A 286,245-nucleotide genomic window follows, 5' to 3' on the forward strand; every position below is an offset into this window, starting at 1 on the left:
CTGTGGGTCAACCGTGGGGGGTTCAGACCCAGGGAAGGGCCCTGAGAACATGGGGGTCAGGAAGCCTTGGAGGAGCCTCTGCCCTGCTGCTCCTCTGCCTTATTTGTACCCTGTAACCCCGGCCACAACTCGGAGTGGTAGGTTCTATTGTCCTCATTTCACAGGGCAGCCTACAGTGGCTCAGAGAGGGGCAGTGCTAGGCCAAGGGCTCTCAGCATGAGGGTGGTGGGATCTTTCCTTCTGGGAGCCAGGCTGCCTACAGGGAGCCCACGTGCACCCTGCTCCCCTGTGGTTGGTCAGTGCCCTTGCGGCTGGGCAATGAGTCTGTGAGACCCAGGGATTCACCATAGGGAACCTACTGGTCCTCAGATGCAAGCCCCAATGTCCAGCATCAGCTCTTCCGGTGATCGAGATGCCTTTGGTCTCCCACCTGTCTCAGCTGGGGAGTCAGGCCAGGCAAATTCCCAATAATTGGGGCCTGGTCCAGCAGAATCTCTATTGTTTGTCCCCCTCATCCCTGGTGACATGGCTAGTGGAGAGAAATTGAGGACTTCCCTAAGGCGTGCCCTGCTCCTCTAGGAATGAGCCTCAATTCCAACCACCTTGATTTTTACCCATGTCTTTCTTTGGTCATTAGCACTCAGGATGGGAAATGCTCCCATTCATCAACACAATGATAATAGTAGCAGTGCAATAGCAGCAGCATTACTACTGGTACTAGCAGCACCAGCAGCATTAGTACTAGCAGCAGTAGCAGTATTACTACTAGTACTAGCAGCACCAGCAGTAGACTATGACTAGTAGTAGGGCGGCAGTGGTGTTACTACTACTACTACTCAGCAGCAGTAGTAATGACCATTTGTTGAGTGTTAACCAAGAGAAGATAAGCTATGTTGCAAGCCCTGGATGTACGAACTCACCTCACAATGGCTCTGCGAGGTAGGCCTCTTTCTCATTTTACTGGAAAAGTCAAAGCTTACGTGGTTTCTCGAAGGCCTCAGGGAAAGAGCCAGGATCTAGACTCTGGTCTGATCCAAAGTCTGGGCTTGTTTTGCTGCCCCAGGCTGTCTGGGAGATGCAGCTGGAGGTCGGTGGAGCTTCTGAGAGCTGTGGCTGGGCTGTGGGGAGCACAGGAGGAGGGGCAGGTGATGGCAGATGGTGGGGCAGGGCAGGTCGGAGAACCTGCAGAGCTGGGAGGCCTTGGTGACTTGCAGGCAGCTTCCTCCACTGCCCTGGGCTGCCACGGGTGAGAAACGCTGTCCCATCCCTCATGAAAGAAACATCAGTGTTAATCGGATCAGGCCCCACACTCTGGGCTGGGTGCCTCATCCATTTTTAATTTATTTTTTCCTTAAAACTCAACCCAAGGGGAGGAGGAAGGGAAGTTGCTGAGAGAAGGCTGTGAGGATACATGAGGGAGAAGGTAGGAATTCTACACTTTCTGGGCTGGTCAGGGAGACTGTAGCACAAAGGTTAGCAACACAAGGAATCACATGCCTGGCTGTCGTTTCAGCCCAATTACTTGCCAACCACGTGACCATGAACAAGTCAGTTTCCCTCTCTGGGCCTCAGTTTCCTTATCTGTAACATGGGGCTAATGATATATATGCTCCGGTTTGTGGCAGGCATACGATAGGTGTTCAATAAATGGTAACCAGTCTAAGGGCTGGTCTACTGTCGTGACGACCCTAGAAAATGGAATATTCTGCGTTTCACACTTTTGGGAAGCTCCTCTCTCCCTGAAGGCTCCAGCGTCTGGTTCTGGGAAGAGCTAGCCTGAGTCTGTTTCCCAGCACAGCCCCTCCAGGATCTGAAGACAGTGATCGGTGATGCTCCCACATCCTCACTAGGGTGTCCCCTCGCTATGACACCAGGACCACCTCCACCATGGTATACTCCCATGGACACATTCAAGAGCCTGTTTTTTGCCTTCAGATCAGTCCAGCAAACCAGGACCTGGACTGCACCCACCATACCCAGTCTTTGAGAAGCTCCATGAGGGGTGTTCAGGCAAGAAAAGAGCAAGGCTGTAGATGTGGCAGGCCAGCATGGTGCATGGCAGGAAAATCACCTCCGCTGATCATGACTCTACGCTTCCAATAACTCAGCCTCAGGTCCTCCCAAAGTCCAGAGGTGGCCCCGGATCGGGCCTTGGCGGCCGAGGCCTCTGTGCAGAGTCAGCACCAAGGACAGCTCCACTCCTTTCCCAGCGGCAAGCGTACCCCCCTGGATGTGAGGCTTGGGGAGTCTGGGGAAGGCAGCAGACTACTCAGTCTTTGAAGAGTTGGTTATGGGCTGACAGATGGTGTCATCTGGTCACAGGGCGGAAGCTTTGGATAACTGTTGAATGAATTATTGGTTGTCTTCATTTCAGACAGGATGTTAGGTGAGATTATGAAGCAAAAGCTTAGAAAATTAAGGGGACCTTGGAGGAAAGCAATTTGGACCTGCATTTGCAGGCAAGAGTCTTAACTTGTCTGAGCCTCAGTTTCTTCAGCTGTGAAAGGATGGGAAGAAGAATGGATATGTATATATATATATATATATATATATATATATGTATATATATATATATATATATAATGCTCCTGAGGCTTGACCTTCTTTTAAGAAGAGCCAGGAGTATCTTCCGGGCCTGGGGGGGAGGTGCTGGAAAGGTCTCAGGGGAAGAGCCAGATGCATGGGTGAAGCAGGGCTCTGGGGCTCTGCTGTGCATCTGCAGTTTAAAGTTCCATGTCCAGAATGTCCCCTTGAGGATCTTTACGTTGAGGCAAAATGACTCCTAATTTAAGCATCTTGACAGACATTCAGTTCTGTCACTGGGGGAGAGATTGGGGGCAGGAGGGATTCAGAGGTGACCATCTGGGCTTGGCGCACACACACACATGCACACATGCTCCTATCTCCCTCTACACACAGGCAGCATCTACTCAGTTACACACTGGCCTGTGTTACAGTCATGGAAATGCTTATGCACTTGACACACACACATACAATCACATGCATAATAGTACACCTACACCAATCACACACATTGGTGTGCTTTATGTATGTTAGTCACTGAATTCTACATACAAAAACACATCCACTAACATCAGCCACCCTCACCTTCATGGCATATGCTTACTCATCACAGTCACACTCACACAGACACATGTACATAGAATCACATACCAACAGTCATATACACTTGGAGATAATGTCACATGTGCCCTTTTGTATAGCCTTATGCCACCAAATGCACAAAAACCCTCACGGTCATCCACTTACATCAAAATACAAATCTACAGTAACAGACCCACCCCTCTACTCCATCATTCATCTTCTTTGGCCAGAGGGTGTCAGATGCTTTCTCCCAGGAGCAACTGTCCAGAAGACAGATACAGGTGTGAACTGCTGGGTGATTCCTGAGCTTAGGGGAGAGCCTATGTCCTTAATCACTGCCTTCAGCACACTCCACGATTACCACTCCCCAGGGAGTCAGGCTGACATGCATTCAAATCCTGATCCATGACTCACCAGCTCTCAGAGTCTCAGTTTCCTTATAATGAAAAGGGGATAGTAATAGTAACACTCTCATAAGGCTGCTGTGAAGACTGGAAAGTGTAATGCATGGAGAGCACTTGTCACTGTGTCTGGTATATGACAAAGTGCAGTAAATAGTGATTCATTATTATTAACAGTAAAGCCACCCACATAGGCTCCCATTATATGCCATACAGACAGCCTCCTCTTCACGGTCTCTTTCACAGGAGTGTATGTTTGTGTGTGTGTGTGTGTGTGTGTGTGTGTGTGTGTGTGTGCAGGGGATAATTCATGCAGCATCCAAAAAGAATGTCAGTATGGGGAAGGAGGGGGCTGCACCAGAACTCACTGTCTTGTTCTCAGCCCTTGGATCACCTTGACCATGGCTTCTCTTGAACTTTTCTCCTGATGGTTCCTAGACTCCTTCACCTGAATCTTTCCATTTCCCCAAGGTCCCCAGGCCCCTTTCTCCTTCCTTGGGGTTCCTACCCTATTAAGGCAGAAAGGTCACTTTCTAGTTTATTTTGGTTTATTTTACATTTGATACTGGACCCCTCATTTTTGGTATTCAGAGAGAAGCTCTTGCGCTAATCTCTCCACTCTAAATGCTCATCACATTTCTATTAAAGCCACAGGAGCTCCCCCCCCCATTCCCATCTTTTATTCATCACCTTCCACCAGCCCCAACACAGGAGACATGGAAATGCAAACTCTCCAAGGACTGTGAATTTCACACCAGCAGCTGACCCTTCCCCAGAAACCTAGGTTGGGGGAGATGGAGGTGTCCCTAATGAGGTGCCTTGGCAGTGGGGATGGAGTGTGAGAGGTGGTGGCCCATGGGCCCAAGTCATCACCCCTGGGTGAAGTGAGAGGTAGAGGAACCACAGTGAGGGGACTGTCCTGGAAAGTGGGGCTCTCCACCCATTTCTGCTTCTAAAACCTCACCCATATTCACCAACAGCCTTGCTCTTACACCATCCCAGAGACACCCAGTCACCCTCCTCCTGCTATAGTGACCAACACCAGGCACTGTCTCTCTGTCTTACCTTCATATTATCTTCTAATCCTCATGACAAGCCTTTGCAATGCATAGAAATGCTGACCTCATGTTACAGGTGATGAGTGATGAAATGAGCATCAAAGAGGTGAGTGACATGCTCAAAGTCACATGGAAGGGAAGGAGGAAGAAACTGACCGAACAGGGCAGATACCCAGGACCCCAGGAAGGGTTATTTGTCTGTGCTTTTATCAGTTACGAATCCTTACAATGAGTCAGCCCTGGGCTGGGCACTGGGGTCTCTGGTTAAGTAGGGACAGTTTTTACTTTAATCGGTCCACAGTGAAGGCAGATAACACAGTGCAATATAAGCATTTAATGAGGAAGGCTGGGCATCTGTGGGATCTCAAAGAAAAGAGAAACCCAACCCTAAATTAAGGAGGTGCCCCAGAGGTTGAGAGCTGCAGCATGAGTAGGACTTACTCAGGGTGAGAAGGGAGAGGAGGAACACTCCTCTAGTGGAGAATGCACATGGCACAGTCATGGGAGAGGGCCAAGAGTATTTATGGATCTGCAGGTACTTCTTCCTGGCTGAAACGTCCTCTTGTGGGTTTGCTGGGGAGTAAGAACCAGGGATGAGGCAAGAGATATGGGTAGCACGAGGTTAGAAAATTTCACTTGGTGTCTTTGACTACTATGCTTCCTCCAACCCCTAATCATATTTTCTATTCTCTTCCAGTGAGCCCTTTCACAGCAGTGGGAAAGTTTGGCTGGCTTTGCCCACACTGGGGGTTCAGAGAGTTGTTCTTCCAGGGGGCTTTTGTATTTTCTTTCTTTCTTTTTTTTAAAGATTTATTTATTCATTCACGAGAGACACACAGAGAGAGGCAGAAACATAGGCAGAGGGAGAAGCAGGCTCCATGCAGGGAGCCCGATGCAGGACTCAATCCCAGGACCCCGGGATCACGACCTGAGCCAAAGGCAGACAGATAACCACTGAACTACCCAGGTGCCCTGCTTTTGTATTTTTCTCAGAGAAATCCAAAAAGCAATTCTTGCTTTAAAGAGATGAGATCCTAATGGTAAAAATCTAGGCATTGTGTCTGATTAAAAGGTAAGGCATCTATCTGCCTGAGGACTTCCTGTTGCTCCTCAGACCACTCCTCTGGGAATTGGTTTTCCTTCAGCAGGTGGTATTTAGGAAGGCACCCAAGAGCCAGGAGGCAGAAGAGTGTCCAAAGCTGCTTTGTGTGTGTGTGGGGGGGGCACTTTCTTTAAACACTAACTATAAGAAGTTAGGTGGAGAATTTCAGACCCAGACCATGCCTCTGATGCTATGTGAACTTGCGTGAGCCTTTTTTCCCCTCTCTGGGTAACGCTGGATTTCTTTATTTAAGAAAAAAGAAGTATGTGGAGAATGACCAATCCAATTCCCTTAAAGCCCTCTAACTCTATAATAAAAGCAAAGGGGGGCACCTGGGTGGCTCAGTCAGCTGGGTGTGTGACTCTTGATTTTTGGCTCAGGTCATGATCTCAGGGTCATGGAATCAAGCCCTGTGTTGGGCTCCATGCAAGCGTGGAGTCTGCTTGCGATTCTCCTCTCCCTCTGCCCCACACTCCCGCACTCTCTCTCATAAATAAATAAATAAATAAATAAATAAATAAATAAATAAATAAATAAATCTTTTTTTTTCAAGGGCAAAGGAGCTTATTCCAGCTTTCTATGATCTTATGATTTGGCTTCTCTGTTTTCTACAGCCTGTGAGCATTATTTATTCTAGAATCTTATTTATTCTAGAATTCGTATCTAGAATAAATTCATACCTAGAATAAATATTCTAGAATTCACATCCCTAGCCAAGTACAGGGTCTGTCACAGACTAGGTGCTCAGAAAATATACATTCATTCATTCAACAAATATTTGTCACCCACGAATGAGGGCCATCACTGTGTTGTGTGCTGTGAGTAAAGCACTGAGTATCAAATTAGATGCAGTACCTGCTTCTTCAGACAGTACTGAATTATGGGAGCAGAAAATAAACAAACAAATAAATGATAGATAAATTCAACTGGTTTCAAATGCTATAAATACAATAATATCGGGTAACATGGTAGGGAGTGACTCAGGTGGGAAGTGGAGGCACTCGGACTGAACCTTTTGCAGACATGCAAGAGCATCCCAGGCAGAGGGGAAGAGCTAATGCTGAGGCCTGGCACGTTCAAGAAATAAAAAGAAAGAGGATCCCTGGGTGGCTCAGCGGTTTAGTGCCTGCCTTCGGCCCAGGGCGTGATTCTGGAGTCCCGGAATCGAGTCCCACATCAGGCTTCCTGCATAGAGCCTGCTTCTCCCTCTGCCTGTCTCTGCCTCTCTCTCTCTCTCTCTCTTTCTCTCTCTCTCTCTCTCTCTGTCATGAATGAATAAATAAAATCTAAAAAATAAATAAATAAATAAATAAATAAATAAATAAATAAATAAACATGAGTGAGAGAGAGGCTGGTTGGAGGCAGGCCAGAGAGGCCAGCAGGAGCCAAGTGAGGATTTTAGATGTTATTACAAACTTAAAAGAAACTTCTGCAGCAATGTCCACAATAGCCAAACTGTGGAAGGAGCCTCGGTGTCCACCGAAAGATGAATGGATAAAGAAGATGTGGTTTACGTATACAATGGAATATTACTCAGCCATTAGAAACGACAAATACCCACCATTTGCTTTGACGTGGATGGAACTGGAGGGTATTATGCTGAGTGAAATAAGTCAATCGGAGAAGGACAAACATTATATGGTCTCATTCATTTGGGGAATATAAATAATAGTGAAAGGGAATAAAGGGGAAAGGAGAAAAAAATAAGTGGGAAATATCAGAAAGGGAGACAGAACATGGAAGACTCCTAACTCTGGGAAACGAACTAGGGGTGGTGGAAGGGGAGGAGGGCGGGGGGTGGGGGCGAATGGGTGGCGAGCACTGAGGGGGGCACTTGACAGGATGAGCACTGGGTGTTACTCTGTATGTTGGCAAATTGAACTCCAATAAAAAATAAATTTATTATTAAAATAAAAAAAATAAAATGGGATAATCAAAAAAGATAATAAACTTCTGGAAGGTTGTAATTAGGGAAGAGACGCACTCTGATTTTTAAAAGATCCCTTCAGCCACTTGTGGAGAATGGATTACGGAGGTGAGAGAGGAAGCAGGGAGACCCAGTGAGGAGGCTCCTGCAGACAAGGGGCGGGGGCAGGTGGAGATAAAGGGTTACATTTGGGACACAGTTTGGAGAGAGAGCTGACAAGAAGGCTAATTTGTTGCAACACAGCAGCTCCCGACGTGGGATTCAGCACCACGGACAGCGCAAGCCTGCAGGTTTCCCCCCCAAAAGGCCTACTCCCGTTTTTCAGGAGACACTGAGCCTCCTGAGGGCAGCTCTCAGAACTCCTTCCTCCTTTACGGATTTTTTAAAAAGATTTTATTTATTTACTTGTGAGAGAGCACAAGCAGGGGGAGTGGCAGAGGGAGAGGGAGAAGCAAGCTCCCCGCTGAACAGGGAACCAGACATGAGAGTCCATCCTATGACCCCAGGATCATGACCTGAGCTGAAGGCGGATGCTTAGCCTACTGAGCCACCCAGGCACCCCCCTCCCTTGTGATGTTAAAAATAAAACATCTTTATTTTTAATTAGAAAACATTTCAACATCCAGAAAACTCATAAAGTAATAGACGTGGATGCACCCCCCCCAAGATTAAATGGGTGTTAACATTTTGCCATATTTGCCTCACAACCCTCCCTTTTTAAAAAGGAAAACAAATAAAACACAATCAATCCAACTCAATACCCCCTGCCCTTGTTCCCCAGGGATAACTGAGCTGAAGCCGTTGTTTTTTGGTCTGAGGCATATTTTTGTATTGTCATTATTGAGTTATGCGTCCAAAACCTGCAATTCTATTGTGACATATATTTTTAAAGTTTACATAAATGGTATAATACTGTGCATATTCCTCTGTCATTTATTTTTTTCACTCCATATTATGTCGTGGAGACTTATCCCTGTTGGCACATGTTGGTCCAGTTTTGTTCATTTTAGCTGTGATAGATGATTTCATTGTACTTATAAAGCAGCTTATTTTCCTGTTCCCCTGCTGAGTGTAGTTAGGCTGCTCCTCATTTTTCTATTACATACTAAGGTGCAGTGAATAATGTCCAAGGCTATGTATCCTTTTGCATGTGAGTATGAATTTCTCTAGGATGCATGGGAAATACTGGGGGACCTGCTCAGATTCCTTTGATCTGCTGGTGCATGCATCCCCCAGATGCTCTGTGTTGACTGCTAAGAGCCCAGAGCTGCTCCCTTCCTGGAAACTTTCTCACCCAGGAAGAAATACTATACACCACCACCCACTCTCCCCCAATGGGGCAGCCTATGGGCGTTCAATGACTGACTCGGAGTACAAGTCCGGTCCCCTTGCTTCAAGCAGATCAACTCCGTGGTGCTATTAATGCTCCAGAGCTCCCTGTGGCATCAGATTGAAGCTAATCTCCACCAAGAACAAATCGTTGCCTAGCATTCCCTCCCACCCTGCCTTCCCCTCTCTCTTTCACCTGGGAGCTCTCCCTCAATAAATCACCTGCACAAGAATTTCAGGCACTACTTAGGAAACCTAATCTAAGACAAACACACACTAAGGTGGAGCTGCTTGGTCTTTAAGATTTGCTCATCTTAAAATTTACTAAGTGTTTCCAAATTGCTCTCCAAAGTAGTTGCACCAATTTACATTCCCACTAGTGGTTTATAAACATTCCTATTCCCCCAACACCTTCATCAATGCCCGCATTATAAGTTTCCCAATCAAATTGGTGTAATACCTATCTCATTATTGTTTTAATTTGCATTTCCATGTTTACCAGTGATGTTGAGAATCTCTTCTATAACTTTATTGCCCATTCAAACTTCTTCTGTCATTTGTCTGTTGGTATCTTTTGCCCACTTTCCTATGCTTTGGAATGTTTTGGTAAATTGATTCTTTGAAGTTAAAACAATTTTATTTTGGAAACTAATGCTCTTTTGGTTGGTTGTGCAGCCTACAAATAGTCTCCCAGTCACAGCTCTAACAAATCTATTTCTTTTTTGCTATGTAGACGTTTTCAACTTTATTGCAACAAGGTTTATCACGGTTTTCCTTAATCATTTGTGCTTTTTTGTGTCTTGCTTATTTTCTGCTCTAAGGTCATAAAATTATCTTCTTGTTCCTCCGAAAAGTTTTATAGTCTGCTTTTATACATTTAAACCTTAATCATCCCAGAGTTTATTTTGTGAGTGGTATGGGGAGGGATCCAATTTTACTTCTTTCTGTGAAGGTATTTAGTTGTCCTAACATTATCCATTAACGAGACCACCCTTTGCCCCTTGTCATGTTTCAAACTCTCAAAAATATTTGGATCCAAGCCTAGGCATTATTATCTTCTGTTCTTTTTATCTCTTTCTTTATTCCCAGAACCAAGTAAAACTATCTTAATTAGTGGCGCTTTATAGTAATTATTGGCATCTGGTAGGATGAGGTTCCCTTCTTCTTCCTCTGGCTTCTTCCTTCTTCTTCAAAATTGTCTTGGCTATTCTGGGCTAGTATTCCATATGCATTTTGGGATGATCTTGTCAAGTTGCAGAGAGAACCCCATTGCAAATTTTATTGGGAATCACATGTATAAATTAAATTGGAGCAGACTAGCTGACTTTATGATAGCGAGGCCTCCTAGACATGAACGCTTGTTTTGGTTTCTTGTCTAGCTGTTACTCTTCCTCTTCTCTGCATCCATCCTCACACAAGGGAAATGAACCTCTAAATCTTTCCCATCTTTTCAATGCCCAGCTGAATGCTTCCTCCTCCATGAAGTCCTTGGTGACAGCGCTAGGCCCTCCGGACTTTCTCTCCTCTGATCTCCTCTAATCCTTCTCTGTGCCCCATTTCCTGGATGCTTAGCCTAGCGATCTGACTGGGGAGCCACTTTGTGCACTCCATACCTCCACCAAGTTTCAGCTTCTGAAAGGGTCTGCCTTCATCTTTGTATCCCCCAGTGTCACCAGGACATAGTAGGTGCACCATAGGCTCGGGTGGTTCCTTCCCTTAGGGAAGGAAGTGTGTAGTAACAGGTTCCTCCTCATAGGAAACGGCTCGTCCCATGGAGAGGAGGCCCGGAGCAGAGTGTAGAGTTTCAGGAGAAACACACCTGGCTAGAAACCACAGTTCTAGCTCTACGTGGTCATTCTGCTGGTTGGGACACTGGCCTCTCTGAGCATGCTTGTGCCCAACACACATTGTTGGGCAACAATCAACATTGTTGATGGAGACAACATCACCAATCTGATAGGGCTGCTATGATCATTAGTGAGACAATGAAGGGAACACAGTGAAAGTGTTTCCAGTTTGAGGATGGAGCTCCTTCCCTCAGCTTGAGGAGCCACTGGAGATCACTGGCTTGTGCATCAATAGGATCCCCTGGGGCATCTTCTCCAAATGGACTAGTTGGGCTCTGCTCTGCCTCCGATGCCACTGCCCTGGCTCCTGCTGCTTCCGCATCCTCAGCCCGATGTCACTACAGCGGGTGCTTGCATCCCTTCCCTGCCCGCGGCACCCAGGTCTCTCAATGGACACCTTGGTCCCAAGTTGTTCCCATGTAATGCTCCTTCCTCATGTGTTCCTCCTCCAGAGGATGTCTTTCTTTTCCAAGAAACCTTGAGGCAAGGGCAATGCCCGCTTGCAAGCACCATCTGCACATCTTGACAGAAAGATTTGGGGCCCGTTGGGGGGGACTTCCTAGCCAGAGCACAGGCTTTGGAGTTGGACAAACTGGGGTTCTGGCTCAGCGCCCCCTAAACTTGGCTTCAGGCCTACGCAGCCTCCCTGTATATAAAATGGGTGCATGAATCCTACCCCCTGGGAGAGATGAGAAGACCAGAGCAGGAAAAAAATGTATGGGATGCATACAGTAGGTGCACAGCATGAGGCTGCTCTTACCAGGTGATGTCAACGTTAGAAGGATGAAAAGAAATGGGGGACACAGGCAAAGATGAGGCAGGATTTATTCTCATTGTGGGCAAGTTCAAGACTCAGGATGAAGACCACAGAGCAGCAGATCCTTGGGACCCCAAGGGTACCTCATGCCTGGGGCAGGGGCCACACTTTTGCAAGTGCCAGGCCCACTGCGTACACCTTGACGGTGAGGATCAGAGCCCAGGAACTGGGTGAGAGTGGGGTGGGGATAGGAGGAAGACAGGGTCCTCCCCGGATCGTGTCCTGACCATGTTTCCGACTTCCATAGGAAGGAAGAACAGCTCGGCTATATAGTAATATAATATATAGAGGTGTAGAGAGCTGGCCGCAGCACCTAGGCGGGGCTGAGACTCCCCAAATTATTGCAGGAGGAAGGGGGGCTCAGTGCTGGTGTCTCTGCGGAACAGCTGTGCTGGCTAGGGGGAGGGCTGGGCAGGGGGTGGGAAGCTGGGCTTGCCCCTCCCTCTGGGGCCGGCAGGGGCACAAGGCATCCTGCCCAGTGGGGTTCCTTGAGCCCTGCCTGCCAAGCTTCCCCTGGGATGGTGCTTTCTCACCCTGGGTGCTTTTTATGTGCTTTGAAGACCATTTTTGCATTGTCAGGAGTGAGGAAAAAATATTCTGGCATGGTAGAAAAAAGATATTTACATACCCTGGTGGGCCGTAAAGGGGAGGGTCAGTCTCGGGATGGGGGAGCTTCCGAAGCCCCCTTCACCCACAGCTGTCGGTGTGGGGTGGTGTATGGGGGAAGGAGCCCTGGACTGGGAGGCAGGAGGCCTCGGCTCTGAAGCTTGGTTGCTGTGTGACCTTGGCCGAGGCACACCCCCTCTGTAGGCTTTGGTCTCCCCAGGTGGTACAAGAGGGGTGGACATGGGGCTGAAGAGCTGGGATCTCACGGTCCCTGATCTTAGGATTGAGGGGGTGTGCAGGCCAGGGCTGGGCAGTGAGAGGTTGGCGAGGGGCTTCCAAGTGAGGAGCCCTGGGCCACAGGGGGGCATCGGAGCCCAGAGGGAAGGTCATGGCCCCTGGCCCCTGACCCGGCAGCCAAGTCCAGCTGAGGGCATCTTGTGTCCTCTACAGTGATGCCTACACAGTAGGTGGCCAGAGGGGCTGGCCGGGAACCCTGTTTTCCTGTTGAAGCAGCTGTGGGAGCCAGGTGGAGGCTGCAGGCGGCCCCCCACCTGCTAGAGGGAGGGCTCAGACCTGAGATAGAGCCGGGGGAGGGCTCACCCGGGCGGAGACAAGGGTGGGCCTGGTGCTGGTGCGGTTCCAAAGTGGCCCCTAACTCCCGCCTCCAGGTGTGGGGGGAGGTGGGCGTGAGCCTCTCCTTAGTCCCCATGGGTGCTGGGGCCTGGGCCCGTAACCGGTGGGCAGTGTCACACCAAGTTCTGCGCACACAGGCCTGTGACACGCATCCTCATTCAGGATGTGCCATCCATGGTCACGCACACATGCCCGCGACCGCGATGGAGAAGCACGTACGCCATCAGCACACACCCATGCTCGGGCCTGATGGGTGGACACACACACGTGATCACAAATGTTCACAGGGGCCCCCAGGACCTCATGAAAACACACCCCTACAGCATATGAACATACACACACATACACACACACACACACACAGAGGCAGGTGAGTGATGTCTCCCTTAGGCTCAGTGTCAGTAGGCCCCAGCCCGTCTGCCCTGGGGGCAGATGTCCCAGGAGTGCTGGGCACCAGACACCCCTTCCCAGGCAGCCTGACCCCTGGTAACTCCAGGTCCTGTGGCGGAGCTCTTGGCCTCCCTGGCACCTGAGAGGAGGGACCTTGGGGCTCCTGACCCCCGGCCAACCCTGTAAGTCCTCTGAAGGCTGACGTGACCCAGGTCAGGTTTAGTTGCCACCCAGGCCCCACTGGCTTTGGGTCAGAGGTGCCGGCGGGGCCCCTGGGTGCTTGTCAGCTGGGCCCTCATGGTCTGGATGCTGCCCAGGATCTTCTTCTGGTGGCCCATGAGGGTGATGCCCAGGGCACGCACGTCCCTGTGAAGGAAAGGTGGTGCTGACCAGGTTGGCCTGGGAGGCCCGGAACTATGGAGATGGGGACACACCCATCCCCTGGAGCTTCCCACCTCCTCAGGGGCCCTGCCTCTGGTCCCCTGCCCTCCTCCCCTGCACGGGCACCACCCGACCCTGCACTCACTGAGCATTCATCCGCAGCACCATGCCCAGGGAGGAGTAGCCGCCAGCAGCAAAGTGGTCCCGGTAGCGGCCCATGCGGATGGAGTCCAGCCAGTCCCCCACGGTGAGGCCCCCGCCGCCACCCCCGCCCCCTCGGAGGTCAAAGCAGCTCTGGGCAAAGGCAGGGGGCGGGCACCTGAGGCACAGAGGCCCTTGGTAAGTAGCCTGCCAGGGCCCCTGCTTTCCTCAGGGACCCGGGCACTAGCCATGCTCAGCCCCCATCCAGGCTCAGTCGTGGGCAAAGGATCTAAGGAGCTAGCCCCCAGGTCTGAAAGGAGAGGGCTGAGGAAAGCCCAGGCAGGACAGGGGTCAGGGGCCCGGGCAGGATAGGAGCCAGGGGCCCGGGCAGGGCAGGGGTCCTGGGTTCAGGCAGGACAGGGGCCAGGAAAAGGGCTTTGGGACCGAGGCTAGGTGTGGTCTGGATGTCAGGGCTTACACTAAGTCTGGGCCTTATCCAGGGAAATACTGGGAGAGCAGCTGGGCTTGGGCAGAGCTGGGGCGGATGCCAGGCACCTGTTGACTGTGGCGGTGGCCCTGAGGCTCTCCGGGCTCCGGATGAGGGCATCGAGGACACTGACAATGTGGGAAAAGCGAGGTCTCTGAGCCCTGTCCTTGTGCCAGCAGTCGAGCATGAGCTGGTGCAGGGCGCGGGGGCAGCCCATGGGCGCGGGCAGGCGGTAGCCCTCCTCCACGGAGCTGATGACCTGGGGTGGGGCGAGCACAGCGCGGGGCTGGAGGCCGTCCCTCCCTCCACGGCCCCCGCGCCTCTGCCCAGCCAGGGTCCCCGACTCACGTCGCGGTTCGTCATGTTCCAGTAGGGCCTCTCCCCGTAGGCCAGCACCTCCCACATGACCACACCGAAACTCCACACGTCGCTGGCCGAGGAGAAGGTCCGGAAGGCGATGGCCTCGGGGGCGGTCCAGCGGATGGGGATCTTGCCTCCCTGCAAGACACACGGGGGTGCTGGGCGCTCCTCCGCAGCCCGAGGCAGGGAGCCGAGCACCGGGTCAGGGCAGCCCAGGGGCCGAGACGTGGCCTCCGCCTTCCTGTTCTGCCCACGGACACCCACCCTCAGCTGTTCCGAAGACTGAGCAAAGGAAGCGCGTGGTGCGCCTGAAACATAGTAGGTGCTCAGTTAAGAGCCAGGGACGGGCTGGTGCCCCTGCGAGTGACGAAGCCCGCGGAGCACGGCTTGCTCGTTGTCCCAGCTGCCCTTCTGCCTTTCCTTCTTGTCCTTGCTTGTGTCACAAAATCCCTTCTCTAAGTGAAACGTTGTTCCTTCGGATGCTCGGCAGGTGAGACCCCAGAGGGAAGGTTCTCACTGAGGCAGGGTGGGGGGCCCGAGCCCCTCCACTCAGCCTCCTGCCTTGACAGCAGCCCCCAAGGATCCTCTGGAGGAGCCCGCCTCTCTATGGAGCATGCTCTGAAAACACCACTTTTTAGCCAATCCTTACAGACACATGTGGAGTGGATTTGTGATTCAGAGAGACACCAACTCTCCCAAAGTCTCCCGGAGAGCGGGTGACAGTGGGGAGAGTGAGAGACAGCCCCAGTGTCTCCCCAGGCCACCCAGTGATATAGGAAAGGCGGGAAAGGGGGGCTCCCACTTCCCAGAGGGGGAGCCGAGATGCAGAGAAGAGAGGTAGGACCGGGTGGAAGCAATCCCGACATTTCCAACCTCACTTAGCTCCGCGTGGCGGAGACCTCCTGAGCCGCCCTGCCCCTCCCGGGCCTGGAGGCGGGTGGGACTACGCACCGTGGTGGTGTAGGCCGCATCAGGGTCGTCCTCCAGCACCCGGGAGAGCCCGAAGTCGGACACCTTGCACACCAGGTTGCTGTCAACCAGGACGTTGCGGGCGGCCAGGTCCCTGTGGACGTAGCCCAGGTCCGAGAGGTAGCGCATGCCGGCCCCCACGCCTCTGAGCATGCCCACCAGCTGCATGATGGTGAACTGCCCGTCGTGAGTCTGTAGGGGGACATGGCTCGGCTTCAGAAAGGCTCTGCGCAGCTTGCAAAGTATCTTCACTGCTTATGAAGCACGTTCCTGTTTCAGGTCCTTCTCACGGTCTCATTTATGCTCATAGCGACCCTGAGAGGGAGGTGGGGCTGTGATGACTCCTCACCCATTTTGCAGAAGGAGAAACGGAGGCCCAGAGAGGTGAAGCCCTGTGCCCGAACACCCAGCAGATAAATGGAAGGGCAGGGGCTGGGAGTCCAGTGATTTCCACCCCCCCGCACCATGCCATCCAGCTGGCTGGGGCCCTGGGTCTCCAGGGAGGCCCCCCTCTCCGCCCGTGTGCGGGGCAGAGCAGCCCGAGCAGCAGAGGGACCTTCATGTGCTGCGGGGCTGAAAGGCAATCAGATGGGCTGACCCTTGAGACTCGTCCCTGTACCTCACTCCCCTTCCCCAGGTCCACTGGGCCCGAACTCTGTGGGTGTTTGGAGACCTCACGTTCTCTCCCAACACCCAGAACGAGCTTCCCTCCGCCGGGCCCACGTGGAAGGCGGGGTGGGCACGCACCCTCAGGAAGGCGTCCAGAGAGCCGTTCTCCATGTACTCGGTCACGATCATTGCCAGGCGGCCTGGGGAGGGGCAGGCGGAAGGGGTGGCTCTTGGTGGGGGGATCAGGCCTGCTAATGGGAGACCCCAGGAACACGCCCCCTCCCATGGGCTGGCCGGCACTGAGGGCTTTGGGGAGCCCAGGGTTCCCACTGGGGTCCTGGGCTCTGGGCCCCCTCCCCAACCAAGTCATCGGGGGACCTGAACCGGGGGGGTGCAGGGGCAGGGCAGGGGCAGAGCACGGTGGCCCAGGGGTGGACCCAGACTTCTGGCCCGGGCAGGAGGGCTCCCGCAGGGCGAGGCTGCCCTCGCGCGGCACGTACCGCGGGTGACGACGCCCTCGAGGCGGATGATATTGGGGTGGTCAAACTGCCCCATGATGGACGCCTCACTCAGGAAGTCCCGCCGCTGTCGCTCCGTGTAGCCGGCTTTGAGGGCCTTGATGGCCACGGGCACGTCCCGCTGCCCCGGCACCCGCAGCCGCCCATAGCAGACTTCCCCGGACTCCCCTGCAGAGCCCGAGTGGGGCGGGCAGGGGAGGGCTGTGGGACCCTCCTCTCTGTGCCGGGACCCCAGCGCCCCCCTGCACCCCCTGCACCCCTGTGCGCAGTGACTCCCCTCCCCCTCTGCCCTGGGGGCCCCTCCCCCGGGCACCCCCCTTCACAGCCCCCAAGGCTCACCAGAGCCGATAATTTTCTCAATGTGGATCCTGGAGGCTTCAATCTCCCGAGTGAAACCGCGGCCCGCCCGGCCTGGCTCCTCGTAGTTGTGGGGCTCTGCATAGAACTGGGGCTCTGGGATCTTCCCCGGGGGGTGGTGCAGGGGCAGGAAGACGGGTGGGGGTGCTGAGGGCCCAGGAGAGAAGGATCATCAGTGGGGTGCAGGAGACTTTCCCTGCAGCATTGCAGGGGCCTGGGATAGGGCTGGGTGGGGGGCGGGCAGTAAGGGGCATCCCTCGGAAGCTCAGGTTGTAGGTGGCAAACAGCAGGTGCCCGATAAGTGCTTATTGAGTGAAAATGGGGTCTCTACGGAGGAGCTATGGGGTCTCTGGGGGTTTCGGGGGTCTCCAGTGAGTTCTGAACGTATCTGTTGTTTTTTGGGGTCACTTCTAGAGTCTTTAGGGTCTTTCTAAATTGCTCAGGGGTAAAAATGTTGCAATCACACACGCCAACCTTGACTGAAAGCAGTTCTCCAGAAAACTGTGTTAAGAAGGATTCGGAGGCTGTACTCAGCTCAATGAGAATCAGTACCAGAATCGATACTAATGTTCACCACGGGCACAAAAGTGAGGTGTGGAGGAAGGCTTCCTCCTCTTTGCCTCGTCTCCAGGGGTCTCTGCAGGGTCCTGAACAAGCTCTTTGTAGCACGGGTTCTTAGCCAAGAGTATACGACACCCCCTCCCTCCACAATTGTATCCAAGATTGTGTGTGAGTGCACACATCTGTGCAGGCCCCCGGGCAGAGGGATTCCAGCATCCTTGTGGGGTCTGCACACCCAACAAAGGTGAACAGCACTTGGCCTCTGAGGTCCTGCTGTCTCTCTCTGGGGCCCTCATCTTTCCGGGGGCACCCCCAGAGCCGCGCTGGCTCCCACCGTGACCTCTTCTTCCCTGCCCCACGTGCCTGGTGCCCGCACTCACCCTGCCCGTTCTGATACTGCATCTTCTCCTCGTCCGAGTCCTGGAAGGCCTTGCTGTAGCCACAGTGCCTGTGGAAGACGGCCCTGGCCTCAGCCCTGATCCCCTTCCGGGACAAATCAGGACTCTGCCCCTCGAGCTCCTTCCCCTTTAGGGACAGCTCCTGCCACCACAGCTCCTGCCCCTGCAGAGGGGAGTCTCCGCCCTCAGGCCCTCACCCCAGCCGGATGGTGACACCTTTGGCCTGCACAGCAGTCTCCACATTATAAGCCCCCTTTTTACATGAAATCACCCTTGGTGAGGGGGTGGGGACGAGGCCTCTGGTATCTATGACACCGTGGGACCTTGGCAAGCTCCCTCCCTTCCCTGGGCCCGTGTCTCCATGTATAGGACGATGCTTCCAGTCCTTGCTGTCTGGGATCCTAAGCCCACACCAGGCCCAGTGTCCTATCTCCACCTCCCTCTGGGATGGACTGGGAGAGAGAACGACCACTTTAGTTTTCACAGACCTGGGTCCCTGTCCCAGTTCTGACATCTACTTGGCGGAAGACGCCTAACCTCTCTGATCCCCAACTAGCTCACCTGCAAAGTGAGACCGAAATTTCCGCATCACAGATTAAATGAGGTGGAGGTGGTCACCTGAAGGGAGGCCCGGTGGGACTGGCAGGTGGGTGGACGTGGTACAGAGATAGGGAGGGTCAGGGGGACACCGGGGTTTGGGGCTCAGGGGACCTCATGAACAGTGGTGCTGTGTCCTGAGAAGGGGGGCCCACCATGTCCTGAGAGATGCGGGGCTGGGGGTGCTGTGGGTGCGGGAGTGGGCACCTGGTCCTCAGGAGAGACCTCTGTGCGGGTGACAAATGTCAGCACATGAGGGTGGAACCCCAAGCCGCGATAAAGCCCTGATAAGGACACTCAGAAAAGATGGCCCTGGGTGAGCAGGGAGGAGAGGAGGGTCTAGGGCAAGCCCGGGGTCCTCCAGCCTTCCAGGGTTGTTTTGAGAAGAACGCCTGGGGGAGACGGAGAAGGGCAGGGAAGACAGGTGGACAGACATGGGGGGTGTGGGGGGCAGGGCACAAGTGTTCCTCGAGGAAGGGAAGAACAGGTATTCTTGGAAGTGAACCCAGCCCCAGGAGCAAGGGGACCACCAGCTGGTGGGGCTTGGGACAGGCTGGAGACACAGCGCCCCAGAGGAGGGGCTCGGGGTGGCCGGGGACCAGGACCACCCACCTCTTTTTGCAGATGAGCAGGAGCAGAAGCACGACCAGGCCCGTGATGAGCGTCAGGCAGATCCAGACAATGGTCCGGGTGTCGTAGCGGGGCCCTGGGGGAGGAAAGCAGGGTGGGGGGACCGGCTGCTCAGGCCCAGGGATCTGGTGCCTCTGACTCAGCCGTGGGTCAGGTCACAGGCCGGCTCCTCCTCTGCCCTCACCCTCCCTTCTCCTAAGCCTCCCCTTCAACACCCTGCGGGGGGCCGGGGCCTCCTGGCTTCCCACCTGGTGCCAGCACTTCCTGGGACTGCGGGGCCGTGGAGAACCTCTAGGCTTCTCTGAGCCTGCGTCTCCCACCCGTAATATGCCTGTCCCGCCTGTTACTCAAACAGCGACAAAGCTGAGAATGTGCTGAGAGGTGCGTGTTCCAGTCCAGTCCCAGGGAGACCCCAGGATTGTCTTCAGTTTTCAGACAGGAACACTGAGGCTCAGAGATCTCCGGGAGCTCGTTCCAGGCCCCACACTAAATGAGACTGGGCCGGGCAGGATTCCGAGCTGGGCAGTCTCAACGTGGTATCGGGCCTCAGAGCGCTGGACACACATCGGTTGAAGAGGGGCATCAACTTGGCCTTGAACTTTTCTATCCTACACCACCCCTTGGAGGGGCCCCCCAGTAAAGAGCACAGAGAAGACCCCAAGCAGCTGGAGATGGGGGCAGGGCACCCCCAAGCTTGAACGTGTCTCAGAATCGCCCTGAGGGCTTGATAAAACCTGAATTGTTGGGCCCCCACCCAGGGTTTCCGATTCAGAAGGTCTGGGGTGAGGCCTGAGAATCAGTATTTCCAACACCTCCCAGGTGCTGCTGCCCCAGACCACACTGTGAGAACCTCTGTTCTGGAGGCTGGGGGTTAGGATGATGCTGGGGAAGGGGCACAGAATCTGTCCCCCAGACTGACCAGGTTCAAATCCTGCTTTGCTGGGTGACCTGGGCAATTCACTTTACGGGTCTGATCCTCACTTTCCCCATCTGTGAAATGGGGATGTGGATAATGGCAACTCATTGGAGGGTCTCGGGGATGATTACAAGGTGATCGTGTTGGCAAGGGCACCATGACGCCCGCCAGTCACACTGATACTCAGTGAAAGCCCGTGGTGGGTGCGCTGTCACTAGCCCGGTCACTCCGCTTCTCTGAGCCTTGGTTTTTCACCTGTAAAAATGCCAATCCAGCACAGGCACCAGCTCGGCACATTCCCTTCCTCTGACCGCCACGGCCCTGGCGCCGGGCCTGGCCCAGCTCCCTGCCCTCCCCGCTCCCGGCACTCACGGGGTTTCCCGGTCTCCACCTCCATGGCCTGGCTGAAGCGGCCGCAGCCTGCGGAAGTGCGGGCGCGGACCTGGAACATGTAGCGGGTGCCCGGCTTGAGGCCCGAGACGGTGGCCCTGGTGGTGACAGCCTTGAGGGTAGAGTAGCTCTGCATCTCCTTGTCCTGCCCATGACAAGGGTGGTCAGCCGAGGGTCCTCCCGCCTGGTTCCCCTGCCCGTTCCCGCTGCCCTGCTGGTACCTTCTCGTAGTACTTGATCTCATACTCCAGGATGATGCCGTTGGGCTGCTCTGGCTCCTGCCACAGCAGGGACACGCTGGTCTGCCCCGCCCGCTCCTGGCGGATCACGACCACCTGGGACGGGGCTAGGGGAGGGAGGCCAGCCTCGGTCAGATGGGTGGGTGGGTGATGACTGGCCTCTGTCCCAGGGATCCTGGCTTGGGCCATGCTCACCTTGCCAACTGTCCTGCCCCCATCCCAGGAGAGCCAGCACCCTCCAATCCTTCTAGTAAGTCAGCTGCGGCTCTGATTGGCCCCATGGGGTCAGCACAGCCTGGCTCTGGTCTAGGACGCTGGGGCCGGCTCGACCCAGAGGAGGCCTGACTACCCCAGCTCATGCCTCCTCCTCCTCTCATCCCCCGGAAGCTTGCTGGAGCCCCACCAGCCCAACAAGCAGAAAACTCTTGCTCGCCCTGGGGTCCCACCACCCAGGGCCCCACCACTAGATGTCTCTATCTCCACATCTCCCACCTCCAGCCCAGGGCCCGGGGCCACAGGCTCTCAGGAGTGCCTGAGGAGGAGGAAGGAGAGGGGAGGAAGGGAAGGAACCTGTCCTCACTGCCTGGGTTTGGAGGGTACGACTGCAGCAGCTCTGACACTTGGGGAAAGCCCTCCCCTGTCACACTAGGTCACGGCTCATCCCTCACCTGGTGAGGGTGACGGAGTGCAGCTACCCCCCTCCCCAGGTGAGTCTGCTGGGAAGTGCCAGGTATAGGGGGCCGCAGCCAGGCTGACTCTCTGCCCCACGCCCCCAGCTCTTGCCTCCTATCTGGACACCCTGTCAGCACACCTGGCGCTCCCTGAAGGCGGGGACCACACATGGCAGGTGCCCCCATAACACTGCTGGGTGACTCTGCCATGAAGATTCAGAAGTCAGTCCAGAGTTAAGTTGGAGGGTGTGTGGTACAGGGCCCCCCATCAGCCTGGGAATCAGGCCTGGGTTCACAGCCCCGCCTTCTGCTGGCTGGGACCACCAGTGTCCGGGGTGACAGTTTCCCCCATCCAGGAAGGGAAGCTGGCAACACCCTGCCAGGAGGAGGTGCAGACCAGGTAAGACCTTGTGGGGAGGAACACACACCAGCACCAGCAATATGTGGGTGCCTCTTAAAAAACAAAGAACTTCCAAGCCAACAGGTGCTGTGTGAGGGGAGCAGACACAGAAGGGGGCAGAGATGGGGAGGAAACAGGGTGAGGGCACCAGAGGGGCTCCGGAGAGGAGAGGGCTCTAGAGCAGAGGGAGACATAGGGGGAGGGAAAAGGGAGGGAGAAGGGAAAGGAGTTGAGGGGAAAAGGGGGAGGGGGGCAGGGAAGGGGCAGTGGGGAGAGGGCAAGCAGTCAGTGAGGCCAGGCCTCCCCCATTTGCTCAGGGCTGTTGTCTGCCTCAGGCATCCCCCAGGATTTCCGGAATGCCTTCCACATGCCTTGTGGTCCACTAGGACCTGGGCAGCCCTCAAGGGGCTTATGATCTATAGAGAGAAAGTAAGAAGGCAAATGATGGGGAATCACAGGTTGTTTAAGCACCGTGAAGGGGGGCACTTGGGTGGCTCGGGAGGGTTGAGCGTCTGCCTTTGACTCGGGTCATGATCCCAGGGTCCGGGGATTGAGTCCCACGTCGGGCTCCCTGTGGGGAGCCTGCTTCTCCCTCTGCCTATGTCTCTGCCTCTCTCTGTGTGTCTCTCATGTATAAATACATAAAAATCTTTAAAAAATTGAAAAAAAAAAAGCACCATGAGGGACAGAAAGAAGGCGCTTTGTGTGATGGAGGAGGGCACCTGATATGCCCAGGGGGCCGGGGGATCCGGGTCATTTTAGCTGGGGCAGGGGTGGGGGTGGGGGGTCAGGGTGGGCCTCCCCTAAGCGGGGATGACAGTGGAACCCAGGACTGAAGGAACCAGCCACCGAACAGAGAGGCAGAGAGGAGCTGCCACTCTGCAGGAGATGAAAGGCCAAGCCGGGAAGGGCTTGGTGTGCTGGAAGAGGGACCGGTGGACGGGAGGCCGGTGTGGCTGCAAGGAAGGGAGCCAGGAGAGCCGGAGAGGGGGCGGGGTGGGTGGCACAGGTGCCCCCAGCCTGGCCCGGGGAGGCTCCGAACGGGATCTGAGCTCAGGCTGAAGCTGGTAAAGGGCTCACCGGACCTCACCCTTCCAAAGCCCACTCAGGATGTGCTGTGAGAAGCCGTCGTGGGGCGGGGGCGCGGGCTCCTGCTGCTGCCCAGACAACACGTGATGGGGAGGCTGATGTGCTGTGCACTGAACTGTGTCCCCATCCCCAAATTCATATATAGAGGCCCTAAGCCCCAACTTGATGCTATTTGTAGTTAGGGCACTAGGGAGACGATCAGATGGGGTCATGCAGGAGAGGCCCTCGCGATGGGATTAGTGTCTTTATTAGAAGAGATGAGACTTCTCTCTCTCTGCCTCGTGAGGACAGAGCGAGAGGCAGCCATCCAGACGCCAGGAAGAGGGTTCTCACTAGAGACCACTGGCCAGCCCTCTGGTCTTGGACCTCCGGCCTCAAGAACCGTGATCAGTACATTTCGGGGGTTTAAGCCCCCAACCTATGGCATTGTGTGATGGCACCTGAGCTAAGAGAGACGGGCTGGAAGGAGGCTGAGGTGGAGGTGGTCACCTGAAGGGAGGCCCGGTGGGTGGACGTGGTACAGAGACAGGGAGGGAGGGTCAGGGGGACATCGGGGTTTGGGGCTCAAGGGACCCCATGAACAGTGGTGCCATGTCCCCAGATGCGGGGCCCATGGGAGGTGTGGGGCTGGGGGTGCTGTGGGCGTGGGAATGGGCACCTGGTCCTCAGGGGAGACATCTGTGCGGGTGACAACCGTCAGCACATGAGAGTGGAACCCCAAGCTGTGATAAGGCCCTGATAAGGACACTCAGAAAAGATGGCCCAGGGTGAGCAGGGAGGAGAGGAGGGTCCAGGGCAAGCCCGGGGTCCTCTAGCCTTCCAGGGTTGTTTCGAGAAGAACGCCTGGGGGAGACGGAGAAGGGCAGGACAGACAGGTGGACAGACATGGGGGTGTGGGGGGCATGGGGGCAGGACACAAGTGTTCCGTGGGTGGCGGGGAGAAGAACAGGGAGAGAAGTCCCCGCTGAGTGTGGCCAGGTGGGGACACTGGGCTTCAGGGGACAGGTGGGGCCAGAGGCCTGACTAGAGCTGCCCGAGGAGGCTCACAGAGAGAGGACCCAGGAGGGCCGCGCAGACGTCTCTCGCAGGAAGGTCTATGAAGAGAGACGGTGTGGTGGCTGCAAGGGAGCGCGGCTTCAGGGGAGGGCTTTCCTTCCGATGACGCAGCAAACAGATGGCGTCAGAAATGCTGCTGGGTTCTGGACTCCAGCCTGCACCCCGGCCGGCCAGCCCCCCACCCCAGTCTCCCTAGAGACCAGCGGGCAAGGGCAGGGCCCCACGCACAGGACACGCAAACCTAGGTCCCCCCCGGCCCCCGCCCGCTGCATCACCAGCCCCCGAGGACAGGGCCGGGCATTCTGTGGGTGCCTCAAAACGCTGGTCCGATGAGAGCCCCTCGAGCGGATGAAGCCCTGGCATCAGGGAGGGGGTTCCCTGGGCTCACAGTCGGGGGGGCCTGTTTCACTTGGGCATGAGATGGACCGGGGTTCGGATTCTGACTGCTGCTTCCTACGTGGTGACTGACACAGAGCTTTGGTCTCCTCCTCGGCGACATGGTGAGAATAGTTTCTGTTGGGCCAGGCCTGCGTGGTGTCGGGAAGAGACGGGGTGGGGGCCACAGCGGTCCCAGACATGTGCTGGGGCGGCTGCTGACGGGGCAGCTGCCGTGGGTGGGCTCTTGGGTCGGCCGTCACTTGACGGGGGGCGGGGGGGGGGGGTGGGGGGGCACCAGAATTTGGAAAGGGAGGGGCTCCAGGGGCTGAATGCAGCCCACCAACTGGCTAGGAACACAGAGATAAATGCTGTTGTTCCAACCAGTGCAACCAAATCCATCCCAGGGGCAGCAGTGGCAGGTGTTCTGGAAAATGATAATCAGAGTGATTTTGTTTCTTAATGACATTTATTGAGCATGTACCTTGGGCCAGGTGCTGGGCTAAGCATTTTCATTTCTCTCACTTAAGCCTCACAATAGTACCCGAGGCAGGTACTGTTATTCCCACTGCACCAGGGAAGGAATGGAGGCAGAAAGTTCTGGAGCCTCCGAATGCCACGCTGGCCTGTCTCTGACCTTGTTGGATTCCTCCCACCTACAGGGCATGTGCTACTTTTCTAAGGGCGTGCAGGGCCTGGAGCTCCGAGGCCTGGTGAGGAAGGCAGGGCCGGGGAGGCAGGCACTTGCCCAGAGTGCCACAGCGAGTCCGGAGCAGCCCTCTCCGATCCTGTGAGGGCCGGGGTTCAGGGAAGCTGGGGGACGGAGCATCTCCGCCTACCTGCCTGGTTCGTGGTGATGTTGACCACGGCGGCCCGGCGGGGCTCGGGGCTCAGGTCAGACACACCGTTGACGGCCTCGATCCAGAAGGAGTAGTTCATGTGGGCCAGCAGGTTGGCCACCATCAGACTGGCCCGCACCAGGCTCGTCTGCTGGGGCACGAAGCGGGTGCCACTCCCGCACGTCTCGCAGTGGCCCAACGCCCAAGGGCAGCGGCGGCACACGGCGTTGTAGGTGATGTCGTTGCGGCCGCCCGGATCCAGGGGAGGGGCCCATTCCAGGGTCACAGATGTCCCGTTGACGCTGGAGATGAGATTCACCGGTGCCGAGGGTGGCCCTGGGGAGTACAGAATGACAGGCGGCAGTGGAGGGCGTTTACCCGGCCTGGTCCGGTCTCCCCCCGTCAGACCAGGGAGGGGCTGGGAGTCCCCCATGATACCCAAGGTCCCCCAGGATAAGGTCACACCCCCTCCAGCCTCTGGAAGCTCCCCGAGGGCAAAGGCGCTGTCAGAGTGGACCACAGTGTCAGGTCTGTGTACAGAAAGCAAAATCCCTGCCCCCTACCATCCCACGGTCGGACCATAGGGATCCTGGGTTTGTGTTTCCCGAAATTTCCATCCAGAGCTGGGGGGAGATGCTGACAACCTTGGGGTGCCCACAGCAGCCCCCCTGGGCATGAAATGGCCCTGGCATTTGCATTCTGCACTCCACTCCTTAACCCCGGCTGGATTTACCGTACAGATCCCTGACCCCGCCGTGGAGCGTGTGGAGGCGCCAGGAAGGCCGGCGGGGTCTCCGAGGCAGGGTGTGCCCACCCCGCTCCCACAGGAGTCCGGGCAGCTGGGAGATTTTGCAGAAGTGGGGTCTGGGGGCTGGGGCAGGCTCCTGGGGGTGGGCATTTGAGTCTGAAGGGCTTGAGGGGTTCAGGTGGACCCCTGGGGCTCAGAATGCCAGTTCTCAGCATCCCAGGCAGGGACTCTTAGATCTTAAGAAAATAGAAGAGTGGAATCTCAGAATCATAGAGAATCACAGAATCTGAAAGGTATGGAATACTAAAAGCCCAGTCTTTTGTAGTCTTAAGACTTCTAGAACCCCAGGGAACAGAATTGTGGATTTGGAGACAAACTGGAGTCTGGCTAGCTGAGTGCAGGTGCCCATGACCTAGACCTGGGCTCACCTCGCCACGGAGCCCATGGTCGTCACCACGTCTCTCGGACATCCTTTCTGCCCCAGCAGGTCATTGCCAGGGGAAAATGCACGGGTCTGGGCAGAAGGGTGTTGGGGGGGAGGGAGACTGTGTGTGTGTGAGACTCTGTGACCCTCTCACTTGCCACAGGGAGCCTGGGGGCTGGGTGTGATGGAGATGGGGGGTGGGGGGGGGACAGGGAGATTGGGGACTGAGGTTGGGATAGATTAGGGAGCAAAACCAGTCAGAACTGTGTGAAGTGCTGCTCACCCACCACAAGAGACCAGGGTTGGCAAATGGGGGGCGGGGGGCGCTGAGCTGGCTGCGGGCCTCCCAGCTGGGATGGGGGCATGAGAGGCCCCTTCAGGCCAGGAGGGGAGGCAACCAAGGAGCCCCGCCAGCCGTCAGCAGAACGCCGAGCCAGTCACGCAGCCCTGCAGGCTCGGTGCCAGGGTCCCTCGGAGTCCCCTCAGTACCCCGGGCATGAGCACACACAAGCACACCCTCTCTGGGCACACACATCTCTGCAGGGCCAGGTGTGCACGCGCTGAACCCACAAGGCACATTCCTTCAAGCTCTATGGGGACTTGGGAGTCCCCACCAGGGACCGACCCAGATGTGCACACACACCTCCAAGAACCCTCTCCGTACGTGGGCAGGACTCTGACGCTCCCCCGCGAGCACACACACTCTCCGCAGGCTTCTTCCATAGCAGCCGCTGCCGACACAGACACGCACAGTGTCGATCACCGCAGGCACCCCAGGGCACACACAGAATCAGACACACGCGTGCCATCATCCAAGCAGGCAGCCACACGTATCCCAGATACACACTCACGCACACACCCTACACACGCTACGGCAGCTCTGACCAGTCCATCAGGGATGACAGCCAGCGGGGGCTCCTCCGACATTCCTTCGCTTCATGGGAACCCCCTGGCTGGCCCACCCCGGCTCCCAGGACATCGGTATCACTGTAGGGTCAGAAGATGACCAAAGCTACCTCTCGTCTGCCCTCGAGGCAGACAAGAAAGACAGAGGGAGGGAAGGAAAGACTTCCCTGGAGAGGTGGTAGGGACCCCCGAGAGGTCGAGGCCACCAGTGAGGAGTCAGAGTCACCTCCTCCCACCCTAGACAGGCCCCTGGCCCAAGAGAGCCCCCTGTCCCTGCCTCGCCCGTGGAGCACTGGCTCCCTGGAGCCCTGGGAGCCCGGGGTCCTGGCCTGGCCCTAGTCTCCCGGATTCTGGGGCTCAGGGTGGTACTCACGGGTGCAGGCTGCGGATGGCGGGTCCAGGGCCGCGCGGTAGTAGCTGAGGTCACAGCGGCAGGCCTGGGCAGCGGGGGCTGCAGAGTGGCTGTGGGGGGGGCAGCGGGCGCAGAGCTGGTCCCCAGGGGCCGACTTGTAGAAGCCCAGCTCACAGGCTGCGGAGGACAAGGCGGCTTCAGGTGAGCCAGCCGGGCCCCCCTGGCAGGCCCCGGGACGGCTCCCACTCTGACCCAAGGCTTCCAGCGGGATCTCCCAAGGGGCAGGGGCGCAAAACTTCATTGGGGATGGAGGGACTGATGCACAGAGAGGGCCTGGGACTTCCCCAGGGCCGCACAGCTAGTCGGGGGCAGAGCTGAGCCCGGGACCCTGATTCCCGAGTCCCACCCTGCCGTCGGCACAGGACAGAGCCTCCTCAGCCCAGGGCTGCATCTCATCCAGCGGCCCCTTCCGACCCAGGCCTGTCCCCTGCCCGAATCTGTCCCTCACAGGACACCGGTCCCCGAGTGAGCCACTGCCTCGGATGTGCGGGTCACGAGGCTGAGCATCCGAGGGTTCTGACTCAGGGAGGAACGACAGCTGGAGAGGAACGGGGGTGGGAATGTGGCTGGAGAAGAGAGACAGGTGGTAAGACCCCAGTAAAAGTGCAGATGCCAGGCCCCGCCACAGCCACCTCGTGAGAAGCGCCAGGTGCAGGGCCCAGGACTCTGTCTTACAAGCCCCCCAAGTAACAGGGGCTACCTGGGAATCGCAGGCTCTCGCCCCTCCCAGAGCCTGGGTCACTGTCACCTACCCTGTCCTGTGGGTGACCCTCTCCTCATCGCCCACCTGGACGACCCGGCCTTGCTGCACAGTCCCAGCCGCCACCTGCCGGCCCACCCGTTCAGCCAGTATTTACGAGCACCAGGCACTGACACAGCCACGAACAGGATCGACACGCATCTGCCCCCACGGAGCCAGCCTCTTTGAGGGGGAGACACCCGCCGTGACGGAGGCTGTGCTCACGGCCAGGAAGGAAATAAAGCAGGTGATGCGGCGAAGGGTAAAGGGTGGGAGGAGCTCCCTTCCCGGAGGAGGAAATGATACTCAATCCTTGTCTAAAGAGTAAGAACAAGTCAGCCATGCAGGAAATGGAAATATTCTAGATTGAGGAACTCCCTGAATGGACACCCAGCCTGGGTCACTGGCAGTTCCAACCCTCATGGGCCCCCCATGGCCTGAACAACAGCGCCTGGCATTCAAAGCCCTTCTCCAGTGTCACCCCTCCCTCCCCATCCACAGGCCGAACTGAAGGACTGGCCATCCCCCACATCCAGTAGTGTTTCCTGCCTCAGGGCCTTTGCACGTGCTGCGCCTGCTTCCCGGGGTGGCCTGGCCCTTTGTCAACCTGTCGAACTCTTTCAAGATTCGTTTTAACTGTCCCTCTGAATAAGCCTTTCTGCACACCTCCACGTGCACACACACACATACACAGACACAGACACACACAGGTGCCCAGAAGCCACCGCTCCCTGCCCTAGTTCTGCAATCTCTGCTCAGTAGCACCACTATAGTGTACTTGTTTATCTGTATGTCCGACTCTCCTAAACCAGAAGGTGCTTGTGGGCAGCTCCCTGTGCATTAGCTGCAGGGCTGCCTCCTTCATCTCAGCCTTCCTACTGTCTGGTTCAGAGCAGAAGTTACCAGAGCCCGTAGGAGTTTTCCAAGTGAGCCAATCCCGTCATTATCCGCTCTGGGCAGAGGGAGACCCCGGGGAGTTCAGGACCAGTGCCACGGGCCAGGCAGCTGCCCGCTGCACCGCGGACCTGACCTCCTTTGCAAGAGCGACCACCGGGAAGTTCGCCGGGATGTCTAGCCACCGAGTCTCAATCTGGAAAACGTGGCGCTTGAGAGGAGCTTCACTTGAAAAGTCGTCATGTCATTTTCTAAATTGTACCTCCTCATTAGAGCAGCGAAAGTCAAGTTAATTTGTAAAATTCTCCAAGCTCCAGAGAACACCTGACGCCGGGAGGAATGCCACTGCCCTTACGTTTGCTTCACAGACTGAGGCTGTGGAGCCGGTCGGGGCCTGTGGTTTCAAGGGCTGAGAAAATGTGCCTCCAGTTTGGGCTCCTTCCCTTCCCGCTGGAGAGACCCCAAGAGGCCTTGGGCCTACACGGAGCTGGGAGCTGGAGGCCGTAGGGCCCCTGGCTGACACACTGTGATCTCCCCTCCTCCCCCTCCTCCCAGAGCCCCCCTGAGACCCGGTCCTGGGGCACAGCCGCAGAGCCTTCCTCCAGGCCCAGGAACCGGGCAGCGGGAGCCGGCTTGGCACCTCATCAGCAAATACCGGTGCAACCCGTCGTTGAGCCGAATGAGCGTAGCCCTCCCGGTAATGAGATCCACGTCGATTAGCATTTCCGGGACTGCTCGCTCCTTCTGCCCCCCATTTATCCCCTCACCCCAATTTACTGAGCGGCTACTCCGGAGCCGAGATAAGCAAGAGCTGGTCCGGCTCTTAGGGAGCTGAGCAGTGAGAGGCACAGAAAATGTGCGGCGACACCCTGGTGTGATTCGCAGCACGACGGCCTGCGGTCCCCCAGTCCCCCACCGGTCACTGAGTTCATGTTGCTCTTGTCGATTAAGAGCAGAAAGTCGGGAGCAGGCTGCCCGCACCCCCCCCTTCTGGTCCAACCCCTCCACCTAGGCTAAGGGACGCTGGGCAGGTGGCTGGGCCTCAGTTTCCTCATCTGTAAACTGGGGATAGTAAGAGCACCACCTCCTCGGGCGGCTGTGAGGCCGCTGCGAGAGTGAGTACATGGGGATTCACGCCAGGACCGTGCCTGGCCCTCACCGCAAGGCTACGCGGCTGGCGTTATCACCCCTGTCCGGCAGGGAGGACGCGGGACGAGCTCCTGGGCCTAGGCCGGGTCGGGGAGCCTCTGGGGCCTGGGCCTTCCCCCCACCCAGCCTCTCAACCCGCGTCCAGGGCTCAGAGATGGCCCGGCCGTTCTGCTGCTCGCCAGTGGGCGGTTCTCACGCTCTGCTAATACCCATATGGCTATAACGTGTCAAAGCCAGATTAATCCGCGCAATGAAAATAAAATAATCTTTAATAAGAATACTAATCACCAGGCCTCGGGGAGCCCGGAGACCTGGAGGCAGAGCCGGGAATTAATGGCTGAGACAGATGGACCAGCTCTGGGCCGGGGCCCGGCCCTGCCCGCCGACCCGGGGCGCTTCCGGAGCCCGCGTGGCCGGCGTGTGGGCCCAGCGCCAGGCGGGGCCGCTGCCCCTGCGAGGGCACCTTGCCCGGGCCGCCCGTCAGGCCGGCAGCTGCCTGCGGCCCCACCACCTCTCCCCTCTCCCCCGCCAAGAGCCTGAGATTTGACAAATAAGGTGTCTGCCGGTGGATGACCAAAGGAAATTAATTCTAAATCAGATTTTAAACACAGTCAGGAAGGCAAAGGAGCTCGTCGCTCACGCGCCCCCTCCGAAACGAGACTCTCTGATATTTATAGAAAAATGATTAGGGCCTCCGAGGGTGGTTTGCATTCTGCGCCCAGGTGACGGGAAGGATGGCAACCGGGACCTCAGGCTGGGGCTGCTGCTCCCCTGGGTGACGCTCCGAGAGGTCGGTCCCCGGCCTGGGGTGGGGTTGGGGGTGGGGGTGCTGCATCCAGTGTGGGGACAGGTCACGGGTCTGGCACTGTGTCACGAGGGGAGCACTCTGGTCGGGGAGCTGGGAGGTCTGGGCCCCAGTCAACCACTCCTAACAGCGAGCCCCTGGGCCACTCACTTCAGCTCTCCGGGCTCCCCAGTTTGCCACTGGTAGACTGGCCGGCTCCCCACGGCTCTGACGCTCCTCAGTGGGTCTCTGAGGCCCGAGGGCAGTCTCCAGAAGGTCTCCCAGAGCCCTGTGACTGGCTCGATCCCTTCCCCTGCACTCCACTGTCTTCTCCGTAAAACCAAGTGCTTCCTGGCCACTTCTGAGGACAGCTGTGAGGGCAAGAGCAGCAGGGAGGGGGCCTGCAGGCTGGGAGGTGGCCATCGCCATGGGCCGACCCCTGCTGCGGGCCTCGGGCTCTGGATCCCTTCCTTTTGCTGGCAGGAAGGCAGTGGGTCTGGGCTGAACAAGCCGGGACCCCAGAGCCCAGCCCTCCCTCCTCTGCTGTTTGTTCGGGGACAAGTACCCGATAGAGAAGGGGGGGCGGGGGGGTGGCACCCACGGTCCTCAGTGTGTCCCACCTGGGGAGCACAGGGGAGCCACAGCTTTGAGAGGACAACTCATGCAGCCCAGAAAGGCACCCCACTCCATTCTGGCTCCTGCTTGGCCCCCAGTACCCCCCACTCTCAGGCTACCCACCCAATGAGGGGTGGGGACGGGGCCCGAGGCAGGGCCCCCAGCCTGGGCCTGCCATTTGTGCAGGGGCTCGGTGTCAGACCCGTGCTGCTTCTCCCAAGGAGGTCACACAGACAGTCACGGAGACCCACCCACAGGAGTGAGAAAAATCTCTCCTTGTGCGGCTTACGCCTGGCATCCCATCCCCAAACCTCTCTGCCTGCAGTGCATTAGGAATTAATATTTTTTATAAAACCTGTAATTATCTTGCAACTGGCATAATTACGTGGTATTGTGATTTAAATGTAAAATTCAAAATATGCTGCAATTTCCTAACCCTGCTTTGGCGTTTCTTTGTGATTTTTTATTAACGTGCCAGCAGTGCCAGGCAAAGGGGAGGCCTCGGCCTCTCCCAGCCCTGGGAAGGTCCTGCTGCTCCGGACTTGGGAGCTTCTAGCGGGAGTTCTCCCCTTGACTCGCTGTGCGGCCTTAGGCAGACACATTCCCTCTCTGGGCTCCACTTCCCACCCCGTCAAACTAGGGGGCTGGGGCGGGACCCCAGAGCTCTGACGCCATCATCAGGAGGATCAGTGTCCTTCCCCTGGGCCAGTGTGTCCCACTGCCCGCTGGACAGACAGGTGGCTTACTTGCACTTGCAGAATAAACCCAGAGCTGGGGACAGCAGCTGACCTTGACTGTGACCAGCACCACTGACCAGCTGGCCTGATTATTACGGCCTCTGCAGTGCTGGTTATTACCTGTTCTGCTGTCACCCCAGGGTCAGTGGGTAGTGGGGTTTGGCAGTTCAGGGCCCTGGAGGGAGCCAGCCGGGGATCAGAGCCTACTCCGTGATTTAGGCTGAAGGGCTCAATTTGTCGCATCTGTAAGATGGGGATACGCTACCTCGCTTAGCGGACTTCCGTGAGCATGAGAAAGCATGTGAACTCCCCAGGGCAGGGACACGCCAGATGCTCAACAGAATGACTAACTGCCGTGACAAGTAGGAAGTGCTCATTAACGTGCCTAGCACATGGCAAACACTCAAAAATTGTTGCTAAGGGACCTTACTGTCCCCATCGGAAGGAGGGGCTGCTGGGAGCCAGCTCTGGTGGGGAGAGCAGTCAGGATACACCTGGGCCACCTACACGTGGCTTCCAGGCAGCCAGACCCGACTCAGGTCCCAGCCCCACCTCCCACAGCTGTGAGGCCTGTGCAGTGACACTACCTCCTGAGCCTCAGTTTCCTCATCGGCAAAATGGAACCGCAACACCTGCCTTGTTCCAGTGAGCAAATGAAGTGATGTGCGTGAGCCTAAAGGCAACAGGGATGTTTGTCATCCCCCCGCGGGAGGGTGACAAGTATAGGGATGGCGGATATGGGAACCAGGAGAGGTTGGCAGCCTGGGAACCTGACAAACTAGACCATGGGGTGTGAACAGGTCCAGAAACAGGCAAACGTCACAGAAGGTTCTGGGAGCCAGGGCTCTGCAGAGGTGAAGACTCACGGCAGGCGGGAGCATGACGAAGATTTCTAAAGGGACCCAGAGAGCCCCAGGAAGGGTCAGCAGGGGCGTTGCGGCTGGATGGAGTATCCTGATCCCAGACAACTACCCTGAGCGCCGCCTGAAATTGTCGGCCTGTGCCCTGCTCTGTCCTGGGAGCACCAACGGGTCTTTCCTGCCTGCTTGGGGCCGAGGGAGGGCTCCCATCCCAGTTCCTATCTGGGGCCAGGCCCCAGTCTCTCTGATCCCTGCACAGGAACATCCTCCTCCCCCAGGAGCACCAGTGGTCCCAACAGCAGGCTCCACGATGCCCTGAGAGGCTGGGCAACCATGTGTCCAGCACACCCTGACCTGCCCGGGGAGGTGAGAGAAGGGCAAGGGGCAACCATGTGTCCAGCACCCCCTGCCCCGCCCAGGGAGGTGAGGGAAGGGCCAGGGGCAACCAGGCCGAGGCCACTAACAGCTGGGGCGCCAGCTATCTGGCCAAGCAACTCCTGCAGTGTCCCGGGTGCTTGGGACGCCTGGCTACACCGCCCTCACGTGGGCACTGTGCAAGTGTGACACACAAGCCCGCAGCCTGGGGTCTGGGCCCTGCTCCTGGTCTCTGGCGTGGGAAGCCGAGGAGCGCGCTCACCGAACAGGTGCCATGCTGTCCCATTCTCGGCCTTCCCCTTCTCAAGGACCTTGGCTGCCCTCTCCCACGGGTCCCTGGGTAAGATCCCTCCAAACACAGGCAGGCTGGGTCAGGTGGCCCAGTGACACACTCAACCCGGACAGTGCTCCCTGGGGGCCCCTGCCCACCATACCTTCCCACAGTGACCCCATACCACACTCATGCCCCCGGGACCGTGTCCCCTTCCCTCCACTCCACAGAAGTCTGGTGCTTTCGAGCACAGGCTCTGGAGCCACAGTTCTGGGTTCCAATCACAGCGCTGCCTCTTCCTAGCTGTGTGCCCCTAGGCAAGCTGCTTTGTCTCTCTGTGCCTCTGTCTCATCTACAAAGCCAGGGCACCAGTCGCTTCTGTGTCATCGGGTAGCTCTGGGGACTAAGCAAGTTCATAGGTGAAAAGTGCCTAAATAATGGCCGATATAAGTGAGCACATGGTACTGTTCCCTCACACGGGCGTGTACCCAGCTAGACGCCCAACCCTACGGGTGTCCTCAGACGTACCTCTCCGCAATGCCCACAGAGGGTCCTCCTGGCTGCAGTGTCTCCCGCCCCCTGCTACACACGCACACACACACACTCACATCCCCGTGTATTTGTGACACAGAAACACTAGAGGGTCACCCATCTTCCCAGAAACAGTTTGCCACCCGTGGGCTGCGATGCCCCCCGACACCCCAGCAGCCCCGCCCGGACTGAGCCCACCAGCCGGCCGCCCACGTGTGGCGCGCTCACCCACACAGGCATCCCGCCGCTCCTCGTAGCCAGCGCTGCACACGCACTTGCCAATGGGCACCAGCCACTCGCCCTCCGCGCTGCAGTACATCTTGGGCGTGTCCCGCTCCTCTGAGTGCCGCACGCACTGGCCCCGCACCTCCACCAGCGAGGACGAGTCGGCCCCCGTCACCGCCTCCGAGAAGGCGGCCAGGTTGCGCACCATAGTGGGGCACTTCTTGTAATAGATGCGGAGAGACAGGATGGCGAGGCAGGCGCCGATGTCCTGGAAGGCCAGATAGAAGCCGCGCTTGCTGAGGGGGCCCACGCCGCGCACCTCCGTGTTGAGCTTGAGGCGCCGCACCCCCAGGTCAGCACCCGTGAAGCTCTCGTCGGCTGCAATGGTGTCGATTTTGAGGAACTGGCTTTCTTGCGTGCTGGCGCCCAGGTCACGGTCCGACTCCAGGTAGTAGAGGTTAAAGGTCTCCTTACAGGTGCCCAGCACGCCGGGCATGCTGTTGCAGTCACGCAGGGTGAACTTGATCTCGGCGTAGACACGCCGGGCACCGTCGCGGGGCACCCAGCTCGTGCGCAGCCAGTTGTTCTGGTTGGGGCTCATGACGTTGCACACCTGGTACGTGTGGATGGGCTGGAAAGACTCGTCCACCTCGTTGATGGAGTCCCACTGCGGGCAGAGAGAGCACAGCGCTGAAATGAGAGTCAGCACCCCGCCTCCTCCTGCCAGTCACCCTCGCCTCGTGCCCCGTGCACGGTGCCAGGGGCATCCCTGGGAAGAAGCCGCAATGTTCTCTGCCCTTGTGTTGCCGGCCTTCTACTGACCATCACTGTGACGTGTGATCCCAAAGACTGCCACAGCCTTCCGAGAAAGTGTTATTGGCCGCATTCTACAGGTGAGGAAATAGGTCTGAGCCCCATGTCTGAAGTCGCCTAGCTAGTGAGGGGTGGAGTCAGCACTGGAATCGATGCCAAAGCTACAAAACCCCACCTTGTGTCTATACGGCAGCTCCAAATACTCCCAGAGCTGGAGGTTGGGTGGTTGACTTTGCTTGGGTAAGTCAGGGAGCCCACAGGTCCAGTTTCCATATCAGCTGCCAGAGGGATCTTTCTAATGCGTGAACCTGACTGCTCAAATCTTTCAGCAAGGGCATACCAGGACGTGGGAAAGATGAATGTGGTGGTTCCTGTGCCAGGTCCTGGCCAGGCATCAGTGATTCAGAAAGAAGTGGGACACGATCAACAGAGTGAAAGGCAACCCATGGAATGGGAGAACAGACCTGCAAATCCCGTGTCTGATAAGGGATTAGTATCCAGGATATATAAAGAATTCCTATAACTCCTACAACTAAAAAAAAAAAAAAAAACAGCTCAATTGAAAAATGGGCAAACGACTTAAGTTGACATTTCTCCAAAGAAGATGTACAGATGGCCAAATACTCCATGGAAAGATGCTCACGGTCACTAACCATTAAGGGAAATACAAATCAAAACTGCAAGGAGGGCACTTCACACTCGCTAGGGTGGCGATTATCAAAACAACAGGATGTTGGGGAGGATGTGGAGAAACTGGAATGCTGGTGCACTGTGGGTGGGAACGTAAAATGGGGCAGCTGCTGAGGAAAACTGCGGAGGTTTCTCAGAAAGTCAAGACGAGACCTGCCCTATGGCCCAGCAGTCCCACTTCTGGGTATATACGCAAAAGAATTGAAAGCTCGGTCTCAGACACATACTTCTACGCACAACAGCAGTGTTCACAGTAGCCAAAAGGCAGAAACAACCCAAATGTGTCTGCTGTCGGATGAATGGACAAAATGTGGTATATCCAGACAACGGGATAGTATTCAGCCTTAGAAAGGAAGGAAATTCAGACACCTGCTACGACACGGGTGACCCTTGAGGACATTACGCAACGTGAAATAAGCCAGTTATGAAAGAACAAATATTGTTATGATTCCACTTAAATGAGGTACTTAGAACCAGAGAAACGGGAAATGGAATGCTGGTTGCCAGAGGCTGTGAGACTCAGGAAGGGTGAGCTGGTGTTTCATGGGGACCGAGTTTCAGTTTGGGAAGACGAAAAGAGGTCTGGAGATGGACGGTGGTGACGGGCACATGACACGGCGAATGTGCTTAATGCCACTGAACTGTACGCTTGAAAAGCAGTCACGATGGTAAATGTTATACGTATTTTACCTCAACTTTTTTTAAAAAGAAAGAAAGGAATGTTCCAGAAACACTCCCTTCCCTTGAGGGCCTCACAGTCCCTCATCAGACAAGGTGGTGGAGGGCTACATCCAGGGCGTGGTGGGCATCCAGGGGGTGGTGAACACTTCCTGCCCCCTGAAGCAGGAAGCTCTTGCAGGGATGGGAGGGAAGAGCCCCTGCGAGGCTGGGAAGTATCAGCAAGTTCAGTGAGCACCAGATAGTCCAGGTTGGACACGCAAGATGCACGTGGAAGACCCAGTGTTGAGAAATGAGCCAGGATTTGAGAGGTCAAGGCCTCTTGGTCTCTAACCTGCAATGTGACCTTGGGCAAGTCGCTGTCCTCTCCGGGCCCCAGCCTCCCCAACCGCAGAGAGCTGGTCGGCGGGAGCAGTCCTGGTGGGCTGAGATCAGCGGACTCCGCAGGGCCCTGAGGAGGGGCCGGGGCCGAGGGGGAGACGGAGGGGATGGGCTCTGGGTCCCTGCCTTGGGTTGGCCAGAGATGCAATGCCTTGCTCTTCTCTCTTGGGCCTCTCAAGTGCAATGCCCTTGAACTAGAGACCCCATCACTTCCAGGGGGGGCGGGAGGTAAAAACCACTCCCTGTGATGTTCCAGGAATCCGTGGAGTTCTGAGTGACCCGCAAATGCTGGAGTGGGGACCACGGGGGTCTCAAGTGTTTCCTGTCGGACAAAAAGCCCGTCCACCTCTTCTTATCTTGGCCGGCACGTGGTCTCAACCCTCAGTGCCCACGTCTGTAAAACGGGGCTCAGACAGGCCCACCTCAGCGAGGCTTGAGAGGAAGAAAGGAGAAGTAGCTGCCAAGCGCTTGCCTTGGGCCCGGCCCAGCAGGCTGCCAGGAGAACGGGACTGATGGAAGCCGTCCTGGCAGCATCGTCCCAGCCCACTTGTGCCCGCCTGCAGGGACCCCTGGGGGGAAGAGGTCCGGGGCACGCCAGCCTCACCTGAGAGTTTCTGCCTCCTACGGCCCTACCCCAAAGACCCCACACTGCAGCCAGGGCCCCTGGGCGCTGCTGTGTCACATCTGGGGTTAGAGTCATTGTCACAATTAATGGAGCACCAAAGAGCCAGCCAGCTGCTCCCTGTCTGTTTGCTGCCAGGGACCTGGATAAATTAATCAGCTCCATCTGAGTCTGCTCCAGCCGCTCTACCAATGCCAACGGCCCGGCCTAGCCCCACCAGCCCCGGGGGCTGCCGCAAACACCCAGGGGGGCACAGACTCCTGGGGGCTGGTGCAAAGATCAGCCCTGTTCTCCACGTGGGCAGCCCCACCCGGGCAGCCCCACCCCGGCCTTCTAAGCCCTGGGGGGCTCCTCCTCCGATGCCCACCCCCCACCCCACCCCCATTGCTCTGCAACTCTGTCCTCCATCTGGAACCAGCTGGGCAGCCCTGGGGACCTCCCCTCCCCTCTCTGAAGCTTGTGCTTCTCATATGTGAAATGGGCTGGCGGATGCCCGTCCCTTCCTCTACTCCAGCGGGTGGTGAGGACCGGGTGAGACAACAGAACGTGCCTCTCATCTAAGGCAGCCTTGGTTAATTCACCAGAAGCGATGGAACAGGTCCCAGTGTGTGGGGGGTGGGGCACGGTCGGATTAAGAACCTGGGTCCCCGGCGGGGTCAGACTTCCCCTGACCCTAGCAGAGTCACTTAACCTCTCATTGCTGCTGCGGGTGTCTCACCAGGACAATGTCCCTTTCATGCATCCTCATTGATGACAACTGTACAGAGCAGGTTCTGTGATCATTTCCGTTTATCAACGGGGAGGTGGAGGCGAGGTAAGTGACTTGCCTGAGTCGCACTGATTAGAGGCAGCAGCGAAGGGTCTCATGCAGGCCCAGCACCCCCGGCCTTTGGGCTGTGCAGCCTTGGCCTGACAATCCAGTAACTCTGCTCATGCCGGAGACAGCCCTGGAGGGCCCTTGCTCCCAGGCCGAATCAGAGGAACCTCACAGAACCTCAGTGACCATGTCCACAGGCTCCCTAGCCAGCTGGGCAGGAGAATCACCTAGAAAGCTTATGAAACAAAAGATTCCCAGGCACCTCCCTAGCTCCCCTGCATGAGGGGACCTGTATGCCTCACTTGCTAACCTGGGACAGGTTCAGGGTCTTGAGTTTGGGAACCAGGGATCTCACCCATCTTCTTTCCCCTCTGGGCAAGCCCAGTCTCCAGGCCCCATAAAGATGGAAGGCGGACCCCGGCTCAGCAGACAATGCTGGAGGGCCTCCCACCCTCTCACGACGATGACACAGACCAAAGAGAACGCAAGGGACTCCATGTAGGCTCTGGTCCAGAGCGAGTGGGGTTTGAGACCGTCCTTTGGAACCTGTCTGATGCTGGGCAAGTTATTCCCTGTTGCTCTGAGCCTCAGCCTTCTCATCTGTGAAATGGGGTGGTGGTACCTACTCACGGGACTGGTTGTGGGGATTAAATGAGATTACACCTGTGAACCGTTCAGAGCGATGTAACTATACCTTATTTGTTCTAACTTCCCAACCAGATAACTCTGAGCCTTGCTTTACAGCACCCTGCAAGCCAAAGAACCGTCGATTTCCAGCACGATCATTGGAAACACGCCTGGTCATGCTCTCCACCTGCCTAAAACCCTTACAACTCCATGTTACTCTAAAAACCAAGTCCTAAGCTCTGAAGAAGACAGAGGGACACAGACACCCGGAGCCCAGCTGGGGCCAGGCCCACTCCTTCCTATGCTGGGTCTCAGGGGAAAGGCTGACCCAGCCAACAGCCAGAAAGTCACCTACTCAAGGGTTGGGCCCTGCCATTGGCAGAGCTGGCTCACTCCATCAAGCCCTTTCACACCCTGCTCACAGCTGGGAGACGGCCATCGGGGCACACGCAGAGGAGCATTTCACAGGGAGACACTGAGGCCCAGAGAGGTACAGAGATACCTCAAGGACCCTGCCTTTGTCTGCAGGCAGGGCTGACCCACTCAGGCAAAACGGAGTTCCCTCCGGGTTCCTGGGCCCACGTGGCCTGCTGTGAGGCTCCCTGAGGCCTGGTGCGTGGGGACTGATGACAGTGGACTCAGCTTCCTACTGCCTGCAGACGACAGCTCCAGAGGGAGAGGAGGGGGGCTCTAGCCTGGCCCTGATGAAATGTGAAGAAATACTCCCACTCCCTTCACAAATATTAACTCTTGATACCATTGTCACCATTATTATTATTACTATTATTATTATTTAATTTATTTATTTTGGGGGAGAGCACAGAGGAGCAGCAGACGGCCCCTTGAGCAGAGAGTCTGACGTGGGACTTGATCCCAGGACCCTGAGATCATGACCCGAGCCGAAGGCAGACGCTTAACCGACTGAGCCACCCAGGTGCTCAGTTATTATTAATCGTTGTTATTAATATTATTACCCTTGTCTCCAGAGCCATGGAAGCCAGTGTTCATGAAAGAAGTCACATGTGCATGACGTGCTTGTGTCTGGCGGGCATGTGTGTGTGCGCTTCCGAGCACACTTGCAGAAGGAAATGTCTGTGACATGCAACCATAACGCCCACTAACGACAATGACAGCGATAACGCATTCAGTGAGGGCTCACCATGCACCAGGCATGGGTCCAAGAGCAGGTGTCACCTCCCCTCATCCTGACAGCAAACCCCACGAGGTGGTCACATGCTCATCCCCTTCTACAGACAGGGAACTGAGACTCCGGGAGTGAAGTGGTGACCCCCAGGGCCACCCTGCTTGTCAATGACACAATCACATTGGCTTTACTGCTGTGCCCCCTACCCCACCCGCCCCGCCGCAGAGGGATGGGGCACGGAAGCCTTGCCCCTGGATGCCCTGGGATTACCAGGCCCACTCCCCAGGGGGACGGCCTGGGGACATATCACCTGAGAGAACATAACCCCTAGAGACCTGATGGGCTCACCCAGGGTCCCCATGGAGGCCAGATGGGCATGGGGGCCTGGCTACAGTGGGTGCTGGCTGTACCACCTGGATGATTCCGATGGAAGAGAGTACCAGGTGGGGGCTCCAGGGGTCTGGGTGACTCCTGGTGAAGGCAGGGCATGAGGGAAGGGATCAATCCCGAAGGTGAGAAAGGCCTGGCTGGGGACCTTCCCTGGCCCTGCTCCTGGACACTGTCCCGAGCTACCCTGGGCCCAGCTGTGGCACGTCATGACTCTGTAGGCCCAGGACACAGACATAAGGATCCCACACCTAGGGCCTTAGGCCCTAGGAGCCCGGCACCAGGGTGTAATCTCAAGGGTCTGCATGAAGAAAGGAAGGTAGGAAGATAGGAAGGAAGGGATGGAGCGCGGGGAGAGGTGAGAGGGAAGAGAAGGGACAAAGTGAGGGAGAGAGTCAGGAGCTGTTTCTAACTGCTGGGTGGCCTTGGGGAAGTCCCTTCCCCCCTCTGGGCATCCACTTCCTTCTAATCTATCTGATGATAGGACTGTGAGTCCCAGCCTTTCTCTGCTCACACAAGATGGCAATGGCCCCACTGCTGGTCACTTACCCCGTGAGCCGGGTACGTGAGCCAGCCCCAGTCTCCGTGGATGGTTGACGTGTCCAGCAAGTTCACTGTAAAAACAGGTGACGAGGGAGCATCAGACCCTGGGACACCGTTCCCCGGCTCCACAGAGCAGCCCAGCCTGGCCACTGGTCTGCTCTCAGCCCCCGACATGCCAGCTCCGTGCCTCACTCCCCTCTCCTTCAGAGCCCGCTTCGAGTTGTTCCCCTTGCCTGAAGCCACCCTCCACCACCTCTGCCGAAATGTGATCTCCCGAACCCCCAGAACACAAGCCACCCCAAGTGCCCCAAGCTCCCTGGCGGGTGATGCAGTGGGATGGCTCAGGAGTCCAGGAGGCCTGGGCCAGAGTCCCAGTCCTGCCACTTCGGGGCTGTGTGTCCCTGAACAAGTCCCTGCTCCCCCCTGAGCCTCAGTTTTCTCCTGTGAAAAATGGGTGTGACGGTGGGTCCCGTCTCACGGGGTGTGGTGAGGACAGCCTCATCTTCATCTCACTCAGGGGACACAATGGCAGTCAAAAGCACCCAGCAACGTCTGCACTGTGAGGTCGTGGCTCCTGCAGGAGGACCCGCCCCAGCTTTGCAATCACCAGCGTCCGCAGGAGACACCTGGCACCTAGTAACTCCTCTGAGCACATGTGACGTGGAGAGATCTAGAACAGTAGAAGCCGCCCCTGCTGTGTAGGCACCTACTGTGTACCGAGCTCTTCGAGGGGCGCTTTAGACGCCGCATCCATAACCTGCACGACAGCAGCCACCGCCGAGAGGTGGTGGTGACTCTTCTCTCCGTTTTACCAGTGAGGACACCGGGCCTCGGGAGTTTTCTGGAATGTGCTCGGAGCCCTGCGGGTGTGGCCGGCAGAACTGGTGTTCAGAGCACCCACTGAGGCCGCCACGGAGGGCACCACCAGCCCCAGCACCTGAGCCCCAGAAGCAGAACCCGTGAGCAGTCACCGTGGCTGGGAGGAGCGCGGGCCTGAGTGGCAAGGCTCTTCTAAGCCAGAAACCCCAAAGGGGACCCCAGAACCTCAACACCACGTTAGGGAAGACCTTTCCTTTGGAGTCGGACGCGGCTGGGCTTCAATCGCAAGGCGGCTACCCAGTAGCAGGTGACCCTTGCATCCCTGACCCTGTTTCCTCATCTGTAAAATGGGGCTAACAGCACCTAGACAGCAAACCCTAAAGCCTGGAGCCGATGATGCCTCATTAAAGCGAATTTCCTTCCCCAAAGTCCTGCCCCTCCGGCCTCTCTCCTTGTACTCAGACCTACCCCCTCACTGTAAGGTGATGAAGGAACATGACATTGTCAAGAAATGATGGTTTGAATCTCAACTGCTGTGTGTCCCCCTGGGGGGGGTCCCTTCACCTCTCTGGGCCCCCTGCTTCCTTTGACCCGTCTGGTGATGGTAGTAGGACAGGGCTCTTGGCTCCCGTTCCCAGCTCACGCTCTCTTCCACGTCCCCCCTCTGCCAGCCTGCAAGTGTGGGCCTCCAACCAGGCTGGCTGGGGCAGGTTGCAGGGTGTTAATGCCGGGGTGGGGGGGGCCCTCCTGGAACTTTTCTGCAGGGAGGCGGGTGTCCTTCTGCCTGAAATCTGCATAGCTCTGCGCCTGCCCCTCAAAGATGGAGACAAGTGTCTTCAGGAAACCTTGGAGTGGGGATGCTCTTATTTGCTGATTTTCTCCTTCCTCTTACCCTCCCACCCCGCTGTCGGGGACCCCAGAAGGGAGGCCTGCTGGAGAGAGAGGCTGCAGACCCACGGAGGGGCCTCTGCCCTCCTCCCCGGGGTCCCCAGGGCTGGGGGGGGGCATCAGGGGATGGAGCCAGTGTCCGCAGAAGGATCTCCCCTCCCCAGCCGGCCCCACGCCAGGGGCGCAGGCAGAGAAGCCTTCCCGCCTCCCTCCCTCCCTCTCAGGCAATGGAGAGAAAACTGGGTCAGGCAAGCTCTCTCCTCCTGCTGGCTGGTGGGAGGGGGAGGGGGCCGCACTGCAGTTTCCCCCAGACCAGCAGAGCCTAGGCTGGGGAGAGGATGGGGACCGGGGACCCGTGGGCTCCCCCATTCCAACCCACATTCCAGATGGGGGCTCAGAGCTGCAGGGCCGGTTCTCTGGCTTCCCCTGGACGCAGCTCAGACCTGCTCCTACCCAGGGGGCAAAATCAGCATAAATGTCCACCATTTAGACTCCTCCCCCCGGGCCTTCACTCTTGGGGCAGACCCCACGTTCCAGGCCCTTCCCACTCCGGGAAGCCTCACAGCCTTTGCAGCTGATTCTTGATCAGCCAGCCAGGGGGCTCAGATAATCCAAAGATAAGTCAAAAGTCGATTCTATTGGATTCAGGAAGGGCTATAGGATTCCAGCGCTGCTTGTTCCAACTCCTTCTAGACGCTTCCTTGTCCCTGCCCTCCTCTCCTCTCCCTTTGTCCCCTCTTTCCTACCTCCCATGCCTTCCCCTGGGGGGCTGGGCGGGGGGCACAGAATGCCTGCCAGGGAAGCTCCAGGCCCACAGGGCGGTTCTTCAGGGCTAGAGAGAATTCTAGCAGAGGCCCACCTGGCCCAGGCCTGAGTCGTCTTGGAAATTCAAACCCCTCTGGTCACCAGGCCTGGGCTCTCTCCTGCCCCTTGCCCAGCCGGCCTGGAGGGCTGTGTGACATCTGTGAAGTCAGTTCTCCTCTCTGGGCCCATCTCCCCATCTGCCAATGGGAGGACGGGACTCACGGTCTCTCCAGGAAGAGAATCACTTCACCCTTCTGTGCTGTTTCCTCATCTGCAAGATGTCTGTAGGCATCCCTCTTGGGCCTACCCGCCCGGGCTGTTCTAGGAGATCAAACGGGTCCCTCTCCTGCTCTGAGAAGCACAGATAATTCCTAAGCCTTTCCTGTTCCACTGTGGAAAGCATTATGCGATTTCTTTTTTTCTCCAGCACCGTCACCTTCCCCCATTCCATTTCGCTGAGACTAATACTTAAATTGATTTACATTCCCCGAGGACGCAGTGCATGATGGTGAGGCTGGAGAATTCGGGTGGCCAGGGGATGTCAGCCAGGATGTGAACGCCTGGGCGATCACCCCAAAGTGGTGGATAATCCACACCAGAGAGTGATAAGCGGCCATGAGCCTGCTGGGACATGGGGGCCCCCATCCTGCCCTGTGACGGACCTGGCACAGGGGCACTTGGCCGGGCTGGGGCACCGCCGCTTTTGTAGGAGCCCAGCTGGGAGCAGACACCCCTCCCTGGGTGCCAACGGTCTCCCTTGCCAGTCTTGGCACTGCACCAGCCCAGGAATGACCCGGGAGGGACTCCTGTCCTTTGGGAGGGAGGGTGGTCCTATGTGGAACCTGTGCCCCAGGCTGCCCAACCTGCGTGGCTAACCCCCGCCCCGCTGTGGGGACTCTGGACAGGCGAGGACTGGCCCTCGCAAAATGCCTCCCTCGGCCCTGGACAAAGCCTTCCCTGCCCGCCTCTTTCTGTGGACCTTGCCTCTTCCCCAACTGCTGTCCCTCCCCTGGATGTGTCCTCTCCCTCGAGCCAATGGCCTGTCTTCTGCAGGTGAGTCTGCTCAAAGTCACCTCCCCAAGGGGGGCCCTGGGGTGTGCCCGTCTGCAATTCTGGAAGGTGCTGCCTCCTTCCTGGAGAAGATAACTGAAGCGAGGAGTTGAGGGGGTACCGTCTGAAGCCCAGAGCCTCCGTGTGGACCCCCCAGCATCCTGCTGGCAAGAAACTGGCCCCCTCCCCCAACCCAAACCTGGGAAAACCATCTTCTCAGGCCAGGGCTCTGAGAGCCCCCAGACCCTTGTGCCCCAATCCCGCTCTCTTCCCTACTCATTGGGCCCCCACCTCAATTCTCTTCTGGTGGCCCAGGAACCTGCACCTGCTCACTAGCCACCCCAGCTGGCCCTGCTGTGCCTGCCTGTCACCTCACCTCTCTGCTGCCCTGCTACAGTCCCTCTCCCCGCAAGGTCCCCTTTCCACCGGAGACTATGAGTTCATCTACGTGTGCATTTATTACGTGCACATGCATTTCTAGGGGCACGAACGCAAGTTCGAAGGTCTCCTTAGATATGTGGTATCTGCCCACGGATGTGCATATTTTTCACATGTGTGCATCTGTACATGTGTGTGTGTGCACCAGCTGCATTTCTGTGCCTCTGACTGTGGGTGATGTCGGAGGCTGTCCACGCATGTGAGCCTCCACAGGCCCGGGTCTCTGTGTGTAAATCCTGACGTGAGTCCGTGTGTGCATGTGTGCCTTCGGGGATGCCTGTATGTCTGAGCTGTTGGTGCGTGAGGGGGTGGATCTCGGGTATGTCTGAGTGTCAGTGAGGAACACTGGCTCCGGAGCTCCCTCGCATGTGGAAGAAGTTCGTGCGGCCACACACACAGCTTCGGACCTGGGACACCAGCCCCGGATCCTGCACCGAGTACCCCGCGGGGCCTCCTCTGGGCAGAGCCGCAGGAGCAGAGGAGGCCCTGGGGGACGGGAGGTGGGGTGCAGAACAGGACCCGGGGCGGCATCCCCGGCTGGACCTGGACTTCAGTGGGGCTAATTGCGTGCGTGTGTGCATGTGTGCGCGCGTGTGTGTGTGTGTGTGTGTGTGTGCAGATGTGCAGATGTGAGGCCCTGGGTGATGGGGAACCCGATGGGTGCCTCTTCCTGGCTTTCCTTGTCCCCTCTCACCGCCAGGAGGTCACTTCCCAGATCCTTTTTGTCCTGACTGCTGGGCCCCCCCACTCCTGCTCCCACCCTGCTCACCCGGGGTCCCCTCAATGACTGGATTGCCCCGGACGTGCCCTGGACAAGACCTGCTCTCCAGGGCCTTGCCAGCCTCAGTCCGTCTGCAGCCCCACGGCCGGCTCTTCACTGTCCCCTCCTCCCAGGGCCACCCTGGGCCACCAACGCTGCCCCTCCCCGCCAGCCCCACCACGCGGGCCCTCCCACCTAAGACTCTTACTCCCTGCCCCTCTCTCTGGCCTCCTTTGGCGCAACCCGGTCCTGCCCTCCGCTCCTCCTTCCTCAGTTCCTGGTCCCCTCTCCAGGCCACCCCTGCCCTGTTCTTCTTCAACCTTCTGAACCCCTCATCTTGCAGCCCCGTGTCCCTCGTGTCCCTCGTTCTCTGTCCCCGCCGCGTCCCCTGGCCCTGTGCCCTGCTCTCCCCTCTCTCCTCTACACCTCTTCTCCCGCCTTCAATCCCCATCCTGTTCCCTCGTCCCAGGTGCCCAGACCTCGGCTCCGGGTCCCCAGCTCCGAGTCCCTCGGTCCTCTCCCCTGGGGCCCGGGGGGGCCTCTGTCCCTCAACCCCAAGCCCTGGGGTCCCCGCCCCGCCTCCCCGCCGGTCCCTCGACCCCGCTCCCCCCGGGGTGCACCCGCCCCCCCAGCCCGGGGTGCAGGGAAGGAAGTTGCGCCGCCCCCGCCCCCGCCCCCGCTCACCTTCGCCGCGCGCCGCGGACACGCAGGTGGCCGCCGCCGCGGCCGTGACGACCCAGAGCGCGGGGGGCAGGCGGCCCCGGGCGGGGGCCATGGCCCGGCCTCCAGCTCGCCGCAGCCCGCGCGCTCCCCGCTCTCCGCAGCCGGCGGCCGGCGCACACCCGGGCGCACACGCGGGCACCCGCCCCGGGTGGGGGCCGGCCCGTCACGGCGCGGAGCCAATCAGCACCGAGGCGGGCTGGGGGCGGGGGCCGGGCCGGCCGGGGCCGGGGATGGGGACTGGGATGGGGATGGGGACGGGGCCGGGGACGGGGCCGGGGACGGGGACGGGGACGGGGCCGGGGACGGGGACGGGGACGGGCCGAGCCACCCGCCGGCACCGACGCCCCCGCGCGCCCCCCGCGCCCCCCGCGCCCCCCGCGCCCCGCGGCGGCCCCTCGCCAGGCCCCGGGAAGCACTTCGCGGGGGGAAAACTCTCCCCCCGTCCCGCGCCCCAGTGACCCGGCACGAGACACCCCGCGTTTAGGGGGCGCAGCGCAGACCCCAGAACCCCTGGCTGTGTGGCCTTGGGCACGGCTCCCAGCCTCTCTGAGCCTCAACTTCCAGATGACAGTCTCTGCGTCTAGGGCTGTTGTGAGAACCCGACTCAAGGACTCAGGTGAGGGCCCAGCACAGGCACACTGCCAGGTGCCCCGAGTGGCAGCTGCCCCCCGAGGATGGGGACTGTCATTCCCCGCCTTCCCCTCCCCTGACTTCCCCCACCTCCCGGTCCATTCCCAGGAGTTGGGATCCCGCCTTCCTGAGAAGGCTGCAGGCTGTGTGCAGAGGGCAGGGGCCTGGGGGCTCCCTGCTGGGGCCCTGCCTACCACCCTCAAGGCTCCCGAGCACCTGGAGGGCCAACCTGTCCTGGAGGCAGGTAAGACACCTGCAGCTCCTGGGGGCTGGCCCTCAGGGCTGGGTACCCGCTGGGACAAGTCTAGACTCTGCCTCGGACCTAGCTGGCGCAGACGGCTGCTCAGCTCTCTCCCAAGGCACTCCCGGCCCCTGAGCTCACCGGGTTGGACGGTGGCTAGAGCGAACAGAGAATGATCGAGGCCCTTTGGGGTGGGCGTGCCAGACTCCGCTCCAGGAGCCTTATAAACTTGCTCTGCTTTAAGCCCCACACAGTCCTGCAGGGGAGGTGCAGCTAAGGACCCTGGAGCGAAGAAAGAGAGACCATCATTCGTTTAGATCACACAGCTGGTTAAGAGCTAGAGACGAGCTCAGGTCCAGATCCACTGGACTCTAAAACCCACTTCTTTCCTGTGCATCTTTTCACAGAAAGGAGGAAGGTAGCTCAAGTTAGGAGGCTTTCCTAGCACCAACTGCTCAGACCACCTGCCTCAAAGATGTAGTAAGCCCCCTGTTACCAGAAGCATTCAAGCAGACACCAGCTAAAGGCTGTTCAGGGATCCTGTGCAGGGGGTGGGGCTTAGAGGGAGCAGGTTGGACTAGACCCTGAGGGGCAAACCCCAGTGCCCACATGAGACAGGCGGGCATCCTGATGAAACCCACTCGGGGAGGGGGGGGGGGGCTTTCCAGCTCCAGCCCACATTGCTGTGGGAATGGGGGCCTGATTTTCTGTGCTTTCAAGAGAGGTTTTATAGCTGGAATTTTATGTGCTATCTCCTAATATTTAAAGTTGGCAGCTGATGCAGACATTTTAACAACAGCGCAGTGTGGGCAAGCCTGTGGGTAGAGCAGCCCCTGCTCCCGGGACTCTAGACCTTCTTGCAGGGCTCCTGAGGCTGAAGAGTTGTGGCTGGCAGCTCGCTTCTGGGGCACTGGGGCAGCGAGCAAGGCAGGATAGAAAACTGCACCCCGAGGGCAGGATGCAGTCACCAGCACTGCTGGGCACCTCCTACCCCAGCCAGGGCGCCCAGAAATATTTGTTGATGGGTGGGAGGCTTTGCCAGGGGCGGGGGGTGGTGGTGGTGGCTGGGGCTCTGCACTTCCAGGTCGAGGTGGAGCCAGCCGAGCCTGGGTTTTGCCCATTTCGCAGGCTCTGGCGCTGGGGGATCCTTGCCCATCTCCTCCGTAAGCAGGAGGGGCGGTTCTCTGTCAGGGGTCTGCCCCATATTCCAAATCCTCCTTAGCAGGATTAGAGTGGAACTGCCTTGCCAGAGTTCCGTGGGGGTAGGAGCAGCTTGCATGCGAGCATCTCCTCACCCTCCGAGACCCCCCACGGTGGCCCAGCCCAGGGGAACCCTGTCCCCGGGTCCCTCCCTCCCACCCCTATCCCTCGGGCTGTTCTCTGTTTCAAAGGAGCAGCTTGCTCCCTCACTAATGGGAAGGAAGGAGCTGTTAGAGCCTCTCCTAGAGAAATGGGTGTCTCAGCAGAGCCTTTGGGAAGAGAGTGATGCCCCTCCTCTCCGAGTGGTCGGGCAGGCAGCTGCAGAGGGGCCCCGCTGGGGGCAGGGGGCAAGGCTACCCCCCACCCCCCCGTCCGTCTCTGTCACCGCCACCACCGCCACGACCCTCGGCGCATCTCCCAGGCTAGACTCCGCATCCCTTCTCTCACCCAACCCCTGCTTTCCCTCATTTCAAAGGCAAGGAGAGTGAGATTCGTGAGGACGGATGAATGGAACAGGAAGCTGGGCGGGATCTGGGATGCTGGTCTCCCCTCCCGGACTGGGCTCCTATGGAGGGTCCTGGCTGGGTGCTACGAGAACGATGGATCATTGAATGACTGAATGAATGGACGAGCAGCCGTCCAGGGGTCCACCCCCCACTGGCCAAGGACTTGAGGCCACCATCGCCGAGGGCCGTTTCTGGGCTGCAGGGTGGCTTGCTTTCCGGAGCCCTGTGCAGGTGTGCCAGGCAGGCCTGCCAGGTGGGCTCGACGCAGCTCTCGGGGGGTGTGAATCTGCCCATGCTCACCCTCTCCCACCAGCACCCGGGCCCCCTGGGACCCCGCTCCAACAGAACAGGGAGGTGGGGGTGAAATGGGCAGAACTGGACGTGGCCATGCAGGGCGGCCCCTGACTCCTGCCCCTACTTCACAGCCCCGCCCCCAACCCGAGACACTTCTGTAGGCATCCTTAGTCGGGGAGTGGGAAGGGGAGGTGCAGGGAGCATGACACAAGCTCCATGATGTTCCCCATTTCCTGCAAGAGGTACCCTCCCAGGACTATTTCTTCTCACTTCACCTTTCCGAGCCTCAGTTTCCCAGACTAGGTGAGGATAATGAGGATGTGACCAACTCAGAGGGTTGCTATGGGGCTCGCGTGAGTTCACCGGTGCAAACATGCTTGGGGACCTGTCAAGAGATCTGGGATGGGGGAGGGGGGCTACTACTGTATTTTAGAGGATGAGGCTGTCCTACACCGCAAGGGAAGAACTGCACAGGGCCCCCCCGCCCAGCCCAGGGACAGGTAGACGAGATGCTCTAGCAGGAGGTGGGTGGGTGTGAGTGCTCCGAGTGGGGGCAGCGGTTAGATGTTAACTCCCACCCTAACCCCTGCCTTGGATGTCTTGTCGCACCAGGCTGTCTCACACAGACTCCTGTGAAGAAGCCCCCTCCCTACCCCTCAGCCCCCACCGCCCCCAACCCCGACCCACAGACCCACAGCCCCTTCTCATCCTCCACTGCCTTTATTCTGCGAGGGGACTGCAGGGGGCACATGCCTCATCCTTGCATAGAAACCTGGCCTCCTCCCCTGGCTGGAGGATGGAGCCACCTGAAGTCTTGGGAAGAACCAGATTCCTAGCATGCGGCCTCACTTAGGGCCTCAGCATTCCCATCTATAACTCGCCCATTCCACCTGTTTTCCCGAGTTGTAATGGGCACGAAGGGAACGTGGCGCTGGCACTCCACTGGAGGTAGGACCGTGCCCAGGACGTGCTTGCAGGCTGGAGGGGAGGCAGCCCCCCGCCCCCGCCCCCCCACAACAGGAGTGAGGAAGTAGCTCAGGTTTGCATAGGAAAGATTTACCCCGAGCAGCACGGCAGCAGGGGGAATGTGTTTACACTCTGTACTTTGCCTCTGGAGCCAGGGCAGGAATGCCTGAGACAAACCTGTCAGACGGAGATGGAGCGTGCGCCACATTCGTAATTCACTTTTTTTTCCCGGTAGCTGTATTTAAAAAAGTAGCAAGAACAGGGGCCAAATTGAAAGTAATAATATATTTGTTGAGTGAGTGTTGCCTGGTACGCAATATTAATTTACTGATCAATTCACTAATTCAAGAAGGCCGTATCGAGCCCGTCCCGGGGCGCCGGGCCAGGTGCTGGGATGAAGGTGGTGGACCACACGGACGCGGTCCTCGTTCTCACGGAGCCTCAGCCTACCGGGGAAGCAGATAATTAAAGAGGCAATTACAAAATCCCTTTCCACGTAAGGGAATATCTCAGAAACTGTAGGAAAACTTAAAATAAAATTTACAATTTAAAATATTTCACCGAAAAAAAAAAAAAAAGTCCTCTCGAAGCAGAAAATACTGAATGTAATTTAGCCCTTGCTCGGCGGCTCAGAATCATCACGGTGAACAAAGAATCATTGAATATTGATGTGGAAAAGGACTTCAAGATGAGTTCATTGAAGCCACTGGTGGTGGGACAGCGTCGGACAGAGGCGACTGCAGGACCACCGGTGGCGGACCAGCTGGCCTTGGGCGCCACGTGACCCCGGGCTTCTCTGCTTTCCTAGGGTGACCCTGTCTTCCCTGGCTCCCCGGCCGCCAGCTGCCTTCCCGCTGCTGCTGGGCTCCTGCCTGCGACAGTCCCCAGCTGCCTCCTGCTTCTAATGTGGACGGAAAAACCACGCATGCTATTAGAATTGTATGTAGAGTAAGACTCCGTGGGCTCTAAGCGAGGGACCTCCCTGTTAGTGAAGCCCGCTGCTTAGTGTCGGGGACGGGGCTGCCCGGGGGTCTCCTCGGGTACCTCTGGCTGTTCTCAGGATATTTGTTCTCAGGCTGGAGGGTAAATGAGGTGTTGTTATAAATACCTAAGAGGCTTATTAATGGCTGGGCATGCACAGACTAATTGCTTCCTCCTGTTTACATATAATCAATCACTTCCACAGTTTGGAGCACCAGCGGCCGCAGAACCGGGTAGAAAGAGGACCACACTGGGGTAGGCCTCCGAGGACCGAGGACCGGGCTGGTGCGCGAGGTTTTCCTGTCCTGAAAACCAAACCACACCCTCCCTTTGTTCCTCACTCCCCTGGCCTATGCTGTCCCCCTCTCTCCTCCCCACTCCCAGGAAACTTCTTGAAGGAATTGTGTATTCTGTAGACTTCACTGCTTTCTCTCTCCATTCCTCCTCAACTCTTAGCCCCTCCACTGTCCACCTCCACCCCCACCCCCGACCCACAACCCCGGCTCTTTGCCCTGTGCCTGGGGTCGGCCAGCATTACTGTCTACCCAGCTGTGCAAGTTAGGAAACTGAACTTTGTCTCCTTCTCCATCAGCTGAGTATCCAGGACATCCCAAATCCTTTGATTTTACCACCAAAACCTACCTTGAACCCATCTGGGATGGGTTCTGCTCCTCGCCATGGTCACCAGCCCGGTCTGAGCCCCCGTCACCTCCCACCAGGGTGACTGGCCTCCGGGTGCACTCCCTGGGTCCCTTCAACCTCACACCACACCCCAGCCAGATGGCCATTCACTGCCAAAGATCACGGTCAGCCGTTGCCCCACACCTTCTCCTCCCCTGAATAGAGCCTTCTCGAGCCTTCCACTCTTCTCTCTGGATTAAGACCCAAGTCCTTATCACACCTGCAAGGCCCAGTCCAGTCCAGTCCAGGCACCAGCAATTCCCTCTCTGCTTTCTTGAAGGTATTGCACCCTCTCACACACACTTTGTCCTCTGGTCCCTGTTCTGGAACATTCTCCTACCTCTGTACCCCCTGTTCATCCTCAGGGAGCCATGCCTGGGTCGGTGCTCTCACAGACCCTTGCCCATCTCCATCAGCACCCTTGGCTCAGTTTGGAATCTTACCTGCACGTGTGTGGTTCCTTGATTCGAGCCACCGTCCTGTGAGACGAGTCCCTGAGAACAGGGACTGCCTCTGCTCTTGCTGGACACCAAGCCTTCAGCGTCTGGCACATGAGCCGCTCTCTATAAGGATTTTTGCCTTGTCCCTGGCTCCCTTTGGAGGCCTGGCCCAGGCCTGGAGCTGGTGCTAGATTCTCTCGGCCACTAACAGCCCATGTGACTTTAGGCAAATCTCACTACCTCTCTGGGGCGCTGCTCAGCCTGGGGGAAGGTCTCCAAGGGCTCCTGACATGAGGATGACATGGCACAGTATTCACTTCGCCTGTTAATCTTAACGACAGCCCTTTGATGTAAATTCTATTATTATCTATACTTTAAAACGAGAATAATGGGGGGTGGGGGAGGTGACATATTTGCCCAAGAAGCCACAGCCACTGAGTGGCAGGCTGGGGATTTGAACTCAGATCTGTGCTTCCAGAGCCCACTTGCTTAGTCGTGAGGCATTGGAAGGGGGGAGAGGGGTGGGTGCTCAGAAGAAGGGAAAGTGCAGAACGTGGGGCTGGTCACAGGGAGGGAGAGAGCAGATGCCACTTGGCTACTGATCTGTGGGGTACCCGGTGGGTGTGCTGACCCTCACTAAGCTCCTCAGGCTTCTGGGGGAAGGTAGAGGAGCTCATGGCCCCCAGGAGAGACCACTGCCGGGCACCCACAGGGGACGGGGCAGGGAGGTTATGCTAAGTATGGGGTCGGAGGGCCTCACACCCTGCTGGAAGGCTGGATCGTCGGGCCAGGCCTGGGACCAGGGCCACACTGGGCCTGAGCTCTCAGCCTGACCATGGGCTGTAGCAGGGCTCCTCCCTATGGGGTCCCAGGATATCGGGGCTCCTGGCAGCAGGTGGGGGAAAGCCTCTAAATGTGTTGGGAGGCAGCAAAGGGCTCAGCTCTGGAGTCACACCTGGCTGGGACCCCCCGGCCTGACCCTTGCCGCCTGCCCTGTGGCTTCGGGAACTGGCTTCCCCTCTCCAAGCCTCAGGCCCTGACCTGTCCAACGGGGACACTGCCACCTGCCCTCATATTGTGAAGATTGAAAGGGTTTGTGGCGCACAGTAGGCCCTCCTGCGTCTCAGCCTCGGCCCCACGCCCCCCCTGCCTCCCCCAGCCCAACCCCAAGACCTCCCCCAGGGAGCAGGAGGGAGCAGGCCATGGCTCATTATCAGAAAGAGAAGTATTAATATCCCTGATATTAAAAAATAACCTTATCATCATTCTGCCTTGTCGGGAGGAGACGAGCCCACATCAGCATTCTGACAGATGGGAACAGCTCTCTGTGTTTGCGGGTATTTGCGGGAGAGAGAGAGAGAGAGAGAGAGAGAGAGGAGAGAGGGAGGGAGGACACAGTGTGAGAGGGAGAGAGCCTGGGTGACAGTGCCTTGTGGGTGGGGAGGCCGGGGCTGCGTGGGTGGGAGTGTGGGGGCTGCGGGCGGGTGGGCGGGGATGGCACCTCTCCCTAGCAGGGGAATAGTTTTAGGAGGGTGACTTGGTGATCCCCATTATTGAAAGTATTGAAATGCTAAGCAGCTCTAAAGATCTCTGCCTGATTTTCATTAAAGCTGCTGAGGCGGAGGGTGCGCTGGGAGGGGCAGCGGCTCCGGCTCCGGCTCCGAGGCTGCCTGGGAAGGTCTGATGACAGGAGCCAGCGCCGGGGTCACCACCACGCAGAGGCCGCGGCCGCCTTTCCAGCCGCCACCACTATCACCGTCACTGGTCACCACAGCCCCTGGGGGAAACCCTGGCCCTCCGTGAGGCCATCTCGGTCACCGAGCAGCCTGGTGGCCGAGCTGGTGCTGCGAACCCAGCTACCCCAGGGCCCCGTGTGGGCCCACCATCTGCCCCCGGCTTCCCGGGCCCACGGGCTCCTCTGTCCTAGGAGCAAAGGACCCCAGTCCCACCTGCATCCCAGTCCTTCCATCCATGTTTTCTGAGGCTGGGTGGTGTGGGGGCTTGGGGGGGGGGCACTGGGTGCGGACGGCACGTTGACTGCTCTCCGGGAGCCGCCAGCCCCATGGTCATGTCCTGGCCTGGCCGTGTGTAGGAACCCCAAGATGCTAAGAAAGGGTCGAGAGGAACGAAAGCTAAACAGCATGGTGATGGTGTGCACGTGGGGAGGAGGAGCGGGGGAGTCACAGGTCCAGAGAGGGCAGCTGACTTGCCCAAGGTCACACAGCCAGCAACAAACATGGGACCAGATCCCAATATCCCAGCTCCTCGCCCAGTGCTCCACACGAGACCGTCTCCCCTCGGAGCAGCTGGGACAAGGAGAAAGGGCAGGGCTGTGGGTTTGTTCACACGTCAGCCTAGGGGTGAGGCGGGGTGGGAGAGTCCCTGTCCCGCTCCCCAGCAAGGCGGGAGGAAATAGCTGGAAGGGCTCATCGTTTGTGGGGTGCCCATGGTGGGCTGAGGCTTTACAGTTCCCCTCTCCAGTAACCCCGCTCCAAGACTTCAGGGGTATCACGCCTCTTACGTTAGGGCTTCCAGAAGGTGCAGAGAAGGAGAGCAAGCTGTCCAAGGTCACCCGGCCAGGAAGCAGCCAGACTTTGATGTGCACCCAAGAGCGTGGGACCCTCAACTCTGGCTTTGTCCCCCTCCGCCAGACAACCACCCAGGGGCGGGGGGCAGGTTTCTTGGGAAGGAGATAGAGTGTGACTTGGAAGCTAGAGACCTACCTTCGGTGGCTTGGGGTCACCTACAAGGAGCTCCCAAGGGTCTAGTTTGATTTGGAATTGTCCCCCAAGCAGACTTACTCTGGGATGCCTGTGGAAGAGGGGCCGAGAGCCCAGGGCTGCCGGGGCCCAGGCTGTTTGAATTCTCGCCAGGCTGTTCCTGCTGTTGCTGCTCCTGGCCCAAGGTCATTTGTTCGGTGAAGAAGCAGCTTCTCAGCCCTGCGTGCCCCGCCCTCCCTGCTCTGAGCCGAGCAGGGAGGCTGAAGGACAATGTTCCCGGTGAAAGCAGATTACCCCGCGAGTGTGAGGGGCCGGCTGGGCGGGATGGCACTGTGGTGACAGGTCCATCAGGCGCCTCTCCAAGGGGATGCTTCCCGGGGCTCCTGGTGACAGGCCCGGGCTGTGGAGGGAGTGCTGATGAGGTGGGGACAGCCTGGCCCCCCTGGCTGGAGGCTCTGGCCTCTGGGCAGGGCCTCCGACTCTCTGATGCCTCCTCCTGAGAGGCCCCCCCGGAATCACCCAGCTCGGACCGTCCCCTGCGTCTGTCCCCCCTTCTCCTGGCCACGGCCTCCCTGCCTCCAGGTGCCCCACCTCCAAACCCACTCCACGGCCCCGGGGCCCTGCTCACTGCCCCAGGAGAAGGCCGAGCTCCTTGGCCTGCAGGGGAGCCCTTCGCAGTCTGGCTTCTGCTCCTCCCAGGGGCTCGGTCTCAGACTCCTCTCTGCGGCTCCAGGCCCCTGCACCTGCTCCTCCTTCCTCCTGGCACCCTGCTGCTCCCTGCTGCCTCCCCAGGGGGCCTAACCTCTACTCCTCCTGCAGCTTAGACTCACCTCCTCCTTGAACAGAAGCCCTGCAGTCTGGGTTAGGGCCCCCCGGGTCCCTGGACTTGCCCCTTCGTCATCCTCCTCGTCCTGACAGCTGGCTGTGGTACACTCACGCGTGTGGGGCGTGTGCTAAGTGCCCACATCGCTTCGCTCCATCCTGGCTCTGACCAGAGCGTGGGAGAGGCCTGTGTGGCTATCCCACCCAGCAAGCTGGGGTGCCTCATGTGTGCCCACTTTATAAAGGGGGGGGGAGCGATTGCTCAAAGGCACCAGCAGGTAAGAGGCTGATGTGAGCCAAGAATTCCAGGATCCCGACTGTCCACACTTGGTGCCATATGCCACCCCTGGTATCTCAGTGTCTGGGGCTGGCTGTTCCCTGGTTCTGGCTGGAGGTCAGCCCTGTTCAGCCAGTCTTTGGCAGGGACCAGAAGCACCCCCCCCCCCCCGGGGTGCCCTGGGTCTCTGAGCAGCTTTCCATGGAAGATAGGGGTTGGACGGGGTGGGCACGTGCAGGGGGGACAGAGGCTCCCGGTGTAGCTGGGAGTCCACAGCCTCTCCCCTCTGAGCTCCCCTGGCCCCTTTCTGCAGCCTCCCAGCAGATCCTGGCGTTCCTGACCCCGCTCAGGAGTGACCTCCAGGCTTCCAGATCTTGCCTCCTGCGTGCAATCCCATCCCCACGCTTCAGACTAGGCTCTTGACCCCACCCCGCTCCACTCGCTGGCCCCCTGGCTCCCAGGGGTGGCTGGAGGGGGAGGAGAAGCATCTCGGACCCTGGACCCTGCCTGAAGCCCTGTCCCCTGCCCGTCTGGGCTTGGGCTTGCTCGTCAGCCTGTCCCTCCGCCAGAGCTGTGAACCCCACGTGGAGCCTGGCGCTCTGGCCCCACCTCCTCTCCCCACCGCTGCCTGCCGAGGGGCTGTGGGCTGGCGGGGGCTGGGGATGATGAAGTCGTCTCAGAAGGAAGAAGCTAAAGATGTAAACGAGCCCGTGAAATCCCCGATGACAGCCGTGACCACTGTGGCTCCAGCCATTAAACACGGAGCTTTAACGGCCCCTGGAATACACCTGGGGCACTTGTCAGCAGCTCCTGCTCAGCACACGTGCAGGCTGTGTCCACGCGTGCACTCGGGAGCGTGCACACGCGTGCGTGCACACACAGGCTCGGTGAGCACCACAGAAGGGTGGGACAGGACGGGAAGTCCCCTTGGCCTAAGATGGGGAGCCTGGGGCCCTCATGGCCGCCTCCCCTTTCACCCCGTGTGTGCATAGGCTCCCCGGTCCCCTGCACCCTCCCCCGAGGCTGTGATGGGCAATATCCACGCGTCCTCCCGCCCCACAGCGCAGCGCAGGACCTGGGCTCGGACGGGAGACGGTCGCATCACCCATCCGGAGGATTCCTGAGAACCTCGCGCTTTGTCTGAGGCCCACGCGGGTGACTCGAAAGCCCGGGCTGGGGACTCTGGGCGCTGAGTTCTGGCCTTGCCACACGCTCCGACGCGACCTTGGCCCCCTGTATGACCAAGGCCTCCCCCTGTTTGGCATTAGGGAAAGTCCCTGTCCTGCCCTGACCATCAGAGCATCGGAGCTGGGGGCTCCCACAGCCTGGCCTGGCCTGGGGCCTGGGGGCGCCCCCGAACCCTGCGGGGCACCGGGGGCTGAGGAGGCCCCAGGGGGGGAGCTTCCTCCGCGGACCAGCATTTTCCTTCACCTTCACGCGGCACTTAGCAAAGGCACGTGGAATAGACTCAGGGAGGGTTGGTTAGTCTAGATGTAGCCGCCGAATCCTGTAAGAGTGAATTTTCAGGAAGCCTTGGGGAGTCTCTCCTGGGTCAGCTCCCCGCCAAGAGAGTTCTGTGTCCTGGCTCTTGCTTTCCTCTCCAGGGGAGGGTCTCACCACCCCCACTTCCCCACTCAGAGCAACAATTACTCTGAACCTGCAGGGCCCTGCTCCCTGCCCCGGCTACTGTGCTCCGTTGGCTGGTACACCCCTCTTCCCTTGCCCTGTCCCTTTGCCCGGGTTACTCACACCTCCGGTCCCCAGGTCTCCAGAAGGCCTCCTCTGGTTCCCCACATCTGGCTGAGGTGTGTCTTCATGCTGCCCAAGCTTCTGAACATCTGCCATCACAGAACTTATCACAGTGGCCTGTCCTTGCTGGGCCGCATCTGTCCTCTCCAGGCACCTGGGGTGTGGGGGCCAGGGTGGTGTCTCCCCCAAGGCTGGCCCGGCACATGTGGGCATCCACATGGACTTGCCGAACGAATGAAAGACCCAAGAGCAGCTCAGGGTTGCAGATTCCGGTGTGCAGTCCTGTGGTTCCCACTGGTTCCTACCTCGTGACTGTGGTGCCCACCCGGCTCTGCAGGCACCCGAGGGCCTGCCACCTGTGGCCCATTCTGGGGCCAAGATGCTTTCCGTGGCTGCCTGTGTGGAGAGCTCAGGGCTGCAGGCGGGCTCAGCTGGGGATGGTTCTTCAGTGTCAGACACAGGCCGGTGCACAAGAGCCAGCTGCTCCCTCCGGGCGCTGTTTCCTCCCTGGGGTGGGGAGGGGTCCTCTCTCCCACTCACGAGGGCCTCAGGGCCCCATCTTCCAAATGACTCAGGGACTTTCCACCTTCCCAGGGGTTGCCTGTCTCAGACACACAAAGCGGGGTGCCAAGGACTTTTCATTTTCAAGTTCCTGAGCAGAAAACTGCCCGTCCTTACCTGGTGGTGGCTTGTAATAAGACCAAATTGCAATAAGACCAAACTGCAAGGGATTATCTGTGGTAGGAAAAGTCAGGCTGGTGGCGGGGGGGGGGGGGGGGGGGGGGGGGGGGGCAGGTCACAGTGGGGAAGGGGGCGGGCCTGCTGGGAGGTCCAAGACTCCAGGCTGGTGGAGGGAACAGTGATGGGCCTATGATCCGGATGGGAGGGACCGGAGGTCGCCAGGGGAAGTTCACGTGCAGGCAGTTGGCTCGTGACAGACGTGGAGCCCCTGAGGGTGGACACATTGGAAGAGTCCTAGGAGGAGAGGATGGGGGTGGGCAGTCAGTAGGCAGGAGGCACGAGCGAGCTACTTAACCTCTTGGTCCCCCTTTCCTCATCTGTAAAATGGGGATCCTAGTAGCTTCCCACGGGCAGTTGTGAGGTTGAAATGAGCTTTCATAGACACAGCTTGGAACAATGCCTGATGCATTGCGGTGCCGTCGCGACCGTCGCCGATGCCCCTTCGGGCTGCTGGCATCGTCACAGTAACGGCGATCCTTCACGGAGTGGCGACGGCATCCAGGTGCCACTCACGTAAGAGCTCCCTTTGTCCTCATCACACTCAGCGTGCAAACTCGAGGAGGCCTAGAGCGTGCTCACTGGCCCCAGGTCACCAGCCAGGGAGCAGCCGAGAGCCAAGGACCCCAAAGCGGTGTGTGTGGAGCGCCCACACTCAGCCCTCTCCCCAGGGCCTGGGGCTCTCTGCCCAGGGCTCCTTCCTGACCCTCAGCCCCTGGTTTCCAGAAGCCCTCTGTTTGGTGGTGTCCCGGGAGGGGTGGGGGGCCTGTGGGCAGAGGCTCTTGGCCTGGTGAGGCTGCTCCGAGGGAGCTCCCAGAGGGTGACCACCGGAGGCCACGTGTGGGGAGCCCAGCCCAGACCCTGGCATGGTGGCCCTGTCCAAACCCCCTGGCCACCATCTCATTTCCAACGGGGACTCTTTAAAGAGCGATGACCAGCTTGCTAGGGGACTTCAAAGATAGTATTTGATGAGTTTTAGCAGCTTCAGCAAAACTCTAATTTGAATTTCAGGCGCTGGTGTGTGATTTCCTCGGTGACAGCTCCGAGGGATGCTCGGCTCGGCTGTCATCCAGTGGGGCCTCTGCTGGCTGCAGCAGCCGCCTGCCTTCCGAGGAGGAGAGACGGGGCTGAGAGGAGCTGGGGCCCCACGGAAGCTCAGGGGGAGAGGCACACGCCAGTGACAGCGAGAGGGCGGGCAAGGGAGGGGACCCGGAGAGCAGACACGGAGATCAGGGATCCGAGAGAAGCAGGAGGCTGGAGGGGAGGGAGGGGCGTCTGAACAGGGGTGAGGTTGGGGGCACGTGCGGGGAGGAGAGCCTCCAAGAACCTTCCAGAACCACGAGAACGACGAGAACCACGGAGGCAGGAGGCAGGGAGATAAAACCCAGAGGGGAAAAGGCGAGAGGAGGGGGAGAGGGAGAGACAGACCCATGGCCACAATCCAGACGGAGGGAGGGAGCCAGAGAGACCCCACGGACAGTGAAGCCCGAGCACAGGGGTGGACATGGGGACACAGAAGACAGCAGAGGGGAGGCGGGAGAGGGAAGGGAGGATGGGAGAGGGGTGAGGAGACCCCGGGAAAGATGCTGTATTTGCTAAGTGAGCTCAGTGCCAGGCCTGTGGGCAGGGCTAGGGTCCCGGGGGAACTAGACAGGGTGGGGGCATCAGGTGGCAGGAGAAGAGCGTCAGGTCGCCCAGCCCCTCCCTTCCCGCTGCCGCCGCCCCTCCCACCTTAGCTGGTGCTCTTCCAGGGGTGAGGGGCACAGCCCTGGGGCTCCCCCACCCGGGCTGCTCAGCACCGCCTTCCACCCCAGCCCGGGCCCTGCAACCTTTGGGGCCCAACCCCAGGGCAGTGTGCAGGAGGCGGCTCATTTCCACAGAGCCTGCCCCACGCGTGTGCACACACACACACACATGCACCCACACTTGCAACCCCACCCCCCAGCACTGGGAAGGAGAGAGGAAAGGGAGACACAGGAGGAAAGAGGGCCCTGGGAGCAAAGGAAAGGTCACTCCACCTCTCTGGGCTGCGTGCAGCTTCCTCCTCTGCAGAAGCTCGGGAGAGAATAGCTCACATCCCAGGGGGGCCTCGGAGGGTGAGGGGAGGTCATTCACACACAAGGTTCAGTCCAGCCCTGGCTCCGGTGAACCTCAGCTGAAGGGACACGCATCCAAACATACGGACCCTGGGTTCTGAGGTCGGTTCTCCCCACGAAGTCACTCTTCCTGGGGGAGGAGGAAGGCAGTGCCCATCTCCCTTGTCTTCTCCTTCCAAGCTGAGCAGGACGGCGAGGAGGCCAGGAGGCAGGGAGGCTAGCCTTATGGGCAGCTCCTACCTCCAAGGCCACGCAGGTCTCCCGCCTCAGAGCCCCTGTGACTGTGGTCCAGAAGGGCCCCCTGCTGGGTGGGGAGGGCCTGGGAGGGAGAGGCAGCCCACAGCCCCCGACGGGACCACAGCCCTCGTGGGTGTGTGGGAGTGGAGGCTGGCGGGCAGGGCAAGATGAGAGTTCCAGCGCAGCACCACCAGTACCGCTGTGCTAGCAGCCCCTGATCACGCGTGGCTATCGAGCACTTGAAATGTAGGGGAGCCTGAAATGAAATGACTCTGTATGGAAAAAGTGCAAAAAAAGCTCATGAGCTTTTTAATGTTAATTACGTGTTAAAATGAAAATAATTTGGATGCATTGATTAAATAAAATATATTACATTAATCTCACTTGTCCCTCTTTACTCTTTCAATGTGGCTAATAGAAAATTTAAAATTCCAAAAAAAAAAAAAGAAAATTTAAAATTCCAAAAAAAAAAAAATTTAAATTCCATGTGGCTCAAGTTATCTTTCTATGGGACTGCACTGTTCTAGGACATCTAGACAGCTGAGACTCCAAACATCCACTTTGCTTGGGAGTGACGGAGGGGAGACTGAAGCCACCCCTGAAAGCCCCTCCCAGAAGCAAAGGGACTTGCTCCAGGGGCACCTGGAAGATTCATACGTAGCCATCGGGTGCAGCGCTGGGGAGACCAGCGTGGGCTCCTCTGGCCTGAGCGGGCCACCAGCTGGGCCGCAGGGAGGGAGAAGGCCGAGCTCCTGACAGCTGCAGGGAGGGTGAGGAGCTGGGAAGGGCTCCCAGTGGGGCTGGTGCCGGTCCCAATCTGGGGTCGCCCCACGACAGAGGCCGGAGAACCAGTGGCACCCCTGCCACCACCCGAGGAGCGAGCTCATTGACAAAGAGGGGAGGCGAGGCTGGAACTGTGGACACTTCTCAAGGCTGCGGTGCTTAGGTGGTTAAAAAAGGGCAAAGGAGAGTCCTGAAAACACGACCTGCTGTTGCTGGACGAGGACCCCCAGGGGACCCGCAGGGGGCTGTGTGGAGAGCAGAGCTGGCTGGGTGACCCGGGCCGGCCCCTGAGCCTCTCTGGGTGCCTGCCTCCTCCTTTGTGGCCTAGCGTCTACGAGGGCAGGCTTGGGGGCCACGCGGACCCGGCCGTGGCTCTGCCACTTACCCGCGACCCTGAGCCAGTCACTTAACCTCCCTGGGGCCCCCATTCTTCACCTGCAAAGGGCGCCCCACTCCTACCTCGAGGCCTGCTGAGGCTGCAGGCTGAGCTGCCCAGCTGGGAGGATGGGCAGATACAGGCCGGCGGGGCGCCTTGGCCCAGCGATCAGGGCCTGGGTGCCGGCACCCAGGGGTCCCTTGTGGAAGCTGAGGTCGTGCTGAGTGCGCTCGGGAAACGGAAGGAGGGCGGAAGGCGGCCCCGGGGGGCGGGCGGCAGGGCCCTGGGCGGAGGAGGCACCCGAGCCGCGCTTGGTGCTGACGCCGCCCGCGGATCCTGCGGTTGGAGAGGCTCCAAGGGCCGCCGACCTCACACCCCCCGGGGCCCCGGCCCCTCCACTGCCCCCGGCAGGCTCTGCCCGCTCAGCGGAGGCCCTGACACGGCACCTCCGGGGCTCAGGCCGGCTCCGCCCGCCCGCAGCGGTGCCACCTCGGCCAAGTCCCTTTACTTCCCCAAGACCCCGTTTCCTCACCTGTTCTCTGGGGACGGGCGCACCAACGAGGCTGCGCTGGCTCCCGGTGGGGCCCCTCGGGGGACAGTCCAGCCACTGAGGCCCTCTGGCCAGGCCTCCGCGGTGACAGCGGCAAGTCCCAGGACCAGGGAAGGGAGAGGCCGGCGGCTGGGGGTTCCGGCCTGGGCCCGGGGGCCTGGGTGCTGCTTCGGCCTCCGCCCGGCCGTGGGGCTGGTGCAGAGCTGGCGCGGGGGCTACTGGCACGTTGGTAACCGGGCAGCGAAGTATGAGGACATGGTGAGCGATGAGGAGGCTGGGAGGCTGCCAGGAGGGGAGGCCGGCAGGGCTCAGATCTCGGGGGGCCCTGCTGGGCTAAGCTGCCAGGACTTCATCTTGGGCGCTGCGGTGGCTGGAGCCAGGGGACCACCAAGTCAGATCCCTCTGACAGTTGTAAGGTCGGTGAAGACAGCTTTAGGGCCCCTTAGGCCTTTCCTTTACTGGCTTGGGGTCCCCAGGGCCTCCGGCTGCCTCCCTCCCATCTCCTCTGCAGCCTGGCAGCCCCCGTACTTGAAAAGGGCCCCAGGACAACGAGAGAACGTGGCTCCGGGATGGACAGCCCAGGCCACCCTCGGGGAAGCAGAGCACAGAGGACCTGGTTAGGCCCGTGCATCTGCCTCCCTAAACCCACCCCTGTGTCTTCTCACCCGATCCGTGCCTGCTTTCAGCCGGTGGGTTCACACCCCAGCTCCCCCACTTACTCCCTTTGTGGTCTTGGGCAAATGACTAATTTCCTGCCTCAGTCCCTGACCTGTAAAATGGGGAGGAATCTTCTCGTTTGTGTGTGTGTGAGCTCCTCTATCTAGCGGCCACGACAAGGGCTTCCGTGAGCCTCCCTCTGCCTAGCACAGGGGAAGTAGGCAGGGGAAGGGATGGTGCTTCTGTCCCATTTGAGGGACAGGGAAGCTGAGACTGAAGGGAGGCGGTGTCCAAGCACACTCGGCACACCAGGGGCACAGCTGGGACCAGGACTCAGGTCCTGTTTTGGCACCTGGTCTAGAACTCTTTCCACTCTATTAGGTGTCATTATACATCAGTATCTCAAGTTGAAGGGTGAAGCTCTAATGCGGGGATTCCAAGTAACTTCCAGTAGCTCAATGTTATTCTGAGCTGAGGATGCACCAGGAGGATATTGTCTCCCCCAAACCCAGTCTGCATCCCACTTACCCAAAGGAGTCGTTCTGCGTACACATCTGCATTCTCTGCCCCTAGACAGGGAGCTGGGATCCGATGCACTGGCCTTCCCCAGAACTGTCTAGCAACCGGCTGACATCCTGCCTGGCCTAATCTCTGGAACTTTCCTGATGCTACGGCCCCTGCTCCACCCCCCTGCCCCTGGCATGGCTCTTGTCATTGAGTATAATGATTGCCTATTTCCCTGTCTGCCCCTTGCTAGATTGTGGGCTTCAGGGCAGTGTCCCTTAGCTGGTCCCCTCTGTCCCCAGCACCAGAACTGAGCCCTCTATTATTGTGGTCAAATGAGTGTGTGCTCTAAGCCCTGACCCTCCCCTCCTTCCCCTAACCTAGTGCTTCTTATGGTTTTATTTCAGTATTGCTCCCCACGGAGTCTTGTAAGACATTTTCTCCCCTCGCCTCCACCCCCGGGAAATTCTAGTACCACAGACATACTGTGTATCTGTGTATGTACTGTACGTACCGTGCGTGTGTCTGCGCCGTACACGTGAAGAGTACGGTTCTTTTCACCCTCTGACAGCCGAGCATCGTCCCCCTCGAGAACCCAAGCCCTAACCCAAGGCACTTGTGAGTCCTGTGGACTGCAAACCGCCCTTGCTGGTGGACTTTCTTGCTTCACCACAGTTAATCACTTCTTGGTGGAACATGAAGAGGGCAACATTGACGTCAGGGCACATTTGCTGTTCACATGGTGTTCTGGGAGCAGGAAGCTCTGCCCAAGCTGTGGGGGCCCAGCTCAGAGGAGGGCAAGGGCAAGCTGGCCTCACTGGGGTGATGGGAGGGCTCAGTTGGTGAGGCTCTTAAAGATTGTCTGGTCCAGACTAATTTCACTGATGGAGAGACTGAAGCCAAAGAAGGCATGTGGAGGCCTGGGGGTTAGAGAATTTGTAACCAGACTATGAGTCTTTTGAGGGGAGGCCATGTCTTACTCGTTCCTGTATCCCCGTTGCCCGACATTGTGTTTGATGGGGGTTAGATGTGCAGGGTGTGGTGAATGAACACATGGATGATGGTTGGATGGATGGATGGATGGATGGATGGACGGACGCAGGGATGGATAGATGGACGCATGGATGGATAGATGAATGCATGGACGGACAAAGGAAGAGCAGACTGATGCCGGATCCTTCCCCGCACTGAGGAGGCGGAGTCCAAGCTGCAGCTCAGGTCTCTAGAAAGCTTTGGTGATGCCAGGTGGGCCTCAGAAAAGAAAATAGGAACGCTGGAGAGAGTGATCTCTAACACCCCTGACTGCAGACTCTCACTTCAACTGTCCACCCTACCCCTCTACTTGGGTGTTCAACAGACATCTCAAACCTAGCAAGCCCCAAAGTCAACTCCTTGTCTTCCTTCTAGGACTCACCTTCTGTGGCTTTCCCCATCACAGCACATGGCAACGTTCAACCAAAATTCTTGGGTGTCACCCCTGGCTCTTCTCCCTTCCCCTCGGATCCCACATCCAGTCCATCAGAGAGATTCTACTGGCTCTACTTTCAGCATCTGACCACTCCTCACCACTACCCTAGTCCAAGCCATCATCCCTTCCCTGCTTGGCTAACAAATGAGCCACTCAGAAACTGACTTTGGTCACAGTCTCATTTTCATTTTAAAATTCCGAGCAAAAAAAAAATAAATAAAAAAAAAAAAAATAAAAAAAAAAAAAAATAAAATTCCGAGCAATTCTGCTGTGATGGGATATGACAACAGCCCTTAAGTAATCCCCCAGCATTCCCCCTTCTCATTTATTCTTGACCCATAGCCTCAACACCGCACCCAAAACACACCAGTGGCTGGATCCTTCACGTGACCTAGAAGGTCCTATATCTTTTGGATCCTGATTTTTTTTTCCTAGCTTCCTCTCCCACTACTCTCTCCCCTGCCCACTCTGCTCTGGCCACACGGCCTCCTCAGTATTCCTCAAACAGGCCATGTGTACTCATGCCTTAGGGCCCTTGCACTGGCTGTTCTCTCTGTGGGGGGTGGGGGAGGTCCCTCCCCTGGACACTCACATGGCCAATCCCTCAAGCCATCCGGTCTTTGCTGAAGTCATTTGCTAAGCGAGGCCTGTCCCGGCCACCCTACTTAAAACTACAACATTGCGGCATTGCCAGTGTTCTCCTGGACACTCGGCATTATCCAGCATTCTATGCACTTTACTTGTTGTCTGTCTCCCATACTAAGATATGAGAGCAGGGGTTTTATTCTGTTCTGTTCACTGTGGCAGCTCCAGCACCCAGAACGCTGTCTAGCCCTTAGTAAGTGCTCAATTGATACCTGTCGAATGAATGAATGAATGAATGAATGAATGAATGAATGAATTCTGGTTCAGGGATGTGAGAGGGGTGTGGCGGGGCCATGCCTGTCTCCAGAAGCCTTCGGCAGGGCATGATCTTTGTTCTTTGGCCACTTCGTGTGCCCTCTCGGCTCGCTCACTCAGCAGAGGCCCAGGGATCTATAGAGGGCTAAGACATGAACACAAAGACCATATAATTGCACTTCTGTGAGAAACCCAGACTAATTCATAGAGAGAGGACGTAGAGTGGTTTCCAGGGCCTGGAAGGAGGGGGGAATGGGAGTGATGCTAGCAGATTTGGGGCTTCTTTCAGGGTGATGAAAATGCTTAGTGGGAAGAGCTTCAGTATGAAATGATGAGAAAGTTCTGGAGATGGATGGTGGTGATGGTTGCACAACAGTGTGAATGTACTCAATGCCATGGAACTTTACACTTAAAAATGCTAAAATGGAAAATTTTTTTGTTTTGTATATTTTACCACCAAAAAAAAAAAAAAGATGGAAAAAAAAACCCCAACCAACAGAGATTACCACATGCTCCATATTGTGGATCACACAAGGTATCAGAGAAGCCCAGAAAATGCTCTGGCTGGTGTGATTGGAGGCAATTTTCTGGAGCGGGCTCGGTGCTTGACACCGCAGGGGTGACAGCATTGCTGATGAGGAAACCGAGGCTCGGGGAGTTGCAGAACGTGCACATGGCAGCGCCAGGCCCAGAGCCCTGACTTCTCTGCTTCCAGTGCTATGGAGGAATTGCAGGCAGCTGGAGAGAGGCCCCTGGAGGCTGTCAAATCCAGTCACTGGGTGGGGGTGGGGGTGCTGTAGAGACTGACTTCACACGGCTCGTGGGTGACAATGCATTTAATTTTCCTAGGACTTCTTATAAACATGCTGACACGTTGCCACAAGTCTCGTTAGCTCCAAGAGAAACAAAAGTTGCATGTAAATTTATGGTACGCTTTAAAAAAAAAGTGTGTTTAATTGAAACAAGTACCTTCCAGGACAACAGTCGTCAGAATGCCAGATACAGGAAGGTAGGCCTGTCCCGGGGAGCATGATGGGCCCCAGCTGCTCCCTCCACGGGGCTGACGGTCGGCGCCCAGGCAGCACTTGCAGTTTAAGGCTGTCCCCTGGAAGATGGGGAAGGGAGAGGGTTTCCTGGTGGCACTGGGGTGCCTTCTGTTTCAGCTGAGCTCTGGTCTGGAGCTGGTGACGAACAGGAACAGGAACGAGGCATCTTGTGTTTATAGCAGTGTGACCTTCCAGCAAGAGCTGGGTGATCTTGGACAAGTTCCTCAACCCTGGTGAGCTCCAGTGTACTCACCTGAAAAATGGGCTAAAAGGAACGTCACCACAGTGTATGAGCATCCATCGCGGTGGAGGTGGAGCCCCTGGTGTGGACAGTGAGGAGGATGACAACAATGGAGGAGGGCACAGGACGGGGACGGTGCTGACCTGCTGACCGCAGGAGCAGGAGGCGAGAGCTAGCCTTAGTGAGCAAGGGCAGGCACTCTCCACCTGGTGGCCGCTGCTTACCACTCAAGTGCCTGTCCCCCTGGCACCGGGCACCCATGCAAATGTCACGGGATTTGGGGACCAATAGGGTTAGACCTGAATTTGGGTTCAGTCACTCCCCGTAGGACTCTCACCCAGCATGATAGCTGTTAGCCACAGGTGATTATTTAAATTAAAATTTAAAATTCAGTTTCTTGGTCACACTAGCCACATTTCAAACGTTCAAAGCCACATCTGACTAGTGATTCCTACATCAGACAGAGCAAAACAGACCATTTCCCTCACCACAGGGGATCCTACTGGGCAGTGCTCATCTGCCGACCTGAACGGAGATGTGACTTCTGCACTGGGGATGATGCACACAGCCAAGCCCGTCCCTGCCGTGAGGACTCTGGCTGAGCCCCGAGTCCCCTTATTCTCAGGGCTTAAGTAGTGCTTTTTCTTGCAAAGTGGATGGAATGCTGGGTCCAGCTGCTCTGATTGCAGTTCTGCTACTGACTTACTGGGTGACCGAGTGAGGTCACCTCCTGGAACCTCAATTTCCTCATTGGCAAAATAATAATTCATGCTCTTTTAGCCTCAGAACATTGCTGCCAGAGTCAAGCAAGTAAATGATTCAAAATGCACTGAAATATGGGGACCAGAGTGACAAAAGGGATAGCACAGTGGAGTGGGAAAAGCCTGCCTCTCGTGTCAGACAACTGGACTGCAATCCTACCTCTTATTAGCTGAGGACCCTTAATGTCCACAGAGGAGGCTGCGTCTGAATTCCTTCACCATAAGAGGAATAATGAAGACACCTCAACTTTCATCTTGCTGTGAGGCTCAGTAATGACCTGAAAATAGCAGAGCACTACTCAAGAATAAGGCATTATGGGATTACTGTTGCCTGCACAAGAAATGAGGGAGGCCAAGCTGGGCCAAGCGTTTGTCACCTCGTCTTCTCTCTCTGCTCCACCTGCCTGAGAGTCCCACTGCACCAGCTGAGAGCCCTCCTGCTCCAAGCCAGCACACCAGGTTGGAGCAGAAATGCTCCACACCCAACAGACCAAGGCAACCTGTTCTGCTGATGCCAGAACAAGATACCAACTGCACTGGGGCCACGAGGCCAGGGCCTCAGGGGTGGTCAGATCCAAGCCTCGGGCCTGTGTGGCTCCCGCATTGGGCAGCAGGATCCTGCTCCAGGTGGCGCTGCGGAGCAGGAGGACGCAGCATAAGCCCCAGGCTCCTGGATATCAGACCCCAGCTCTACTCCTGGTTTTGCTGCTCACCTAGTCATACAGCAGGTGTTTCCGGAGTACCAGCCAGGCACCGACGCCAGGGAAATGGGGCAGAGAGGCGGCTGATGAGGCCCTGCCCTCCTGGGACTCTGTCCAGCTTGGTTTCTTTTTCATCTGCCTCCCCCACCCAGAAGCCCACCTCACCTGAGCCTCAGAGGCACCCACGGGTTCTCTGCATTGGGGCAGGGACCACTCCAGAGCCCTGGGTCCCCTGTTAGCATGAGTGGGTTTTTTTGGTTTTGTTTTGTTTTTAAGCACTTGCTACATGCCATGATCTATCCCAAAGTCTTACATCCATTACCTTTAACCTCCATAATTACCATAAGAGTTTTTACTCTCATTTACAGACAAAAAAAAAAAAAAAGAATCAAGGTAAAGAGAAGCTAACCTACCCAGTCACACATCTAACAAGGGACAGAGCAGGGTATGAATTCGGGTCTGAATAACTTGAAACGGTGGCTCTGAACCACTGCATTTCATCTCCTAGGTTCTAACCAGATATTCTCCAATAATACGGCTGCTGTCTACAAACCATTTTCCTTTTAGGATGCCAGGATTAGGGGAGAGGTGGGGATGTCAGAGGGGCCCAGATGCTTCCCGGAGCTGTGTGGGTGGAGGAACCACCCTCACACACCGGTCAGTCAGGCTGTGTGGGCTTCCACTGCCCCTGCGGGGCTCGGGCAGGTGCGGCGGCCGTCCTTCTGCTTTGCAGGGAAGAGCCCACACTGAGGACTGGTGAAACAGGAGTGGGCGCCAGGCCCACTAGTCTGGGCCATCCTAGTCCCAAACCATCTAGTCCCAAAGCCAAGGCAAAGCACATGACTCATTGCTACAGGACACCACATCTCTAGCAGAGAAAAGCAGAGCCTTAGGCCTGACTGGCTGTGTCAGGTAGGATGGATGGAGGGGAAGGGAAAGGAGAGGGCTGGCAGGGAGCCTTGCTAGGTCCTGTGACAACAGTCCAGGTGTGACACATCAGGCTGCTAAGGGCTGGGAAGTTGGATGGACGGGATCTTTTCTAGCTGACTAGGTATTAAGCAAGAAACGCTTGGTATTTAAGAGCAGGCTGTGGACTCAGACTGCCCGTGTTCCAATCCCAGCTCACTAGCCCGGTCATTGATCACGTGACTTCGCTGGTGTTGGTCTCCTCGTAACACAGGACGCTGGCGAAGGAAGAACTACACAAAGCTCTCCGTCCCACGTACAACATACGGCAATCACCTAACAGGCATCATTTATTATGAGACTTTTTAAAAATATTGACCATCTCCATGAAAAAGATAAAAAAGAGTGTGTATAGGTGAGAGAGATACATAGCATTTTTATAGGTTCTGTAGGTCTTGGTCTGGACCTACACGGATGTTCTTGGTTATTTCTCATAAATAATCCTTGCCTGGCCAACAAGATGACAGTCCCTAGGAGAAGGAACCACACACCATTTTAGCCCAGTACAACCCAACGTCTACCGCACCTGGCATGGGACTGAGCATATAATAGGACCTCAGAGACTCCAGAACTTCGGGGAGAAGAGACGCAGGCAATCAAAACCCGGATGTGCCTGGCTAACTGTGTGTGCGTTAGCAAGGATGCCACACAGCTCTTGCCCTTGAAAGGTCACAGTTTAGTGAGGGAGGATCTTAAGTTACCTTGTGACAATCTAATAATCCCACGCTCCCAAACACACATTTGCTCCTGCCTGACATCTTTCACCCCATCATGCATGTGGGCACAGCTACCCTGTTCCTTATTTTACCTCAGTTCCCCAGGCTCACAGGCAGCGCTAGTCCTGGCCTCTCTGCAACTGCTGGCTTTGGTCTGGACCCTGTGGTGGAGCAGAGAGGTTTCAACCTTAAAAGGAAATGAAACGCTGTTTGGTCCTGTGCCAGCCCCATGGGCCCCCTTCCCCACCCCCTGCCCATTTTTATCAGACTCTCCTGATGGCAAGTCTATGAAATCTCCCCTGGAGGGGACTGTGGGTCCCTGGACTGACCTTGTCCTGATGTGTTTGATCAGCTGTTTCTGGCCTACGCTGGGGGAACCCGTGCAAGAAGAGCCGGCAGGAGTGGTGTTTGATCAGAGCAGCCGGGGAGCTCTGGGCCTGGCTAGCTGCTCTTCACCTTCTGCTAATCTCTCCTCAGAGGACAAAGGAAGGAGGATGTTCTGATAGACCAGCCCACAGGTAGCCGGGGGAACAGCCTGGCTGGCAGGGGTGAGATGTGGAAGTTGGTTTCTCCCCCAGGGGCATGAGGGCAAGTGAGATGAGCAGCAGCAACATCTACTAAGTACCTGAGCGCACTGTCCAGTGCGCCAAGTGTGCAGAGCGGATACAAGTGTCTCAGTGGGCATGGGACCTATGCTCTGGTCGCACTGGGTGACAGGGCAGAGAAGATGGGACAGATGCACAAGAATAAAGTCTCAAGAACATTCACAAGAAGAAATGCCCTTGTCCTAGACCCTCTCTTCTAGTGAAGCCCTGAGTACTGGGCTATTTGCCAACGAAGGGTGAAGCTCCTTGGTCTAGGACAAGTTCACAGAGAGGCAGCTAGAAGCTGCATTTCTCTTTTCATCCAAAGACCAACCTGAGCGTAAGCATGGAAGGTAAGATGAACAATGAACAGAACGCTCCAGGTGGCTCAGTGGTTGAAGGCATGATCCTGGAGTCCCAGGATTGAGTCCCACGTCGGGCTCCCTGCACGGAGCCGGCTTCTCCCTCTGCCTGTGTCTCTGCCTCTCTCTGACTCCCATGAATAAATACTTAAAAAAAAAAAAAAAAGAACGCTCCAGAGGTAAGGTGGGAAGGCCAGACATCATGACATACTCCCTGTTTCCACTCCCTGGTGCTCACCATGTGTGCTCCCACCTGACATTCAGAGGCTGTACCTGTACCGAGACAAGACCCCTCAGCTGTACTGAGGGGCTCTGAGAGGTTCTGTTCCATGCCTGGACATCCATTCCCCCCTTGTCCCTGTTCACTTATATCTGGGACAGAGGCCCTGAGCTTACTACAGTACAGCCCAGAGAGGTGGGTCTTGGGCACTCCAGCACTCTATTCCAGGCCCTCTATCTTAGGGATCTGTTGTGCACACTCCCTCTTGCTCTTTTCTGCCCTCTTCCCCAGGCTCTTTATAAGTACTGGAAATAGGAACAGACGTCATTTCCAAAGCACCTACATGCCGTCAGGGGGTCCAGGAAGGCCTCGCCCAAGGTCATCCATCTAGTTGGTCCATGCCCTTCCCACTGTACTGCTTAGCCTCCTACAGCAGCCCCCCAGGCCCAGGGCTAAGACAACTGGATTGCCAAGGGATCACTCAGCCCACTTCCTACCTTTTTACACATTCACCTTCATGGCTGGAGTCCCGCGGTATATTCCAATTATCCAGAGCTGCCTAGGACACCGTAAGGATTATTGCTCCAAATACAACAGAGAGCTCTGGTCTCTCTCTCCAAAGACACCACTTAGGCAGAGGCACTCCTTCAATAAAGGCCCTGCGGGCTCTGGACAAGGGTCCACTCGTGCCACTCTAGGACTGTCCCAGGTTGAGCACAGCCACCTCACCCCTGCCCTCCCCAGCTTCAGGGCTGACCTGGCCTTAGAGGACTAGAAGACAAAATGGACGGGAAAGAATAGACGGATTGTACCTCCCCTTGCCTTTTCTAGTGGATTCTTCTCACAAAAATGATGTATACCCTATCCATGTGCTGCCTCGGTGGCTGCCAGCAACGTGACATTTTCAGCTATTTAACACAAAAGGCTTCTGCTTATTTTATACTCATCTGCTCAGCACTTTGGGCTTTCGGGCAGTTGAGATTCAAGAGATAAATGAAAAGTGGTGGGTGTTATAAGGTCCCCTGTGGGTTCAGAGAGAGAGAGTGAGAAAGAAAGAGAGAAAGAGAAAGAGAGAGAGAAAAGAGAAGAGAAATGTGAAGGTGCATGAAAGGACATCCACCTCAGTGCCAGCAATTCTGGCGAATGGCTGACCGCCACGTGAAGGACTTAGCTACCAATTACAATCTCAACACTAAGTTCATTAAAGCCAGCCTTGGGATTCCCCATACAGTTCTGTGCGGCACTGTCCCCCATTAAAGACGGGAGCTGGGAGGAGGGGGCTGAGACGGCGTGTCCAAGGTCACACAGTCAGCAAGTGGCACAGCACGGATATATACACCCAGGCTGCACGTCCATGCCCGCCCCTGAGACCCCGCACCACACTCACTCCCTGGGAAAGAGGGCTGAGGGAAGGGCCTCCCCGGGACAGGATGGCACCGCCCCCAGCCGTGTTAGCGTGGCCTGAAGGTACAAGAGCCCCTAGGAATCCAGGCCTGTCAAGCCTGTGCCCAAGTGACGGCCAGAACCAAAGAGAAAACAGGTCTCATCACAGTCCATTTGAAACTCATGCAGCACAATTTTTTCAAAGTACATATTTTATTTATATAGAATAGTGCAAGTTAAATGAAAATAATGGTTTGTAATCTAATTTATACAGCATCAGGTGCTGGCTGGTTGTCCCGACTGTGGTGGGAGGTGTGGCTGGCCTTGGGAAGAGAAATGATGAACATTTCCATGATTTGGACACAACGTGAATTAGCCCAGGGGGTAATTTTTCTCAACAGCGTGATCCCAGAGCACAGGCAGCTTCCCTCGTGCTTCTCTAGTCCTTATAGGCACAGCTGTACATGCAGGAAGCTGCTGAGCTCTGGCTGTGCTTTGAGCTTTTGGCCCAAGTCCTGCCAGCCCCAAGGTTTTCCATGGCAACACAACAATCATCAGCTTGCCTCCGATACCCCCTTCAACCCCAAATCTTACTCCCATTTTTTCCCTACCTCCCAAGGGTCCCTGGGATACACTGGATCAAGTGGAGCAGGGCTGAGGCTGCTACTCTTCCTTTGGGAGAAATAATCAAAGCATCCCAGCCATTTCCTCATCGCTGTCCTGCCTTCTAGCCCCAATTTCATACAAACACAGCTTGTCCCCTAGAACCATTCTATGTGAGGTTAGCAGTTACTTCCAACCCTTAGGCAATTCATAGATCTCAGGCACGTGAGATTTAAAGGCACAGCCCTCCCATTTCATTAATATGTCATCAGCCTACGTGACCGTGACATCACCTGCGGTGACAAACTCTTAGGGCTCATATCTCCTCCTCTCCTTGTTTCTGGGAGTAGACCTGACTTATTTAAATCATGAGCAGAGAAAGGGACCTTCCCCTCCTTCACCCCGTCAGACGGGGACCCCATTTTGTCCCTCAGCACCCAACCATCAGAACTCTTTCCTGAGGGACAAGGCCAATGCCAGTGGTTGGTAAGAGGGGAGAGTCAGAGCGCTTCCGCAGAGAAGCCTTGGTCACCAGGGGAATCCAGGAGTCACAGCACAGTCCTTGCTACTTGGTGGGCTCAAGGTTTTCTAAACATAAAGCTTCTGAGACAGAGACAGGCTTTATCACACAGACAAGGAAAGAGATTTGCCCCTGCGGCCCTGGGGCTGCTCACCCACTTGGGATGGTCCCGTCTTCCTCTGGCAACTCTTGCTCTTCAATCTCCTATTTGCCATCTCACTTACCTGGGATGGCAAATCCTGCTCTATTAAATGATCCCTATTATTCCCACAAAATGAGACTCCAGCTTCGAAGCAGACTGCCTTTCCCTCCTCACCAGCTGCTTCATGAGCTCTGGAAGCAGAGAAAGTCTGGGGTCCCAATGAACATACGCAGGCAGGAGTCCCAAGAAGACCACGGGCTCCTCCACACCACCACGAATGCCCCTGGGGTTCAGCCTGGAGGCCACCAGGATGCACCATGGCAACGAGGAAGACAGCTCTGCTGTAAGAAAGCAAGTGATGGGGACTACATCAACGTCCTCTGTGGCAATCAGGTCTCTTGGGCAGCAGTGGAGAGAAAGAACAAAACAGCCAAGTAGAGCTAGAACACGTCTTCCTACAATAAAAGCCACACTCGGGCACCTCTGGGGAGGGACACTGTAAGATCAGTGCCAGCACATTGCAGAGGTCCACTGTGAGCAGAGACAAAATTCAGAATGCACCTTTCCTCATTCCGGACTGCAGGCAGCACAGAACCTGTGCCTCCTGCCCGGTGGGCTGCTTCTAGCGGCAGGTCCGACCTCTCGTTCTGCTCCCAGTGCGGTGAGCTGCGGGTCCCAGGCCGCAATTCTAAGGAAATGCCTGCCCTGCCCCAATCTGGGGCTCCGCTGGAAACCCAAGGAGGGAGTTCTTGGTACTGTCAAGGATCCGAAACTCGGTTTAAAAACTTAACGGCTTTCTTTCATCAGAAAACTTTTTAAGAAGAAAAGTCACTTTCCCCTACGGGTCCTAGCAATTAAGTTTTTATTTGTCTTTTGGCTAGAAGAAATTTTGATGGTGCCGTAGTCGCCAACCACCAGCGTGGAGCAGTATCCTTGACTGCTGGGCTGGGCCTCGAGGCCCTGCAAGCCTGGGCCACTCTGTTCCCTTTCAGAGGGTTTTCTCTGGTGCCAAGGATTCAGTGCCATGGGCCACCTGCAGATCAAGAGTTCTCCTGGTCTGACAGCTCACAGCACTGAACAACCTGAGGGATAGCGGCCATGGCAGGCGCAGTGAGGGCTTCATGTGGAGGCCACGTCTTAAAGGTTTGAGCACCATCTTCTGGTCAGGTTTTGGTTTTTGAGGACTTGCCTTTGCAAACTTCATTTACTCCAGAATGGGAAGATCCCTGAGCTGACAAGCTCAAGTGACTTGCATATCAAAATGAGGACACAACTGGAGGCGGGAGGAGTTAGCTGCCTAGAGTGTTCAGGCCCGTGCTGGAACTTGTTGCCCGCGCAAAGCCAGATGGCCACAGCAGACACGCCGGTCAGTGGCGGGGCTCTGCCTTCTGTCCCTCCAGCAGTGTGTGGAGGCAAAGTCCCGACTGTGTCCCAAATTGACCTCTTGCCCCTGCTTGTACCCAGTGACATGAAATGTGCTTAGAAAGAAGGTGTGGGCTTGTCCTCTGCCGACCTGTAGCTTGAGGCTGAGTGATGAAATTCCGCACTACCTCTGCAGGGGGTGAGGCCGTATGAGGTGGCAGGCAGCCCTGCCTGGTGTGTAAACACTACACTAGCAGACTTCGACCTTCTGGCATTGAGGAAAGGAAGATAAATGCTAGTCATTCCCTCCAAACGGCAGGAATTTACATCCATCTAATTGCACTTCATAATGGATTCCACAAACCATTAATTATCAGATTATATTTTAGGAACCAAAAATAAAAAAGCTTCGTGAAATTCAGACTCCAAAGGATCACTACCCTGCAGTAATAGCAGTTGCCTGGAAGAGTCGGACAGCAGGCCACTCACAAGGCAGGGAGCATGTGGCAGGAGGAAGAGCCAGGGTGCCACGGCACCCAGCGCTGGTTCACTAGCCATGCCACAGGCTCCAGAGCGAGGGGGCAAGGCTTCCAGGCCACAAAGACATTCTCAACTTTGACAGGGAACAGGGGGATAAGGAGAACATGAGAAGGCTGCGGGGACAGCCCTCAGGTACTGGACACTGTGGAGAAGATCCTGGAAAGGCAGGGACTGTCTTTGTAGCTGACCTCGTCCCGCAAAAACCTTGCAAGGCTTGCTTGGGGGAGGGCCAACTGTACTGATGAGGTGGGACTCGGCGTGGAGAGGCCTGCCTGTGTTAACACGCTGCTCCCTGTCCTCCTGCCATCAGGAGAGGGCTGGGCCACCCAAGCGGATGGGAGGATGATAGTGTGAGGAAGGAGCCAAGTGTGCTCCAGCCTGGGGTGGGGGGGGGGGGGTGTCTCTGGATGGTGTGTTGGTGCTTCTCTCTCATTTCTAAATGGCCAGGAGGCAACGGCAGCATTGGCAGGCCCAGTCCATGGGCCACAGCCCCACATCTACCTGCCACTCTGTACAGTGAAGGCTGCCAACCAAAGGACCTCCCTGGAGCCCTGGCTCCTACCCCACTGCTCGTCACAGAGGCCACAGCAGTAGGCCTGGCCCCTGTGGTGGGCAGTGGCGTCGGTGCCAATGACTCCAACGCTGTTGGTTCTGTGAGAGCAAAGTGAGTGTTCTGGTTGGTGGAAGCGGAGATGCTCAGTACTCAGGACAGCCAGGGATGGAGGGCATATGGCAAGCTGTGGAACCTTCTCTCTGCTGCAAATGCAGGCCCTCCCCAGGACGAGGAGCCACTCACTTGGCCTCACCACAGATCAGGGTCACAGTACCATCTAGCAAATCCTCCACGGTCACAGCCACAAGCTCAGAGCTGGTCTGAGATGTCTGCGAATCTGGCAATGTCACAAACACCTGTGACCCAGCAAGTTGGGTCTCCTCCAAAGTGATCACCTGCTCTGTCGGGGCCGCTGGCTCTGGGGTCTGGATCACCTGAAAGGGAAAGACCGTGAGGCTGCTCTGGGCAGTGTCCACAGGGAGCTCCCCAGAATTTACATGGTTTTTGTCTCATGCTGTAATGATGATATTTATGTTTTCACCTGAGGAGAGCAATTACATGCACCTAATGGGAAGAGGCAAGTCTAACACACCAGCGATGCAAAAGAGAAGGCAGGCAAACAATTTAAATAACTCTGTGCTAAATTGCTATAATTTAGCTCAGTACGCTATCTCAGGGTGCCCGGACTCTATGATTACACACCAGTGAATAGCGGCTCAGTTTCTTACGCTGGGTTTTCCTGTCTGGAGGATCACACTGCAGAGGTAAGCGCCATGTGAAAGGAATGCTACTGAAGGTGGTTAGGAATGCTTGACCACCGAAATGGAAAGCTTTATCAGAAGCCTTGGCTTGCCTTCTGGCTCTCGGTGAAGAGCCTTCCTTGGAGGCTGCACTGCTACAGAGCTTCGGAGCGGTAATGAGTAGGGGAAATGGGACTTCTATCAACTCCCTCACTTGGCAGGCCCCCCGCAAAGGCCACACAGACCTCTTCCAAATCTGCGGCTCCTGTTTAAGATGACCTTCCCAGGGAGAACCAGTCTGTGGTGAAGCACACTCAGTTCCCGCCCCAACCTCCAAGCTGATACTTGTGACCTGTGGGGGCTCAGAACTGCCTGGTGCCCCCCGCCCCGATATTTTCAAACCACAGAACCCACCGAGGGCACGGCCACCCTGGCCCTTGAGAACTAGCTAGGAGTAGGGAGTGGAGTGCTAGGCCTGAGTGGGCGGAAGTGGGGAAGCAGAGCTCAGACGCCCGTCTGTACTGCGGGGGTGAGAAGCCTGATTATGTTTAATCAAAAATCATCTAGGATAACTGAAGAAAAGAAAAAACTGGTTTTTTCTTTTCTTCAGCAATGGAAGTTTTTTTTTTTTTTCCTCAAAGGACATCTGACCAAGAATCCTAATATATATAAAAAGATCAAAGTAGAGCCATTCTAGGTGACATGGCAGCAGGAATTTCACTGCAGCCTGCCCACCTGACTTGCTCTCTGTTCGCGCAGAGGCCCGTGAGAACATGGTCCATCAAGGACTCTGCTGTGGGGCTGGACAGTGGGATGGTCCAGTTAACAATGCTGCTCCAGTCCACCCAGAGACAATCCATAGAACTGAAGTTTCTTTTCCTTTTCTGCCCACCCTCTCTCTGCAAAAGATAGGAAAAGATGAGCTTTCCTTCCAGGTAAAGGTGAGGGGTCCTGACATACCTAGTGTCCTGTGCCCAGCCTAGAGAAACTAGCAAGGTGTTTCAGCATCAGAGGAGCAATCCCCTTCTCTGAGATTTCCTGCAGCTCCTGCCACAACCCACAGTGTTTTGCAGAAGGTGGAGGAGTGTGTGAATGAGGAGAAACCAAGGTTGTTCTGTTTTTGGAAATTCTCATTCCAGGCTCCCTCTACCCAGGGACCATTTGCATGTGCTCCCCAGGAGACTAGAATGTTCTGTTCCATTTGGTAAGAAGTCCAGAGAGACTCTTCTACAAGGCCCTCTTGGTCATGCACGTTATTACCTATAGGATTCTCCAGGAGCCCCAGAGAGAAAGGCTGGCTGGTGTGACAGAGCTGCCTCTAGAGAAACCCTCATATCTGATGGCCCCAGAATCACCTGTACCACCTGTGAGGCTGCTGCTTGGGGTTCAGTGCCTGTCACCTTTGGGTGTTCAGATTCCAAGTGAGCATCAAGCTGGGCCTGGGAGGTGAAGAGTTCCCCACAGAGCTCACAGGGGAAGGTGTTCTCTGATTGCTTGAAGTGCTCCGTGGTGACGTGGTGCTGCAGTGCTCCCGGGAAGCGGAAGGTGGCCGCACAATATAAGCACCGGAACGGCTGTGAGCCTGGAAGAGGCAGGACAGAAAGGATGGGCTGTGGGACAGGAGAGAGGAAGTGACCAGGACCGAGGTGCAGAGGTGGCTTCAGCTGCTGTGGGACCTGAAGCGTGTACAATTTGGGGGGAATCCTCTTTAGGAAAAATAAGGCAATATTACAAATACAGGTGCAGGTCCCCAGCAAGTGAGGGGCTCCACAGATGCGGCTTCCTCAGCATTAGCTCCAGGCTAACTCTGCCTCGGCTGAAGGCCATCCATCATGCAACTGCAAGTCAGGATGCTGAGAACCTTATCAAGTCCCAGAGGCACACGCTAACATCACTGACGGCCTCAGTGGCATCAGTGTAAAATCACCAATGACCACGCACACACGGACATCAAAAGTGACAGCACCAGGACCTGCAGAGTGTGTGTCCATGGCTTCGAAGAACATCCCCGAGATGGGAGTGGTGCATGTTTTTAACTCCCAGGAACCAGTGGTTTAGGAGGATGAGGTAAGGGATGGATGTTCAGCTACATCCCCAGAGCAGCAAGAGTAAACTGGTTTCACATAATGCTTGAGGGACCCAAACTGACGGCCTGCCTGTGTCCCATCACCAATGCTGCTGACGGTAGAGCACACACCATGTGCAATGACATGCACCTGGACAGGTGGAAGTGAAAGCTACTCTGAGAAGCTGGATGATTCATTTCTCATATTTTCCCTCTGATGTACATGTGCAAGAGTAAGTACAGTCTGTCAAATTCAGTCCAGAACAGCACTTAGAATTACCTGTGAATTCTAAGTGACGATGAAATACAGTTTAATTGGCAGCAGTTTTTCTTTCTCAATGGTTCATTAAAGACTAGGATTTTAGACTTGATGGGATATGGCAGCAACAACGATAATCACAGGTACCACTAGAGGGATGCTCTCTGGTGCCAGGCCTTATGTGCTTTCTGCGTTCTAACATTCAATTCGTAGTTACTCTATAAGGAAAGAAGCACTCTAACTGTCCCCGTTTTATAGATGAGGAAACTGAGGCACAAGTTAGTTCAGTTACTTGGCCTGGACTGCACAGCTGTGAAAGATGAAGGTGAGATGCACCTGCGCAGCCCAGCCCAGAAGCATCTTGGAAGGGGCACTGACCTGAGTGCTGGCACTTGATGTGAACCTGCAGCAAAGCTGGTGTTGGGAAGAGCTCCTTACACTGGTCACATTCATGGAATCTCATCTCTGCAAAGCACACAAAGAAGAAGTGGTGGGAACAAATAAGAGGATGGCCGAAGCGAACAGGGCTGGGGATGGGGGCGATGGCTAACACTTAGCAAGTGTCTACCAAGTGTTAGGAGGTACCACAGCTGTGAGGTAGCACAGGCTAGTGTAAAGAGCACCAGATCTGCGCCAGGCTGCCTGGATGGAAGTAGGGCTGCTATGAGAATGGAATGAGAACGCGCCCACTAGTGCTTAGCATGTGCCTTGCACACAGGAGATGCTTCATGACTGTGGTGATTATCCCCAGACTGGCCTGCAAGGTAGGTATTAACGGACTTTCTGAAGAGAAGGAAACTGGCTCAGGAAAGAGAGGTCACTTGCCAAGGTCATGCAACTAATCAGCGCGGGAGTCAGGATTTCCACAGGAGCCTGCCACCATACTTACCACTCTTCCCAGGCATTGCAATGTACCAACGTCCCTCAGGGGCTGGCTGGTAGGAACTTACGATGCCCTAGGCCTCTAGGTTTGAGAACCACTGCCACTTAAGCTGCTGTTTACTGTTACTGATGGGCCAGCATAGCCTCCCTCAGGTGGGCTGGGACAGAATAAAGGCAATTGCCATGACACACCACACTGAAGCACTGGAAGTTGGGATTTTTGGATGGAGCCCAGGATGCTGTCATCAAGCCTCTCCCACTCATCAGCTCACATTCCCTGTGTATAGGCACCCAAACTTCACCTGTATGCTCTGCCTTGATGTGCCTCTTGTGTTCAATGGTGTTGGAAAAGGTTTTGTCACAGGAGCTGCACTGAAGTGATGAGAATTTGGAAGATCGATGGTTCTGAGCAGCAAATACATCAGGGTGGTGGGTCCGATTGTGGTACCACAAACCAGACAATTGCTGCAAGGAATATGGCAAATGTTAAGTCTTAGAAGGTTCCAGCAAGCTGAGGAGGTCACAAGGCCCTCGTGAGACTAATGAGCTTATGGATCTAGAATCTGAGTGCTCACATAAGACGTAAGGCTAGTGCTAGTGGGAATAAGGTACCTGTGTGTTTGCTGAGAGACTGCTATAGGGCAGGGCCCAGCCTGGTCCTTCAGAAACTCTCAAAACCCTCCCTAGAAGCTTAGGAGGGAGGTGTCAGAGGTGGAAGCTGAGGCACACTCAGGTTAAATGACTGTGTCAATGATTAGTAAACAGCAGGGCCAGGATTCAAACCCTGGCCTTCTAATTGGAGTGTCTGAGCTATATCTCTCATGATCTCCCAGAGGCCCAGGAAAGCAGCAGAGAACCCTGCTGAAACAGGAGCCTGTGGTGTCCCTGCTCCATCAGCAACCACTCCTCCTTCCGAGGTAGAGCAGCCATGGGACACTCCCTAGAGATGAAGCCCAGGCCATACACGGCTCTGTAAACCTGACGTCACAGCACCAGGCACGGCACAAAGTTAGCTCTCCATTTCTGTTGAGCTGAAATTAGTTGCTGTGCTTTTGTCTATATACCAATATCTTATAGATGTCACAAGAACCATTTTTTTCTCTCTAGTTTTAGAGCTGAGTTCTTCATACGTGGCTTCTTTTTAGTTCCATATGGGGTTTCCCTTTAATTACATAACAAATCCTATGGTAAAAAAGCAGACCCCTTCCCTAGGAGTTTAAAAACAACAATCCAGTGCTAAATAAGGCAACTCCACAGCCCAGTGTCGCTCTCACATCCCTTGACACAAGGGGTCAAGAGGCTCCACAGAGTGTGAGTATCCAAGGGGAAAAGCAGCATTCAGTTCATGACAGGGCTGAAATCCAAGAGAAGAGGTATAGAATTCCCAGTTCCAATTAAAGTGCCCAATTGCATGACTCTGACCAGATCACCTTAGAGAATCTGAGTAATTACAAGCTGCATCCTTCGCAAACAGCAGCCACATCGTCATGTCTGGGACTCTTGGCAGATGTGAGGGAGGGCAGGCTGGGGATGAGGGGAAGCACTCCTGGAAGTCTGCGGTCACCTGGTAGGCCTTGTTGCAGATCCCGCAGCTGAAGGGCTTGCCTCCGACATGGGTCACCATGTGCCGCTCCAGCATGGAAGGGGCACTGAAGATCTTCCCGCATGTGGGGCAGGGGTGGTACTCCTTGGAGTGCACCTCATGGATGTGCTTGCGATGGTCCTGCAGAGTGGGGAAGCTCATCCTGCATTTCTTGCAGTCGTACGGATCTTCTATGTCTGGTTTCACGGGCATCCGTGAGAGAGAGAGGGAGGGAGATAAATACCACAGGCAGGAGTCAGTGAGATGTGGCTGCTGTGCGCAGCTCCAGGTGCAGGGCCCTGTTCAGAGGTCAGGCACGGCCACAGACTCCAAGTACCACCCCCAAGTACCACCTCGTCCCAGGAGGTAGGATTCCTCTGAGGCTTCTGTACTAACCACCCCCGGGGTATCAAGTGGTTCATTCCCATTCCTCACCTTACATCCCACAAGTTCAATTTCATTTAACTACTTTGCAGGGAGTATTGCCTGTGCTCCTCCCCTCCTTGCACTGGGCATTTCTGCATTTTCTCATTTTCTGCAGAGATTTCCAACATACTCCCCAGAGCATCACTACTGCCTTTGTTGTCAGCATATGACTGACAGGAAGAATGCTTCCTTGCTCCTCACCTCAGATTCAACAATAAAAACATTTTCAATGTTTAATGAGTGCTATATGACAGGCATGTTTAAAGTGCCTTACAAATATGAACTCACTTTATCCTTCCAGTAACCCTGTGAGTGGGATCTATTCTCATACTATTTTAGAGATTAAGAAAAGCAAGCCTTAGAGAGTGTCCAGTGACACAAGTGGGGCACTGGGTTAACCGGGGGACAGTCCCAGCTCTCACTCCCAAGGCTATGCTCTGAGCTGCCTGCTTAACTGGACATGCCAAGTCTTCAGTGAGGCCTCAAAAACAAGAACTAGCACTGATGAAGGATGCATTCATTGTCCCTATGGCAAGAGACTTCAGTTTATTTTTTTTTAAAGCAACAGAAAGCAGAATGTTTTAATAATAAAATCCTTTGCCCACAAGCCAATCTTATGTGTGCCCTGAGTCCAATTAATTTAGGAATCTGGACACACGGCAGCACTCGGTGTCATTAACCAGTGTCCCCACGGACAAGAGCTCTTGAAATCTCGGTTTATACTGTCTCTGAAGGCACTTTGAAACAGTTCTCCATATGCTAGGACAAGGGCCTGCGACACAGGCAAGGAGGGATCCAGGAGAGGGGCCTGGACACTGGCCTGCTGCCAGTGACATTTCCTGAGACATGGAAGTCTTTGGGCTCCCCTTGTCCTGCCAATTGATTCGTGCTGTCCTTCCCTCACTCCCATGTAATGCTATCAGGAAAAAGAAGACTAGAGCAGAATGTCATTTAAAAAGGCTGAAAGGGCAGCCGAGGTGGCTCAGCGGTTTAGCACCACCTTCAGCCCAGGGCCTGATCCTGGAGACCCAGGATCGAGTACCATGTCAGACTCCCTGCACGGAGCTTGCTTCTCCCTCTGCCTGTGTCTCTGCCTCCTTCTCCCTCTGCCTGTGTCTCTGCCTCCCTCTCGCTCGCTCGCTCTTTCTCTGTGTCGTTCATGAAGAAATAAAATCTTAAAAAAAAAATAAAATAAAAAGGTTGAAAGGACATCGAAATTCTGGCACTGGAGCCAAGCCAGATCTCACTCATCTGGAAGTCTACTGCAGCTGGATATGGGGACCTGGGCACTCTGGGGGAAACTGTATATACCTCACCCAGTTACCAGGCCCATGCTTGGCACATAGGAGCCCTGACAACATTCTTTGCTGGCTGGCTGATAATATATTTGAATGTGTTGACACAAAGCCCATGTTTGTGAGGTCCCGTATTTGCCAACAGCTAGAAACTGGTGTGTGGGAAACAGGGGTGGAGAAGGAAGGAAGAGAGAAGGATATGCAGAGGGCATGGCGTGTCAGAAAGGACAGGCTTTGATGGTGACACATGGCACCTAAGAGGGTGGCACTTATTGAGCATTTTCTGTGTGTGGGATACCTTACTAATACAACAATCCAAGGTGGCAGTATTATCACTTTTTCTCTTTGCAGAAGGGGTATCGGAGGTTTGGAAAGGTAAAGAAATCTATTTAAGGTCTCAAGGAAGTAAATGGCAGGGGTGAGTTTCAAGCCCAGGCCCATGTGATTTTGGAGCCTAAGTTCCTAACCTCCTGGGCACCGTGCTGCTCACACTCCCGCTGTAACAAGGCTGCTGGGGAAGATGGGATGCGGCCACCAGATGCCATGTGGGCCATTTCCCAAAGCTGGAATGAGGATGCACAGTTTTCTTCCCCTCCTATGTGTGTGTCGAACAGAAGTGTGTTTTGTCTATATCAGTTCTGGTAGAAGGAGAGAAAGGTGGGGGCAGACCCCACTGCGTGGCTACAGGGGCCCTAGGGAGAGAACGCTGGGCAGAAGGATTTCAGGGGAGTGCGAGCAGAGACCACTCACGATAGTACACATGAACGCAGACAGCATCCAGCTGCTCCTATGGGGAAGGCGGGGAGGATACAGATGAGTGGGGAAGGTGGGGGCATGGGAAGAGCAGCTCCGTGGACTAATGGGAATATGCTGATGCTCTGTGGCCTGTTACTGAGACGCTCCTTCAAGCATACTTTGCCTCTGTCAGCCAAGCAGTGCCAGGTGGGCTAAAAAGGAGATAAGGAAACAGCCTGGACGTTACACAATGACATGGTGAAATAGGAACGAGGGACTCGGTGTTGTAGGTGAACAGAGGAGGGGAAGGCACCAACTGGGGCCTGGCTCTGGTGGAGTGACAACTTCTGTCATGATCATTACACGCTTTCCCAGAGCTGGGCCTGGTGCAGAGTACCTGACAGCCACAATCTCAGTACGTACTGTGAAACGTGTGCAGGTGGATGGACAGGCCATTGGCCTGCCGGAAGCCCTTGCCACAGTCCCTGCAGACATATGGCTTGTCCCCAGTGTGGGTCCTCACGTGGCGGGAAAGCTCAATGGACTGGGCGAACACAGCATCACAATACTGGCAGGCGTACATCTTCCCTGGAAGCACACACGAGTCTCCTTATTAGAAACAGTGCCAACATATATGGCATTCCTAAACACAAGATCACACTATAAGGCACATATTGGAGAATATTATTTGGGAGATGGCGTTAAAACCACAAGCAATTTGTAACACACTGGGTGAGAGGTCTGGGCTCTCCTATCAGATGGCACCTCACACACAGCTGATCACACAGTGTGGGCTCCCTCCCCTGAGGAATAAGGACAGAGTTCTCACACACAAGACTACCCATCTGTTAACCAGGCCACCCCAAGTATGGAAGAGCTCATTCCACTCCCAGGAAACAGATATATCCTCATGCCCAGAAATTCCCAGGTCTGGATCCCTTGCCACATACGCTGTGCAGAATCGTGACTGCACACAGAGGTGACAGACGGGGATTCAGAAAAGGGAAGCCTTCCCCTGCTGACTTGCTATGAAGTTATTATAAATCATTTGGCTTCTCTATTCTCTCATGCACATAATGAGAATACAATGACCAGACCACCAAAGAATATTGGGAAATAGAGGTAAGGAGCGAGGCTGGAAAACTGGCATTTGTAAGAAACCATCAGGCTCTAGGCTCCTTTATGGGCCAGCAGAGAAGCAGAGAAATCAGTGAGCTGAGGGTCCAGATCCCCCAAATCCTCGGGCCTACTTCAGTTAGAGCAATCAACATCATTTTCATTTCTTACATATTGGGCTTTGAAATAAGATTTTGTTAGGGAAAAAAGGGTTTCTTCAAAGAATCAAGAGCTGAAATTATTCAGAAGCCCAGGACTCAGCCCTTGGCCTTCTTCTTTATCCTCCCTTTGTAAATGACCTTATCTCAGAGCTCAGATACCATCTGTACTCTGATAGAGCCCACAGTTCTCTCTCTGGCTCCCAGCTTCCCCTAGAATAGGAAGTTACACATCCAATCTCTTACTCCTGTCCTCTGCCTGGAGGTCTAACTGGTACCTTGGACAGAGCTCCTGAGACGCCATCCCTGGTACCCGAGACTGGCCACAACCCCCATGCACTCTGGTTTCCTCCACTGAAGCAAATAGCAGGGCCATGTACTTGGCTGCTCATGCCAGAAACTCCACAGCCACCCTTAACTTCTCCCCTCACACCTACACCCACCTGGGTCCCATCACTTCTGCTTCAATGCCATATCCCCAAACTTGAACATTTGACAACCGCCCCTGGTACACTCAGGCTGGGAGCTCCATCACCTCCACACCAGACAACTGGCCCTCCCTGACTCTCTGTGAACACTACTCTTGCCTTACTCCAATTACTGGTGAGAGTGGTCAGAATTAACTCCAAAACACATGTCATATCCTATTGCTCCTCTGCTCACAACTGTCCTATGGCTTCCTGCCGTAGAATAATGGCCCCCAAGGATGCCCATGTTCTAACTCCCCAAAACTTGGGAATATGTTCCCTTACATGGCAAAAGGGGCTTCGCAAATATGATTATCTTAAGCACTTTGAAATGAGAAGATTATCCTGGATTATACCAGCAGGCCCAACATAACCACAGAGTCTCTGGAAGAAGGAGCAAGAAGGGTCAAAGGAGGAGGCACAATGGGAGAAACAGAGGTTACAGAGTGTGGCCATGAGCCAGGGAAGGCACACAACCTCTAGAAGCATGGGAAAACAAGGCATCAGTTCTCCCCTAGACCTTCCAGAAGGACCACATTCACCAAAACTATGACTCTTCCCTTGTTAAAAACCTCTTTTGGTTCTTTAACCTCCAAAGTGGCAAGATAATACATTTGCATTGATTTATTTTTTTTTAAGATTTTATTTTATTGTTTTGACAAAGAGAGCACACAAGTAGGCAGAGCAGTAGGCAGAGGGATAGGGAGAAGCAGGCTATGTGCTGAGCAGAGAGCCCAATGTGGGGCTTGATCCTAGGATCATGACCTGAGCCAAAGGCAGATGCCTAACTGAGCCACCCAGGTGCTCCTATTTGCATTGATTTAAGCCACTGCATGTGGTAATTTGTTACAGCAGCAATAGAAACTGGCACACTCTGCATAAAAACCAAAAGCCTAAAAACAAAACAAAATAAAACAACATCAACAACAAAAAACAAAGTCCTGATCCTGGCTTATAAGGCCCTATAAGACCTGGCCTCTGGCGACCTCTCTGGCCTTCCCTCTCACCACTCTTCCCTTGTTTACTCTGCTTTGGCCCTTCCTAGTTTTCTCTTGGCCTCTCAAACAGGTCAGGCTCATTCCCACCTGGGAGGGGGCTCTGCGCTTATGGTGCTCTTCTAAATCTCCCACTGGTTCCAACTGCCATGTCACTCAGGTTCCTACACAAGCCCTGCTTCTCCGAGGCCTTCTCTGATGATAAGAGAACCTTGCCTTTCTCCTGCTGCTTACCCCATTTTATTTTTCTTTATACCAGTTACTACAATCTGAATTTATATCACACAGTTATTTGTTTATGGTCTTCTTACCCACAGGAATGTAAACTCCATGGAAGCAAGGTCTGTATGCTTACACGATCCCTGGTGCCTGTAATAGTGCTCAAAAAACTCATTCGCTCAGGAAAGGTTTACTGAAGGTCTACTATTGCTAAGCACTATTCTCAGTTCCAATGATAACAGCAGTGGCAGGGGGAAGACTGATCGCTCTACCGTCATAGAGCTTGCATTCTAACAGGGGGAGCTAACTAGAAACATAAGGAATTAATGAAATAGATACTATATCCTATGACAGCCCTGTGGAGGAAAATGATGCAGGGGCACTGGAGCTGGGGCTGAGATTTTCCACAGGGTGGTCAGGAAAGGACTCACCGGGAAGAGGTGTGAACAAATTCCCGAAGGAGATGAGGCGGGATGAAAACAAAGCACTCCAAGCAGAGGGAAGTACAAGAATGCAGGGCCCATGGCAGAGGTCCCGTCTTGTAGGGCTGGGGCCTCACAAGGAGGCTGCAGTGGGTAGATCAGGGTGAGGGTGGGGGAGAGGAGTAGGAGGGAAGGTCTTAGGAAACATGGTCACAGGGTGCCTGTGGGGCTATCATTAGGCCTTCAGATTTTATACCGAGCAAGGTGAAGAGCCTTTGCAAGAAGGTTTTGAGCACAGAAATGACAGGATGTGGGTTAGCACTGGAAGGACCACAGGGTCCTGTGTCCCAAAAGCACTACCTAGGGAGAGGATGAGAGCAAGGGGACCAGGTAGGTGGCCACTACCACAATCCAGGTAAGATGACAGCAGGATTCCTCCTTACGCATAAAGGTACCAAACAAGGCAGAAAGTCCTCTGAGAAGCCCTCTCTGACAATGCACCTACTCTGCTCTGACCGGACTGGAAACCCCTCCGCCATCCTTCCATCTCACTGGGGTTACTCCCTACTCTGCCGCCAGTGGCTCTACACTGCACGGTCTCTACACCAGAGACGCCCTGGACCATCAGCTCTGTGAGCACAGCAGCTCCAACTTCATCACTCAGCCGCCGCTACTGCCCAAACTGCAGCAGGTGCTCACCCAGGGTTTTTCTCAGGCTTGAATTCCACCTCAAAGCCCAAGGAACTCCTAGTTTTATACCAATTCTGTAACTCTAAAGTCACAATCCTGCATTAGCTAGCCTCTCTTCCCAAACTCTCACCAGAAACATTTTATTTGCCTGTGTACCTACCTACTCCTGGTCATCTGTGTCCCTAGAGACTGCATTATTTTTTGTTTTTAATCTACTTGAGATACAGGTCATGCCTAGTTCCAAATGGGTTTTTAGGCAGTTCACACAGCTAAAGCTGGTAGGAAGAATGAGGAAACTCTGCATGCCTTACCTTCCGAGTGCTTCTTCTTGGTATGGTAGGCCAGGGCAGAAGCCTGGGTAAAGGTCATGAGGCAGTGCTTGCACATGAACGGGCGGTCCCCAGTGTGAAGGCGAAGGTGGTTCTTCAGGGTAGAATTGGCTGCAAACTTTGCCCCACACTCTTCACAGGAGAAAGGCTTCTCATCAAAGTGCTCTGTCAGTTTGTGGTACTGCATGCCTAGGGAAGCCATGCCGGGGGCCAGAGGGACACCAGTAATCAGTGCTATGAATCCAGCATGAGGATACATACCAGCATGGTCTGAGGCCAGGCCCCAAGAAGATGCACAGTGTGAGCCACAGGACACCAGGCCACGCTCACTCTGACCTCACACAACCGTGGTGCTCATCACCTACTGCCCAGCACTCTAAATCACCTCGGTCCCACTCCTGTTTGAGTCAGGCATGAAGTATTATGGGTTTATCTTTCTCATCCCCTCTCTTAAACAGGACCCACTACCCAGGAACTGTGAAACAAAACTCACTTTTATGTTTCACTAGGTGTATCTGACACCTGGGACAAGGGTAAACAATTCTGACTACACATCCCAAGTGATACATGGAAACCTAAGAGTCAGGTGTTAAATAGCTGGTTATCGTTGCGAATAATAATTGCCACAATTTACTAAGTACTAACTCTATTGTAGGCGCTGTACGTAGGTGTTTAACTGTATTATCTTAAATCCTTACAATTCAAAAAAGTGGGTGGTGTCAGGGTGCTTATTTAACAGATGGGGAAATTAAAGCTCAGAGCTGATTCCAAAGCTCATGCTCTTCTGAAAACACTGTCCTGACTCTGTAGGAGCCTGCTGTTTCCTAGGCCCACCTGTATCCCTTAATGTCTACAACTAGAGGAAAGGCCTAGAATCCAAACTACGATGTCCAGAATGCTCACCCTCCGAAATGACTTCACCCTGAAAGTACCTGAGGCATGGGCAAACTCTCTTCCACAGAGGTCACACGTCACTGGAAGCCTCTTCTTCTTCTTTTTTGGGAAATCGGGCTCTCCTCCTGCACCATGGGCCTCCAGCTGATGTTTTTCCAGCTCTTTCTTAGAATCCTTGGTCTCATTGCACTCCTTACACTGCACCTGTTTGCTCTTGGCCACCCGGCAGCGCTTCATGTGCACCTTTAGACGGCAGTAGAAATGGAAGCTTTTGTCACAGGCCTTACAGACGAAGCTCTTCTTGGCAGAGTCAGGGGAGGCAGACGTGTCTTTCTCTTGTTGCTCTGGCAAGGAACCAGTCTCTCCTTGATTGCTCTGTTTCCCAGACTGGCAGCCTTCCTCCGCTGGCTCGGCTACCTTCTCCTCTGTTCTGTCGTCGGCTTCACAGTGAAATTTATTGCTCACCTTCCACCCTTTCTTCCCTCCACTTTCCTGAGTAAGGAAGCCTGCATACAAGAGAAATCGCATGGCTCTGGAACTTTTGTATTTTCCACTTTGTTTCCTAACTTTTCTTAGAGAAGGCTGCAAACTCTGTGGGACCCTCTAAAACTCCAGAGAAATACTGCTATCACACTTTACATACGTAGCATCATTTTACATCTATGCCTGTGACTTCTCTAGGTATTAAGAGCATATCAAAGAAGTAAGGCAGCAATGGATGAACTCTTGTTATAAACTGCGGCCCACCCAATCGGTGGGTCTGACAGGACCCCTACCCCACTCTGTTCCTTACCAGTATATGTTGCTCCTTACCAATGTATGCTAACTCATGCATGACAGGCTGCAGGGCTGGGAAAGATCTGTGGATTCTGCACAGGAGATGACATATTTCAATGGCCGAGACAGATTTTTCCATGGCTCTGCTCAGCACTACTTTCAGGGAAGCTTCAGGGCTGGCTGTCTCAGAGGAAATGCTCAGAATCTAAATGAACACCATGAGACAAAGGTTTGTGGTTAATATCAGCAGTTTTCTCCATAGTTTTCAACTTAGGGGGAAAAAAAGCTAATTTCAGGAAGGCACTGCTCCATCTCTAACAAGTTTATATCTCTTGTGATAAATGTAGTGGACAACCCTCTTTTCCAGAGAACAGGGAAATTGGCAAAATTAAAAAAAAAAAAAAAGAAAAGGGAGGCACATGGCAAGACAAACGTGCAAACACAAAGAAGGTACAAAGCAAGATATTGGGCATTTTCTATGAGAAATATCTTCTCAGAAGTCAGGAGTCTCCAAAAGAACTTTTCTAGATCTTAATATTAAAAGTTTGGAAAGCTGTAGGATTTGGTAGTTGGTGGCTCTGTCCTGAAGATCAAGATAATTTTTTTTTTTTATAATATATAATTGTCTCAGTGTCTGGAAGTAATTCTGCATGATCAGTGGCTTCACATTTTTAGACACTTAGATGTACCCTTTTAAACATTTTCTTTCATGAAAAAAACTCAGCTTTTTAAAGAAGGTTCAAATAGGGGCTTTAAAGAGGCCAAGAATTTTATTTCAAAGCCCTCCTCTTTCAGAATGTTAGAGCTATCAGCAGAAAGAGTCTGTACACTGAGAAAATAAAGCAAAACCATCCACAGATGGCCAAATGGAATTTTCATTTGGGAAGACATTTTATTTCTGCTCTTTTCAAGTCTATCTAAATAAACCTGATGTCCCTGGAGGCAGGCCTGAGACTCATTAGTGAGGCTCAAACTCATCAACCGCAGGAGCGCCGTCTCTGAAGCGCAAGGCACACTGGAGAGAGTCTAGCAGATGCATTTTTCCTCTGAAGCCCCACAGAAATACGTGCCACCTTCTTCCCATCTGAGAGACCAAGGTGGGGCTGTTACCTGTGTGGATGTGCTAGAAGCCCGCCCTTCCATTTACCTTCCACACCTACTTGGATTAAAAAGCACATATAGGTGAACTTATAGTTTGATTTTAGTCCCTTTATAATTCTGCCCCACTTGCGATGCCCATGATCCTGGGCTGGACATCCATGAATCCCCCCCAGTCCCCACCTGGTTTTTCTGGGATGCTGGCCACACTGAGAAGCCTTACAGAAAATGAGCTGGCACTATTTGCTACCCCATATGGGCAAAAGCTTTGTTCTATCTATGTTTATCTTGGCTCTTCCTAGACACCAGAACAAAGTATGCAATAAGAGCAATTTTACTTTTCTTCCTCTGAAAGAAGTTATTTCTTAGAACATGTTAGGGAATAGTATCATGGTTCCCTTTGAGTTTACCTAGGTTTAGGCAAATGAAATACATCTATGTTTGAGTCACGTGAGCCTGGGTTCAGAGGCTGGGTTCAAATCCTGGCTTCAAATCTGACCAGGTGGAGCATCCTAGACAGGTTATTGAACCCCCTGGAGCCCGAGTTCCCTAATCTGTAAAATGTGGATGACATCACCAGCCACCCAGAGTTGGGAGAATTAAAAAACAAAGAAGTGTTAGCTCAGCATGGGGCTCCGCAGGCAATAGGCACTCTGCAGAATCTGGTGCCTCCCTTAGGAATGAGACAGTCCCAGGCATCAGTCTGGTAGAACTCTCTGGAACAATGAGTTTTTCTCCCCACCGCACCTCCTTCACAGCCTCTGCCAGCTGCTGCTCCTCTGGAGTAAAGCACTTGAGTTCCATCCCTTGCCGGACGGCCTCTGAGATCAGTCTGCGATGCTTCAGGATGGCTTCCAAGACCGCACTTTCTGGGCTGACCACTGAAAGAAAGGGGGATTGAAAACTCATGAGTGAAACTACGAGCACCATTTTTCCTTCACCTTTTCTCAACTCAACTCTTCACAGTGAGAATACTCACTGATCTCCTTCCTGGGGCTGGGAGTGGGGGAAATGGCAAATGGGCTGTACTCAGACCATAATTAATAAAAGCCTAGAATATTTACTGCATATTTTACAAACAAACTCCCACGTCCTTGAACAAAAGCCAGTCCTTACTTACTTCCAATGGTGGGGATGTGGAAGATGACCACCAGAGACTTGGCGCCCCTCTCTATCGGGGACGAAGATCTGATGGAGATCTGGGAGCCTACCTGCCCGGAAGAAGGCATCGGCACCAGGTTCCCTTCGTATTTCCTCCATGAGCAGGTTCAGTGGGCAGGTCTTTGTCTCCTGAGCCACCAGCAGCAGTTGCCAAATGGCTGTTGCAGAGAGAGTCTGCTTTTCTAGAACTGCTGACATCAGAGAACTGAAACCACTCGAGCCAGAGTCATGTTTCACAAGCTTCTCCATGACCTTCAAGATGTGGCACAAAAACACATGTAAGGGACTTCCTAGCTACCAGTGCAGCTGGAAAGCTGCAAATCTGAGCCCTAGGTTACAGTGGACATATTTCTGGGGAGGGGTTTTTCAGCATCTTTCACCTTTCAACCTGAGAGACTTTTATACCTGCCAAGCTCTTCACACTTCCCTTTGAATGCCTTTCTTATTACTGCAGAAATTCCAACTTATCACGCTGCCCTATAAATTAAATTACCTTGTTTTTTTCTTTCTCTACTGACCCCTTAGCATTTCTCCACACGGATGCATGTGTATATTTATGTAAAAATATAAATGTCTTTTTAAAGTATGTATATAATGTTCATCATTTTTCCTTCTCTCATTTTACCCACCCTCTTTCCCTCTTCCCTTTTTTCTTACCTCTCTTTCTCCAGAGGCTAAACCCTTCATGTGTGGTATCATTTTTAGTAACATCTGGTTGTCTGTGAAAATCTCCGAGAGGTTTTCATGATACCGTCTCAACAGCTCAGTCCCATAATCATCAGGGCTTGCTTGGACTGCAAGGATATTAGCAAAACAGTAATGTCTGCTACAACAAAATGTCCTTCCAGGCTTCTCCTACAGAAGATTAGGGGAGTTATAAATGACAGAGGAAGAGCATTATAACGCAAGTGCTCTGTCTCCTCCAGAAGGCAAGTTTGGTTCCTGGCTTGGGGCCTCATACATATGTGTTCGTATCTCCTTTGGTCTACCCTCAATCACTTGGTGCTTCAGGGTCACAAAACCACTAACACTTTGAAAGTCAGCGCCTGGTGGTAGAAGCTAGTGATTGCTCAACAGGGAGGTAATTGGAAGGCGTGCTTGTAAGAGATTCAGGCATACAGATTCAAGGGCTGTTGTTCCTTGAGCCTGAGGTTAAGGTCTATGTGGCGATCCAAAATACAGGCAGGCGTGAGTCAGGACTCCAGTAGTGAAGCTGACCCATCGTTCTTCTGTGTATATGCCCTTTGAGCCAATCTGTTACTTTCTTTTAAGAGATATTTAATTTGGAAGTAAGAAAAATAAAAACTATCAGGCATTTCCTTTAGTCTTACAGATATTTAAAAATATATTTTCCTCTTTGGCCCAGTTAACTGTGCTTCTGGGAATCATACCTTAAGAAATCCTGTGGAGGCAAAAAGTCTGTGTATGAAGATACTTGTTACTGCATAACCTGTGATGAGGAGGAGGAAGAGAACACCTAATACTTACTGAGGACCTCTGATTTGCTAAATGTTGTACATATATGATCTCACAGTCACCTCAAAAATGAATGTGATGGATACTATTCTCACCCCCGTCTCATCAGAGAGGAGAAAACAAGTTTCGGAGGGGTTAAGTCATTGGCTCAGGGTCACACGGTTACAAAGTAAGTAAGTCAGGATACAAACCCAGGTAGTCTGGATAGCTGAAGCCCTAACCTTACACTACCTGCACCCCTAAACAGGGCAAGAGTAATGCATGATATGCATCCCTATGAGAAAAACCACATAGCCTTCAAAAAATAGACCTATAGAGTTTCCTGGAAAGTAGGGGAGAATGTTTAGGTTATACTGTTAAATGAAAGAAATTATAAAATTCTAAAATACAATAGAATCTCTCAACACTGTAAAAATAATGTGACAAAATATGTCAATGTGCTAATGCTGAAAAAATCAAGTGGTAGGATTTGAGATTTTTGTCTTTATTTTATAAATTGTTGAAGTTTGTATGGGTATTCATTATTTTTATAAGCTAGAAGAAAGTTCCCTCCTTTTCCAACTACCTTTTTTCTGAAAACCACCTTGGTCTCAAATGCTCTGGGATAAGGGAGAACTGGCTAGACTTGGCCCGTTCTTCTAAGAACTGTGACAGGGCCTCATTCCTCCAGACTGTGTGTACGTACACGAGGGGTGGGTAATTCTGGGGACTGCCAGAACCAAACAGCACTCACACGGGAGTGGGCAAATCAAGATCGGGGTTTTTGCTCCTTGTATTTATCAATACGACTTCATGTGTCTGTGAGCCCGCCTCTCCTTCGGCATTCCTGGCGGCCAGCTGCCAGCCTCTGGCCCTGGGAAGGCCACACCCTCACAAACCCCCCAAGCACAGAAACATCAGGAGGGCGCTCGATGGATAAGGGCAGTTCTCAGATTTCAGATCTTGCCTCCCCAACTACTGAGGATCACTGACTTCTGACAGCTAATTTCTGTTTCACAAGGGCATCTCTTCCCATTATCTCATCTCCCCACCACGGAGCCCAAAGGGTGTCTAAGCTCAAATTTTCTGTGGGAGAGGTTCCAGTTCAGAAAGCTGACAATTAACTGATACCTGTGGTGCTTGGCCAAGTGGCTAATTTTTGCAAATTCTCCAGCAGAAGGCCCAAGTTTGGGGACATCGGTTTCACAGCCTGAAGGAGTTTTACCAAACTCTCTGCAGTCAGAGTCTTGTCTTCAGACATTCTGTGCAGCAGCTTTTCCATTGTCTCCTTGGGTGTTCCGCCCTCGCAGCAATTCAGGATCACCTGCAGCGGCAAGCAATCAGGCAGACAGCAGTTACTGGCACTTCTAAGTGCATCTGACACACCACTGGCGAGCCCAGCAAGATGGCGGGACGAGGCGCCTGTCCCCAGGTCCTCCTCTACAGTCTCCAGCCCCTCCTCTATAGTCTCTGCCTTGTGCTGTGTCAGTAAAAAGCCCAAGTTTTCTCCAAACAAACAGCTCTGTGAAAATCCCTCTTGCTCAACTGCAGGTCTGTATGTACTCTTTGTGCCCCAACAGTCTGCATTTTGTGAGAAGATGCCTACCACAGGCCCACTTGGCAGAGCAAGTAGACTACCTCTCACTGGTTCTTCAGATTTGGTTTGTTCGGACACAGACTGAGAAACAGACTGGCAATTAATGAATACGGTCACAGTGGTTTCCAGTCTCTGTTCAATAACTACATGATTGTGGCAAGAGGTTGTAATTTCAGGGCAATCCTATTATCTTACTTCCTTTTGCTTAATTTTCATAGCAATTTGAATGCCCAGATATGCTACACATTAGTCTGTGGCCTCCAATATAATAGATTTAAAGTACATTTCTGGATAATTTTTCTGGTAGATTCTGTATTCTTGATCTCTCTTATCAGCTCCACACACACATCGGCTCCAGTCATCATCCCCCACTTCCACCCCCTTGTTCTTCCTTGGTGTGCTAGAGGATTTTCTGAGTCAGGAGGGCACCGGACTCCAGCAAAACACATGTCTGTTATTTTACAGATATTTTCCTATTACAATAGGACTATTTCCAAATAAGCCACAAGTAACTATGTATAACTTGGCTCTTATGGGAGATTATTTCAACACATATGATTTACAGATTCCTAGTAACCAAATTTTGAGCTTTCCTTTGGGAAATTGACAGCTTTAAGGAGAAATAGTCAAGCAGATCAGTCACAGTAGCATGCCAGAGGATGCCATTATCAAATTAACTCCCATTTAAAAATAAATTTAGCTATAAGACCAAATTGGTTTTATGTATATGAAAGGAATATCTACATTACGTATATGAAAGGAACGCATACATTATATATTAAGCTGTCATATTCATCAGTATAGAACATAATCATTCTGTTTAACGTCTAATATATACTAGATTCCTACTAAATGAATCATAATTCAAAATTAAAGTGTCTATATCTAAAATCCATGCTGAAAAAAAAATAAAATAAAATCCATTCTGATCTAGTGCTCTCAGTTCCTAAGCAATGACCTGATACATACTGAGGCAACCAAAGACGGTCAAGAGTGGGTGGGGGCTTTAAAGCTGGACAGGCCTAGTAGGAACCCCAGTCCTAAAATGTACAGCTGGTGTGACCCTGGGTGAGTTCTTTCATTCTTTGAACCTTATCTTCCTCATCTGTGAAAGAAAAGAACAATACCAACTCTTGCACACTTGTTATTAGGAGCCCCTAAAGTGAAGTTGCTATTTGTAGAGCCTGACATAACGTCTAGGACATATATGATCTTTACATGACGATGGGTAATGATACCCTTAGGCAGCTGTATGCACAGTGCTTAAGAGAATGTGCCATATTTCCAAGTCTGAACTCCGGTACTGGTGCCCAGCAGCTGTGTCTCTGGCTGAGCTCTTCACCTAAGTGTCTAAGCATCCTGTTTCCTCGTCTTTAAAATGAGGGTAATATCTGTGACTTTGTAAAGTTCCTGCGAGGGAAGAACTTAGTAATGTTTAAAAGATCCTCAGCACACTCCTGGGCACAGTGTATGGGTAAGCAATAACTGTCATAATTCCTATTTTAGTATCTGTTTCCAATCCTGAAGTAAAGACATTTCTGTTTACCAATTCTTATAGGACCCCCCCAGGGTATGTATACATAGGGGCCACGTGCCTTGATTAGCATCATTCTGTCACAGAAGAGAGTTCTAAAAGGCCTGAGTGAGTGTTCCACACAACGCCTAAACACTGTGGCTATTTGATCAACATTCACCTCTACATTCCTGCTTTATTCTTTTGCTTCAATTTTCATGAGAAGTAATAGCTTAATGAGGTCCGGTAGAACCCTGATTCTAAGAGGTGTTTTTGTGATTTATAACTAATTTAAGTTCTTGTGCTTCGGTCCTTTCCATCAAATAAACTGAAAGTGACAGAGGAAAATGACAGTGTGGTGTCTTGGTGCAGAGAATGAGGCTGAGTCTGGGCTCTTCCTATAAATGCTGTTTTACCAAGATAATGAAACAGTTCAAAGGACACATTCAATCTAGCTAATAAGGAAAAGGTTTGAATGAGTAATCGAATGAAATCCTAAACAGGGAATCAGGAACTTGTAGAGCTATAAGCAACTTACTTAAACGGAGTGCCTGAAATTACATTCAGTCTTAAGCCTAAGGAGAAACCAGAGGTTTAATCTTATTTTGTATATTATCTTTCTCTAATAAATGCAAAGGAGTTAAAATTTTGGGAAAAATGTAATTTATAAAATATAATTTTGAGAGTAAAGATTGTTCCCATTTTATGTGAAAAAACAATTTAAGATCACTGAGAAAAAGAGAATGGAGGATGCCATCTTCACAACTGACCCACACTCAGCCATCCTACAACTGCTTTCCAAGCATCTTCTCTCCCGAATCATAAGCCACTTCCCACAGATTTGAGAATTGATGCCACAGAAGTTCTCTGTCCCTATTCCTTCCTTCCAGATATATAAATATTTTTAGCACAAAGTTGAAATCAATAGCACCAACAAATACAGTTATCTAGTTGACTTGAGAAGTCATGCCAGCAGTTTTATGAGGATTTTAGTAGCTGGCTGGTGGGAGAGAAAATTGGTACAACCTTTCTGAAGGGCAATTTGCCAATATACAGCAAACACTTGAAAATTTTTATATTCTCTATTCCAAAATTCCACTTCTTAGAAATTACTCGAAGGAAATAATTTGAGAAGTATGCAAGGATTTGTGTGCGAGGATGTTCTCTACATCATTTATTATGGCAGAAAACTGGAAACAAATGCACAACAACTAATGAATTAGGGTATGTTCATGAAACAGAATACAATGCAGCTACCAAACCCCCTATTATAGAGGTGGAAATATATTCACAGTACGTTAAATAAAAAACCCAAAGTTATTCTGCATGAGCCTATCCTGGGATTGGCTAAAGCGAGAAAAATTAGGGGCACATGTTCCAAAATGTCAGCAGTGATCATCTCTGAGTGACGAGATGGTGAAAGGTTTTAATTTTTTTCTTCTTTTTTTCCCCAATTTTTCCTACAGGTGAACAGTGTATCATTTCTATAAGGAAGTGACAAAATTATAATTACAAATGTGCCTAAAACATTTTAACTCTTGGGGCAACTGTTTTACATTAAAAACTCATCAAGTCTGAGCAGGACTATGCACCTATCCACATATCTCAACATTTAATCATATGACATGATCTGTGAGCCCCTCAGCCAGCTGCTGCCAAGGGTACAAAGAGACATGGATCAAGAACATGAACTTCAAGATGCTTACTATGCAGTGTGTGCAAAAACACCGCAAGGGAAGAAGTGCTACATGCTGCAAAAGAGCTTTAAAAAAGTGCTACATAAACTCAGAAGGAAGGAGGAGATGCTCGACACCACGGTTACCCTTTTCTCAGTGCCAGTCAGGAATTCCTCCTCGGCTGTTTCCAGGAACTCCAGGATCGGTCTCAGCTGTGTGACACACTGGATCAGGTCCTCTTTGTGTTCTAGTAACAGAGCAGACAAGGTCTTTCCCTCCTCTGTGCTCCCTGGGGAGGAGGAGGGGGTTAGAGACGCACAGAAGAAGCTAGTCAATTTGAAGAAAATGACAGCATGGTTTGTCAAGGGAGATCTAACAGAATAGTAAAGTGGTTCTCAGCCTATTTTGAGCACCCGAATGTAGAATCTCTTTTTTGGAGAGGAAAATACTTTATTATTCTGTTTAAACTCTATGAAAGGAAAAATGTTTCATTTATCTGTCGAAACACAAAGCTGCAGAGCCAGCCAGAGGTTAACTTCTGGTTGGCAAGGCCACTGCTTTGTACCTAACCCAAACGAGAGAAAGTGCAGCCGTCAATGCTGCTGGCAAACCAGTTCACTCTGGGCACTCAAAACACCGACTGGGATGTGTGGCTTCTGAAGGGCAGAAGAAGGCCGATGGTCGTCTCGAGCCTCAAGGTGTCAGACTAGTCCGCTAGGGGATAGCAACAGAGACTCCAATTGAGGTTGTATGTGTGTTTAACAGGCAGCTTCTGGAATTATGTGTAGAACTGATGTGAAAATCACGTAATGATAATGAAGCCACTGAGGAAATGTATCAGCAGAGCAAGCCTGACAGCATCTTTCCAGAATAAGACCCAAGCCACTCAGGTGGACAGGGTTTTCTCCTACCTTTTGGCTGCACTGCTTCGACACCTTCTGGCTTTCTGCCTAACAATGCTGCCTTTACTGCAGGATTGGAATCTTGGTACAGCCTCAACAGCGACACAACAGTCTGAACATCCAGGCTCTCATCTCTCACTTTATCCAGGATTCTCTGGAATGCTGAGTGACCTTCTTCACCCTCAAGACATCCCATTATAGTCTGTGGACACAAGTAACCAGAAAGAGAGATCAGCCAGCCACGTTCCTTGGATTTGGTGAGTGAGGCCCTCAAGAATTTGATCCCTGCCACTTTGGCCTTTCGTCATATTTGGCATTTCGACAGTCTCTGCATCATGGCTTCTCTGATTTGGTAGCACTGAAGCACTGGGATGAATAAGCACCCGCCGTTCTCACCCCTCCTTCTGGGCCTTCCTCACTGATTCTCCTTCCAAATCTCTAACCATTAGCAGTACCAAAAACTGGTCCCAACTCTATTTTTTCTCCTGTTATGCTTTCTGTTTGGAATAGCTCTTACATATACAGCTTTTATGTCACCTCTAGGCAGATAACCCTGCAAACTATCTCCCTAATCCGAAGCTTTCTGTTTAAATTTAGAGCCACGGGGCAGACCGGGTAGCTCAGCAGTCTAGTGCCGCCTTCAGCCCAGGGCCGGATCCTGGAGACCGGGAATTGAGTTCCACATTGGGCTCCCTGTGTGGAACCTTCTTCTCCCTCTGCCTGTGTCTCTGCCTCTCTCTCTCCCTCTCTGTGTGTCTGTCATGAATAAATAAAATCTTTAAAGAAATAAAATACAATAAATTTAGAGCCACACAGTTTCTGCTAGAGATGCCTTTTCCTCCAGAGGTCTTGGCAGCACATGTGACCATCTGGGCTCTTCTAACCCCAGAGTACCAAAATATCAGCAACTCCAGTGGTAAGATAAATGAAATTTAGTGGGAGGAAGGCCAAATGGAAGGAAGGGTTAACATTTCTATTTTAGCAATAATGAATTTAGTTTTGAAAAATCTGGAACCAAAAATTAATTTCACGTACATAGTCTTTATATTTCTCCTTCGCAAATCTACAACTTACCTTTGATGGTTTTTTAGTGTTGATACTCTAAGAGCTTCCTTACAAGAAAGCAAAAAGTTATGGTTTTCTACACACACACACACACACACAACATGAAAGGATCTCATGAATATCTACACTTGCAAAATTCAGCTAAACAGTTCTTATAAATTCTGGTAATTATAGATTTAAAATTTTTGTTTAGACAGATTTTGATCTTTCTCTCCTCTTCCCAAATAAACAGGAATTATGAACGGGTTAGACTGTGTTTCTTGGCTTTGCTTGAGCTTGCTTCCTGATCACAGAATGGCCGTATAAAGCCAAGTCAAACTTAAAAAAGAAAAATAAAGTTCCTAGATTTTTAGTCACATACAAAAGTAAATTCAGATAAAACCCAGTTTAGGAAGACACATTAACTAAATTAAGTAACTTCCAAGAACCTGAAAAATTCTTGTTTCCAATTTAAAAATAATAAACAAATGAAAAACTAACAGTTGAATGCTTAATCGCCTTCAGTCACTTTTATCCAACCTTCTGTGTTTTCGTCGTCAGTGGGCCTAAAATCTCTTTAAAGAATGCCTTTTCCCTGACAGCAGAAGGGACCTGCGGTAGGCAGCCTCTAAATGGTTTGCAATATTCCTGCCACCAGGTATTCATGCCCTTGGGCTAAACCTGATGTCATGTTTCCAAGGAAAAGAACACGGCAAAAGTAATGGATGGCACTTCTGAGCCTCGGTCACTGTGACTTCCATCTTGTCTGTGTGGGTACTCTCCGCCTTTGCTCTGGAGGCAAGCTGCCATGTTGTAAGCTGCCCTACAGAGAAGCCCACGTGGCAGGGAACAGACATCGGACGTCTCCAGCCAACAGTCAGTGAGTGAGCTTGGAAGTGAATCTTCAGAACCCTGCCAACAGTCACGTGAGTGTACTCAGAAGGAGACACTCCCCGCCCCTCGCCACCCACTCTGAGCTGTCTGCAGCCTTGGCCATCCACCCTGACTGCAGACCTGCCAGGGACCTTGAGCCAGGGACTCAGTTAAGGATGCCTAGATTCTTGACCCTCAGAAATGGTGAGATAATAAGTGTGTATTCTTTTAAACTGCTAAATGTTAGGGTAATTTGTTATGCAGCAATAGATATCTAATACAGACCCACTCAATGCTAATGCCCTCAGTAAACATTTTCTCCTTCTTTATTTCCCCTTTCCTCCCTTCCTTTCTTTCATGCTTCTTAACTGATATGGCAGGGCATTTAGCCATCATCTACCCTAGGCCAGGGTGCTTTCACCTGAAGTTCTCTGAATATCGCGAATCCACCTCTCTTAGTATCCAATTTGTCTGACATTATCATTTGAGCCGGTGGGGAAGAGAAGCTTTCATCAGTGGTGGCGTCTGATGCGCTTCTCATTATCCTCTCGGCTGTCTCCTTCTCTGCAGAACTGCTCAGCAGTGAAATTAAAACATTTGTTAACTTCATTGCTCAGCAGTGACGCTAGGGTGTGACCATCTGGGAAGAGGAGCAGGGGTGAGCTGATGAAAGGGCCAGGAGGGAGTAGTCAGCTGCCTGGACAGCCCTGCTCTTTGCTCTTTCTTCCAGAACCGACTGGGGACCTGGCACCAGAGCCAATGCTTTAACTGTTACTCCGTCAGCCCCCTGAGCTGCCGGGGGCTCCTCTGTGCAGTGAGCTCTTTCCTGAAGTGGCATATCTGCCTAAACAGAGGGTGTCCTGTATTGTGGCAAACAGATTCATGGACTGCCACTGCGTAACAGAACTCTAAGACAGGAATCCAAAACAGCTTTGCGCTTTAAGCAAACGTTTGGAATTCCTTTGATTCTTAGAGTTAAAGGTACTTCCATAAGTTCCTATCAACTTATGGTCACACATGTAATCAATGTACTTTGATTTATGAATGAACTACAGGTCAAAATATGTAAAGATGGGACAGTTTCCTTTTAAAATTTAATCTTTGCCTTCTGCTAAGGTCTTTTAATTGAACTTACTTATTTTCCCAACTGTCTGCCTATTGCCTTTAGATTTGAGTTATGCTGTGCTCTTATTTACTCGTGCCTCCCCTGAATGTCGAGGGCCAGACAATGGAACTCATGACACAGACCACAAGAGCTCAACACCATCCCAGACCACTGTACACAGGTGCCACCTACGTGACTCCTCACATCAGTCCTGGGAACATTATTACTATGACTACTTCAATGAGAGTCAGAGATGAAGTGACTCACCTTAGGTTGTGTGGCCAGTAAGTAGAGTACCCTGGAGAAAACCATGATCTAATTCCAGTGACCTGGTACCGCTTTCACTAGTTCCCACTCCCAGATTTGAGTGCAACCAAATCCATTTACATTGCATTCTACTAGACTTACTAGAATCAACATCATGTTGAACACTGGGTCATATCTAGACAATCTGTCCCATTCCTCCTGGTCCCAGTGATTTGTACACAGACTGGTACACAGTAGGTGGTTCATAAATATTTGTTTAACTGAATAAAATTCCCTGGCTATAAAACCAATGGCCCTTCTATCTATGGCTGCATATCTCAGACTTCATAATCAGTAGAGAGGAGATATGGAGAAACAACAACTTCCATTTCTCAGACCTGTAAAATGAAGCCTATTAATTCCCTTCTCAATGAGTTACCCTATGCTATCAGTGAACACAGTCCACAAAACACAGACCTGCACTACTTGACAAACCTCCAAAGTAGTGACATGGTTAAAAACATCAGATTCACTTAGCAGAGGAGATTTGTTTGCCTTTGAAACAAAGTTGAAAGAGAAAAAAATGCTACTAGGACTTAAGCTTTGAGAGTCTTTCTAGAACTTTAGGTGAAAAGTGGATCAAACAGCAAGGAAATCAATAGTAGAAGTTATCTCCTTATTCTACTCAATGATTCACTTTGCTATGTACACAATTAATTAAAAGCAGAGACATGGGAAGGAAGGAAGGAAGGAAGGAAGGAAGGAAGGAAAAAATAAAAATAAAAATAAAAATAAAAAAAGAAAAGAAAAAAGAAAAAAGAAAAAGAAAAAGATAAAGATAAAGAAAAAGAAAAAGAAAAGAAAGAAGACAATTAAAAGTTCCTTCATAAAAGCTGAAAAAAATTATGAGCGTGCCTTTAAACACAGGTTTTGCTCAGCTCAGCCAGAAAACCTGTTAGGTCAGTATCTGCTTTTTCTAATGGGGAGGGATATTACACTGAGATAAAGACAGGCAGAAGCCACTTTCCTATCCCAGCACCCAAGAGATTTCTCCTTAATCAGTTTTGGCTTTGGTTTCACACAACCCAAGCGGCCTAGCCTCATCCTGTGTTGCTGCAATCACTGCTCAGGGAATGGCTTTGCCACCTTTCATCATTTATCTCAGGAAATAAAATAATCAGGACACAAGTTCATGGTGTCCTCCTGAAACTCAGTCCAGGCCAGTTGCACACCTTGTGTCTGTGTTTCAGAAAAGGAACAGGCTGGTCCATCTCAACCAAAACACTCGCAAGCCTTAACACACCTCAAATTTTACATCAAAGCACCTATTATTTTTAATGTTAAGTTGCCTTTTTAATGTATGCTGATTAACCAAGTAACAACAACAAAAAGCATTCAAAGCTCCTTGGGAGCTAAAACTATTTAAACAGAAAAACAGCAAACAAATCCCCAACCTTTACAATTGGAGCTGAAATGCAGACTGATGTTTCAAGTGAACAGTTTGCAAATGCTTTCAATACCAGAGCCTTTTGGGGATTTCCATAGTTTGGTGACTCCAAAAAAATAATTACATATGTGGCAGGATTTCTCTGCTGTCAAAACATTATAGGGCTAGGGATCCATTTTTATTTATATTTATTTTCCTATGAACCAGCTCAATGCCTGGCACACACCAGCTGCTCAGTAAATATTTGCTGAATCAAGAAGTAAAGAATAACACTTGGGAAAAATGTGTACTTGGTGGCCCCTTAAAACACTAAGGTGTCAGCATAGACACTGTGATATCTGCCATCGTACACTAAGAACTATGTAAGCCATTAACTTCTCTAGCAGTGCTTCTCAGAAATGCGGTCTATAGATACCAGAACAGCAACACGGGTAGCTTGTTCCCCAAAGCTCTACCACAACCTAAGAATCAGACTCTCTGGAAATGAGGTCTGGAGGTGTACATTTTAACAAGTACACCGGATGATTTTTATATACACTGAACCAGTGTTCTGGAGACTGATGGCTTTGTACCAGACACTACACCTGCAGTCAGGAAGGCACTTCCAAGTGGGTAATGGTAATGAAAGCATGACTTGCAAATTAAGCTTAAAGTAACAGCAATCTATCTCATGTGTCAGAGCAAATGACCATGGCACTAGGGTATTATAAGGCATTAAGTAAAAAAGGGGTTTCAAGGTCAACTAAGTCTAAAAATACAAAGTTAATATATAAACAAACAATAGTACCACCAATTGAGCTCTATGAGCCTGGCATTTTATTGTGGCATTTTCCATCAATAATCTTTACTAATTTCACAATCATCCTGTGATATAGGTGATAACATTCCCATTTTACAAATTAGGAAATTAAGGCTTACAGAGATTAAACTGTTTGAGGTCACAACACTAGCAAATGGTAGAGTTGAATAAATAATTATATGTCCACACAGCGGAACTCTGCTCAGGCATAAAAAGGAATAAATATGCAACAACATGGAAAACCTCAGAAGAATTATGCTGAATGCAAAAAGCTGGACCAAAAATAATATACACTATATTACTCCATTTATATATAATACTCTAGAAAATGCAAATTCATCCACAGAGAGACAGCAAGTCAGTGTCACCTGGGATGGGTGGGTTGAAAGGAGCAGGAGGGAGGGATGATCAAGGACATAAGGAAACTTAGGGGTGATGGATATGTTTAGTATCTTGTTTGTAGTGATGGTTTCAGATTTTAAAACTTATCAAACTGTACACTTTAAATACATACAGCTTGCTATATGTCAATCATACCTTAATAAACCTATCTAAAAGGAAGTTAGAAGTACAGGGCCTAAGTACAAATCAGTACTTCACCAACTCTGTATTTAATTTAATCTTATGCTCTTTAAGTATTTTTTCTCTTTTTCTTTCTGCAACTGAAAGGTTTATTATGGAATGTAACAGAATCAGTTCTAAACACAGCCACCAAGTGATCTGTAGAGCTCTTACTCTGACCTCTAAAACCGAGGAAGAAATAACATAAGTCTATAATGATTCCCAACAATGAATCAGTGTTCTTTCTAAGTACTGCTAATATTATTGTCACCAAAAGATTAGGACAAGAATTTGGAGGGGAGGAACGCCTGGGTGGCTCAGAGTTGAGTGTCTGCCTTTGGCTCAGGATGTGATCCCAGGTCTGGGGATGGAGTCCCACACCAGGCTCCCTGTGAGAAGCCTGCTTTTTCCCTCTGTCTATGCTCTGCCTCTGCCTCTCTCTCTGTGTCTCTCATGAATAAATAAATAAAATCTTTAAAAAAAAAAAAAAGAATTGGGAGGCGGGGGGGAAAAGGTTGAATGAAACCATGTACAGCAAAAATTTCTTGAGCACGTGTTATGTGCCAGACACTTTTAGGTACTAGTGTTAGAAAAAAATGCTTAACACACAGTTCAAGTAAGTACACAGGCAACCCTAATAATTTGACTATTGCTGATCTAAGGAATGCTGCTGCTGCTCTGTCACCAAAATTAAGTGGAGAGGAAGTCCTAAGAGGAAAAAGGAAGAGGTGTGTCTATAAGCTACCAAGGTAACAAACTCATGACAAAAATGATAGATTGAACAGTTAAGAGAACATCCACGTGCAAAAATATAAAAACATAATGTCCTTCAGCATAACTGACACAAAGAATATCAAGGTTTTACAACTTGCAACCTCCCTAAGAGAGTCATCAGGGTTAGCCCAATTGTTAAAAAAAAAAAAAAAAGCTATTCTCCCAAGAAAATAATTTATACATCAACTGTTAATTAACCATGGTTAAAAGAAATACTTGACCTTGAATTGCTTTTTTTTTTTTTTTAAAGTAACTTGCTATGAATCAGGGAAACACATATAGTAGAAGGCATTTTTTTGCTTAGATTAAGGTAACTAACAGACAATTGCCTACAGAGACATGGGAGGCCTCTCCTGTACCCCGCTACTTACTGCTCAGATGAGCAAGCCTGCGGGGACAGTGCCCACTGGCTCTGCCAGCACCACTCAGCACGGGAGACATGGCTGGGTGAAAGGTGAAACAAGAAGAGTTATAAACTGGCTATGAATGGATCCTGTAGGTTCAAGGGATGAGAAGCAGATTGTGAGGAAGCCCACTAGTGGGGATAGGTCTCGCTGAGATATTGAAAGAAAGAAAAGGTCTATTAGGAAATAAGAACATGAGAAGCACTGGGCACTCTTCTGTCAGGCCGTTCCTCAACACCTATACATACATGACTTACATATGTCATTTCTAGCTACTGGCAGTAAAACTCAGTGTGCAAGGGAACAGCTCTAAGGTCAGAATGCTTAGGTTTGAATTTTTGTTCAGTCCTATAAGTTCGGTGGCTTGGTCAGGTTATACACCTGAGACCAGTTACTCATCTGTTAAACAGGGCTAAAAAACAGTAAAATAGTATCCACCCTGGTGATTTTTATGAGAATTAAATGTGATAATGTGTGCTAAGCATAGCACGGGTAAGTATCCAATAAATGTTCACCATTTGTGGCTTTATGTCTGAAAATGGCCACTGTATTCCTAAATATTAGATGCGATTTACTATGTAAGATTTACATTAAATCCTTTTCGTATCATGTTTTGAGTATTTCCTGTTCTGCTTTGGTTTTTATCATCTGATCTTGATTTGGGGTTATCCAAAACTACCTTCTGCCTCATTTTATCCTTGATTAGTCAGGAGGAAACCATACCATCAGTTAAGTATCGTGGATCAAAACTGGTTGTTAAGCCTGGTCATCAAAACATAACTTAGTTTTGAAAACATCTTGCCTAGTAGTTCTGCAGGCCTCTTTGTTAGAGAATAAATGTAAAAAAAAAAAAAAATGTTAAAGTTTAAAAAAACTGACACCCTGGAGTATTTTGTATTTTTATAGTTCTGCCCATAAAGGAAGCTGATCTGGTAACCAGAGATACTGGTACAGGGTAACTACACCCAAACAAATAAAATTCATAGTACCTACCTCCTCCTGTGCACCTTTAATTTCTGAACATTCTTCTAGTCTTTTTAAAACATCCTTGGTAACCAAGAGTGCATCGGAGAAGATACTTTCATTCTCTAGAAGAAAATTCAGCTGATGGTGTTTCTTCTCATATTCTGAGTGCAGAAGAAAACACGATAAAAAAAATACCACTGATTCATTACTTGAGATTATTTTTAAAAGTCTAAGCTGACAACCTTTAGGTCATATACTGCATTTTTGACACCTAGCAAGTCAGTTGTCGGTAACAGAAAACAGTATGCCTAGCAGCTTCCTCCTGAGTCATCCTCATCCTGGTTAGAATAATGGGTAAGCATGAAACCTAGCACACCGGGGGTGCTTAGGTGGCTCAGCTGGTTAAGCATCTGACTCCTGATTTTGGTTCAGGCCATGACCTCAGGGTCGTGAGTTCAAGCCCAGGCTGTGCTGGGCATGGAGCCTGCTAAGAATTCTCTCTCCCCCTCTGCTTTTGCCCCTCTCTGCTCTTTCTGTCTTTCCCTCTCTCTCTCTCTTTAAATATCTTATTTGAGAGAGAGAGAGAGCGAGCAAGCACATGAGGGAGAAAGAGAAGTAGACATCCCGCTGAGCAGGCAGCCTGATGTGGGGCTTAATCCCAGGACCCTGAGATCATGACCTAAGTTGAAGGCAGAGGCTTAACCAACTGAGCCACCCAGGCGCCCACCCCCTCAAAACAAAAACAAAAACAAACCAACCCCCGATACATTGTTATTTCAGTACTGTTTTTTTGGTCTTGTAGCTCATCTTTATACTTCCATCACTCAAAAACACACATTTTAATAAAAGAATTCCCCTTGGGGTGCCTGGCTGGCTCATTTGGGGGAACAGGCAACTATTGATCAGGGTTATGAGTTTGAGCTCCATGTTGGGTATAGAGATCACTTAAAAAAAATAAAATCTTTAAAAAAAAGAAGAATGCTCCAATAAGAGTTTTGCTTTGGATTTTGTGTTGGATTGGATTGGATTTTGGTTTCCTATTCAGCAACGGTTTTTGGTAAATTCACCAGTGAAACAAAAAAAATTCATAAAGATCACTGAATACAATAATTGGCAACAGAAGGACAGAGTACAAAACAACTATTAAGTGAAGATTACCTGGCTCTGCGCTTGCCTCCTTCGCCTCACTGAAGGCTTGTACAGCAGGGGAGGGGGAACAAACCTCAGCTGGAGGAGGAGTCTCCACTGGGGCGTCTGTGTTCCCCTGGATCTCCCGGGCCGTGGAAGGCCCCACACTCATCTCTCCTGCAACCGTAGGGATCACATCATCCTCAGTCTCGGCTTTCACAGGGGCCCCTGGAGGGACACAAGCCTCCAGGGAAGGACGAGGCTCTCCAGTGCCCTCTGAGGCAAGGACTTCTACTTCAGGCTTCTCCCGCTCCTTCCTGTATGCCTCTGAGGGTGGTATGGAGGCATCCCTCACCACCTGGCCCTGAACAGAGCAGTTCACAAGGCTGGCCAGTAGATTTTTACAACTAACGGCCACATCGAACATCTGGAGGCTGTCAGCCAGGGAGATGATTTTGGAGAAGTTGTGCTTGCCCACGGGTAGTTTGCCAGTGTACATCATTTCTAACAAGAGGGCAAATTCCTCGGGGCTCACCACAGACGCGTCAATGGAGATGGTGTCTGTGTTGTCCAGCAGGGTTCTGAAGAGGAGGCTGGCTGCAGCCAGGACAAGCTTGTGGGCCCGGAAGTAAATGGCGCCGATGGAAATGGTACAGTCACAGAACTGCTGCTCTTTGCACAGCGTGTAGAGCTGCTGCAGCAGCTGCCGGCTGTAGTTGGGGAGCTCCATCGCCTCTGTCCCGCCTGGACGACCTCTCGCTCTCTCTTCTTCCAGGACCCCCTGTGGGAGGATCAGCGCTATCTCCTAGAGAGACCCCAAAAGTGCCATGTGAATACGTCACAAGTGCACAGGGAAAGGCCTTGAATGAAATATTCCAACAAACAGGCAACTCACTCTCGCATTCACCCATGCTGCTCCACAGGAGGCGCGCTGCGCCAGGGATGCTAAATTTATTATATGGAGGAGAGCGGTCACGGGCTTAACACTATGAAAGGGATTATGTTTTGTGCTTCATCTGGACAGTCTCACTCGATCCTCACAATGACTCAATGGAAAAAGATACTCTCTACCTTCCCCATTTTACAGATGAGACTGAAGCTCAGAGGTAATGAGATAATCAGCCTGAGGCACAACAGCCTTTAAATGGTGTGTGCCTATCACCCACCTCAGAGCTGTAGATAATACACTGCTGGATGTGCTCCTGCTTCCAGTGAGTTCTAAGCCAATGGAGGGAGGCAAATATATAATAGATCTAAAATATAATGTCCTCATCTTGCTTGACCTATCTGCAACACGGCATCATCACTCCCTCTCGCTTCAAACACGTTTCACTTGCTCTTGCTCTCTCGGTTCTCCTGTGACCTCCCCTAGTCATGCCTTCCCAGCATTCTTTGCTGGATCCTCTGCGTCACATTGGCCTCTACAATTTGAAATGCTCCAGGACTCAGTCCTGCCCCTCTCGTCTTCTGTCTCATCTGATTCCATATTTTTGAAATATCAACAATGCTGACTAGTTGACATCTCGAGCTCAGTCCTCTCCTCTGGAGTCCAGATGCACACCTCCAACTACCTACTCAGCATCTCCAATCGGAGGCCTGATGGGTTTCTTAAACTTATATCTAAAACTCTCCTGCCATCTTCGTACTTCATAGCAATTTTGTCTTTCTAGTTGTTCAGACCAAAACCCAGGAGTAATCCTTGACTCCTGTTTTTTTCCTCATACTCCTTATCCAATCCTTTATAAATCCTGTTGGCTCTACCTTCAAAATACATCCAAAACCCTATCACTTCCTACTGCCTCCACTGTCTCTGCTCTGGTGAGTCCAAGCCCCCATCACCTTGTATATGGCCTACCGTAGCAATCTCCTCTACCTGGTCTCCAAGCCCCTGGTCCTTTCTAGCACTACCCCTACCCTATCCTCCCTCAATCTAGTAGTCAGTGGGATGTTTTTAAGCATATAGCCAGAGCTTGTCCCTTCTTTGCACAGAAGACCCCTTGGCTGCCAGTCTCAGAGTAAATGCCAAAGGTCTTCTAATAGCCTACACTCCCCTCATAACCTGGCTGGCATTAACTCTCTAGGCCACCTTCTACCACTCTCCCTCTCACCCACCTGCCCTAAGCACACTGCCTTCCTTACCGATCACAGAACACTCTGGATATGTTCATCTACAGGTGTCTCCACATGTGTGCATGGCTCACTCTCTCTTCCAGTAGGTCTCTGCTCTATGGCCACATCATTACTGAGGGCTCCCCTGACACCGTCCTTTAAATAGCAGCCTCTTCTCCAACCTCAGAACATTCTATCCCTCTCACTCTATTTATCATCACAGCATTATCGCCTACTAACACATATTTTTACTTATTATCATGTATCTTCCTTCACCGGAATGTAAGCTCCATTAGGGAAGGAACTTTTAAAAATCGTGTGCTATATCCTAGTGCTTAAAATTCTGCCTCACACAATGTTGTTAATTGGTAGAATGAATAAATGAAGGAGATGTAATGGCAGAGATCTGCACCCAGAAACCCAGCTTGGGGGAAAGGGGTGTCAAGAAGTTAGAGTAAGGTCTGGAGGAGAAGCTGACCTACCTCAAGAAATGAGTAGGCACTGACGAGGTAAAGAGAGTGAGACAACAGGTGCTCCAAGCAGGGAGCCTGCATGAGGCACACAGACAAAAAGACATCCCCAGTAGTGGGGAGGATGGGGAGCAGGTGGGACTGTAAGGAATTCAGTGATACTGGAACATAAGCAGGGGACAGGACTATCAGGAGCTAAATCTAGCAGGCACAGGCTGTGGCCACACAGAGATCCATAGGCCATGGTCAGGAGCTTGGATTTATCTGAAAGACAACGAGGAGCCATTGAAGGGTTTGAAAAGCTTTTAGCAGGGAAGTGACACAGTCAGAGATGCATCTTAAATATATTATCTAAGTGCCACTGCACAGAATTAAGGAGGATAATGCTAGAGATAGGCTCTATTACTGCAGGAGTTCAGAGACAAATCAGTGAGGACTCTGACCCAGAGAAGTAGCAAGAGAAGAGAGAAAGAGACAGCCAAAAATATTTAGAAAATGTTAACTATCATGATTTAAAGTCTTAGTGGATGTGAGGAAAGAGACCATTCCCAGGTCCTGGTCTGGTAAGTGGGAATGGATGCTACGATGATCCAGATAACACAAGAAAACAGTCTTGGGAAGAGGACATGTAGTTAAGTTTTGGGTTTGAGGATCTTTTTTTTTTTTTTTTTAATTTTTTTTTTTAATTTTTTATTTATTTATGATAGTCACAGAGAGAGAGAGAGAGGCAGAGACACAGGCGGAGGGAGAAGCAGGCTCCATGCACCGGGAGCCTGATGTGGGATTCGAGAAGCAGGCTCCATGCACCGGGAGCCTGATGTGGGATTCGATCCCGGGTCTCCAGGATCGCTCCCTGGGCCAAAGGCAGGCGCCAAACCGCTGCGCCACCCAGGGATCCCGGGTTTGAGGATCTTATGATGACAGCCAAATACTATCATCTCACTTGTATAAAGAAAAGAAAATACATTGATAAAAGGTTGGAAAGACAAATGCCAAAACAACACTGGTTGTCTTTGTTATTAGCAAGATTGCATATGATCCCCTTTCCCTTCCACCACTCTTTATTTTCCCACATCTGAAGCTGACAGATAAAAATAAAAATAAGGGTGCCTGCACAGCTCAGTTGGTTGAACGCCCAACTCTTGATTTCATCTTTGGTCATGTTCTCAGGGTCATGGAATTGAGCTCCACATCGGGCTCCACACTCAGCACAGAGTCTGCTTGTCCCTCTCCCTCTGCTCCTCCCCCTGGCTCATGTGTGCACGTTCTCTTAAATAAATAAATAAATAAATAAAGTCAATCTTAAAAAAATATATTTCCAAGTTATGGTTTCTGGTCTGGCACATAAGGAGCTTAGAAGTCACCATTCCACCATCCTCAACAGTTAAAAAGCTAAACAAATGGGTCCACAAATCTTCTTAGATCTGTCAGAGAATTGAGGTCACAAGGCAAAACTGCTGTCCCCCAAAATGGAGGATAAAACAGACAGATACAGAGAATCATAACTTCTCAGAGGAGAAACCCACCAACAGACACATCCATGGGAACAGGTACCAGAAAAGGAAAACTAAACTGAAATTGACAAACTGCTGGAGGCTCAGGGTGGACAAGTCTGAGTTAAAAACTCCAGAGGGACTAAGTCATAATTTTGTGAGTTTTACCTCCAGGAGCTCTAAGGGGTAAATGCAGGAGAAATATTCCTTCCTGCTTCTGAAGGGGGTGGGGAGAACTAACCATTTTGAAATATGCCAGAGCACTCTGTTCCTAACAAGGCCTGGCTTCAGGAAAACTATTTTACCAGATTCCAACCTAACTGGGGGAAGGGAAATACCTTCATCCTACTCCTAGCCTGTACCACTCTAAGTGGTGGTGGGGGAGGAGATATGCTGAAAAACACTGGTACAGTTCATAGTCCAGGGACATAGGCTCACCAAGAGACCGAGACCTAATCATGGGTCTATAAAAACTTCCTCCCCCACATCTTACCATCCCATTACTATACACTTATTTGCCACAATTCGTTTTACCAGCACTTTATGTCTACCTCTCAAGAAAAAGTTACAAGACATGCTAAAAGGCAAAAACACAGTTTGAAGAGACTGAACAAGTGATAAAACCACAGTCACATATGTCAGGAATTACCAGACCAGGAATTTTTAAAAACTGTGATTAATATGCTAAGAGCATTAATGGAAAAAACAGACAATATGAAAGAACAGATGAACAATGGAAGAGACGGAAATTTAAAAAATGAAAAAAAATATGCTGTAAGTAAAAAACACAACAGAAATTAGGAATGCTGTTGATGTGCTCATTAGTAGACTGGAAAAAGCTGAGGAAAGAATCTCTGAGTTTGAGGATATAATCAGAATAGAATACCCAAGAACTGTGAGACAACTACAAATGGGGATTTCTGATGGAGATGAAACAGAAAAAAACAGAAACAATATTTGAAGCAATAATGACTGAGCAGGGATCCCTGGGTGGCGCAGCTGTTTAGCGCCCGCCTTTGGCCCAGGGCGCGATCCTGGAGACCCGGGATTGAATCCCATGTCGGGCTCCCGGTGCATGGAGCCTGCTTCTCCCTCTGCCTGTGTCTCTGCCTCTCTCTCTCTCTCTCTCTGTGTGACTATCATAAATAAATAAAAATTAAAAAAAAAAAAATAATGACTGAGCATTTCCTAAAATTAATGTCGGACACCAAACCAAAGGTCTAGGATGCTCAGAGAACACCAAGCACAATAAATGGAAAAATATTACACTTAAGCATATCATATTCAAACTATAGAAAATCAATGCTTAAACAAAAATCTCTGAAAAAGTCAGAGGGGGAAAAACCACTTATAGAGGAGGAGCAAAGATAAAAATCACATCCAATTTCTCCTCAGAAGCCATGCAAGTAGGAAGAGAGTAAGAATAAAATAATTGAAGTGCTGAGAAGAAAATAAAAAAGCCCAACGAATCTAGAATTCTGTACCTTGCAAAATTATCCTTCAAAAGTGAAGGGGAAATAGACTTTCTCAGACAAGCAACGCTGAGAGACTTGGTTACCATTAAAACTGCTTTGCAAAAAACATTATAAAAGTTTTTCAGAGAAAAGGAAAATGAAAAGGTACAGAAATTTGAATCTACACTACAAAAATGAAAAGCACTGGAAAATGAATAGGTAAAGGTAAAATAAAAACATTTATTTTTAAATTCTTAATGATGTAACATTAACTGTTCAAAATAACATCAACAATTTATTTTATTATGTTTGCTTATTTTTAGATATACTTGTGTAGAGATAAGTGAAATGAATGATAGCAATGATACAAGGTATAGGAAGAAGAACTAGAACTATTTGCTTAGTATAAGGTACCTGTACTACCTGTGAAGTGGTACAGTGTCATTTGAAAGTGGACTTGGATTAGTTATAAATGTATACTACAAACCATAGGGCAACCACTAAAAAAAGTTTGAAAAGAAATATAGCTGATATGTTAAGAAAAAAGTGAAAATGGAATCATGTCAAATGATCAATTAAAAACCAAAGAAGGATGAAAAAATGTGGAAGACAAAAATAGGAACAAAGAACAAAGGCAACATATAAACAACATTAACAAACATGACTGATATAAATCCAACATTATCAATAATCATTTTAAACATCAATGGTCTAAATACATCTATTAAAAAGCAGATGGCAAAACAGATTTAAAGAAAAAAATAGGACTCAACTCTATGTTGTCTACAAGAAACCCACTTCAATTGTGAAGACACATATAGATTTAAAGTAAATGCAGGCGTGCCTGGGTGGCACAGTCGGATGAGCATCCATCCAGCTCTTGGTTTTGGCTCAGGTTGTGGCCTCAGGGTCATGGGATCGAGCTCCACATCAGGCTCTGTGCTCAGCAGAGTCTGCTTGGGGCTCTCTCTCCTTCTGCCTCTTCCCACCTTCTAAAATAAATGGACAAATCTTTTAAAAAACAAAAATAAATAAAGCAAATACAGAGAGAAAGCTATATCATGATAATATAACCAAAAGAAAACAGGGGTAGCTATATTAATTTCAGACAGAACACATTTCAAATAAGGAAAGTTATTGGGGATAGAGAGAGGCATTACTTAATAAAAAGGGAGTCAATACTTCAAGAAAACATAATCTCTTACGTGCGTATGTCTAACAACGGTGTATCAAAACAAGTAAGGCAAACTGAAAGAACTGTAAAGAGAATTAAACGAAATTAAAAAGACTTTAAATATCCCTCTATCAGAAATAGATCCAGCAGGCAGAACATATGCAAGGACACAGTGGAAGTCAAGAGCACTATTAGTCAACTGGATTTAAGGGGCATCTATACTACTTCATCTAACAACAGCAGATTACACATTCTTCTCAAGATCACAGGGAATATTACCAACATAAACCAATTCTGGGCCATAAAATACCCTTAACAAATTAAAATGAACAGAAATCATACAAGCTCTGCTCTCAGACAATGAAATCAATGACAGCACCTGAGTGGCTCAGTCAGTTAAGGGTCTGACTTCAGCTCAGGTCATGATCTCAGGGTCCTGGGATCAAACCCCCTGTCAGGCTCCCTGCTCAGCAGAAGTCTGCTTCTCCTTCTCCCTCTGCCCCTCCCCCTATTTGCATTCTTTTTCTCTCAAATAAATAAATAAAAGTTTAAAAAAATCAGTGACAAAAAAATAGCTGGAAAACCTCAAATATGTGGAGATTAAACACATTTTTCTACATGACACATAGGTCAAGGAAGAAATCTCAAGAGTAATTTAAAAATTTTCTAAAATAGGGGGTGCCTGGCTGGCTCAGTCAGTGGAGCATGTGACTCTTGATTTCAAGGTTCTAAGTCTGAGCCTAACATTGGATGTAGAAATTTAAAAATATATATATTATAAGCTAAATGGAAATGTAAATACAACTTATCAAAATTTGTGGGATGCAGCAAGAACAGTGCTTAGGGGGATGTCTAAAGCATTGAATGCATATATTAGAAAACAAAGATTTTGGGGATCCCTGGGTGGTTCAGAGGTTTAGCACCTGCCTTTGGCCCAGGGAGTAATCCTAGAGTCCTGGGATCAAGTCCCACATCAGGCTCCCTGCATGGAGTCTGCTTCTCCCTCTGCCTGTGTCTCTGCCTCTCTCTCTGTCTCTCGTGAATAAACAAATTTGTTTTTTTTTTTTTTAAAGGGAACGTGAGTACAGTGACAACTTTTTATATACAATACCGAAGGCATGTACCTAAAAGAAATAACTGATAAACTAGATTTCATTAAAATTTACAAAAAAACTTTTGTTCTGTGAAAGGTAATGTCCACAAAATGAGATGAAAAGCCACAGACTGATATAAGATACTTGCAAAAAGACACATCTATTAAAAGACTACTATCCAAAATATACAAAGAACTCTTAAAACTCAACAGTAAGAAAACAATCTGATTAAAAAATGCATCAAACCTTAACAGACATCTCAGCAAAGAGATACAAATAGCAAGTATAAAAAAGCAAGTATAAAAAACGTTCAACATATGTCATAAGAGAATTGCAAATTAAAGCAACCTACTACAATAGCCAAAATCCACAACACTGACAATACCAAATGCAGTGAGGATTTATAGTAACAGGAACTCCTATTTATTGCTAATGAGAATCCAAAATGGTACAGCTGCTCTGGAAGACAGATTAGCAGTTTCTTACAAAACTAAACATATCCTTACCATATGCTCCAACAATTGTGCTCCTTGGTATTTACCCAAATGAACTGTCTACATAAAAACATGCACACAGCTATTTATAGCAGCTCTATTAATAACTGCCAAAAGTTGGAAGCAATCAAAATGTCTTTCAGTACATAAGTGGATAAACTGTGGTACATCCAGATAATAGAATATTATTGTACACTAAAAAGAAATGAGCTAACAAGCCACAGAATAACATGGAGGAAATGTAAATGCATACTGCTCAGTGAAAGGAACCAATCTGAAAGGCTATACACTGTATGAATCCATCTATATGACATTCTAGAAAAGGCAAAACCATGGAGACAGTAAAAAAATCAGTGGTTGCCAGTGGATGGGAAAGCAGGGATAAAGAGGTGAAGAAGAGAGGACTTTTAGGGCAGTGAAATTATTCTTTATGATATTTCAGTGGTGGATTCATGTATTATACATTTGTCAAAATCCAAAGAACATACAATACCAAAAGTGTACCTTAATGAAAACAACAGATTGTGATAATGATGTTCACTAATTATAATAAATGTATTACTGCCTTGTGGGATGGTGGGGGAGGCTGTGTGGGTGTGAGGAACTCTACTGTATTCTATACTCTCAACTTTGCTGTAAACCTAAAACTGCTCTAAAAAATAAAGCTTCCTTAAAAATAAATAAATAAATAAATAATAAAAAATAAAGCTTCCTTATTTATAAAACTTGATAAACTGGATGTAAATTTTCAGTTCTAACCACCCAAACCCTATTATATGGTATTTAATATTATGGAACATTCATGAATTCATACAATATTTTTAGTTTACTCAGAATATCTTTAAGAACATCTAGCCCTATTGTTTGAGTACAATTTGTCTTAACACCTATACTATAAAAATGCATACTTACTAAAAACAAATAAACTGCAATCAAGGAGCTACCTAACTTGCTAAACTAGTAGTAGTGCCAGGGGCAGGACTGGAATTCCTATCTCCTGGTATTGGGGGAAACAAAACAAAAAAAGATTCTGTAAGATTTAAAAGAGGCAAAAGTAGACATTATCTTTTTTAAGAAGATAATTCTTAATTTTTGTAAATTAACTTATTTTAACAATTGAGGAAAAAATCAGAACAAGACTTTAATTTGCAAATAACACAAAGCATGAACTACTAAATGGGCACTAATGTTTTTCCTAAAGAGTGAATTATATCAATAGAATGTGATTTTTTTCCCCCATAGGCCTTATGGATTCAGTAAATCAAAAGACTTATCTGGACACACATTAGGTCTTTTTGAATATTCTTATTAATATGAAACAAGTGATTGGGATTATAGTTTTAGGAAAGCTAAAACTTAAGAGGTTTTTTGGTCATTTCCTGGGGAAATTATCCACAACTTTCATCAAATTAAAAGAAAAAGATCTAGCAATGATCCAGAGGTAGTTATTTTGAGCATTAACTACAGAACCCTGTGGTCAGAGCTATTTCATATTTTTGTTAAATAAATTAGATGGGGGGGATGCCTGGGTGGCTCAGCTCAGGGCGTGGTCCCGGGATACAGTCCCACATCAGGCTCCCTGCATGGAGCCTGCTTCTCCCTCCGCCTGTGTCTCTGCCTCTCTCTCTCCGTGTCTCTCATGAATAAATAAAATCTATAAATTAAATAAATAAATAAATAAATAAATAAATAAATAAATAAATAAATAATATGGGATGCGCCTGCGTGACTCTGTCAGGTAACTGTCTGCCTTTGACTCAGGTTATGATCCCAGGATCCTGAGATTGATCCCAGCATGGAGCCTAGCATGGGGCTCCCTGCTCAACAGGGAGTCTGCTTCTCCCTCAGACCACCCCCACCATTCATGCTTGCGTGTACTCGCTCACTCTCTTTGAAATAAATAAAATCTTTAAAAAAAAAAATTAGATGGGAAAAATAATAGAATGACTGTAGCAGAATAAGCAACTGAGCAAGGTTCAAAAAAATTGAACGGAATTATGTGGCTTACCTATACACAGATATTAAAAACATGATTATAAACTTGCAATAAAAGGAGGATGGATAGGAAAGGCAGAAAACATTCAAGGGTGATCAAGGGCTACTTGATGACTATAAGCTGGCAATGTTGAAAGCTGAAATTTTACTAAGATTAATAACAGTACTAATTGAAGAATAAACTTTTGGCAAAACAGCATGCCAAGCTGATGTAAATGGACCTTTTCTCCCACTTCATACAGAAATGCTGGATGAAACATTTTTAAAATCCTTTTAAAATATATAGTCAAGCTTTAAGGAAAAAAAAAAAAAAAAAGGAAGTCCCCAGGCATCTAAAATGAAAGAGACATCAAAATCAAAACTAGAACATTAAGTGGGTGTTGAGACCATGGTGGCCCACAGAGGTTTCAAACTCCAACTCAGGCCCTGGGTTTAGAGGAGAAAGCATTAATCCTCACATGGAAACTAGAAATATAGCTTCAGGCAGGTAGAAGGTGGGCGAGGTGAAACTGACACCCTTGCACAAAACCCAGAGCCTCAAATACCTATCCTTCCCTGATATGCAGTCTGAAAAATCTTCTTACTGGCTCAGAGAAGCAGCAATAGAAGTTGTTAATTATCTGGGCCTTTAGAAGAGGAAAAGGCACCCACAAGAAATCTAAAATGTAGGCCTATGCCATACAGAGGCATGTGTAGATATGCAAATTTGTATCATACAGGAATCTTGAGCTGAGAAATTAACATAAAAACTGGTCTTTGACATGCAGCAGGAAAAAAAAAAAAAAAGTACTTTCACAACCCAAGGCACAGACTTACACAGTGAAAAAGAAAAAGAGAACAGAACTCACTATTACAAACCATATGAGAAAGACCCAAACATGAAAGGTAAATCTATAAAGGCTAACAGTAGAAAATGTCAGGCGTCTTTGAAGCATGGTAGGGAAACTTCTTAAACAATGCCCCAAATGTCAAAAAAACAAGGAAATGAGGAGTCTGACTGCAGTGATAGTAAAGGTTTCTATCAAAGACATGATTAACAGACAATGGACAAATGGCAAAATCAGGAGATAATATTGTACAAAGTTTAAAGGCAACACAGAATTAATACCTAGAAGATACAAGAAATTCCTGCAAATCTTAAAAAAAATTAAAATCCAAGGGGGAAAAAAGGAAATGATGTAACCAGACAATTCAGAGAAGGAAAGCTTACTTGTAATTAACTGACAAGTAATAATAGTAGTTGTTATAATAGCAGTAATAGGGGCACCTGGGTGGCTCAGTTAAGCATCTGCCTTTAGCTCAGATCCTGATCCCAGGGTCCTAAGATGGAGCCGTATGTCAGGCAGGGAGTCTGCTTCTTTCCCTCAGCCCTGCTCATGCTCTCTCTCTCAAATAAATAAATATAATCTTAAAAAAAATTATGCAGTCATAGCAGCTAGTATTTATCTGATATTTATTATATTCAGAAAGTGTTTATTATACTCAGGACTATGCTTTACATATATCAAATCATTTTGCCCTCTCAACAATCTGATGGGGCAGATGCTGTAACATCCCATTTTATTGATAAAGAAACTAAGGAGAGGTTGAGTAATTTCTCTAAAGTCTCATAGTAACACATGGTAGAACTTAAGTTTGAATCTAAGGTATCACTGGTGGGTATATTAATTGATATAGCTGTTCTAGAAAAACATTCTGCTAATATTTAGTGAAATTTTCTGTGTGTGTGTGTGTGTGTGTGTGTGTATGCCTTGTGACCCAGTAATCAATCATACTCCTACATACATATCCTAGAAAGATTCTTACACGGGTCCATAAGGAAGAATGGCCAGAAAAATCACTGGGGCATTGTTTTTGGTAGCAGTAAGATGAGAGGCAATTTAGATGTCCATCATGAAAAGAATGTAAGTAAATGTGCAAGAGGTATACTATGGAAAATAGTGCATTAGAAAGAAGTAACAGCTAGCTACTAAGACAGAAACATGGATAGATAATTCAGTGTTCAGTGAAAAAAATAACCACCACAATGAGATCTAGAGCATAACAGCATTTATGTAAGTTAAAACATGCAATCAAAATAATACTAAATATCTGACAAAGCTACATACGCAGCCAAAGACATTTTATCAAATACATTAAAGGGGAAGCATGCAGTATGGGAGGACAATGAGAGTAGGTGTTGGAGGTAAGAAAGAAAAATAAAATCAAACAAGAAGAGCCTTGCCCAGACAGAGAAATAAATACTAGAGTGTCACAGATGAGGAGGCTCCCTGAACTACCCTCAAAAGGCAAAAAGTAAAACTGAAAAGTCACATGGAGAGAGGAGAATCACTAAAAGGAAAGTCATTAAATGCAGGAATCAGCACAAATAGCAGCCCCAAGAATGGAAAATCATAAAAATAATAGAATACTATGAAAAATATAAATTATGTTTCATTTTAATAAACAGGCAAAATGAAGGAAGTCATAACCAAAGGATAGGATAATATAGAAAAAGAATAATCAGATGTGAAACAGAAACTTTTAATTTAAAAAAAAAATAATTCACTGATATTCATTCATTGATAAATTAAGTAGACTAGATACAGCTAAAGAGAAAATCAGTGATTAGGAAAAGAAGTCTGGGAAAATTACTCAGAAGGTAGCAGAATTTATAAAAAACAGAAATATGAAAGGGAAGTCAAAGGACACAGAGGACAGGAGAAGAAGGTGTTCCAAATGGAAACAATGGAGAACATGCAGGAGAAGAAGATATGCTTTCTGAGAATTTTCTCGAATTAGAGACAAACATGTGTCTTCAGAATAAAAACTTTAAAATATTAACAACAGAGAAAAAGTAGTAGTAAGGAAACCAACAGAAAAGACATTACTTATAAAAGAATGACAATTGGATTGATACAGACTTTCCATTTTAATAACAGATGCCAGAAGAAAATGCAATTAACAATTTTTGAACATTAAGGAAAATAACAATCAAGTATCCATATCTAGGTTGAAATAAAATTATCTTCAAACACAGACATCACTGAAAGAATTACTTTAAGAAGAAAACTGAGCCAGAAAAAAAAAAGGGGGGGACAGAACTTAAGAAAAAATAGCAAGGGGCAAGCAAAGAAATTGCTAAACAAACCCACCAGAAAAGTTAAAATCAGAAAGATTGCTAACATCAATGTTAGTGAGGATGTCAAGTGACTAGAACTCTCATACACCACTAGTAGAAATGTAAAATGGCATAACCACCTGGGAGAACTATGTGGAGGTTTCTCATAATACAGAAGAGACTGGTAATGAATCCAACAACATGGATAAACCTTAAAACTACTATGTTAAGTCAAAGAAACCAGGCACAGAAAAGTCTATATATATGACTCAACTTACAGGAAACAGAAATACAGGCAAAACTAATTTACAGTGATAAAAATCAGATAGTAGTGTGGAGGTTGTGAGGATGGCGTAGGGTAGGGAAATGAATTGAAAGAGAGACTAAAGAACCTTCTAGAGGGGGTCCCCGGGTGGCTCAGTGGTTGAGAATGCCTTAAGCTCAGGTCGTGATCCTGTAGTCCTGGGATTGAGTCCCACATCAGGCTCCCTGCATGGAGCCTGTTTCTCCCTCTGCCTGTGTCTCTGCCTCTCTCTCTCTCTCTTTCTCTCTCATAAATAAATAAAATCTTTTTTTTTTTAATAACTTTCTGGAGAGTGAAAATGTTCTATATCTTATTTTGGGTGGTGTTTAAAGAGCAGATATTTGTCAAAACTCTTCAAATATAACACCTAAGCTCAGATATTAATTATTATAGCTCATAAAAAAGAAATTAATAAATGTGTTGGTGTACCTAAAATGTACTGGCTGTTTAAAAATGGGTACTGGAGTGTTCGCTTCGGCAGCACATATACTAAAATTGGAACGATACAGAGAAGATTAGCATGGCCCCTGCGCAAGGATGACACACAAATTCGTGAAGCGTTCCATATTTTTTTTCTTCAGAGAGTTAGAACAAATTATTTTAAGATTTGTGTGGAATCAGAAAAGACCCCGAATAGCCAGGGGAATTTTAAAAAAGAAAACCATAGCTGGGGGCATCACAATGCCAGATTTCAGGTTGTACTACAAAGCTGTGGTCATCAAGACAGTGTGGTACTGGCACAAAAACAGACACATAGATCAATGGAACAGAATAGAGAACCCAGAAGTGGACCCTGAAATGTATGGTCATCTAATATTCGATAAAGGAGGAAAGACTATCCATTGGAAGAAAGACAGTCTCTTCAATAAATGGTGTTGGGAAAATTGGACATCCACATGCAGAAGAATGAAACTGGACCACTCTCTTTCACCATACACAAAGATAAACTCAAAATGGATGAGAGATCTAAATGTGAGACAAGAGTCCATCAAAATCATAGAAGAGAACACAGGCAACACCCTTTTTGAACTTGGCCACAGTAACTTCTTGCAAGATACATCCACAAAGGCAAAAGAAACAAAAGCAAAAATGAACTATTGGGACTTCATCAAGATAAGAAGCTTTTGCACAGCAAAGGATACAGTCAACAAAACTAAAAGACAACCTACAGAATGGGAGAAGATATTTGCAAATGACATATCAGATAAAGGGCTAGTTTCCAAAATCTATAAAGAACTTCTTAAACTCAACACCAAAGAAACAAACAATCCAATCATGAAATGGGCAAAAGACATGAAGAGAAATCTCACAGAGGAAGACATGGACATGGCCAACATGCACATGAGAAAATGCTCTGCATCACTTGCCATCAGGGAAATACAAATCAAAACCACAATGAGATACCACCTCATACCAGTGAGAATGGGGAAAATTAACAAGGCAGGAAACAACAAATGTTGGAGAGGATGTGGAGAAAAGGGAACCCTCTTACACTGTTGGTGGGAATGTGAACTGGTGCAGCCACTCTGGAAAACTGTGTGGAGGTTCCTCAAAGAGTTAAAAATAGACCTGCCCTACGACCCAGCAATTGCACTGTTGGGGATTTACCCCAAAGATTCAGATGCAATGAAACGTCGGGACACCTGCACCCCGATGTTTCTAGCAGCAATGTCCACAATAGCCAAACTGTGGAAGGAGCCTCGGTGTCCATCGAAAGATGAATGGATAAAGATGTGGTTTATGTATACAATGGATGTATACTCAGCAATTAGAAACGACAAATACCCACCATTTGCTTCAACGTGGATGGAACTGGAGGGTATTATGCTGAGTGAAATAAGTCAATCGGAGAAGGACAAAAAGTGTATATTCTCATTCATTTGGGGAATATAAATAATAGTGAAAGGGAATATAAGGGAAGGGAAAAGAAATGTTGGGAAATATCAGGAAGGGAGACAGAACATAAAGACTCCTAACTCGGGGAAACGAACTAGGGGTGGTGGAAGGGGAGGAGGGCAGGTGTTGGAGGGGAATGGGTGACGGGCACTGAGGCGGACACTTGACGGGATGAGCACTGGGTGTTTTTCTGTATGTTGGTAAATTGAACACCAATAAAAATTAATTTAAAAATAAATAAATAAATAAATAAATAAATAAATAAATAAATAAATAAAAATGGGTACTGGAAAGAGAGATTAAAAACAAGGTAGAATAATGACAACCACAGTCACTAGTTCTAAATGCTTTGCATATATTAACTTATTTAATCCTTTCAACAATTCTATGAAGTAGTTACTCTTATTATTCACGTTTTACAGATTAAAAAAACTGTGGCACAAAGAGGTACATAACTTACCTAGGGTTTATACTTATGTGGGGCAGAGCTGGGGTCCAAACTCAGGCAGCCAGGCTCTAAAGTCTGTATTTGTAGAAATCCAATGCCTTTCTGAAATTAACAATGAACAACAACATGGAAGATGAGAGGAAACCAGAGTCAGGGTGTTCCAACGGTCAAGAGGATGACAAGCACAATGACTGACTTTACCTTTAGCCTAAGTGAAGTATGTATGTTAATAGTTAAGAATGTGGGACGCCTTGGTGGCTCAGAAGTTGAGCATCTGCCTTTGGCTCAGGGCATGATCTTGGGAGTCCTGGGATCGAGTCCCACATTGGGCTCCCTGCATGGAGCCTGCTTCTCCCTCTGCCTATGTCTCTGCCTCTCTACCTCCCCGTGTCTCTCATGAATAAATAAGTAAAATCTTAAAAAAAAAAAAAAAAAAAAAAAAAGGTAAGAATGTAGGGGAATAGAAGCAAGATAAATATTTGTAAACAGGGGGTACAAAAGAGAATAAAGAAAATGTGATTAATCCAACATCAAGTGAGAAAAGGAAAAAAGGCACAAGAAAACTACATTAAACAGAAAATAACTGAAGATGGCAGAAATAAGTCCAAATGTATTAGTAATCACAATAAAGAAACAGATTGAACTTTCTGTTAAAAGGCAAAGAGATGGGGCCCCTGGGTGGTGCAGTCAATTAAGCGTCCAACTCTTGCTTTCAGCTCAGGTCGTGATCTCAGGATCATGAGATGAAGCCCTGCATCATCTTTGCGTTCAGAGCTCTCTCTCTCTCAATCTCTCTCTCTTAAATAAATTTTAAAAATCTTTAAGGGATCCCTGGGTGGCGCAGCGGTTTGGCACCTGCCTTTGGCCCAGGATGCGATCCTGGAGACCCGGGATCGAATCCCACGTCGGGCTCCTGGTGCATGGAGCCTGCTTCTCCTCTGCCTGTGTCTCTGCCTCTCTCTCTCTCTCTCTCTCTCTCTGTGACTATCATAAATAAAGAAAAATTAAAAATAAATAAATAAAAAATAAAAATCTTTAAAAGGCCGAGGGATTGGATTCTCTGATTGGGTTTAAAAAAAATCAGCTATATGTTACTTAGAACAAATGAGTAGGTGTGTTTACACTTAAAGCAGTGCCTAGTGTGTAGAAACTAATACATGTGGTAGTTGTTACTACTATTAAACTGTGAATCATCCTCATTAAATGGTTTTACAACTAGCCATGTGACTTGACAACTGAAGTACCTATCTGTAAGTAAACAATTAAACTCTATAATCTCTGTAAACCACTTTCAGGTATAGAATATTGCTATTCAATAAATCTAATATATAATCATGAGGGATACACTGGTGATTTGGGGGCTACTGACATGTACTATAGAGGCTAAACTATACTTTGCTGATCTCACAACTAAAATATAAGAGCCTCTAACATATATTTTACTGTTTCCCCTAATTCCCTTTGTAGGGAAATTATTAAACTGAGGAGAGAGAATACAGCATTAGAGATAATGTCGTCAAAGTGTACCTTTCAGAGTTACAACACTGCATGCTGGAATCTCTTAAGTGAAGTCCTATAGATCCTTGTATAGAGGCAATCCTAAATTATGTTATTAAGCACTTACTGAAATTGCCAGGCTTGGGAAAATTGTCAAAGGTCCCAAGGGAAGAACATTTAAGCAACAAAAGAGCACCAGAAAGATGGATGTTCCTCAAAGGAACAATATTAAAGCCTCAAGAAAAGACTATACTGATAGAGAATAAAGATACTTAGAAAAAACTTAATTGGCTGAACCAAGTGCTGTATAATGACCTAAAACACAAATGGGAAGAATTCAATACAAAGTGGAAAGTAGGCCAGCTTTCTAAAAGGAGCACAAAGAATATTTATTTATTTATTTATTTAATTTATTTATTTATTATTTATTTATTTAAATTTTTATTCTGTCTACTTCCAGAAAAGATTTGAAAGTTTAGGGATTCTTTAAGTTAAAAAGAAACAAGAGAAAAACCAGAAAGAGCAAAAGTGAGAACTAAGTCACAGTTCATAAGAAACATGGAATCCCTTCAATGAACAAGGAGGAATGTAACGCTAAACACTCTTGATATGCACTGCCTAATTAAATAAAACAGATGCTCTGAAACCTATAATTGCTGATGATGTCTTTAGCAAAGCACTCAAAGACCTTTGCTGTCACTACTGGAGAGCAGGAGGCTCTTTTCTGTACCTCAGGAATTGGACTTACCATTCCTCAATTACTATACATACATGTCATCCAATTCCTAATTATGGGTTATTCGCCTATTATTTACTCAGCACATCGGTAGGTGCTATGAGGCAACCAAATGAAATATAAAACAAGATCTTTGTCCACAGGGAGTTGGTAATAAAGTTGACCCAAAGCTGGAATGATTGAAAATAGTTCAATTAAAAGGACTCAATCCATAAGAGACATATGGAAAGGAAGGCGAGAAAAACAACAACAAACAGACTTATCCCAGTGGGTGGCAAGGACGAGGAAAGAGCTACAGCTGGTAAATGCAAGCTGGTAAATGCAAGCGAGGTACAACCTCAACAGGCCAGGGTGAAAGGTAAAGAACTCCAGACAGAGGAAGAACCATGAACTCAGCTCCAGAAGAGGCACACCTGGCATGTGTGCTGGACATCGTGTGTGTATAGGACACAGGCGCTACATGTGGCTTTGGAAAGACATCCAAGAACTAGCTGCCATCATTATTATGGACATTGGGCAGGTGAGGGCGGGTCTCCAAAAACATTCACCGAAGAGGCAGTGTGGAGCACAAGGCTACCTAGGTTAGGCAGGACAGAAAAGGAACAGAGGAACTTCCACCTGCTTTGAGGGAGGAGCTTCTGCAACAGGACTAGCACTATTAAAGCAGAGCTTTCCCAGTGACAGGAGGGCTGGGCTAATAAGCAACGTGCCTAGCAATGGAAAGGGAAGAACAGGCCTCCTCTATTATGCTGTCTATATTGGCTGTCTATACAGGTTGTTGCCTTGGACATCCTATATTGTGGAGTTCCATGGAGAATTTGGGCCCACTTCTGCCTGGATTTCCATGTTCCAATATCCAAGACAGAAAAGCCATTCTATTACTTAATCAATGGTCCTTGATTCTGGTTGCCCTAACAATTCTGAACTCTCCTTTGGGCGCATCTATCTCATGGTAGGAAACATCTCTCTTATGGTCTGGCTCAATGCAATCTTATCTGCTTAAAGGTTTTTGTTTTGTTTTGTTTTTTTCTGTTGCTGTTGATAATCCCTTTCTCCTGAATAAAATCTTTATTTCTACCTTGATGTCTGGGCTCTGCTGGAACCAGAGAGCTGGAAGAGACCTTGGAGAGCCCTATTCATCGCTTTCAGCAAACAGAAGTTCATTACTTTATCTATCACGTACTCTTGTCGCATGACCAAATGACCTTAGTCCAATCTCTTTCCTTTTTAAGGGAGGAAACTGAGGTCCTGGGAGGCTGAATTGCTCTTTGATCCAAGTCAGCTTTAACCCCATGGCTATTTAGTATCTCACAAACAACCAGAGTCAGGTGAAATAACAGGCACTCTCAACATAATTAGAGCAAAGATCACACATTCAGAGACAAGAAAGGGGGCATTTGCTACACGCAAAAAAGATGATTTAAAATGTAAGGTATCTAAGGAATCAGTTAAGTTAAAAGAGAACCACTAGCAATTATTTCTGAGAATACAAGGTGGATGGGTGAGGTCAGAAAAGGGTGGTTGCAGCTTTTAGTGGGCCCAGATTTCTCAAGTTCAAAAGCAGCTGTCATTTGGTCTTGTCTCTTACACCAAGGACCTGAAAGGCAGTAACGTGTAGTGTAAGGGATGGAAGTTTCTGTATTTGGCACTCCTAGATTCATAGTAGTATCCTGTTATATGTATCGTCATCATTTCTAACACTTCATCACTATCATCCTAATTCCATTCCAAATGCTAGTTCCCTGTGGTTCTAGGCCTTGAGATTTATAGCAATACCTGACTGGCCTGTGTGTTTTCCTAAGGTACATTCTGGTCATTGGGAAATCCAAGTAACCTGAATAGCTCTGAAGAACCCCAAGAGTGAAGATTCTTAAGTAGCTGGTGGCATCAAGTATAAAATTCACCTCTGGGGATTTGGATGCTATCCAGTGAGCAATATGGTAGACACTAAAGTAAGGAAGATATAGAGATCATAATCCCTTGCTTGTGTACTGAGATTTACACCTCATCCCATTTATCTTCGTTTTACAGAGGAAGATTACGGCTCAGCGATGTTAAATGCTTGGTCAAGAGTCATGAGTTAGCAAGGGGTAGAAGTGAGCCCAAGTCTCAATTCTCAAGCCATGGTTCTGTCCCCTATAATGTGAAGGCCTCGCTAGATGCCAACTTAGCTACCACTTTTGCAGATAACTTTCCCTTCCAAGAGTTCAGCGGCCACTAAGAAGTATAGCTGTCAACTTTTGGTTACTTAAAAAGTACACTTAGTCTCCCCCTGAGGGAACTGGTTAGAGCCAACCACATCCACTGCCCCATCAGCTCAGGAGACCATATTTTTTTCTCAATTATCAACTCAGGTCTCATGACAGAGTTAGCCCTAATGATATTCTGCTCCTTCTTTTCATATTCTGTCAAATTATATGAAGATATTATTTATCAAATGACTACTAATAAGAGCTACAAACAAGTACTTTACTATGTTTATAACCACTTTTTATGTTACCTCCTTTAATACTAACAATCCAACAAGATAGGTAAAACCAATTTACTAAGTCCTAACAGTGGAAAGATTAAGGAACAGGCCCAAAATCACATAGCAAATTAGTAGAGGAACTGAGATTTTAATCCAGTCGGCCCAACCTAAAGCTCTTGCCCTTCTATCCACTAGAAAGGTTTCTGACTTGGGATTCTGTCAAAGAAAAGAATCTGATCCAGAAGTTCTGGGGTAGGGCCTGAATTCTGCATTTCTAATAAGCTCCAGGTGATATGGATACTATTGGTCCAGGAACCCTCTGAGGAACAAAGCACTAATACAATGCCTATTCTCAATCACTTTTTTTGTATCAAATTATTATGTCTTAAAGTAACTTTTCACCTCTAAAAAAATCTCAAGTCCTCTTCAAATCCTTTCCTTTTACACCTGCCTTTGGCTCCAGTCAGAAAAACAAACTCCCTAACAGCTCTGGGAATAAAACCTACAAAATATGGAGGACTCCAAAAACCATGTCTGAGGTGAATAGCTCTATGGCGTGACACCAACCCCAAATCCTGAGAATGCATTTTAGCAATCTGGTTTTCCAGGGTTAGTCCAGCTTCCCTGGCTGCCGCTAAAGTAACTAGAGGTCAAACTGCTCCTGATCCAAAGTGGTCAGCTGAACCTGGTTAAGCCTTGTAAGAGCCTAAGACGATACAGCCAATCAATCAACGTATGCTGCACTGAAAACAATGAAGAAATCTCTGCTTATAACACTATTATGAACTACTGTGTCATTTCCTTTTTAGCCACTATCCCATCTGTCTTCCCCAGAATCAGACAACTCAATAGCCCTCTACCCAGTTTCCCTGAAAGCTGTACTCAACAGCATTTCAAAGCCTGCATTCTCTTTTCTGGCACAAAGCCTAAAATCAAGCTCAATATTATGTGTTGCCTTAACATCTGGTAAAATCAGGAGGGCCTCAAATGAACTAATTACAAACTCTACTACCCACTCTGCTTGGTAGACAAGGTCCCTGAGCCAAACAATCCTCCTTATCAAAGGGACTAAGGTCCAGTTCCTATTTATCCCTGAGTAGGGATATCCCTGATATCCCTGAGTATCCCTGAGTCTTCAGTTCCTTATCAGCCCCCAAAATTATTCCAGCAAGCCAATCATGTCCTCTGAAAGAAACCGGGAGGCAACCCACCCTTTTGATACTACAAAGCCTGCCCCCCACAGCACCTGATTACTCACTCTGCTCCTGCGGGCAACCCTGTGTCCTTTCTGGGGCTGTGAGTATATGTGACTAATAAGCTACGGTCAGTCTCATCAGCCAGTGTCCAGTGTTGTGTGTTCAACCATCCCTATAACCCTAGGGTAGGAATCCCTTGCTCAGCAACAGGGTGAATAAGAAGTCCTGAAATATCTTTTTTGCCCAATCCACTGGCTCTTCTTCATATGCTTGAATCTCTTGAATGCCTTTCGTAAGGTCACCAATTGCTCCATGATGGTAATAATGTCCAGCACCGTACTAAGCACTGTCCATATACTTTTCCTTTCAATTCCCCTAACATCCCCATTATTACCCCTAACGTACAAATGAGGAAACTAATGTCTAACAGGTTATGCCCAAGACCATATAGCTAGTAAGTCTGAGCATGGTACCAATGCAGTTCTGCTGGCTCCCTGTTCTTAATTACTATCTTAGTCTTGACAGAACTTCTGGGCTCGGTGTTAGCATTCCTCAACCCCTCTCCACAGACAGAGATGTGCTGCTGGCTGGCCTGACAGGAGCACCTGCATCTGAGATGCCTTATTTCTTCTGGTGGCCTCTGCTGAAAGATGGATGGAGATGCTTATCTGGAAAGAGTGCTGTTGGAACAGGATGGTTGGCTGGCTGCCAAGAAACTTCCCTTGATGGCTTGAACTTAATTTACCAAAAGGTCTAGTCTGGTTGTCAACCTTGCAGATATAAACACCCTATCCTATAAAAGTCTCACAGTTAATTGGTTGGGAGGTTGGATAACACAGTCTGAACTTAAAAGAAATATAAATCAGAAAGTGAATTTATTAGTTCATTTATTAGTGAAATAGGCCTACTCTTTACAGTTAGGTGTGAAAAAACTCAAGCAGCAAGGTCAAGTACCATCAGAAGAGACTGTATACTACCAATTCAACGGAAACCCAGCGCATCTGTCTTGTCTTGCAAGTAAAAGCTGGGCCCCAGACTGGGCAGACAGGGTCTGAGCATCAGTGTCCACAACACAGACACCACCAACTAACAGTCGATCTTGTCCGTTCCATCACCAACTTCCTGGACTCTTCTGTGGCTCCAGTCTCTCTTTTGATTTAGTTGGATTCAGCTTTGTCTTTGAGGTAACCTTGTGCAGGTATTTAGTAGCACTGACCATGTGCTAATTTTTCAGTCTCTTTCAGAATGCAAGCAGTGCCCTCCTGTTGCCCCTGCCCACAGGCTTTTCACTCGGTGCTCTGAACATCTATCGAGTCAGAATTACTCTTCTTGCAAGGAGATCACCCAATGAAGCTCTCAGCTCACTTCAAATTTATCCACCCTCTAATGTCTCCCTGGCTATTATCAGATTCAGTCCTCACTCCTTTCTTTTCCCCGGGTTCCTCACCCACTCCCCCCTCCCATGCACTTCTGTAGCCTGTCACTCTGCCTTCAGCCACTCTGCCACCCATCATTAATTAAAACTTTATAAAAGGAATTTATCAATACCAAACATATGTGAAATGACTCTTGATCAGAAGGATAATAAAAATCTGAGAATTCTGCAACTAAAATTATCCTTAAAGACTATATGTAATTCAAGCCTGTCATTTTACGGATGAAAAAAGCTGATAGAATTAAGTGACCTGCCAAATCACAGGCCTAAGTAATGGCAGGGCCAAACCCAGGACCTGGATTTCTAGATTTTTCAAGCCAGCACTTGAACCAAAATACCAAACCCCTAAGTATACACAACAAGGGAGTGGCTCAGTGGGGAGGGCTTCCTAGGTATCTCATAGACTGGTAGCCACTAGCAGCAGGCCTGTTATATAGCATATTTACTATTTTTCCATTGAATGTTGATTAAGTATTAACCACTGATAGCTCTTTCAATGAGAAAATAATTATCCTCAAGCCGGAAAACTGCCCAAAAGTGTCTTAGGGAATATATGATTGCAATTTCCCCGATCCACTATCATTAATACAACTAGAAGGTAGATTTGTGACTTAACAACAGAAAGAAAAACCACATTTTTAAAGTGACTCTTTAAGATACTTAAAAGATAACATGTTTAATGAATATGTAACTGAGGTCATGATGTAGAAGGCCTTCTTACACATAAAGGAAACAGATGAAATTCACAAACAATCAAGCCCATTAAAATCAGGCAAAGGATTGGAATAAATCTTTCTCCAAAGAGGATATAAAAAATGGCCAATAAGCACATGAAAAAATGCTCAATATCAGTTGTCATTAGGGAAATGAAGATCAAAACTGCCAGGAGCTACCACTCCACACCCATGAGGATGCTATAATAAAACAAACACACACAGGCAGAAAGTACAAGTGTTGCTGAGGATGTGGAGAAATTGGAGCCCTCACACATTGCTGGTGGGAATGTAAAATATGCAGCCACCACGGAAAACAGTTTGCAAGTTCCTCAGAAAGTTAAACAGAGATACTACATGAGCCAGCAATTCCAATCCTGGGTCTAACCCAAAAGAAATGAAAACACATTTCCACACAAAAACATGCTCATGTTCACTGAAACATTATATGTAATAGACAAAAACTGGAAACAACCGAAACGTCCACCAACTGATAAATGAACAAACACAATGTTATATATATAGCCTTACAATGGAATATTATTCAGCCATACAAAGGAACGGAATACAGAAAGCATACAACAGGAGTGAAACTTGGCAACGCTATGCTCTGCGAAAGAAGCCAGTCATGAAAGGCCACATACCACAGGATTCATTTACACAAACTGTTCAGAATAGGCAAATCCACAGCAATAGGAAGTGAATTAGTGCTTGCCAGGGGCTGGGAAGAGGGGGAGTTGGGGAGTGAATGTTAATGGATATGGGAGTTTTTATTTTAGAGTGATGAAAATATTCCAGAATTAGAAAGTGGTGATGGTTACACAGACTTTTAAGTTGTATACTTTAAAACAGTAAATTGTATAGTATGTGCATTATATATCTAAATAACTTTTTAAAATTAGACTCTAGAAGATTTTTAATAACATGAGGAAATGCTTTTAATATACTAAAAGGAAAAAAAACAGCATGCAATTGATATTCCAAATTCCAATTTGGTTTAAAAGTATTTGTACATGCATGTGCATATCTGCATTTAAAAAGACAGAAAATATATCAAAATGGGTTCCTAGGTAGTGTAACGATGGGGGATTTATTCTTCATACATCTCACAATTATTTATAGTAAACATGTATTATTTTTAGAACAAGGGAATTTAAAATAGAAACCCAGGGTACGCCTGGTTGGCTTCAAAGCCAGTGTCATTTCCAACTACCTATTCACTATTAAACATTTATTTAGTTCTTACTATGTACCAAGCAAAATTAAAGAAGATATTATCTCTGCCTGCAGAGAATTTCCGCAAGTCTAGCATGAGGTTTAAACCTGAGTCTATGGATTTGGAAGGGAAAGAAGAGTCCATGTGCTCTTTAAATTACATGCAATGTCGTCCCAACTGCACACTTTCCAGGGCGGAGAGCCCACTGCTGTCATGAGCAGCAGTGCAGCTTAATGGTTAAAGGACGGAGCTGGAGCCACACTACCTGGTGTGAAGATTGACCGTCCAATCGCAAAGTGTGTGATCTTAGGAAAATTACCTAACCTGCAAGGGGCACAGTTTCCTCATCTACAAAATAGGGGCAATAACAGTACGTCTCTCACGGGGTGGTAGGAAGAGTCAATGAATTAACACCTAAAGCACCAGCACTCTGCACTGAGGACATATTAAGTGTGTAATAAATTCATTAGCCGCCAGCTACTATCAATCACCATCACTGCCACCATCCCACCAATGAAATCTCAAGGAGGTAGAGACTGGATGGACAAAAGGCCACTATAAATTTTGTTTGCCACATCTAAACTGGCAGCATCTGATTCTTGATAGGCCTACTAAAACCATTACATTAAACTCACTTCTTTTTCTAGATTCTCTCAATTTCTAATGAAACTCTTCTTTTGAGGCATTGTATAAAATACAATGAGACAAAAACATCAAAATGTTCAGTATAATAAACCGCTTTTGTCCTCTTATCTTCTAACTCCCAGAAACAAGCGATTTTTCAAGGCTATTCTAATGGAAGGAGGCTTTGAGAGGCTTATCTGTCTCTCCCGTGCCTTTCTGGCCATGCTGCTCTGATTCAGTAGCTCACCCAAGATGACTCTTCACAGGCCAAACTGCAAAATCTCTGGAGCAACACAGTCATCTAACGAGTGGCTGGGGACTGTGACTGCATTCCACCTACTGCAACTCTTCCATCCTACAGTCAAGAGTCTCAACAAGCAATCATCAATCCAATGCTTTTATATCCTACCTCTTAGGTGTTAAAAAAAAAAAGACTCTTGGCTTTGTCACTGGTACTTACAGGCATTTTGCAGTGACCTGAAGATGTGGATAAGTTCTGAGGTTTCACCAACTTGATTATGAGAATACACATGCTTTTCCTCAGCAGGGAATAATCTAGACACACAGAGGAACACAGTAACAGCAGACCAAAGTTCAAATCCAAAGATACCCATTTAATATAAAAATTAGAGCACTCAGGAAACTACATAATACCAAACCAGGCTAGGTGACTCTAGAGACTAGGTGCCTACAGTAGGGGTCAGAAGCTCTAGGGACACCTGGGTGGCTCAGTGGTTAAGCGTCTGCCTTCAGCTCAGGGCGTAATCCTGGAGTCCCATGATTGAGTCCTATATTGGGCTCCCTGCATGGAGCCTGCTTCTCCCTCTGCCTAAGTCTCTGCCTCTCTATCTTTCATGAATAAATAAATAAAATCTAAAAATAAATTTAAAAAAAAAAAAAAAGCTCTGGAGCCAGCTTTACTATGTATCGCCCACCCTGGTGGTAAATCACAGCAAATTAGGAATCATCACGAATTGCAGTACTGTCGCTCTCAAAGGCTGTGTGACTTTAGGCAAGCCACTTAACTCTCTAGGCTTGTTTCCTCATATATAAAATGGAGGTATTAGTGCTTGTTAGTGAAATAGCTGTAAGTACTAATAAGCCACTGTATGTATATAACAAAGAGTGCTGGGCTATAATCTGAGAGAATTCAAAGCCTTAAACTCACTGAAAATTAACAGGTGATACAAGAACTTTTGAAATCATTTGGTCCAATTCCCTCATTTTGTAGATGAGGAAATGGAGGCGTTGACATGTGTCTCAAGATCTTCCAAGTAACTAATGACAGAAATAAGACTCTTCCTGTTACCTATGTTTCTGGTATATACTCTAAGCAATGAAGAACACATTTCGGAAAGGGAAAAAGACACAGTTCGGAAGGGTTAAGGTAGGGATCTAACAATAGGAGCTAACATTCGCGAAAGTTTATTATATCCCAGGCACTGTGCCAAGCACTTTGCATGGTAGCCTTATATAATTTTTGCAAAACCTGTGGGGTAGTTACTATTATTAATTCCACTTTCAACTGAAAAAGTAGAGTCCTATCAAAAGTAAACAGCTTGTTGGGCAGCCCAGGTGGCTCGGTGGTTTAGTGCTGCTTTCAACCCAGGGCGTGATCCTGGAGACCGGGGATTGAGTCCCACGTCGAGCTCCCTGCATGGAGCCTGCTTCTCCCTCTGCCTGGGTCTCTGCCTCTCTCCCTCTCTCATGAATAAATAAATCTTAAAAAAAAAAAAAAAAAAGTAAACAGCTTGCCCCAAACCACAAAGCCGATGAGTGCCAGAGTCCGTAAATGAACCCACACTGTTTGACTCCAGAGCCGGAACCTTTACCGCTGGATGCTGCCCAAGCGTGGGAACTGAAAAAGCAGTAAAGCTCTTGATCCCTCAGGCTTTCTCCCACTTTTTTGGTAACTTCTCTGTTCAGAGGCAGAGCAGAGATACATAGTAAACAAAGTAGGGCTTTTGTTGCTGCTGTTGTTTGTTTTTAATTCCAGTAAACATACAGTGTTATATTAGTTTACAATAGAGATTTACCAATTCTATACATTACCCAGTGCTCATCATGACAGTGTACATAAAGTATTTCTAAAGTAAGAGGAGATGACTTTAATTTTGAGGCTACTTATTCTGAGCTCTATGGGCACCACACACACTTCTTTGAAGCCATGAAGCAGGTAATGGTGCTGCTGAGACAGATGGAGCCCACGCAGCCCTAGTGGGGCTCTAAGGCCCCAGTTCCTTAGTCAGTGTGTGGCTGTCCATCCCACAGATCTTCACTGAGCTCAACCAAACACCCTTAACTAAAGCTGTCCTTACATTGAGAAGAAGTTCAATATAATCCTGCTCTCAAAGAGCTCACGGCACAGGTAAGAACATCACTTTTAGCTTAGAAGCCTATTCTTTTTACACCTCAGTAGTATCAGGTGCACTGAAGACTATGGAGCTCCCCCACTGCCTACGTTACTGTCCTGTGACACTATGCAGATCACCCAACCTTCCCTAGACCTCTGTGCACACTCACAGATGAACTCCATTCTCCTCTCCTCCAGTGCTAGAAGTTTCTTGTCTTTGAAGAAGCAGGGATTATTTTCCTCTCCAACTTTCTCTTTTCTATCACCAGGGAGCATGACTTGAGGGGGTTAACTTGAGCTAGCAACAACAACAAAATGCAAAAGAGGATAACTTTCCTATTGCTTCTAACTTTGGGAAAGAGCCTATGGGATTCCATACTTTTTGCTCAAAAATGTTCAAAGAAGGACATGGAAAATTTCATCCTCAACACTTCACTGCCTGAGAAAAAAATCCAGAACTCTAGGGGCCAATTATTCTGCTGTCTTGGACTCTGACCTTCGAAAGTCTCCCTCTGGTTTGAACCTGACTGGAACTGAGGGCAGCTGACAGCAGAGTGCGGGCTATAGGAGCAGCCTGTATCTAGGTTGGTCAGAGCTAATGACTTCAGAGCATCATTCACAAGTTATGGGATCTCACTAAACCTATGGCCTAGACAAATAAGAGCAGCAAGTTTTATACCATTATTTAAATTCCTAAGTTCCTGCTATGTTCTCAATATCATGCTGGGAGCGAGGTACTCAAACACTGGCAGGCCTTTCAAAATCAACTAGTACTGGACTATACTAATAAAACTAGGCCAAGGGATCCCTGGGTGGCGCAGCGGTTTGGCGCCTGCCTTTGGCCCAGGGCGCGATCCTGGAGACCCGGGATCGAATCCCACGTCGGGCTCCCGGTGCATGGAGCCTGCTTCTCCCTCTGCCTGTGTCTCTGCCTCTCTCTCTCTCTCTGTATGACTATCATAAATAAATAATAAAAAAAAAATTTAAAAAAAAAAACTAGGCCAAGAGAAAGCAAGTGTGAGCAGAACATATAAGAGAAGCGGGGCAGGGGGTGGGGGAGTTGGAGGGCTTACTGTTTGCAAACAAGTAAGGGAAATTTTGTGATTAAAATAGATAGAAGGGAAGACTAATGTAATACTATGAGCTGGAGTTTAGAATGGAGTAGCTTCTTGACCGTCATCCTTGTTTCTGCTTTTCCCTAGCCAGCTGAGTTTAAAATTTGAAAAACAATCTTAGTAAGAAGCTAAAGAGATGGGTTCTAAACCTGACTTCAACTTTGTAAACTGGAGTTACTTAATTTTTCAAAATCTGTTTCCTCAACTGTAGGGAGGTAATGTGTAAATGGGAACTCATAATGCTATTTACATTTTTCTATATTTGAAACTTACATATTTTAATGGAGAAACTAATTAATACCTATTGCTTAGTTGCTATAAGGATGACAAGAAATAATTATGGAAAAGACCTAGCCAGTGACTAGCATTTTGTAGTATTCAATAAATGATAATTATCATTATCAACATGCTATTTTTTAAAGTTCTGGGATGAGTGTAAAGAGAACAACATACTACAAACAAAGTGAATTAACAGCTGCAGACTGTATACTTAGGGATATCTGGATGTCTGTACAAGGACAACCTTTCCATATATGGGCCTTACAGGCTCGCTCTTTCATCCACTTTCATCTTCCCCTTCCTGCTTTATTTATCCATTCAACAAATGTGTACAGACTGCCTACTGTATGTAGGACACAGAGCTATGTCCTGAGAACGGGAATGTGAGAAAGACAGGAGAAGGGGTTCTGAGGGGACAATCCAACAGGATGGGCTGAGGAAGACATCTATGAACCATCTGAAATGATATATAAAAGTATATGAGTGTGTGGTATATACATTCCTCCAAGAAGTTCTGGAGGGATTCTAAAATTCTAAAAGGAATTTTTTTTTTTTTTTTAAGTTAAGAATGAGGGATGCCTGGGTGGCTCAGCAGTTTAGCACCTGCCTTCGGATCAGGGCATGATCCCAAGGTCCTGGAATCGAGTCCCGCATCGGGCTCCCTGCATGGAGCCTGCTTCTCCCTCTGCCTGTCTCTGCCTCTCTCTGTCTCTCATGAATAAATAAGTCAATCTTAAAAAAATAATAATTAAGATTAAAATCTAATAAACTTAACAAGCATACAAAATTTATAGGCAAAACATAAAACATTCCTGAAAAATCACAAAAGTGGCTTTGAGCAAATGGAAAGACAGGCCGCAATCTTGGAGAAGAAGACTCAACATCCTAAAGATGTCAGTTCTCTCTAAGCTGATTAATAAATTTAACATAATCTTAATAGAAATACCATCCATCTGTTGTTAATGCCTGAAATTAGACAAATTGATTTATCAAGTTTATGTGGCAACATGAACAGGCAGAAACAGCCAGAAAACACTAAGAGCAACGTGAAAAAAAAATGGCCCTTCCAGATGTTAAAAAAAATTCCAAAGCCTCTAAAATTACATTGGTTTTGTAACAGCATATGAACTGACAAACCAATGGAACAAAATAGAAAATTCAGTAAGAAACTCAAATGCATGCAACAGTTTACTATCCAGTAAAAACAGCATCTCAAATCAATGGACAAAAAAATAAGGACTTTCCTTTCTTTCTTTCTTTTTTTTTTTTTTTGTCTTGAAGAGAGAGAAAGAAAGTGGGGAAGGGGGGCGGGGGAAGACAAAGACAGGATAGTCTTAAGCAGGCTTCAGGCCCAGCATGTAACCTGACCTCAGGACCTTGAGATCATGACATGAGCTGAAATCAAGAGTCGGATGCTTAACCCACTGAGCCACTCAGGCGCCCCAATAAGAACTTTTCATAAATAGCATTGGAACACCTGGCTGTTTCTCAAACCAAATATCAAGATAAATTCCAAAAGGATAAGAACCTTAAATGTTAAGAAAAAAAAAAAAAAAAAAAGGGAGGGGGAACCACACATATACTGGAAGAAAACATTAATGAATTCCCCATGAATTAAGAGAAGGGCAAACTTCCTGTGACTCAAAAGCTAAAGCAATACATGGTAAGACCCACAAATATAACTATATATAGGTGTAAAACTTTTATACGGCAATAAAACAACATATGCAAAGTTAGGCATATGACAAATTGGAAAAAATGTTTTTGCAACTTATGCCACAGACATTGGGCAGGTATCCTGTATCTCATTAAAGGAGAAAACAAATTTAAACTATACTGAAATTATTTCTTACCTAACAGATGGGCAAAACCCCCAAAACTTTGATAGCAAGACTCAAGAGAAACAGAAGGAGGATCAGGTATGAAATAAAAACTTCTGTGAGGGATCCCTGGGTGGCGCAGTGGTTTAGCGCCTGCCTTTGACCCAGGGCGCAATCCTGGAGACCCGGGATCCAATCCTGGAGACCCGGGATCGAATCCCACGTCGGGCTCCCGGTGCATGGGGCCTGCTTCTCCCTCTGCCTATGTCTCTGCCTCTCTCTCTCTCTCACTGTGTGCCTATCATTTAAAAAAAAAAAAAAACCTTCTGTGAATGCACCTTGTTGTGTAGTTTTGATTTTGGAACCATATAAATGGTTTACCTAGTTAAAAAACAATATTAGTTTTTTTTTTTAAAGCAATGCTTAAAATTTCAAACAAAGAGCCTGTTGAAAAAGGTTATCAAGTTGGTGGCATACACACACAGAAAATAAATACATCAACTGACCTCAGGACAGTATTTGACTACACATTTGAAGCAGCACATAATCTAAGGACAAAGGAACCACATAAAAAACTCAACATTTGGTGATCTCATGATCAGTGCAGATAGTGGCAAGCCTGGTTAGTAGCATGACCAGAAAAATGCAAAGCCCCAGAGTGCAGCTGGCCCACATGTCCTGGGAAGGATGAAGTTCTGTGGCCCATTGAGCATGACTGACCAGTGCTCAAGTAGAAGAAGGGTGAGAGGGGAGGGTAGAGGAAGATAAAGCTTGAGACAGGCCTCGCCAGAGCTTGAGGGCAGTGCTGGCCAAGCCAAGGAACTGTATTATCCTGAGGGCAGGCAAGCCATTTGAGAGTTTAAAGCAAGGGGGAAACAGTAACATGTGATCTGTGCTTTATAAAGATCACTGGCAACAGTGTACAAAATAGATTAGAAAGGAACAAAGGAAGAAGCCAGCTGGCCAGCTAGGAGGCTGTTGTAGTAATTCAGGACAAGAGATTACAGTAGCTTTAACCAAAAGTGAAAGGGGACATCAATAGGCTTGTAGCATAAATAAATGTGGACTATTTATGTGTAGGGAGTGGAAGGAGGGTGGTGGGTCGACAGAAGGGGAAGAACATGGGGGGACTTGCTGCCTTTTGCCAACTGTGTGGTGCCATCCACTGAGATGAGGAAACCAAAGATAAGTACCAGATGGAAGAAAAATGGCAAGTTCACTGCTGCCAGAGCCCCTGACATCACCCTTCAGAGCTAGTGGGGACAAGGAGCTAAAGGAGCCAAAGAGGAAGATCCAACAATCAGGCTGCAGTCTCAGAAAGCTGAGAAACAGATGAAACTAGCAGGGTAGATGACCTCTTGCAATATTTTCTCAAAATCAGAACCACATACTGTTCACTTTTTTATATTTTAATAAATTTCAAGTAACCAATATTTAGAGGCGCCTGGATGGCTCAGTCAGTTAAGCATCTGCTTTCAGCTCAAGTCATGATCCCAGGGTCTTGGGATCAAGCTCCACATGGGGCTCCCTGTTCAGCAGGGAGTCTGCTCTTCCCTCTTCCTCTGCCCCTCTCTGTGCTCATGCTCACGGTCTTGTCTCAAATAAACAAATACAAATCTTAAAAAAAAAAAGTAACCAATATTTAGAGCCCCAAAAGCTAGTAATCCTTTGTTTCTCATCTCCCTCCTCCTTCTTAGGCCCTTCCCTTCATAAAAATGTACTTTGTAAAACACCGAGAGTCCCAGAATTAGACTCTCAGCTGATAGCAGAAGTCACTCATGCAAATACCTCCAGGGGTCAGGCAGATGCAAAATCTCTCGGTAAATGTAAGCAACACATTGATAAACACAGTATGGGCCAAACCGTGGCCCACAACAGTTCTGGACTGAGGTCCCATATTTACAAAATGCCCCAAGATAAAGACCTAAAGATGGTTCCTTTTATTTCCATTTGAGTACTAATAAACCAGAAACTGCATCTAGGAGACAACTTTTTCAGAGGTCCTTAGTATTAGATAAGTGAGGTAAGTTTGGTTTCAGAAAGAGCTCTTTCCCTTCACACAGAGGGATGCCAGGACAAATGCAGAGGCAGCATCTCTCTTCCTTCACTCCTCTGTCTCTGCCTCCTTGAATTCATCCCTCTCCTCTTCCTCTCTCCCTCCTAATCCTACTTTCTTATGGTACTGAGGAACCGAGTCCAGTTGCACAAATTTGATGCCTAGAGCCAAAGTATTAGGCTGCTAAGCCTCTTCCTTTCACCTGTCAAAAAAAAAAAAAAAAAAAAAAAAACAAATAGGGCAACTGCTACCAAGGTTGCCAAGACAACACATCACCAGTGTGGCAGTCTCCTGTAAATCATGACAATGACCTCTGAGGCATTTCTAAAGTACCTCATGGGGTAAATACCTCTATCAGACGTGATCACTCAAGTATGCTTGGCCACTTTCGACAGGAAACGAGGCCTGGAAAGATATTTTCAAAACTGAAGTCAAAAACACACAGCAGTAAGAAGTAACTGGCTTCAGGGGGATTCTCAATACTACTTTGGGCCAGTGGTATTACATGTAACATTTCATCGTTGGCTCTGCACCTTTTGAAGGTCAAGGAACTCTCTGAGACCTGATCAGAGAAATGGGCTCACTCCCCAGGAAAATGACATTCAGAAAAATTTGCAGGCAAATTCAAAGAATCTGTGGGTCCCTTGCAACTCAACCGTTTACCCCAGATTAACCACCTCAGATCAGCAATAATGTATTTACTTCATCTAAGGAAATGAAATACTTGGTGTCAAGAGTTTGAAGATTTGGAGTTAAATAGTAACATTAGGGAAATATAAGGAAAGCTAGTATTCTTTCCTTACCCTTTCCCTTGAGGGCTGCAGAAGCCTCAAAACTGCAATGGTCTCTGCAAATGACACACCATACCCCCTCCATGACTTAAAGAAAGTGACAATCTCATCTCTGAATTTAAATGCCCTTAATATTTAATTCTTTTCTCTACATGGTTACAGCTTGCTTTCTTCGCATTATGGAGATGATAGCTTTAGAAGGCAGCCTATTGGAGATCCGGAAAACCATAAATTCCAATTCAATTTCCTTGTGAAAATCAAAGAGCTCACTCTCTTGAAGAGTTGAAAGCGGCTGAGGGGTCACTGCCTTCCTCCGGGGTGCTGGTACACGCAGTACTCCAGAAGGATAACGTAAATACTCACTATGAGGCAACAGGGCATACCAATTTGTTTTTCAATCTATTTTATTTCAGTTCAAAGCTTCTTTGCAGACAGATAGCCCAAGAAAACAAGTCACACTTTGGTTATACTCAGTCTTCTTCAATCTCCAAAAGCAGTTGAGTATTACCAAGGTGTGGCTCGTTTTCCTGCAGTGCCTGTCTGCAATGTTGCTTTGAACTGAAATAAAATAGATTGAAAAACAAATTGGTATGCCCTCGCTCCTCCTGCAGTTTTATATTATCCTTCAAAACCAGTGTTAACCACCTTCTCTCTACTGGAACCTAACAGCCCCAAATCACAAAGTAAAACTGGAATACTTGAAATGTGAACGTCCCACCCAAACCTAAAATAGCAATTTAATGCAAGGCTTATTGTTTAACCTGCCACTCTCTGTCCAGTTCCTTGCTCCATTTGCTGGGCTGGATTACATCTTCTAAAGACATGTGCAATCTGGATACTCGACATAGTTTAAAGCAAAACTTGACATTGCTGATCTTCTTATACAGTTTGCTTGATTTCTTACTGCCTTTGCAATTTTTCACATTCATGAACCCAAACACCTTTTTATTTTTACCAATTCAAAAATTCTGCTACGTGCTTTAAAACATTCAATGCCCTGCATAAAGTATGCAACATCATCTTGAGAACTTTCAGAGGAAACTCAAAACCATTTGCAAACAAACCATTTGAAACGACTAACTAGAAGAAGCCTATCATTTTCTTAGACTGCCTTAAAAAAAATGCACGTCTTCAATGGAGGAACACACTAAAATAATGAAAAGTGCCATGAATAAACAGTTGTATAATTTGGTTGAAAAAAAAATTAAAAGCCGTTTGGAAGAGTTCTATCTCAACAGAAACATTAAGAAAAGATAAGACCTGTTCCTGTCCCCGGTCTCTGTCAAAGATAGAAACTTAAAGACAGACGCACCTTCAGTTCTGTTGGTAACATGAATCGTGGGCTTTTGTTATTATTTAGCACTTCAAATAAATTTCCATTTGGGGCCAAATTTGGTTAGTTTTCTCTAACCGGAATTTAGCAACACGTGTAACAACAAAAAGGAAACACCCAACCTGTCATTACATTTTCTCTTATTTAATCCACATAATAATCCTTTGAGGAGGTACCATCATCTCCCGCCCATGGGCATGCCACTCTCTCAACAGTAGAGCTGGCTTCAGGGAGGGACAGGGACTTGGAAGCACACGACTGAATCACAGAACCACTACTCACTTCTTCCAGGTCTCCAACACCCCAAATTCTTGCAACCTCACAATCTCTGATCCTATTAAAAAGTTCTTCCTTCCTAGTTGTCTCCCCTCTCCCTTCTTGCTGGACTGGATCCCTGTCACTCAAGAGTTTCAGCTTCAAATACCTTTCTCCAGTGGCTTACTGGGCCATCCCGGTAAGAGGGATCTCCCACAGATGCCACAATTTGTGTTAGACACGACGTGTTAGGTCCATCTTCCTCGTGGTAATCATAAGACACAGTGGTGTCTGGTACCTAGCAGGCACTCAAATATTTGCTCAACCAATGGCCTGAATGTGTTGATTTAATACTTACCAGACTACAGGCTGTGGGCACTGGCTAGGAACTGATACAAAAACAGGTAAGGTGTGGTCCTGCCTTGAGGGCATCCCCGAGTTGGTATAAAAGATAATAAACAGGGGGTTCCTGGGTGGCTCAGTGGTTTAGTGCCTGCCTTCGGTCCAGGGTGTGATCCTGGGGTCCCGGGATTGAATCCCACATTGGGCTCCCTGCATGGAGCCTGCTTCTCCCTCTGCCTGTGTCTCTGCCTGTGTGTGTGTCTCTCTATTGAATAAACAAATAAAATCTTAAAAAAAAAAAAAAAAGATAATTAACAGATGGGATAATGCAGGGTGGTGTGATCAGTTAAAGTTCAGATCTCAGCTCCCTTGAATATTAACTATGTAATCTTGTAATCTCTCCTGAGTCTCTGTCCTCAGCTTTAAAATAGGAATTTTTTTTAAGATTTTATTTATTTATTCATGACAGACACACAGAGAGAGGCAGAGACAAAGCAGAGGGAGAAGCAGGCTCCCCATCGGAAGCGCAATGCAGAGAGAGACTGGGATCATGCCCTGAGCCAAAGGCAGATGCTGAAATGCTAAGTCAACCAGGCGTCCCTTAAAATGGAAATATTAATACTAACTTTATTGTAGTGTTGGCATGAGGACTAAATGATAATCCATGTAAATAAAGCAGTAGTGCATTAGCAATGCAGAAATCATTTAATATTAACTACTAATTTTATTATGATGCTATGACACCTGTTTTTAGAATTCCTTTTGCCTACCCACATACCATCTGTCCAAGACCCTACTGAATTTAAATTCCGTGAAAGGGTAAAGACCAGGTTAATCTTGTTCACCACTGAATTTCCAGGGATTTTTTTTTTTTTTTAAGATCTTATTTATTTATTCATGAGAGACATAGAGAGGCAGAGACACAGGCAGAGGGAGAAGCAGGCTCCCTGTGAGGAGACTTGATCCCAGGTCTCCAGGATCACGCCCTGGGCTGAAAGCAGGCCCTAAACCGCTGAGCCACCCAGGGATCCCTATTTCCAGGGATTTGAATCATCCCTAGTACATAGTGGGTGCTCAACAAATACTTAAATGATTCATGAAAGCATGCATGCAGGCCGGCAGGCAGGCATGGGGTGTTCTGAAATCATTTGTTAAACTAGTGACGAATCGGTAGGTTTGGGAACTACTGCCATAGAAGAAAGGCATCTATTAAATTAGAAAGCAGGGCAGCCCAGGTGGCTCAGCGGTTTAGTGCTGCCTTCAGCCCAGGGTGTGATCCTGGAGACCTGGGATTGAGTCCCTCGTCAGGATTCCTGCATGGAGCCTGCTTCTCCCTCTGCCTGTGTCTCTGCCTCTCTCTCTTTCTCTGTGTGTCATGAATAAATAAAATCTTCAAAAAAAAAAAAAAAAAAGCAGGGTGTGACATAAGTTTGTCCTTTAGCTAAGTCAAAAAAAAAACCTTTCCCTTTGAGGTTCTGATTATATCTCCATAAACCACACACAGCCGTGATACAAGTTCAAGGAAGAACCAAGGAGCCCCAGGTTGAGACTTGAGAAAGCAGCCTGGAGGAGCAGGAGGTGGGTTACCAAGCAGAGGGCTCCCTGGAGGGGGCTCAAGATGCCAGACCTATAATCTAGTGCACCCTTAAGGAAGTGTAACCTCGGAATCTGGGCTTCCTCTCTTTGGGGGGGAAACAGGAGCACTTACTCATGAAGTGTTGTCAGCAGAAAAAAAAAAAAAAAAAAAAAAAAACCTCTCTGGGTGTGAATATAAATAAGGCGCCTGGCTTACTATTGCAAGCGCTGGGTGATGCATGGTGACTGTTGTTTAAAATAGGGGAACGGGCAGCCCGGGTGGCTCAGGGGTTGAGCATCTGCCTTCAGCCCAGGACGTGATCCCAGAGACCCGGGATCGAGTCCCACGTCGGGCTCCCTGCGTGGGGCCTGCTTCTCCCTCTGCCTGTGTCTCTGATGAATAAATAAATAAAATCTTTAAAAATAAAATAGGGGAAACATTTCACACGCTGAATAACGGATCACTGAGAGCAGAGCTCCGGGTGCAGGGGGTCAAGCTCCAGGTGCAGGGAGTCGAGCTCCGGGTGCAGGGGGTCGAGCTCCAGGTGCAGGGGGTCGAGCTCTAGGTGCAGAGGGTCGAGCTCCAGGTGCAGAGGGTCGAGCTCTAGGTGCAGGGGGTCGAGCTCCAGGTGCAGGGCTCGAGCTCTAGGTGCAGGGGGTCGAGCTCCAGGTGCAGGGGCTCGAGCTCCAGGTGCAGGGGGGGCCGCTCCGTGGGAAGCGATCACAGCAACCGCTGGGCCACGCGGGTCGAGGTCAGGGGGGCAGGGCCGGGCCGCAGTATTCCGGGCTTTGCGGGCGACGCCGTCTCTGCCTGTGTCGCTGCAGCGACTCCGGGAAGAAAGGAGCCGTGGACGGCACCGAACGATGCGCTGGGCCGCGCTCCAAGAAAACTTCACTTGGGGGGGGGGGTCACTAAAATTGGATTTCATATACGTTTCACAAATCACACTAAAGTCTTCTCCCCCCCAACCCCCGACCGCAACCGTTTAAAAAGGTGAAAAAAACCCACGGGCAGGCCCAGGCGGGGCGCGGTGGGGACGCGCCCCAGGCCGGAGGGCGCGGACGCCCGGCGCAGGAGAGCGGGTCGGAGACTCGCGGCGGCGAGGCCCAGGCGGCGGCCGGCGGGCAGGCCCCGGGGGGCGGGCAGGCCCGACGGCGCCCCGCGGCGCCCCCCTCGGGCACTCAGAGCCGAGCCCGCGCTCGGGGTCCGCGTCCCGGGGAGAGCCGGCCGCCGGGCCCGGGCAGAGCCCCGCCGAGCTCGCCGGCCGCGGGGTCTCAGCGCGCCCCTCCTGTGCGGCGCCTCTCGGGCCTCGGCTGCTCAAGGGGTCTCCACGCGGAGTCCCGGCCCCGTTTCTATGGTTACCTGTTCAGCACCGATTCAAACTGCCGTTCTTTATTGACAGCGCCATAGAGGACACACGAACACTCCTGCCCGAAGGGAACAATAAAGCTTTCTCCATTCAACAGCGCCAGAGACGCCAGAAGGCGGCCATCTTGAGGCGGGCGCGTAAGGAGTGTAAGCGGCGAGGGGGCGGCCCGGCCTGCCCCGCGCGCGCCACAGTCACGTGCCGGGGGAGGGGCGGGGCTCGCGGGGCGGGGCCTGTGTCCCGCGCGACCTCCGCCGCCGCCGGGGCGCTGGGGCTCGCGGGTGGCGGGCTGGCTCCCTGACCTCTGACCCTTAGCCACGCCCTCCCTTCCGCACACCCTCTTTGGAGACTTTTAGTGGGGTTCCACGGACTCTTGCGGGGGCATTGTCCGGGTTACGGTCTTATTTCACGAATGGACGCAAAAAGGTTGCTCTGCGTTTTTCCAAAACACGTTCACGTGCAGAGCAGAGACGTGACCCCAGCCGCGTCCCCAGACGCATCCTCATTGGTGGGCGGGCTCGGCGCCGCTCGGCCGTGATAGGCTAACGGGCTCGTGTCAGCCAATCGTCGCGTCCTGAAGGGCTATAGTCCCGCCTCTCCCTCCTCCCCCTAAGGAATTTAGGGGCAGGTGTTTTTTGGGGGCGGGGGGGGGGTGATCAGAGCCTTTTTGCTCAGTTTCTCTTTTCACACGCTTTGTTGCACCGTGAGCGTTCCACGCTGGAACTCCCGTTTGCAGCCCTCGTACAGCCCAACCGATGAAGTCAGATCCAGACAGTATCAGACAAATTAAGTCACATCAGTGCTGGCCCACTGAACCTCACACTGTCACTCTGTCACTGACGCGCAGCCAATTTTTCTGTCACTGCCAGTCATGCCGCCCAAATCCAGCAGTCGCAGTACAATGCCGGGTTCCCTCTGTGGTTACAGCTGTTACATCCACAATGTCAATACTCGGGCGTTCCGAGAGCTGTCATTGTCAGGCTGACTCCCACTGCATCCCTGGTTTTCATCACAAGTGCATGCAATCTGCTGGGCAGAACTGTCACTTGCATTGTCGCTGTGGTCGGCTTCATTATTGTTTTACTGTCACTGTCCGATAGGCGACCCCTGTCCATGACCACAAACTAAGAAAAATTCTGTACAGTGTAGCAATTGGACTCTGCGCCCGGCTGTCAGCCTTGTGGTTGTTTTCATTGTCATTGTCATTCAGCTGCTTTCACTCCCCCATAGTCAAGCCAATATTTAGCAGGCCCCTGCCGGGTACACAGCTGTCCTCCTTACTGCCCAATTAGTCACTTTCACTATTGTACTCACGCGTCACTGTCACATGCAGGGTCAGATTTACTAGAGCTGACGTCCAGTCACTTTTGTAGTCACTAGAGCCGCACCACGGATGCTGTGCCCCCAATCATTCATTTCCACCATCTCTGCATTCATCTTTAACAGGAGCCCTCCGGATGCCTGGGTGGCTCAGTGGTTGAGCATCTATCTGCCTTCCGCTCAGGTCATGATCCCTGGGTCCTGGAATAGAGTCCCACATCCGACCTACCCCCCCCCACGAAGAGCCTGCTTCTCCCTCTGCCTGTGTCTCTGCCTCTCTCTCTCTCTCTCTCTGTGTGTGTGTGTGTGTGTGTGTGTGTGTGTCTCATGAATAAATAAATAGAATCTTTAAAAAAAATAATAGAAGCCTTCAATTTACAGAGTTGCCAGATTTGGCAAACAAACCACAAATACCTAGCGTGGTATTTGCCACATAGTAGGTGCTCAAACAATATTTCTCGAATTAATGGATTTGTTTTTTGCAAACCAGTATTAATGCCAATGCACTGTATGTAAAGGTAAATGAGTAGCTTGAGGTTCAAACATCTGAAACAATAGAAATAAGTTTGAAGCCACGATCTGTCCTCCCTGTTCCACTTAACAAGGCTCTGCATGCTACAGGGACTGGGAGAAGACATGAGAAATGTGGCTACCACGTACATGAATTCCTGGGATCACAGTTGCAAAGAATAGGATTTCTTAATTTTGCATTTCTTATTTTAAAAGGAATATATGTTTATGAAATATAGGAAGGACTCTTTCTTTCTGAAGGAGTGTTTTAGCTCTGACAAAGAATGCCATCCCTCAACACACACTCATACACAGTCATGGGTCAGTGGCTGCAGTTTCTCCATGACTGCTTACTTGAGGTTTTGCTTTATTAGATGTTCCCAAGGGACTGCCTGGCCTATAGTTCATGAAGAAAAGCATAGGGTCATGGAAATAATGGCGCTGGCTTCCAGCTGGCCATCACATGGGAGAATAAGAAAACAAGGACAGGAACCTCTAAGGACCTCATCTCTCCAGAGAGCCTCAAGGATTTTAGAGAAATAACTTGTGCTTCCCAATCGTCAGACAGACCCAACCTTGACCTGAAGGAGGAAGGTACTTGAGAACTTTTCACCCTTTCTTCTACTGTGACAAGAGAATATTCCCAGGCTGATGCCTGAGGAGGCTCCAGCAAAATTACCAGTTGTTTTTTTTTTTTTTTTTTTTTCTTTAAAATCTAGTTTTTTTTATAAGCAAGGAATTTGAAGCCCTCCACCCATCATGTCCCGGGAATTCTCGGTTTTCTGCACGTCTCTTCCTCAGTGGCTGCTTAAGATTCTTTAGTTGATCAGAGTGGCTTTTATTTATTTATGATAGTCACACAGAGAGACAGAGACACAGGCAGAGGGAGAAGCAGGCTCCATGCACTGGGAGCCCGACGTGGGATTCGATCCCGGGTCTCCAGGATCGCGCCCTGGGCCAAAGACAGGCGCCAAACCGCTGCGCCACCCAGGGATCCCTACCAGTTGTTTTTGACTACTATATGCCAAGGACACTGAGATGAATAGAACATGATCCCTGCCATAGGAAATAGAACAGCCTCCACTACTTCTACTGCTAATAGCAGCCAGGCATCATTTACCTCACCCTGGTCTCTGCCAGGGACCATGCCACGCTCTATCTAGGTTATCTCATTGAATTCTCATCACCCCTGCCCCTCCCCGCCGTAGAGATAGGTGACATTAGTGTCCTTTTTTATGCAGGAGAAAACAGATTCAGAGAAGGTGACACAGCTTCTAAGCAGTAGAGTTGGGATTTAAACCTAGGAAGTCTGACTCCAGAGTCTTCACTTTTTTCCCTCAGAATAATGTCTTGGAGGTTTTACAAAATATACGTGTCCATTATAAAGAGTTCAAGGATCACAGGGAAAAAAAAAATCAAATGAGAGATTTAAAGACAGAATCACTATAAACCCTAGCACTTAGCAGAAACGTATCATTATAGCTGAGCATTTCTCCATCCCTGGCTATATATGTAGGTGGTGGGTACATGGACAGATAGTAACGATAATAATGAGTTTCCCTCCAGTATTGCACTATGTGCGGGACATTGTTCCAAGTGCTTTCCATGAATTAACACATTTAATTTACTCAGAGAGACATAGAGAGACATAATTTTATTAAAATAAACTCATTTCACATACTCAGGGTTCACACCAGCAGCCAACCACCCGGTGATGTTTTTCCCCAAATCTGGTTCTTTTCTCAGTCTTTGTGTCTGTTCTCCGCCTTCTAATCAAATCCTAAGCCCAGAGTCCTTGGGCTGCAAAAGCAGAGTCTTTAAATAGCACCCTCTCCGCAGCTGCTGCCCGGTCAAATGTCTCTGCTGTTCCCTCAGGCGGTGGCGGTATTTGTTGAAGTGAAGTTTGCTAGATGCTTGACATACGCTTTTTATTTGTTAGAGTAGGTATCTGGGCCTTGGCAATCTTTTTTCCTGGCTTTTTATGTGTTCAAATTTCACTACCCTTTTCTCAAATCCAAATGAAGCTTGGTCTTCAGATCTTGCCCAGTGGAGACCAGTGAGTCTCAGATGAGAAAGCTGTTGGAATTTGCTGAATGACTCAGAAAGGTCAGGCGCCTGCTCATCCATCCGGCACAAAAGACAAAAGACGTGGAGGAGGGAGACCGCCTTGCTGCAAAGGGGCTGCCCAGCCAATGGAATCTGGAGCCTTTCTATGGGTCTTGTCTTACCAATATCCTATATTGTGAATGAATCCCTTGCCTTGGTTTCCCCCTAAAAAAAAGGTGCTTTACATTTAGAATGATGAAATGAAATTGACATCTCCATGGAGATGGAACATCCACAGAAGCTATGATTTTCCAGCCAAACCTGCTTCTCCTCTTCAGCAACTTAGCTCAGAAAGGACAACCCACCCACCATTCTCTGCCCGATTGCTCAGGTCAGGCACCTGGAAGTTGCCCTTGACACTTCTGTTGCTTGACCTCAATCAGTCACCTAATCTTACTGATTTTACCTTTTAAATATATATCCTCCGTTTCCATGGCCAAAGTCCAGTTGACCTTTATCTCTCACCTACTGTAATGTCCTCATTCTCCGGCCTCTTTCGATATGCTTTACCTCCTTCTGCAGATGCAAGCCAGCAGAGTTTTTCATGTCACTTACAATCAACTTTATTAAGCATAATTCACATATAAGAAAATGTACTCATTTAAAGTGGAGTCTTGGCAAATGCATACACCTGTGTAACCACCGCAATATTGAGATACAGAACGTTTTTATTTTTTAAGAGCAGTTTTAGTTTCACAGCAAAAGTGAGAGGCAGGTACATAGATTTCTGGTATTCCCCTGCCTATACACATGCATAACCTCCCCTAACCATCAACATCCCCACCAGTGTGACACATTTCTTACAGTTATTGTATCTACATTGACACATCATTATCACTGAAAGTCCATAGTTTACATGAGGGTTTATTCTTCTTGTTGTACATTCTATGGGTTTGGCCAAATAGAGAATGGCATGTATGTAGCATTATAGTATCGCACAGAAGAGTTTCACTGCTCTCCTGTGTGATACTATAATGGTGACTATATTTGTACTCTTTGCCTCCAATCCCTGTTAACCATTGACTTATTGACTGTCACTATAATTTTGTCTTTTCCAAGATGTCGTATAGTGGGAATCATCCAGTATGTGGCCTTTTCAGATTGGCTTCTTCCACTTAGCAATATGCATTGAAGTTTCCACCATGTCTTTTTCAGGCATGATAGCTCATTTCTTTTTAATATTGAATAATATTCCATCATCAATATGAATATGATATTCATATTCATGAATATCATAGCATGGATATGGATATATTCATATTCATGAATATCATAGCATATTGATCCATTCACCTATTGAAGGACATCTCAGTTGCTTCTAGGTTTGGGCAATTATGAATTGAGCTGCTATAAACATCCGTGTGCACACTTTTGTGTGGACATAAGTTCTGAATTTGAGTCAACATCAAGGAGCAGTTGTTGAAGTATATGGTAAGAGCATGTGTAGTTTGTAAGAAACCACCAAACTGTCTTCCAAAGTGGTTGTACCATTTTGTATTCCCACCAGCAATGAATGAGAGTTCTGTTTCTCCACATCCTCATTAGCATTTGGTGTTGTCTTTATTCTCAACTTGGGTCATTGTAATGGGTGTACAGTGGCATCTCATTGTTGCTTTGTGTTTCTCTGATGACATATGATGTGGAGCATCTATCTTTTCATACACTTGCCATCTGTATGTCTCCTTTGGCGAGGTGTCTATTAAGGCCTTGGACTTATTTCTTAAGGAGGAGATTTGAGAGTTCTTTGTATATTTCGGATAATAGTCCTTTTTCAGGTATGTCTTTTGCAAATATTTTCTCCCAGTCTGTATCTTATCTTCTCATTCTCTTGATAATGTCTCTGGCTGAGCAGAAAGTTTAATTTTAATGAGCCCAGTTTGTCAATTCTTTCTTTCACGAATCATGCCTTTGGTGTTGTATCTAAAAAGTCATTGCCATACCCAAGGTCATCTAGATTTTCTTCCTCTGTTATTTTCTAGGACTTTTAGAGTTCTGCATTTTACTTTTAGATCTGTGATCCACTTTAAGCTAATTTTATAGAGTAAGGTCTGTGTCTAGATTCCTTTTTTTGCATGAGAATGTTCAGTTTTTCCAGCACCATTTGTTGAAGCTATCTTTGCTCTATTGTATTGCCTCTTCTACTTTTTTTCAAATATGAGTTAACTCCATATAGATTTTTTTTTCTGGGCTATTCTGTTCTATTGATCTATTCTTTTGCCAATTCCACGGTCTTGATTACTGTAGCCTTACAGTAAGTCCTGAAGTTGAGTCATGTCAGTCCTGCAACTCTGTTTTCCTTCTTCAATATTGAGTCGGCTAATCTGAGTCTGTTGCCTTTCCATATAAACTCTGGAATTTGTTTGCCCCCTTAAGTGGTACAGGATAACTAGAGTGGGTTGGAGCTGGGTATTTTCCTTCCACCAGGTCAGTTAGGCTCTCAGATGAAACCTCAACAGATTAGACTCTGGTTAAATGGCTCCCTAATGAGGGCAGACCTTAGTCTCAAGAACAGAATGCTCTGGTGTATTTCAAAATTGTTCCTTTCCGTTCCCCCTGGCAAAAGCACCAAGGGATTTCTCTCTGGTATTCGTTAGTGGAGCTCTAGAAGGTAAAACTAACAAAAACCAACAAGACTACCCTCCCCCATGACTGGTCCCTATGGAGTTTTTTTGGGGTCTTTTGCTTTGTTTTAGATTTTTTTTTAAAATGTATTTATTCCTGAGTGACACACAGGGATGTGTGTGACACACAGAGTGATTCCACAGGGAGAAGCAGGCTCCCTGTGGGGAACCCACTGTGGGACTCGATCCCAGGACCCTGGGGTCACACCCTGAGCCGAAGGCAGATGCGCAATCACTGACCCACCCAGGCACCCCGCCCCCCTGGAGTTTTTAACTCTCAGAGTTGTCCATACTGACCCTCCAACATTTTATCAACTACAGTTCAGGTTTCTCTGTCCCTACGCTGGTTTCCATTAAGGTTTCTGCTCAAGTGAGTTGTGATTCTCTGTGTCTGTTTGTCTGTCTCTCCATGTGGGGGGCAGCAGTTTGCTCTGTGACCTCACTTCTCTGATGGATCTAAGAAGGGTGGATTTTTCAGTTTATTCAGATTTTTACTATTAGAACAGAGTAGCTATTTCCAAGGTTCTTTTGTGCTAGGCTAGAAACCAGAGTCTTGAGACGCTTGCATCACTTGAAAAAGTGCACTGTTCGCTTGTGCCCGTTCCCTATTCAACTGCCCTTCTGCAGCCCTTCCAGCAACAAATCTACTTGCTTTCGGTATAGATGATTTTTGTCTGTTCTAGAATTGAATATACTGAAATTATATGGTATGCAGTATTTTGTTCCTGGATTCTTTCACTCCACATAACTTGGCTGTGTAGGCATGTGTTTTCATTTCTCCTGGGTACACAGATTTCTACAATCTAGAAATGGAATGGCTAGATTATGTAGTAGCTTGTTTATTTACCTTGATAAGAAACAACCAAAGAGTTCTCCAAAGGGGTTGTAACATTTATTTTCCCAACTTCAATTCTAAGAGGTCTAGTTAATCCACCTCCTTGTCAACATTTGGTATTGTCAGTTATTTTAAATGTAGTCACTGTAATGGGTGTGAAGTGGGTATCCACTTTTGGTTTTCATTGTCATTTCCTTTTGCATGTTGTCGTTTTTCTTATTACTGAGGTATAAAAATTCTTTATCTATTTTGGATATAAGGATACAAGTCCTCTATCAGGTCTATGTATTATGAATATTTCAATCTTGGCTTGCCTTTTCATATTTTTCATGGTGTAATTCAAAGGACAGAAGCTTTGAATTTTCACGAAATCTAATTTATCGATTTTTCCTTTTAAGAGGAAAACTATTAGCACAGTGCATCTGCTTAATGGGGAAACCCTGATGCATTCTTCTCTAAAACTTAGAGACAACACAAGGATGGTCACTGTCACCACTATTTTTTTTTTTTTTACATTATGTTGGATGTATTACTCAACACAAGCAGATAAGTGAAAAGAGAGATAATATGATTTTATGCCTGGAAAACCCTAAAGCATTTCCTGAATAACCAATTATCAGAAAAAGAATGAGAGGGGCACTTGGGTGGTTCAGTTGGGTGAGCGGCCGACTCTGGACTTTGGTCAGGTCATGATCTCAGGGTTGTGAGATCCAGCCCTGTACATCTCTCTCTCTCTTTCACTCTCAAATAAATAAATAAATAAAATCTTAAAAAAAAAAAAAAGGAATGAGAGAAAAGGGAGAAAAAGCTAGAGGGGATGGAGGAAGAGAAAGGAAGGGGAAGGTGGTAAAGTAAGGTGGTGATGATTTAAACAAACATACAGAAACCAACTAGAAGACAAAGGTCCTCTTCCTGGACTGTTGGGTCTCACCATAAGCTCCTCCAGTTTTCAGGCCTCTGGCCTTGGACTGAATTATACCACCAGCTTTCCTGGTTCTTCAGCTTGCAGATGGCATATTAGTGCATATCTCAGCCTCTGTAATTGTGAGAGCCAATTTCTAAAATACATCTCCTCTCATATATTTCTGTCTCAGTCTCAATCTCTATGCTATTGGTTTCTTTTTTCTGGAGAACCATGATTGATGCATCAATATGTAAACTTTGCACAGAACTCAGTTAGAAGAGGTAATAGAAGAAAAGACTGTATTTAACAGCAACAAAAGAAAAAAATACCGATGTATAAACTTAAAATATCAGTGAAGGATACAACAGAAAACCTGAACAGAAAGACGTACCTCGGTGCCTGGATGGCGCAGTTAGTTAAGTGTCCAACTCTTGATTTTGGCTCAGGCCATGACCTCAGGGTCATGAGATTGAGCCCCACATTAGGCTCCATGATGGGCATGGAGCCTGCTTAAGATTCGGCCTCTTTCTAACCTCTCTCTCTCTAAAAAAAAAAAAAAAAAAAAAATACCATTTCTTAAATAGCTAAGAAGCTCATAACAAAGTTTATTTTTTTTAAAGATTTTATTTATTTATTCATGAGAGATAGAGAGAGGCAGAGACACAGGCAGAGGGAGAAGCAGGTTCCATGCAGGGAGCCCAATGTGGGACTTGATCCCGGAACCCTAGAATCACACCCTGGGCTGAAGGCAGCGCTAAACCGCTGAGCCACCCGGGCTGCCCTGATTACAAAGTTTAAATGGAAAAATAGACAACAAAGAATATGGAGAACCAGCTCTACTAGATATTAAACTATATTCTAAAGCCTCAGCAACCAGAATAATGGGCAATCAGCACACAAATAGGCAAACCAATGGAACAAAATAAAAAGTCCAGGAATAGATCAAAATTACACGCGGAAGTTTAGTATATGCTAAAAGTGTAAGAGAGAAAAGGTACATTTTATAATTAGTGGTTTGGGGATAATTGGGTAATCATTTGAAAAAAGATGTTTTATCTGTATTTCACATCTTATGCTGGGGTAACTAAAAATAGATCAAAGATTTAAAGTTAAAAAATTATACATGTTAAAGTACTAATGAAAAGTGGGCAAACTCCTTTACAACTTTGAGGTGATGAAATTCTTTCAAATTGACTCAAAGTCCAAAAACCAAATAAGAGAAGACTGACCAATTTAATCACATGAAAAAAAAAAATGAAGGGGCAGCCTGGGTGGCTCAGCAGTTTAGGACCGCCTTCAGCCAAGGGTGTGATCCTGGAGACCCGGGATCCAGTCCCACATGGGGCTCCCTGCATGGAGCCTGCTTCTCCCTCTGCCTGTGTCTCTGCCTCTTTCTTTCTCTCTCTCTCATGAATAAATAAAAATCTTTTTAAAAAATGAACAAAGTCTAAATACAAATGACATCCTGGGAAAATATATTTGCAACTCATATTAAAAGAATCAATTTTCCTAATACATGAAGAGCTTCTAGAAATTCATAAGAACAAGAACAAAACTCTCCCAAAAATCTTAGAAAAATGGGCAAAGACATAAAAGACCTACCACACACATGGCCTATAAATACACAAAAAGATGCTCAACCCATTCATACTATGAGCACTGCAAATTAAAACCACCCTGAAATATCTTTTTTTTAAAACATAAAATTAGGAAAAATTCTGGAATTTGACAGTGTGATGGTAAACAGACACTGTCATACATGGCAGGTTGGAATATAAAGTAGTACAGTTCCTATGTAGATTAACAATATTTATCACAATTTAAAACTGCATTTCCCGGGATCCCTGGGTGGCGCAGCGGTTTGGCGCCTGCCTTTGGCCCAGGGCGCGATCCTGGAGACCCGGGATCGAGTCCCACATCGGGCTCCCGGTGCATGGAGCCTGCTTCTCCCTCCGCCTGTGTCTGTGCCTCTCTCTCTCTCTCTCTGTGACTATCATAAATAAATAAAAAAAAAAATTAAAAAAAAAAAACTGCATTTCCCTGGGATCCCTGGGTTGCTCAGCTGTTGAGTGTCTGCCTTCGGTTTAGGGCGTGATCCTGGGGTCCTGGGATCAAGTCCTGCATCAGGCTCCCAGCATGGAGCCTGCATCTCTCTCTTCCTGTGTCTCTGCCTCTCTCTCTGTGTGTGTCTCTCATGAATAAATGAATACAATCTTTTTTAAAAATGCATTTTCCCTTTAACCCAATTATTTCACTTCTGGGTATTTATTTTATACATGTACCTGCATGTATACAAAATGACGCATGTACAAGGTTATTTCCTGAAATAATTCATGAAATAGGAACAAAATGGAATCTAAACCAAAAAAAAGCTTTCTTAAGTATATTGTGATGCATTTATTCAATGGAATATTATGCAGCTTAAAAAAAAAAGGTGAGGAAGCTCTAAAACCCTTATAAGGAAAGGACTCCATTATATATTGTGAAACTGAAAAAGCAGGAGATAGAACAGGGATCAACAAGCCTTTTTTAGTAAAGGGCCAGACACTAAATATTTTCAGCTTTGCAGGCCATGCAATCTCTGTTGCATCTGCTCCACTTGCTGACTTGCCATTGTAGCCGGAAAGCAATCAGACGATATATAATCAAACAGGTGTGGCCAGATTGGGCTGGATTTGGCCTGCTGGCAGTAGTTTGTCAGACTACTGCACTGTATGCATGGTTTGTTACTTTTGTGTAAATGAGTGTATGTGTGTATGTGTGTGTGCATATAAGAATATATATATTTGTATTTGCTTATATTTGCTTAAATAACATTGAAAAGATAATATGACAAATGGAGTGTGTGTCAGGGTCAATGAGGAGACAGGAAACCAGGGAAATCTGAATGGAGAAACTTTAACGTGAAGAATCACTATCTAGTGGGGCGCCTGGGTGGCTCAGTCCTTTAAGTGTCTGTTGCTTGGTCTCAGCTGAACTCTTGATCTCAGAATCATTAGCTCAAGCCCCACATTGGGCTGGGCTTGGAAAAAAATAAAGGAATTATTAGCTAGTAATATAACTAGCATAATATTAACTAGTACAATGTAAAGAATTATTAGCTGATAAAGGAGATTAACTCCTAAGAGCAATAGCGAGACCTCTGAAGCAGTGGGTCCAACAGAATGTTCTGCAACACTGGACATGTTCTGTGTCTTCACTGCCCATTCATTAGCCACGTGTAGCTATTAAACAGTTGAAATATAGCTACTGTGACTGAAGAACTGGATTTTTAATTTGATTTTACTTTATTTTGAAATTCAAGTAGCCACCTTTGGCTAGTGGCTACCACATGGGCAGAGGTGTGGGGAGTAGCTGCCAGTGCCAAGGCTGAGGGAGTGTACTCTAGGACAAAAAAATCTTGGAAGAGGCCCTCACCCCTCAAAGCTGAGATTTTCATCTATAGGAGAAGGTGTAGCTGTAGCCCACGGGATGCTGGTGTCTGTGTGTACCACTGGGTTTCCTGCATACCTATGACAGAGAAGTGCAGGCTGATAAGGAAGCCATCACACTATGGGAGCCAGAAAGCAGAGCCCCAGAACTGGAAGACAAGCTTCCTTCTCTTGCAATTTCCCTCTGCACCCTCTGCTGATAAGGCCTAACATTATGCCATCTGCCAAAGGACAAATGTTTACAGGGTCTGGTTCCAGTATCACAAGGCAACATAAAGTAGAGCCAATCTAGTGTGTAGAGGCAAATAAATGATAGCTGGTACCTGGTGGATGGAAACTGGGTAAGAGCAGAACTTTTTACTATATGCCTTTAAATATTATTCTGAGTTTGAATCACAGAAACATATTATTTACTCAACAAATTCATGAAAAGAAGATGAGGGATTGCCTGGGTGGCTCAGTCGATTAAGCATCCAACTCTTGACTTTGGCTCAGGTCCTGATCTCGGGGTCCTGGGATCAAGCTGCACAACAGGCTCTGCTCAGTGCAGAATCTGCTTGTCCCCCTCCCTTCCTCTCTGCTCCTCGCACTCACTTCCCACCCCTGCTGGCACTCTCGGGTGCACGCTCTGTCTCTCTCTCAAATCAATAGATAAATAGAATCTTTTTAAAAACTCAAGAAGGGGGAGGCTTAATATATTTGGGGGATCCCTGGGTGGCTCAGCGGTTTGGAGCCTGCCTTAGCCCAGGGTGTGATCCTGGAGCCCTGGGATCGAGTCCCATATCAGGCTCCCTGCATGGAACCTGCTTCTCCCTCTGCCTGTGTCTCTGCCTCTCTCCCTCTCTGTGTCTCTGATGAATAAATGAATAAAATCTTTTTTAAAAAACCCTAAGAAGATGAAAAATATATACCAAGCAGATACAAATCAGAAGGAAACTAGGACATCAAAGCATCCATACAGACCAAAAAAGATCACATATATCAGTAAAAAGAACTTTATACTGAGGAGACATAACATAGAAGCATCTAATAATATAGCTCACAAATATATTAAACTATTTTAAAAAAGATTTTATTTATTTATTCATATGAGATAGAGAGGCAGAGACACAGGCAGAGGGAGAAGCAGGCTCCATGCAGGGAGCCTGATGTGGGACTCGATCCCGGGTCCCCAGGATCACGCCCTGGGCTGAAGACAGGCACTAAACCTCTGAACCACCCAGGGATCCCCCAAATATATTAACCTATTGATAGACTTACAAGGCCAAATAGCTGAATTTATAGCAGTGGTTGGCGATATTAGCACACCCCTCTCAGAAATTGATAAAGCAGGAACAAAAAAAAAAAGCAAGGATAAAGAACATTTGAACAATGAATGCATCCTCAAACCCAGAATACAAATTCTTCTCAAAATCACATGAAACAGGTGAACATGGATTACATGCTAAGCTACAAAGGAATTTTTAATAAATTCTTAAGAATCCGCACCATCCTGGTCAGCTGCCTAAATCCAATGCAATAGTAGTAGAATCATAACAACCAGGAGAGCTGAAAAAACTCCATAGGTCTGATAATTTCAAATCATACCTCTACATAATGCATGGGGTAAAGATAATATAATAAGGGAGAATAAGAAATACTATTAAAAACAAAGGTGTGTAAAAATCAGTGAGATGTTGCTAAAGCATTTCTTGTAGGGAAAATTACAACTTTGAATGCATTTTTCAGGGAAAAAAAGGAAGTGTGAATAAAATGAAGTAAATTTTTTTTTTTAATATTTATTTATTTATTTATTCATGATAGACACAGAGAGAGAGAGGGAGAGAGAGGCAGAGACACAGGAGGAAGGAGAAGCAGGCTCCATGCAGGGAGCCCGACGTGGGACTCGATCCCGGGACTCCAGGAACGCACCCCGGGCCAAAGGCAGGCGCCAAACCATTGAGCCACCCAGGGATCCCCAAAATGAAGTAAATCTTAAAGAAGCTAAAAACAACAACAACAACACAACAACAACAAATAACAGAGTAAATTTCCCCAAAGAAGAAAGGGAAAAGTACATAATAGAAGGCCAAGTATCAGTGAAATGGGGAGGGAGGGCAGTTAACGAAATCAAAAGTTGCTTTTTGAAGAAAAAAAAAACCCTAAAACTAAGATAGACAAACTCTTAGCAAAGACCGAACAAATAAACAAAATGCATAATAAAAATGAATACATAAGTGTAGCTACAGCAGAAATGGAAATTCTTATTTAATTTTAATGCTATTGAAATAAAACATAAAAACTGTAAAAGAGTTTTGCTGTATCAGGATGCTTTTGGCTACAAATAATAAAAAAAGAATTGATCTAACCTGATTTTCAGAATAAGAAATTTATTACCTTAGAGAACAGGAAGTGCACAAGTAGGATAATTTGGGAACTGGTGAATTAGACCTTCATTGAGACATCAAAGTCAAGTTTCCTTTCATCCTTGTACTTTTGCATCCTCAGTGCAGCAGACTCAGCCACAGATGAGCTCCCCTCCTAGACACAAAATAGCTTAGTGGGTCCAGGCTTCCCATCTTGTCAGAGAAGAAAAATAGTTTGCTCAAGCCCCTCATCCTCTACCATATACAGTTGGACCCTTGAATAATGCAGACTTTAGGGATTCCAGCCCCATGTGGTCAGAAATCTGTGTAGACTTTTTTTTTTAATATTTATTCATTTATTTTAGAGAAAGACAGTGGGTGCATGAAAGGGTGGGGGAGATGAGCAAAAGGGAGAGGGAGAGAGAAAATCTCAAGCAGACTCCTTGCTGAGTGTGGAGCCCAGCTGGGTGTGGAGCCTGACAGGGGCTCCATCTCACGACTCTGAGATCATGACCTGAGCCAAAATCAAGAGTCAGATGCTTAAAAAAAAAAAAAAAAAAGAGTCAGATGCTTAACCGACTGAGCCACCCAGGTACCCCTGTGTTACTTTAAAAAAAAAAAAAAAGAAGGATGCCTGGGTGGCTCAGTGGTTGAGCGTCTGCTTTCAACTCAGGGCATGAGCCCAGGGTCCTAGGATCAAGTCCCACATCGGGCTCCCACAGGCAGCCTGCTTCTCCCTCTGACTGTGTCTCTGCTTCTCTCTCTGTGTCTCTCATGAATAAATAAATAATTTTTTCTTTGTTGTCATGAGTAAATAAATAAAATCTTTTTAAATTTATCTTTTATTTATTTATTTTAAAGAGACAGAGAAAGAATGGGGGGAGGGTCAGAGGGAGAGAGAGAGAATCCTCAAGCAGAGTCCCCACTGAGTGGGAAGCCCAGCGCAGGGCTTGATCCCAGGACCCTGATATCATGACCTGAGCTGAAATCAAGAGTCAGCTGCCCAACCGACTGAGCCAGAAATCTGTGTATAACTTTGACTCCCTCCAAAACATAACTACTAATAACACACTGTTGAGTGGAAGCCTTATGGATAACAAAGTCGATCAACACGTATTTTGTATGTCATATGTATTACACAATAAAGTAAGCTACAGAAAAGAAAATATTATTAGGAAAAAAAGGTTTTTCCTTATGTTCATTAGGAAAATTCTAAGAAAGAGGAAAAACATTTACAGTACTGTATTGTGAAAAAATCCTCATATCCAGGGACCCATGCAATTCAGACCTGTGTTGGTCCAGGGCCAACTGTACTCTTCCGCCTTATAGCATCATATACTCACGTCTAAGCTAATCACTGACAAGGAACAGGGAACCACTGTGTTTGGCATTGGCCAGATCTGGGTCACTGTCCAAATGGCTCTCCAAGGTTGCAGGGGGCTACACTCTCCGGACATATGTGAAGAAAAATGGAGAAAAATGGAAGTATTGGGAGATGACTGCTGGTGAGGCCATCAACATGTCTGCTATTGTTATGAGAATCTAGATACAAAACAACTGGAAAATCTAAGCAAAATGTGTAAGTGCTTGGAAAAATATGAAATGCCTAAAATGGCACAAGAAGAAAAATCTTTGTATAAAATATCCACTCACCCATTCATTCAATAAATAATTATTGAGTACTTATTAAGTGCTAGGCACTCTTGAGAAACGTGATTAATAAGCAATACCACTCCCCCTCCCTCGCCCCTCCTGCTCCTCCCACACCTCTCCTCCCTACCTCCCTCACCAGTCCATCTCTCTTGGACAGTAATGGTATTGGGAAGTATACTTGTCTGATTTCTATAATAACTAGCAGTCTGTATTTTTTCATTAAATATGATGTGTGTTGTAAGTTTTTGTTGGAGATTTTTTATCAGGTTAAGAAGGCTACTTTAATCATAAACAGATCTTTTTCTTGTATCTGTTGAAATATTATAGTTTTTCCTTTAATCTGAAACACCTTGATAGATGCTAAATTATCCTTGCATTTCTAAACTAAACCCCATTTGGGGTTGTTTGAATCAGGAATTTTACATCTATAATTATAAATAAAACCAGCCTAAAATTATCTTTCCTCATACTGTCCCTATCTGCTATAATATCAAGGTTTAGCTAGACTCATAAATTGGTTAAGTGACTTTCCCTCCCCTCTTCTCTGGGAAAACTTGAATAATATGGGAACTAGCTGTTCTCTGAAAGTTTGGTAGAATTTACCTGCAAAACAATCCTGGTCTGATTTTTTTTTTTATTGTCAGGGTGGGATGATTAGACTATTTTAAATGAAAGATTTTTGTTCACATGAGTTAGATTTAGGTTTAGCTCTGTGAGAAGTAAGCAGTCTGGAAATAAGTGGTTCATGGCTGGCATCGGGGACCCAGCCCTTCTATTGTGGTTTCCTTATTGATAGCACATGGCTCCCAACTCATGCTCCAATACACCAACCAGTGAGGAGAAAAGAGGAAATGAGGGAGCTGTTTCTCCTTAAGAATATTTCCTGCAAATTTTCCATCATACCTTTTCTTATGTCCTATTGGCAGGAACTTAGCCCCATTGTCGCACCCTGCAAATTATGCTGGGAAATATAGTCTTTATGTCAGAAAGCCTTGTGTCCAGTTAAAAATCAGTTTGTTTTAATTAACAACAACAACTACAAAAAAGAGAAGTTATTGGGGATAGCCAGTAGCTATCCAATAAAACAAAAACAAAGAAACACCATAGACAGAGTTAACTGACAACAAACTGGGTGAATATATTTCCAATATGTATGACTGTCATTAGTATCTGAAATCAGCAAAGCAGGGGTTAAAAAAGGAAATTTCTATATAAAAATATGGAAAGAAAAGCAAGCAATTCATGGAAGAGGAACTCAGAAACCTAAATGGCTAACAAACAGATAAAAAGATGTTGAACCTTATTAATAATCACAGAAATGCGAGATAAAGTGAGAAATAGATATTGCTTTGCATCCAAAGATGAAATATGTGATAATATCGAACTGCCAAAGATGTGGGGAATATGCAACTTTCATGCACTGGTAGGGGGAAGGAAAATTGGTGCATTTTGCAATTTGGAAATATTTAGTGATAACAACAAAATGCACATCAGTTTATACTGCAAATCCTGTCTCGTTTATAAACCCCAGAGAAATTCTTGCTTAAGCACAAAGGGATATGTTCAAGGATGTTTACTGCAGCATTAGTTTATAATAACAGAGTTGGAAATAGCTTAAGTGTTCTTCAATAAGGAATTACTAATGAAACATAATACATGTAGATTATGGAATATAACACAACAGTCAAAAGAAGTGGCCTAGATCTATGTTTATCAGCATGAACAGATCTCAAAGAAACAGAATGACGTATATGGCAATATATCCCTTACCTACACGAAATATGCACACAAAACAATACCATATGTTGTTTGGTATAAATAGAAATACATGCATTTAAAATGTAAATGCATGTATTAAATGTAAATATAATGGACACAGAGCCTGAGAACCATGCCTGTGGGGATGGGGGAATGGACTGGAAGTGGAAGATGAACAGAAAAACTTAAATTGAAAAATAAAAGAATAAATTAAAAATAAATAATAACTATGTGCCAACGTGGAGCAAGATGAAAGATCCTTAAGTGTAGATCTGGGCTCAATTCATCTTTTAAGTCACAAAACACCCAGCTTTACAAATAATTGGGTGCTCCACAATGTTTCTTGAATGAATGGATGACTATTCCCCAAGCATAAAATTGCAGAGTCTGATGTGCTAAAACATGGGATTTCTGTAATGATTCATATGAATATTTTCCTCTTTGGGGCTTGCATCATTTGCCTCCAACTGTTTAATCTCATCAAGCAGCGCACTCACAATTTCAAGTTATTTCTTGTGAGGCCATTATCATTGCTGGGGTTTTTTTGTTTTTCATTTGGAATTGTGTTCCGAAAGTATCTCTTTCCCTGCAGGTTTTGAGCCATCTGCGATAAAGGAGGTACTTAAGATTTCAATAACAACAAAAACAGATTAACTAAAGGTTTGCCTTTCATGCTGAGGATATTTCTGTTCAACTTTCAGGCAAGGCGCTACAAAGAGTCTTCATTTTGTTTCAGTCCATTGAAAATGAGGCCTAGGTACTGGATGAAATGCAATTGCTCTTTTTTCAACTGTTTCTGAGTGTGGCAGTTTCTTCCCTCAGATATTCACCTGGCTTCACTCATATATCTGCTCAAAAGTCATTTTTTTCTGACAGGCTTTCACTGTGTATAACAGCCTCTCCCCTAGTCCCTAGTTTTTGTCTTTTTTTTTACTCTGCTTTATTTAACATGGCACTTATTATATCATATTATATGTCATTCATTATCTGTCCCCAACCCTACCCCGAAGGTGAGCTCCATGAGAACAGAGACCTTATCTCTTTTGTTCACTGCTCGTCCCCACATTAGGAAAAGTGCCTGGACCAGAGAAAACACTAAATGTGCATTGACTGCACGAATGAGGAATTCTCTGAAGTTTTGTAAAAATTTCTCCATTATACTCCTATTATATTCCTGTTCCGTTCAATATATTTCTTATAATCAACCTAAAAAGCATTTCTCCTTTTTGCGGTTAACTTTCAGCTCTGTCTTTAGTCACCTGAGGTTTATTGAGCTCCTACTAAGCGCCAGGTCCTGGGCTCAGTGCTGGGGGTTCTGCGGCAAATGACGAAGACCATGCCTCAAAATTTTTGTCTCTGCTTTCAGGATGACAGTGTCCTCACCTTTCTAAAATTGGCGTACACATATTAAACGTTTACTAAAAAAAAAACAAAAACCGTTTACTCCGTGCTAAGCCCAGAATAAATCTCGTTACATCCACAACAATCCTATGACGTTGATATTATTAGAGTGTTTCAAAAATTCTTTCCCAGAAGCATGCTGTTTATGAGCAATAAATAAAACAACAGAATTATCTTGTCAAAGCCAGATGGAGGCTTCCAGAGAGCAACATCCAGGGCACAACTAGTGGAACAGGTGCAGAGGCCCTGCAAAGCCTCCCCGCTCTCCCCCAACCTGTTCCCCGGGGGCTCCTGATGCTCTTTTCCCATCAAGCACACCTTTGCCTTCAACTTCACAGATTTGTTTAGCAACTGTCTTATCACTCAAGGCTTTTATCCAGAAGGAACACAGACATGTGGGGTCATGAAGGTTTTAAGACATGTTTGAAAGTGATGCCAAACTGTTTATACACAGTCGCCTTTTCCATTTTACACTCAGCACTGCCCCTTCCCGAGAAAGGGCTTTTGATACACCTTAGTATTTTTTTTAAATCATTGTAGAGACGAGGAAATTGATGGTCAGAGAGGTTAAGAAACTTACTCAAGGTGAGTGAGTGGCTGATTCAAGATTTATACCCAGGCCTGTCTCCCAGACATATATTCTCATCCACTGAGCTGTGCCCACTCCAATGGGACCATTTTTACCCATAGAGGCCTCTGCCAATTTCCTTTTTAAATTTCTCTCTGAGGGCAGGATTGCGGACCTGGGAGATGAGAGATTGGGACTCTAGTCCTGACTCTGTCTCTAATTTACTATATGACCACGGGCTGTGTATCTATCTTCCCCTCTCTAACCTTCAGTTGCCTCATCCTCAAAGCGAGAAGGGAAAGATGAGCATTTGTCATATTTATTTGACAGAGAGAGAACACAAGCAGGGGGAGTGGCAGGCAGAGGGAGAAGGAGAAGCAGGGAGCCCAATGAGGGGCTCAATTCCAGGACCCTGGGATCATGACCTGAGCCAAAGGCAGAACCTTAACCCACTGAGCCACCCAAGTGCCCCAGCATTTTTCATACTTTAAAAAAAATAGCCTTTCTTCAAATGAAATCACATCTAGAAATACGATGTGCAGGTGCATGAAACAGGCGAACATGGAGCTTCTCTAGTTGAATCTGGAGCTGGAGGGTTCTGAGCTCCTTCTACATGACCCTCCCCCACTACTGGGAATAGGTATCAGGGAATCTATGAACCTCCAAAATTGTGTGCTGAATTGAGTGTGCAACATGTGCACGTTTTTCATCAGTCTCAAAGGGGCCCATGTTCTCCATAAAAAAGTGCTGGTGGTGATCCCAATCATAGCTGACATGTACCTGGAGCCATGCTAAAGCACTTTATATGATTCAAATCACTTCGTCCTTATGACAACCCAATGAATAGGTAGTTAGAGTAGAATGTCCAGTTAGCAGATGAGAAAACAGAGTAACGGGGTGGTTAAGTCAGTTGCTGAAGGTTGTGCAGCCAATACACGTTTTTCTAAATACCTAGCTTTTTGCAAGGATGACCAGCCTACTCTTTCTTTCTTTCTTTTTTTTTTTTTTTTTTTTGCTAAGTTTTATGTACTCAGAAAACTTTATACTATCTCCTATGGGATATTGTTTTTCACTAACTATGATATGTTGCACTGAAATTGTTGCACTTTTTACCTAGGTTTGGCTTAGAACACATCTTACAGCGTCTCATTTCTCCTGGTCTGTCCAACTTCATCCCCACCTGAGTGTCCATGCTCCCTCCTGCTCCAGGACAGTGCTTTCCAAAAGGTGGTCTGGAAACCTCACCTTGAAACCACCTGGACAGCTACAGACCACCTCTGACCTGGACCAGTGACCTGGACCACTTGTACATGTGTGCAATTTTTACCTTATTTTATTTGGAAACATTTTTTTTTTTTTTAACAAAAGAAGATGTATGGAGGTTGGAAGGTTCTGGCAATGAAATCCCACCACCTGACTTCCTTCCCTAGGGAAGGCTTTGTAGAGAGGATATGGCTAAGAAAGGTGGAGCAAGAGTAACAGGAAGGGACGGAGGTGATATTCTCTAGCTCTGCCTCAAGCTTTGTCCGAAGCACAGTATTTGCTATTTTTTTTTAAAGATTTTATTCATTTATTCATGAGAGACACAGAGAGAGAGACATAGGCAGAGGGAGAAACAGGCTCCCCGAGGGGAGCCCGACATGGGACTCTATCCCAGGACCCTGGGATCACAACCTGAGTTGAAGGCAGATGCTCAACCACTAAGCCACCCAGGTGCCCCAATATTTGGTATTTTTTTAAGCTTCACAATAACCAGAGGCGTAATGTTGCCCCCACCTTAAAGAAGAGGAAACCAAGGCTCAGAGAGATGATGGAATTTCCCCCAAGCAGAAGGGGTGCTATTTGATCTTTTCCTACCATTAAGTCATAAGAATAAATATTCCTATACTATCTTCTGAAAGTTTTATTGTTTTGTCTGTCACACGAAGATCTACAACACACTTGGATTTTTTTTAGGGGGACAGGGGGAGTGATAGGAGATAAATATTTTTCTACATATTCAATTTACCCCAAGCCATTTATCAAAAAGATCACCACCCACCCCTTTGTCGTAAATCTAATCTCCAGACAGGTGCAGGCGTGTTTTTGGCTTCTCTATTCTCTTCTAGATTTCTCTCTGTCTGTCTTTGTACCCACACCTGACTCTCTCCGTTTCTACATTTCAGAACAAGGTTTGATGTACTGTAGAACTAGTGTTTTCACATGTTCTCTGAGATTCCACATCTTCACCTGGCCAGGCTCCCACTTTGTTCAGGTGTCTAATCAAATGGTCCTCAGAGAACCTTCCCCTACTACTCTTAGAAAATGGCCATCCTATCATTCTCTATCTCCTCCACTTTATTGTATTTCCTATCACATGTTGAGTTGTATATTTCTTTTTTTCTAATGAGTTTTTAAAAAGATTTTATTTATTTATTTATTTATTTATTTATTTATTTATTTAAGAGGGAAGGAGAGAGTGAATGGAGAGAGGAGCAGAGGGAGATGGATAAGCAGACTCTGTGCCAAGCTTGGAACCCAACACGGTGCTCGATCCCAAAACCCTGAGATCATGACCTGAGCCAAAATCAAGAGTTGAATGCTCAACCAACAGAGCCACCCAAGTGTCCCTGAGTTATATATTTCTTGATGCACATGCACTGGAAGATAAATACTATGAGGGCATGGGCTTTGTTTTGATGTGTTCCTAATGGCATGATCAGTAATGTTTGGCATGTGGTGGGCCAAACATTGTTATTGAAGAAGTGAATGATTCACCAACTGAATGAATGAAGGGGAGGGTTTCAGACAGGGCGATCATATTCTAACTTTAGAATGATCATTCTAGTTGTAGAATTGCAAAGAGAGCACACAGGATATGATTGGAAGCTGCTGGACAGGCTACTAGGTTGGCTAACACGGTGGCTAGGCTTGAGATGATGTGGCTTTGACCAGGGTGGGAGTGAGAGAGAGGTAGTGGAGAAAGTGGATGAGAGGCTTGGGAGGGGAAATAGCTCCAGGACTCGAAGACCCGGGGAGGTTGAAAGACAGATAGAAGGCAAAGGTGTCTCCATAGCTTTGGTTTCATCAACTGGCTGGTTGTGGCTGTCACCTGCCTAGAGCCAGAAGTGAGACCCCGAGCCAGTGAGAATGATGTTGGGGTGGCTCCAGTGATTCTAGAAGATCCTGACTAAACACTCATGCCCCCTTTAAATGCATCTCCATCTTCTTCTAGGGAGTGGGGGTGGGGGTAGGGAATAATTCTCAGTAGAAGAGGGGAGAAAGCACCTGCAGTGGAGGGAGCAGCTGGGCATGGATGATGTCAACAGTTTCAGCAATGCAGGCATTTCAGACTTCCTGGCGTTCACGCAACTGAGGCTCCCTTAGGACGCTGGAAGAAATATCATCCAATAACCAGCAAATACCTCTGGCCTCCCAGAGATGCAGCACTGCCGATGACCTTGGTGGTAATGACCTTCAGAGGAAGATCCAAGTGAGCACAAAGCCAGTTGGAAGAACCTCCCCAATCCAGGGCTGGAGCCACCCTGAATTCAGAGTGTGTGGCTGCCTGCCTCTCTGGCCTGGTAGCAGTTAGAATTCATCTTTGCATTGAGGGCATCAAGATGAAACAGATGGAGATTTGCTGAAGATCTGCCTTCAGCCGGCACCCCAGCCTTCCTGCTGGGGACTCTCGGGGTACAATGACACCTGGTGTCCATTATCCAGTAGTAGAGGAATTCATATCCACGGTAGCACAAAGGCCAAACCCAAGACAATCCCCTCCTTGTGCCATCGATTGGGGTCCTGCTTGGCAGTTTCAGTGAGCAGTGGTTTTTTTGCAACATGAGAGCCTTTTTGGCTTGGCTGCTTCTTGACCATGAGCGAGCCATCCCGCTGGAGGGGGCTTGCTACTCTGTACAGGTCAGGGGTATTGTGGGGAGCATTTGGTTCACCCAGATGTAGCCCTGGTTTCCTTGTCTGGGCCCTCTGGTAGATGGTATATTTTCCTGTTGGGCCTCTAGGGTTTGGCACACGCTATTCCTTCAGTCTGGGAGAACTTTGCGGCATCTTCTTTACCTGCCCAACCATCTTTGTCCTGAAGATCTCAGGTCAACTATCACCTGCCCCTCTGTCTTGCCAGGTATCCCTCATCTGGCTTCCATGGGCCCTGGGCTCCCCACTCCTGGCGCTAACCACTCTGCTGTCTCTTGGTATCTACTTGCTTTTTCATCCTGTGCACCTAAAACGGTGCCTGGCATGAGGCTGGCCCCCAGCAAATGTTTGTGGAGGGAGAGAAGAAATAAATTTACGACATTGTACTGGCAAAAAAGAACTGGAAGATTTAAATTCTATAAATGACCTCAGAAGCAGTAGGATTCCTTTGTACCAACTGGCATGGGAGGAGTCAGGATCGGAAGATCAGAAACAGGGCTTCCGCCTGCCATGGATGGTGATTCCTTTCTCTTTTTCTTTTAAGGCCGACATCACAAACTTCACTTCGGAGACCTGGGATTGAGACTCTGCTCAGTCACTCATGCACTGTGTGGCCTTGAGTGAGGCAGTGCCCCTCTGGGCTTCGGTGTTGCCTTCATGAAGTAAAGTGGTTGGACTGTATACACGGAGCTAATTTTTATAATCTGGGGCTCTTACAAATGCCAGGCACTGTTCTGAGTGTCGTGCGTGTATCACCTCATTTAATCTTTACAACCTTGCAACATGGGTAGTATTTTCCTCCTATGCTTAATGGGGAAACTGAGGCACAGAAAGGTTACGTAATGTGCCCAAAGTCTCACAGCTAGTAACAGATAGATCCAACAACCTGTTTCCAGAGCCCACCTCTTAACCCCAAAGCTGAGCTGTCTCTCGGCTGGATGATTGGAAGCCTCGTTCGTGTTTTGCAGTGGGACCTCTATGCCTCTCGTGTTGAGGATATTTATAGTCCATGCCTTTGGAGTCCAGTTCTAACCGGCCCTTCCCTGAGAGAACAGAGGCATTCAGCCTCTTTGCTCACCCCCTCGTGCTGGTTAGGGAGAAGGCCGGTGAGGGTGTGGATTCAGGAGCAGGGCAGACCTGGACTGGACTTACAGCCCCCACTGCTCACCTGCTGTGAACACCCGGTGAGTTCCTTCACCCCTCGGAACCTCGGTTATGATGCCTGTTAAAGTGGAGATGAATTGCAAATTCTTCCTCGGTGACCCTGAGGATGATATAATACAGGTAGGGTTGCCAGATTGAGCAAGTAGAAATAAATACAGGATGCCCAGGTAACTTTGAATCCCAGATAAGCGAGGAATAACTTCTTAGTGTAGGTGTATGTCCCATGAGATATTTGGGACATACTTATGCTAAGACATTATTCCTTATTGATCTGGAATTCAAAGTTAACTGGGTGTCCTGCATTTTATCTGACAACCTTACATGCAGAGGAGGGTTGTCCATTCAGAAGGGCTCAATAAACTTTAGAAAGATCTTTGCCTAACCCCCTCCTTTGCATGTGCTGGAGACATACCTTGGAGGCCTGGACTGTGGTTAAAATCTGCATTCCCCCCATGTTCAGATGCACCTACCTGGTAAAAACTGTGAACCCTTGATTAACCGTGTGGCTCATTTGTCTGTGGATTTGAGTACAGATCTAGGATTTCAGTAGAGGAGGCGGGAAAGGGCCCTTCTGAACCAGGCTGAAGTGCAGAGATGCCCCTTCTCAGCAGAGGCAAGGTGGAAACCACAGCCGCCTCCTCAGCAGTCCCCATAGCCTCCTCCTCTGCAGGCTCACTGCAGCCGGTTCTCTAGCCAAGGGCGCCATCTCCTGCCAGCATCTGGGTGGCCTGCGTGGCACGTGGCTCTGAGCGGAGGCTGGGACCCAGGGAGAACCCCAGAGAGGCCTGGATTGTCTTGTTTTGTTCCTGTCCCAGCAGAGCCTCCCTTCCCAGTTCCTAATGATCCCGCTTCCTCTCCTCTCATCCATCTCTGCTGTCTCTCTCTCTCCCCATCAACCCTCACGTCAATCTACTGAACGCCACCTGGACTGTATCATCGAGGTTCTTGGAGAGGCTGCAGGTGCTTGAGAGACAGCACAGATCAGGAGTCGGAAAAGCCTAGACCTAGGGAAAAGTCGGGACCTCGGGAGACCCACGTACGAGCTTTAGGACCTTGGGAGGATTCATATTAACTCCTTGGAAGCTCATTTGCTCTGTAAGTTTATGATAAAAATCCCAGCCTCACATATCTCAAAGGACTTCGGTGAAGAAGAATTAGTTGTGCGTGCAAAAGTGCTCTGAAAATTGTCAAGTGCCTCAACAATGTCAGTAATTTAATAGTATATTCTTATATAATATCTATACTAATAGGATATGTTATTGGTAACTGTAATACCAGCGACATTTCCTGGGCACCCTGCTACCGAGGCCTGAACATCTGCAGACACCTCTGCCTCCTTGCCTCTGTTTCTCTCTTTCAGATCCAGGATGCACCCCACCAGCTTCACCCTCCTGCGCTGCATTAGGCACCACCAGCCTCTGGGAGGCAGGATGGCTCATGCCACAGCAAAGAGCCCTGTATCTGTCAGCAAGTTACCCATTCCCTGTGCCTCAGTTTCCTCATCTGTAGAATGGGGATGAGAGATAGCAGCCTCCCTTCCTGTGAGGATTAAATAAGTATGAAACACCTGACAATTTTAGCAAACTCTCAATACATGCTGCTGATTATTTCCTCCAGATGCTGGCTGTTATTCCAACTGCCCCCCCCCCCCCTTAAGGAAGCAGCGCAGAAAAATGGACATCGTGTGGAGTTTGTAGCCAGAGGGAGGTGACTCTGAATATCTGCTCTGTCACCGGCATCATCAGTCTGGGACACTGGCAGGTGTCTTCACCATCCTGAGCCCATTTCTCTCCCTGGAAATGGGGATAGAAATAGATTCTATCTCCATGGTAGGGTGAAGATTAGGTGACATCACCTTATAAAGTGCTCTGTTTGTTGTCACCACCTAATTACCAGACCAATGGCAGCTCCAACTTACATTTCCTTTGTCCTCTGAGCCATGTCCATTCGTCCATCTGTTACACTTCTCCGATGGGCCAGATCCCATGCCGGTTGCTGCGGATGCAGAAATAACGAAGACCTGAGTCTTGCCCTCCAGGAACCTGTAGTCTTGTGGGGGAATAGTAATAAAAAGAATGATTTCCATTTATCGTGCACCTACTATGCCCCAGGCACAGTGTTAGGGCTTTACACATGTCCTGTCAGAAAATCATCACAAAGACCCAGGACTTAAGCCCAAGCTAGTGACATGACCCCAGGGCGTTGGTCTCAACCAGAGCTCTCTCATGACTTCCAGGGTTGACTGGTCATTGTGCTAAATGCAGGTGAGGAGGGACATCACGGAGGTCCAAGGGGGACCCGGGGGAGGGATGCTCAGCTCCATGAAGGAAGGCTGGGGAGGCCAGGCCAGTCAGTGGGCTCACAGGTGTGGTCTAAAAGGGAGATGCTTGGGGATCCCCAGGTGGCTTAGCGGTTTAGCGCCTTCCTTTGGCCCAGGGCATGATCCTGGAGTCCCGGGATCGAGTGCTGCGTCGGGCTCCCTGCGTGGAGCCTGCTCCTCCCTCTGCCTGTGTCTCTGCCTCTCTCTCTCTCTCTGTGTCTCTCATGAATAAATAAATAAAATCTTTAAAAAAATAATAAAAGGGAGATGCTCTGGATGTCGGTGGCCCTGGGCAGAAGCCTGGAGGTACGAGGTAGCAAGGTGCTGCCAGGGGACCTGAGCTCTCTGGACAGGCCAGAGCAAGAGCACAGGGGTGGGAGTAGAAGGTGCTGGGAGGTGGCTGGGAGGAGGGCTCAGAGCTGGGAGGGGCCTCGGCTGTCCCGTTCTGCTGAGCGGTTTGGACTCCCCGCTGCAGGGACTGTGTGGTCGGGAGTGTGAGCATCGAGGGGGTGATGTGCAGGTGGAAGGAGGAAACCAGCGAGGAGGAGCAACTTGTTGCAACCCAGCCCTGGAAGGAGAGCAGGGCCGGGGAGGGAGCGGAGGGGCGCGCGGAGCTGGGTTCGACAGGACGACAGGACAGCAGGACAACAGGTTGGCCTCGTAGACCTAGCAGGGGAGGGGGAACCCAACAGCTGGGCAGATGCTGCCATATGCCAGGGAATCCAGGAGGGAGAGTGGAACTTGGGGGAAAGGAGGGTGAATGTATTTGGAGTTGCTGATGGGGAAGCAGCTCAAGGTGCCACATTCGAGGTACTGCACTGTGCACTTTATTCCAAAGCCAAGGGCCAGCTCTGTACAGTCCCATCATCACCCCCACTTCACAGACAAGGGAACTAAGGCTCAGAGACGTCCGATCTTTTCCCTGGATGACACAGCTCAGAGCGGCTGCTCCAAACCTGGTGGCAAAGGAAAAACCGAGGAGGCATTTTCAAGGCGTCCAGCACGAAGCCTGAGCCTGATGGTATCGGATTGTGAGAGCTGGGCCCTCGGAAGCCTTCCAGAAGCCTAGGAAGATACTGACAGCTTCTTCCAACCTCTTCTCCTCTTGGCTCCAGAGAAACTCTCTAGGGTTCCGGCCCTTCCCCAAGACTCAAACTTGGCCAACCTCACGCTGGCCAGAGTGGCTTTGCTGAACCCCAAGGGGGCTGTGTCCGTGGGCCGGCCCTCCAGTCCCTGACCAGGTCACCTCCTCTAGCAGGACAGACATGGGCTACAGGTGCTGGGGATTCCTTTGCCTCCTTGGGTTTTGGTGAGAGGAAACGGAGTGAGAGATGCTGTGCTCAGGAGAGCTTGTGAGCCAGGGAATTAAAGACACCAAACAAATAATAATCACTGTAGCAAGGGTTACCATGCTTGGGGGCTGGTTACTATGGATCTGTTTTACTTTGCTGCTCATTTGGTCCTCGCAGCAATCCTGGTACTGTTATTTTTCTCATTTCAAAGAGGAGGAAACGGGGGGCACAGAGAGGTTATGTAACCTGTGCAAGGTCACACAGCAGTCAACAGTTTGAGTGTCACTCTTACTCCTTAGCCTGTCCCCCTCTACCTGGTGCATCCGGCAGCCAGTGAGGGGGAGAGGGCAGCGGGGAACTCGGATGAGGAAGCAGAGAGGACGATGCGGGAGGGTTGGGGCAGTTGCAGCAGCATTATTGGATCCAGCCTCCCTGAGCTTCCTGCTGGAGCTGAAGGGGGAGGCAGGCGATCTGGGCTCTGGTCTCTACGCTGCCTGACTCCCTGTGTGACCTTGGACATGCTGTCCCCACCCTGGTTCAATAACCTCCTCTGTGCAAAGAGAGCGTGTGCTTAGGAAGTGCTGCAGTTACTTCCCAGATTAAAATGATGTTTTAACTAAGAGCCCTGGACAGAGGGATTATTTGGGGTGTCAGGGAGCCAGTGATCCCGGCAGTTAGTGGACTGGTGAGGGAGGGTAGGAGCTGGAACATGCACCTGATCTGTGCCTCTCTTTTTTGGGTTGCCGCCCTTGGGAAATTGGGCCTTCCCCGGGAGTTCGGTGTCCCTCACTGCAGCAAGCAGCCACTGGAGGGTGCTGTGTCCCCACAGTTCTGGGTGAGCTTCCCTCCACTGGCCCTGACCAATGGTCCACTTGAGCTGGGACAAAATTTGGGAGGCCTGGGGCCTGTCCCCTGGGAGGCCATATGGGGCCAGCAGGACATGACCCTCTGGAAGGATGTGCAAGAGCGCTGGCCAGGGGATGAAGCCCTGCCACTGACTCGTGCCTGGTGAGCTTTGGGCAAATTGCTTCACCTCTCCGAGCCTGTTTCAGCTCCTGTAAAACGGGGACAGTGATGTCTAGGGGCTTGTCATGAGAAATGCTATCAAGGCAGATCATGTGTGAGTGCTTGCAAGGATTTGCGTGTTGTCTATGCCAAAGTAAGTATTTCTTGTTGCAGTGTTACCCTCAGAGAATCATTCCATAACCACTGCAGGGGAGGCGAAACAGCCTTTGGTAAGGGCCTGCTATGAACTTAGAGCTGGCCGAGGCACTCTCCTTAGGCCACTCTAAATTCCCACAATGGCCCCAGGAGGTACAAATTGCTATCGTGTGCATTTCACAGTTGGGAGAACCCGGGCCCACAGAGGCAACCTGGCTTGCCCAGGGTCACCCAGCCACGGGGTAGCCTTAGTCTAGTGCCACAGACTTCCCTCCGACCACGACACAACCCCACACCGCCTCGTGGCCAGGTGGGAGGGAATATGGTACGACTCACTAAAGTCTCCCAGGCCGAGGTTTCAGATGGATGCCCTTTATGTGGTCCTTGGGAGGTGTGGGCGCCCTCCTAGCATCCTTGCCACAAACCAATATCCTTGATATAGAAGCACATCTCAATAGGGGAGGGGACTCCGAATTCACATAGTCATTTTCTCTTCCTCTGGAGTTGGGCATGACTCTTCGTCCTCCCTGGGACGCAGAGTAGCTTCCCCTGCAAGGGGACCAAGCTCGCACGGTCTTTGTGGCGGTAGAGAAACACGCCTCCGGGAGATGGTCCGATTGAGAGGCTTGTAGTTTATCTTGGCTTTTGTTTTCTATCTTCATGGGAGAAAGATGGTGCTGTTTGCACGGTTGTAGATAAATGGAAGTATGGCTTAGCTTTTCACGATTTCTGTTCTCTGCCTCCCTACTTCTCCCTTGCTTCAGAAGGGTGGAGGGGTGAAGGTGGGAAGTGACAGCAAGGTAAACTCTGGACTCTTCCAAGCTGGGGAGCTCCTGGAGTCCCAGAGCCACGGAATCGTGGTGCCGGCGAGCCAGAGCTCTGAGGGCAGAGATGAGGCAGCGGAGACCCAGGCAGAGGTCCAGACCTGCCCAAGGTAGCCCCGAGGTCAGTGACGGGCTGGAACCGGAATGTGCCTATTCTCCTGGTCTCACCCCAGCACATTTGGCTAAGTCACTTGCCGCCTAGAATGTGGTCATTTTAGAAAACTCAGACAGGGAGAGGGGATGAGACAGTGGACAGGGACGGGGAGGTGTTGACCTTGCTCTTTGAAAGCTCCAGTGGGGAGTCGATTGTCTTCATCTGACGTCAGCCCCTGGGCAAATCATGGCCACAGAAAGCAAATATTATGAGATTAAGTGTGTCAGCATGGAGCTGGTGGCAGTTTCGGTGTCAGGAACAGGCCAAGGACCCCAGGTTCTGACAGACCGGCCCCCTGATGCTGCCTCTAACCACGTGCTGGGGAAGCAGGACCTGCCTGCTGCCCTGGGGCTGAGGGGGGCAGCTGGGAGGGTTCGGAGAGAACCAGGAGACGAGGCCTGCCCAGGGCTTCGGGGAGAACGCATGTCCAGGGATGCAGGAAGGAAAGAGAGCTGTCAAGTACTGAGCCCCCAGGCCCTCCTGAGCACTTTATAGATTCTCGCTTGATCTCCCCAGCAGCCCGAAGGGACAGGCATTGCTGTCCTCGTGTTGTAAATGAGGATGCCAAGACTCAGAGTGACGAGGTACCTTGCCCACAGTCAGTCACACAGATAGGAAGTGAGGGAGCAGGGATTTGACCCCAGGCCTGTCTACCCTAGTGTGTTTCAGGATCTGGGTTAGGGACCTCCCTTTATCAGAATCACGAGGAACACTTGTCAAAAAGGAGATCTACTGAATTAGAACCTTGGGGTGAGCCTGGGAGTGATACTTGCAACAAGCTCCTGGGGAAGAGAGGAGGTGCTGCAAAGACCTGGGAATAATTGCTCAATAGCAAGAGTCAGCCGACTTTTCTTGTCAATGAATGGATAGTAAATACTTAAGACCTTGCAGGTCTTACAGTCTCTGTTGCAACTATTCAACTCTGTGGTTATTGTGTAAAAGAAGCTGCAACCAATCTACAGGTGAATGATCGAATGATCATGACTGTGTTGCAATAAAACTTTATTTACAAAAACAAGGGGTGGGCCAGATCTGGCCCATGGTAGTCTGCTCCCCTTGCTTATTAGCCTGTAGCCTGCAAAGTACCCTCCTAGCCCATCTCTCTTGTCGTCTCCCCATCAGCCCTGTGAGGAGGTCTGATATGGTTGATATGATATGGTTGTCTGCAGTCTGCGAGTGAGAAGACCGGGGCCCAGGAAGGTTAGACACCCATGGTCCTACAGGGAGTGCGTGGTGGCGTTGGGATTAGAACCAGACCTTCCAATTCCCCGTCCAGTGGCACTGAGAAGCATAAGCCTGATACGAATGTGTGGGCCAGGGGGATTGTGATTATTTAATGAAAGCAGCCACCATTCATTGAGCACTTACCACGTGCCAGGCAGTCATTAGCTCACATGAGCTGCTACCCAGATGTTGAATGTCATTGTACCTGTCACATGCGGCTGTCACAACCTCCCTGGGAGGTAAGAAGGCATCTGCGGTGTGTCAAAGCCAGCTTATCTCAAGTGTCCCATACACCTGACATACCACAGCTGGACAATGGGAAGGTGGAAGCTGCTGACAAGATGTATTTGCCTTTCTGTTCTTGAGGATGCGTATGTGTGCACATTTACCCTCTACTCTCTCACAAATATCAGACATGTGGTCATCTCAGTGATCTCCTTGTTGCAGGTAGGAGAACACAAAATCCAAGGTCTGGAAATGACTTGTCTGTTTTACACGTCCCCACTGAGATCAGGAGCCAGAAACCTGCCTGTTCTGGGGGACAGGGTGATGGACCTCCATTTGGTCTGGATTCCACACTGCACTCTGCCCTTAGTCTCCAGGTGACTTTAAGTGCCACTTTCCTCATTTATAAATGAGTGCCACTTTCCTAATTCATAAAATGGGTGGGAAATGGGTTTGTTCCATTGTTTAAGTCATTCGTTAACTCACGATGTACAAAGCACCTACTATGTACCAAGCACAGTCAGATTTTTTTTTAAGTAGGCTCCACACCCACCATGGAGCCCAGCACGGAGCCTGAACCTACGACCCTGAGATCAACACCTGAGACAAGATCATGAGTCAGATAGATACTCAACTGATTGAGCCACCCAGGCATCCCTAAATCATTTTAATTTGAAATTCCAAAGATTTTAGATTGAATCCTTCCTACTCCTGAATAGGAGTTAGCACATAAATGATAGGTCCTGTGGCTCAAGAATGCCTTGGGCTAGGATAGCTCTCCAGGTAGAAAGTTTCTCTCTCTCCTCTGCATAAGATAGGTGTTAGCAAGATGTAGAGCCAGCTGCACTTGCCAATCCATCCACCAATCCATTCATCAATCCATCCATCCATCTGTGCATCCATCCATCCATCCATCCATCCATCCATCCACCCATCCATATATCTCTGTCAATCCATTTATCCATCCAAGTATTTGCCGAGCACTTACCATGTGCCTGGTTTGGCATTGTGTCAGCTATCTCTCCTCCCCCAGGAAATCCTTGCTGGTGCTCACAGCAACCTGGTGTTTGAGGCAAAGGTGATGGAAAGCCCAGATTCTAGGCAGCAATAATTCTCCCAGCTTGGAATCCAGAGAATTTCTGGAATGCCTTCAGGCACTTTAAGAACAGATAGGGCCAGAGATTGAGCTCTTTGGGCTACACACACCTCCCCAGACAGATGTGACCCCTTCTCCTCATTCTGCGCTGACCTCTGTCCCTGTGAGGACACCTGAGTCCCCAGCGCTGGGCCAATGTGAATAAGAATAACCCTACATGAACGGGTCAACAAAATGTGGTATATCCATTCAACGGACTAATATTCCACCATGAAAAGGAGAGAGGTACTGACACATGGTACAACACAGGTAAACCTTGAACACATGTTGAGTGAAAGAAGCCAGATGCAAAAGACCACATATTACATGATTCCATCAATGTGAAATGTCCAGAAGAGGCCAATCCATAGAGATAGAAAGTGGATTAGTGGTTGTCGGGCGCTGTTGGAGTATAAAGATTCTTTGGGGGGTGATGAAATTTTCTGGAATTAGTAGTGATGGCTGCACAACCCTGTGAATATAATAATATGCCAAAGAGTGTACACTTTAACAGGGTGAATTTTATGGTATGTGAGTTAATTTATTACCTTCCAAATGTTTAAAAGCTGTTAGAAAACGTTAAACAAAATTCCCATATGCTATCACATTTGCTCCTCCTAACTTCTGGTGCCAGGGCCACCAGGGCAGGTAGCATTGGTGCTGTTTTTCAGCTGAGAAACTGGGAGCTCAGGGAGGGCGAAGGGCCGGGCAAGACTGCATTGCTGATTAGTGGCAGAGGGATGATGAGAAGCAGAGTTGGACTCCTGGTTGAGTGCTCGTTCTTTCACATCATGCCTGAGGAGCAGACTGTTGCCTCATGAGCCAAACTCCCTGCTCTGTTCACATTTGCCATGTTAATACAGGAATCTCTGCAGGCAGGGGCCGTGCTGGCAGAGGCTGTCACGACAGCTGATGGCTGCCATTCAAGGAGCATTACTTGGTGCCAGGCCTTGGGAGGTGGGGTGGACCATGTGTATTTAGTTTTTTGTCAAAGACCCCTGTTATGAACCTTTGCGGTTGCCTCCCAAACCCCCTCTCATGAGCACCCCGCTCATTCCTGGGGAATTGCTGGGAGGTCATGCTGTCCTCTATGGAAACCAAAGAAATGGGGCATTGACATATAATGTAGGTTTGGCCATGAGCATTGGAGGCCCAGGGACCCCTGGAGTCCTGGCCATCCCTGTGGCTGCAGCGGCCTCCATCTGGGCTGCTCCCACTTGCTCAGGTCTCTGTTGCCCTGCCCTTCCTCCTTCCTTGCTTTCTATCCACTCTTTGTGCATGGTGTTTGTTAGCCAGAGCTCTGTGGGACCCCAATATGCTCCTAGGAAATGTGCTTGTACACTCACGACAGAGTCAGGTTCTGTTGCTTGCAACCATTTGCTCTGACCACTGTATCCCTATGAGATAGATACTATTATTTTGCCCATTTTACAGATGAGGAAACTGAGGCTCAGAAAGGTAAAGTGACTTGCTCAGGGACCCCCAGATAATGAATGGCAAAGCCAAGATTTAAACCCAGGTCTGTCTGAGTCTAGAGCCTAATCTCTCAACTTTTATAAGAAAGAAGGGATAGCAAACCTATTTTGTAAGTCAGACACTGAGCTGGGCATATCCTCTCCACAGCTCGATGAGGGAGAGAATATCCCACTTTAGAGAAATGAAAACCGAGGCTCAGGGAGGTGACAGAGCTGATTTACAGGTCCCAGAGCTGAGATTAAAACTGGGTTTTTTTTTTTACTGCAAAGCCTCTGCTAAAGAAAGGTGGGAACTAAACTCAGATGATGGGGTTCCCTCTTCCCAGTTGGCAGAGTTCTGAGCTGCTCTTGGCCCCATCAGCACCTTCCTGCCCAGCCCCGATGGGTAGAAACTGGACTCAAGCCTTTAACACATAAGCTCCAGGGTTGAGGCAGCCCCTGCTAGGAATCCTGCCCCACGGCCCAGTTCCCCCATAAATCAGGGGCTGAGGAAGCCACACACTGGTAAATATTTACTGTTGCCTTAAAAAAGTTTCACTTGGTATATTTTATTTGTGAAAAGGCAGTAAAGGGCAGGGCCCCATTGCTTCTGGCCTGTCCAGGAGAGCTGTAAGGGTGCCCTGTCCTTGGTGAGCTGGGGCTCAGCCCGGCCCCGCTGGGGCACGTCTATGTGCCTGCATCACAGGTCAAGAGGTGGTGCATGCTTGGGCCCTGGTGGCTGTAGGCAGGACTCCAGGAAGGACCCTTGGGGCAGGCTTGGTGGAGAGAAGAGTGGGGCTGGGGCAGTGGAGGGAAGGAGACCCTGGGCCCTATTCCTCCATCAGCTCCAGAACCAGCCTAGCCCGAATCCCAGGGGCCATTCCCAGACCATCTTGAATTCAGGCTGGACGTCAGCACTCACCTCAAAATCCTGTTCTGGCCTCACTAGGGCCCCAGCGCCAAGACCCCTGTAACTGCTAAAACCTCACCCCAGCCCTGTCCACACTTCAACCTGACGTCAGCTCCGTCTCAAGCTCAGCTCAAGTTCAGCCAACTCTGGGCCTAACCTCAGACTCATTGCAGCTACGGTCCAGTCCAAAAACTCAACCCCAAGCGGGCCTGAATCTGCTCCCAGCTCCCACCTCAGTGAGCTCACCTGAGCCCCAAGGCCAGCCAGTGGTTTGCTCCGCTCAAGGGCAAAAAGGCCAACAGTTGGCTTTCCTTTGCCTCAGGGTCTCAGACAAATATTTATTAAATACTTTCCGGGTGCCAGGCCTTCTTCTAGGTGCTGAGGACACATCTGTGAACAGGAGCGTTGCCTTGGGCAGAAGGGAGAGGCTCCTCTTCCTCTTCCTAGCTTCCCTCCTCCTCCCTCCCCCTCCCCTGCTCCAGCCTGGTCCTTCCAACTGCAGCCTGGTCCTTCCAACTCCAGCCTCATTCCTCTCCCCAGACTCCCTCTTCCCCCAGCCTCCCAGCTTTGAGGCCTCCCTCTACCCTCCACCCCCACCTGTTCTCTGCCCTCCTCCTCCAGAGCCAGGAAGCTCCAGCTACACCTCTGGACAGCCCGTTTTCTCCCTGTGTGATTTGGACAAGTGTCTTCCCTTCTGGGCCTTGAATAAGCTTCACAGTGGACAGTGAGATGGGGAGGCCAGTAAAGGAGATTAAGACCCTGCCCCCGCTTCTCCAAGGAGAGGTCACAGCCTGGCTTGGGGTCTAAGCGCTGGCTGCCAAGGGACCCGTCTGACTCCCCATCTCCTTGAGGCAAAGTGGGGGTGCCTCACCCCACCTCAAGGTGGCTGCATATGAAAGCCCATCGTCAGGCAGGGCAGCCTGGGTGGCTCAGCGGTTTAGTACTGCCTTCGGCCCAGGGTGTGATCCTGGAGACCCAGGATTGAGTCCCACGTCGGGCTCCCTGCGTGGATCCTGCTTCTCCCTGTACCTGTGTCTCTGCCTCTCTCTCTCTCTCTCTGTCTCTCATGAATAAATAAAATCTTAAAAAAAAAAAAAAAAAGAAAGAAAGAAAGAAAGCCCATCCTCAAATGTGTGGCTCGGCGGTAGGGGCTCATTGGTAATAACACCGACTGCTTGTACTGAATGTCCAGGACTCCGCATTTAGCGGGAACCCGGAGTTACCTACCAACTACTCGTGCTTAGTTACCCGCTAACTCTGCGATGACTTTTGGGGGTTTATGATCCTCACCACCTTGGAAAAGTGGTGAGATTGGAGTTGGATTGATTCCTACCATCTTGAAAGCAAACAAACCTGGTGGCTGATAAACTAGTTATTCAAACAGTCTTGTGCGTAATCGGAAGGCAAAGGTTGTGTAACTGTGTAACTGGGGCGAGAGGCAGGTAGGGTTGTGATGCACATAATCGCCGCCTTTTTAGTTTCTCTGAGCACCTGTCACCCGCCAGAAACACTTTAGGCCCTTGCCACGATCTTCATCCTCACATCACGAGGGGTTGGCGCCGATGTAACGGACCCCAAGAGGAGGCTCGGGAGGTGGGGTCGCTCATCCCCTCTCGGGGGGAGGGTCTCGGGGGGAGGGTCCGGGACAGGAGCCCACGCAGTCTGGCTGCAGAACCCAGGTTCTGCATGACTGTGCCCTCTTCTCACGTGCTGAGAACCTTGCCTACATCCCGATAATTCTGCTAGACTGGAATGTCAGTGCTCCTTGCAGTCTGCACGTGTGGCACTGTTGCCACGTGGCGGGCCTGTGTGGGGCACGGGGCTGGCAACACGTCATCCAACGGCTTGCGAGACACCCCGGATTTATAGGTGAGGAAGGAGGAGCTCAAAGATGAGGTTCAAACCAACCTCGGAAGAGTGTTTAGCTCCTCAGCCCAGCATTGGAGGCTTGGGAGGCCCCTCGTGGCTCCCTCCATGGCCTGGCCAGCTGACTATCCCCACACCCGACTTTCCAGCACTGGTCGCTGTTAAGAGCATCCTGGTGTTTCCTGCTTCTGAGCCTTTGCAAACCCCTCCATCGGGATACCCAGTCCCTCTGTGCTGCCTGATGCCTGCTTGTCCTTTGAATCTTAACTGGGACGTCACCTCCTCCAGGGAGCCCTCTCTGATTGCTGATGACTGGCTGGGTGCCTTTGCTGTGCACTGCCATGGACCTTTGCCCCCTCACCCCTGATACCCTGCACTGTAATCATCTCTTTGCTGGCCCATCTTTCCTCCTGCACAGGGAGCATTAGGAAGGCAGGGACCTGTTTGTCGTGTTCACCATTATCTTAGTTCCCAGACCAGCACCCGACTCCAGGAAACGCTCAGTCGATACTGAGTCTTAAACAAATAAAATGTGTCAAAGTAGACAAAACAGCTAAGTTGTTCAATGTTTACTCAGTGACAAGGGTTTTACATGTACCATCTCACTGATGGCTCTCGTTTAGGTTTGGACGACAGACTCTCACGATCTCCACTTGAAAGATGGGAAACTGGTGCACAGGGAGGTTAATTCTTTGCCCAAGATCACACAGCTACTACTGGTGATGCTGGGACTCAGACCCAGGTAGCCCTACTCCAGCACCCCTGCACCACTGTGCTTCTATGGCACCTAAAAGGGAGTCAAAATACTTGGAAAAGAGTAAACACACAGTATAGCGACCAAGATACAATTCTAGCTGATTATTCACATGAGCAAGCACTTTTAGAAAAAGTGAGCTAGGGCCACCTGGGTGGCTCAGTCTGTTAAGAGTCTAATCCTGGGACGCCTGGGTGGCTCAGCGGTTGAGCACCTGCCTTCAGCCCAGGGAGTGACCCCGGAGTCCTGGGATCGAGTCCCACATCAGGCTCCCTGCATGCAGCCTGCTTCTCCCTCTGCCTGTGTCTCTGCCTCTCTCTGTGTGTCTCTCATGAATAAATGAATAAAATCTAAAAAAAAAAAAGAGTCCAATTTTGATTTCAGCTCAGGTCATGATCTCAGGGTCATCAGATCAAGCCCTGTGTCAGGTTCCATGCACGGAGCCTGCTGAAGATTCTTTCTCACTCTCTCCCTCTGCCCCTACCCCGACCCCCCTTAAAAAAACAAAACAAAACAAAACAAAAAAAGAAACAGAAACAGTGAGCTAAAATAAAAATCCTTAAAATGCTCAAAGGTAGATAGAATAGGGGGAAAGGCTCCTTAAAAGTTTAGCAGGCTCTATACCCCTCAACGTGAAATGCTGATTGAAACAGGGACTGGCCTGGGGTGATGCTCCAGAATGTTCCCTGGCAAGGACACAACAGGACCACCCCTGGCAGGTGGGTCTATTCTCACCTTGTTTCCAGTTACCTTTCGCCCCCTCTCCTCTCGTCCACCCTGACCGGACCCAGCTGGGCTGCTGGATGGATGGGCAGCAGGGTTGGGGGCGGGGACACCCACCCCAGCCTTGTTTCGGGGGCACATTCTCAGCACTTGGACAGGGGCGTTTGGGGCTGTTATCTGTCTGGTTTGAATTAGGTGCTGGGCTCCTCAGAACCTTGGGCTCATTAGCGGTTTCATCGCCTGGGCTGGCGCCTGCAAGATGGTAACATTTTATTGTTTCCTTGCTTTTTCTTTCTTTCTCCTTTCTGTCTCTTCCCTCCCCTTTCCTAACTGTTTCAAATTTCCACCTCATGCCACAAAAATGCAAAGACCGCCACAGTCCCCCTGGGACATACTCAAGTCACCGAGGCCTCTGGTGGCCGCTCCTCTCACTAGCCAAGAACCCAGGGGTCCCTCTGTCCGGGCAGGACTCCCAGGGGAGCAGGGCTGTGCATTCCTCTGCTCCCTCATCCAATGCACAGGACGCCCCACACCTGCGTTTCTCTGGGAACTCAGGGGGGTTCAATGGTTAGCAGTCATTTCTGGAGTCGCTCTGCCTCCACCCTGAGTTTTGAATTCTGATCCAAGATTTATTCTTTTACTTAACAACTTGGCCTTTCCACGGTGAGTATGGATCCCCTACCAATGATGGTAGGCCAGCGGGAGGGAGTGAGCAGGAGGTGCCAGTGGCTCGTGGTCAGTGCCTGCTGACTATAGGCATCACCGATGTCCTGCTGGCGTCAGGGGTAGCTCTGCCCCTCGGAGAGCTCCTACCTTGGTGGCCCAAGGGAGAAGAGATGAGAAGTCTCACTTCCGGCGGCCCTCTTCATCACTATCATCATCATCATCCTCACTTTCACTGCAGCCATCCTTTGGCTTTCCCCTGGGGGACAGAGGTCGGGGGAGATGGTGATGAGCAGAGGAGGGGAAGGAAGGCTGAGGTGCCTGGGGTGAACTGTGAATGGCCCAGCCAAAGAGACCCCCCCCCCAAAAGAGATGGCTAAGTTGGGGGGTGGCGGAGGAGCCCCGGGGATGGTGAGTCGCCTCTGGGAGGAGTGGGAAGGAGGGGATGGCGTTGGAGGAAGAGTTCGTTTCTGATGGCCATGATCAGAGCTCATTGCGGACCGCAGGCTACCTTCTGTTTGAGTTGATGAGGCTCCTTCCAGGCTCCGTGACCCTCCCAGCAGTCTGCAGGAGGGAGCTACCCGTCTCTGGGAAATTGCACCCTGCGTGCATCTGCTGGTCCGGGGAGGATGGTCCGTCCTGCTGGGGCCTGGTGTTTTCTGGGCTCCTCTGCCAGACACCTGTGTGGGCCGAGGAGAGGTCCCAGGGCTGCTGGTGGGCCCGTGGCTGGATCTGGGAATCAAGGAGTCTGGGTTTCGGGGTGCTGTCCTCTATCTCTTGCCTTAAGCATTTGGCTCCCCGGACCCCACACTTTCTTGGTTTTTCTCCTTCCCTGGACACTCCTTCTCAGGCTCTCTTCTGGAATTTCTCTCTTCTTCCAAAGGGATACGTGTAGGAGCACCCCGGGGCTCTCCGTCCCCTCCCTAGGTAGGCTCATCCAACCTGAGGGTGTAGATGGAATCTTTCTACCCTGACATCTCCCAAATGTCTATCTCTAGACCTTTCTCTTGACCTCCAGACTCTTATACCCAGCTTCCCACTTGGAGGAGACCCAAGTTCCTGACGCCTGCTCTCCTGTCCGTCTTCCACTCCTAGGTAAATGACACCACTGGTCGCCTCAGCCCAGACTCCTGGAGCCACCCTGCCTCCTCCGTTCCCCTCACATCCTGCATTCCGTCCGTCCAGAGGTGTGGTCAGTGCTAATTTAATAATGGATCTTGACTCCCACAGGAACCCCAGTCTATCCCATCAGCTCGTGTCCCTGGTGCTGAATTAGCCTTGCTTCCCCTCTTCCCTGTTGCCCTCAGATCCAGTGACCTTTCAACAGTGGACACCAGGTCTTGTTGCTTCCCTGCTAAAAACTCTCAGGTGCTTCCTGGATGTAATACCGTCCTACCTGGCAGCCAAACCCCGACTGTGTGTTGTTGACTCCTGACTGCCTCTCAGCCGTGTCTCCTACAATCCTGCCTCATTGGCTCTGATCCAGACACACCAGCTTCCTTGGTGTTCTCAGCCTTTCTAAGTCTGTTCGTGCCTCAGGGCCTTTGCGCTTGCCATTCTTCATGCCTGGGTAGCACTGACCCACAGATTCCCAAGATTGCTACCTCTCTTTGTTCAGACCCCTTCTCCAAAGCTACCTTATCTAAGGGGCTGTCCCTGATGGTCTTCTCTAAATGGCGTACATCGGCTCTCCTGCTCAGACTCACACATCAGGATGTTCCAGCCCCTGCCTCAACCTTCTTTTTCCTCATAGGACTTGCTTCCTTACAGGATTAAATTAGACCAGGTACTTACTTGCTGGTCTCTCTCTCCCACTCAGTCGTAAGCTGAACTGTGGGGGCTTTGCCTTGTCCACCACCCTTTCCTTAGTGCCCGGCACTGTGCCTGGGACATAGCTGGTGCTCAAGAAAAATGTGCTGGAGTACTGAATAGTGAACATCCGCCAAGGCTAGGCCGAGAGAATGCATTCATGGGACCCCCGGCACAATGAATGTTTGTCAGAGGAACTGATGCGAGGTTACCGCATTTGCCTCGTGGACTGTCAGCTGCTTGAGGGCAGACCCCAAACTTGCTTCTCTTGGTATTTCTCAGGACACTTACCGAGCTGCGTGACCTCAGGCAGGTTTCGTGTAACCTCTCTGGGCTTCAGTTTCTTTACCTATAAGGTAAGAACAGTAACGGTGTCCATGTAATAGGGTAACTGTGAGGATTGAGTGTGTTCATATATGGAAAGCCCTTAGCACGGTGCCTGGCACCGAGTAAGTGCCCAGGAAAATGTGAGCTGTTATTATCATCCTGGTTTTGCACATAGTAGGCGCTTCAAAACCTGTAAGGCAGGGGATTGAGCAGAACCGAGGTACTCTGAGCTGAGCCCAGAGAAGCCTGCTCCTATTGCCCTTGGCTTTTCCCATACTAGGAGCTGGGGAATTGTCTGATAAAATGAACTGAGCTGAAATTAGAAACCGCACTATGCCGTCAACTCATGCTGAGTTTGTGGTCAGCGAAACCCCAAAGCCTTTCTTCACAAGCCTTATTGCTCAGCCAGCGATCCCTCATCCTGTATTTGTGGGTTTCACTTTATTTTTTGTGGTCTTTTGCTTTTTTTTATGTTCCGGATTATAAAAGTAATATATGCCCACTGTGGAAAGTTTACAATGAGCATAAAATTACAAAGGGCAGGAAAAGAGCAGGTTACAAATCAGCATGAATGGTTTGAATCCACTTGCATACAACGTTTTTTTTATATATATATTTATAAAGAGAGGCAGAGATAGACAGGAATAGAGAAAGGGGAGGAATGAGAAGGATGCATGAAAAGAGGGCCACCGACATGTTTGCCGGGTCTGTTCTCTGTGGCTGCATCCCGTGGGATTTTTATATTCTCCTGCATAGCTTTTCCTTGGTGCTGTTTGAATTTTTCACAAGAACAAACAGGTATTACCTTTTCAAAAACTAATTTTTTTCTGACAATAATTATCTGTCAATGGAAATCAGATCATTTAGCTTCCCTACTTAAAAACCCTGTAAGTGTTCTTCATTCATAAAAAAAAAATATTCATTGGGGGCAGCCCTGGTGGCCTAGCGGTTTAGCGCCGCCTTCAGCCCGGGGTGTGATCCTGGAGACCCGGGATCGAGTCCCGCGTCGGGCTCCCTGCATGGAGCCTGCTTCTCCCTCTGCCTGTGTCTCTGCCTCTCTCTCTGTCTATGAATAAATAAATAAAATTTTAAAATAAATACTCATTGAACACGACTAGGCCAGACCAGTTTTCTCCTCCTTCACCTTGTTCCGATTATAGTTCCCTCCCCCTCAGACCATTGTTCTTTATAGGTTCTGAGTTTAATGTCCATCCCCCCTTAGAACTTCACCCATGTGTGAGCCAGAGCTATGTGTAGACACACGCCTGTGTCTGTCTTGCACACAACCTGTTCCCAAAGCCTAAAACAATATATGGCATGTAGTAGGCACTCAATAAATATCTACTGAATGAACGAATGGATGTTTAAAATAAGGAGTCAAAGACAAGCTTTTATAATTCAGAGATTATTGCTAGCATCTTGGTATGTTATCTCCCAAACTTTCTTCTTCTTCTTCTTCTTTTTTTTTTTTTGTTTTTAAGATTCTATCCATTCATTAATGAGAGACAGAGAGAGAGGCAGAGACACAGGCAGAGGGAGAAGCAGGCTCCATGTAGGGATCCCGACGTGGGACTCAATCCCGGGACTCCAGGATCACGCTCTGAGCCGAAGGCAGATGCTCAACCACTGAGCCACCGAGGCGTCCCCCTAAGTTTTTTTCTATTTTACATATGCACATAGTTGAAAACACATTTTGCATCTTTTTCTTCTTGAGCCAGCATAATCGTACAAGCATTTCCCATAGTATTAAGAAGTGTTATTTTTCTTGAATGCACAGCAGGGGTTCTCAACTGAGGGCAGTCCTGCCTCCCTAAAAGGCATCTGGGAATGTCTGGAGACTCCCACAGCTGGTGGGAGAGGGGGAGCCTTGCTACTGGCTGCAAGACACCAGACAGTGCACAGGCCAGCCCCATAGTAAAGACTTACCTGGCCCCAAGCACTGATGGTGCCAAGGCTGAGACCTCTGCCATCTGGTAATCCCTCACATAGATCTGCGAGATTTTGACTCCTCAATCCCCTCTTATTGGATATGGAGTTGCTTCTGGTTTTTCACTACTACAAATACGGTCATGATAAACAGCGTCACACATAAATCTCTATCTGCGTTCTATATTATTCCCTGGGAGAAATTCAATGCTTGATTTTTCAGGAACTTAAATGAAGGACAACGTTGACCTTGCTTGAACTCCATCATGCCTATTTCAAATGGGTAGTCCAGCCCCTCTGGGCATCCTGTCCTCTGCCACAGTTGTGGTCTCCCCCAGCTGTGAGTCATGTCGAACAGCACATCCAGACTTTCAGGGTCAGGGTGCTTGCCGTGACGAGGGCTGCCCCAGCAGAGCCTCACCTGTCTTGTCAGCCTGGGCTGCTCCAACAAACTGCCATAGACCTGGTGTTTTAAACAACAGACATTTGTTACTCACTGTTCTGGAGGCTGGGAAGTCCAAGATCAAGATGCCAACAGATCCCAGTGTCTGGTGAGGACCCTCTTCCTGGGTTGCAGACAGCTACCTTCTGGCTGTGTCCTCACTTGGTGGACAGAACAGTTCTAATCTCTTCCTCCTCTTATAAGGCCACTAATCCCACCATGAGTCTCCACCCTCATGACCTCACCTAACCTTAATCACCTCCCATAGGCCCCACCTCCCAATACAAGCCCCCACTAGGGACTAGGATTTTAACACAGGAACTTGGGCGGGACATGTATTTGCAGTCCGTAACATCACCTGCCCAAGATTTCAAGCCCGCATTTGGGAAAAGCCTGGTTAACCATGATGCACAAATAATGCCCATTATGGGAGTGGAAGGGCGGAATTGAAGCAGGGATGCTGGCATTTGCCGTTCCTGTTACGCCAACAAAGCCACTATGGTGCGAGACAGTTTGGATACCACTTTGGAAATTGCTTTGGGGGCATTAGAATGCCTCCCCCTTAATAAGAACATCATCTAGGTAGGAAGCGTTGCTACGTGTGCAAATACAGCCCATGCAAAACAGAATACTGGTTCATTCAACAGGCATTTACTCAGCCTCCGCTCTGCACTACGTGCTGTTCTAGGCACTAAGGATGCAGAGACCAAAAAGAACAGAGAGGGCCTCTGCCCGCATAGAACTTCCATTCTAGAGGGGAGCCCCATCACGTAAATGATAAAATGCAATATTAGAAAGCGATTAGTGCTTGAAAGAGAAGTATAGGGACAGAGAGTGACAGGGTGAAGAGGGCTATTTCAGGTAAAGGAGTCAGAGACGGGCTTTCTGAGGAGGGAATATTTTAAATTAAGAGAGTAAGTGAACCCTGGGAATATCTGAGGGAATGGCAAGTGCAAAGGCCCTGAGGCAAGAGTGAAGAGCAGCAAGGAGGCTGGTATGACATGCTCAAGGGGGAGACCCATAGGAGGTGAGGTTAGAGTGACAGGCGGTGGCCAGATTAAGTAGGGTCTTGTCGACCACAATGAGGACCTGAATTTATACCTCATTGGAGGGATTAAGTAGGACAGGAAAGAAATCTGATGTCCATTTTAAAGGGCCCCCCTCTCTGCCATATGGAAGGTAGGTAGAGTGCAAGTGGTGAGCCCAGGGACGTGCTGTCGTGATGACGCAGGTGGGAGGTGATGGTGGCTCAGCACTGCGAGGCGATGGGGCCGGTAGAGGGGGGGTGGTTGCCGATGGATTGCATGCTGGGGAGGGGCGAGACAGAGGAATTGAAATGGCAAATTGAAAAGGGAGCTCTCCGAGCCAGGAGAGTTCTCTGCTGGGATCCATGTTTCCGTGGTGTGCCCACAGATGATGGAACCCCAAGACAGACAGCCAACCCCTGGACGGCTGGATGCAGATCAGCTGGCAGGGCCAGGCGTGCTCTAGGTTTTTGTTTTTTTTCTGACCTTGAACTTTTTATCAGTCTTAATTTGGTGCCTGGGGACGGGCCCTCCACCCCAGCCCTACAGAGAAGCCGAGCCTTCCAGCCAGAGGGCTGTCAGGACAGGGGCCCGGCTGGCTTTGGCCCAGCCAGGGAAGCGGTTCGAGCCGCTTCTCTCCTGCCTGCTTGGCCGGACAGAGCATGGCACGCCCCGTGAAGGCTAGGACACCTTGGTCTCTCAGGAACGGCGGCCCACCTGGCCTTCCGTGCTCAGCTTGGCTGCATCACCCCCGTGGAGCTGGCTGCATGATAGAGAATAAATTAACGCTTCCACTAAGGGGGAAAAAATTCTGCTATTGTCTGGTGATGAAACGAAGTATGGGAAAAATGTTTGTTTTGGTTACAGGGCAGGGAGGAGAGGAGTGTGGGGGGCAGGCTTCCAGGGACGCGAACAGCAATGCACAGGACTGGAGGAGCCACTGTCAGGAGGCGGCCCTCACCCCGGGCATGGGGACAGGGTGCTAAGGGTGGGCCTCCACGCTGGAGGTCGCCAGAGGTCTCTCAGTGCTTCTGGAAACTTGACTTTAAGAAATGGCACTGGGCTGGGGGTTGGACAGAGCTGGATTCTAGGTAGAGGTCTTGAGGCGAATCCCTGACCCTCGCTGGGCCTTGTCTCCTCTTCATGAGAGAGTTGGTCTCCACTGCCTCTCAGGCCTCCCTCCTGCCACCGTCTAGAACCCGCTTGACTGTGGGGGATAGAAGCTGTCCCTGAGTATTTTCCTGACTCCATCACCAGGTACATGGAGGAGGGGGCACACAATGAACTCGGTATTTCCAGAAGGGGCAATGCTTAATTCTAAATATTATAAGTGCCAAAGGCGGAAGTCCCTGACACAAGCACCACCTCTCCTGGACTGGGAAGTTTGGCGTGTTGAACTAAGGTGAGGCCAGCTTGCTGGAGGGTGAGAAGGCAAGTCAGGGTAGAGGGGAAGGCAACTGGCATGGGTGAGGCTGGAGAGACCCCAGAGAGGGCAGGCCCACCCCAAGTGTGTGTGTGTGTGTGTGTGTGTGTGTGTGTGTGTGTGTGTGTGAGATTAACTGACTTCTGTTATAGGCTTCACTTAAAGGGCCTGATCCAAGCAGGGCTTTTAGCAGGTTTTACTGTCAGACCTGATGGCCGAACCATGGATCTGTGTGGACGCCACCACTAAGACCAGAGCCAGTTGCCGGGGAAGGCCGGGCAGCCAGGAGGCCGGGGCAGGACTCCAACCCCAGCAGGTGGTAGCATGGCACTGTGGTTCCGTGCCCGGGCTCCAGACTCAGAAGCAGCAAGTTTGCAGCCAACCCTAACTCCTCTGGAGCCGCCCTGGGCAATGGACTTCGCCTCTCCAGGCCTCACTTCCTCCTCTGTAAAAGGGGCAAGGGACAGCGCTGCCTCATAGAGCTGGGCCAGGATTAAGTAAGATGAGGTGCCCCGTGTCCGGGGCAACTGGGCACCTCTCACCATCGGTGGGTGTTGTTTTCACAAGGACGGGAGGTACACCCAGCAGTCTCCACTCCGCCCCTCCCTGAGCTGAGCCAACTGAATTTGGGACGATCCTACCCCTGCTGGCTGCCAGGGCGCCTTGAGTGGACCCCAGGGGTGTCAGGTGATGCAGATGCCAGCTTCTGTCGCCGATCCCCACGAGCCCCTCCCCAGGCTGCAGCCGGCTCAGAGAAGATATGCCAGTTCCAGCCCAGGCGCAAGACTGGGGCTGCTGGCAGCCTCGTCCTCTGATGGCTCGGAGGGCCAGGCCCCTGCTCGGCTCCCACAGACCCTGCCTTGTCCCTGAGGACGGAGCTGTCTGCAGGGTGGATGTGCTCTCTGTCCTCCCTGTCAGGTTCCAGTGTGACCAGCCAGTGACTCACCGCCCCACGTGGAGTGCTTGGCACCTCCTAGCAGACAGTGTTTGTCCCATTCCCAGGCCTTCAGAGGAGGCGATCGGTGACGGGGTGTGATGGGGGCCACCCACCCACCAAATTATCTCCTTTGCAGATGCCTGGAATTCCACCATTAATACTTCATTCTTTTGGAGAATATTCTTGCCTTATCTCAGTTCCATTCTTTCAATATAAGCCCCTGGGGATATATAACATACCTGAATATGGATGAGCTTGTCAAAACATTTTCCTTCCCGGCAGGAGGGATCCAAGTTCTCAGGCTCCAAGTTCAGCACTCTTTCCAGCACTTTCAGTCACTCGACAAACAGGATCAAGCCCCAACTACGTCTCGCACCCTCTGCTTGGTGCACAGGTGAGCGAGATGTGGTCCTGTCCTTGAGGCACCCAGGAGGTGCTCCCCAGATGTTAGCGGGAGGCCTTACTCTCTGTTTCCCTGACATCTTACGCCATGTCTGATGCACAGTAGGAACTCATTCAATATTTGTTGAATGAATGAATGAATGAGGCTCAACAACCACAAAAATAAGGCGACACAGCGTGCGGGGTGTGAGCGCCGACTCCAGAGCCCACCGTCTGGTCCCGTCCTCTGGCTCGGCCACTCACCCGCTATGTGACCCTTGGCAAGCTTCTGCATTTCTCGGCCTCAGTCTCCTCATCCCTAGAATGGGAGTCATAACGGACGAGGCTTAATGGAGTTAATCTTTGTAAAATACTTAGAACATTTCCTGGCACATAGCAAGCACTATGTAAGTGTTTGTTAAATAACTAGAACTCAACAAACATTATTGAACACACATGGAAGGTATTTGGTAATGCTTGTTGGCTGGTCTAAGGTTGGGAACATGGCAGGGATGAGGTCTTACTGTTCTCCGTATCCTTAGAGGCTGGCACGGTGTAGACGTGGGGAAATGCGGGTTTACCCTGTCCTCCTGGGCCCACCCTTGCCTTTCCGGCGGCGGGAGCCCTGTGCCCCCCAGGGCGCCGGGAGCCACAGCAGGGCTGGCGTGCTGCGGTGTGGCCTGTGCTCTCAGAGGCGCTGTCATAATCCGGTTGCTGCCGGGTCCCTCCAGTGGGGCTGTTTTTTTCTGCCTATTTGGGTGCAGACAGAAACTGTCAATACAGAATCGATCTTTACAAGGCAGAGACTAAGGTGTGGGGCGGCGAAATGCGGCGCGGAGGCAAGTGGGAACAGCCTGTTCTTTGCACAACTTTGCTGTGGTCCTGGGCGTGCGACTGGCACCTGGCAAATACTCAGTAACAGTGTCTGCATCTGGTTGGGAGCAGCCCGTCTCGTCCTGAGCCCCCAGCACACTGTGATGTGTCAAATCCCAGCCTTTGGGGGCAGCCCGGGTGGCTCAGCAGTTTAGCACCACCTTCAGCCCAGGGCCTGATCCTGGGGACCTACAATCGAGTCCCACGTCAGGTTCCCTGCATGGAGCCTGCTTCTCCCTCCGCCTGTGTCTCTGCCTCTCTCTCTGCATCTCTCTGTGTCTCTCATGAATAAATAAATAAAATATTTTTTAAAAAAAATCTCAGCCTTTGCTAGGCCGGCCTCCCAAGGCAAATATCTTTTCACACTTCCTTCTCTTTCCCTAGTGTCTCCTGTCCTCCAGGGTCCAGCCTAGCTCACGAGCTATCCCTTAGGTGCCTGCCCAGTGTTTGTTCAATAGCTTCCCTCCCGTGCCAACAGCACCCCAGGCCCACCAGGCCACTCACTGCTCTTCTGTTCGTTCACTCAGCAGGCACTCACCGAGCACCTGGAGGGCCACCCAGCAAACATTAACTGAGGCTCTACTCTGTGCTGAACACCTCCCTGGAAACCCTGGACACCAAATGCACACTTGAGTGGGAAACATGGAAAGCAGATAAATAATTAAGCAAAGCAGAGTGTGCAAAGCAGAGTGTGCAAGCAGAGGCAGAAGCTGCTGCGGGCACACGGTGCATGGAGATCTAGCCCAGTCTCCGGGGTCAGAGGGGCCTGGTGTGGGGTTGAAGCAGAATGTCCAAGAATAAATTTGAGTTGGAGGATGAAAGGAGAGAGAGCAGGGCAGATGTTAAACTTTGTCCCAAGGGCAATGGGAAGCGTGAATGGACAATCAGATGAAGGGATGTCAATTTTAGACATGAAATGAGGTTGATGTTTCAAAATATGAAACTGGTGTTTTTAAGGTTTTTTTTTTTTAAAGCAACTGCATTGGGGATCCCTGGGTGGCTCAGCAGTTTAGCGCCTGCCTTCGGCCCAGGGTGTGATCCTGGAGTCCCAGGATCAAGTCCCGCATAGGGCTCCTGCATGGAGCCTGCTTCTCCCTCTGCCTGTGTCTCTGCCTCTCTCTCTCTCTCTCTCTCTGTGTCTCTCATGAATAAATAAATAAAATCTTTAAAAAAAGAAAATAAAAGCAAGTGCATTGAAAACTAATTTGCTTATAATAAAATTCCCCAATTTTAAGGGCACATGTCAATCGTTTTTGACAAAGGCATACAATTGTGTCATTACTAGTACAACCAGGAAGAAGAGCATTTTCGTCCCCTCGTCCCCTCCCAAAGTTCTCACCTGACCCTTTGCAGTCTTGTCCTCTGCCCAGCCAGCCCCAGGCAGCCACTGATCTAAAATCTGTAGGTTTGGCTTGTTTAGACGTTCTTACACATTGAACCACACAGTACACAACGGGCTTTTCCCACTTCACACAGTGCTTTTGCGTCTCCCCCAGGTTGCATATCAAGGCTGCTCCCCTTTCACTACAGAGTAATACTCCGCTACGTGGCTGTGCCTTTCACTGCTGATGGACAGTTAGGGGGCAAGAAGTCTGCTTTGAATTCTCCCCTCTTCTCACCCTAGTGTCGCTTTGCAGTTTTCCCACCGTGAAGGACAGTCCAAGAGGCTTGTTGCCTGGGGAAACAGAGAACAATTATTCTTTAGGACAAAGGGGCCAGATTGGCCTTCTTGGGTTTGCAGTGAGGTAATAGTCTTGAAAGTCAGCCTTGTAGGAAGAGAAACTGATTTTTTTTTAAAGATTCTATTTATTTATTCATGGAAGACAGAGAGAGAGAGAGAGAGAGAGAGAGGCAGAGACACAGGCAGAGGGAGAAGCAGGCTCCATGCAGGGAGCCCGACGTGGGACTCTATCCCGGGTCTCCAGAATCACGCCCTGGGCTGAAGGCGGCGCCAAACCGCTGAGCCACCTGGGCTGCCCGAGAAACTGATTTTTTAAAAAAAATGTTCAAAACTCCTTGTATTGGTGATCCAGGCCCGATCAACTCAGACCAGAGAGCTTACTGAGAGTCTTAGATAGGGGATCCCATGTGGGATGCAAGAGAAGCACATACCTTAGAGAGGGTGGATCCGAGAGCCCGTCCTGCGTGAGGGGAGGATGGGTGGAGGCCAGTCTGGGGCAGAAACCCTGCTGGGTTGGTTGAGGGGACGGAGAGGACAGAAACTCTCTTCAGGGGAGTGAAGGGGAGTGTCCTGCCCCACTGGCCTTCCCAGTTCAGGCAGACACAAAGGGACATGACCAGCCAGGAAGACCGAGAGAGGCCTGCTGGTTCCCCATGGCTCATGGATGTGGGACATGAGCTCCCCAAGGTCCCTGTTTGCCTCCCAAAGCAAGGGTGGTGGTCACAGGGGCTGAGAAGATCAGGACAAGGAGGCCCCAGGGAGGCAAGGGCAAGGTCCACTATGAGAAGTAGTGGATGTGGGCAGACATCTGCGGGCCGGAGGGACCAAGGACAGCACCAGCACTGACGCGAAGGCAGGGTCTGCAGCTCAGAGACCAGCAAGGACGCCGGAGGCCAGTGAAGCGGGTCAGAGGACACACGACGTGGACAGCAACAACTCCGAGAACATACACTGCCTCAGGAGGGAAAGATGGGGTGGCAGGTGGAAAGAACCCCTAAAAGAGCATCTCCCTCAAAAGAGACCATCGTAGCCTGAGAGAGAGAGAGAGAGAGATGCTCCTTTCAGTGGTAAAATCAGGTTTAATTGTTTTCCTTTCTTCAGCAAGATGATAAGACCGACCGAGGAGTTGGGGTCACTCAGAAAAAAACAACATTTCTGTCTATACCTGTTTGGTTTATCTCTCTGTAGTGGGTGCCAATCTCTTCCTATTCTGGAAGGCCACTCTGGCTGCAGTGTGGGGAGTGGACTCGGGGGGCTACCCTGGAAGCTCCATCGTCCAGACTGTCCCTGTAGGAGGCCTAGCCCAGGGTGGGGGCCGGGGAGGGGCTGCGGGCGACGGGGGCGAGAGCGGTGGGCCTCAGCCCAGACAGCAGGATTACCTGGGGGGCTCTTAAACACCCCGATGCTCAGGCCCCGGCCCGGGCCAATTCAATCAGAATTTCTGGAGGTGGGACCGAGGCATCCGTATTTTTAAAGACTCTCAGATGACATTAAATTGCTCCCCCAGGGCTGCGAGAGTTAGAATTTTGAAAGCAGGGCTTCTCAAACTTGCACATTCACACGAGTCACCTGGGGAGGCTGTTAAAATGCGGTTTGGTCTGTGGGTCTGGGTGGGGGCCGAGATCTGATGGCGACGCTGCCGGTCCCTGGACCGCACTTGGAGTTGCGAGTATCTGGAGAGACTATCGAGGAGCCAGAATCAGCAGGACTTAATGATGCCTGGATGCGGAGGACATCGGGGGGTTCCAGGAGGATTTGCAGGTCTCTGGCATAAGCAGTTGGGAGGACATGGGGCTTTGACTCTAGCCTTGGACGGCGCTGAGCGGGGGAGAGGTTTGGGGTGGGGGGGACCAGCCGGTCTAGACCCTGTTGAGCAGAGCCGTCTCTTGGCCTGGAGCTCAGGGCCAGTATGAATTTGAGATACAGATTGGGGAGTCATTAATACATTACTAACATCAGGCTTTGCCCACCCTGTTCCCTCATTAGGGACGGCCTTCCTGGCTTACACACCCTTCTACTCCTGAAAACTACTCATCCTCCAAGGCCTGGCTTTATTCAGTGCACCTGCCCCCTCTGCGGCTTTCTCCAGTGACCCCAGAGTTTTTATCAGACGCCTCCCTCTTATGCGCCACTCTGGTTCCTCTTGTTCCCACCACCCTAAGGCAGTGTCTCCTTCCGTGGCTTTCCGTGGGCCCAGCTGGCTCCTCCCAGGTACAGCTTCCTGCTCACCCTGGGACTTCCTTTAACTCTGCCTTTAACTGGGCGCACCAGTGCCTAATCCCTGGGTGCACACAGCCCCAGAGTGTGGGCTGGGGAGCAGGGGGGAGGTGGGAGGAGGGAGGAGGGTCCCTTCCTCCATGGGTGACCAGTGGTAGAGAAGAGCCAGTGGATACATTTTCTCCTTTGCTCCCGGGCTATCCCAGAACAAAGTATACACAGCTTCTCCGGGCGCAGGTTGCAGACTTCACAATCACAAGTCTCCCTCTCTGCTCTCTGCTTCCTCTCGTCCTTTGCTTCTAACCCTGGGTGTCTGAGGCGGGGTTGGTTCTCCAGGGAAGCAGAATCAGGAGGAGATGATACCTACACCAACAATTGATAGCCATCTACACGTTTACACATCTAGGATGAGATTTATTTATTTATTTTAACTCTTTTTAGAGGGAGAGAGAAAGAGCCATGTGTGCAAGTTGAGGAGGGGGGTGTGCAGAGGGAGAGGGAGAGAGAATCTTAAGTAGGCTCCGTGCTCAGCATGGAGCCCCAAGCCGGGCTGCATCTCACCACCCTGAGATCACGAGTTGAGCCAAAATTAAGAGTCGGATGCTTAATCACCAGGCCACCCAGTGGCCCCTCTAGGATGAGATTTATTTTATTTTATTTTATTTTATTTTATTTTATTTTATTTTATTTTATTTTATTTTATTTTTTAGGATGAGATTTATTATAAGGATGTGGATATGGAGGGTGAGAATCCCTCAGCTGGTGGTATAATTTCAGCCCAGGGCCGAAGCCCTGAGAACCAGGAGTGCGAGTCCCAGATCGAGGGCAGAAGAAGGCTTACCCGTTAGCTCAAGCAGTCAGGCAGAAAGACAGAAAATTCAACTTCCTTCTCCTTTTTTGTTCCATTGAGTCCCTCAGGCCATTGGATGATGGCCACTGGGGAAGGCCATCTGCTGTATTCAGTCCACCGACCCAAATGTTCTCATCTTCTGGAAGGACCCTTAACAGACACTCCCAGAAGTGTTTAACCAGATATTTGGGTATCCCAGGACCCAGTTAAATTGGCGTATAAAATTAGCCATCTCACTGGGGTTCTATCCCCCTACAAAGTGATAACACATGAGCCCTCTGCTTCAGGCTCTGCTTTCGGGGAGGGAGGGAGTGGGGCCGGGCGAGGAGAGAATTTGTTCCTCCTCAGTGCTCCCATAACTCTTGACTTTTACTTCTCCTACAGTTCAAATTAAATTCACAGTAGCGTTACAGCTAGGGTTTTACGTCTGCATCCACCAACTCACCAACTGTGGAAAGTGGTGGGTCACATGAGTTGAATACTTTCTTTAAAGTAGTGCTTCCTAGCAGGAGAGCCCTGGGTGGCCCAGGGGACACCTTGGGTACTCTATGGATGGGCATTTAATAGTAGTGGAAAGGAAGACAACTATTCCTTTTACTCCCCAGCTTCATTAAGTTCGAAGTGCTACAGCCCACACGTGTTTCAAGTGTACTCTTTCGGGCTGTTTTGACACATGTGTACCATCATGAAACCATCCCTGTAATGGGGTAAGAAACATTTTCTTCTTATTCCGACACCGCTCATCTGTGTCTGTCACTAGAAAGTGTTTGCACTCCTTAGAGTTTTATACGGAGTCACGCGGCATGTTTCCTTTCTCATCTGACTTCTTTCGCTTGGCTTCATTATTTTGATCCGGGATGTTGTTGCACGTACCATAGTGTATTCCTTTCCCTTGGGAGCAGTGGTCCCTTGTATGGATATGCCACACACGGTTTATCCACTCCCATCTGTTGATATACATTTGGGTCGGTCTCAGTTTCTAGCTATTACGAAAGAAGCCGCTATGGACGTTCACATACAAGTTTTCGTGAACACATACATTTCCCTTTCTCTTGGTTAAGCACCAAGAGGGATGAGATGGCTAGGTCAAGTGACAGGCATATGCTTAATTAATGGAAAACTGCCAAGCTATTTTCCAAAGTGGTTGTACTGTTTTTCATTCCCGCCAGCAGACTGTGAGAGTTTTGTCTTCACCGGTACTTGGTATGGCCCGTCTTCCTAATCTTAGCCATTCTAACCAGTGCGAATGGTATCTCACTGTGGTTTTAATGATCTGTTCTCAGGTGATTAAATTTTTTTAAAAAGATTTTCTTTATTTACTCATGAGAAACACAGAGAAAGAGGCAAAGACACAGGCAGAGGGAGAAGCAGGCTCCCACGGGGAGCCTGATGCGAGACTCGATCCCAGGACCTTGGGATCACAACCTGAGCCAAAGGCAGTTGCTCAACCACTGAGCCACCCAGGTGCCCCACAGGTGATTAATTATTTTGAGCATTTTCGTGTGCTTATTTGCCACCCATATATCTTCTTTGGTGAAGTGTCTGTTCAGATCTTTTGCCCATTTCTTTTTTATTGGGTTATTTGTTCTCTTATTAATTTTGAAAATTCTTTATATATTTCAGATGCAAGTGTTTTAACAGATATGTGATTTGCAAATGGCTTCTCCCAGTCTGTACCTTACTTAATAGAGTCCTTCAAAAAGCATACATTCTTTTTTTTTTTTTTTTTTAATTCATGATAGACATAGAGAGAGAGAGAGGCAGAGGGAGAAGCAGGCTCCATGCCGGGAGCCTGACGCGGGACTCTATCCCGGGACTCCAGGATCATGTCCTAGGCCAAACGCAGGCACTAAACTGGTGAGCCACCCAGGTATCCCCTAAAAAGCATAAGTTCTTAATTTCAATACAGTGCAATTCATCCATTTCTTCTTTTATAGATAACATTTTTGGTGCTGACTCCAAGAAATCTTGGCCTACCCAAGATAACAAAGACTTTTCTCCTATCTTTTCCTCTAGACCTTTTATGTTTTTATGTGTTATATTTAGGTGTATGATCCATTTTTTGTTTCATTTTTATATGGTGCAAGATACAGCTCACAGGAGAAAGCATTTAATCTGTCACCCTTAAGTATGCTGTTAGCTCTAGATTGTTCATAGATGCCCTTTATCAGGTTCAGAGTCTTCATATTTTTGTGGCTCTTAGTATGCTGATAATTTTGGATTGCGCTCTGGGCACCGCGATGTTAAGCCATGTAGATTCTGGATTCTTAACTGTCTTTGGAGAACACTGAGATTTTTCTCTGAGCACCCAAATAACCTGGCTGGCTTCAGACCAAAAGTTCTGCTTGGCTCCCTTGGGCAAATGCTTTGGGTCCCAGTTGAGTTTTCTGAGCCTTGGCCACATTGATTCCTGCAGCTCCTGGTTAGATTGTCTACATCGTTCAGGTCTTGACTCAGTCCTTCAGGCCCTAGACTGTTCTGAGCTACATAACATCCCTTGGAGGTGCATGAGGCAAAAATCAACCTCTTCGTCTGAGAGATTAGGCCTTGGGGACCCGCGGTCACATAGGTGCACGGAAGCAAAGGCCACGAGTAGGCTGCTTCTTCCAACCAAGGGAGGGCTGAGGGAGGCCTAGGTCAGTGATGCTGGAGGTGGGAGGCTGCCCGGCATCTTTGCGCCGTACAGCGGAGATGTGAGGCCAAGGGCTGACCTCCCCAGCCGCACCCTGGCTCTGGCTGAGGTCTTCCAGCTCCTGGCCCACCCCCCACTCCTCCCACCCAGATGACAAGCACTCTGACTCAGATTGCCTGTCCTCATCCTTCCACTCCATGGCCCAAGAGAGTGTGGTGGGAGGTGGAGGAAGGGAAGGAGAAGGACCAGAAGGGGGTGATTCCATCTCTCTGGGCGTCTCTGGGTCTCACCATGAAGTCAGCAGAATCCCAGCTGCTGATGTCAGGGAATAATAGTAATAACAACCCAGGCTAATTGAGTACTTGCTGTGCGCCAGGCACTGTGTAAAGCGCATTGCACACATACCCTTGTTGACTCCTGGTAACAACCCCATGAGACAGAGGCTGAGATGACACCCATTTCACAGATGAAGAGACTGAAGCTCTGATACGTGAACTCTCTTGCCCGGGGTCACACAGCGGGGGAATGGGAGGGCCCCTGAGAGGAGGGAACCTCAGAGTTGGATCCAGTCTTCCTTTTGCTTTCTGTTGCTCCAACACTGGAACCAGCTTCCCAAATGCTCTGCTGTAGTCCCTGGAGACCCCCTATTCTCCTAGTACCACCTGTAGGTGCCAGAGCCTGACCATGCGATGTCCAGGGGAACGAGCTAACCCCAGCCCCCAACCCAAAAGAGAAGAAGAGGGCAGGTTCCCAGGGGCCCTCAGGCTGAGCAGGCTCCTGTCTCCAACCGGAAATTAACTCAAAGGGAGAAGGGAGCCGTCTCTGGATGCAGAGAGGTTGGGCTGATTGTTTTCTGTTCTTCATTAAGTAACAAAGGGGAAAACCAACTGGACATGGTGTGCGAGCTTCCCCACCAGCACCACTCTGGACTTCTGGAACATCTTTATCCACTTACCGGGGATCCAGGAAATTCTCCTCCAAGCCAGTTTTATTGGAGATTTTGGAAGCCAAGCTCACAGCCTCCCAATCAATAACAGATGAACACTGCTCACATCGCATTTTTTCGGGAGGACGTTTGGCCCAGGCTTGTCCCATCTGAAGGGCCTGGCCTTGGACATTCCCATTCGATCGGACATTGCTGGGAAATGAGGTCCAGGACAATTCTAGAAACCAGAGTCATCAGCATGTGGGTGCGGCGGGCATGTGGGTCGTGATCTGGGCCAGACCTGGGGAAGCCCTGTGTCTTGCAAGAGTTGGGGTCTGGCCCACGCTGCTCCCCCTTGCCTCTCTTCTCCCCCACCTCCACCCTGGCTTGTCTTCCACATGTGTTCGGCTCAGGCATTGAATCCGCAGGCCATAAAGAATCAATCAAATCCAGTCCTGGCTGAGCCAGGGCCGCGGCGCCAAAGTGCTGATGGAGGAAGGGTAGGCAGCTGGGGGTGACGGCACGCCCCGACTGTGCAGAAGCGATTTCGGCAGAAATCTCCCCACTCCACCCTCCACTGCACAGATACATGATGCTAGAGAAGATGGTTCGAGAGCGGGGACCGAGGCCATCTCTTGGGCCTCCGTGTCCTCCTGTCCCATAGCTGGAAGGTGGGGTTGGGAAGATGGGAGGGGGACAGGGGTTGATAACATTCTCACCAACGGACCACCTACAGAACAAGTAATGAACTACTTAGCATGGGAAGCAGGGTCCACAGTCCCATTTCCCTCATCACATCACTTATTGAGCACCTGTTGTACGCCCAGGAGGGAAGTAGAGGCGAGCAAGGCAGAGGCAGGCTCTACGTGCTGGCGCTCGTAGTTTAGCAGGTTCATTCAGCAGCTCTTCAACGTTACAACTATCTCAAGAGAGAAAAAGGAACACGAGAAAAAAGATCTACGTTTTGGGATCCCTCAAGGGATAATGGCTCTCCCCTCAGGCCATTTTTGGAGATTCCATCACTCCCATGCCCAGGTCATCTGGCTCCTTCACTTGAAGAAAGTCCTAAATATTTTAGTCCTGCTATAGTCATGTCCATCCTCTGATGGATATTTGTTGAGTACCTACTCGATTTAGGGCTCCGAACAGACGTATTTTCTGGAGGCAGGAGGCAGGACAATGATTAGAGAACCCAATGGTGGAAAACACAAGCCTCTGGCATAGAGGCTTGAGGAACGCTTCAGTCCACAGACAAGGAGCCCCGTGTGGCAGGGCGGAACTAGCCCAGGTCCACGAGGCACAAGTTCTAGGTCAAAGTTGGTTCTCTGACTTTGGGTCAGCCTGTATCCCCCCGTGGACCTCAGTGTCCCCATCTGGAAAATGGGGTGGAGGGTTGGTGAATGTTTCTGCGAAGTGTAGTCTGTGGATCACTTGCTTCAGAATCATCCTGGGGTAGGGACTTGGTGAAAATACAGATCCCTGGGCCCCACAGTAGACCCCTGGCAACGGTTCTCAGATGGTGGCCCTGGGAATCTGCATTTCTGACACACTCCCCCTGGGGACTCTGATATCCTGAAGTTTGCCAACTCAGATTCTGCTCTAAAGGAGTAGGCTGATGGGGACTCGGGCAGTCAGAGGTGACTTCAGGGAGGTAGATATGAGCTGACCCTGAAAGCCTGGTAACAGTAAGGATCATCATTGCTGTTGTTCACCAAAAGTGCTCTTATGTACGTTACATTATTTAACCATTGCGACAGCCTTATTAATCCTCCATTTCACGGTAGGAAACTCAGGCTCATCCAAAGGTTAAGTGACTTGCACACCTAAGAAGCTTGCACCTCTGTGAGACAGACTGCAAAACCCTCCCTAACCAAGTACCCCAGGATGAGTCCTCCTGCAGCCACGTGCCATAGAGGAGGCCTTTTAGGAGCAGAAGGGGTTGGCACCTGAGGCTTGGAGAACAATAATGGGGTGGGTCCCCCAAATGCTTCCTTCATTCGTGCATTCACTCAGTCCCTCATTCACTCACTCATTTGTTTTCTTGATCCCTTACTAATTCATCTATTTCCTTAATCATTTGTTTACTCACTCTTGCTGTTTGTAGCAGACTTTAGTTCTGGACTGTGTTAGGACTTTTTCATTACAAGTGGCAGAAATACAACCCCATTAGCTCAAGTAGAAAAAGAAATTCATTAATACCTATACCTGAAATGTTCCAAGGCAAGGACACATACAGCTTCAGTCATGACTGGATCCAGGTGCTTGGACATGATTGTCGGGATTTCTCCCTATCCGCTTTGGCTCTGCTTTCCTCTGTGTTGTCTGTTGGCTTCACTCTTCAATAAATAGGTTGTTTATTTGTTTCTCTGCTTGTAAAGTTGCCCACCAGCAGCTGCAGGCTTATGTCCTGTGCACCTCTCCAGATGAAAGAAGATGCCTCTTTCCCAAGAGCTCAGTAAAAATCACAGAGAGGTCTCTTATTGGCCCAGCCTGGGTCACATGCTCACCATGATCCAATCACTGTGCTTAGAGGAGTCAGGGCTCTGATGGGCCAGGGGGCTGAGAGCATCAACCTCAATAAATTGCATAGACTGAGCATGGAGGAGGGCTAGTCTCCCCAGAGGAACTTGGAATGTTATTGCCAGAAGGGAAAGTGGATGCTGGGTGGGCAAAAATCAAAAGGTGTCTTCTACTGAGGGGTGAGAGGTTTGCGTGGTACTGGGTTCCTTCCACCCAGTTCCAGTTTGACTCCAGGCACATCCATCAATTTCTTCCTGGTTTCATGATGGAGTTGGGGGAAACGGCTCCTTCTGGTTTGGAAATGCCAAGCCACGATGATGACACGGATTGCCACCCCTTCCTATGCATTCATTATCTGGCCGGCCCCTTTAATCCTGTCAGCAGCCCTCCTTCCTGAGGATCAGAAGAGTGAGGGACTTTAATCTATTGTGATGGCTAATTTTATGCATCAGTGTGACTGGCCTAAGGGATGCCCAGGTGGCTGGTAAAATGTTATTTCTGGGTGAGTCTGTGAGGGTATTTCTGAAAGAGATTAACATTTGAGTCAGCAGACTGGATAAAAAGACCCCCCCTTGCCAATGTGGGTGGGTTTCAACCAAGCCTCTGAGGGCCTGAACAGAAAGTTGGAGGAAGGGCAAATAATTGTCTCTCTCTTTCCAAGCTGGGACTTCCTTGAACACCAGTGCTCCTGTTCCTTGGCCTTTCAGACTCAGAGCTGCATCTTCACACTGGCTTCACTGATCTTCAGGTCTTCAGACTCCAACTGAATCATATCACCACCTTTTCCTTCTCTGGGTCTCCAGCCTGCAGAGGGCAGATAGTGAGGCTTCTCCGCTGCCATAACCACGTGAGCCAATTCCTATAATAAATCTCCTATTACAGCTCTCTCTATCCTATTGGTTCTATTTCTTTGGAGAACCCGAATACAGCTACAGCAACAGCTACCAAGTTGGGTTTCAACCCAAGTCTGTGTGATGTGAATCTATGCTGTCCACCTCTCTGTGTGGTGAAGGTGAATTCCTGTCCACAGGTGATGTTCACAGCTCTGTTTGGGGTGAGAAAATGGGAGGCAGACAGAGTGGCCAATTTGGAACTGGGCAGAAAGAAGTATCCACAGTTTCTGAGGTTTTCTGAGATCCACCCCAAATGAACAAGGTCCTGATTTCTGTTGCACTGGCCACACGGATGCAGGCCACATGGGGACTGGGCTTAGGCAAGGCACACCCTGCAGGATGCATCTCAAGCCTCCCGGGTTGTAGGGTAACCGAGGTCACCAGGCAGCCGGGGAGGGGTGGGAGCCAAATGTTTGCAGAGCATCCATTGTGTTCCCAGAACTGTGCCGGGCTGAGCGGGATACCAGGAAGCATAACTGTCGTACTCATTGTGGGCAGAGATTCTTAGGATGTTAGCACAGCAAGTGGCCCCCAGAGGCCACCTCCTTCAGGCCTGGCAAACTCAGATGGCTGTCAGGGCTGGACAAGTGACATTCATGAGAACAGCTGGAGGGGGCATGAGGTCCGGTATGGGTGGGGCATCCTGGGGAACACAGACCCTTCTCTAAAAGGGATGGCCACCACTCAGCAACAACCCCGTGGGAGAATAGAGCCCATGCTGCTACACCTTCTGATTTTTTTTTAGAGAGAACCTAGAAATCAATGATTGTGTGAGTGGCTCCAGTCTTTAAAAAAAAATAAGTTTGAATTTTTAAAGGACACTACGTGTAGGCTAAGCCGAAATGTCTGCAGGTTTTGTGATCTGACCTCACTTTGCCAGGATACGGAGACTCAGAGAGGGGAGGGAATGTGCCCAATGTCACAAAGCCAGAATGAGAACCAGCTCTTCCACCCTCCAGGCCTGTGGTCTGACCCTGGGCCACTGTGTCCCTTGTGTATGTACATCAAACATATGGCAGTTTACATATCACATTAGCACTCGGTGTGTCGGTTGGTCTTTACCTTGCCCCAGGAGGAGACAGAATGGGGTTGATCAGCTTTGCTGATGAGGAAGCAGAGGCTCAGAAGAGCCAAGATCATGCCCAGATCCCACAGCCTGTGGGCATCTGGCTCCCAGGGCCTTGTCTGCGGCCCTGTTTGGTGCTAAATCTTGTGGTTTGGGTTTCAGCCTGAGTCAAGCTTTCCAGAAGCCTGAAGCCTATCGGAAGAGAGAGGATAGGATCAGGAGACAAGACTCAAATTAAATATGCTCAGTGGAGCACAATTGTATGAAACAGAAACAGGAGGGGAATAAGAGCAGCAGCTGCCTTGGGTCAGGCACGGGGTCACAGCTTCATGTGAATCATCCAGTATGTTTGCACAAATACTTTCATGAGAGATATTCTCATTTTATTGATAAGGAACTAAGACACAGAGGGGTGAGGGGATTCATCCAAGGTGGTACCTAGTTGGTGATAGAGCTGGCATTGGTACCCAGGTGTTCTGGCCCAGAGAGCCCCTGCTCTGGAAGTATTACTGGAAGTGGGCCATTGGTTGGCGCCATCAGGGAGGACACACAGATGGACAAACGTGGGATTACTCCATTGGATCATCCCAACAGTAGGTCAAGATGAGCAAGTGTTTGGAGGCAAGAATATGCAGTTTGATTAAAGATCATCAAGGAAGCCAACCAGCCAAGGACGACAGAGCTTGAGCAACACTCTGGAGACCACGGGACCCAAGTCTTTCTCTGTCAAGAGAACACTGATACCCAGAGAGATTTAGGCGCAAAGCCACACAGCACCTTGGTGGAAGAACCAGGGCCAAGACCCAAGTATCTCCTGACTTCTAGTCCCACTGCCCCAAGCTTTTCTCACACAGTGCCCTGCTGTGTTTCAGTTTTCACTTATGGTACTTTCCCAGGGCAGGACCCACTTGTGGGTCCTCTTCCTTGTCTCACCTCTCTATAGAGCTTTTAGACAAACCCTCCCAAAACTCAGTGGCTTGAAACCACAGTTTCAACACCTGAGCTGGGAAAGTCCCTAAGGCTGGGTGGGGGCAGCTGGTTATCAGGGAAACCAATCATGGTAGTTAGAGGGTTGGAACTTTTGCCCTACCCCCCCACCCCAGAAGGAGAAGGGCTGGGGGTTGAGTCAATCATTAACGCCCAATGATATAACCAATCATGTCTATGAAATGAAGCCTCCATAAAGACTAAGCGAAGTGGAGGGTTTCCAGGTTGGGGAACACATGGAGGTGCTGGAAGAGTGGCATGCCTTGAGGGGCTGTGGGCACTCTATGCCCCTTGCTCAAAAGGGCACAGAGACCTTGTAGCTCTTCATCTGGCTTTTCATCTGTAACCTTTGTAATATCCTTTATAAAAAGCCAATAAATATAAATAAATGTCGTCCTGAGTTTTGTGAACTGTTAAAGCAAATAATTAAAGCTGGGGAGGGGTTCTGCGGAGCTCTGATTATAGCTGTTCAGACATATAGGTAAGCACCTGTGACTTGAGACTGGCTTCTGAAGTGGGGGCAGTCTCCAGAGGGTGAGCCCTTAACCTGTGGGGTCTGTGCTAACACGGGGCTGTTAGTGTCAGAATCGAGTTTAATGGTAGGACACCCAGCTGGTGTCCATAGAAAAGTGGAGGGTCCACTTGATGGGGAAAAAACCTACACATCAGATGTCAGAAATGTTTCGTGGGTAGAGGAAACGGGAAGTGTGTTTTCCTTTAGGTTCCAAGAGCGGGCACGCCAAGAGTGAGTGTTGGAAGAGACCCAGGGGAAACTCACCAGGCTTCTGACCCAGCCTCAGGTGTTACAGGTGCGACTTTTGCAGCCCTCTATGGGGCAAAAACAAGTCACGAGTCAACCCAGCTTCATGGGGTGGGGACTACATAGGGTGCAAACATTGGGAGGGGTAGTTTGTCTTTGGAGACCAGCTACTGCACTATCATTCCGGATGCCCCATTGGACTCTCCCATCCTAGTTTCAAGGACTCTCGGCTCCTCAGTTTCCACTCTGTTGACCTGCGATTCCGTCCAGCTACTCTAGGTGCTTTGCAGGGCACTAATATCTAGTACGGTGCCTGGCATCTAATAGGTACTTACTAAATATTTGCAGAAGGAAGGTAGAGGGAGGGAGGGGAGGAGGGAAGACAGCTAGGGGCAGGAGGGGAGATGGGTTCCTAGAACCCACCACTTAGCTCTCTCCCCAGACCTCCAACACATCGAACTCTTTTCTACTTTAGGCCTTTGCACTGGCTGTTGCCTTCACCTGGAATCTTTTTCCCCCCAGACTTGTTATGGCCAGGTCTCTCTTGCCGAGGTCTCAGCTCAAAAGGCCAGAGGGGCCCCCTCTGGTCGCCCAATGTTGTCACCACCACTGGCTACTCTCTCATTACCCTGAATTATTTGCTTCTGAGCACTTCTCGCCATCTAAGATGATCTTATTCATTTAGTTACGTAAGTGTTCATTATCTGTTTTCTGTCTCCCTCCCTCTAGACCAGGGTTTCTCAACCTTGGCACTACTGACATTTTGGGCTGGATAATTCTTTGTTGTTTTTGGAGAAGGGTACATCCCGTGCATTATAGAATGTTTAACAACATCCCTGGTCTCTATGCACTAGATGCCAATGGCATCTCCTGCACATTGCGATAACCAAGCTATTTCTAGCCATTGCCAAATGTCCTGGGGTAAGTGTGTGTGTGCACATGCCCCTGATTGAGAACCTCCATTCTAGACCATTAGTCTCCCACTTAAGCATGCATCAGAATCACCTGGAAGACCTAGCATGGGTTGCTGGGTCTGTCCAGAGTTTCTGATTCTACAGAGCGGGGGTGAGACTGAGAATTTCCATTTCTCACGAGTTCCCAGGTGGGAACCACACTTTGAGAACCACTGGTCGGGAAGTTCCAGAGGGGGGGGGAGATTGTCTTGTGTCCTAAGTGCCTACAACATTGGCGGCACATTAGTGGGCCCTCATAAATACCTGTTGAATAAACCATCTTTAAATCTCAGCAGGGAAGAGACCACTCCCGGGGAGGGGGGTTTACAGTGAAAAGGCATCTGGTGGGGGAAGGGAGTAATTTCTATGATTGAGGAGGAGCAACAGAGAATACCTTAACTTCCTAATGGCCCTGCTGTTTTAGAAGTCCTCACTGCCAGGAGCGGGCTAGAGGTGCCTAACAGGACATTAGGAACCACTGCAAGTTCATGGGCCAGTCGGCTTTGACCTAGATGGCCTTATGTCTTGGCCATCCCCCTTGGATTTCTACCCTAGATCTCTCTGATCCGTTTCTCCTTATCCTTGAGGGGTTATTTGCTGTGGGGGCAGCGGGCAGCAGGATTACAGGGAGACATGCTCCCTTCCTCCAGGTCCCTGCTTTACTGGCGGGAGGATTCAGCGGTGGATTCAGCAGGTGATGGCTCCATCGGGAGTGAGCAGATTCCTCAAACAGCTACAAGACTGTCCGTGATGACAGCCAGAGCTGGCAACCGGGGGTTCACTCTGGGCCACCCAGAGTGAAGGCACATGCACACAGGACTTCTTTTGCACCTGGCCATGGCTCTCTGAGGTAGGTGCTCATCATCATTCCCGTTTTTCAGGAGACTAGAGGCTTTGAGAGGTGACATCACTCAACTAAATTTGCATAGACTCTAGGAGAGGGGAAGCTGGAAGGAAAACCTGGGTCCTTCTGACGAGAGCCTTATTCTTACCTTGCACACCTGTTTCACAAACTGCTTTGGCAGATGCTAACATGTGTCCTGGGAGGTGGGCTTGATGGTCTCCCTGCTGCTCCTGGATCCTGCCAGGCATGCTCAGGTCTCAGGGTCTTAGCACTTGAGGTTCCCTCTGTCTGGAATGCTCTTCTCCAGATGTCTCTGCAGAATGGGCTTTCTCACCTCCCATAGGTCTCAGATGAAATGTCACCTTCTCAAGGAGGGGCCCCTCACCTCCACACTTAAAATTGCAAACCACCTTCCTACTCTAGCACTCCCATCCTCAACTGCTTTATTGTCCTCCACTGCGCTTGTCTGCATCTGGCATACTCTACGTTTTCCTTATTACATTTATGGTCAGCCTCCTCCCTCCGGAGTGTCAACCCCGTGGGGGCAGGAGCCTTGGTTTGTTTTATTTGCTGCCGTATCCCCAATATGTGGGACAGTCCTGGTGGGTATTAGGAATGCCTTGAGCATTTGTTGAAAGAAGGAAAAGAGGGAGGAGGAAAAAAATATGGAAATTCTCAATTAAAAGTCAACATGGGCTCCATGCTGGGCATGGAGCCTACTTAAAAAAAAAAAAAAGGTCAACAAATATTCCCCACTGCAGGACTTCTTCAAGCCTTTGTCACACAGATGTATATACTATAAATTCAAAGAAAAGATAGAACTTTTGGCGTTTTTCAAACTTACTTGATAATAGTGCACTTAAAAAAAAAAAACGATTTTATTTATACATGAGAGACCCAGAGAGGCAGAGACATATATAGAGGGAGAAGCAGGCTCCCTGTGAGGACCCCAGTGTGGGACTTGATCCTGGGACCCTGGGATCATGCCCTGAGCCAAAGGCAGACAACCCCTGAGCCACCCAGGTACCCCCTTAATGGTGCACTTTTTTTAAAGATTTTATTTATTTATTCATGAGAGACACAGAGAGAGGGAGAGAGAGGCAGAGACAGAGGCAGAGGGAGAAGCAGGCTCCATGCAGGGAGCCCGATGTGGGACTGGATCCTGGGACTCCAGGACCATGCCCTGGACCAAAGTCAGGCCCTAAACCGCTGAGCCACCCAGGGATCCCAATGGTGCGCTTTTTGATTGAGCTGCCATTGGCTTTGGCTGCCCCAAGGTATGGTCTTCGATCACCCCCATCCTCTCAAACTGTCTCTTCTCACCCTTGCCCTGCTTCCTGCATAAAGTGCACACCTAGACATCGGGGTGCAAGCATAGCTGCTTGCACATTCGTTTGCTGGCTGCAGTGGAGATCTGCCTTTGGGACAACACTGGCCTGCTCGTGGAGATGCCTGCCTGCCTTTGAATGGCCTGATTGTCAAAGGCAGAGAAAGTCCAGCTCACCTTTGAAAGAGGCCACTCACCAGGCAAAACCAGGGTGGCCTGAGCTCGGGACAACAAAACAAGGCAGACAATGAGTCCATTAGAAGCAGCTGGGAGGTACAGGGCCTGGGAGAACTTGGCTTTCCTGCAGCATAAGGACGACAGGGAGCCAGGTCATGCAGGGACAGAAGTTTCCGTGTCTTTTTATCTGCAATCAGAGCCAACAGCCCTGGGGGCCGAAGGACCTCAGAAATCAAGGCATCTCACCCATCTGACCTTTGAATTCCTGCTACCCAGATGGACCTTCAAGGCAGCCAGAGCAGCCTTGGAGACTCTGTACTTTGCCTGCAAAGCCGTCGTTCCGTGGGACTCCATCTTTTAAAGCAGAACAGTGTCAACAGTATATGCTTTGGAATCAGCAGGCCTTGGTTCAAATCCTGGCTCAGGCAATGACTGCCTAGTGACCTTGGGCAAGTCACTTTATCACTCGGAGCCTGGATTTCCTCCAGTGTACAATGGAGTCATCACACCTGACTTACCTTCTCCCGCTTCACCCTCCCTACAGTCGGGCAGATCCATTCATTCGCTCGTCCACTCTGTACGTACCCTGCAGGGCTCTTCTGACCCGCGGTGGCCACCCCGGGCTCTGACGTCCCTCAGCATCCACACTCCCACACGTGGCCCAGAGGAAGCAGACCGGGCTAGGCGTGTGGGGGGCTGGTTCTCCTGTGCGGCTAGAGTCCTGCTGCATCACACAGAGCGACACTGGCGGCGTGTGTGTACACACATATACATATACATGTTATGATTTTCCAAATGCTTGCAATATGCAGGGCTTTGCACTAAGTCAATTAAATATATCACATTATTTTATCCTTCTGATGACCTTATGCTATATGTACTATGATTATGCCCCTTCTCCAGATGGGGAAGCTGTGGCTCAAAGAAATTAAGAACTCACCTAAGGTCACACAGTTGCTAAGTGGCAGTGCCCCCCCCCCCCCAAGGCAGGCAGGGGCCGGTGGGACAGAGCTACCTGGGTGGGCAGAGAGCAGAGAGAAAGTTGCATAGACACGGTGACTTGGGCCTGGCATCTATTTAAAGCATGTAGCAAGGTGGGTGGGGAAGTTCTGTCTGTAAGTAATGCATGCTTGCCATACAAAATGAAGGCCAGCAGACAAACCCAAAGAAGGGAATAAAGGTGCACTCCACGCCCACCCACCATCCGGAAATAATCAGAGTATAAGTGCTGGTGACTTTTTTTTTTTCACTCCACTTCCATTTAATTCTAGAATTCATACCTCTCACCTCCATGTGGCACCTTTTCTGGCAGTGCTTCACAACAGGCTCATTTCATTTACTAAGACACCACAGTCACTTCTGCATGTAATTATGTATTCTTTAAGAAAACGTGATTTTAAAAAAATATCATGGCATTCTGGCTACAGGAGAAGTGATCCCTAATGGATAAGATAGATTGATCCCAAATTGTGCACATTTATGTTGTGTCTCTATGGTAGCTGTTAGAGATGATAACCGGACGAATATTCTTATAGACAAATCTTCTCCCACGTTTTCAATTATTTCCCAAAAAATTCCTGAAAGTGGAATTTTTCCTCTTAGTACTTTTCAAAAGTGAGAAGTATTTGACCGTTACTCCCAGCATAGGAGGCCGGCTTTTTGTTCAGGCATCCAGACCATTTGACTTCATCTGGAGGAACCTGGGAGATGCAGCAGCTCTGAGGTCTGTTTTCCACACCTCCAGCAGAATGTAGGTAGTGTATTTGTTTGTTTGTTTCTTTTTTTAAGATTTTATTTATTTATTCATGAGAGACCCACAGAGAGAGAGAGGCAGGGACACAGGCAGAGAGAGAAGCAGGCTCCATGCAGGGAGCCCGATGCAGGACTTGATCCCGGGACCCCAGGATCACGCCCTGGGCTGAAGGCAGCGCTGAACCGCTGAGCCACCCGGGCCACCCGAGATACTGTGTTTCAAAAGCAAAAGGCCATATATGGCATGAATAGACATGAAGGACCTCAGGATAGATTACAGCCCATCAGCCCCTGAACTCTGGGATGGCCTGCGTGGACTCTCTGGGGCGCCTTGCACAAGTCACTTCACTTCGGTCCCCTCCCTTTTCATAGGGATGGATTGGACAAGACCACCGAGGAAACCCAGGTGGCTTAGTGGGTTAAGCGTCTACCTTTGGCTCAGGTCAGGATCCCAGGGTCCTGAGATCAAGTTCTGCATCAGGGTTCCTGCCTAGTGGGGAACCTGATTCTCCCTCTCCCTCTGCCTAGCCCGCCTGCTTGTGCTCTCTCTTTTTTTCTCTCTGTCAAATGGATGAATAAAGTCAGAAAGAAAGAAAGAAAGAAAGAAAGAAAGAAAGAAAGAAAGAAAGAAAGAAAGAAAGAAAGAAAGAAAGAAAGAAAGAAAGAAAGAAAAGAAAGAAAGAAAGAAAGAAAAGAAAGAAAGAAAAGAAAGAAACTTCCAGATCTAGAACTCTATGGTTTACCCCGCCCTTTGATTTGCAGATGCTTAGGCAGTAAGTTCACTGGAATGACTGCAGGCTGAAACTATGGAACCCAAGGCTCAGCATGGGAAGTGTCTTGGTTAAGGTCAGGCTGCAAATAAGCAGAAGCATCGGTGTGAGAACCCAGGTGTCTGGGTCCCCAGGTCCCCTCAGCCGTACAGCTTCCGACAAGCATGTGCACACATCTCTCTGGAGGGGTGCGTTTGTGTGCATGCACATGTCTCTATGCGTACCCTTCTCCATGGGCACACATATCTGGGAGTGTACACTGCTCTGTGCATGCACGCATCTTTGTGCATATGTACGTGTTCATATAAGTGTATGTACATTTTCTACGTGCACACATGTCTCTCTGTGTGTACATATCCGGGTGGGAACACGTATCTCCAGGTGTGACTCCTTCCGTCTGTGTGTTTGGCCACACGTTGGCGGCTGTGTGCACTTGTGAGTCATGTGCAGAGTGGGACGCTGATGGCCCCGCAAAGCTGTGCGTGCTCACTGCACGAAATAAAGAAAAACAGGCAAACAGAATGAAGTGAGCAACAATGGATTCCAAACTCACTCCTCACCCAGAAATAAACAGAGATAAGCTGTTGATAATTATTTTTTGTGCATGTTGATGTGTATTTTTGCTGATTAAATTGGGATCCCACCATCTCTACGATGTTCACGCGATACAATGTTCGTGAACATGTCCCACTGGGTTAGGTTGTTTGCTCTGAGCCTTACTTTCTGTATCTGTACAAGGAAAGCAAAGTGGGGTTGGGAGGATTCAGTGGGGTGAGGTATATGAATAGGGCACCTAGCACAATGTCAGGTACACCCTACACCTAGGCCTCTCCAGGAGCACTGTTAACAGCTGCATACTACTCTAACATATAGGTTTGTCCCCATTTGTTTAATAAACCCCCACTGCTGGGCATCTAAGAAATTCCCAACATTTTGCTGCTGTGAAGACACAACTGCTTGCTCTAATCACTGAAAGAAGAGTAAGTGGGGGCGCCCACCTGGTGGCTCAGACAGTTAAACGTCCAACTTTGGCTCAGGTCATGACCTCAGGGTCCTGGGATTGAGCCCTGGGTCACTGTCCTGTGGTCATTGTGATGGGTCTCTGTGCACGGCAGGGAGTCTGCTCCTCCCTCTGCCTCTGCCCCTCCCCTCATGTGTGCATGCGTGCACTCTCTATCTCAAACAGATAAATAAAATCTTTAAAAATAAATAAATAAAATAATAATAATAATAATAACAATAATAATAATAATAATAATAAAGAGTAAGTGCAAGTGGCAGAGACATGTTCCAGGCTGCGGGGACAGCACAAAGCAGCCAGGCACCACCATAGGGAACTATCAGTGCAGAGGAGGAGGGGAGGGGACAATGCAACCCTGAGATTATCACAGTTCCATTATTTAGTAGCTGTGTGACCCTGGGCAAGTTACTTAAGCTCTCTGTGCCTTAGTTTCCCCATCTCTAAGATGGACATAACATTGCACACCTCTGGGGCAATGGGATAAATGAGTTCTTATGCCTTGTTTCTGGAACTGTGTCTGACAAATCGTTAGGCACAGCGTGTTAGCAATTGTGCTTATGATTCCATTATTAGAGGAGGCAGAGGGAGAGGGGCCGCTGCAGAATGACCTTGCAGTCACCAGCTTGAGCGTACGCGGATCCAAGTGGACTGAGTCCCCACCGGGGAGTGGAGGTTTGACAGCTGCTCCCCCACTGGGCTCTTGTCCCCAGGCTCCGATTGGAGCAATGGTACCCAGTCCCCGAGAACGACCCGACCCTCCTGGGCTCTCTCCCTACTACTTCTCTCCCGTTGGTCATTCTAGCCCCTTCCTTTCTGACACTTCCCCCACCCCCTACCCCTGTCCTCTCCAACTCTTTCCCATGGATCCCGATCCTGAGTGGATGTGTCAGGGGACAAACCTTCACGGTGGTGTGAAGGCCAACCAGAGTGTTCAAAACAGACTTGTAGCAGGACCTCATGCCCTGGGAAAATCAGCCTCCTGCCCTCACACCTCCACCTACTGCGCCATGCTAAGTGTCTGTCTTCTTCCCACCTTGACCTGCACTGGAAAGCCTCCTTCTGTGGACCTGGCCTAGGAGACACCGGGCTTCTGGAAGGAACCGGCAGGGACAGCTCGCACTGGCTGAGGGCTCTCTGCCCACCACCCCACTATTTTTCTCCACCGCCCGGTGAGGGGAGGGCGGAAGTCCCCAATCACAGAGCAACAGTGACCGGCTCCAGGCACCCCAGGGCCACACACCCTGTGCGCTCCTCGCCCCGTGCCCGAGTGAGCCACAGCTCCGGCGGCCTGGCCGGCCCCCTGCCAGGCCCCACCCAGGCCCTGCTGGGTGTGGGGAGCTGAGATAGTGAAAGATGCTGCCCAGGGCTCAGCTGATAGGGCCCCGGGCTGAGGTCAGCGCTGGGAGGCCCCACGGAAGAAGTGAGTGTTCAGGAGACCTTGGCAGGAGGGGAGGGGAGGGGAGGCCACTGCTGATGCTGGGAGCTGGGGCCGGTGATAGGAATGTCCTGACATGGTGCAGAGACTACCTTGGACGTGGGAGGCAGGAGGGGCCTGTGTTCTCGGGACCCAATGATCACAGACGGGCAGTGATGGGAGCGTTGGTGACAATGACAACCTGCTGAGTGTCTGCTTGCACCAGGCATTGCTGTTTCAGTTTTCCCCTCAGCCATGCAGCCAGGTATTCTTGCTTGTATTTTTCAGGTGAGAAAACAGACCCAGAGAGGTGAAGTGACTTGCCCAAGGCCACCCAGCAAGTGCCTGAGAGCAGCAGGTTCCCTCCCAGGACTGCGGGACTCCAAAAGAACTTCTCCCTTGTGGGATGGATTCAGGATCCAGGAGGAAGAAAGCACCCATTTCCAGTGGTTTCCAAACCTGTCCGTCTGGAACATCATCCTTAAAATGCAGATTCCCAGGTCCCCTTTAGAATTACTGAATCAGCCTGCAATCATGGTGAGCTTTCCGTCACAGAATGGGCACCTGTGAGGGGCGTGGAGGGGCACAAAGCCTGAACAGGGCGCCACAGGGCACAGAGGAAAGCCCCTAGGCCTTGGGCCTGGATGATCCTGGGTTTTCATATCACTCCTCCGCTCCCTGATTGCCTTTTTGCAAAGACGCAGAAAAAACACCTGTCTTATAATATGAAGGACCAAAGAGGCTCCCCTGGAGGCTGGACGAGGTCTTTCTTGTTTGGTGTCAGGACCGACAGCAAGGATTCTTTCTCCCAGAATCGAGGGCAAGAGCATTATTGTCCTTCTCTTTGAATCTTCCGTAACAGCCGGTGGCCTAAGTCTTAAACTGACCGGTACTCAATAAAGTTGTTATTGAATAGATTCCAGGTGCATATTTAAATATATAACCACCTTTTAGTAGTCATTAACACTTTGGGATGAGTTAGTATATAAATGCACTAGTAAGGGCGGTCAGGAGAAAGCCCAAGCCAGGTTCCTGCTTGGGATTGGGGTCAGGTCAGGATTGGGGGAAAGGATCCTAAAGGAGATAGTGGGGCTGGAAGGGGATGTCAGAGCCAGAAGAGTCCCTCTGATTTTCACAGTAAAGAAACCAAGGCTTAGAGTCAGAAAAGGAATTGTCCGAGGTGGAGATCAGTTTGCGCCAAGGGCAGAATTTTCTTCCATGTTCACCAATCACTTGCTCTGTTCCATTATCCACCCAGACTCCGAGGCTATCCCAGCTCCCCGCCTTACTCACCCACTCCCTGCCTTATCCCATCCTTGCCGTGATACCACAGGGTCAGGAACTATATTCCATGGAGCCTCCTCACTTTCTCATTCCAAATAGCTCCTTGGCACCTTTCAGCAAGCATCTCAAATGTAACATACCCGAAAATAAAGTTCTTATTTTCTAGGCAAACATCTTCCCCACCTCACATGGCATCGCCATCCACCCGGCTGCTCGGGCTGGAAGCATAGATGCTGGTGTAGCCTGGGGTTCCTGGAAGCGGAGCCTGAGCAGGGGGAGTCCTTGGGCAATGGTTTATTGGGGAAGAGCTCTCAAGGGGAAGGATGGGGGGAACAGGTAGGGCCACTAAGGGAGGCCGCTCTCTCAGCTGGATCCCATGGGAGCAACGTAGAGTTGTCCGGCCTTGACGTGTCAAGCAGGCCCGCCTATTTGTAGCCTCCTGGCAGCCAGTCGTTGGCAGGTGGGTGTGTAGACGCTTGATGAGTTGGGTCCCTTTGGCTAAACGTGATTCCTGGAAGAAGGGGTCAGCTGACCCTCAGAGGAGCTGGGGGACAGGTGCCCCAGCAGCAGTGGAGACCTAGGAGGGGAACCTACCATCACCTCCACAGGTCAGCCTTTGCTGCTCCATCCATCACGTCCCACATCCAGTCCATCAACAGACACGCTCAGCTCTGTCTCCCCAGTGGATCCTGTTTCGACCGGTTGTCCCCACTTGCCCTTCCTTCGTCGTGGTCACACCATCACTCTGTGCCTACAGCTGCCCTACAGCCTCCTTCCCAGCTGGTTTCCTGGTTTCCGCTTTTGCCTCCACCACCCATTCTGCATCCAACCACAGGAATAAACGTTCAAACATATCAATCCCATGAGGTCACTCTCCTAGTTCTGAAACCCTCCAGAAGCTGCTTGTTTACTCACAACAGCACCCAACACCCTGAGCTGAGCCTACAAGGTTGAGAGTGACCCGACCTCACCGTACCTCATTGACCTAATTTCTTCCCATCCTCCTCCTCCCCTGTCCACACCCCACTTCAACTCACCTAATTCCACATTTACACCACTCTTTGGGGTACCCATTTCTGAACACATCAATCTTTTTCTTAGTTGCAAAGGACTAAAAACACAGCTCCGATGAGCTTAAGCAGAAGGGAGAATGCATTGGCTCACATAATTGAGAATAATGGGAGTGGGACGGTATCAGGCATGGCTGGATCCAGGGACTCAAGTGACGTTACCAAGACTCTAGCTGTCTTTGTCTCTCTGGTTTTCAGCTCTACTCCCTTCCATGTGTTGGCTTAAATCTCAGAGAAGTTTTTCTTCCCAGAGTGAGAAAGACAGCTCTGCCAAGCCTGTGTCCACGCAACTTATTACCCAATGGGTTGTTTTCTCCCGAATCCACGCATCTGACCTCTTGGTAGGAATCTGGTTGGCCGTGTTTGGGTCAACTACCCACCCCTTGGGCCAATGACAAAGTCCAGAGGGCTGGATACCATGATTGGCAAGGTGGCAGGTCCAGTATGAGGATAATTCCATAGGAACCACATAGGATGGAAACCCGGGACGGCTATAACGAGAAACACCCTTTGCACTTTTTCCCCGAAAGTTATCCTTGGTTCAAATCAAAGAGAAAACAGAAATGCCCGTGCAAATCACAATCCATATGTACATAATTGTTCTCACAAAGGTCGTGATGTCAGTAATTTTCCTCGCTAAAGGCACAGAAAGGCTGAGTCATAGATGGTTTCCAGGCCCGACGCTGTAACTCCACGCCTTTCTCTTTCACTGAAGAAACTGCCCAAAAGTGAGTGAGTGAGAACCAAGGTCATTTTGAAGCCCCTCTGAGTCTCAGTGGCTTTGATACTTACCCACCGACGGTAGAGAATTGGTTGAGCTACAGATGCCGCAGATCATCAAGCACCAGTGCAAACGCTGCAAAGCTGTTAAAACGAATGAACACAGTAGTTGGGAGCACCATCCAGTGATTCCCACAGTGTGTTCCACCAAGATGTAGTTACCATGGACAGAAGGGGTTACAGGGTCAAACAAATCCAGGCAAAAACTAGATTAAGCAAAACCAGCCCAATTTCTCTCAGGCAGGACTTCTCCACGTCTTCAATATGCTAATAAATACTGTAACTTTCCAAGAGGAAGAAATAGTTTGCAGCAGCTCCCAAAATACTTTTCCCAAAAAGTTCTTTTTGGCCTACCATTTAGTGGCTCTTGTGTCCCACGAGAAATACTTGGGGTGTGGAAAGATTTCAGGGTTTGGAGTCAGAATGCCCCGATGCGGAGCCCGGCTCTGCCTTTTGGCAGCTGCGTGAGCTATTCTGAGCCTCCTTTTCAGTCTCCTCATCTGTAAAATGGGATCATAATTCCTGCCTTACCTGCTTTATTTTTGCCTGATTATAAGGGTTATGTATACGAAGGCATCCAAGAGAGTGCCTAGTGCAGTGAACTCTTTTTTCCCTGATGTAAACTGAGCCCTAGTAGCAGGATTATCACAGCATACGAAGATTGCCCCTGGAGGTGGCAGCCTAAGAGTGTCACCCACATCCTGAGCTCCCCAGGTACAAACCTCTGATAACCTCATGGACTCGGCGGCTAGTGTCAGATGTAATAGGGCTGTCATCCGGATAGCTGATGCCTCCTGCCTATGTCCCTGGAAGCTTTGGGAATGGTAAATGTCAATGTCAAATGGCTCTGGCCAAGAGCTTGGGGTGTAGGTATGGGGCGGGGGGGGGGGGGGTCATGTCCTGTCAGCTGAAAATAGAAACCTTCGAGGAAGCTCTTTATCCAGCTGTCTAATTGCCTTCTGACCATCTGACTTTCAACTTTAAACCGCCCCCCCCCCGAGTTACTAAAACTTTAAATGTCACTAGCTTTGTAAATCCTACTCTATGAATATAGGATGTACAAGAAAATTGTTTTAAAAGAAGGCTGCTGGTCAACTACACTAAAACAAAAATAATTATACAAAAAATAAAATGTTAAAAAGGATACTGAACTCGGCTGCACAGTTTTGTATTACATAGAGAGCCCTGAGAGGGTAAGTGAGATTATAGGGGCCTGTCCCCACAATCTCTGCTTTTGAGATTTACCTTTCCCTCATCCCATGGCATTCAAGTGGAGCCAGGAGGAGATGATTCCAGAGCTGTCAGTGTTTGTCTTTCCTGCCACAACCAAAGGAGACAGGTGGGGATGAGAGACTGACCCACAGGTTCCTGAAGCCCCAAAAATTGGTCCTTCAAAGCTGGGAGTTTCACTTGTGAGTCAACACATTTCCTTTTTCCCTTCAACTAAATTTTGTTTCTGTGTTTTCAACCAAAAGTACTGATTAATAAAAAAAAAAAAAAAAAAAGAGTGTCTGGACCACTTATTCATATGCAGCTCTTCAGCAAATGTTTATTGAGCACCTACTATGTGCTAGGACCTCCTGTGAGCACTGGGAGTGTAACAGGGAGCAAAGCAGGCTTGTTCCCTGTCCTCTTAGCCCTGTCTAAAGTATAGACTTCTTGGATAATTAACCTAAAAACTTTTTTTTACATGTCAACCACATGTCAATAAAAAAAGAAAAATATTATTTTAAATTCCTGATTATAAAACTAATAGAAACTCACTGGAAATATTAAAAACAGCAGAAAGAAAATATGTACCCAAGAAAGTGGAAGGAAGAAAAAAAAAATTCGCTCATAATTCCATCACTCAGGGACAGCCACTGCTAACATTTTTATGTATTGAGGTTTTTTTTTTTCAAAACAAATATGTTTTTTAAAAATGAAATGGCATGGAATATATAGTTCTCATCATGCATTTCTACAAAAGGCATCTTGAATATTTTCCCATGTCATTAAATACTCTTAGAAAATATTATTTTGAAAAAACATAATTCAAAACAGCTGCATTGTATTTTATCACATGGATAGACAGAATTTTTTTAAACGAATTTCCTATTGTTAGGCAATCGGGTTCTTCCCAGCATTATGCTGTTATAAATAACACGAAGATGAACATCCTTATATAAAAAAAAAAATCTTTGTCCATATCCCATGATTTCTTTAGATAAATCTCCAGAGGTGGAATTTTGGTAGGCCAAGAAAAGAACGTTTTAATGTTTTGTGATGCTTACCACGCTTTGCCTGCGGAGAAGCTATATCAGAGTGCATATCTATGACTCGGGTAGGAACAGACACTTTCCTCCTCCCACTAGTTTGGAATTTAGCAGGGCCAGGACTGGGCGAGGTCAGGGAGGCTCTAGCCTCAGGCACGAAATGTAAGGGGGCAACAAAAAAAAAATCCAGTCATCAAGATAAAAAGTATTTGGGGCGCCTGGGTGGCTCATTCAGTTAAGCATCTGCCTTTGGTTCAGGTCATGATCCTGGGATCCAGCCCCACATCACATGGCTTTGGGCCCCCTGCTCAGCGGGGAGTCTGCTTCTCTCTCTCCCTTTGACCTTCCCCCTGCATGTATGTGCTCTTTCTCTCTCTCTCTTTCAAATAAATAAATAAAATCTTTTAAAAAGAGATAAAAAGTATTTAATGCAACACTTAAAAAAATCAAAACTAATGTAAAAAAAATTCATGATGGACAAAATTTGAATATTTTAAAGAAAAACACATTGCCATGACTGAGAAAAGAAAAATGCATGGCTCTATTTATGTGATTTTGTGTATTTTTTAAAAATATCTTTTCTAGATTGTTAAGCAATTATGGAGCAGCACCTGTGTGCCAGGCACAGTGCTTGGCCCTAAGAACCGAGACACTTAACCCCTGGAGCTTATAGTCCAGTGGGGGCAGCAGACACACAAATGGCTAAATCACAACAAAAGCATATTAAAAAGCTGAAAAGCAGATGTGTTAAAACTCACAATATTATTTGAAGTCGAAATATTGGGAATTCTATTCAGATCTTTTGTTAGAGTTCTATACTCATCAAACGTACTTTCAAAGTTTTCTCTTATGTGTTGTAACGTACAATTCTCAACAGAAAACAACATAAGCACAGAAGTCGATTTCGAATTTTGATCTGTATTGATGAGTTTGCTTCCATTCGAGCCAGGAGAGCACTATTACAATACATTCTGTTTGAGGTATAAATAAAATATCTAAACCTAAAATAATGTTGTGAGTTTTGACAGCCTGCTTTTCAACTTTTAATATTCTTTAATGTTCTGGGGGAAAAAATTAACTATTAAGAACTATCTAGAAGTATGTATATAGGGGTACACATTTTCCCTCTTGCTTCACGCTCCAGTATGGCTTGGCACATCACTACGATTTAGCCCATGGGTTGTTGACTTCAAAATAGTGGTGGGAGCCTGGGTGGCTCGGTCGGTTAAGCGTCTGCCTTCAGCTCAGGTCATGATCTCAGGGTCCTGAGATCGAATCCCTCATTGGGCTCCCTGCTCAGTGAGGAGCCTGCTTCTCCCTCTGCCCCTCCCTCTGCTCCTGTGCACTTTCTCTCTCACAAAAATAAATAAAATCTTTACCAAAAACAAAAAACAAAACCCACCAAACAAAAAACAAAATGACACAGTTTCAGATTCATTCAGTCAGTCCATTCAATTCTGTGCACATATTACGCTAGGTCCTGGAGGGTATCCCGAGGTGAATACAACACAGTCCCTAACCAGAGAGACCGCAGTCCCTGATAATTTAGAAGGGCAAACTGTTGAGGGTGTAATAGGTCATCAAGTAGACCTGGCTGCTATCATTTATCAACTCTTTTATCTTAAACAAACCCTCAAGCTTTCCAGGCTCAGTTTTTTTTTTTCTCTTGTAAAACAATGATTATAAAACCTCCCTCAAAGGGTTGTTGTAGGTGAGGTGCTCCCCACACAGTGAGCACTCAACACTCAGTAACCATGACCGTGATGATGATGGTCACTTACAGGCCAATGAATTGGGACCATTCCTTCTGCAAACCATTTCAGAGCAGCACCTCCATGCCAGGCACAGTGCTTGGCCCTAAGAACTGGGCCAACGAAACTTGACCATTGTCCTCAAGGAGCTTATAGTCCAGTGGGGGCAGCAGACACACAAATGGCTAAAGCACAACACAACGCAATAAGTCCTTGGCCAAAGTTGGGTCTTGCAGGATGAGTAGGAGTTTGCTGGGCGGAGGAGAGGGGAGAGGGCATTTTGACGAAGGGGACAGCAGGGACAGAGACATGGAGGCAGGAAAGGCTTGGGAAACTGTCCTGTGTGGCTTCAAGTGGTGGGTGGCGGGGATCCAGCCCGCCTCTCTTCGCCCTTGGAAGAGATCCCTCAGTGATCCCAGCGGCCAGGGCGTGAGCTCATCTCTTCCTGTCTGCCTGCGGTCAACGGCGCTCGAGGTGCTGAGTGGCTGAGGGATTTGGTCCAGGTCGCAGCGCAAAGGACTCCGGGGCAATTAGTTCCATGAAGGCCAAACTTTGTACTTGTTCTTTGGGAAAGCCGGAGAAGCCATGGCATTTATATTTGTTTTCCTTTTAAAAACTCCCATCCTTTATTGATGCAGCCTTCCCTCCGCCACGGTGCACGTGGACTGTCCCTGACATTTGGGGACAGTTGGGCTGGGAGACAGTCGCCTGGGAATCGCATCTGGTCTACTGGGAGCCAAGGTGAATGTGACTCCCGTCACTCTCTCTTGTGAACTCCTCAAGGGTCCCGGGTCCTGGCTGGTCACCTCCCCAGTGTCGAGTCTGGACCTGGCGTACTGGAGGTGCTGGCCAAACACGTGCCGAATCAGCGCAATCCAGATGACTCTGCTGACCCTCCAGGGATGTTCATCCCCAGGCTGGTTAAGGAAGGGGGTGCCCCTGGCTTTTTCTCTGCCTCTTCGCAGATTCCCTTGCTCTCTGTGGGGCCTCCCAGCCTCTGAGTCTGGAAGTTACTGAGCTATAAACAGACACTTAAAGGAACGAGCTCAGCCTTTAAAGAATCCTTTGAAGAAAGATTGCAATGTGACTAATCATGCCCTAATTTATTGGTCTGTAAATTTGCATTTTCCTACAATACATTTTTCTTAATGGAGGGTCCTCCCACGCCGTGGACAAAGACGATTTTAGCTGGGGTTGAGCTTCCCATTTAGAAGCTACAGCTTCTTTTCCAACATTAGTGTCACTATTGTTTTAAAGTCTGTAACAAGATCATAGCGGCGAGCAGGGGCCAGGAGAAGGTGGGGGGGCAGGAGAGGCGATTGGGCAGGGGCTGGGGCAAGGAGGGCAGGTGAGAGGGGGACAGACATCCGGGGCCACATTTTTCCCCACCCCCTCCAGGCTCCAGCCTTTCAGTACCACTCCCTGCCCCTCCCCATGCCCCCCTTCCCCCCACCCCCATCCCCAACCCCTCCTCCCCCCGGGCCTGGGGACAGGCTTAGGCAGGATTTATGGGGCTGGTCCCTGTGGAGGGGATCCGGGGATAAATCTCAGCTTATTTAGAAGCGTGATCTACATTTATTGCACTTAATGTGATCTTTAACGTGTCCAAGAGGGGCCCATAAATCCCAGCCTGGCCGGCTCCGCCAGCAGGGCCCCCTGGGCTTGGGCCCTCCCCTTGCTGGGGCGAGCTAGTGGGAGTTCCTGGGTCTGTTGATTCCCTTTGCCTGAGGCTTCCACCGGGCTCAGCAGCCCTAGGGTGCCCTCCCTCACTATCTGAAGCCCAGGCCAAAGGCACATGCCCACGGGCGGGTTCTGCTCCGCTGATGCTGACGCCCTGGTCTGGACTCGAAACCCTTCCTGCCTCTTTGACTAAGTAACTTCTAGGATCCTTTCCCCATTAGGTTTGAAAACGCTGCGAATTTGCGATTAACATGATGCAGGCACAGAGGAGAGAGGTGAGGTGAGCAAGGACAGTATCCTAACAGCATCCCAGGGTGGTAGGCAGAGGCGGATTCAGGACTACTATGATCTACTATTTTTTTGTTTAAAGATTATTTATTTATTTATTTATTTATTTATTTATTTATTTATGAGACACACACACACACACACACACACACAGAGGCAGAGACACAGGCAGAGGGAGAAGCAGGCTCCATGCAGGGAGCCCGACGTGGGACTCGATCCTGGGTCTTCAGGATCACACCCTGGGCCAAAGGCGGGGCTGAACCGCTGAGCCATCTGGGTTGCCCTATTTTTTCTTTTCTAACTAGGAGGACGTGGATATATATAATACCGATGAGCCCTGCAATGTGGATAGCATTTTACAATCTTTGAATCTTGTCCACACCTGTCCTTCCCGCTTCCCAGGAGGAACAGAGCTTGGAGAGGCCACAACCTCCCCATATTCTCCAGGTTACTGAACAGCAACGCTGGGCTTCGGAGCTGGATATGATGGTCTCTTTCCATGGTACCTCATTGCCCAGGTGCGTCACCCACACACATGCAGTGTACTGGGGAGCACACCATGTGTATGAGCCTCTGTTGGAGCACTCCCAGTGAGGATTCTGCAGACTCAAGGTCACAATATAGATCTTTTAGTCCTACTGTCTCTCTCTCTCTTTTTTTTCTCCATGAAGAGAAGCCAGACATTCTCTGTTAAAGAATGAATTATTTGCATGTGTGTCTTTTGGTGGGATGGGGAGGACAAGATGGGGAGAGAGTCCCAGTGAGCCAGACCATTCTCTTGGAAATGATAAAATCCATTTTTTTAAAAAAAGGATTTTATTTATTTATTCATGAGACACAGAGAGAAAGGCAGGGACACAGGCAGAGGGAGAAGCAGGCTCCTTGCAGGGAGTCCAACGCGGGACTTGATCCCAGCACCGGGGTCACGCCCTGAGCTGAAGGCAGATGCTCAACCACTGAGCCACCCAGGCATTCTGATAAAATCAATTTTAAGAACCGACTCTGGTAGTCAAAGATCATTCTTTTCTCTGGGTTTGAGACGACTGTCCCAGCCCCGATTTTGCCATCCGCTGGCAGCACGCCCAGCCCCAGGAAACACATCTGTGTACACATCCGTCTGTACACGTGTGCGTGTACATGTGAGCCGCAAGGGTATGAAGCCCAGGACCCAGCGGGGCTGATGTGATCATTGGGACTGCCACTTGGGGCTGAGCGTTAGATGTTTTCTTTGGGCGAATTTCTAGAAATGGTGTCGTGTCTGTAATAAAGGTTTGCAGCTGAGTGTCGTATAAGAAATACCAGGGGAAAGATTAATAACTGGTGTTCCATTGAATTTAATAGAATGGTTATACTTCTGTGCATTACTTTCTCCTTTTAATACCAATCCATATTCATCATAGAAAATTTGCAAAATCAGAGGAGCAAAATCAAGAAAAAAGTTTTTTTTCCCTTCAATTTGTGATTCTTTCAGGCAGAGATAACTCATTTTTAACTTTTCCAAAGTAGATCCTATCAGACTTTTTTCTGTATGTCTGTATACATAGTTTTCATAAAAACTAAGATTATCTAGTGAGTCCTATTTCGAAAACTCTTTTTGTCTTCAGACGCTGGGAACTTTCTTGCCTAGCCCTCCACATTCTCCTCCCCACTGTTGTCACAGAACACTTTGCTTTTAGGGCACCCATGAGCCATGGTTTTCCTCCCCGAGCAGGCATTCACTGTTTTTCACTCTTGTAAACAATCCCCGAGGCTAAACCTCAATGCATCTCCTGATGGGCTCCTTAGATTAGATTTTCCTAGAAGTGGAATCCCTGGCTTGAAGGTGTGCACAGTTGAGAGACGTCCAATAACTCTTGCAGGATTGCTCTCGAGAGAGCAGAATCTGCTCCTGTTGCTCGGGGACGGGGGCAGGGGGTATCTACTCCGAGAACACAAAGGGGTTTGTTTATAAAGGAGAAGTCTGGGGGCGAACCCCTTAGGAGCAAGGAGCTGGGGTCACCTTGTCCCTTCTGCTGCGGTAGGGGGTGGGAGAGGCAGGGATGGGGAGCTACTGAATGGGGAGAGACTCTGCTTCCCTTCGCCGAGGACTGGGCCCCACGCCACTGGGTGCTCTGTCCCTCACACCATGGCTGCAATTCCCACCCAGCAGTAGGCACAGGGCAGGAACTGAGTCAACACTGACGAGTGAACAAATATTTGTTGAAAGGACCAATGTTTGTTGAATGTTCAAAAATTTGCTGATAGAACAAATGTTTGTTAAAAGAACACTATTGTTCTTGGAAGAGCTCCTGCTGATTCACAGGCTTGTTTTCCCTTCTCTGGGGTCCCTAGACTAGCTTGTAAGCCTAGAGCCCACCTCAGCAGAGCGGCACCGGGGACAAGCGCCTCATCTAGGCTCAGCCCGGCGGCTTCTGGAAGTCGGGCTGGTCTTTGTCATCTTTGCGACGCCAGGGTGCAGCACATTCCGCTCTCCCCGCTGTGCTGGAGAAATGCTCCAGTGAATTAATGACTTAGTTTTAGACCCCTGCTCGCCGCCTGCTCGCTCCCAGTGTGGCACGGAGCGGTCTGCTTAACCTCACCAAGGCTTCCACCCTCAAGTGGAAAAGGAAGAAACCAGAGCTTTCCGCTCGTTTTCTTTAAAGTTTTTCAAATATTGGTTCTTTAATATTTTTCTCGAACAAATCCCATGCCAAAATGCAGCCTTCCCTGCCCTCCCTTGGTGGAACCCTCGCCCCCGACCCCAGAGGGTTCCGTGGTACACGGTTTGAGAATTCTCAACATTGTTCATTTCTGAAGTCTAGACTGACCCAAGGGAGCCATGGCTGGGACTAACATTGCTCAGCACCAGGAATTTACCCCAAGCACGGTGGATCAGTCCGAGAGACTGTGAGGAAAGTGACTTCAATCCCAAAGGAGAACTACGGGTTAGACGAAAGCAATTGTGTTGATGTTAAATTTTCTGGATTGTATAACTGTGTGCTATGTGATTGTCTTAGACGAGATCTTTATTCTTAGAAAATATACACTGAAATACACGAAGAGCAACATCACATAGCCTACTTTCAAATGGTTCTGAGAAAAATGTGAATATATATGTATAAAAGAATGATAGAGCAAATATGGCAAAATGTTACAAAAGATGAATATGGTAGCACCTGGGTGGCTCAGTCAGTTAAGCATCTGACTTTAGCTCAGGTCGTGCTCCCAGGGTCCTGGGATCAAGCCCACATGGGGCTCCCCACTCAGCACAGAGTCTTTCTTCTTCTCCCTCTCCCTCTGCCCCTCACCCCTACTTGTGCTCGCTCTTTCTCTCTCTCAACCTCTCTCAGATAAATAAATAAAACCTTACAAAAAGAGACGAGCATGGATAAAAGATACTCAGGAGCTCTTTGTACTACTCTTGCAATTTTTCCGTAAGTTCAAATGATCTCAAAATAAGAAATTTCTAACAATCGTCCATCTTTATCAGAATGCCTGGCCAAAAAAAAAAAAATCATTTAATATTTTAAAATGTCACAGAAAAGAAATAAGAAAGACTTCAAGGGAAGAAGAAAGTAAGGGATCTACAGGCTTGATCAGAGTCCTCTTTTCCCAAGGGGGAGGCAGCAGGGACCCCCCCTCCACCCCCCCTGTTAATGGCCAGAATCTGGGAGACAGCACATTCTGCCCAGGGCTTAGATCCCTCTTTCAGAACCGGAGGTGGATGTAGTTCACGACACGCTAGCCCTTCCCACTGAGGACTTCTGCTGATGAAGAAGAGCTATAGGGCTGCTCCACTCCGAGGCTCTTGAGAAGGAGGAGGAGAAGGTCAAGGGCTCTAGGAAGACGCGGCTCAGGGTGGAGAGTAAAGGGGTGGCAGAGAAGAAGGATGAGGGTCAGGGGAGCTTTGGAAGCAGGACCTGGGTGACCACTTGGTGGGGATGTTGTCGAGAGGATTCAAGGCATGCCTCTGAGGCCCCTTCCAGCCCTGAGAGAAAGTTAAGTTTCCAGAAGGGCAAGACGTGCCCCCAGTATGTGCACGTGCGTGTGTGAAGCTATTTATGTGCACACATAGGTCCCTATGTGTCTTCCTGGAAGGAGAACGGGGGTCCTGGCATCCATCAGGAACAAATGTGCGGGTCCGTATGTGTGCAGGCTGGGCAGCCCACTGGGCTGCGGCCTCCTCTGTCGCCTCCCCGCAACCCTGAAATCCAGGAAGCTCCGCAGGCCAGTCTCACTTACCTTGTGAGTCTGCAAAACACAGCTTGAACTGTCACACGGCCATTTATGGTCTTTATTTTTCCCACTCGCTGTGAATATGCATACGTATCACTGCAGAAGTATTGATATGTTTGCATGCAGAGTGCTGCTCAGGCCCCACAGGAGTTATTATTAACACGGAACTACCCTCCTATCATCGGAAAGGTGCTGGAGTCTGAAACCCCCAGGAGTTTCAGATAAGGGGCTGTGGACTCATGTACTAGGATGAATCATAGTTTCCAGAAGCAGAATGCGGGGAGCAAGTTGTGATGCGCTTGCGTGTATGTGCGTGTGTGTGTAAGAGAGAGAGAGAGAGACAGGGATGCCTGGGTGGCTCAGTGGTTGAGCATCTGCCTTTGGTCGTGATCCTGGAGTCCTGGGATCGAGTCCCCCATCGGGCTCCCTGCAGGGAGCCTGCTTCCCCCTCTGCCTCTCTCTCTGTGTGTCTCTCATGAAGAAATAAATAAAATCTTAAAAAGGACAGAGAGGGAAGGCTGGACTTGGGTGCCAGAGTCCAGCTATGAGCATACTTGATCTCTTCAACCCAACATCATGATGTTGGCGTTGGGTTCCACTCCTTAGATAGCAGAAGAAGATTCTTCTACTCATTCCTTTTTTCTTTTCTTTTTTTTCTCATTCCTTTTTCACCTTGAAAACATCAACACAGTTGATGTTGTTGTTCATCAGCAACAGTTGTTGTTCTCAACAGCAAAGCTCGCCCTACACATATGATTCTAGGGAATGCACAGAGGAGGGAGCAGAGGGCGGGCTGGGGTTGCCCACCAGAGCCCACTCACCAGGACACAGCGAGGCCAGGTCTGCCCCCCCTCCCCTGCTCTGCGTCTCTAACCTGCCCCTTCTGCTTGTTGGTCTCCTGCAGGACTGTGCTCCAGACCACGCCCGCCTGGCACCTGCCAAGTCCCGGGGCTGGTGTGCCCGAGGTGGACAGAGCTGAGGTACTGGGTGCCCAGAGCCGGTGTATGTACCAGGGGGGATGCTTTTCTCTCTCTGGGCTTGTTCCCAGCTCTGCCCTTCCCAGTGCTGGGGGTGCCCCGAAGAGAAGACCGACAGCTCCAGCCTCGACGGGGGACCCGTGACGGGGAGTCCTGGCACCACTGCTGACACCCCGTGGCCTTGGGGAGGTCCCTGCCCCTTTCTGGGACCCTCCCCCAGCAGCCCTCCGGACCTCTGGGCTGGTTTTTCTGTTTGGGGGGAAGGGTTCCAAGATGAAAATTGCCCGTAGGGGCAGTTGTAAGCAGGAAGCAGCATTTACGCGTGTGGTGGTGGTGCCCGTGTTTATTTATTTATTTACGAGAGAGAGAGGGAGCGCCAGTGACAGTGATGGCTCTGTATGATGCAGGGACAGTGCAAAACCAGGAGGCGCGCCAGTGCCCCGGGTCCCACCCCCCTGCACCCGATGCAGGGTGTCACTCCAGCAAACGGCTCCTCCTACTCATCAGGACCTGGGCTCTCTGCCCCCCCAGGTCATCCCTAGCAGCACTGCACAGGCAGCAATGCTCCCACATTTAAAAAAAAAAAAAAGAAAAAGGGGCGCCTGGGTGGTTCGGTTGGTTGAGGATCTGCCTTCAGCTCAGGTCACGATCTCAGGGTCCTGGGATCGAGTCCCTTATTGGGCTCCCTGCTCAGCGGGGAGACTGCTTCTCCCTCTGCTCCCCCTCCCCGCTGCTCGTCTGTGCTTGCTTTCTCTCTCTCAGTCCAATAAATAAATAAAATCTCTAAAAAAGTAACGTTATTCCAGAATTTTAAAAATTATCTTTATTATTGTGTTATTTTAGGAAGCTCTCTCCATTCCACATCCCATCCTATCTTTTGCTTCCTACTTTATCAGAACGCTCCCAAAGAACCGTCCACTCCCACTGTCAACAGTCCCTCTCCTGTGTGAGCCCACACACCAGTCAGGTTGCCGCCACCCCCCCCCTGCCCCCCGACTGCCCTCGTCAGGGCCTGCAGTGTCTCCACGCTGCCCCGATGGCCACCCCCAGCCCTCGCCTTTCCTGGCCTCCCTGCAGGACCGTTGGCCAACCCCCTTCTTGAACCGCCTCCCTGACTTGGCTTTGAGACTTGGCTGATCTCGTCTTTGCTCTTACCTCGCTGGCTCTTCCTTCTCCATCTCTCTTGATGCATCTCTGTTCTCTCTCAAACCTCGAGGTGTGGCCTGCAGCCCCAGACTCAATTTTGGACTCTTCACTCTCTCCCCAGGTGACCTCTCCCAGCTCCTCGGCTTTAAATACCACCCACGTGCTGACAGCTCCCAGGTGTGTGTCCTCATAGACAGCGCTCTCGGCGCCCCTGTCCGGGTGTGCAGCGGACCTGTCCACACATCGCCCCCAAACCCACTCCCCACTGGCTCCCCGCTCATCTTCACCCTCACCACACATGGCAGCTCCATCCTCCCGTTACTCCGGCCCCTGACCTTGAATTTGTCCCAGACTTCTCATTCTAGCAGCAAATCCTGTCGTCTCTCCATAATAGGTCCGAAATCTGACCACTTCTCCCCACCTCCACTGGTACCCCCATCCCAGGCACATCGTCTCTCACCTGGATGATTCAGTAGCCTCCTGTGGGTCTCCCTGCTTCTGCCCTTGCCCCTCTGGGTCAGTTTCTTTTCTTTTTTTCTTTTCTTTTCTTTTTTCTTTTCTTTTCTTTTTTCTTTTCTTTCCTTTCCTTTTCTTCCCTTCCCTTCCCTTTCCTTTCCTATCCTTTCCTTTTAAAAAAGATTTTATGTATTTATTTATTTGAGAGAGAGAGAGAGCACCAAGACAAGGGAGGGGAGGGGCAGAGGGAGAGGGAGAGAGGGAATCTCAAGCAGACTCCCCGCTGAGCATGGAGTCCAATGTGGGGCTCGATCCCACAACCCACGAGATCACTACCTGAGCCGAAACCAAGAGTCAGATGCATAACTGACTGAGCCACCCAGGTGCCCCTACCTAAGTCCGTTATCAAAATAGCAGCCAGAGGATTCCTTGCAAATATGTCAGATCGGGTTGTCCTCAGTTCCAAACCCGTTAATGACTGCTCACGCCATTCATATTAAGAGTCAAGCCTTTACAGGGGCTGCCAAGGTCTATGTGACCTGGTTCTCCATGTCTCTGACCTCACACCCCTCCCCTCCCAGTACTCCTCCCCTTGCACACTCTGCTCCAGCCACATTCGCCTTCTTCCTCTTTTTCCAACAGGTTAGGCATGTTTCTGCCTCAGGGCCTTTGCACATGCCATTCCTACCACCTGGAATGCTCTACTTCTCCTCTTTCTTGGAAAGTCTGCTCAAAGGTCTCAACGAGGCTTTCACCGACCTACCACCTTTCAGAAGACAGTAAAACCCCCATCCTTTCCCCTCATTTAGATTTCTCTGTAGCATTCAACATCATGTGGTGTTCTTTGTCTACTTGCTTATTATTCACTCTCTCCCTGACCAGACAGCAAGTCCGGAAGACAGAAACCCAATTTTGTTTATTTTGTTTTCTGCTAGGTGTCTAGTGCCTGGGATAGGGACCTGGTAGGTGAGAGTTGTTGCTTTGTTTGTTTGTTTGTTTGTTTTTTCTATTTTTTCTCCTTTTTAAAATCAACTTTCATGACTTGAGCTAGAAAAAGAATCCCTTGCTGGGTTGAATGCTGCCTGAAACATTCTCTGCTGGTTCTGGAAGGCCTTTCTTGTGACGCCAGGGCTAAAGTAGCCTGCCAGCTGGGCTGTGAGTGCCAACGCCTCCCTCTTCCACTGTGTGAATCCCCTTGCAGGTGGGCATGGGCACTCACACACCAGCCTGGGTGAGCACGAGGCTCGTACGTGTGTGTGCCCCGGGTGCTTGGGGGTGTGGAGTGCACTGGTGGCCTGGTGGCCGCTGGGTGAGGCGCTTCTCTGCCCTTCTAAGACCGCTGTGCCATCCCAGGGTGAGAGTGGGTCTGACACAGGCCCTGGATGTGGGGGTGCTGGGAGGCTGCAGCCTCCGCCCTCCCCTCCTCTCCCACCCACTTCAGCCCTCCGTCTGGCTGCCTGCGAAGTCACCAGGCCAGTGTGGACGGAGAAGGGTCTGAGTGGCCAGGGGATGCTGGGGACCCTGGGAGGCTGGATGGAGGCAGCCCCGCCATCAGTGGGCTGGCCCAGCTTCCCAGTGCCCTGCCCTGGTGCCCAGCTGAGGCCCCTGCCCCGTGTGCCCCTCTCGCACTCCCTGCCTTCACGCTTTGTCCCTCCACTGCTCCCCCAACTATCTTTCATCTTTTTTACTCTCCTCTCTCCTCGTTCCTTGCTTCCTTCAGTCTGTCTGCCCACCCTCCCTCTGTGCGCCCCTCCCCTGTATCTTCTTGCCTCCCCACCCCACACCTCTGTCGGCCCCTCCCTCGGCCTCTCTCTCTCCCTTTGGTTCTTTCTTTCTGGCTTTCTCCCCGGTCTGTGTGTCTGTCTGTCTGTCCCTGGGCCGGGCCTGCCCTGGCTGCCTCCTCCTCTCCCCGCCGGCCTGTCCCCGTCTCTTCCTCGCCGGGCCTCGTCTGTCTCCCTGTCGCCCTGCCTGTCTCTCCCCCTGCTTTCCGGGAAGGCAGCCGTGATTTACGAGCTGCGGACAGGGCCAGCTGCGGGTGCGGGAGGCCTTGATTACAGTTTCCCCGAGGAAGCTGCCTGCTTGGGGATGGCAGGGTGACAGCGTTTACGCAGAGCAGCCCGGGGCTCGGAGCGCGCCTGTCAGCCCTAGACGGATAGAGTGCCGGAGAAGGCCCATTACTTCATTCACACCTCTTCGGGCAAACAATAAAACACTTACACACGGCCTTGACTCCAGAGGGCCTCCCCCAGAACATTCCCAGCCTGGCCCAGGGTTTGGGCCTCTCTGATGGGAAGGAGGATGATGGGGGGGAGTGGTCCTTGGGAGCCCCCCGCACCCCCACCCCGGTCAGACCCAAGCCCCAGAGAAAGCCCCAGACCTGGCTCCCAGCTTGGGCTTTGGCACTGCCCCAGGCCAGCAGCCTACTTCTCTCTGGGCCTCAGTCTCCTCCTCTGTGAAATGGGATGTACTGCTCACACAGGATAGAGGAGGTGAAAAGCCTGTATAAACTGTAGAGTGCTGCACAGAGTAAGGGATCTTCTATTCACGTTACCCTGGTTGGACCGGAAAGTCCCCAGGATTCTAAACTTGGCCCTGCCAAAGAAGGTGTCCAACCAAGGAAGGCTTGAGGTGGAACCCAAGACTGACATCTGACTGGCAGAGAGCTAGGAGGTTGGCACAACTACCCCCTTTCTGCCTGTTTCCTAGGGAGGAACAGCACCCAGGCCCCCAGTTCGAAGCCTTCATTCCCATGGAGGTAAAAGTGACAACAAACAGCTTCTACTGTGTGTCCCCCACTCCGTCCCACCAGGGGGGAAGGTGCATTTTCCCCAGGAGCTCGGGCACCACCCAGGGTGCAGAGAAAGGGCTCGAGGGCGAGGGGGGATGTCACTGAGCCCGTGTTGCTAGAAGGGAGGCTGGAGTGGGAAATAGCAGTTCTGGGACGCTCGCTGCAAGCCGGGCACGCAAACCACATCTGCCACCGTCATTTATCCACCACAGCCCGTCCACCCCGGGCACCGGCCACATTCCCTCTGCCCATTGCTTCATCGGGTGCCGCGGCAACCTTGCAAGGTGGGTATTGCAGCCCACTCCTCACAGCTGAGGAAGCCGAGGCTCAGAGAGATCAAGCAGCTGGCCCGAGACCACACAGCGTAGACGTAGTGCACCTGGGCTGGGAATCCAGCTCTAAAGCTTATGTTCGCCCCCTGCACCCCCCTCCCGCCCGAGGCACAGAAGAGCAGCTGGTGGGTGAACCCTGGGGCCGGGGTAACTGGGATCCTGTGCTGGCGTCACCACTGTCCAGCTGTGTGACTTTGGGCAGGTGGCTCGACCTCTCCGGAGCTCAGTTTCCTCATCCATACACCGAGGAGGGTGATAACGAGTAGCCCCGAGGACAGCTGTGGGGATGAATGACAAGATGCCCAGTAAGTGTGGAGAGTAGCTCCTGGCACACACAGTAGGCGCCCAATAAATGTGAGGCCACGGTTAAGGCACACAGTGTCCCTCGGCGAGCTCCGGGCGGCCAGTGCGTGCTCCAGGCTGGCCCTCCCGGCTCCTCAGCCCCCTCCCTCCGTCTCTGGTGTCAGTTTAACACTAGTCCTTGTGAGACGTGAGGCAGGAGGCCAAGTCCAGAACATAAGGGGGTGGCCCCAAATAGACTTAACTTGGGGATTAAAATCCTCCGCCATCCTCCCCCGTTCCCTCCCTGGCCCTCACCCACATCCCCCAGTGAAAGCCTGAACAAATCTGCTGGGGGAAGGCGGGGGCCGCAGAAGCCAAGGAAGCGAAGTTCGGGTCTGTCTCTTTCCTTACGTGGAACCGACCGACCTGTGTGGTCACACACCTGGCTAAGCCCGCGGCCAGGAGCTCCCCCTGTGCTCAGGTGTAGAAGTTCACCAATTCTCCTCATTTCTTGGAGCCTCGATTTCCCCATCTCCAAAATGGGACGGATCACACTGGCTGTGACTGTGAAGGGCGGCTGCGGAGATTCAGAGGACGCAGCAGCGTGGCCATGACCCGGGTGGATGTTTGCTGTGCACCTGCTGTGTCCCAGGTGGTGTTCTAGATCCCAGGGGACACAAGTCGTCCTCCGGAGCTTCTACTCTGGGGGTATGGGAAGATCTATGGGGAAGAGGAAATGCAGCATGAATGGGGGTAGGAGAGGGCATTTATGGCCACGGTGGTCAGGGAAGGCCTCTCTGCTTGGCCACTCCTCTTTTCCTACCTAAATTATGAAGGCCTCATCCCCCAGGGGCTGTGCCCTCCACGGTCAGCCAGGCAGGCCTGCGGTGGGCACGGATCCCACCTGGCGCTGCTCTCCAGGGGTCTGTCCCCATGCTCATAACTGCCCCCACCAGGCCTCCAGGCAGAGGCCACAGCGAAAGCACCCTCCTTCAGGGGCTGCCGGAGACCAGTCCTCCTCCCTCCCCAGTGCATCTGGCCAGGCCTCTGGTGGCTCCTTGCTCCTGCCCCAGCCCCACCCACCTGAGGTGTCAGCCAGGACCCCTGACCCACTGTGGCCACTGACGGGAGGTCTGGGAGAGAGCACCCCCCCACACCCACATCAACCAGGGTCATAGGGCAGAGTTCACACAGAGGGTGCAGCAGATAGAATTGCTTTGGGCCTGAGAGCAGCGGGTGTCATGGCCTGTGGACATGGTAAGGCCCCCATGAGGGTGACTGGCTGCGGGCACTGGGCATGGCTGGTACCAGAGCTCCGGGACTCCAGCTGTGGGGCAGCTGACCACCAGCGCCCCCCATGTCCCAAGGGGCCATCCTGCAGTCCTGAGGATGAATTTCCTAACAGGGTCCCCATCCTCAGGGGTTCCCCAACTGAATGAAGCCTCTGAGGCCAGAAATGGGATTTCAGCCGGAGAAGCCTGAACTCTCTGGACACCAGGGCGGTTTCCCTATTCCGTCCTGAGCTGAGGGATTAAGGACCATGAGCTGGGGGCTGTACCTCCTTTTGGCTGCATCAGAAGAGGCTTCCCGGACAAGGAAATGTTTTTAAGATAATAAAACACTGTTGTGATGAGCAACATTCACCGAGAATGTACTACGTCTGGGGACCGTGCAGAGCCTGATGCACACGGAATCTCATCTATTCCATGCGACAGGTTCACGAGGCTCGTGCTTCCAGGGTCTCTGACTGTAGATGAGGAGGGATTCGGAATTCACGGTGAGCGAGGGTCAGACCCAGGCCTGTCACTCTCGGAGTCCACACACTGAACCACCACACCACGGGGGCATCCCAAGCCTTAGCAGTGGCGCAGAAGACAGAGGACATGAGACCCCCAAGGCCAACCACACTCGATGGGACCTTCATTACCCACATGCCCGTGGGAAAGCAGGACTGGGCTCCCCCCACCACTCCTGCCCACCTCTATCCCTCACGAGCTATGAGGACAGAAACCGCACATACATGTGAGGGGAAGGGGGCGTGGCGGCCCGAACCAGCACTTTCTAGCACTTGCTATGTTCTGAGCATTCTCCGTACCTGCCCTCAGGGGATCCTCACTCCCACGAAGACACCATCAACCCACCACCACCATCAACAGCCCTCAAACAATGGATCTTTAGTCACCACCTATTGTGCTTTCACAGTTATACTAAACATGGGGACCAGGGTGGGCGAGTGGGGAAGAGGAGGTGGGGGGGGTAGTGAATAGAAGGCACAGCCCTAGTTTCAAGGGGCCTGTGATCTTTGGGCAGAGGCTGCTTGTGCTCAGAAAGTTATACCAGAAAGTAGATTTTATTAAGCATTTTGTTTGTTTGTTTTTAGATTTTATTTATTTATTCATGAGAGACAGAGAGGGGCAGAGACACAGGCAGAGGGAGAAGCAGGCTCCGTGCAGGGAGCCCGATGCGGGACTCAATCCCGGGTCTCCAGGATCACGTCCTGGGCGGAAGGCAGGTGCTCAACCACTGAGCCACCCAGGGGTCCCTTGTTAAGTGTTTTAGAAGCATTATCTGCAAATGCTGTAGGAGACCGGAAGGGATCAAGGGCCCGGTGACCAGGGGGCTCCCGGAAGAGGGGTGCTCAACAAAGGCCTTAGGGAAGCTTCTGGTCTCTTCCCACACTCAGACATCCTGACCGCACGTCCCCCACAGGCCCTCGTGTGCCTGGCACGCTTTGCCCCTGTCTCCCCGGAGACACCTGCCTCTCCTGCGGGGATGTGGGAGGTGAGCCCTTTCCCAGCCTTCCCCATCCGTCCTCACTTCCTCTGGCAGAACCAGTGCTCCTCTCCCCAGGCGTGGGGACTACAGCTCGTATGGGGCCCTCAGCTCCCCGATCTCTTCGCAGACACCGCGCGTAGGTGAGGAAGCAGTAACGGATGCAAAGGGCTCAGGTGGCACGGGCCCCGACCGCAGCAGGCCTGCAACGGCTAGCATCGCTGCTGATGCTGTGGACGGGCCCTTGGTCGATATTCTGATTAAGCGGAAGGTGATGGATAGGTGAGAACAGCAGGGAACACATGCCCCCCGCCCCGAAGACGGGGGAGCACGGGCCCGGGCTGGCCAAGGAGGAGCAGCCCAAGCAGGGAGGCAGCATGTAAGGGGCCTAGAGTGGTGCGAAGATCTGATGCCTCATGGGGGAGCTGAGGGGGAGGAGGCAGGAGGGAGGGAGGCCGTGTGATCCTTCACCCAGATGGATGGTTCCAGCACCACCAGCCCAGACAGGTAAACAGTGGGGCTGGGGCCAGACACCCCACCCCACCCCCACCCCTGCTGGCTCGGTACTGGTGACAACTCCTGTCAGGGCTTGATGAGAGGCTGCTGGCCGCTTCTGCCCCCTTGGCCCTGCTAGGGGGTGGACGTTTTTCCCAAAGTTGGGGGGCCAAGGTCTATTGTCATGACCCAGATGCACAAGAAGCACAGGGAGAGAGAGGGAAGAGGGGTCCTTGCTCTCTCTCTCTCTCCACCTCCATGGGAAATCAGGACGACCTTGGTCCTGCCGGAGGCCCTCTCTTCCAGGAAGCCCTCCTCACCTGTCTCCTTTATCTCCCCCTATCATCACCCCCGCTCGCACAGGAATGGGTCCCCTCATGAAAGACCCCAGTTGCCGCCGCCTGTTCCATTCACTTGACATTTGCACTAGTGTTTGTACAACTGAAGCCCAGCTCAGCCCTCACTGGCTGTGTGTGTGGCCCGGGCTGCCCTGAACTGCGGTCACTTCACCTACGTCACAGGCATAGAAGAGAGAGATCCTGTGAGGCAGACTTCAATCCTGGATCTGCCACTTCCTGGCTTTGATCCTCAGTTTCGGGGCACCTGGGTGGCTCAGCGGTTGAGCGCCTGCCTGCAGCCCAGAGCATGATCCTGGGGTCCCGGGATCGAGTCCCACATCGGGCTCCCTGCATGGAGCCTGCTTCTCCCCCTGCCTGTGTCTCTGCCTCTCTCTGTGTGTCTCTCATGAAAAAATAAGTAAAATCTTAAAAAAAAAAAAAGAAAAAAGAACCTCAGTTTCTGCATCTGGAAAATGGGGATCGCTGTAACGTTCACCCCCAGTGTTGTGAACACAGAGAGAGGCACCGTGCAAAGAGCTCGCTTGGCCCGGGACAGAGGTGGGAGCACTTCGGAGCATCGACGGCTACGTCTTTATGGACGGGTAAGCACAGAGGCTCACAGAGGCAGCCCCCACGCAGAACCCGCGCAGGGGCTCCCCTCTCTCCGGGGCTGGGTAAGGGGTCTGGTGGGGAGAGGGTGCCGGGGGCGGGCACCTTCCCCTAGAGTCCTATCGACCTGGGGATCTGTTCGCTCACATTTCTACCCCTTCAGTGTATCTGATTTTGTTTGCTCCATTTTATTCTTAGTATATTGATGATGATTGTTTAGCTAATTAGTCTGAAGACATTCTGGCTGGATTTGGGGGAAATTAAAAACCTCCTCTTAATTGCACCATGTTTTGGTTGGGGTGGGGGTTCCTGTTAAAATGGATTTACACTCCTTTGGAACTCTCCAAGACACTATTTCCAGGTTTTTAGGTTGACGATCTAGTCATCACAACGTAACTGGAGTTCGTCACACTCCGGCGCACGGCGTTGGACATGTGCTCTCAGTCTGGGTGGTGGTTTTAAGGCAACGGAGGAGATAACCTCCCCCTGCCCCAAAGCCAGAGCCACTGTAGCAGGTGAGGGGCTCTGCACGGAGGACAGAGGCTGACCCCCGCCCCCAGAGCCGGGTCTGGGGGTCCTGCTGCATTCCTAAAGGGACCCATCAGGACACCCCTGAGCAGAATCAAGACTGAGGCCAAAGTGAGGTTTGCTCCCTCACACTTGTGGGGGAGGCAAGGTAGCGTTGGGGGTGCAAACTAGCCATCCAGGCATGCAGGTGGCACAGAGAGGGCTGAGCCTCCCGTCTGCCCGTCCATCCATCCATTCCTCCACCTACCCATCAGATCCATTCTCCCACCCACCCACCGTTCCATCATCCACCTGCACAACTCCCGCCCACCTCCTTCCATCACGTAGCCATCCACCCCCTCACTCAAGTACTGTCCAGTCATCCCCCCAACATGTAGTCATCCAGCCACCCACCTAGCCCCCTGTTAATCCCTCCACCTCCCTCTTGCTCCATCCATCCATCCATGCATCCATCCACCCACACACCCACCCATGCATCCATCCACCCATCCACCCACACACCCACCCATCCACTCACACACCCATCCACCCACACACCCACCCATCCCCCATCCACCCACACACCCACCCACGCACCCATCCACCCACCCATCCACCCACACACCCACCCATCCACCCACACACCCATCCACCCACCCATGCACCCATCCACCCACACACCCACCCATCCACCCATCCACCCACATACCCACCCATCCACCCACACACCCATCCACCCACACACCCACCCATCCCCCATCCACCCACCCACCCACCCACCCATCCACCCATCCACCCACACACCCACCCATCTACCCATCCACCCATCCACCCACACACACACCCACCCATCCACCCATCCACCCACACACCCACCCATCCATCCATCCACCCACACACCCACACATCCACCCAACCACCCATCCACCCACACACCCACCCATCTACCCATCCACCCATCCACCCACACACCCACACACCCACCCACACACCCACCCATTCACACACCCACCCATCTACCCATCCACCCACACACCCACCCATCCACACACCCACCCATCTACCCATCCACCCACACACCCACCCATCCACACACCCACCCACACACCCACCCATCCATCCATCCACCCACACACCCACCCATCCACCCATCCACCCACACACCCACCCATCTACCCATCCACCCATCCACCCACACCCACACACCCACCCATCCATCCATCCACCCACACACCTACCCATCCACCCACACACCCACCCATCTACCCATCCACCCATCCACCCACACCCACACACCCACCCATCTACCCATCCACCCATCCACCCACACCCACACACCCACCCATCCACCCATCCACCCACACCCACCCATCCACCCATCCACCCACACACCCACCCATCCACACACCCACCCATCCACCCATCCACCCACACACCCACCCATCTGCCCACCCAACTGGCTGCCCCCCCATATACCTATCCAACCACCCACCATCTATTTATCCAGTAAATAAATTTTTAGAAAGAAAAAAATACAGAAGTAGCAGCAAGATCCCTGAGACGAGAAAGAACAGGGAATCCAAGGATACGAAAGAATCATGTGGCTGAAGGTGGTGAATAAAAAGGTCAAGAGAGAGGAGCGTGAGGAGCTGGGCAGGGCCAGGCCACGCTGGTCCCTTCGAGCCACCCTAGGGTGTGGGTCTGGGGGCTGAGGCTGAGCCACTAGCAGTGACAAGGCAGGCAGAGGCCCCTCTGTCCCGGCCCTGGTGCCGTCACCACCAGCCACCAGCAGCCACGGAGGAAGGAGGCGGCGCTGGAAGGAGAGAACTGGATTCGGAAGCCGCAGCCCTGGGTCTGGGTTGGGCTCCACTTCCCATCACTTGTGTGACCTTCCTGGGCCTCAGTTTCCTCACTGGCAACACGGACACAGTCTTCCTACGTCCTGGATTTCGGGAGGAGCGACGGGTGGTTGTGAAGCTCGGCGCACAGGTGAGGTTCTGGGGAGCTGAAGAGATCCAGGTGCGGCCAGGAGCGGCCCCGACTAGCCCGAGTGGGCACAGCGGCTGGGTGGGGTGAGGGTGGGGGTGGGGGTGGGGGATGTGGGCCCTCCCCTGGGCTGCCTGAGGGCTCCAGCTGTGGGGTCAGGCCTTCGGGCAGCAGGAGGTGAGCCAACCACCGGGTTGAGAAGGACACAGTCAACCCCACTCGCCCAGTGGGTTGCGCAGGGAAGGTCAAAACAGGACATTTTTCTCAAAAAGAGTTTCCGTGTGGCCCTCCGCCCCGGCGCGTGGGAGCCACCACCCTGGCACCCTCTTCACTTGTGTGACCGTCGGGGACCGTGAGGCAGGGCCCCCGAGGAAGAGCATCAGCAGCCTTGACGGGGCTGCTGACCTGGCGGCAAACCCACGATGGGGGCGGCTGGTGCAGAATAAATGAGGAAACACCCCCTTCTCCTCTGCCCTCGCTCTGTTCCAGAAAAGTGCTTAAGGCTGATGTAAAGTACCTGGCACACAGGGCACACTCATTCCCCCAAAACCGTTCCCGGGGCAGCCCTGGGTGGCCGGCCCCGTGTCCCCTGGGGCCGGAGCAGAAGGCTGGGGCGCGTGGGCTCCCGCAGCCGCCCCGGGCTGCCTCGGGGATGCGAGCTGGGTCGTGAGGCAGGCGCGGGGTCCGGAGCATCCCGAATCCGGAGTGACGGCTTCTTTCCATGCTCTCCTTCTCGGCCAGACTCGGCTGAGCAGGGGCTCTGGCTCCCCGAGGGGTGGGGGTGAGGGGGGGGGGCCCGGCCGGGGCCCCCACTGGCCGGGACACACGGCTCACGGAGCCCTGGGCTGGGGAGCGAGCGGTAGGGCGGAGGGGGGAGGTGTTGTCGCAGACAGACAGACAGACAGAGCTGAGACAGCCCCCAAGCTTAGTCACCGTTTCAACTTTTCACATTTGAACCCAAGACAGCAGATGTCAAACTCAGGCCCTTGCCCGGACTCCCACACCCACCCTCCCTTCCCGGGCCCCTCTTCCTCCTCCTCCCCACCCGCCACCCCTGCCTGCAGTTTATGGATGGCTCCCACCCCTGACATTAGGGATCCTCACTTCCTGTGTTTATCTTGGAGAGCCACGGGGCTCTCTCCTCTCGCCCCACACAGGTTACAGCGCGTGTGCTCGCGGGCACACCACGCGCGCGTGTGTTGGTGCCCACGGCTCGAGGGCGTTGTGGGCTGGGGAGCGTGTGTGGGGCCAGGAGGCCTGGCTGTCCCGCCGGGGCCGCGTGTCCCTGAGCAGGTCTGCAGGTGTGTGCACGCTAGTGCCTCCGCCTCCGAGCCCCCAAGTGGGTGTGCGTGCGTGTGCGCGTGCGTGTCGGGGTGAGGGCAGCGCACCAGGGCCTGAGCGCTACCCCGTGCTTCCTCGGGCGCCAGCTCCTTGTGGCCTCCCCACATCCCACAGGCTCCCGTTTTGCCAGGAGAGGAGGCTCCGCGAGGGGACCGGGCCGGAGCAAAGCCGGGGAGCAGCTGAGGGGTGGCGGGGACTCCAGGCCCCAAGACATTCCTCTTATTTTTCTTTCCGTAATAGCTGTGGGGGGTTCTCCCTCCATTAGGAACATAAAAAGTGTAATGAAGGAAAATAAAATCGTCCATGATTCCACCAGAGAGAACCATCATTAATATTTTTGTGTATATCCCCCGACTTTCTGTATAAATAATACACACAGACACACACACACAACTTCTTTGAAAAAAATAAAATTCAATTATGCATATTGCTTCCTGCCCTGCCTTCTGCTTTCCTTTCTCTTTTACTTTTCATTAGAGAAAAATTCAGCGTACACAGAAGACGAGAGAACCCCGTAAAGAACACCAGCCACAGGTGCCGGGCACGGGCTCGGGTTAGAGGTCCCTGTCCTTGCCCCTGGTTCCTCCCTCAGAGAACTATCTAGAACAAGGGGACACAAGGGTGTGGAAGATCCCGCTGCCCACCCTCCTCGGGTCTGCGATGCAGGAAGGGTCCGAGGCCCCGCTCTGCAGACCAGGAGGGCTCAGAGGGTCTCAGTGGGGTGAGACCCGTGCAGAGAAGGCCTGGACCCCTGCCCCCCCGGTTCCCCCGTCGCATCCATGGCCCCACAGCCAGCTCTGGCTTCCCTCCCTCTGGCTCCCCTGTCTTCCCACTCCAGAGGGAGACCTGCTCAGGAGTGAACAGACGCCGACACCCAAAGGTGTTCCTGCCCGATGCCTGGTCTGATTCCCTGCTCTGCAGTGCTCACCCCGGAAGCACCCAGGGGCCCGAAGGTGAGCAAGGGGTTGTGTGTAGCCAAGGAACGTTCATCTTGCTCAGCCTCAGCCTTCTCACCTGTGAAATGGGCACAATACTCGCACCTCCTCTCTGGGTGGCTGTGAGGATTGAGTAGAGTCATAGATGGAGACCGCTTTACGCGTGACAGGAGCTCGGCATTACTGGCTGTGATCCAGGGAGCTGATGCCTGAACCTGAAACGCTGAGTTGGTAGCAGAACTGACCCCCCTTTTCCCAGAGGAATGAGACAATAGGGCACATCCTCATGGAGCTTACAGATGAATCATGAAAACCAATGATTATACATTGTGCCAAGTGCCACTAGGACAACGAGCACTGAACCGGGAAACAGATGAGGTTACTAGTTGGAGGCGTCCCCAAGGAGGTGACACTCAATCGGAGACCTGAAAAATGAGAGAGCTCGTGAAAGGTGGGGAGAAGAATGCTCCAGGCAGAGGGAGCGGCATGTGCAAAGGCCCTGAGGTGGGGCACGACTTTGCTGAGTTCAAGAAGAGAGAGGCAGCGGGGTGGCTCCTGGGGGTCATTCCTCCTCATCCCAATGCAGGCTCTGTCAAGTTCCTCTTCCCGGCATGTGAATCCACTTGCCCCCAACAGAGCTGGGGTCTCCATTCCCTTTTCGCCCGCCCCCATGTCAGTACCTCGTCCGAGGCTTAGCACCCAGGGCCCCTTGAAGCCCCAGACCCCTGGGTGGGAAGGTGCCTTTTCCGGGCCTCTCCATACTTTGCAGGCCTGACTTGGCCTTGACCAGCGCGTGCAGTGGGCCCAGGGCCAGGCCGGGGCTGTGGGAGGCGGTTTCCCTCCTGCTTTCATCTCTTTCATCGGATCTGTTGTTTTTAGACCGTGTGCTGGACTGTGGACAGTGAACGAAAGTTCAGGAAGGCACCCCTATAAATCTGCACGGAATAAAGGAACGGTCTGGTACTCCAGGGGCCCTGCCGCCCCTGTGCCCCCTGAGGACGCCTTGGGGCCTGCCGACAGCAGGGGACAGGCTGAGAGCGAGGGCCCCGGCGGGCAGCCCGCAGAGGAGAGGTATCGAACCCGCACCAGAGGGGCAGGGGCTTGCTCCGCGTCACCCAGAGCGTCAGGCGGGAGCAGGACTGGAACCCGGGGCTGCTGACTCGGGTCTGGGGAGGGCCCGAGCATCTGCTGGGCGCCAGACGCTGCAAGGAAGATGAGCAAGGGCCGTGGAAACGCCTGGGTGTGGCACGGCAGGCCAGGCCAGGGTCGGGAACTCGGGCCAGCTGGGTGACCTTGGGCGAGTCCACACCCGCCACCACCCGTCCCCCCCCCCCCCCCCGGCCACCGCGCCTCTGTTTCCCCCTCTGCACAATGTTGGGAGGCTCTGAAATCACGACACCATATATGTCAAGGAATTCGGCGAGCTGCAAACTGCAACGTCTCTTCAAGCTTCTTCATCTTTGTTTTATGATGATTTGTTATGTTTTAACCAGCTGGCTCTAGGCCCCACCTTGCAGGAATATTCTCTCGCCGTCCTGCTGGGGTTAAAGGTGGGGGGTGGGAATCAGACTAACTCACATGAAATATTTAGCAAACAGCTCAGTGTTAGTCCAGCATGGGGAATCAGCTTGCATGCCTCCGCTGACAGGCAGCTCACCACCATGAGGCTGCCATGTTCCACGGCTGAACAGCTCTGACCCTCTTACAGGGAGCTGGAGTCCGCTCCCCGTGCTGATCCCTGCACCTGAACAATCACAGTGACTTCCCCATCTTGGTGGGGAGCCTTCCAGAATCCCCTGGCCCTGAATGGGCTTCCCTGCCAGTTGCAAGAGACTGGCTGTCTCTGATTTCTGGGGCTTTTCTCTTTTCTGAGTTTTCTACAATGAGTGTGAGCTGCTTTTCCTTTTTTCTTTTTTTTGTTTTGTTTTGTTTTTTTTTTTTTTTTGCTTTTTCTACTTTTAAGATTCATTTGATATTATATTACTTGTGACCACCCAACAATACAGAATATAAGAAGAGGAAATGAAGGGCGCCGGAGGGGGCGCTCAGTAGGTTAAGCAGCTGCCTTTGGCTCAAGTCATGATCCCAGGACCATGGGGTCAAGCCCCACATCAGTTTCCCTGCTCAACGGGTCTCCCTCAACCTGCCACTCCTCTTACTTGTGTGCTCTCTCTCTCTGTCCAAAAAAAAAAAAAAAGAGGAAAGGAAACTCTTTCCATATTTCCTCCCCAAACACTCCCTGTTACTCTAGGCCTAGAGAGCATCATTCCCAATTTCTCAGTATCTTCGGTCGTGTGTACATGCAAACACAGAACAGCACAGAGATCACAGAGATGTCTGCACAGTGTGGGGCCTGACCTCGCTGGCAGCCTGGACGCAAAGCCTTTCCCTTAAGCTCAGTCTGCTCACCTGTAAAATGGGACGACTACGGTGCCTGTGGAGCAGGAACGTCACAAGGGCCGGGGAGCTAATGCACATGACATGTGAGCCCTGACAGGTATTTCGCTTTTTAAATTAAAAACAAAGGGATCATATGTACCTTTATTTCTGCAGCTTGAGTTTCCCCTCGTGGACGGCTTTCCTTGTGGGCACAGGGACATCTAGCTCATCTTGTTAACAGCGGCAGAGGGGCCTGCTAGGGCGCTGTACCTATGATTTAATCCGCTTTTAATATCAGGAGAAGTCATTTGTAGAGAAAAGCCCCAGAAGGAGGCCCCGAGGCAGACCGGGGCTGCCTTCAGTATCATTTTCTCCCCCAAGGAAACGCTTTGATTCTCTCCTTGGTGGCCCAGGTGGCCCTGAGCAGGCCAGGCTAGCTCCGGGGGGTAGGAACCCAGCTCTGGCCAAGAAGTGCAGCTGGGTACAAGCACGGTTCGGCCCGGTGGTGGCAGTGGTTGGGAGAGGGCGGGTCAGGGGAGACGTGACCCAACAGTGCTGTGGTGTAGCCAGGGCCCCTGCAGAGAGGGGGCATCCTGTGGGCAGGGCTGGGCAGGGAAAGGCTTCCTGGAGGAGGCGGGATCTGTGTGGGGTCCTGAGGAGCAAGAGGGAGTTGGATAGATGGAGAATGGGTTGAAGGAGGTGTCCTCAGGGCAGACAAGAGCCAGGGAGGAATTTAAGTCTAGAACTAAAGGTCCCCGCAAGGGAAGAGGAAGGCCTAGACCACCAGGCCGTGGTGGGCTTGCCCTGCCAGCAACGAGGAGCCTCTGCGGGTTCTGGAGAAGGGGAGTCTCCACTCTGCGCGACCCTGAGAAAAGCTCTAAGCCTCTCTGGGCCCCAGCTGCCTCTGGGTTCTGGGAGAGACTTGGAGGGCATGTGGGGGCTACTCAGGAGCTGGAATTTGGGATCGGGCCGCTTCCTCTAATCAAGGGGACCCAGAAGAATGAGGGCAATCCCAGGGGTCAGTCCCTGCCTTCAGATCCCTGCTTCACAGAACTCAAACAGTTTCCTTTCCTTTTAACCTGCCGGCTTTCCAGGGAAATCTGATTTTGCAAACATGTTTTCTTAGCCGAGGGGAAATGAGCGCTATGCAAACAATGAAGATAGGCCCGCGTGATAAGGGCCTCCCGGCTGGCCTGGCGGTCTGGCCTGGATGGGAAAGGGGGAGCAGGGTAGGGGTGGCCCTGGCTCCGCTGGCTGCCTCAGGTGTGGAGGAGACCCCAGGCCTCCGAATGGCTGGCTGGGTGGGGCCTTGGGCGTTATCTAACCTGGAGGCCCAAGGGGGGGGGAAGAGACTTGCCCCAGGGACACACAGACAGGGGGCCTGACCGCTCCTTCTGTCTGTGGCAGCCTGCGCTGCTTACACCCGTGCTTGGGGGCAGAGTTTGGCTGGCGGTGGCCCTGGTGGGTCCTCCCCAGGTAGGCAGTCATGGAAGGGGAGGGATTGGGTGCTCGGGGTCCAGGAATAGGGGACATGAGAGCAATACTGCCCCAGCACTGGTTCTGAGCCTTGATGGAGGAAAGAAACAGGAGAAGAAGGTGCCCAAGCCCTGGTCACGGAGACTGTAAAAGACCCAGGGCCCAGGTATGGCCGGTGTGGCCCCAGTGACAAATTCGGAAGCAGGGTTGGCCTGAGCCCACCCTCTGCCCACCTCACTGTGAGCCCTGGGGCAACAGTAGCACCCAGAAGCTCAAGGTGAGCAAGGTGGACAGTGAAGACACCTGGTGAGGCTTTTTTGTAAGATCTCCTATGACATGACCAAGGCAGTAGTGAAGGCGCCTTAAGACATTAAGAATATGAGCAGGGGCTCCTGGGTGGCTTGGTCAGTCAAGTGTCCAACTCTTGGTCATGATCAGGTCATGATCTCGGGGTAAATAGCCTGGTTGGGGATGGGGAGGGGGTTCTAGGGGAAGGGGAGGTGTAAGAACCTTCCTTACCTGGGTCTTAGTGTCAGAGGGACCTCCTGGGGTCCTTGCAGGCTGGTGAGGCCTGGGGACAGTCAGGTTCCAGTGAGGGATCACCACCCTCCACAGCCCTCAGTTCAGGATGAACATGCCCGCTTTGCTCTTTGGGGGTGCCTGGCGCTGTGCCAGGAGCTTGACAACCTGGTAGGGCTAGTGTCTGTTCCATTTGCAGATAAGGCAAAGCTGAATCTCCTAAACTGCCCTGAAGTGCCCTCAAGAGAGATGTTCCCTCCCTGTCTGCAGCTTATACTTTTTCTAGAAGCTGTTTACAGGGTGGAACTGCTGGTACTGCAGAGGACTAAAGGTGGGGGATGTTGCTGGGCTGTTGGCCCTCCCAGAGATGCCCGGGCTTCAGCCAAGGCCCAGGAAAGAGAACCGAGCTCCCCGAGGCCCCACCTGCCCCCCATCAGCACCTCCTAGTCCCCCTTTGGGAACCAGGGGTATGGATGCTTTCCCACATCCTCCGGGGATCACTGCACTGCTGCCCTGCAGGAGGCACAGCCATGTCCCTTCCACTGGCTTTGTTGAACAGTGAGACGCCGAGGTCAGGTCAGCCAATAACCCACACATCAGGCCAGCAAAGACGCACGCCTTCCCCTGACTTCACCTTCCATGATGCCAGTCGAGGGCAGAGGGTCTCAAAGCCCCCACCTCCCTTTCCCTGGTCATCATCCTTTCCTGAAGCCAACCTCCCTTGTAAAATTTCTGTTTTCCCACCTATCAAATGGGGTCATAGAAACAACACCTCATGGGCCTGTCACCTCTCTCTAGGGACTAACAGTGGCACTGAGCAATCCTACAGACCTGCTTCCTACCCTGTACGTGGCTAGGTTCCCTGTCAGCCTCCTATCCAAGCCGGGGTGGGCAGCAGCCCGCGGGAGGCCCTGCAGCGTCCAGATCCTGGCACCGCTACCTCCCAGCTTACTTCCCAGTGACCTTGGATGAGTCCCCATGCCCACTAGGGCCCCTGTCTGCCCCCATCTAGAATGAGGACAATAGCGGCACCTCACTCCTGGAGTTGTTTTGAGGATTAAATGAAACTTGGCCCAGGACCTAGCATTTTGTTGGTGCTCCATAAATATCAGGCATGAGTGCGGCCGAGAAGCGCTGTGAACACAGGGAATGGAAAGTGTTTCGCCCCCAGGGAGGCCGCATCCATCTCACTTTATTAGGATCATAAGTACTTTTAGCAAGGCAAACAGCAGACGGCAGGCAGCCCGCCAGCATGCGCCAAGAACCCAAGTCCCGTCCTCCGAGCCTCTGACATCAAAAACAACAACAGAAAAGACCGAACATCAAAGAATGAACAGCAAGTCCAAACATTTCGCTGTGCTCTTATCTTAATTAAAGCAAGTCATATGCGGGGTTTTTGATGACACAAGTTGAAAAGCCAGGTTCTGGTCTTATTAGTTTTGCCGACACCCACGGAGAAGTCTGTGACTTGCCCAAGGTCACCCAGCAGCCTGGGGCCAGAGTCGGGGCCCAGGCCCAGGCCTCAGATGCTGGAGCCAGGGCTCCCTCCGTGACCCCTGCCTGAGCAACTGCGATCCAAGGCCGGAGTGTCAGAGAGAGGCACCAGTTCATCCGTTCGCCCATATGTTTAAGACTTTTTACTGAAACCCGTGCAACTTCCAGGCACTGGTGTAGGCTCTGCGGATACAGCAAGGAAGAAGCCACTCTAGGGGAGGGAGGGGAAGAAAAGCAGATGCCAAGAAATAATGACATAAATGACGATTTCATTGTAATTACGGTAAGTGCTACCCGCTGTGTTCCTTCTCTTTGAACCTGAGCCCTGTGACAGTGGGGGGAGAGAACACCGTGAAAGAGCTGCGTGACACTTTGCAGGCCCAAACCAGCTTCCCTCCCTCCGGACGCTCGCTTTTGGCCCCCTCCCTCCCTCCCTCCCTCGCAGTGTGAGGAAGCCCAAGCTGGCCCTGGGGAGAGGTCCACGTGGGCAGAGACCAACGAGCTCCCCTACTCTGAGTGAGGACCCTCCTCAACCAGCCTCACCTGCCGACCCTGGTTGCAAAGTCTTGAGCAAAACAAAGGATCATTGCATTTTAAGTCATTAAGTTTCAGGGGGGTGGCTTGTTATGCAATAATCCGCAGCTGGAACATCACATTTCACCTTCATGGGGTGGGGGGGGGGTAGTCCAATCAGGACCCCCGTTTCATAGCCGAAGAAACCAAGGCACAGAAAGGTAAAATGACTTGCTGACGGACACATGGGTGATGAGTAGCCAAAGCCACAGTCGATGACTTCAAATCAGCTCAAGGGCACGGCGACCAGCCGCGTTTCCACGAACACCTTCCAGGCTCGAAAGCAGCACACTCCAAGGAGGAGTTCCAGGCTTGGGAAAAAGTGACCGAGGGGCCATTTCTGAGCAAGGGAGCTTCCAGTCTTCACAGAAGTAAGTGCACCACGGGGACGGGGAGCTGCTGTCCTGACCTAGGAGGGTCCGTGGGGGTCCAGTCTGAGGTGAGCGGACCGAGGCTTGTTTCCCTGCCCTGGGACTCGGTTTTCCCATCTGCTGAAGGGGAATGATAAAACCGCCCCGCTGCTGCTCAAGCTGCACCTGGAGAGGAGTTTCCAGGTTAGCAACCCCTGTCTTCCCCAGGGCTCCTTGTCTGAGGCTAACATTCCATTTGGAAAGGAGTGAGTAATAGCCAAGACTCCCACGTGGAGAATTTGAGTGCAAGGAAGCCTATGGTAGGCTGGCAGGGAGAGAACAAAACCCACCCCTGAAAAGCTTCGCAAGGAAAGCCTCCTCTGAAAAATGTTGCTTCTGAGCCCGGAAGGGGCCTTGAAAGATCCGGGCTGGGAGGCAGGAGCTCTGGGTTCTGGTGACCTGCTGGGTGACCTTGGGCAAGTCACTGTCGCTCTCCGGATCCTGTATGGACAATGAGAGGATGGGCCAAATGATCTAGAAGTCCTGATGGTGTCCAAACAGGCAGGGATGACCAAGCTTCCCCACCTCCTACCTCGCAGCCCCAGGAGCTCAGAGCATTTAGCAATCTGCGTGGAACTAATCCCCTGGGCTGTTTCTGGAAGCGATGATGTAGGTGAGCTCCGCTGGCAAATTCTCCTCCTCCCCCTTCAGCTCCTCCATTGTCATCGGTGTTATTTATTTGGCTTTCAGATGGGCCACCCAGAGCTCTTTATAAAGATAAAAATATCATAACTCAAAGCTTCCACCAGCAATCCAATCCCATCTGCACGATGGAGGGCTGCACGCAATGGCTTTGTTGCTTCGAGCTCTGACCCTTTTAAGGTCTTACAAAATGAGGGGATGCACTTGAAATGTTAAACTGAAGGTAACAAAAAAAATAAATAAAAACAAAAAAATAAATAAACTGAAGGTAATGATGTTGAGGCTGGCACTTCCTCCGTGCCAGGCGCCGTGAGCCGCACTTTATGGACGTCAGCTCGTTCGCTCTTCCCAATAACCCCACAAAGTGGTCGACTGTCATTATTGCTTTTCTACAGATGCAGAAACTGAGGCCCGGAGAGGGAAAGGAATTGTCCAGGATTGCAGAGCCGGCGATGTGGGTTCAGACTCAGGCCGTCTGCCTCCTTATCCTCGGTTCTGAATAATCAGGCTATTTTGCTCCCCAGCAACAAGTACGGTTACTGTGACTCTGGCAGCTACTACCCTTTACTGAACACTTATGTGCTAGGCACAGGGCCAGGGCTTTACATTTTTTGGTCTTAAAAAAAAAAAATCCATGCTGCGGAACAAATCAACCCAAAACTTAGTGGTGTAAAGCAATGATGGTTATTCATTTTGCTCATGAATCTACATTTTGGGCAGGTCTCAGCAGGGACAGCTCGTCTCTGCTTCTGCCGGGAGGACTCCAGCACCTGTGACAGGAGGAGCTGGGGCCTGGCCGGGCATCTCCTCTCTCTCTTCGTGGACCTTTCCGTGAGATCTCTCCAGCACGGTGTCCTCAGGGCCGGGGGTTTCTTGCAGGGTGGCCTGGGGCTCCGTGGACCAGAGCGAAGCAGCAAGGCTCCCCTGACCTGGCCTGCCACGCTGTGCTACTTACAGACGAGCACTAAGGCCAGTTCAGATGTGAGCAGAGGGGGTTGAACCCCCAGATCTCGACGGCAGGGGTGCCAGAGGATTTGCGGCCGTCTTCACTCCCTAGGTTTCAGCCCTCCCTTAGGGGTCTTTTCAACAACCTTTGAGATTCGTGTACGTGCTTATGGTTCTGGAGCCCCTCCTGGCGCTCGTGGCTGCGGCCCTGGGAGAGAGCAGTGACCGGGGAGGGTGTTACACCCACTTTGCAGATGGGATAGTGGAGACTTGTACAGATTTCGGTGCCCATGAAAGGGCCCTGCACTTTCCCTGGGACTCTCAATGATTCTTTTTTTTTTTTTTTTTAAGATTTTATTTATTTCTTCATGAGAGACACACAGAGAGAGAGAGAGACAGAGACACAGGCAGAGGGAGAAGCAGACTCCCTTCGGGGAACCCAGTGTGGGACTCGATCCCAGGACCCCGGGATCACGCCCTGAGCCAAAGGCAGATGCTCAAGCACTGAGCCACCCAGATGCCCCAACTCATTGATTCCTGACAACAAGTCTGAGGCAGGCACTGAGATGGCCAGCCATGAAGTGGGGAGCAGGACTCAGATCCTGGTCCAGGGGATGCTACCTAGGTAGTCATCCTGCGTCCCCACGCCGCCCCATCTCCGCATGCCCCGTTTCTGGGCTTCCCTGTGACACGGATGACGGGCCCCACAGGACACGGCCGCACCCCTTGGGAAGGGCCAGGCTGGCCAAGGAGAAGCCCCGCTCGTGCTGCTGAGAAGCCAGCCCTGATGAGCGTGTGAGGGAGGGAAGGGCAGCGGCGCTGAGAATGGCCCAGCCTGAACCGGTCACCACGGCAACCGCTGGGGCTGTCTGGAGCCAGCAGCCTGCCAGGCCTTGGCCCCACAAAGCCCAGGAGGGAGGCAGAGGGGGCGGGCCCGGCAGGGCATAAATCAGGGAGTTCTATGCCCCTGACTCCGGGCAGACGATTTATGGGGCTGCTCAGAGCCCACTGGATGCACCAGGGGGAGAGGAGAGGATCTCCTTGTTCCCACCGCCCCTGGGGCCCCCTGCTTGGTGCGGGTCTGCAGGAAGAGGCTCCTGAGCCTGGGAGCCCCTGCAGGCCACCCTCAGAGCTGCTGGAGGCCCCTGCCCCCACCGGGTCTGCACCGACTCCTTTGTGCCACCGCACCAGCATGCTGCCCCCATGCTGACATCAAACATTTTAAGAAATAAGTCTTATCCTCAACTGCTTGAGATGCATGCTGGTATTTTCTATCCTATTTCTTTTGTAAAATACTGATCACCACCCACTAAATTAATGTCATGACTCCTAAGAGTTTGTGCCCTGCTGTTAGATAAATGCTGAGCCAAAGGAAACCAGAGAGGAAACTGAGGCTCACTCAGCCCTCCCTCCCCACATACACAGCTGGAACAGATTTTACATTCATCATCTCTTCCCTTCTCCCCGCCAGCACCTGTGTCTGTCTCCAAAGCCTAAGCTTGTCCCGCTACCCAACCCACCATTACAACCATCCAAAGCGGAACCAGCTTCCTTGGAAGGTAATGAGCTGCCCGTCTCTAGAGCCCTCCACCCTCCAAGCAAAAGTTGAATGACTACCTGCTAGGTTGCTTCAGGGGATCCCAGAGTCTTTCAGGAAGGGGGGCAGACCTGATGCCTCTGAGCTTATGTAGGATGGCAGGCAGGCAAATATTGACCATTGTGCCCACGTGGACACTGAGCCACGGAGGGCTCAGGGCTTCCCGCTGGCTCAGACAGGCAGGGAAGCAAGGATGTCATCCAGAAGGGCGTGCGATGGTGGGAGCCTGGCAGAGGCAGCCGAGCATCCAGCCCTCCCTGTCCTGGCATCTTTGCACGCACCTGTGCAGACACCTGCTCATGGGTCTCCTGGCTGGGCTCCTCCTCCTTGAACAAGCCACACCAGCAGCCCCCGTCCGCCGACCTGCTGCCCCTGGAGCGGTCTGCTCCTCTCTGCGGCCCTCGCAGCCCTCTGCTCCCACAAGGAGGTCCCTCTTCCCAGATCCTGCTGAGATGCTAGGGAGGCTGCTGTTAGCGGTTCAGCTCCAGACTCGGGTGGAGCCAAAACACTTCCCTTCCCAAGGCCTGTTCTTTTGTCACTGAAATGGGCAATAATTTCTACCTTGGGGTTATTGATAAGGGAAGACGTCCACAGCACATGAAGTTAAAAAGGCAGATGTGCTCTCATGTTCCTGAACAACAAAAACCAAGAAGCATTTCTGTGTTTGCTATTCATGGAACAGGGTGGAAGGAAACAGGAGGTAGAAGCAGTCTGGGAAGGGGGACAGGTGGATGTTTTTCTTATCTCATGCTCTATACACTCCTAAATTATGTGAAAAAAAATTAAATCAATAATTATGTATTAATTTTAGAACAAAAACCCAGAAACTTAAAAAATATGCTGCCCCCCGCCCCCCATCACCACCTCTGAACAGCTGCTGACCATTGTCTGGCCTCCAGAAGGAAGGAATGTGGAATTTCAGGCAGTGGGGCATGAATATGAGGGATCCCCCCTCTCTTGGCCTGGGAAAAGGTTGCCTTTTTAAACCTCACACCAACCCTAGGAGGTGGTGTGTTGTCCTCAGGGGAGGACAGGGAGGTTCTGAACTGAAGGCCTTGTCCAGGGTCCAAGGGCTGGTGAGGGGCTCCTGTGCCTGGAGCCTCTCCAGGGCTCCTGGTGGAACGGGAGTGGATTACCACTCTGGTGACTGGAGGGCAGAACTGGGAACCAAGGCATGGAATGGGGGAAGTGAGGTCTGGAGACTGCCAGCCTCCTCTGCTCCAGGCCTGAGCTGAGTCTTGTAGATCATGGGATTGTCACAGCGGCTCTCCATCTCCTCTGGGCATCCACGCTGGCCGTTCCCTCTGCCTAGAATGCTGTTCCATCAGATGTCTGAATTTTGGATTTTCTCAATATTTAGGTCTCTTCAGAGAAGCCTGCTCTCACCATCCGGTCTCCACCACCTTGGGCCATGCCAGTGACCCACAGGGACACTAGGAATTAATTCTTTCACAGTTCAGAAGGCTAGAAGTCCAAAATCTCCCCTAGCCCCTGGTGGTCGCCGGCAATCCTCGGCACTGGCTGGCGTGTGGCAGTGTAGCTTCATTATCTGCCTTGACTGTCACATGGTGTCTCCCTGTGTGTCTGTCTTCACGTGGCTATCTTCTCTCTCCCTGCTCCCTCATCTTACGAGGACACCAGTCATCAAATCAGAGCCCAGCCTAAGCTCATACTTCATCTTAACTTGATTGCATCTGCAAAGACCTTATTTCCAAATACGGTACCAGGGGTTAGGACTTGAAAGTATTTCTGGCAGGAGTGGAGAGGACACAACACTTCCTCTGCCTCAGCCTCCCCTTCTCCAGGGGTCTTCCTGGGATCGGTCCCCAAATACTTGCACTCAAATCCTCGTCTTGAGTCTGCTTCTGGTGAAGCCCGGCCTAAGACCAAAGATTTGTTGAATGAATGAATGATATCTGGAAACTCAGAATAGTGAGAGCCTTTGCTCGAGGACTGACGTTGCCACTGGTGAGCGTCAGAGCTGGGACTTGATCCTAGGTCTGTTTCCACAGGCCCTAAGAAGAGCACCTCTGGAGAACCATTAGCAGCACGGTCGTTTTGAAAGGTAGTGAGCTCCTCATCCCTGGAAAGCTTCAAATGTGCTGGTGGCTGAGAGCTGGTTTGGGTGACCTCAAAGGCCCGACTAGCCCTGACATCTGAGTCTGTACATTTTAAGAGCATGTGGTAAAAAATCCAGGCCTCAGGGTCGGAGAGCAGAATAACCTTCCCCTGACCTCCCCAAAGCCTCTCAGCAAAGCCAAGTTTCTCCAGAATCAGCCTTAATTTGATGTCTCTTCTTCTCGTTTATTAAAGGGACACAAAAGAGACAAAACCACTTGAATTGTCCCCCAGACGTGCCAGCTATAAATGTCTCCATAAAAGGGCCCGGCCTGGGCTCTGGTGCCCAGCAATTACAGCTGCTATGAGACCCGCCCAGACGACCAGCCCGGGGCACCTCTTGGGGCTCCTCCCTGCCCAGGCAGGTCACTGCCAGCAAGAGTCCCTCTGGAGGGGCAGCTCCGCAGACCCTGAGGGTCGTCCAGGAGCTCAACAAACATGCTCGGCTGACTCTTGTCCAAGGATAGGGGCGGCTGGCTCTGGGGGAGGAGGGAATGTTCCCTGATTGCCTTCAGGGTTACAGCAAGCCCCACTGGGAGAGCTTGACACGTGCCTCCAGCATGAGGAAGAAGACAGGGAACGCCAGATCCCTGCACTCCCCCTCCAGGGCTGTCACGGCTCCCTGCTGCCCAGTGAACAGCACCCCAGTCCCAGGTTTGGTTAGAGGAAGAGGAAGAAGGAGAGAGAGACCTCTCTCTAAAGGTAAAATCTAGAACAATCTAAAACAGAACAGCAGTTACAAGCACACACTCTGGTTCAAATCCTCGCTTCTCCGCCTACTGGCTGTGTGGCTTCAGGCAAGTTGTTGGGCCTCTCTGAGCTTCTGAGTCCTCACCTATTAGATGCGTTGGTAATAACGGTACCTGCCTCACGGGGTTGCTGTAATGTTTAACTTTAGAGTTAGCCCACGAGAAGCCCCTCGCACAGCACCTGCCGCCTGTAGGGTCAATAAAAGCCAAGGTGAATACCTACGGAGGGTTCCCACGTGCAGCCCGCACCAGGCCAGGCACCTCACACTGAGCCTCTCATTGGACCCTCGCAAGCATCACATCCCCATCCTGCTGGGGACAAAGCTGAGAGTTCCAGTGGCATCTGAATCACCCTGGTTTCTCTGACTCCGGCCTCTGCGAGAGAGGGCTCTGGGCAGTCCCTGGATGGAAGAGCAGGGCCTGTGTGTCAGCCCCGGATGCTTCCTTCTTCATTTGTTCCTTCTTCCCTCCTTTCATTTGTTCATTTAACCAGCACGTATTGAGCTCCTGCTGGATGCCAGGAGCTGGGTCAGTCCCCGTAGACAGAGGCCAGAGGCTGATAAGACCCCAGGGGCTGTGCCCTCAGGGGTCCCACGGCCTACTCTTCCCTCTGGCTCCCTCCAGAAACAATGGGTTTCAACCCCAGAGTTCCAGAATATACAGATCCCTCCGACTCAACTCAAATGTGTCTCTCCAGGAAGCTCATCCCAGTCTCTTCTTTTTTTTTTTTTTTTTAAGATTTTATTTATTTATTCATGAGAGACACAGAGAGAGAGAGAGGCAGAGGGAGAAGCAGGCCCCATGCAGGGAGCCTGATGTGGGACTTGATCCCGGGACTCCAGGACCATGCCCTGGGCCGAAGGCAGGCGATAAACCGCTGAGCCACCCAGGGGTCCCCCAGTCTCTTCTCTCAATCCGATCATCACAGTGAACATTTCCTGATACCAGCTGTGTGCCAGGCATGGTGCTGGGTGGGTACACTCAGGCATTAGCCCATTGGTGCAGTGGCATGGGGCAGGCCCCTGGCCTTTCTGGCTTCTGAGGCAGGAGGTACATGGTAGGTCCAGAAAAAAAAAAAAAACTGATTTCTTGTCCCTTCTCCTATGGGCAGGCTTCATCACATGTTAATAAAAGCCAAAGTACTTCTAAATGCCTGAACTTGGGGCGCCTGTGTGGCTCAGTTGGTTGAGTGACTGACTCTTAATATCGATTCAGGTCATGATCTCAGGGTCCTGGGATCCAGCCCTGCCTTGGGCTCTGCTCTCAGCAGAGAGTCTGCTTGTTCCTCTCCCTCTGTTCCTCCTCCTCCTCTTTCTCTTTTTCTCTTTCTCTTCATCTCTAAAATAAATAAATAAAATCTTAAAAAACAACAAAATGGCTGAAATTGACCTGCCCCAACCATAACCTCATGTCCTCACTCATCCCGCTCCAGACACACGGTCTGATACTGTGATCTCACCCCCACCCCACACTCCCTGTCTTCTAACCTTGCTTCTTTTTCCTTCGTAGCATGTATCATCATATGACATAGTAAATATTTCTGTTATTAGGTAGCATTTGTCCCCCCCCCCCCACAACTTCCCAGTATTCCCAGACCTCACAAGAGTATATGACTATATATAGTGTATATGGAGTATGGCAGTAGAGTAGGTGCTCAAAAAGTGCTTTCCGAATGAATGAATCTCAATCCCAAAAATGCTTTGTAAGTAAACAGTAAATAGACAGAAAGTGTGTATGGCTTTTTGAAACAGCTGTATTAAGGGGTGCCTGGGTGGCTCAGTCAGTTAGGTGTTGGACTTCGGCTTAGGTCATGATCTCAGGGTCCTGGAAAGCCGTCTGTTGGGCCGCAGGTCATTTTGTGTCGGGCTCCCTGCTTAGCAGGGCATCTGCTTGTCCCTCTGTCCCTCAAATAAATAAATAAAATCTTTTTTTAAAAAAAGTTGGATTAAGCTACAAGGGGCTGCATGAATTTAAAAGGCACAGTGAGGGGCACCTGGGGGACTCAGTTGGTTGGGTGTCCAACTCTTGATTTTTCAGTTTAGGTCATGACCTCAGGGTTGTGAGATTAGACCCTGTGTCAGGCTCCACATTCGGCATGGAGCCTGCTTAAGATTCTCTGCCCCTCTCCCACACTTGCACACACTCTCCAAACAAACAAACAAACAAACAAATAAAAAGAAAAGGCACAGTTTGATAAGCTTTGACATATGTAGGCATCTATGAAACCAACAGTACAGACAGGATAGTCCCTTTCTAATTCTCCTTCCCCCGAAATATCAGGCAACCACTGATCTGCTTTCTGTCACTGACGATTACTTTTTTATTTTCTAGAATTTTAACCCAGCGGAATCGTATTACTATGTACCACTGGCTTTTTCAGTCAGCATAATTATATTGAGATATATTCATGCCATCTTGTATATCGGAGTCTGTTCCTTTCCATTGCTGAGTACTATTCCATCGCACGGATATATCACAATTTGTTGGTCAATTCACCCATTAATGGACATTTGATTGTTCCCAGTTTGGGGCTGTGACGAGCAAGGCTGCTATGAGCATTTATGTACAAGTCTATGCATGGCTATGTGGGACATATGCTTTCTTGCCTCTTGGGTAAATAACTGGATTATTTGGTAAGTGTATGCTAACTTTGTAAGAAACCACCAAACTGTTTTCCGAAGTGTTTATATTCCCACCAGCAGTGTATGCGAAATCCAGTTGCTCAATGTCTCCCCAACCCCCCAAATGTCAAGTCTTTCAGATTTTAGCCATCCTAATTCATGTGTAGTAGTATCTCATTGTACTTTAATTTGCATTTTCCTAGTAGTTAACAATACTGAGCATCTTTTCACGTGCTTATTGACCATCTGTAGATCTTCTCTGGTGACATGACTGGTCAAATATTTTGCCCACTGGAGAAACTGGGTTTGTCTTCTCTTATTCATGGTTTTAAAAGTTTTTAAAATATATTCTGGATATAAAACCTTTACCAGATAAATGATTTGAAAAACTTCCTCCTGGTCTTTGGCTTGTCTTTTCATTCTCATAAATGTGTTTTTTGAATAATAGGTCTTTTAAAAAATATTTTTAATAAAGAACAGTTTGTCCATTTTTTCTTTTATAGATTATGCTTTTGGTATCTCACCTAAGACATATTTGCCTAACCCAAGGTCACAAAGATTTCCCTCTATATTTTCTTCTAGGAGTTTCATAACTTTAGATTTTACATTTAGATTTGTGGTCCTTTTTGAGTTAATTTTTGTATGGTATGAAGTCTTGATCAAAGTCTTATGCTTTCATTCATTTTTCCTTCTTCCTTCCTTCCTGTCCTCTTCCCTATTTTTTTTTTTTTTGCATGTTGATAGTCACTTGTTTTAATACCATTTGATTAAGAAAGACTACTTTCTCCACCCAGTTGCCTCTGCACCTTCGTCAAAAATCAGTCGTACTTGTATATGTGGGTCCATTTCTGGGTTTCCTTTTCTATTCTGTGTATCCATTTGTCTATCTCTGTGTAATACCACTCAGTGCTGACCACAGTAACTTTATAATAAGTCTTGAAGTCAGGGAGTGCAAGTCCTCTCACTTTGTCCTTTTTCAAAGTTGTTAGAATTGCTCTAGTCCTTTGCATTCCCCTGTGACTGGTGCAACCAGTTTGTCGCATGGAAGCCTGCTAAGATTTTGATGGGGAATGCATTAACTCTATAAGTCAATGTGGGAAGAACTGACATCTTCACAATATTGAACCTTCCAACCCATGAACATAGATACATATGCTCTCTCTCCATTTACTTAGGTTTTCTTTGATTTCTCTCAGGGATGTTTGGTAGTTTTCAACATACACTCTTGAGCACCATTTTTCAGTATTATATATTTTTTGACACTAGTGGACATGGTGTATTTTAACCTCAATTTCTGATTATTCATGGCTAGCATAAAGAGATATAATTAATTAATATTGATCTTGTATCCTGCAATCTTGCTAAGTTTAAATGATCAATTCTAGTGTGCATTAGATTTTCTAAATACAAGAACAGGTCATCAGCAACACTTTTATTTTTTCCATGCCAATCTAGATGTCTTTTTTCTTCTTTATCTTCCCTTACTGAAAAAGCTAGACCTTTCATTACAGCATTGAATGGAAATGGTAAGAGCAGACATCCTTGTCTTTTTCCTGACCTTAGAGAGAAAGCAGTCCATCTTTCACCATCGGGTACGTTGTTAGCTATACTTTTATTTTGGTTTTTTTTTGGTAAGTGTCCTGGATCAAGTTGAAGACGTTCCCTTCTATTCCTAATTTGTGGAGAGTTCTTGTAACAAATAGCTATTGAATCTTGTCAAATGTTTCTTCTGCATCTGTTGGGATGACCATAGAGTTCTTTTTTCATTTGTGAATATGATGAATTACATTAATTTTCATGTGGTAAGCCCACTTTATATTCCCTGGATAAACACCATTTAACTATGCCATTTTTATACATTATTGGCTCAAATTTGATAAAATTTTGTTAAGAGTTTTTGCGTCGTTGTTCATGAAGGATATTAATTGTAGTTTTCTTTTTTTGTGGTATCATTTTCTGGTTTTGGCAGAAGAGTAATGCTGGCCTCATGGTGTTCTAGGAGAGTTTGTATACAGCTGATAGTATTTGTCCTTAAATGGTTGGTAGAAATCAGTAGTGAAAACTAAGGTTTTCTTTGTGGGAAGGTTTCTAAATATACTTCAAATTCTTTTTTCCTTCCTTCTTTCCTTCCTTCCTTCCTTCCTTCCTTCCTTCCTTCCTTCCTTCCTTCCTTCCTTCCTTTCTTCCTTCCTTCCTTCCTTTGGGCTTGAACTTATGACCCTGAGATCAAGACCTGAGCTGAGATCAAGAGTTGGACATTTAACCCTCTAAGACACCCAGGCACCCCTCAATTTCTTTTAATACATGTAGGGCTACATCTATTTTTCTTTGAGCAAGCTTTGGTAGACTGTGTCTTTTGAGGAATCTGTCCATTTCATCAAAATCATTAAGTTTATTGGCACAAAGTTATTAATAATAGTCTTTTATGATTCTTTAAATGTCTTAGAATTTTAAAGATGTTACCTCTCTCATTCTTATTATTGGGAATGGGTGACTTCTCTCTCTTCTGACCAGTACAACTAGAAGTTTATCAATTATATTGATTTTATCAATAACCAGCTTTTGGTTTTATTAATCTTTCTCTTGTTTTTCTATTTTCTTTCATTTTATCTCTTCAATTATTTTTATTGTTTCCTTTGGTTTTGATTTGATCTTCTTTTTCTAGTTTCTTTAGGTGAAAGCTGAGGTCATGGATTTCAGACCTTTTTCCTTTTCTAATACAAATATTTAGTTCTACCACTTTCTACCTAAGTTCTGCTCTGATAGCATCCCCACAAATTTGGATATATTGTGTTTTCATTTTTATTCAGTTAAAAATATTTTATAATTTCCCTTTTAATTTCTCCTTTGACCTTCGGTTTTTTTGGAAGTGTGTTATTTATTTTATTTATTTTTAAATATTCTATTTATTTATTCATGAGAGACACAGGGAGAGAGGCAGAGACACAGGCAGAGGGAAAGGCAGGCTCCATGCAGGGAGCCCGATGCGGGACTCGATCTTGAGGCTCCAGGATCATGCCTTGGGCTGAAGGCAGTGCTGGGCCACTGGGGCTGCCCGGAAGTGTGTTATTTAGTGTCCAGATATAGGAGAGATTTTCCAGAGATCTTTTTCTTCCTGATTTCCATTGAATTCTCCTGTGATCAGCGATCATACTTTGAGTGACTTAAATTTCCTTAATTTATCAAGACTCGTTTTATAGCCCAGAATATACTCGATCTTGTAACCATTGATGCACACTTGAAAAGAATGTATATTCTGTTGTTTTGAGATATCATGTCCTATCAATGTCAATTAAATCAAGTTGGCTGATAATGTTCAAATCTTCTATATCCCTACTGATTTTCTATCCACTTGTTCCATCAATTATCAAAAGAAGAGTATTGAAATCTCTGATTATAATTGTGGATTATTCCAACCCTAACAGTTTTTGTTTCTTGCATTTGGACCTCTTTTATTAAGTGCGTAAATACTTAGTATTATGTTCTCCTGATGAATTGATTTCTTTGTAATTATGAAATTATTTTGGTTATCTCTGGTCAAATTCTTTGCTTTGAAATCTACTTTATCTGATATTAATACATCCACCCCACCTTTTTTTTTTAAGATTTTATTTATTTATTCATGAGAGACACAGAGAGAGAGGCAGAGTTATAGGCAGAGGGAGAAGCAGGCTCACCACAGGGAGCCTGATACAGGACTTGATCCCAGGACCCCAGGGTCATGACCTGAGCCGAAGGCAAACGCTCAACCACTGAGCCACGCAGGCGCCCACTCCAGCTTTCTTTTAATTAATGTTACATGATAGATCTTTTTCTATAATTTTACTTTCAAACTACTTTCTATAATTACTGTCTTTGTATTTAAAGTAGTTTTCCAGGTAGCTTAAAATGGGGTCTTGCTTATCTTGTCTAATATAACAACTCTACCTTTTGATTGAGGTATTCAGGTCATATGTATTTATTGACTTATTTCTTTTTCAAGATTTTATTTATTTATTTAACAGAGAGATAGAGAGAGCCAGAGAGCATAAGCAGGGGGAATGGCAGAGGGAGAGGGCGAAGCAGGGAGCCTGATGCGAGGATTGATCCCAAGGCTCTTGGGATCATGACCTGAGCCAAAGGCAGATGTTTAACTGACTGAGCCACCCAGGCACCCTGGTCATTTATATTTAATCGAATTATTGATATAGTTAGATTTAAATCTAACCTATTTCTATTTATTTTCCAATTGCCTCATCTGTTCTTTATTCTCTGTCTTCTTTTTCTCTGCCTTCTTTAGATTAATAGATTTCATCTTACCCTCTTTGTGTATTTATTAGCTGTAAGCAATAAGTACAAAAGCTGTACAGCTTTAACAAAATTTACAGCTGTAACAAAAGCTGTAAATTTTGTTATTTTTATGGTTCCTTTAAGTCGATGGTATTCATGTTTAACTTACCAGTCTATTCTCAAGCAATGTAATACCAATTAATGAAGAGTATAAGAACCCTAAAGTAGTATACTTCCATTTCTCTTATCTCAGCCTTTCTGCAATTGTTTCATACATTTTATATCTAGAAATTCATTACTTTGTTATTGTTTTTGCTTCATCAATTACTTTTTAAAAAGATTTAACTGATAAGAAAAGGATCTTGTATTTTTGGTCTTCACAGTTACCACTTCTAGTGTTCTTCATTGCTTTGTGTAAATCCATATTCCTTGTGGTTTCATTTTTCTTCTGCCTAAAAGACTTTTTGTTTTCTTTAGAAGATTTCATTTTTAAATAATCTCCATGCCTCATGTGGGGCTTAAACCCACAATTCCAAGATCAAGAAATGCATGCTCCTCTGACTGAGCCAGCAAGGTAACCCTTAAAAGACCTTTTAAAAATACTTCTTACTGTGTAGGTCTGCTGGTAATGACTTATTTTCTCTTTTAAATTTCTTAAAAGGCTTTACTTCACCTCCATTTTTGAAAGATATTATTTTTCTTGTGTAGAATTTTAGACAGGCAGTTTTGGGTTTTCCCCCCCTCAGTAGTTTCAAGATGTTATTCCATTGACTTCTCACTTGCAGTGTCTCCAACAAGAAATCTGCTGTTACCTTGATCTTTGTCCTTTTGTACATTGTGTACATTTTGTTTGTTTTTTGCAACTTTAAGATTTTTCTCTTGATCATTGGTTTTGATTAATCTGATCATGATATGACTTGGTGTGGTTTTCCTCATGTTTCTTGTGCTTGGATTTCATTCTTGGTTCAATTTGAAAAATGACAGTCATTATTTCTTCTGATATTTTTCTTTCTAATACTTTTTTCTTTCCCTAATTCCCTTTTTCTATTTTCCTCTGGGGACTCCATTTATGTATATATTAAGCTGCTTGAGGATGTCCTGTAGATCACTGATGCTTTCTTCATTTTCATTTTTGTGTCTTGTTTCTTCCAATTATATTTTAAATAATTTTTATTGATATTGTCTTCAAGTTCCCTAATCTTTTCTTCAGCAATATCTAGTCTGTTGTTAATCCCATGCCATGTTTTTGTTTTTTTTTTTAAATCTCAGATATTGTTGTTTTTTTTGTTTCTTAAGTAGGCTCCTTACCCAATGTGGAGCCCAGCACAGAGCCTGAACTCACAACCCTGAGATCAAGACTGTTGCTGAGATCAAAACCCTTGTGGAGATCAAGAGTTGGATGCCCAACCAAATGAGTCACCTAAGTACCCTTCATCTCAGACATTGTGATTTTCATATCTAAATGGCTGATTTGAGTCCCTTTTTATATCTCCTATCACTCTACTTAACTTGTTTGATCTTTTGTTTGTTTTTTTAAAACATACAAAAAACAGTTTTAACCACTGTTTAATGCTCCTATCTATTAATTCTTAAATCTGTGCCAGTTCTGGATTGGTTTTGGTTGCTTTTTCTCTTCTTGCATGTCTGGTAATTTTTTCCCCTTTCATCATTTTTTTTTACATCACAAGTACACTCTTAATCCCCATCACTTATTTTTCCCATTCCCCACCCACCTCCCCTCTGGTAATCATCACTTTGTTCTCTGTAGCAAAGAGTCTATTTCTTGGTTTCTCTTTCTCTCTCTCTCTCTCTCCCCCTCTCTCTCTCTCTCTCTCTCTTTGTTTTCTTTTGTTCATTTGTGTTGTTTTTTAAATTCCAATATGAATGAGATCAAATGATATTTGTCTTTCTCTGACTGACTTATTCTGCTTAGCATTATACTCTGTAGCTCTATCTACATTGTTGCAAATGGCAAGATTTCACTCTTTTTAAATGGCTGAATAATATTTCATTGTATATGTATAATGCCTGATAATTTTTTATTAGTTGGCAGACATTGTCAGTTTTGTTTCATTGAGTACTGGAATTTTTTAAATTTGAATTCGTTTTTATCTTATTTATTTATTTTTTACAAATAATCTCTATGCCCAGTTTGGGGCTCAAATTAACAACCCCAAGATCAAGAGTCACATGTCACATGTTCTACTGACTGAGCTAGCCAGGCACCCCCTTTTTATTTATTTATTATTATTTTTTAAGATTTTATTTATTCATGAAAGACACACAGAGAGAGAGAGAGAGAGAGAGAGGCGGAGACATATGCAGAGGGAGAAGCAGGCTCCATGCAGGGAGCCTGATATGGGACTCCATCCCTGGACTCCAGGATCACACCCTGAGCCGAAGGCAGACGCTCAACCACTGAGCCACCCAAGTGTCCCAGGCACACCCTTTTTAATTTATGTTAGGGTACTGGATATTTTTGTGTTTCTATAAACAATTCTTGATGCTTATCCTGGGGCACAATTAATTATTTGGAAACAGTTTGATCTTTTCAAGTCTTTTTGGAGATTTGTCAGAAGAGACCAGTATTCATTGCACATTATGAAGGTAAGATACCCCTCACCCTGAGTACTTTACCCAATGCCCTGTAAATTATTGGGTTTCTCTGGCAGGTGGGGATAGGCACTGTTTCAGACTCTATGCAAGTTCCAAGTACTGTTTCTCTAATGCTTTGGGGTGGGTCTTCCTTCGTCTTGGATAATTTTCTCATATGTATATGCTCAGAAGACTTAGGAGATCTTCAAAAGTCCTGAAATTACACACAGAAAGACCCCCTGCATATGCACTTGACATCCAGGGCCTCCCTCTCATTTTCCATGGTTGTTCCATAGTCTAAAAATCACAGGAACAAATCCAAGATACCACTTTCTAATCTGAAACTGATTCTGAGTTTTAAAAGCAAATCCAATGACAAAAAGAATTGGGGCCACTATAGAACAGCCAGGTGTTGTCCTTCGTCATTCATCTCACTCTTCGATTTCCTTATTTATTATTCTTTAATACCATTATCAGACTTAACAGAAAATAATTCAAGATGAGGACTCATGTAGTATAACAAATATTTGATTCTTGTCAACCAGAAACAGAGTATGAATCTCCCCTGAGATGTCAGGAGAGAAGAAATTTGCCCCACCATCAATGCCCCAAGCTGAAATTCTTTTTTTAAACTATGCCCTGTACCCCAAACAAAATCACATCACCTTTTTTTCCTTCATTCTTCCAATTTTATACTCTTCATGTACTATATTGGTATTGACAGCATTTAGTTCTATTTCATATTCTCACATATATAGTGCTTTAATGCATGACTGCATTAAAATGTACTAACTTTAATCAAGTTTTTGAAGGAGCCACTGACCAAAAAGCTAGTTAAGAGTAACCATCAGGGGAAACTGGGAAAAAATAGGGAGAAAGACAACCATGAGAGACTCCTAACTCTGGGAAACAAACAAAGGGCTGCAGAGGGGGAGGTGGGTAGAGAGAGGGGATAATTGGGTGACAGGCACTAAGAAGGACACATGATGAGATAAACACTGGGTGTTATACTATATGTTGGCAAATTTAACTTAAATATAAATAAATAAATAATAAAACAGTAACCATCAGTGGAAAAGATTTTTAACATTTGAAGCTTTCCACCTCCTCCTTCTCTCTGTCTTCTCTTCTCACTCTACTCTCTCCTTATTTCCTCCTCCCTCAGCTTTGCTTCCTGCCTCTCCCACCCCCACCTCAGGCAGAAGGCAGTAAAGACCTGGGCTCAAATCCAGTGCCTTGATTAAGGTGATTTCTTAACCTCTTGGAACCCCAGTTTCTTCACTCATGAAAGGAGGGACAATGCTATTTATCTGAGAGAGTGGTCATGGGAATCGAAGGAGGCAAATAAGCATGAAACGCCTGGCATGTAGTTTGTGTTTAGTAACAGAAGACATTATTTCTTCATTTGCTAAATGTTTATTGAGCACCTCTTCTGCACCAGGCCCTATGTAGGTACTGGAGATACGGGAAGAATGGAGTTTGAGAAGGGAGATAGGTGAACAAAAAATTAGACTGAAGCACAGTAACAGATATTATATGAATAAAGTTATCAAAGGACAGGGCTGCCCCCATGTTGGTGAGCTCTCCATCACTGGAGAGGTATGAATGGAGAACCTGAGTCCCATTTTGTCAGGATGAGAGCACAGGGATGGTTTTGCTGCCTGGTATTTGGGGATGAAGATTAGGCAGGAATGGCACTTCTGAACTTCAGGCAGAGTTGGCTCTGTTCCCAGCTTGGGAGCGGAAGGTGAAACATGTGACTAATCCTGACCAACTGAAACATTACATCCTAAGATCTGTGGGACTTCAAGATGACAATCTGGACCTGCTGGCACCATCTTGCTTCCTTATAATCCCGAGAATGAGGCCACTATGAAGAGAGCAGAGCTGAGGGCTGTTAAGAGACCAGGCCTTGATGACGTGGTTGGAACTGCTGGGTCTAGCCATACCTGAAGCCAAACTCTCTCTGGGCTTTGAAGCAAACCGAGCCATAAAATCCCCGCTTATTTTTCATCTAGATCAGCTTGGGTACTTTTTTCTATTCCTTGTGGCCCAATGAGTCTTATAACTGACATGACAAAGATGCTAAGATGTTTAATAAATGTTTGGTGGGGAGGGAGGAAGAAGGAGGAGCAAGATGACCTTTCAGAGCCCTTCCGGCCAGGGAGGCTCTGACTTGGGCATTGAAGGGGCTGAATTGGTGGTTGTTTGAAGGACAGAAGAGCAGAGCGGGCAATGCAGTGCCCCAGCATTCCTCAGACTCCAGTTTCCATCCCGGGGGCACTTCCTGGTGCATTTAAATGCACCCTTGTGTGTGAGTATCGATAGGGGGGTTCAAATAGCCTGAAATATAAACACACCGGAAACCCACTCCTCCTCCCTCTGCCTTTCCTCTCTCCCTGGGGCAGAGGTGTGGGGCCATAGAACCTCTATTTGGAGGATTTAGAAAGCATTGCAAACTAGGTCTCTCTCTTTCTGGGTTTGGCTGTCCACCTCCTGCCTGGGGGACTTTTTCCCCTGAGTGCCAGGCCCAGGTATGTGGGCAGGAAAAGGGACCTGTGGGGTGGGGGATAAGGGGCCAATGGGGGAAGGACTGGGTCTCTGTCACTTTTCCTGCTGACAGAGCAGACCCCTTCATCGTATAATTCAATGCACCAACAATTTATTAAGCAAAAACTCTGTGAGCTACCCAGGGCGGACAAGAATAGAATAGAAAATGCTTTAATCCAGGGTTCAGGAGACCTGTGAGCTTGCCAGGCAACTGGGGTAGCTTGTTTCCAAAAATGGCTCCCAGCATGCCTCCCGGGATTTGTACTCGTATGTGTGTGTGTGTGTGTGTGTGTGTGTGTGTGTGTGTGTGTGTATGCAGTCCCCTCCCCTGAATCTGCGCTGACTCTGTGCCTTGCAGCGGAAGGGATGCCGTGTGGTTTCTGAGAGCAGGTCAGAAGTCCGCAGCCTCCATCTGACTCTGAACACCTGCTGAGGACGCCCCCCCCCAGATCGCCGCTGCCCAAGCCACAGGGGGAGGCCCCCAGATAGTGTTATGGGTGGAGTTGTGCCCCCTCCCCAAATTCCTGACACTGAAGTCCTAACAGTGGCTCAGAATTTCCTTTCTTGGAAATAGGGTCACTGCAGGTGTAATGGGGTAAGACGGGGGCGCTCTGAAGGAGGGGGGGCCCAAATCCATTATGATGGGTGTCCTTGTAAAAGGGGGAAATTTGCACACGGAAACATGCACGCAGGAAGAACACCACATGAAGACGAAGGCAGAGACCAGGGTGATGCTTCCACACGCCAAGGAACACCAGACGGCCAGCAAACCACAGGAGCTAGGAGGGAGGCTGAGCCCCCGGAAGGATGCGACCACGCTGGCACCTCGATCTCTGAGGACAATACCTGTCTGTTGTCTAAGCCCCCCAGCTCTGGTACTTTGTTTTGGCGGCCCCAGGAAACTAATCCTGACTCTTTAGCGACCCCAAGAGTCACAGACCAGAGAGGTTAGGTGATCTCACCAGGGACACACAGCAGAGTCTTCCTAGTAGCCACACGTGCACCTGGTTTTCTTACTCAGACCTTCTTCCTTTTGACAGGACTACAAGCATCTCAGGGCAGATTCCACCCCTGGCTTACCCACGTGTCTCACTCGGATGGATGCACAAGGCCTTGCACACCGTAGGTGCTCAGTCTGTGGAACGGAGTGTGAGGTTTCCCCAGTTTTCCTTGCCACCCTGGCTTCCCCGGTGTGCCCTGTTTCTGCAGGAACTCGCTGCCAGTGAGCTGTGTCTAATAACCCCACTGAAGTAGTAGTCGGTCACGGGTGTGCCACCGGGTCCTTGCAACACACTTTGTCGGTGTTGGGTAATAAACTGACATTTCTCTCAATTTCTGGCGAGAAATTTAGGCAGCAGAGAAAAACTAGTTGAGGGTGACACCAGCGCCCAATTAGTCTTCACAGCTAGTGCGGGGACCCTTGCCTCGCCCAGGAAAAAGGCAAACTTAATGATGCCAGTCATCGTTCTGCAAGGAGAAAGGGCAAACCATGGCAGGAGAGGCCTATGGGCTCCCATCGAGACCAGGCTGGATAGGGATGACAAAAGTCAGTGCTTCCCAACTGCAGTGTGGGATCCTGGCTTAGGTCCTGAAACAGTAGAAGGACATTAGTGGGAAAACTGGTGACACTCATGTAGTCTGTAGAGTAGGTAATAATAATATACACAAAGTCTTGTCTTCGTTTTTTTTTTTTTTTTTTTTTTTGTTTTTTGTTTTTTTTTTTTTGTTTTTTTTTTTTTGTCTTCGTTTTGAGAAATGTACCATGATGATGGCAGGTGTTAACCTTAGAGCAATGGGGTGAAAGGTACACAAGGACTTGGTACTATCTTTGCAACTTTTCTATAAATCTCAAATTTTATTAAGCAAAACATCAGCTCTTGCCGTGGCAAGGTGTGTTTCCCTTTAGAGAGATCAAAAGGAGTTGGCCCGGCCCGTTGCGAATGAGGAGGTCATACCAAAGTCAGGGTACTCTTGCCCTCCCATCCTCACACGGCCAGGGCTCCTGCCCCCACATTGAGCCCCATCAACATTTGCTGACCCCCGAGACAGCCTAGGCTGCAGTACCGATGGAAGCATTGGGTGCTAGGATGCCATTATCACCCACGGGGTGCATGGACGTAGAGGGGGACTTGGAGGGGGCCGTGGGGGGTGGACTAAGCAGGTTTGGAGAAGTAGAGGGAGCTGGCGAGATGCAGGAGTGTCCATGGGAAGCCTTCCCTGCCGGAGGCCTGACCTGTCCAGCCTTGCCCTTCCCCGCTGCTGGGTCTCTGTTTTTGTACCACTTTAGCATAAAGCTCAACAATTCAGGAAAGCTACTGCTTAAATTACCTGCTAAACTCAAGGCGGATCTGACACAGGGACATGAGTGTGCCTTATTCTGAATAAGAGGCCAAGGGAGGGCCCCGTTCCCGACCTTCGTTCCCCGCCCAGCCCCAGGATGCAGGGCGGCAGCCACCACACATTAAGGGCCTTGCTTCCGTTCTCCCTAGTGGTCAGGATGTGGGCTACGCTGCTGTAACAAAGAGACCCTGAAACACTTCTCCCTCATCTCACGTCCAGGAGGAGACACAAGGCCCTGGCAGGGAGGGGAGGAGGGATGCGGCCCAGCTCCCCACCGCTGTCTGGGCGCCTAGATGCTATCTCTCTTGTCACTCTGCAATCTCCTGGGGAGTCGCCCCCATCAAGAGGGTGGAAGCCACCTCACCAGAGTCGGGGTCCCACTGCAGCCCACAGGGAGGGGAGAGAGTGTGGAAGGCCATCTCATCCACATCTTACCCAGATGTGGCCCAGAGGCCGCACACCTCACTCCGCTCACATTCCATTGACCTCCCCTTGCTGCCAAGCAGGTGGGGGAGATGTAGGTCCTAGATGTGTGCATGTGCGCTCGGCGGAATACGGGCATTGAGAGTGGGAGGGACAGCTGCTGGTCTCCAGCCCTGGGGCTGTATCACCAGTCTCAGGCTCCAGAAGAAGAGAAGGACTCTGGATGCCTGGGTGGCTCAGTGATTGAGTGACTGCCTTCAGGTCAAGTGCGATCCTGGGGTCCTGGGATCGAATCCTGCATCGGGCTCCCTGCGTGGAGCCTGCTTCTCCCTCTGCCTGTGTCTCTGCCTCTCTCTGTGTATCTCTCATGAATAAATAAATAAAATCTTTGAAAAAAAAGAGAGAGAGAGAGAGAGATGGACTCACAGAGGCAGCAGCTTGCCCAAGCTCACACAGAGAGGAAGCAGCAGAGCCGGAACACAAACCAGGGTCTGTCCGGCTGCCGCAACCTTCAGACCCCCTTATCACAGCAGAGCGGGGAGCAGGGGCTTCCTGTGTGTCAGCCTACCTGGGTCTGCAGACCCCTCCACCCCTCAGCCTCAAGCCAGTGGCTGAACTGCTCTGAACCTCAGCTTTGCCATCTGTTTAGTGGGGTAATAGTTGTCCCTGGGGTGTGGTGAAGACCAGATGAACTGCAGTATGTGGAGGGTTTGGCGAAGAACATAGCAAACATTCGATAGAGCTAGTTGTTGCTGTTGCTGCCAGCAAAGCCACCCAGCTGCATCCTCCTGCTGCCCCATCAGCTGTTTTAAAGAATTCATCATTCCGCCAGCCCACTGTGGTTTCTCCCTGATGCACCTTCAGAGACTGTGTTAGTTCTCTATGGCTGCAGAATGATCTGGACACAAGCTTAGTGCCCTTAAAACAATGCACATTTATTATCTCTCAGTTTCTGTGGGTCAGGAGTCTTCTGCAAGGCTGCAAAGTGTTGGCCAGGGGTGCCTGGGTGGCTCAGTCGGTCATGATCCCAGGACCCTGGGATCCAGCCCCACGTCGGGCTCCCTGCTCAGCGGGGAGTCTGCTTCTCCCTATCCCTCTCCCCTGCTCATGCTCTCTCGCTCTCTCTCTTTCTCTCTCTCAAAAATAAATAAATATAATCTTAAAAAATAAAAATAAAAAGCCTCTTGCCACATAGGCCTCTCCTGGGCCAGCTTACACTGTGGCAGCACCCCTTACCCTGCCCGAGCCTAGCAAGAAGGAAGTGGTGATCTCATGTGATGTAATCGTGGACCTGAAACCTTATCACCTCGACTGTCCTGTCGGTTAGAAGCAAGACACACTCGAGAAGAGACTATACAGGCATGACAGCAGGAGGCAAAAGTCGCCAGCAGTCACGTAAGCATCTGCCCACCCGGAAATGTTTCATCAAGGTCATGGCGATCGGCGAACGTACCATGGTTAGGGGAAGCCGAAGCAATGTCGAGCTGTTCAGAGATCTGGGAAATAATTGCTGCCACTTATTGAGCATTTACTATGCACCACGCGCTGTCCTACATCCTCTATAAATAGTCTCCCATTTAGTCTTTATAGGCCCTTGGAGAAAGCGCTTCTATTTAGAGATCAGAGGCCTGACTGACCGGCCCCGCTCACACAGCCCAGCAGTAGCAGAGCTGGGACTCCAGCTCGGGCTGCCCCACATCCAAGTCCTGGCTTTAAACCCCACGGTGCCTTGTTTGTGTCCACCAGTCGAAGAAAGATTTGAATCACGGAAGGCTGAATCTGGACATTTCTCTAAAAATAAAAATAAAGGTCAGTCCCTGTCACACGAGGAAAAGATGAAAGAATTGCTGTGTGTTTGATGAGAGGAGGAGAGGAGAAAGAGGTCACGGTCACTGACTCAGATCTCAGGGGGCCTGTCCGACGGGGGAAGGACGCTTTTGGTGGGTGGCTCAAAGGCCCACGTGGAGGAGGGCAAACGATGGAGAGCAGAGGGAGGGAGGACGGTGCTGGACCCTCACCCTGAGCCAGGTCTTCTGGGGAAGAAACGACTCACAGGGTTGTCTTTGCAGCTGAGCAAATATTTCTGCTTCCCCTTCGCAGGCTGGAGCTGGCCTCAGCCCCAGCCGGCACTGCGGGCCTTGCGAGCCGGGCCCTGAGCTGCGGGGTAGGGGTCAGCTCCACCGTCCTCGCCAGATGGGACTGGACCTGAGACCCGGGGCACAGGGCACTGCTGACGTCCCGCTCCCTCTCCTGGGCCCCGTCACCTGGGGCACGATGGCAGTGGACCCCAGGATCTCCCCTCCTGCCCACTCTCCATGCGGCAGCTGAGCTGTGTCTCTACAGCTTGAAGCCGACCGGCTTACCCTCTGCTCCAACCCTCCTGTGGCTCCCTAGTGCCCTCAGGATCAATTCGGCTGGGCCACAGGGCCCTACATGACCGGGCCTGCTCTCTCCCAGATCGTACGCCCAGCTGCTTCCCACCCACCCCAGCTTCCATCCCACTTCTCCGGGCTCCTGAACAATATGCTAGTCCTAACACCCCGCACCATTCCCAACCTCTGTGCTCACTCTGCCCAAACAGCGCTTCCACCTGGATCTCTCCTAGACATCCTTTGAGAACCATTCAAACACCACCTCCTCTAGGAAGCCTTCCCTGATCCCTTCAGCTGGAGTTGCTTCCTCCTCCTCTGTGCCTCACTGAACCCAGGCCTCCTGGCAACTTCCATGAACTGAGCACGCACTCCATGCCAGGGCCTGTGCCCCGTGCCTCCCCGTGCGAGCTCCCTAAGTCCCCCCTTTTAACAGCTTTTAACATCCCCACTGTCCAAACAAAGAAACAGGCACAGAGAGGTTCAGTACCTTGTTCTAGCACCCACTGAAGACTCACCATGGGCCAGTGCTTCTCAGGATTTAATCCTCTTCAATCCTCAGAGCCACTCCGTGAAGTGTTATCATTCCCACTTTACAAATAGGGCAACTGAGGCACAGAGTGATTAAATGCCTCGAGGTCAGTGCACAAGAGGTGGAGAGAGACCTCAGACCCAAGCACCATCGGTCCGAAGCCCAAGCTTCCTGAATGACACACACATAAAGCCACTCTGGTTAAAAGCCGCATGGTAGTGGGGAGGGAAGGGGGGCTCCTGCACTCAACTGCCTCCTGCACCTTCCCAAATTCCAACAACCCTGAGGTATTCCACACAACTCTACAGCTCTAAGGGATATAATTTGAAAACCATCGTTATCAGGCAATTTTGTGGCCTCTCAAAGGCCTGGTGACACACTGTTTTCAGATGAATCCTGTGACCTACCCAGCACAATCTTAGGGTCCCCAAGGCTCAGGCATCGTGAAAACTATGGGTACCGGGAAGCAGGGTGACACCAGGGGAAGAGTCCAGGCTTGGGAGCACGGGAGCAACCCTTCCAGTGCCCAGAGGTAGCCAGGCTCTGGCTAATTAACTCTGGCTGATGTCAGCAGAGGGGAAGCCAGAGGGACACCCTGAGCGATGGGAGCCCGGACAGGGGAGTTCAGGTGTGGCAGGCTCCAGGAGGGCTCAGGAAACCTGGCAGTGAGGAAGCTGTGTGTGTCACTGTGTCCCCAGCCCCCAGCCCAGTGCCTGGCTCAGGGGGGTGCCCCTGAGATAACTGCTCAATGAATAAAGAGATAAACGAGCATCTGACAGCACAAAAGACTGAGCAAGACACTCTACAAGCCTGATACCAGAAAAGTCTCCGACCATTGTTGACTTATTATTATTATTATTATTTAATTTTATTTATTTATTGGGGAGAGAGAGAGAGAGAGAGAGAGAGAGGGAGAGTCTGGAGGCAGGAGGGGAGCACCTCGCTCCCACCACCACCATCATCGCCACGATGACACACAAAGGGCAGAGGCCATTTGCTCCAAGGAATCCAGAGGTTCGACTCTAGTGGCCAACCCAACAAGCGTCTGCTAGAGCTGCGTGATAACGTTGAGAGGGATGATCACACTGACACTGGCCACTCTTCATTGACCATAACGAACCCCAAGACTGTGTGAGGCACCCCTCAGCCTCCAGGCATTCACCTACTGAATCTTACTAACAGTCCTCTGGCTATTATCCCCATTCTACAGATGAGGAAACCGAGGCTCAGAGAGACCAAGTACCTCGGCTGAGGTTCCACCACCGATGCTGATGGGCCCCAGAGACTGTATTTCTAACCACTACGATGTGTCACCTTCTCCTCTGCTGGTGTGACCACCAGCAAGCGATCCAGGCTCTAGGGCCCTCAGTTTGCACATCTGTGAAATGTGGATCGTAACTGCCTTCATGGGCAGGTTGTGAGGTGTCGGAGAGCCTGGCTCCTTGCTGGCTGATGGATAAGGGAGCTGAGGGGACCAGCCGCCACCACCGGGCCACTTCTCAGGCTCTCGACGTAAAACCCAGGAACTCTGCGCACACTCAAGCCTTCACAGGCAGGGCCCGGGATTTTCTGCTCAGCTACGTGGGCCTAGGCAAGTCACTTTCAGTCCTGGGCCTCAGTTTCCTCATCTGTCAAAGGAGGAGGTGGCGGAGGCGATCTCCACGGACACAAAAGTGTTGACATCAGATTTCAAGCAGTAAAATACCCGCGCTTACCTCCGGAAGGCCTTCCACGCAGGCTGCACGGCGTCCGAAGAACTGGCCAAATGAATGCTGTAAATTTCCCCTCCTCTGAGGACCGCTCTCCTTCCACACCCTCCTTCTCGAAGGCTCACACTTTCTCTGCTTTCAGAGAGATGTTTTTCAAGCATCCCGTGTGGGGACCCAGGTGACAGCAGCGTGCAGAAGCCCAACCCCGGCGGTAATCCCGGGCGGAAAGCAAGCGGGGAAAAAACGTGCAGGATAAAGGCACCAAGGAGGAGGCCTCACGCCTGCTTTTCCAGCTTGGGGTGGTGGCCAAGGACAGGGCCTTGGGGGACAGCAGGTCCTCCGAGAGGGCCTCCCTGGGACTATTCCTCACCGGAACCTGGCAGGCACGGCCAGGCCAAGCAGCGATCTTGCTTGTTTGTGACATGAACACAGGCTGCACTGTTAATGCTGCTCTTCCTTCTACCCCCCACTTAGCCTCAGACAAAATACCATCTGGCCTGGGGCCTGAATTGGTGTCCCAGACCCAGAATGTGGACCGTGAGCTGTGTGAGGTCAAATGAGCTCTGGCTTTGGAGTAGAAGAATTAAAGGTGGGATTTGGCAAGACACGGAACAGGGCTGCTGTGTACGGTTGTTCAGCTTGTGCACTGAATAAGGGCCCCTGGAATGATGGGGTGAATCTGGTAGTGCTCTGCGTACCAAGCCACAATCACCCAGAGGGGCACATTTTTCCAGCACACACAAAGGTACTCTAGTGGTTAGCAGAGGTCCTGACCTTGAACGTGAGTTTCTGCCTCTGTAATGACCCACCTGTTTTCTCTTACTGGGATATGGGGAGGATATAATCATATAACCTGTATGAACACGCCTAATAATTTTTTTGTAATGAATTACGACTATTTATTTATACAAAGTCTCGTTCCACAAAGGTTTAAGGGCAGATTATGAAATTACACGTGGTTAGGTAGAAAATATGGACACATACAATTTTATGCACCGAATTAATGAGGGAAGGCAAATATGAGGTACGTGCACCAGCCCCTCCCTTCCCGTGCCTAGAGCAGACATCACTAATCAATGCAATCCGTGGTGCACATTATCCGTGTTCTAAAAGTCGGGTTCCACCTTGGTAGAAAGGTGAAAAAATTGGCCCAGGTGGTATCTAACATGCTACACAGTAGGTGTTCAATAAATGGTAGTCATTATAATTTGGAGCGAGTAGGAAAGGGGCAGGGCACGTAAGCCGGGTCAGGAAGTCCTGCACTGTTCTGTGTCAGATTTAGTTCATGCATGTGCATGCACGTACATGTGCACACACACACACACACACACACAGACACACACACACACCCGGTGTCCATTACTACAAAATTAAACCAGTTTCTCAGACTTCATGCAAATTGCCTACAATGAATTCTGAGTGAATTTTTCCTGTGATTTAGATAACATCCCCAGGGGCAGCCTAGAATAAGCACACGGGCAGGTTTTGATTGGTGACTTCACATTGAGTGAGCCCAGGGCATACAGTCCAAGCAGAGCGCAAGGAAAGCTCATGTAAGCCGCATCCCCATCGACACCCAGCTCATGGGAAGGGTGCTCGGGTCACAGGAGCCAAAACTCCTACTCCTCTCTGATATCAGAAAGCAGACCTTCAAATGCCCTCAAGCATTATTGTGGACGAGGGAATCAAGCCTCTGCAGAGCAGGGAGGTCCCCCAGGGGGACCCATCTCCAAGCTCAGGAGCATCTCTGCTCCCCCACTGCCTCCCCAGAGGTTGCTGACCACTCAGCAGTGCTTCCTGGTCCAGCTTGACCCATCAGCAGGCTGGATGGTCACCTCCAAGTCCATGACCAAGCCCCCCAAGGAACACTGACTGAGAATTGCATCATTGGAGGGTAAGGCTTTGGGCTGCGCTATGTCCCCCCCCCCAGGAACCCCTTTGCAGATGCAAATACTCATGGGAACAAGGATGCAGAAGGTGGTCCTAAGGCTTGGTGGGGGTGTTGGGAACATTTAAGCAGAATTTCAAGGACAGGCTCCTCCTGCCCCGTGGTTTTGTCAGGACAGACAAAGCATGAGCTTGGGGATTAGGCACATCTCAGTCCAAACGCCCACCGGCTGATGGCTAGCTGTGTCTTTGGGAAAGTCGTTCAGCCTCCTCTGAACCGTACTAGCTCATCTGAAAAGTCAGCTTAGTAACTGAACCCCTCCTGGCGTGGTGGCAGGGGCTGAGTAAGATGTGGCGCTTCACTAAAATGGTTTATTATTCCCACTGTCATGACCAAAGCTAACTGACTCGTGGGTGGCTGGGCGGAGTATGGCCTGGACTCGACAGTCCTGAGTGTGAATCCTGACTTCTGACGCTGCTGGCCAAGTAACTTTGTGAGCCTCTGTTTCCCCAGGCATTAGATGGGAGGTGAGACTATTCCAAAGGTCAGCAGCCTGTAAGGATGTGGCTCCAGTCTGGCCCCAGGGAAACGGGGAAGCCCAAGGGAGCCCATGTCTTGTATGGAGGGAGGCAGGCCCCGAGAGGGCTCCCCAGCAGCTCCCCTCCCGAGCCTGGGCCAGGGGAATGTGTAGGAGGGAGGTGCGGGGAGGGGGCCCTGGAGCTGGGAGGAACAGCCCTGGCAGGCGGGCAGCAGCGGTGACCCAGGAGGGAGGGAGAGCATTGCTCCGAGCTCATCACTCAGCAAGCTGTCTCCCCTCCAGCCCCGGAACCCTGGCGGCCTGTCCTCCCCACTTCCTGCGTGCTGGGTCAATATTGTGATTTCCACCGTGCCGCCCGCCTGGGACGGCCTGGCCCTGCACACCGCCCAGGGTCACGGGGCTGGGGGGAGACAGGGGTATGGAGAGGTCACTCGCTGCCCGGAAGATGACTCAGGTCCTGAAGGCTGCAGGCGGTGTGGCCGAGAGCCAGGAGCCCCAACGCAGCCTTACCTCCACCATCCCCTCCGGTCCACGAAGACAGGGGCTGCCTGCCACGGGGGCTGGAGGCCCAGAAACCCCACCGTGTCAGGACTGGAGCAGCACCTTATGGGGCCCATGTGCTCCTCCTATGGAAGTGGACCCGACCGAGGCCTGGAGAGGATGAGGGCTTGCCCCAGGTCCCACGGTGAGTGTGCTGCTAGACTAGGAGCTGAATCCCATCCCCTAACTCAGATCCAGACCAAGGCCCCTCTCCTACCTTCCCTTCCCGCATTGGTCTACTTACTGGCCTTTCTAGTATATTCATGACTGGCTTCCTCCTACACCTCTGCATGAGCACAGCAGAGAGGACAAGACCAACTGACCCAAGAACATTGGGGAGCTTCTCCAGGGGCGAGCAGCCGTCAAGAGGATGCTGTTTGGGACACACACAGACTGGTTGTTATGGAGACAGTATATACAGGGACCAGCTCTAAGAACAGAGGACCTGTGGTTTCACTCCCACCTCATGAGTTCATCCCACCAAGACTCAGCGAGGACGGCACCTCCTCCCGGAGCCCTCACTGTCCTCCAGAGGAATCAAGCTGCTCCCCTGTCCTGCCACCTCCCACCCCTGCATCTGCCTCCCCACCCCCCAAGTAGAATAGGAATTCCTGGGGGAAGGGGCCATGGCCGTCTCACTTCCAAAACCCATGGCCCAGCCTATTATGGAGCCATCTCTGGAGCTCAGTTGACACCAGCTGAATGAAGGAAGGAAGAGATGAATAATGGGCTCATATCCTGTCTCCCCACATCACACAATGTCCGCGGGGCAGTCACTCTACTCCTACCAGGACCACCTCTCCTGGAACCTCTTATTCTTCTTCCCCTTCCCCTCCTATTCTTACTTTAGTTCTCTACTCAGCTGTCACTTCCTCCTGGAAGCCCTCCCTGACTGTCATGCCAGAACTACATACTCCTCTACAGATGCTCTTATCCCAGGGAAAGGTAATGGCTTATTTAATGTTCTTCCCCTCTAGGCTGAACTAGGAGTTGAGTCCCCATCTATGAGGGTGACAAGAGGCACTTGTCTCATTGTATCTCGAGCTCAGGGCCTGGTATGAGTTGGTACACGATGAATAAACAAATCAGTGAATGAATGAATGGACTCCTCCTAGAATCTGGCCCACACTAGGAGTTCGGTAAATGCTGGTAGTTGGCGATGCTGGTGATGGCGGTGGCAGCTGAGGTGGTCCAGCAGCCCCCACATCCCATCCTTTGTCCAGTATCAGCCACCCCATCTCCTTTGGGACACGCCCGTCCTTCCCAATAGGACTCCACCAATCACTACGCCTCGACACCCTACTCACGTGACCCAGACCTGGTCAATGAGCATACCCCATTTCCCTGGTCCAAGAGTGGGCACATGACCCAAACGAACCCAGTCAAAGTCCTTCCTTGGGGCCGACAAGGAGCTTCTGACCAAGCTCCTTACCCCCTAGAGGGAGAGAAGGAGATCAACCTCAAAGGGAAGCAGACAAGAGCAGAGAGGAGTGATGGACAGAGACCCCTGTGGCGCTGCACCCTGGTTCTAGCCCCCCAGGCCTCCCACAGCCAGGCGCCTTCCCAGACCCTCAAGTCCCCTTTTCCACTAAGAGATGCAGCCTTAAAAAAAAAAAAAAAAAAAGAGAGAGAGATGCAGCCTTCTCTAACTTGCGATGGAAAGAACTCTGAATACCATAAAGCCAAGGAGAAGACAGCGAGAGGAACGGGGTGGGTTCAAGTGGAGACACAGATGCTGAGCAATGATTGGCCAGCAGACTCTGGGGACGAAAGAGTCTCCTGCTAAGAGCATACCCGGGCCCCCAAAGGCCCCTGTGGGCCGGCCAAAGGGCAAAGTTTCTGCAGGGGAGGGGTGGGCTGGGGTGGGCTTGGTGCGCTTTCACTGCAAATGACAGAAACCCAACTCTGACTGGCTTATGAAGTGGGAAGAGGGATCCATCAGCTC

General features: G+C 50.0%; 2 protein-coding genes and 1 non-coding gene across 11 annotated transcripts; 1 reads left to right on the plus strand and 2 right to left on the minus strand.

Annotated features, from left to right (window-relative positions):
- Nucleotides 1–13,441: 13,441 nt before the first annotated feature.
- EPHA8 (EPH receptor A8) lies at nt 13,442–47,104 on the minus strand. Its single transcript, XM_041767129.1, has 17 exons — nt 47,014–47,104; nt 41,577–41,641; nt 34,872–35,535; nt 27,650–27,805; nt 25,199–25,534; nt 20,751–20,875; nt 20,512–20,674; nt 19,206–19,299; nt 17,979–18,046; nt 17,020–17,184; nt 16,663–16,848; nt 16,301–16,362; nt 15,536–15,745; nt 14,573–14,722; nt 14,293–14,483; nt 13,742–13,915; nt 13,442–13,581 (listed from the first exon to the last, which is right to left on the minus strand). The coding sequence occupies exons 1-17, from the start codon at nt 47,102–47,104 to the stop codon at nt 13,467–13,469; spliced, it is 3,015 nt and encodes a 1,004-aa protein (XP_041623063.1). The 3' UTR covers nt 13,442–13,466.
- A 26,938-nt stretch (nt 47,105–74,042) lies between these two features.
- Nucleotides 74,043–149,737, minus strand: ZBTB40 (zinc finger and BTB domain containing 40). Of its 9 annotated transcripts, none has more exons than XM_041765449.1 (19): nt 149,569–149,737; nt 126,412–126,501; nt 110,399–111,173; nt 109,268–109,401; nt 101,031–101,223; nt 100,266–100,408; nt 96,465–96,657; nt 94,536–94,672; nt 93,929–94,130; nt 93,465–93,598; nt 91,656–91,824; nt 90,881–91,348; nt 89,931–90,137; nt 85,976–86,140; nt 83,079–83,293; nt 81,817–81,979; nt 81,011–81,097; nt 79,664–79,890; nt 74,043–78,002 (listed from the first exon to the last, which is right to left on the minus strand). In XM_041765449.1, the coding sequence occupies exons 3-19, from the start codon at nt 111,096–111,098 to the stop codon at nt 77,808–77,810; spliced, it is 3,732 nt and encodes a 1,243-aa protein (XP_041621383.1). In that variant the 5' UTR covers nt 111,099–111,173; nt 126,412–126,501; nt 149,569–149,737; the 3' UTR covers nt 74,043–77,807. The 9 variants fall into 9 exon arrangements, with proteins under 9 accessions (XP_041621383.1, XP_041621385.1, XP_041621386.1 ...); XM_041765451.1 differs by lacking the exon at nt 149,569–149,737 and adding an exon at nt 148,423–148,592; XM_041765452.1 differs by lacking the exon at nt 149,569–149,737 and adding an exon at nt 146,647–146,874.
- On the plus strand, nt 124,521–124,627 carry LOC121498271. Its single transcript, XR_005989668.1, has one exon. It is a non-coding gene; the product is annotated as a U6 spliceosomal RNA (small nuclear RNA).
- Nucleotides 149,738–286,245: the final 136,508 nt, after the last annotated feature.

The sequence above is a fragment of the Vulpes lagopus genome, chromosome 8, assembly GCF_018345385.1.
Source record: "Vulpes lagopus strain Blue_001 chromosome 8, ASM1834538v1, whole genome shotgun sequence".
NCBI lineage: Eukaryota > Metazoa > Chordata > Mammalia > Carnivora > Canidae > Vulpes > Vulpes lagopus.

Bases quoted from the DNA above. Each gene is read 5' to 3' on its own strand.
- EPHA8 (XM_041767129.1), bottom strand. From the start codon at position 47,104: ATGGCCCCCGCCCGGGGCCGCCTGCCCCCCGCGCTCTGGGTCGTCACG. The intron at 27,806-34,871 runs GTGAGCGCGCCA...TGTCCTCCGCAG, and splicing joins GCGGCGGGATGCCTGTGTGG to CCTGTGAGCTGGGCTTCTAC. The intron at 19,300-20,511 runs GTGAGTGCCGGG...TTCCTCCCCCAG, and splicing joins GGTGGAGACCGGGAAACCCC to GGCCCCGCTACGACACCCGG.
- ZBTB40 (XM_041765443.1), bottom strand. From the start codon at position 116,808: ATGACCCTGAGGCCACAACCTGAGCCAAAACCAAGAGCTGGATGGATG. The intron at 100,409-101,030 runs GTAGGAGAAAAC...CCTCCTCCCCAG, and splicing joins CGAAGCAGTGCAGCCAAAAG to GGAGCACAGAGGAGGGAAAG. The intron at 94,131-94,535 runs GTAAGAAAAAAG...CACATCTTGAAG, and splicing joins TAGCCTCTGGAGAAAGAGAG to GTCATGGAGAAGCTTGTGAA.